The sequence below is a fragment of the Cynocephalus volans genome, chromosome 4 (assembly GCF_027409185.1).
Source record: "Cynocephalus volans isolate mCynVol1 chromosome 4, mCynVol1.pri, whole genome shotgun sequence".
Classification (NCBI taxonomy): domain Eukaryota; kingdom Metazoa; phylum Chordata; class Mammalia; order Dermoptera; family Cynocephalidae; genus Cynocephalus; species Cynocephalus volans.
Window position 1 is genome coordinate 88,771,341 of NC_084463.1, and position 249,281 is coordinate 89,020,621.

The 249,281-nt window shown below is 43.1% G+C and overlaps 2 protein-coding genes and 1 non-coding gene across 7 annotated transcripts; 2 read left to right on the forward strand and 1 right to left on the reverse strand.

The window, feature by feature from the left end:
- The first annotated feature begins 46,332 nt into the window (after nt 1-46,332).
- On the forward strand, nt 46,333-230,488 carry ME3 (malic enzyme 3). Of its 3 annotated transcripts, XM_063093197.1 has the most exons (15): nt 46,333-46,483; nt 46,854-47,051; nt 133,146-133,279; nt 136,207-136,356; nt 167,839-167,914; nt 177,411-177,572; nt 185,275-185,378; nt 206,772-206,881; nt 221,341-221,438; nt 221,726-221,839; nt 223,957-224,062; nt 224,668-224,810; nt 225,399-225,572; nt 228,750-228,848; nt 230,252-230,488. In XM_063093197.1, the coding sequence occupies exons 2-15, from the start codon at nt 46,869-46,871 to the stop codon at nt 230,411-230,413; spliced, it is 1,815 nt and encodes a 604-aa protein (XP_062949267.1). In that variant the 5' UTR covers nt 46,333-46,483; nt 46,854-46,868; the 3' UTR covers nt 230,414-230,488. The 3 variants fall into 3 exon arrangements, with proteins under 3 accessions (XP_062949267.1, XP_062949268.1, XP_062949269.1); XM_063093198.1 differs by lacking the exon at nt 177,411-177,572; XM_063093199.1 differs by lacking the exons at nt 46,333-46,483; nt 46,854-47,051 and adding an exon at nt 126,187-126,213.
- On the forward strand, nt 139,632-139,735 carry LOC134377421 (U6 spliceosomal RNA). The gene has a single exon (XR_010023468.1). It is a non-coding gene; the product is annotated as a U6 spliceosomal RNA (small nuclear RNA).
- A 7,475-nt stretch (nt 230,489-237,963) lies between the features above and the next one.
- LOC134376955 (protein tyrosine phosphatase type IVA 1-like) lies at nt 237,964-238,485 on the reverse strand. Of its 3 annotated transcripts, none has more exons than XM_063095544.1 (2): nt 238,363-238,485; nt 237,964-238,293 (listed from the first exon to the last, which is right to left on the reverse strand). In XM_063095544.1, the coding sequence occupies exons 1-2, from the start codon at nt 238,483-238,485 to the stop codon at nt 237,964-237,966; spliced, it is 453 nt and encodes a 150-aa protein (XP_062951614.1). The 3 variants fall into 3 exon arrangements, with proteins under 3 accessions (XP_062951614.1, XP_062951613.1, XP_062951612.1); XM_063095543.1 differs by having other exon boundaries at nt 237,964-238,092; nt 238,150-238,485; XM_063095542.1 differs by having other exon boundaries at nt 237,964-238,485.
- Nucleotides 238,486-249,281: the final 10,796 nt, after the last annotated feature.

Below are 249,281 nucleotides of genomic sequence, written 5' to 3' on the forward strand. Positions count from 1 at the left end.
AATGAAAGCCAATTCTAATCTGTTAGTGTTTACATTAAGCTAGTCATAGTTCTATATAAGCAAATTATTTGAACTAATTCTCAAAGCTTTAGCCTTACCTATGAGTTAAAAGTGATTGGATGAATTTTCAGGCACAAGGAACACATAAACCTATCTCTAGGTCAATATTGGCTTTTCCCAGTTTACAACGTTTTCTTTCTACACAGAAACCCTCTGAGCAGATGAAAAGCTACAAGGTAAGATAAAGGACACAGCATGGCTGCTCCTCTCAAGGGCTCCAAGTACCTTTTCTAACCAAGACCCATGAAAAATCTGTGGGATTTCTTACAAATCAAAAGGGGGAATCATATCTATTTAACAGTAACTTTAGATTTTGTTTACACAGCCCAAAATCTTTTACCTACCTGTTTTAGATTTTTACTTTTTCTTTTCTTCTAAAACAGTTCATTATCCTTTCCTATTTTTCTTCTTTCACATTTCATTGATTGTTTCATTTGTTCTTTATGTAGTGAAAATTTATTGAGTGCCTATAAAAATGCCAAGTACTAATGATACAAAGATACTTCTTTTCCTTCTTGGGGTTCAGAAAATGATACTCCAAAGTACGGAGCCTTACCACACTGAGTACTTTGAACTAAAGGATATTAGAAGGCCTCAGAAGTAAAGTCTCTCTGACTTTTTCCTGCCTTCCTGTCTCCCTCCCCTGTTTCTCCCCCTAACCAAGTAATAGAAGCCAAAATTCCTCTTCCCCAAGGCAAGTCATAGAAACCAGAATTCCTCTCCCGCAAAGCAGGCCATAAAACCTAGAAATGTCACTTTACTCCTTCTCCCTTAAAGATCCTCATGCCTGAGGGGTCCTGACCCATACCTGGGAGGAAGGAATCTACTCAAGAAAGGCCAAGAAGAATCTGAACAGACAAGACTTGCCGTGTTTCCCCTCTCAGTCTATTACCGTTATATCATATGCTTTTGTCCAATAACCTTTCTACACAGCTGTCCATTCTAAGCATGCAAACAGACAGTTTTCCTACGGTTGTTGACTTCGTTTTCCATATCATGTAAAACTTTAATGAAATAAATTTGTTATACTTTTCTCTTGTTAATCTTTTGTTATAGGAGTGTTGGGGTGACCCCTTTGATAGGTGAGGGTCTGCCCCTACACCCTCTAAGGTACAGGAGCTGGTTCCAAAAGGATGAATAGTAGGAATTTTATATAAATGGAGGAAATTGTAGGCAGAGGAGAAAGTATGTACGGAATGTTTCTCTACCTCTGTGTTTTTTTTCTAATATGTCTGGAATGACTTTGCAATACTTGGTGATGACAAAGTGAGTTCAGGAAAGTTCTTTTACTCAGGAAATTGCAGAAAATTCATCCATCAGCTGATCTTTTACTGTGGAAAAGAGCCCTCCTGCTGGGATTCATCTTCACCTTTGGGAGCACTGATGGATGGTTGCTGAAATAAGTGTCAGAAGCACCAAAGAAGACTCAAGAAGCAAAGGACGGAGTTAAATCTTTAACTCCCGTATCATCTAGAGAGACTGAGCCACACTTGTCTAAGCCCAACATTGCTTTTCTATACAGAAAAGTCCTGCCTGGACATGGGAAAGATCCAAATTCTGTGAAGCCTGATGATTATACATTGGAGGGGGTGGGTAGGGAAGTTTTTAAGAAAATGAATGCAAAGTTACAAATTGAAAAGTCAAGGCAGGGCCTTGGATGGAACCCATGTAAGTGAAGGCCCCTGAAGCTGCATTTTATTAACTTCCTGGTAAATCTGCTTCTGACCAGAACTTCATCTGTGGGAGGGAAGGGAACATTTGGGTTCTTCAAGAGTACCTGGGCTGTGAAGACATTGAGATTTGTTTTTTTAGCATGTATCACAGGATGCAGCCCCCCCAGGTACCTTTATGACATATTCTTTAGCATCAATTTTATTCAACCCTATTGGGCACCAAAGTATTTGGAACCTGGATCCATGCAAGTGGTTAAGAAGAGTGTTTGCTTGGGATGCAAATCTCTTCTCTGGGATGGTTGTTAGTCCTCAGAAGAACAGGCATCGCCCTTCCTCTCAGGTCCTGTGAGGCCTGTGAACCTGCTAAAGCCTTAGGAGCCACCAGGGCAGTCTCCCAAGGTCCTCTTCTGTGCAGAGTAAGCTGCTGTGCTCTGGGGTGCCAGGCATGTCCCCACATGTCCTCAAGTGTTAATCAACTCAAATTCTGGATTAAAGTCAGTGATTCACCTTGAGGACAGATTGTGCTGTTGGTGCTTGCAGGAGTTGAGATGGCCAACTTGGAATCCAACACTGGGTTGAATTTAAAGAGAAAAAAATTCATGTATAAGAAGCATGTTTCTTTCTCCCACCAAATAAAACAGGATTGATCCTTATTGAGAAGGAGGAGAGCTTCAATGACTTGTAGGAAAGGAATGTCTGGGGGAAATAGTGATTTGCTAATTTATTTAGTATCTTCACTTTTATTTTACTTCCTTCCTTGTCTAAGAATTTTGGTTGGCATTGTATGTGCTTAGTCATTTTTTCATGTATCAGGCTAAGAAACTATAGGTTCCAGGCACAGACAGGAGCTACACAGAAGGCTAAGAAAAAGGTCCTGCCTTAGAAAGAGTGTCTAGCAGAGAAGTGACCTAGAGAGGTACTTGATAAATATCTATTCAAATGAATAGGATTGGATTAAATTAAACGAACCCATAGCTTGGGGTAAGGCAAAGAGTAAAAATGTAGTGACCCTACAATGAAATAGTTGTTTTTTTGTTTGTTTTTTTGTTTTTCTCTCATTAAAGAAGCAGGATTTTATAGAGATTTAGGTCTCTAGATTTAGAGAGATTGATGTGAAATCCAGGCTTAACTCCTAGCTCTGACATTAATCAACATAGTGACGTTGAACAAATTGCCTAATATCTACATGCCTATTTCCTCATCTGTCCAATGAGATTAAGGATAGTACTTACCTCAACGTGTTGTTGCAAAGTTACAAGAGATAATATACTTAAAGCAGGTAGCAAGACACTGATACATAAGAGGGTACTTCAAACAGTTCATAGAAAGATTATTATCTTTTAATTCTATTTTTCCAAAAACTTTTTGAAGTACCCTTGTATGTGCAATATTAAGAACACTTGGTGTTGGCTGGGGACCACAATGTAGTTTGGGGCAAGGATGTGAGGGTGAACGGATGGAAGACAGGGTAATGGGGGGGAGGGGGTTAGCCCACAGTCTGTTGTTTTATCCGGCTTTGGCAGAAGCTGTTTTCATGTCCTGCCAGTTTTCATGTCAGCCAGAAGATGAACAAGGTATGACGAACTGCTGGTGTGATGACTCCCTTTCCATTTCTGCACAACCCGCAATGTGTGGCTCTGGCAGTGTGACATCAACACACTAGGGGGTTGGGATTTGGGGAGAGAGAGCCACACAGAACAGCTGGGTTGTCAGGGAAGGCATCAGCAGTGGTGGAGACATTCGGTGCCTTGAGGCTCTGGATAGCTAATAAGGAGGCTGAGGCAGTAGGATAAGTTTGGTCTTGTTCCTGAGTACTGGTGAGACATAGGGACTCCACTAAACAACTGAGAGAATCTTTGAGGAAGAGTTGAGATCCTGCAGGTGGGGCTGTGAGCTTGCAAAATTTGGGTAGTAATGAAGTAATGAGAACTTACTTGTTCCTTCAGGTTGGTGGGACTGGGGAGACTTGGATTACACAAAGTTTTACGTATTAAGAAATAAGTTTCTTATTTCTTCCTTTTAGTGATTCTGCTGTGAATTTTAATCATCTTGTTCACCTCTTTCGGTAATATTTCCAGGAGGAAGAAAACTAACATCTAAGGGCCTCACCAGGTATCATGCTGGGTTTCATCACTTATTGTTAAGTTTCTGGTTATCCTATGAGGTGTTTCTCTTTTTTTTTTTTTACAAACAAACAAAAAATTAGGGGATCAAACAGGCCAAATGACTTACCTAAGGTCTATTTATTCACAATCAATAATGAATGATATTTAATGTGTGACACACTCCTATTGGGGCTCAGAACACAATACCCCAAGGAACAGCACTTTGGCAGGCTGAGAACTTTGAATTGATGGAAATTAGAAGGGCCTCAGAAGCAAGGAGTTTTCTCTGACCTTCTCCTACCCTCCTTTCTGTTTCCCATATTCCTCCCCCCAAAGCAGGTTATAGAAACTGGAATTCCTCTCCTTCAAAGCAAGCCATAAAACCTAGAAATGTCACTCTCTGATTTTCTCCCTTATCCCCTGAACACCCTATGGCAGGTGTCCTGCCCTATAGCCCAAGGCAGGAATGCTACGCAGAGAGACTGAGAAGAATCTGAACAAGCAGGCCTTCCTGGAGTTCCTTTCAGTTTACCAAGATTAGATCATTCTCCTTTTGTCCAATCACATTTCTCCGCAGCTGTCCATTCTTCATCAAACCTAAGCATAAAAATACATAGTTGGGGGGGGGGTCTGTGAAGACCCTGGGTCTTTGAGTCTTCGTTTCTGAAGGCTCTTTTGTCATGTAAAATTTGGATTAACTAAATTTGTTATGTATTGCTAACTTGCCTTTTGTTATAGGAGTGTCAGTCATAACTGTCGGGATAGGTGAGGCAAACCACTATGCTCCCATGGGTATGTCCAGGGCTACTGACAATTCCTTGTGTGCTAATTCTGAAATGACCCCTCCCTTGACTCAAGAAAGTTTGTGAGTAAACAATTGCATGACTGTGATGTTATTATAGTCTTAAATCTACTGATATATGTGTATATATATATATATATATATATATATATATATCAGTATATATACACTAAATGGTGGTGAAATGCACCTAACATAAAGTTTATCATCTTAACCATTTTTAACTGTACAATTCAGTGGTATTAAGTACACTCACATTATCATTGCAAACATCACCACCATCCACCTTCAGAACTCATCTTGCAAAACTGAAACTCTGTACCCATTAAATACTATATTTTAAAGAATATAACTTGCAAATATTATTTACCTATGTATTATTTCAAATAAATTACTTGTGGTGACCTTCACAGACCACAATCCACGTCTATGTCATGACACCTCAATTGAAAATGCTGTCCTGCCCCATGCCATTCAAGGTGCATAGTAAAATTCTGAAGACCCACTGAGTTATTCATCCCATAATACGGACCAAACACCTAGGCATTGTTTGGAAAACATAGGCAGGAGTCCTTTGTCAACTGATGTCATGTTTACATTGCAGGCCCAGGGGAGGATGCACTCCCGCAGTGGACGGAACATAGCTACCTCAGTTAATAAGACTTCTCTGAGCAAGAGTCCTTAAACAAAGTCAGTTAAGTTAGAGAAACAAGTCAATTTTCTTCATATTACTCCTTTGAGTATGACAGAAGTAGATTCAACACATCCATCCACTTTATTCCTGCCCTAGAGCCAGCCTTAAGAAAAGAAGACAAAATCTGTGAATATGAATTCTCTACCCCAGAATCCCCTTTCTGGGTCCCTTTACTCTCATTGCTAGTTGGGGGACAGAAGTGGAGAGTCTTTCCCCAATGTTCACATCAGTTTCTTACCCATTGTTCTCTTGGTCTCTTTCTTCCTGCCATCCACTTGTGAAAACACGAAAGAAACATGTAGTCTTACATGTCTATTGCCCAGCTAAATGAAAACTCCTTGAAAGCATATGCTGTCTTTTTCATCTCTAATCTTCAGTATGCTAGCATTCAGTAATAAAGTATGCTGAATAAAGAAACCAAAATAACTTTCTTTCCCCTTTTTATAAGCAATCTCTCGTTGCTGGCAAGGGATCATTTATAAGTCACATAATAATAATAGCAGGCATATACTAGGAACTCCCATATGCCTAGCACTGATCTAAAGGTTTTTTAATATATTGGGGAATCCTATGTTGTCAAGTCTCACACATGTCAGATTCACATGCCAGGTCTATTAGAAGAAGCATGGGAGTTCAACAACATCTGTTACATTTGTTTCAAGCAACTTCAACCTTGACATCGAAGTCTGAAGAAAAAAATGCCCAAGCATATTCTCGAGAGTCTTGATTCACTATAGAAACCTGACTGTGTTGCTCAAGGAAGGCATTCTGATTTCACAGATTCTGTGTTTATCTCCCTCACTCTCTCCCCAGTGAACTCAATATTGAACCAATAACAAGGCTTTAGCATCTAAATCAAACACATAGCAAAGCCTGTTCTCATTAATGGTTCTAACTCATTTGAACTTCGCAACAACCCAATGAGGCAGCTACTGTTATTACCCCCATTTGACAAATGAGGGAACTAGGAAGCAAAGAGAGGTAAAGTACTTACTCAAGAATGCAAACCCAGACAACATAACTCCCGACCCTGTGCTCTTAGCCCCTACCCATTGCACTTCTGAGATGGGTCCACTTACACACATTGCAAAAATATCTACTGCCTAGAGTCATTAAGCAAAGGACTGTTCATATTGATTATGTTTTTCAGGTAGATAACGTTATTCATAATATCCTTTAAAATTTCAACCCTCCTCAAAAATCTTTCTTTAGTAATGGGTTCTCCAAAGGCAGACCACGCTCTGACAACAAAAGCTGATTCCCCTTGGGTTTCCCTTCCTGTTCTTCCTCCGTGTCTTCTCTTCAGACCTACCAGGAGCTCAGGTCCTTCCACCCCTCCTCAAGGCTTCACTCTTGTCCAGATCGGACCTACCCTCCCAGAGTGAGTATCTAACAACTCTCCTGCTGTGCCTTTGCATCCCAGCAGGCTTATCATTTTGCTGTCCCATCTTTACAAACCCTGAACTTCAGAGTAATATGCTTCATCTTCTCTGCTCTGCACCTAGCCCTGAGTGACAGTGGAGAAAACACCTCGATCAAGTTGGTTAGTGCCATGACAGACCCACAGCCCTGAGCTGTTAGCTGGGCCTTGGTGTCACTCTGTGCTGCTCTGCTGTGTTTCTGTCTTCTCACCGGGGATATCCGAGCTCTTGCCGCTTCCCATGTGTTCCGCCGAAGTTTCTAGTCCTGTTCTCACTCAGTTGGGTGACTTGGGCAAATCATTTAAAAGTTCTATATCTTACTCTCTGCATCTGTAATAAGGGTAGATAAGCATTTTTCATGAACATGTTATGTTTTTTCTATTGTTTGGGTTTTCTTTTGTTTCTCTCTGTAATATTTTGTAGTTTGCAGGGTATCAGTACTTCATAGTTTCCATTAAATTCCCATTTATTCCCAAGTATTTTGTATTTTTGATGTTGTTGTAAATGTAAATTGTAAAATGTTCATCTGAATTTTATTTTCCAATTGCTTGTTGCTACTGTGTAGAAATACAATTGATTTTTATATATTGACTTTGTAACCTATGGCCTTGCTAAATTCACTTATTACTTCTAGTAGGTTGTTGCAATTCCTTATTTTATTTTATTTTATTAAGAATTAGATGCATTTTACTGTAGAGTTCACATAGAAATCCTTAAGTGCACAAGATGATATACATCGGGTTTTGAGAAAAAAATCCACCTCTTTATCACTCAGGAACTAATGAAGACAAGTTCATTAGCAGCTAGTTTGGGTTCTGATGTGTTCAGGCTTCTCTTCTAGAGCTGCCCAGGACTGGCTGCTCCTCCTGCTTGGAGGGGTGCCTGCCCTTACCTCTTGCCAGCCTGAGATGCTGTTCTTACCTCAAACAGAGCAGTGCCAGATGCCAGCGGGGCCTTCACCTCTCACTGGAGGATTAGCTTCTCTCATCTCTCTGCCTTGAGAGCTGGCCAGGGTGTATTCTGTGCCTCAACCAGCACTCTGTGCCATGCTTTGCCCTCTAGTAGTCATGGGAGGGAAGAGTGTGATGGAAAGAGTGATTTCAGATGCTTGGGAAGTGAGGTAAAGAAGGATTCTGCCTTGGGCGGAAACAGATTCCTGGTACTTTCTGTGCAAACTGTTAAACCTCCAGGCTGCAGAAGTCCAAGGGCTTGTGTCCTACTTGACCTTTGACATAAATGAACATGTAGGTGGGGTAGGGATGGAATGTGAAAGGTGTTATATAGGAAATCACAATAGAAGGGCCATAGAAAAGCAGGCATTTTGTTTGACCCCACCCATACTCTTAATTCTCTTCATTGCTCAGGAGTAGGAAAATAATCTAAATGCTGTATACACATTCACAGTATTGTTTCTTTTAAGATATAAAAATATATTCAGGACTTTTCATAAATTTTAATTGGTGTTCACCTATATTAAAAACCTGATTCTTCTTTTTGCACTTGGTTTTTGATCTGTCACATTCATGACATATTGTTTTTCCTTCGCCATAGCATTTATCACACTAAGTTATAATTGCCTGTCTGCAACAAGACTGCAAGTTGTGAGAGTAAGGTTTATGTGTGACATGGTCATAGGTTATCCCTGTGCCCAGCACACTACCAGGCGCAATAGGTGATGATTTGTTAGGATTTCCTATGTAAGCATTCACGTCATCTGTGAAATAAAAACCATGTTACTTTGTTCTTTTGGATCTTTATGACTTTTATTACTTTTTCTTGCCTTATGACACTAGCTAATTCCTTTTGAATGCTGAATAGAAGTGGAAAGAGCAGACATCCTTGGTTTGCCTTCCATCGCAGGGAGAAAGTGTTCAGTATTTCACCATTAAGAGTTACGTTAAATGTGAGTTTTTTTCATAGGTGCCCTTTATCTGATAGAGGTGGTTCTCTTCTCTTCCTATTTTGCCAAGGCTTTCAAGAATAAATGGGTACTAAATTTTGTCAAAAATGTTTTTGGCATCTATTTTGTCGATTGCATGGTTTTCCTCCTTTATTTTCTTAATATGGCTAAGTACAATGATTGATTTTTTTTAGTGTGGGATGCTGGCACAGCCATGCTGTCCGCTGGCAACTACAGAGACAGAGACAAACTAGGCAAAGGAATGAGGAGAGCTTTGTTAGCACCCAGCAGACAGGAAATGGGTGGGTTGACAGGCCAATGGTTGGGTGTTCAGGTAGGAAGCAGGGAACAAGTGGGCAGGTGAGCATGGCTCAGGCAGGCAGCCAGGCAGCAAGCAGGGAAGATGCAGTTGGGGCTACCCCATGAGGGCTGTGGCATCTCTGCAGCTGCTTCTTGCTCGGGCCTTGGTTTGTGGCTTAGAACACCCACACTGAGGCCAGGCCTGCCCCTCCTTGTCATACCCTCCCCCAAGACCACTATCCCACAGCCAGCCAGGGATCCAGAGCTAGCCCAGGCTGGGGAATCTCGACTCAGACGAGACGGTGGTAATGCATCAGTCTGAGGCACCCCCTGCCTTCTTCCTGCCTGTCCCACCTACCTCATGTTATGCGGGATTTTTTTTTCATTTGTTTGTGTCATTCATTTTTTTTTTTTGAAAAATTATTTTAAATAAAGTTTTTATTTTATTAAAATGCAATATCTCTGTATACTGACTGGCTGGTCCCCACCCCCAGCATGTAGCCCTCTCATAGTATTTTGTGCAATGCAGCCTTGCTTCTAGCCCTGTAGAGGCAGGGACACAGCCCCTATTCAGAACCCTAACCATCACCAGACCTGGAGGTCAGCTATGGGAAAGCATGCCTGGGCCACTTGCCTTCCTACCCCCGCCTGCCATCCGCAGCCACAGGGGGATCTGGATACTCTGGGAGGTGGACAAGGTGGAGGGCCCCACTCTTTTTGTCCTGTAGTCCTGTAGCGGGGGCCTCCGTCCATCTCAGGGTCTCCCTAGCCCAGCCCTCCTGACCCTGTTCCCCTCGGTGCTGTTGAGTAGGGACCCTGCAAGGAACTGACCAAATCACTGAAGAGCCATAGTGTGTATATGTGCAGGAGCAGGGACAGAGGAGCACATGGGGGATTGTCTTGGGTGTTGTCCCAACCCCTGGGGAAGATGAGTCAGGGCACAGACAGTCTCCAGGTGGGTGGTTGCCTCTCCTTCCTTCAACCTAAGCCCTGGGGGTCCTCAAATGGGGTGGGAACTCTCCTAGTGGGGTTTGGGAGATTGGGTTCCTGAATGCACCATAATCATTGTATGAGATATTAAAAGGTCTAAAATTTTTTAAAGATTATTTTAACGTTAAACTATCCTTACATTCCTGAGATAAACCCCATTTTGATCATAATGTATTATCCTGCTGGGTTTCATTTGGAAGTATTTTGTTATAAATGTTTTCATGTATGTTCATGAAGAATATTAATTTCTAGATTTTTTTAAATGTAATGTCTTTTTGGTATCAAGGCCATCTGCCCTCTTAAAACAAATGGGAATGTGCTCCTGTCTCCTCTATTTTCCAAAAGAGAATATGTACAATCAATATGTTTTCCCCTTAAATGTTTAATAGAACTTGCTGGTGAAGCAATCTGGAACTAAAATTTTCTTTGTAGAAAGTTTGTAATTATGCATTAAATTTCATTGACAGATATAGGGCTGATAAAAATTTTCTGTCTTTTCAGTACATTTTGGTAAGTCATGCTTTCCAAGAAATTTTAAATTTAATCTATTGTTGAATTAAATGGCATAATGTTTTTGTGATATTTCTTTAGTAGCCCTTTAATAACTGTAGGATCTGTATATATCCCTTCTTTCATTCCTGATATTGGTAATTTTCTTCATCCCACACACATACTTTTTTTCTATCAGTCTAGCTAAAACTTGTTCTGTTTTATCAATCTTTTCATAGAACCAAATTTTGGCTTTTCCTTACTGTATTTGTACTCATATTTATTATTTCCTTTCTTCCAGTTAATTTGCTCTTCTTTTTCCAGATGATTAAAGAGGAAACTTGTAACATTGATTTCCTCCTACCCTTCCTTCCTCTTGCTACCTCCTTTCCTTTCTTCCTTCTTTCCTCTTTCTTTCTCTTGTTCTTTCTTTCTTTTCTTTTTCTTTCTAACAAAAGTATTTAAACTCAGAATATTCGTTTGAGTACTGATTTAATTGCATCCCATACATTTGAATAAGTTGTGTTATTATGACCCTTCAATTTGAAATATTTCCAAATTTCCCATGTGATTTCTTCTTTGAATCATGAGTTGTTTAGAACTTTGTTAGCTTACTTCCAAATAACTGGAGTTTTTTCTAGGTATTTTTAACTGTTACTTTATTCTGTTTATCCCATTATGGTCAGATAATATATGTAGTATGATTTTAGTTTTTTGAAATTTATTGAGACTTGTTTTTTAGCTCAAAATATAGTCTATTTTGGTGAAGTTCTTGTACTATTGAAAAGAATATATATTCTGCAATTAATTGTTAGATTTAGATGGATTTGTCTACTTGTTTTATCAATTACTCATAGTAAAATGTTCAAATTTCCATCTATGAATTTGGATTTGTCCATTTATCCTTCAAGTCTGTCAGTTTTAATGCATGTAATTTGAAAATCTGTTATTAGGCAAAATCCTTTTGTCCTTATTAACTGACTCCTTTACTGCCAGTATTATTCTTTGCCTAGATACTTACTTTAGTATTATGAGAGCTATACCAGATACCCCTTGATTAGTGTTTGCATGGTCTATCTTTTTTCCCTTTTTGCTGTTAACCTAGTTGAGTTTTTATACTTGAATAAGTTTCTTGGAAACTGTATGTAGCTGGACCTTGCTTTTTTTAAAATCTGGCAATCTCTTTCTTTTGTTTCAATAATTGAGTCCATTTAAATTTAATCATTGCAATTATTTGGTTTAAACCTTTAATATTTCTAGTTTTTTTCCTTTTCCAGGTTTCCTTTTCCCAGTTTTTATTTTGGATTAATTCAACAGTTTTCAGTATTTTATTCTATCTCTTTTATTGTATTTTAGCTGTACCTTTTTGTATTATTTTAGTGATTACTCCAGGAATTACAATATGCAGCTTTAATTTATCACTGTCTATCTTGAATTAATATTATATCTCTTCACCTATTAGAAACTTACAACAGTATAATTTTGTTTATATCCCCCTTGTCCTTCTGCTATTGTTGTCATGTATTTTATGCCTATATATGTTTTAAACCCTGTATTATTTCTCTTTAAACTGTTAAATGACTTTTAAAGTGTCTAAGTAAAGGAAAAAATAGTCTCTTTATTAATACCATTTATTTACAATTTCTTTGCTCTTCATTCCTTCCTGTAAATCTAAATTTCTATCTGTTATCATTTTCCTTCAATTTGGAGAATTTTCTTTAGTATTTCTTGCAGTGCAAGTCAGCTGTGACCAGTTATCTCGACTTTTGTTTATCTGAAACTGTCTTTGTTTTACCTTCATTTTTGCAAGACATTTTCACTGAATATAATGTTATGTAAAATTCAGTTGTTTTTTCTAATGTACATTAAAATAGCTCTTAAAATTTCTAAACTATTCACCTGTACACTACGTAAAATGATCTCAGATACCACCCGTGACAGACATTCCACACTTCAGATAATATTGGACTGGATTATTCCTGAGACTCCATCTAGTTCTTAAATCCGATATTGGTGTCCTTCAACTATTATTCTATGGAACTCTATAGTTCCATGAGCAATTTACAACTATGCCATGAATATTTGGAAAAGATAACTTAAATAATTTAAATTTTACAACAATTACTAACCGTTTAATGGTGCTGACTATATTAAGTCTGTGTAGTTGCAAGTAACAGAAAATAATTTGAGGTAGCTTACTTAGTCAGGTAGCACCGATCCCAAGGTCATATATGAGATGTGTATCTCAGCCTCTAGAAGGAACTGAAACCACAAACCATTGAGGCCTCTGTCTTCCCATGTCACTCTCCCTGTTTGCTTTGTTCTTCCCACTTTGCAGACTTGCTCTCTCATTCTTCTGTGATTCATATGGCAGTTCCTAAGCTTATTACTATAAACAAGTAAGTATAAAGGTAAGGCCCAGAAAGGTTCGGGAAATTTTCTCATGCATCACTAGTCAAATGCATGCAAAATTATAAGGTAGTGGACTAGTATTAACCTAAGAAAAAAGTAAAGTGAGTTGGGTCAATTGATCAAAGCAAAAATTTAAGTAGAAATGATTACAGCTAACATTCACTGAATGCATACTACCTGTGAGGCACTCGGTAAAGAACTTCACTTGTTTTATTTTATAAGATCTTCACCACACCCCTATTGGTAGAAACTCAGATACCCATTTCACAGATGAAGAAGCTGAGGCTTAGTGAGATGAAATTACTTCACATACTGCTCTCTTAAATAGAAACGTCAGAGTCAATATTGCTGAATCCAAATGCAATGAAGGCCTGTGGGTAGAACACAAATCCTCTGAAACAAAAGGGAAGCAAGCAGCATATTAAAAACTATTACAGTTTGCATTTACTAATATATGGCAAGGTAAAGTTGATTGGAGCAATCTGCTATTGGAAGATTTTTATCTCATAGTACTGCTGCATAGTCAAAATTATAACAATTTTTTTAATAGTACAATAGAAAAGCTTTTATATTCTAAATAGCCAATGGATACTGCTATAACAGAAAAATATCAGAAAGAAGAAAATAATGTTGGTGCTAAAGAGAAATTTTAAATTGGAAACAACACAGCCCATAATGATATAACAACAATCATACTTTGTTAAGTATTTAGTATGTGCCAGGTGCTCTGCTAAGTGCTTTATCTTTATCGGTGTATTTGCTAATCACAACAATTCAAAAAGTGAGTATTATTTGCCCCATTTCAGAGATGGAAAAACTGAAGCACAGACAGTTTCAATAACTGTCCCAGAAATCACTGCAGGTAAGTGGCAGAAGCAGAAGTCTAGGTTGTGTGGTGACAGAAGCATTGTGTGAGCATTGATGGGCTCCTTGCTTAGGGATTGATGAGGCCCATTCATTACGGTTATTTTGAAACAAGTATTTTATGCCAGTGTCTCAGGGTTTCTCACTGCTTTACAGAAGAAGACAATATCACGAATCTGGGAGTTCCAAGATGCTCTCATTCTGGCTCTGGACCTTAAGAATTGCTGCATTTCCTGACCACAGAAAGTACCAGCTTCTGCAGCCCAGAAGTGCAGGACTCATACCCATTTCTAGTCCCCCAGAAGTGCTGAAGGCTAGAATGTAAATAATCCTTCAATATGAAACACAGCAGGGCAAATATATCCACAGGCATACACAGGCTGGTAAGTTTGTTCAATACACAGAGCTCTCATGACAAACACAGCAAAGCAAATATGACCATAAGAAGAGGAAAGAGGAACAGGGCTGAAGAAAGTCTACTGACCACACACAGAAGTTTATCAGTCTGAGTGTTTGGTTCCGTAGAGAGGTACAGGGAAGAAGCAGGGAGGCCGAGATCTGCCTCCTTCAAACGCTTGTTGAACTAATTTTGACTTAACTGACAATTCGGGCAGTGACAGCCATTTAGGGAGGGCTTTCTTTGTCCATATCACGATTTGGCATCCAAAATGAAAACATTTTGAATGTTTACATTCATCCCAGCTGAGTTAAAAACAGAAAGACAAATATCAAATTAAAGTGCTCCTAATAGCTGAGGTCCACAGACAATGTTCAGAGTAGCTTTCTCTGGACTAATGAGAACTTAGATGGACAAAACTTGAACTAATGAAAGCTCAGGGACTTTTGCTCAGGGGAACCCCATGGTACCAATTGTTAAAGACACTTTCTTAAGTAAAGACTGCCTCCAGGAGGGACTCTGTGAGTTAGGAAGAGGAAATCCTCCCCCTCTCCACCCACATACACTATCCCCATGACCTTCGCACCCATCCAAAATAATAAATCTCCTAATACACAGGTGGCTTCTTCAGTGACTGTTGATTAATGGGTACTAAATCTTGAGTGTAGCTAGTTGGCTGTTAAGAGATAGGACTCTCAATCCTCCTGATTTTCTATTTACTAAAATAGAAAATGACATCACCCATGGATTAGTCAAATACATTTGTTGGTAAGACGGGAAGTGCCCGTCAGATGAAGGGTCAATAGTACAAAAAGGCCAATACACAAACACGAAGATCAATCCACAAAGTACTTTCTCACAGTTCTACCTGTCTGTTGGTCTGTCTTGAGAAGTAATGAGTCTCCAGGAAAGGGGCAGCAGTCCATTGTAGAGGGAGTCAAGCATATGATGGGTGCGTGAGCTAGTTGACCTTCAGGTGTCCTGCCACTTCTGAGACTCAGTTTTTCTAAATCACTTTGAGACATTTTTGAGCTTCCTCTCTATGTTCAAGGGACAGTGTTGGGTGTTGAGGGCATAAGGATAAAGATGACGTCCCTCCAGAAGCATGCAGGATGGCTGGAGGGACACACCTATTTCCACTGGGCATGTAGGTGCTAGACCAGAGTTATGTGCAGGGCCCCTACAGAGCACAATATGGGTGGCTGCTTAGCCCAGACTTGGGTACTGGCAAAGGAAGGGGTCGAGAAATGCTTCCTGGGAATGATGTCTAAGCTGAGTCTTAAAAAGTAGGAGAGGAGCAAGAGGAGATAGGGAATTGAGGGCACAATAGCAGTGTGTTCTTGCCAAAGCCTGAAGTGGGAGCTGGGGACGACTGAGAAATGAAGCCAGAGAGACAGGCAGGGGTCCAGTAACAGAGAAGTGAGTGTGAGATAGACATGATTGTCCCATTTGAAGATGACAAAGGTGACAGCTGAAGAGGTTAGATCGAACGCTTACAATTGAATTCAGACAGTCCTAAACTCAAGTCTCAGGTCTGAAACTTTCTCATTGAGGGAATGTCTAGCAAGTTATTTAACTTCTCTGAGTCCCAATTTTCTCTTCTTCAAACTAAAGATAATGGCAGTATCCACTTAACAGGGTGGTCATGAGGATTAAATGAGGCAGTGTATGCAAAGCCCTTAACATGGTCTCAACACACTCTAAGCACTCAATCACGATGGAAATTAACTCTTTAAAAAATATAAATTTGTTCAAGATCACATAGAAGATGTCACAATGTTAATCTGAACTCACCTGCAGTAAACACCCAGGGCGACAGTGGCACGATCTGGCCTGGGTGCTTGGCAAGGAAGGGGTGCACAGCCAGTAGAGAACTTAAAGACAGTAATAAAACTGAACAAATGTTGGTCTGCTTTTTATTATTGTCAAGCCTAGGGCATTCCAAACAACGTCAATGATAAAATGCTTCTCCCCCAAATATCTTTTGTTGGCCTAAGAATTTCTAAACAATTCCTGCATGGTTACTGTTGAGTTTAATAATACATGAGTATAAAAGTCACAGTGACCTCCAAACACACCGTGAAACAGAGAGGGTCCCCTGGATCACATTCAGCAGGGCATAGTTTTCAAATGATCGCTCCAGCCACTCTGTTTCCCTGTATTAAATTTTCAACAGATAAACATTCCAAATGAACACACAGGTGAGAGAATTGAAGTGACTCAAGTTCTGTTCCTTTGTCTTTTCGATCACCATGCTATCCTTGCTTATTCTGAATCTGCTGTCTCAACAGAGGAATATGCACTTTCATAGAGGCTGGAAACATGAACTGCACCCAAAGTGCGTTCAAATGATTTTGAGCTGTTAGGAAACTGCAAGTTCTCTGAACTAACTTCCATGTGGACAAAATGTTTATTATAGAATAAGTAATAAAAATGAGCTAACTTAAAGCTATTTGTTGCAAATCATTTTTTTCATAAAGAGGAAAATGTTAAAAGTTATCTGCTCCAAGTGTCCAATACACTAAGGTACCCACCACTGCAAGTCTGCCAGGCTCCAATGCCTGTGAGTCCGTTTCCTCTATTCCCTCAGCTCCTGCAAGCCTCCTACTGGCCCTGTGTCTCTCCTTCTTTATCCTGGAAACCTGATACCCTTACCAGTGGGGTCAGTTATTCAGGTTAAATTGTGTCTATCTGAGGACTCAAGGAAATGCAAATGGATCACCCAGAGTGTTGAGAGGGTGGGAAAATCCTATTATGATCATTGAAAGGTGGGGCCTTGAAGAGGTGATTACATTGTAGGGCCGTGCATGCTGTGGTGAATGGATTAATAACGGTGGTCAGGGGCATGATTCTGGGGGCTTTAAGGAGAATGCACGGAGAGATCTCTCTGCTCTGCCATTTCTGACATGTGAGACCCCTGGGTCACTGTCGGTCGCCACCAAAGAAGACCTTCACCAGATGTGTTCCCTGGACTTTGGACTTCTTGGCCTCCAAATCTGTGAGCAATAAATTTTGTTTCTTGTAAATCACCCAGTTTCAGATATTTTTGGAGTCAGTCACACTGCTGTAGTTCCAGGTATTTTTGTTATAAGCAACAGAAATGGACTGGACAGGGCATTAAAATAGGGGATGTGGAGACAGTAAAGAGGCAGGGTTCAGAATGAGGGGATTGTCACCTGTGGGTGACTGGAGAAGATGACCCAAGTGGGAAGGGAGAGCCCAGAGAAGAGAGGTGGCTGTCAGGGTAGAGTCAGGAGGCAGCATCAACAATGAAGTTTTTCCACTTCACAGTGTTGTCCAAGGCAGAGGAGAATAAATTTGTTCTTTGTGTTCTGCTGGGTTGGGGGAGTTCCAAAAAAATCCAATCCTGAAAGCCTTGGAACTAATTACAGCAGATGATGGGCACTCTTGTAAACACAGGAGAAGACAGGAACAGTGCTCTTTGGAAAAGAGAATTTGAGTGAAGTAGCCAAAAAATTGACAGTGACAAGATTGTGGTATTTAGGCACGGAGACTCTACAAACCCTACTTGTTGGAAGCCTGTGTGTGTGCTCGGTCTTCCAAGTAATTGGATTTTAGGAGTTGATGAAAGATCTTTGTAGAGTTTACAAACATGATCTACAGAAGGGCAGCGCACTCTTGTGATGGTCAGTGCCACCAGCTCTCTCCACTATTTCGTGACATGGAAACTTAAGTCAGTCAGTTAGTCACTCACCCTGTGTTTGTTGGGCATTTACTTTGCCTCAGGTACTTTACTTGACCCTCAGGATGCAGTTATAAACACAGCTCTATCCGCACTAGGATTAGTTAGTCTAGCAGTGGTGGCAGGCCTTAAACAAATTATTATATATACTATGACAAATTAAATGAATTCAAGTGGGCAAAGTGCTATGAAGGAAAAGACAGGGTGGTAGGGAGTGTATGATAGGATGAGGTCAGAGAGGCCTTACTAGACCACCCCATGGTTAGATGTAATGAATTGGAGGAATTCAACCATGGCAAATCTTAATGACAGATCAAGAGTAATGTGAGGCTAGGACTAATGTGGTGGGATCATATACCCCAAAATGAAACTCCTGACATTTGCCAAGGTTGGCTCTGGGAAGTTCTTTGGCACATACAACTGAGGTATATTTGGGCATGACTTATACTCACATAATTCTATCTTGCAGAATGCAACATTTCTGGATAGAAAATATATATTCAAATTACACACAGACAATTAATACACAATGGCAGCAACCTGAATTGTAGAAAAGCCAAAAATAGTCAAAATATTTTAAGTGAGTGCTAGATAAAATTGGTGCTTGCGTAGGGGCCCTTGCACAGGCAAAATGCACTTGTGGTCAAGAAAGACACAATGGAGAAAAAGACTTACTAGGTCAGACTCACAAATACAGAAAAAGACTTACTACAAGGATGTTATTCCAGGAGGAAGGGAAAGGATGTCGAACAGTCTGGATCAACAAGTTAGCATTCAAAAACTGGATGCAACAAGCTCAACAAATAATTAGACAATATGTTAGAGGATGGAGAAGGGAGAAAGCTTGCACCAGAACTCAAGGACTATTAAGTAAACTCATTCAAATAGAAAGATTTAGCTAAAGGAAGTTGGCCAGGAATTTCGGCAGCAGAAGCACAGGGAATAACTATGTGGAAAACCTATGGCTTCCCTAATCTCTGGCAAATCACAAATGGTGAATGCACTTTACATAGGTGCTCTTGTACTGCCAAGATTCTTCATCTAAATAAAAATAAGACATGCCCAATTGTTCAGTTGGCAGGGGGTATAGGAAGTTATATTAAGTTTGAGTGAATGTTGCCCCAGATTGAATGGTATCTACGGAATGGTAGGGAATGGTAGTTCTATCTCCAGAAACTCCTGGATCCATCATACTGACTCTTACTTCTTATTGCTTCCCATGGTCTGGAATGATTTCATTTGTTAGTTTACTTTTTACTGTAAAAGTCTCCCTACTTTATGTATAGTTTCTGAGGGCCAAGACCCTGGTTCACGGGTACAGCTCTGGCTTCTCATACAGCCCTGGGAGCAGAGTAAGCACTGTAATAAGTGTTTGAGGAATGAATGAACAAAATCACATCACAACTGGGACATAATGAACAAACCAGATTTGGCCAGGTTGGTGATACAGGGTGGAGATGGGTCCACATGGCTCCAACTGGGAAACCCCTCATACTGAACAAGACCCAAGCTACAATTCTAAGGCTGAACATGCCCCCCTTCACAGGAGATGAAAAAGACATAACAGATGCTTCTCTTTTCTGGAAAATAAGCTGAACATTATGGAAAACTAAAGAAAAATCAGTAGTTTAGTTTTGGGCATAATTAGTTTGAGATCAGCCATTCTCCATCCAGGTGGAGTTATCAAGTAGGCAGTAGGTTAATACAAGTCCAGAGTTGAGGAGAGAAGTTGAGGCTTGAACTGAAATTTGGGTAAAAAATGGTATTTAATTAAGCTGAACTATATGTAAGGTGTGGGGCAAGTAGCAGTGGAAGATAAGGTTGGAAAAGTATGTCGGGATATGGTAAAGGATTTCAAAAAGAAAAATACATCCTAAGCCTTTTAGCTGATGATGATGACGACTAGCTTACCTGCTGGACTGGAATTGATGGGAGGGTCAGCACTCACAGTTGGTAATAAGTGCCCAGGTCCACAGGACTTCAGAGCTGGCATGCTCAGGCTTGAGGACTCCTAGGTGCCTACATACCAGCCACTCCCTTCCTCTGTGCCCTCTGAAAGGAAAAGGAAGAGAAGCAACAGCAGGTGGATATGAACCATACAATGCCCCACAGTCTCGCTGTGCAATCTATCTCCCTCTTGGAGAGGACTGAATGTGAAATAAGTCATGTAAAAACATACAGCAGGTCATCTTAATGGCATGTGTAAACCTGTTCTCTCAACCAGGGATGAGAAGCTATAGAACACTGGTATTATTCTCTGTGCTTCTAGTTGTGATTAGACAACAAGAAGTATGAATAAATTGAGCACTGAATTCAGTGATTTCTTTACTTCAGCCATGGGTCTGAGGCTGTATTGTGCAGCCAGGCCACCAAAAACCTGCACTGGTAGCTGCATTTGCAGAGCAGCAGCAAGAAAGGGCCCTGCCACCCTAGGAGAACCTCTTAACACGGCCATCGATAAAGCTCTTTCTGCATGCCAGATCCTGTACTTAAAGCTTTTATACAGATTTCCATTTAAATCCTATAACAAACATTTTCTGGTGGCACAGCCAGTAGATATACAACAGATTAGTCATAACTTCATGATGAAACCCAAAGAGTACATTCTAAAAGGAGGACTACAGATTTCAACTTTATGAAGACAAAAATTTTCCATTAAAAAACTTCTGTGTTTAAATTCAATTGGAAAAATCTAATTCTGCTGCTGATTTGTAGTTTTATTCATAACCCAAAGTTTGCTTAAGTGTTCCCTAAGGCTATGGAAGAAAGAGATATGCATTTAAATGCTTCACCGAAATAATTGTAACCATAAAGATGCACAAATGTTATTTCATGATTTTGGGCCTGCTTCCTCTTCATGCGTGGGGTAAGAAAGGACAGTGTGGGGTTTTTTTTGATTATCTGGGAATGCTAACGAGTCTTTCTTTGACTCAATATGTTATACCACTTAAAAACTGGTCCTTATTTTACACGTTACGGTAACATTTGTGAGAACTGGGTGCAGGGCTACAGGCTAATGTCTGTGTCCTGCTCGCTATGTCAGTTGTGGTGCTCCTAATCCTGTTGGTGATGCCAATTGTAAAGCTAGGTGACCACGCCAGTTGTTGGGCTCTTTTACCTGCAGGTAATCCTACCGACTGGACTGATTATTGAGCTAAGGCTGGGTCTGGAGCTCCCAGACCCCTCAAACCCATTCACAGACTGGGTCACAAACCCTTCATACACCAGGCTGGGTCCCCAGACCCCTTCATGCAGGTCTATGAGCTAAGTAACCGGCCAAAGGGTCCTTGGAAGCCATAGGTTTGGAAAAGCATGGCTGTGATGATGGCAGCCACACCAGGCAGGCGCACTAACTGCATCCCCCCCACACACAATGTTTACTGAACCACCCTCAACCAGCCCTGAGGCAAGGGGAGACTGATTAAATTATTCTATTTGCCCAGCACCAGGCGAGCAGTATTTTTATCCCTGAAATTTCTCTTCTATCTGCCCTGTGTATTATAGGATTTTTATAAGGAAAGAAGAATCCCACTGCTTTGGTAGCTCATGCCTCATGACAGGACAAGTGCGTCTCTGTTGCAGGCTTTGGATGTTCTAGAAAAATGTAGAACTTTTTATGCCAGTCTCCAGGAAGATCCATGAACCTGTAAAATTGTGGGTGATGTGTATCTGTTATGGATGTGCATTTTTCTAGAATAGGTCCATAGCTTTCATCTGAGTTTCAAAGATATTCTTGACCCAACCAACAATTAAGATCATTGCTGTAGAACTTTCTAGAGGCATAACTAACCAAATGCATACATGGAATAGGAAGACTCTTTACTTTAGTAATCTTATGTAAATGTAGTGTTGCACTCCCTACTCTCAAAAGAGTATGAAATCAGCTATTACATGGCTCATATTTGTGATTCACACATTTTTCTCTTTCTAAGGTTCTCCAAGTCTATCCCTTTGTCATCACTACCTTTTCTCCACCCTTGATATTACATAAGAATGCTGTCTTTGGTTTGTTAAGATTTTGTTTAGAAGTGGTATTTTGATTTTCTTTTTTCAACAGAGAGAATAGACTTACTCCAACACAATCACCCTCACTTGTCAGTTCCCCCTGAATATCAGAAAGTATTTATTAGGTAACTGGTCAGGCTAAATAATGTGTGTGTACATGAAGGCATACAAGTGTATACATATAGCTAATGTTGAAAAAGTACCTGCTGTTTAGCATTCAGTAATAAACCATATAAGTCTCAACTATCTACTGATTCCACCTTTGCATGGTTTCACATTGAAAGAAACTTATGCCTGCATCCAAAATAATTGAAGTGAAATTTAAATTTTTATTGAGGTCTGTCAGAAGGCAGAAATGGGAAGTAATTTCTGGAAGAAATGGGAAAAACAAAAAATTATTTGACCTTCTCTTTTCTCATGTCATGCAGGTTTACCATCTCTTGTGTGTGACACCTGCTCTAAAGTATTTCTCCCCTCCCCCATTCCAAGCTCACTGAACCTTTCCCCAGTTTAGTCTATTTAGGCTCTAATATCACCTCTCCTTTCTCTATCTTAATTTATTTATTTCTAGTTTCTTTCTTTTACCTTTTCTGTCATCACCACAGTTCTCCCACCCTCCCCAGTGCTGCCCTCCACCGAAAGCTGAAACAGCAAGCAAGAGGCCTTTCTTGGGGGGGGCGGGGGTTGGGGATTTGGGAAGAAGGTTTATATTTGCAAGTCACTTCTTCTGTCTCTGACACCGTGTGAAGAAAACACCACATCATCACATTCGTTTGAGAGTTAACGTAACTCCAATTTGGGATTTAATTAACTTGTTCAATTAAACTGTTCACACTGATTAATTTACTAAAATGAACTGTTTATACATGTTAGTCAATACATAGTTGCTTTGGATTACCCTCAGCAAGTTAATTCACTGTACATACACGTATACACACACACACACAAAGCATCCTTTCAATGTTAAGCTTTTCATTTTAATTGAACAGATCTTTCAATCTAAGTGCCCTGGTCGAGAGCTTGGTAATTGCTTTAAGCCTTAGGCAAATGGAAAATTGATTTGCATAAAAACATCCCTGCACAAGTAAAAGTCTGAAACATTCTAAATTCTGTAAGTGCTTAGCATCTCTTCTCTTTCATCATTAAAATCTGGAAAACAAAACTCCGGGGGAAACATCATGGTGGCACACATGGTAAATGTAAGTTTAAGGAGTCTTTTGTCTTTGTTCCCACAGCAGGGGAACTTCCTATGCCACCTGACATGAGGCTGTGGACATGCACACACAAGGATTTCAGAATGTGCCAGGCCAGAGTTCCGGAAGCCGATAATCCCAGGAATGATCGCTGCTGAAACCTGCCTGGGTTTCAAAAGAAAGGAGAATAGCACGGGCCCATCAAACCTGCAAATATCTCTCTGAAAATTCTTATTAGTAGTAAAAACAACTTGAAGTTAAGAAGTCAACAAATGCCTTGGGACAGTTGCATTACAAGTTCTCCAATGGGGCAGGAAGTTTATTATCTTTCCAGAAACAATTGTCGCCTACTGCAAATGAAACAGACCTACAATCAATCAGTCAACAGTGATTACTAAGCACCCACAGAGAGAGCCTCAGGTCACAGAAGTACCAGACCAGAGTCAGGAGACAGTTATTTCCTGGCACTGTCATCAATTACTTGTGTGATATTCTCTGATATGAATATTTTCCTAATCCACGATTTGCAACCAATGTATACATGAAAATTACATGTAAGAGAGTGAGCGATAAAGTTATTTCCCGATCCTGGATCTTGCTTTATCATTTGTGAAATGACAGAGCACAGGGGGGACCTAAATTATCTCCTAACGTGTAGTCCAGCTTAAATGTGTGTGCCTGTCTTTACAAAGAGAGCACCATGCCAGAAGCTCTGTGTAAAAAAAATTTTAGAATATTTTTTAAAAAACGAAAACATTTTTGCCCATAAGAAAGTTCTCATACAGCTAGCTAGAAAAGATTTACACTCACACATATACACACATAATGAAATAATTTATGAGCAAGAATTTGACAGTCTAATATGTGTCAACATTAGCAAGTGTTTGATTGTTTGGAAAAGGCTGTTGGAAATATTAGCAGCATATAAAAAAGTGCCAAATGTGTAACATAGAAAATCATGTGAACGATGGTCATCCTCCATTCTTTGCTTGGCTTCTAGCTCTACTGTGCATTTGGTCCTAACTTCTGCAACTGAATCCCATAACCAGCATTTGCGTGTAGTTCTAAGCACTGCAATCAGTCCCCTGGTTTAGGGAAATGTGGAATGCCCACCGCCCAAGCAGTGGTTCTTTTTCTCAGTAAGATGTCACTCCCGCTACTTGTCTTGAAGTTATCTTGTTCTCCTGGCCTTGTACCTCATTCATTCATTCATTCAAGGAGGTAAAATTACATGATCCCTCAGTGTAGGTTCCATAGCTCCTTGTTTCTCTCTTGAAGTCCATACAGGTTGTTGCATGTATCAATAGTTCATTCTTTTTTTTTTTGTCTGTTTTGTGACCGGCACTCAGCCAGTGAGTGCTCCGGCCATTCCTATATAGGATCCGAACCCGCGGCAGGAGCGTCGCTGCGCTCCCAGTGCCACACTCTCCCGAGTGCACCACGGGCTCGGCCCAATAGTTCATTCTTTATTGCTGAGTAGTATTACATGGTATGGATGTACCAGGGTTTGTTCAACCATTCACTTATTGAATGGGATTTGGTTTTGGGGTTTTTTGTTTGATTGATTTTTTTTTTAGGTTTTTTTTTTCTTTTTTTTTGCTATTAGGAATAAAGTTTCTATGAACATTTGTGTACTGGTTTTTGTGTGAACATAAGTTTACATTTCTCTGGGATAAACACTCAAGAGTGAGATTGCTAACATTGTATGGCAAGTGTGTGTTTAGTTTTATAAGAAACTGCCAAAGTATTTTCCAGAGTGGCTGTACCCTTTTACATTGCCATTATCAATGTTTGAAAAGATAGTTTTTCTGTATCTTTTCCAACATACCGTATTATCGCTACTTTTATTTTAGCTGTTCTCATAGGTTTGTAGTGATATTTCATTGTAGTTCAATTTGCATTTCCCTAATGGGTAATGATGAACATCTTTTTATGTGCCTTTTTTGCCATCCACATCTCCTTTACCTACTTCATAATGGAATTTTTTTTTAAGTGTTGAGTTTTAGAGTTTGGGGGCTTTTTTTTTTTTTTTCTTTTAATATATCAAGATATAAGGCTTTTGGCAGAGAGGTGATTTGCAAATATTTTCTTTCACTTTCCAGCTCATCTTTTCATCTTCTATTAAGAGGGTCTGTTGCAGAATGAGGTTCTTAATTTTCATGAAGGTCAATTTATCAGGTTTTCTTTTATGGACTGTGTCTTTGGTATCATGACTGTTAACTCATCACCTAGCCCTAGGTCCTGAAGATGATCTCCTGTTTCTTCCCCCAAAAGTTTTATAGTATTATATTTTACATTTAAATCTATGATCCATTTTTGAATTAATTTTTATAGATGATGTGTTTAGGTTGAGTTCTTTTTTTTTTTTTTTTGCCTAGGGATGTCCAATTTTTCCAGCATCCTTTGTTGAAAAGACTATTCTTCCTCCATTGAGTTGTTTTGCATCAGTAATCAATATATTTTAAATTTGACTTTCATGAAAGCCATGGTCCATGCTCTCACAGAGCTCACAGTCTCCAGAGGGAAACATCAACAATCACAGCACCTGAGGTCACAGGGGAAGCTGCATCTCAGTGACCAGCCACCTGTCCACTTACCTGCACCCACACCCCTGTGGCTGAGTGCCTGAGTCCCTGAAGCCTATTTTCAGACCTTCCCTGATTTTTATTCTCTAGCATCAGTTTAGAACACTCAGGTCCAACTAATTGCTTTGGAACAATGGCCCCTGAACTATGCTCCCAGGTTTTCACCCTAGATCTCTGCTCCCAGCCCAGCAAGTCAACTAGACTTTCATTTTAGGTCTACTTCAGTCTTGGCCATCCAATACTTCCTGCAATGCTGTATTCCAATATATGAGACCCACTGTTTCTCCTCATTTTTGTTTGGGGTTTCCTACCCAGACCAAGTATATCAGGATGAAGTAAAGCAGAGAGCTGTGCATTCTGCTGTGTGTTGGTCCTGTACAGGCAACCAGTCAGGTACATCCTGATTCTAGATTAAGGGGACGGTAGACAGAAGAAAGGTTAGACTGACAGCCTACTCCATTTGAGCTAATTGGTCCTCAGTATATAAAATATAAATTAATAACAATAATAATAGCAACAACAATACTCTATTATGTGGCCTAAACTGTCTGAAGTGTTGGTCTGCATAGCTAAATGGGTTAGCCACAGAATTGCTCCACTCTCCCCATCTGAGGATTTGTTGGGCACTGATCACAGTTAGCTCTGCTTAACCATTATGGCCTGAACTCCGAATTGAAGTCTTTGAAGAAAACTCATTCTTGCAAAAACAACTAGTATAGGTCCTAGTATGGAGGAGTTTCTCTTCTATGGTGACAGCGTCTGCTAGAAACAAGAAATAATTTTTTCTTGCTGTGCTAATAGCTGAAAATATGATTCATCAATTAAGGACTGAAAACACTGGCCTCTTTCATAACTCCAAATGCTTAGGATGTTAATCAACCAGAGTCATCCTATTTCTGTGGCAGACCTGGCATATAGTCAAGACCTAAGAGAAAAAATTCTAAGCATGACCTGTTAGCATTGAAGAACGTTCTCCTTTTATAAGATTTATCCATTAATAAAGTGCTCCTGCCTTGGAATGTGTGCTAATTAGTCATAAAAGGAAGACATAATCCCTGTTAAGGCAATGCTAGCTGCTGTAACACATAAGCTCTGAAATATTAATAGCTTAACAAAATTAAAATGTGCTTTTTGCTCACTTAAGTGGGTGTTCCCACTCAGTCGTTGGTTCTGTTCTAAGTAGGATTTAAGAAACCTGAGATCCTTCTATCTCAGAGCTCCTTCATCTTCACTGCGTGGCTCCCAAGATTGTTGATTTGGGGGAAAGAGCACAGAGGATGGCAACTGGGTGTTTTTATGAGTCAGGCCTGCAAATAGCTAAGATTATTTCTGCTCACATTTCATTGACTAGAACCTGGTCTCATGGCCACACTTAACTCCAAGGGTGCCTGGGGAATGTAATAAAACTCTGTGCCCAGGGGGAAGAGAAACAGGTTTGGTGAATACCCTGTAGTGCTGCTATAGTCCTTGAAGTCACTTCATGTCAGTGGTCTAGAACCAGATATGCAATTTGCAAAATATCTGGTGATCTTCTAGGGTAAATTGTCCAGTATAGCCTAGCTTGCTGAACATGACGGTGATGAAAATGAGAGTAGGGCTATTGATGCAGCAAAGAGTTCCTGACCAGCCGATGGGCTCACCATCAAACTTTGTGCAGTTGTCTTGCTTCTTTAAATCTGTTTATAAGTGGGTGTATTAATTGGTGAAATCCTTCCTTCATCATTGAAATAAATTAATGATAAGTGGGCATTAGCTCGATTCTCATATCTTTACCCAGAATTAATGCACTGTCCATGAGTTAAGCAATTCTTTGCCTAGAGAGAAATATAGTGTAGTGGCTGCAAATGCAGACTGAATTACACCTAGTTTCAAATTTTGTCATATATTAGCCGCAATTAATTAAGACTCTTTAATTGCAAGTAATAGAGACAAACTTGAGGTAGGTGATACTAAAAAGGAGAATTCGTTGTAAGGGTATAGGTGTATCTTATAGAATTCAGGAGTATAAATACAGCTAGTGCTCAAGAAGGGAAGAAGGGCTGGCTGGTTGGCTCAGTTGGTCAGAGCACAGCCTTGTAACACCAAGGTCAAGGGTTTGGATTCCTGTACCAGCCAGCCACTGCCCCCCCCTCCAAAAAAAAATCAAGAAGGGATGGAATTTAGGAGCTGGAAGGCCGTCATGACTGTCTCTTATCTCTGCTTCTCTGTTTGCAGCTTCATTTTCATTTTCTCTGACTCCTACACTCCTCCAAACAAATTATTGGAATTTGCCTTCTCAAGCCTGTCAAGTCTATGTGTTTCAGCCACAAGCAGTGACTTGCAGTCTCTAAATGCCAATTTCAGATTTCCAGAAGAAAGACTCATGATTGGCTCAGGTGGCTAATACTAGGGCACTTCAAATAGTTCATGGAAAGATTTATATTATCCATTGATTTTATTTTTTTCACAGATATTTTGAAGTACTCTCATATGTTCATCACTGGTCTCAATCAATAATGACAAGACAGGTGAGGTTCTGTCCAAAAACAGCTCCCAGAGGCCAGCTCCTATAGATGTGGGCTCAGTTCCTCAAGGAGAGAGACAGAGACAAAGACAGAGAGAGAGAGAGAGAGAGAGGGAAGAACTCTATTAACGAATGTCTTACCTCTGTGAACCTCAGTTTTCTCATCTGTAAAATGGAAATAATGTTCCCTAATCCAAAGGGTTATTCTGAGGATAAATGAAATGATGTATATGAAGTCTAGCATAGTACTTGGCACAAAGAAGATATTCAATAAATAATGAATGGATGGATGGATGTAAATACATCACTCCTTTTATCAGCGGCTGAAAGCTCAAGAGAAAAAGTTGGGTAAATAGGTAGAAGTTCTAATATGAAAGTTATTGGGTTTCAGATTTATACAACTGCATTTTTCATGCTGCAGTCCTGAAAACCTGAGATTGTTATGGACAGACAATGCAAATTCTAGGGTCATGAACCCAAATATAGATTTGCAGACTTGCCAAATTCCACATCTGAGCTTTTAAACAAGAATTTATGAAAGTGCAAACACACCTATTATACAAAAGGAAACCGTTATTGCTACTCATATGACTTAATGTACAATGGGCCAAAGCAGATGGAGCTTTTATAAAAACAATTCATTCCCAGGCTCCCAGCCTGCCACTTAGTTGGAAGTTCCTGTCCAGAGGCAGTCTTTAATGCCATGTTTGTTACTCTGATCTTCCATGCAAGCAAAACAAGTAGAGGCGGAACTCCACCAAACCCTACGCTGACCCCTATTTGGCTAACACTGTAGACAGCCTAGGTTTCCCTTGGTATCATTTAATACAGTATGAGAGAAGCCTACGGAAAACTAAGAGCTGGATCCTCCAAAGCTATCAAAGCCTTGTTCACAGATATTTTTGAGTTATTTCTGCAGTATTTTCATAGTCATCATGGAGTATCAATGTGGAAAACATATTCTTCCCCCAAAATATCCACTATTCTTCTCTTCCATGAGAGGAACAGCTCCAGAGTTCACTTCCCAAACCCTAACAGGAAGATGGCAACCACACAAATGCCTTTATTGCTATTCCAATGCCCAAAGAGCTAGAGGTACCACTGTCGCTCACCCTGCACTCTTGCCATCAATCTCCCCCATAAAAGGCCCCCATCACATCACTGATACAATTGCCACAGCTTGAAATTAATATATAAATGAAGGAGGAGATATTACAGAATTCCAAATGATATATTTGGATATTCGCCTCTCAAAGCTTAGTTCCCTTCCCCTTGAGAATGGGCTAAACTTAGTGACTCACTTCCAAAGAATAGATTATGGAAAGGGAAAAATGTAACTTTGCAGCAGAGAAACCTGGCACACAACACCTTAAGCAAGTGATTAAGGTTAACACCACCAGTGATGAGTCATGATATCATGTGCACCTGATATGAGGGGATGGGAAGGGCACCTCACCTCTCTGTTATTGTCCTCCAAAACCTATAACCAATATTCTAAGCATGAGGGAAACTTTAGTCATACCCAAATTGAGGTACATTCTACAAAATACCTGACTAGTACTCTTGAAAACTGCCAATGTCATCAAAAACAAAGACTGAGAACATGTTACATGTCAGAGAAGACTAAAGAGACATGATGACTAAATGCAATTGAGTATCCTGGATGGAATTCTGAAACAGGAAAAGGGTATACTATTGGAAAAATCGGTGAAATCTGAATGCAGTCTGTAGGTTAGTTAGTGATATTTTACTCATGTTAATTCCTTGGTTTTGACAAATACACCATAGTTATATATGGTATTAACATTAGAGAAAGTTGGGTGAAGAATATATGGGAAATCTCTGTACTATCCTGTAAATGTAAACTCATTCTAAAATAAAAAGATTTTAAACAAGAATGCTATTCCAGATGAAGATATTCCATACAAATAACCACAGTTAAATTTCCTTCTTCAGTTTATTCTTGGGTCAGCAATCTGCGTTTATCACTATGTCAGCCTCTTGATTGAAAGATGTCCCAGGGGCCGGCCCCATGGTTCACTCGGGAGAGTGCGGCGCTGGTAACTCCAAGGCCTGGGTTCAGATCCTATATAGGGATGGCAGGTGCGCTCACTGGCTGAGCGTGGTGCAGACCACACCGTGCCAAGGGTTGTGATCCCCTTACCAGTCAAAAAAAAAAAAAAAGAAAGATGTCCTAAAAATACTGACTTAAACTTCTGGAATGATTAGAAAGGTGTTACAAGTTGTTATGAGTAGTAATATTTCAGAGAACTTATAGAGTCTTTTCCATGAGGTTCTAAGACTGTCCTTTGTTGAAAACACAAATTCTAGCCTGTAGCTAGAAGTAGCATCATCGATCAGCATCTTCTCAGGATCAAAATTTCAAAGCTATTTTCAACTTTTGGACAGTCATCTACAAACAACGTTTTCTGGAACCAGAACCTTTGAAATTACGACAGTGTTGAATACAGCTAAGATTTGGTGTAAGAATCAGGGAGGCTTAGAATAGAGGTTTCTCATTCTCACCTTATCCTCCCCAGAATTTTTGAGGTTTTAGAAAGTAAAGCTTTAGTTTCAAAAGCTATTTTTGCTTTGCAGAAACTGAAAGCTTGTCACACCAGCTAAAACAAAAGTTCGAGTTTCTTCAGGCCAAAGTAATATAAACTGTGTCAACACTGCTTAGCTCATGCTCATCAGTAGCTGTGATTGCTTGTCGATGACATCTTTGGAATTTCGAGGATACAATCTGTGGGTGACACGGTTTTTACAGACATACCTTTGATGCTTTTGGTACTCCAATGAAACATGTCCAAAACAGGCATAACCTTGGACATCAGTATAACACAGCAGCTGGAGTTAGCCACTAACTGCTGACTTAATGTTTCCCTCATTATTATAATTACTGCCACAATCATGATGGTGACTCATGTGATTATTCAATTCATAACACTAAATAAAAATGACATTATTGATAGTTACACAATAACTGTCCAAACAGAAAGCACTGATTGAATAGATGCACTTTTTTAAATCAATGCTGTTTACTTGGGTAACACACTTTTCAAAATATGGAATTTATAGAAGGTAGAGGTCTTTGGAGAGGAGTCAAGATTTGGGAACTCACTTGCTTGAAGCACAGACCAAGACCTTGAGTGGCATGGGAGTTCTGAGAAGAAAGATGGACTAAGCAAAGCTTGGAGGGTGCGGTGTCATATGAACTCGGCCCTGAGAATGTTTATGATTTGGACATCGGTGAGGAAAGGATGCTCCAGCAGGAGGTAACTGCTTAGACAAAAGCAAGGGAGAGTGAGGCGAGAGCACTTCTGGGAGACCTAGAGCAGCAATCCTCAGTTACAAAAAATGGGAGAAGCCAGCATCAGTGCATTCCCGGTGTTCCTGCCTCAGGGAAGAAACTCCAGGAAATTCATTTTTCAACATACCATTTCCAGATGAATCTAAATTTCAGACATCTTGAAAGATAACTATGAAATCGTTAATGCCAAAACAAGGAAAGGGGTATACTATGTTTCTTATTCTGCATCTTCTGCCTATTTCTAAGGCATCTACTACCTTGGACTGCCAATAATAAAAGCTAAAGCTATGACAAAACCAATAAAAAGGAATAAAATATGACTTGTTTATACATTATTTACCATTTATTTATACATACCACTTATTTATACATTTATTTATACATGTATTTTACCCATACACACATATTTGTTCACTTTTAAACTCCCTGTCTCCAAAGCAGTATTGTGTAATTTACTCCAAGAAATAAACAAGCTGTAATCCCACTGTGATAGATAAATCTAGATTAAATATGTCCAGTGTTAAAATTTGGTTTTAGTCTTTCTTCCTAGGCTTTCATATATCCTAAACAACAAGTAATTCTTTTACACTCTTAAAGATCACTGTTGTCCATGATTTTTCTGCATAGAAAACCTGCATTACCTTCCATTATGGCGACCACGGTTTTAGAGTTAACAGGCATTACATGCTCATTTTTTCTGCTTTACCAATTTTATCATTTGGTTGATTTTGCAGGTTGGGACTCACCATGTACTGGCCCTATGAGCTAAGCAGGCTTATGATTAAATGGGCTTTGGGCTCCCTAAGGAACTTTGACTGCCTGGAAAAGGCTATGTGGTCCAGGATCCCAGACACTGTTGGGACATCTGGGGCAGATAAATCCAGGGGTTTTCATATGTCTGTGTAATGGTTCACCACTAACAGTAGTGCGTCAAAAGGAGCCATGCCTGAGCATGGATTATTAAATGTGATTCAAACATGAGGCATATTCATAGGAAAACTTAATTCAGAACTATTCTTCCTTTACTCAGTAATCCTTCTTAATGCCCTGGTATTGTGATAAAGTATTAATGAAATTAAATCCTAACACCTCCAAATTAGACAATATCATTCACTTTCTTCCTAAGGATTTATAAATTGATCCAAGCTTGCTTGGGTGACACCTCTACACAAAAGGAGAGACAGACAGGTAGTTACAGAGCTGTGGCTTTTCTAGCTCAGGTGTGTCATCCAATTAGGTAGCATTCTTTCCTTTGGCTAAAATTTTCACTCAGAGGGATTGTCTCGGGTTCATGAGCTACATCTAGATGCCTGTGCTCAGAGTTGCCTCATCTCTGGACTTTGGCTATTACCCACTGCTCTTGTCAGTTCTTCCTTTTACTAAATTCTCTATTCCCTCTAGTCCCCTTTCTACCACACACCCAACCATCATTTAGAGTGAAGAAAAGTAAAATAGATTAATTATACCAAAAGTCAGAGAATAGGGGTATCTGGACAAATGATTTTTCCAGTTAACTCAGGGTTAAATGGATCTTTTGAGGCTATCACCTCTGGTGGAAAATGAATTAATCCACTCTTTTATTTTTGTCTTGCAGTGACTGACAGTCAGTAAACTGAAAATGAATCTTCACTTTTGCAGACCTGTGACTACAAGCGTAGGAGGGAAAAAAGATTAGCAGAATGCAATTGAATCCAGACTTACCACATAATTATTTTCTCGCTGGCTTTGATATTAGCTTATTTTGGTAGTGTGTCTATTTCTTCAGTGTTTCCAATGCTGAAAAAAATTACATATGTGGGCTTCTAAGTATTGATTGATATTTTAGCTGACTGAAAACTAGATCAATGGGCTCCACTGGCTCACCACAAAGCTTTGCCTTTGAGCCTGTCCTGTTCCCAAAAGTCCTGTCAATGAAGTTTCAGAAGACCAGTTTACCAAATGTGTGCATGATGCATGACTATGAGCAAGAGCTAATATATTGGATAACAAAGTCAATGTCATAAAGATTGCAAGAAGCTGAAAGCATGAGATGAAATGAACAAAATTACCGTTAAAAGGAATGAAAGAACAGAGAGTATTTAGATTTGAAGTTTTCAATAATCTCAAAAAAATCAATTGTTCAAATAGACAATGGCCTCATTATCAGTTTACCTGACCTTTGGATTTCCATTAATAGCAACTCAATGTAGCCAGCAGTATGACAGAGCTGTTACACATCTGAAGTGATATGAGCTTGCATTACTAGAGTTTTGATGGATTAGGGTAGGTAACGGTGCCTCTGTAATTCCTTATCAGTCCATATCTGGAGTTGGTGATCAAGCAGGTAGACAAGAACATCTTCTATTAAAAGAATGCCTTGCTCTTGCTCTACAATTTTATAGTCTGGATTTCCATGGGTATTTGTCCCGAACAGCTAGTCCCTTTTTAATATGATGTTTGCTGAGAACACATTAGCATGTTTTACGTCTAAATTGCACTGCTTCTCTTATTAAACAAACAAACAAACCAACAAAAAAACCAGGGCTCAGCCCACCCGGAGACCCAGGACATGGAGAAGGGGACTGGACCCACCTCCCAAAACCAGGCACCCCACGCCAGTTCCTCAGGGCCTGCCCTGGGACCTGGACTATGGAGCTGGTGACTGGACCCCCTCCCACATCCAGGCACACTGTGCCAGCACCTCGGGGCCCACCCAGGGACCAGGGGCATGGAGAAGGGGACTGGAACCCCCTCGCACAACCAGGCACACCATGCCAGCACCTCGGGTCCCATCCGGGGATCTGGAGTATTGAGAAGGGGACCAGACCCCCCTCCCACAACCAGGAACACTGCACCAGCGCCTTGGGGCCTACTCAGGGACCAAGGGTAAGGAGCTGGGGACTGGACTCCCCTCCCACAACCAGGCACCCCTTGTCAGCACCATGGGGCCTGCCCTGGGAGCCAGGGCATGGAGAAGGGACCAGACCCCCCTCACAGAGCCAGGCACACCTTGCCAGCACATCGGGTTCCATGTGGGGATTTGGGGCATGAAGAAGGGGACTGGACCCTCTCCCACAACCAGGCACACTGTGCCATTGCCTTGGGACCCACTTGGGGACCGGGAATTGGAACCAGGGATTGGACACTCTCCACAACCAGGCACACTCCCAGCACCACGAAGCAGGCCAAAAATATCTCCTCCATGTGAGTGGCCCACCTCAGCCACCACGATAACTATGGCTGCAGTGAAGGCAGCTAGATGCCACAACCACCACACAGATGGTCTGCCAGCCACTGGAGTGAGTTGACACAAGGAGAGTCACCAGCAGAGATAAGGAAAGGAGGAGGATGTCTGTCTCCACAGAGCCCATTTCAGTGACGGAAGAGACATCTGCTCTATGATAGTATCATGCCTCTCAGCATTGGACAGATCATTTGGGCAACAAATCAACAGAGTAACCATTACTCTTTCAGAGGGAGAGAAGAAATCTAGGGTGATTAGAGGGGGGTGGGGGAGGGAAAGGGGGATAGGGTGGGATTGGACAAGGGGCATAAAGAATTATTACAATTTGTAACACTATATATGCTAGTAATACTGATTTGATCAACATATCTCAATGTTGAACCCCCAAAATATGTATAATCAATTTTGATTCAATAAGAATTAAAAAAAAAAAAACCCACCCAGGGCTCTTATTAGAAAAGCATGACTGTTAACTAATATAAGTGTAACCAGTTTACTGAATACGCTGAACTCAATGGAACACAGCAGGAAACGCCCAGCTTACGCTTCACTGCCTTGGGTTATGCTTCCTCGGGCAGATCTCAAAACTTCCATATTACTTTGAGGCAATGAAAGTTTAGTGAGGTACAATTTAAAGCTTCAATCTCCACACTCATTTCCAAGATTTTTCTCCCAAGCTCGAGCCTGTTTCACATGAAGTTGGGACTCCCCGGGGAGGGGCTGGGAGGAGTACGGTCTGTTGCTTCCTTCCTCTTCTCCCTCAAGCTGATAATTCTGGTCCCGACCTGGTTGGAGGAGGAAAGGGGGCAACTGTGGATTGAATTGTAACCCCCAAACCCAGAACCTGTGATTATGAACTTATTTGGAGAAGAGGATCTTTGCAGATGTAATTAAGTTAAAGATTTTGAGTTGAGATTATCCTGAACACCCAAGTGAGCCCTAAATCCAATGACATGTCCTAATAAGAAACACACAGGGGAGAGACACACAGGGAAGAGGAAGAGGCACTGTGACCATGGAGATGGAGTGCCTTGATGCCAGGGGACACAGAGTCATCAGAAGCTGGGCCAGCCAGGGAACAGATGGTCCCCTACAACCTTTGGAGGGAGAGCAGCCCTGCTGACTTTGGACTTGTGGCCTCCAGAATAGTGAGGGAACAAATTTCTGATGTTTTAAGCCGCCAAGTTTATAGTAATTTGGCAGCCCTAGGAAATTCATAGAAGGGGCCAAGGGGCAAAAAGCCTTTTCATTTAGATTATGCTTTTTGTAGTTCTCTCACGGCTGCCGACACCCTCCACGTGGCAAGTGTGCCATCAGATGCAACAGCAGGTTTTCTTGGAAGCCCTTACAAGGGCCTGATTTCTGTGAAGAGCTCCCTGGCTGACCTTGTGACCTCTCAGTCCCCGGCTATGTTGATAAAACCCACTCTCACTGTCCCTTACTGCCACAATCTTCTTCCCCAAACAGGTCCCCTCATGGGTGCCACACCCTCAAATGGCTTAGGCTCAGCCACTTTCCATGGCATCCCCTTGGCCTCCAAGAATCTCCAGTCACCCTGGACACTGTGGAGAGTGGAGGTCGCCTCACAAGCATCTGACCTCTTTTCCCTCCACCATCACTGACTACTCCAGGCAGCCTCAGCCTTCGGAACCTCCCACCTCAGGCGCTTCAGGAGCTGCCTCATGGTGCTCCGCTCTGGGGTCACTGAGTGGGACAGCTCGCTAAGCTAAGCACCTGGCCAGAGACGGTGACACTAGTCCGCCCTCTCACACAGCCTTCCTCTCCATGTGCAATCCCTTGGAGGCGTCTTTCGTTGTCCAACAAGTCTTCTCATCCTTGGGCTCTAGTCTTCTGCTAACGGGGTGGTGGTGGGGAGAGCTGAAGGATTTTCTTGGCCACTCCTGAGAGCACTGGAGGCCATGTCTGGTGGCTCCTCGGTTTCTTTACGGAATGGGGAATACCACCTGTTGACCTTCGTGAGGGGCTTTAGCTGAAGTCCTGACATAGTAAGAAAAAACCCATTCAGTATCCTGTCATACCTGGTATACAGTAGTAAGTAAGATTTAAGAAATGCAAATATATTGTTCCAATTTGATAGCTCCAATGTGATAGCTCATCTATTCACAATCATTTCTTATTCTGTCCAGGATTTTCATCTTCTCAGCTTAGTTACAGCTTGTTGGGACTTGTGATTAGATTTAAAAAGTCCCTAACTTAGAGTCTGTCGATTGCCATGACCTTTCTCTGTGATAGCGCCAGTGCTCAGCATCTGGATTATTTATCCATCGGTCTCTCACTTTCATCTTATAAAAGAGAAAAAGTCTTTCTGTAACATGAGGCTTGGTAAAAGCTGAAAAATAAGGCTGCCAAGTACAATCATCCTGTTTTAATCATAAGGAATGGGTTTCTTCCTCAAGGGAGAGGGTGTCTCTGTTTCATTAGGTATCCCACCACTGCAAGTTTGCCGAGTCTTCTCACATCCAGAAAACCCTTCCCAGGAAGCAAGGTTTCTATTCTTGGCACCATCTCTGATTTATCATAAAGCCTAGATGATCTGTAAGGTCCCTTCCAAGTTTAGAATTATGTAATTTCATATACTCCGTAATTACCAGGAGTTTTAGAGAGCTTCCCACTCTACTTTAATACTTCTGATCATAAAGAAACCCCAATCCTCTGCCTCATCTCTGTCACAGACATCTTGTTAAAGCAAATGTTTTTTAAAGGTATATGGCAGGGTATCTCAGCTGGGTAGGAGCTCAGATTTGAATGCATATCTTTGGAATTACACAGCTTCCTCCAGAGGTCCTCTGTATGTTCTAGGCAGACAAACATCTTAAATGGGACAAGGACATTTAATAGCTGTCTGGGCACATTGCCTTGGGGCCTCATGAAGAGAAACTTAAGCCTAGTTACAATTTACTGACATATATGCCTATTAAACTGGTGGGCCTACTGAAGTTTGAATGCAGGGGGAGAATGATTTTCCTCCAGAAAAAAACTTACTAAATAAAGAATGTTCACAGCATAGACTAGAATTAGAAGCAGGGAATGAAGAAAACAGAAGTTCAGAATACAGTATGGGTTGTTCTGGAGTCCACTTGGCCTGGTCTTCCCCCAGGACCATGCATGTGCTCTGGGAAGAAGAGCGATGAAACGACTGAATCCACAGAGGCTCATGCCATTCTTCTGGGGACCTGCCCTCCTCCAAGGCGGTTGTAAATCTGCAGGACCCATGCTGCAAGGAGTTCTCGCCCTTCACTTCTACCTTTCCCTGCCACAGCAGGAGAGAAAAAGTGGGGAACCACAGAAATGCAGAGACAGGTAGAAACAGCAAAGAGTTTCAAGCAAAACTGTCTAAGAAAGCAGCCACCCAGAGGGATTCAGAAGTTACAGTGGTCAGTGCCACAAGTGGGGATTTGAGGAGAGACTCAGCAGTGCTGGAGACTGGAACAGGTGGCCAGAGCCCCAGTGAGCAGAAGAGCCACAGCCATAGCTCAGATTGTGTATAAAGCCTGATTCTCTGCTAGGTGGACTCCCAGATATGCACAAAGTTGGGGTGAGCTGAGATCCTGGTATTTGATGGGGAGCAGGGGCTCAGGTAGTGGTAGCACTAGCAAACTAAAGGCCAGTGTTGCGGGTGAACTTACTTGCAATGTGAAATAGGTGGGGCCCAGGGGACATTCTCAAAATTCCCATTTTAATAGAACCTGACATAGTAAATGGTGTGTGTGTGCGCATGTGTGTGTGTGTTCATTCCATGATAATTTAAATACAGCTAAACTCAATGAACATTCAGTCTCTACCTCTGGGCATTACTTGCCTTGAGATCTGCCAATATTTTACACTGAGCGTATGAAAGCTGGGCCTTTGCAAATTCAGTTAAGTATAATGAAACCAATGTTTATTCAGCAATTATTACATGCCCAGAACTGTTCTGTGGGAATACAGAGAAAGTATTGAAATAGTAATACTTCATATTTATTGAATATTTACTATGTGCCAGGTATTTAATCTTCACAACCACCTTATGAGCTACATACAATTGTTATCATCCTCATTTTATAGATAAGAAAGCTGAGCTTCAGAAAGATCAGGTAAATCCCCCAGAATCACACAACTAGTAAGTGGCAGAGCTGGGATCCAAATCCAGACGTATCTGACTCCAAAGACAAAGTTCTTAGCAATTAGGTACAAAGACCTCGACACTTATATTGGCAAAAATCTGAGATGACAACCTGAAGTGGCAACCTGGGTTGATATCCTTTATTTTATTCTGCAAATTAAAGCATTAAATAATGTGTTGATGGAGCCTGAGTCTCAAAACCTGCTTTCAAACAGTAGTGACAAGACCGTAAAAAATAAAAACCAATAAATAAGTAAAGTGTGTAGCTAGTTATGATGCCTGAAAAGCAAAAAGTTGTCTCTCTGGTCTGTATCACTTGTATGCTGATTAATCAGTCTCCACTTTTACCTTCTGTAAGCCAATCTTTTAGATTTGATACCAAGCCCAAAGTCTAAGCTAAAGAGAACTAAATCCACTTGCTCTTAGAAGCATGAATATTCCTAATAATAAGATATCTGTGGTGAACAATTGGTATGACCTGGAGGGAGAAACATTGGCCTTTTGGTCAGAATCCACGTTGAGTTCCACAGAAGGGATGAATGCCTGCTCTGTGGGATGCCTGATGACACAGGTGACACCCATCACAGCAATAAACTACACAAGCTGAAGCTCAAAACGTGTGAAATTACAGAGGAAACAAATCACTTTTCTTTGGGCGAAGGTTCAGGAGTCAGGCAAATGGATTTGAGGCTGATTATGAGCTGAGAGGAGGAGTCGAGCAGCTCAAGCTTGTGAGAAGGGAAAACAAAAACTAACTGAAGTGATAAAGAGCTAAAGAGAACCCAAGGTCACCAGGAGTAGCCTGTGTCATCACCTTACCAATTACACATAGAAAAAACATGCTTTAAAAAAAACTTCAAGTGAAAAGAAACCAAACTCTAATGAAAACCTCAGGATTCCTCCAGATTGCTGTTGATTTTTGTCCCTTTAAGAAATAAGACTGTCAACAGGGAAAACTCTTTTTTTTTTTTAACATTATGGAAGTGCAGGGGGACTGTTGCAAAGTCAATTAGGAAACTCAAGGATATGCTCATTACAGTTTAACAAGCTCGGAGCCCGTGAAGGAGCCAGTTAAGCAGCCGGTGGCAGGGTCAGCTGGTCCAGGGGATGCTGAATGGGCCAGATGGGCAAATCACACCATGGACAAAGAGCCCTCCCCTTATCCCGCTGGGCCACTGCCCTGACCTCCAAACAAACACTAAGGGCACAAATTTGTTCCCCTTATCAGCTGCTTAGCTCAGCAGCTGCTGCCATGATTTCTGTTTCCATGTCCTGCCTTTTTCCAACAGTTGCCTTTTTGTCTAACTTTTGTGTAAAGAAGGAGGAGGCTGAGGGGCCCGGAGCACAATGGAGAAATGGCGGGGTGGCAGTCAGAGGACTGAGTGCTTGAATAGAGTGTTTCAAGAGGGGCAGAAAATAGATTTCTTAAACCACCTCTGGGAAATCTGGAGGCCCAGAAAATACACAAAAATTACTGGATATTAGTTCCCTCCCTGGTCACTCTGGTCAAGAACAACATTTTTGTTTTGGAACTCCTATTGCAGGGAGGAAGGGAGGCATGTATAAAATGGATTATCAATTGTTTGTGCCTAAACCAGCCATGAAAATAGGGGTGGCCTATAGTCCAGGCTAGGATCGGAATGTTGAGAGTTAGCAGAAGGACTCAATGAGAAGCAGGCAGGGAGTCTGATGAGACATGTGGTATATTGTACCCTCCTATCTGGGAGCCATTATGTTTGATGCCATAATTACTTAAATAGAAGACTAACTGAGTTTATAAACAAAAATTTCAAACTGTTTTTGTGATAAAAGTATGCAGGCATAACTGAGCCTGGTGGGCTACCTCAGTTAGAAAAGTGGTTATTTAGAAAGATATTCTTTTCTTGTTATAATTAGGTATTATAAGATTATGACCATGCAACAGATAAATAGAGAAATAGGGTGCAATACAATAGGAAAGTACGAAACGTGTTCTTTTGCTACCCAAGAAAATTGCTGTTTTCTTTCTCCTTGTGGTATTTTCAGAATGTCAAAGAACTTTTCATTCTCACTTAATAAATAGAAAAATGGAAGTCAAGAAGCCAGGTTATAATGGGACAGGAAAAGGGTGGCAGGGAGGTGGGGAGAGAGATCACAGGAGACAGAGAACCAGTGACCAGGGAACAGTTCCAAAGGAGGGGGCTCCAAGGGATGGGATGCAGAGGCTTCGTGGCCCCGCTCTCTCCTCTACATCCTTTTCTCACTCAGCCCCTTCTATGCCACTCTTCCTCCCTATTCAGGTCAATCAAGCTCACGTCAGTAGGCATTTATTGCACACAGCCCTTCTATGCTTGGTGTCATGGAGGACAAAAGGCTGAAGTGTGACGATGAGCGTGGTGACTGGAGATCAGAGGACCACTGGCCTTTTAGTGCCTGCCATGCACCAGGCCTGGCTGAGCACCTCACATGTGTGAGCCCTGATTGTCCTGGGACCACTGTGGCATCTGGAGCCTGGGTTTGAATTCTGGCCGACTTCCAGGAAGTTAGTTAACTTCTCTGGGTTTTGTTTCCTCATTTGTAAAATGGGGGTTGAGAAGACAGCCCACCAGGTGTATCTCAACAACAGGAATATAATATGAAGAATGATTTCACAAGTGCTAGGGGGCTGAGAAGGAAGGAAATACTGAGGCAACCACAGGTAGAAACCATAGGAAGCAGCTCCTCTCTCTTAGGCTGGAGGATCAAAGGGTAGACGCTGGGACCATCAGAGACCAGTCATGTGGAGCAACAGACTCGCTGCTAAGTCTGCAGGGATCTGGCAAGGATGGATCTAGGGTATGGAAGGACGCTGGAGGGTGAAGCTGGGTGAGGGGCTATTGCTAGGAGGATTTGAAAGGAACCAATATCAACTAACACAAAGGAGGAAATATCCCCTCTTCAGCCTTCAATCTCCCCCTAGTGCCTCCTATTGGCAGAAATGAACAGAAAACCTGCTGCCAAAGAAGAACTGGTTTGCAGGGTCCAAACTCCAGCCATAAACCAGAGTACAGAAAGGTAGAACTGGAGCTAAGAAAAATACCTTAATAATCAGCTCAGTATTTCACAGAAAAATTGTGAGATTAAATGAGTCAGTATTTATAAAGTGCTTAGAACTGTGCCTGGCATGGAGTAAGGGTATTATAAAGTGCTTTAAAACAGTTATTTAATCCATTCATCTGCCAAAAGCCAATGTGGGAAGTAATATTAGTTAGGATCTCAGTTTTATCCATGAAGATGGTGAGGCTTAAAGAGGCCACATCAAATGTTCAAGGTCACACAAGCTAATCACTGGTAGAGTCTGGACAGTCCAAATCCAAAGCTTTTTACCTCTATGAGCCCCTTTGAGACTCAGAGAAAACAGGCCCATAAGTAAATCCCTTCACAGAGAGACAGACTGTAAAAGCGCAAGAGGAAAGATACAAATTGTAGAGTTTGGGGATCACGAGGAAGGGAGGGCAAGCACTGGCTGGGAATCTGGGAAGACTTGCTGGAAGAGATAGTGTTGGAGCAGAGTTGTGAAGGAAGGACAGGGCGCAGGAAAATGCTTGCATAAAGACCCAAAGTGCAGGGCATGTATGACATGCAAAAAAAGGAAGTTAATGTTTTTCACCATTCTCCTTTGGTGTAAAAAAGTAACAGAGTTGAGATGTCTATAGATATCACTAGAAGCAATACAAATTAAAGAGTTCTTCTGGAGCAACTATGAACATAAATTCTGTGCAGAATACTATCAATAAATTTGTGAAGTGGTAAGATTAGCTGAAAAATAATAAACTTTTAACCTACTTTTTAAAACCCATAAGTAGGGTCATTAAAATCTGCTTTCAGAAGATAAACGATCTTGTTTCAAGATAGCTGACTGCTATAGTTTGAATGTCCCCTCCAAAGCTCATGTTGAAAGTTGATCCCAATGTAACATTATTAAGAGGGTGGGAAGTCCCACCACGGTATTTGCTGTGGTCTGAATGTTTGTCCCCTACAAAGTTTATGTGGAAGCTTGATCCCCAATGTGGCAGTATTGAGAGGTGGGGCCTTTAAAAGGTGATTGGATCATGAGGGCTCTTTCCTCATGAATAAATTAATCCATTCATGGGTGAATGGATTACCACAGAAGTGGCACTACTGATTTTTGCTGTTGTTGTTTGTTTGTTTGGCAGCTGGCCAGCACTAGCAGTTTTATAAGGAGAGCAAGTGAGCACGTTAACACACTCAGTCCGTCTCATCATGTGATGCTCTTCACTGCCATGGGTCTCTGCAGAGAGTCCCCCCACCACCACCCCCAGAAAGAAGGCCCTTACCAGATGCATCCCCTGGACCTTGGAATTCTCAGCCTCCAGAACTGTAAGGAATAAATTTTGTTTCTTTATCCATTACCCAGTTGCAGATATTCTGTTATAAGCATCATAAAACTAAGACACTGACTAAACTAAATTCTAATTTGAAGCTACCTGATGCCTTTTTAACAATGTACTAAATTTGGTTTCAATTAAGTCCACTTCTTAGAAGGTTATGAACAAATTTGATTCATATCAATTTTATTTAATTTAACAAACTGCGTGCATTCTTAATGCCAGACACTGTCCCAGGTACTGGAAATGCAAAGAATTGTAAATGGTGGTTCCACTCCATAAGGAACTCACAATCTAGTAGAGTAAAAAGTAGATAAGCAAATCTCTGTAATCACAATGGAAAAGCAAAGGTACTAAGTGCTCCTGGAATACGGAACCTCTGGCCAGGGGGATGGAATGCGATTACTTCCCTGCCCCCCTGAGAAGGATCATTACAACGACAGAAGAAGTCAGTAAATGGGCCGTGAAGGGAGAAGGGCCAAGACAAATCATGGAGACTCATCAGTTTTACCTAGTGCTGTACCAGATCACAAAGCTGGCTGGCTAAAGAAGTCAGAGTTGTACGGAGTTGGAAGAAGTTCTGGAATGTTTCCATGGTTCTGAATCTGGTTTCTGAAATCCTATTTTTAGCTCTAAAAGTAAGGAAGTTGCCATGAAACCACAGATGGAAACCCCACATGCCAATAATAATACCTAACACTTTCTGAGCACCTACTACATGCCAAATACTTTAATATAAAATGAGTATTATATCTAGACTTCCAGCTACTAGTCCCCAGGAGTCATTCTCCCCTTCTTCCTTTCAGTAATAGCCACCATCCTCACCCCCCACCCCCACCCTGGGCTTTAGTAGAGCACATCATGCTTTTTCAGCTAGAGACAATATTTTCCAGCCTTCCTTGTAGTTTGATGTGACCGTGTGACTTAGTTTTTACCATTGGAATCTGAGTAGAAGTTGATGTGCACAATTCCCATGTCTCTTCCCTAAAAGAGAACAGCTTGCCTCCTTTCCTCTCTCCTCCTTCCCACGGGCTGGAAGGCTGGCGTGGTATTAGTGCTTCCGTGTAGAATGGCAACACCTAAACAAGAGCACAGCAACGAGAAAGACATAGCCCTTGCACAACTCTGTGGAACTGAAAAGCCACCACCTCTTACTATTGCCTTCTGTGCTGCACCTGGTAGACCTGCCATTAACACCTTTTACTGTGGCCAAAGAACAAATGCAAGGAAAAGAGAAATGATATTGTTAGAATTATGCCTGGGTTAAGGGAATATAGAACATAGGTGAGGACATGCCAGAGGCTCTTGTATGTAAATGGTACAAGCTTTAGTGAATTGATGTTATAAAAATTACATTTGCTTGTTTGGAAACTTTTGTTATTTACCACATGGTTTCTCGCTGAGTTTCAAAGGACCGAGGTTACCTCCAGGTGAGGGAAAGGTCATCATACTGAGCAAGGGCAGACCCATTCAACAGACAGTTTCAGATGATCTGCTGTGTGCTAGATACCAAAGATGGAAATGCAAACACAATCTCTGACCAACAGATTTGTAGACTGGTGAGAAGATGTGCAAATATAAAAACAGTGCTGAAAGGAATTAGTTAATACTCTTGGTTGCAGACAAGAAAAACTCTGACTCAAACTGGTTTAAGGCAGAAAAAGGCCTATGTGAATATACAGTCCAAGAGTAAACCTGACTTGAGGCATTTAAACCCTACTGAATGAGAATCTCCATGGGTGGGGCCTGGAAGTCTGTATTTTTGCCTTCACCCCTATACACCCATCAGGTAGTTTTGATTCTGTTTCGGAAAACACTGTTTTATATAGATCATTCAAGCTGCAAATTGGAGATTAGATCAAAGAGGGGAGAGACTGAAGGAGGAGACAATCATTGCTGAGGAGATTAGGGAATCCTGAACCCAGGCAGGAGCAGCTTTGAGCACATTATGCACCATGATACCTGCGTTTTACTTAGAGCAAGGCTAACATGCTAGCGGGGTGAGCTTTGAATGGAAGTCAGTAGAGGACCATTCCGTCTGTCTGGCAGTCAGTCTGAGGGTTCACAATCCTTATGAAAATGACTGTCAGTTCCCTTCAATCATCCGATAACTATTTATTGTGTAACTACAAACCAGGCACTGTGCTAGGGAGTGAGGACACACAGGTTTACAGGCAAAGAGCCTCTCCTCATGAAGCTTACATTCTAGGGGAGAAATAGACAATAAACAATCAGAAAAACAAGCTAATTACTGACTGTGTTAAGTTCCATGAAAGGAAAAACTCCTTCACTATATAGTCCCTAGTGCAGGCCAACACTGAATGGAATAGAGGAAAAGCATTATGACAATGTGGTGGAGACCTGAGAGATGCGAATGAGGCATACTGGAGAATGAGCATTCCAAGTACAGGCAGCAAGTGCAAAGGCCCTGGGGTGGGAGGGAGCTGAGTGGGATGCAGAAACAGAGAGGAGTGCATAGGGCTAGAGCTCAGTGAGAAGGGAGAGCATGGAATAGAATAAGGTTGAAGAAGTTGGCAGGAGCCAGGCTGTGGGATAACCTCCAGCCCCCAAAAGAGATTTGATTTTATTCCACACACAATGAAATGTTTGCTTTAAGAGGAATCTCCAGACTATTGCGTGGAGAAAGTGTAAAATTAAGCTCAGGGCTAGATGAACTCCGAGATCCAGGTCTGGCCCCAATAATCCATGGCAGACTCCCTGGGGTCCCTAGGAGTCCTCTTATTAGCTGCAGACCCTGTATCAACGACGTCCAATAGAACTTTCTGCAAAGAGGGAAATGTTCTATATCTGTGTACAAGTGGCTCTTGAACACTCGAAATGTGGCTAGTGTGACTGAGAAGCTGCATTTTTAATTTTATTGTATGTTAACTAATTTATTTAAGTTTATATAACCACATGTGGCTAATGGCTATTGCACTGGACAGAGCCAAGCAGCACAAGCACTGGATGCCTGAGGGTTTCTTCTCCCAATCCTGAAGCCAGGGCCTTCTCCAAACGTTGGGAGGGTAAGAGGGTATGCTGATTGCTAAACGCTATCCCTCCCTGAGCGTTCCGTCCTGTCAAGATGGAGCGTCTCAAGGCGGCCTTCTGAGCTTCATCTCGCCACCGGAGAAGCACGTGCACGCGGTTCCGATGCGCCCACGCGCGTCCTCAGGGGACTCCGGGCACTGCGAACAAAGGTTTCGGGACCGCTCTTTCCAGAACGCACCAGCCCCGCGAGCTCGCGGCCGCCGGCGCGGTCCAGCCCTCGGCAGGGGACGGAGGACCCACCGACCGCAGCACCGAGCCCCGCCTGCCCCGCAGCGTGACCGCGGCGACATCGGCTCCCGGGGCAGCGCAGGTGGGCCGGGGGAGGAGGGGCCGAGACAAGCCACCAGGCGGGATTGAGGGTGCGGGACCCCTCGCTGCGCAGCCGTCTCTGCTCCGCCGGGATGCGGGCGGGGGTGGCGCGGCTGTCGCCCGCACCGGGTCTGCTTCCTGGGCTTGCTTTCGCTTTGCCTGGCTCTGGGCGAGGCCTGGAGCACCGCAAGCAGAGAGAGCCGAGCAGGTGGCTGCCTAGGAGGGCGGGGGCTGGCCCCTTTAACCCTTCGGGAGCCCCTGCCCTCTCTCTCCCCGAGGACGCGTCCCCGGCTCAGGCCGGGTGCCCTGCTGCGCGAGTGGGTCCGGGCTGGCTGGAAGGCGCCCCTGACCTTGGTTTCTCCCCGTGCCAGGTCTGCGCTAAGACCATGGGCGCCGCGCTGGGCACGGGCGCGCGGCTGGCTCTCCTGCCGGGCCGGGCCTGCGGCGCCCTCCCGCGCTGGGCACCCTCCGTGCCCGCCCGAGGCTGCCACTCCAAGCCCGGCCCGGCGCGCCCTGTACCCCTAAAGAAGCGCGGATACGATGTCACCAGGAACCCGCATCTCAACAAGGTAACGGTGCCAGGGGGTAGGATAGCCCGAGCTGCGTCTGTGGCCGGCGGGGAAGAGCGCCCCGCCCCCGGGCCTGGGAAGGCTCCTCCTGGGCGCCCTTCCAGCGGTTTCGGTTTTGCCCTGCAGGGGCTTGGAGTAACTTGGTGTGGCTCTCTCTCCCCCACCCCCTGCCCTTTCTGGGTGGAGAGAGGTGACCAGTAATGCAGGGAGCCTAATTTCTTCCGCAATAACAATACAGACCGGGTTAAGGTCTTCATGGTCAACCCATCTGGGGTCAAATCACCCCTCGAGGTTTACTAATTCTGTTGCTCCTGTTAACCTCTGTGAGTTCAAGTTTCCTTATCTGTAGAAGAGATATAATTGTTTTAGGAATGTTGTGAGATTTAAAGAGAAAATGAAAGTAGAGTTCTTAGCACAATACCTGGCACCCAGTGAGAGAATAAGTGTCATCTAAGGTGATTATTATTATTCTGGGGAAAAGATTAATTTGAGGGAGGGACAGGAAAGTCTAGAATTATACAACTTTCAGATCTTGAAGGGGCAACAGAGATCCTAGTTCAAACTTCTTCTTTTACAGAAAACAATACAAAGGGAACTTGCCCAAGCTCACCGGCTGGTTAGTGCTGGCTCTGCCACTGGAATCCAGAGCTTCAATGCTTTGGTCAAGTTCAGCCCACTGCTAATGCTGTGTATTAACCTAAGAGCACAGACATTTGTTCCTGGGAATAGAGTTTTGTAACTTTGGTTCAGAGGATTGGATTGAGAGAGAGAGAAGAAAGAGACCTAGATTTGAGATGTTTCCCTCCCTTTCACCTCCCCAAATTAACTTGGGCATCTCATTTAGCTCCTCTGAGGCTCAACTTTCTCCAATCTAAAATGGATATTATGATAGACCCACCATTCCTACCTCATTTGGTTATTGCAACAATCAGATGAATCAATGAATTTGAAATTGTATTTTAAACTATATTAAATGCTAAATAAGTAAGCAATTACTGCAAAATAAAAATTTTACTAATTGCTTTTACTCAGGATTGTGAAATTTAAGTGAGGCAATCTGTGCAGAAAGGCATTTTTGAGGAGTAGAAGCACTATTTAATGCTAAGTATTGTGATTGTTTCCTGCAGAGTTAATACAAGAAGCTAAGGAAAAAATCTTTCTCACAATCTCTACCTATCACACTAACCTCCTGCTTCCCCCAAAGACACCTTAAATTCTTTGTACACTACTACTTTCCAAAGTATTTAAGGTGTTCGCATCACTTTGAATCACTTTGGTAGTGTTAGAAAATGCAAGCTGGCTTAAGCAAACAAAGGGCTCCTTTAACTAAAGAAACCTAGAATAAGGGTTGCAGGCGCGGCTTGACCCAGAAGTCCAGCCCCAGCATTCCTATCCATGCAGATTCTCTCTGACTCTCTGCTCAGCCTCTGCAATGTCAATTCCATTCAGTGGAGTCTTTCACGTCAGTACTGTCACAGTCCCCCATCTCCTGTTCTCACTCCACACCATCCAGGAATAGAGAGACACTTTCTTCTGGTAGCTCCCAAGATAGATAAAGGACACTTTCTCTAAAATCTGAGAAAGTGAATCCTTCTGTCTTACAGACTCTGATTGGATTATCCTCCCATTTCCCAAACCAATCCCCAGTAATCTAAGCTAGTCTGAGCCTACCACTGGAGTTAAAGATAGGGTTTAAGGTTGGGCCACCCACACCAACTGGCTTAGAATAAAGGGGATGTGTTTCCCCCCAGTAAATCTAGACACTGTCATCAGAAGGAGGAGGGGTGGATTCTGAAAAGCAAAACAATAAATTCCCACTACAGGCTCCAATCATTTTGACAATAATTGCCTTAGAAGGATTGGCATATTACCAACCAGCACTTATTGCTTTGTGAATAGTTAAGAAAATAAAGAAAAGGCTCTGCTATGGTTTGGATGTTTGTTCTCACCAAAACTCATGTTGAAATTTGGTCTCCAATGCAGCCAAATTTTAACCCTAGGTTTTGGTCTCCTAAAAGCACTTTTTCCTGTTGTAAATTTCTTCCTCCCAAGTCATATAAATGGGACATTATCCATAAATCTAGAGGGACCTCACCTATTCATGATGGTAAACAACATTTTTCATACATTCCTGAAGTCAGCTGAGGCTGGTCTGGGGTGAGGAGGGTTCTAGGGCGATCTGAGAGAGCCCGTTGGCGTCCTTCACTCACTTACCCTTGGGGAGAGAGGGAAGTGATGGAAGGAGCAGCACTGCCTGTTGCTTCTGTGGGTGCCCTGCTCTTCCCACTGGAGGGCCACCCTCTAGCTGTCCTGCTGGCCTCCAGTGCTCAGAAAGTCTCCAGGGAAGGCCTGAGGTGCAGCGCTTTCCATCAGCAGATGGGAGGATTGTGCTGATGTTAAACAGAACAATGAGGGTAGAGCTGAGGAAGAAAAGAAAAGCAGCTTTCAAAGGGGCTCCAGTGCTGTGCTTACTGGGCAGGTCTGTGGGTGGATTTTTTTTTTTCCTGCTGGAATGTAAGCTCTTCCAGGGCAGGGACTGGAAGAGTGGTCAGCACGGAGTAGTTCCTGAAAGATCTAGCAAGGGCATGAACTTGAAAATTAACATGCAATTCTTGGAATGTGTTCAATTGATTTGCATCCCACTTTTGACAGATCAGGAGAGGCATTTAAGATGAAGTTTGAGGGGAAAAGGTGGTCAGGAGGTGGAATTGTCCAGACTATGGGTCACAAACTACGGGACATGAAATTAGCTTAGTGGGTCTACCAGCAAGTTTGTTTATTTAAAGAAATGGATTAGAATAGAATAGAAAAATAGCAAATGCATTGAGTTAGTAAAATTAGTGTTTTACCAGGTCACGATGTAAAATGCCTATTTTTACATTCTTGAAGTCAGTTGATGCCGTGGATTGTAGTTTTTAAAAAGTCTTTGAAAACCATTGTTCTCATCTAGCATCCTCATTTTCAGAAGAAAAGACAGGCCAGGAAAGTCAAGTGACTCCACAGAGATTATCAGTGGTGGTAGAAGTGGGCAGAGGCAGCCCACCTCCTGAATTTCAGACAACTGCATAGCAATGACAATTCACGTCTGCTTTGGCTGATTTAGGCCTATTCCTGATGGTGACAGAATTGGTACTAGATTCCAAGTTCCCTCTAAGAGTCTAAATTTTCTAAATGATACAAATTCACCAATACGTTAACTTCTATTTCCTTTTTTTATAAGTAATATTCTGTTTCTTCTGAAATTTACATCATGACCTCTTCTACTGTCCATGTAAATTGTGACAACAAAGTAAATTTTTGACATTAGCCATGTTTTACCCACACATTAAATAGGCAACTATCAACCCCATGTAACAGGGGTATCTTCATAGGCAGATATCATCGCCATTCTAGAATGTAGCAAGTGCACCATCAACATGTTTCTGGCCTCAGCTTACCTATAGCCTCTTTCAGGAAGGGCTATCCTATCCCTCACTCCCCAAACTAGATTTGAGTCCCTTCTCAATTGTCTTTTCCACACCTTTACCAACCTTTTCCACACTGTGTTTCCTTTTGGCGCTGGGCTCACTATTGTATTGGCTGACTAGTTTGTCTTCCACTCTATACTCAGAGCACCATGAGGACAGAGACTCTGTCTTGTCACATGACATTCTCTCTAACTTGAGATGCTGAACAACTGTTTGCTCTTTAAATTATCTTGATCATGACATAGCCCCTTTTCTCTCAACATTATTACTTTTAATGCCACTCTCTACAGTTAGCCCAATGCTCTGGTTGTCTAAATAAAAAACCTTTACACGGTCCATTTTGGGGGAAATACACCTATTTGACCCCAATCTTCCCAGGCTTCCGTGCATTTCACTGAGGGGGTATGTTATTTCCCAGAGTGCATCAGCTTCCCCCTTTGACTCACACAACAGTGATTTTTGCTATAAAATCCCACTGGGGCTTCACCAGCTTCTCTGCAGTGTTTTGATCTCCTGAGCTTGATGTTCGGGGAAAGAATTAATGAAAAGGGTGCTTAGTCAAATCACTGGTTGTGGACCAGCTCATGTCATGCAGTGGGGCCTCAGACACAGCAAGGCACTGCAGGAGATGGCTTTCCCACGTGGACCAGCTGCGTTCAGATCAGTGAATGTGTAAAGACTTGGTAGACAGTGCTGCAGCGTGGCTGCATCTGAGGCTGCACGTTCTGAGCTGAATCCCTTCTGTATTCAGTGGTGATTTATTAGGCTTTCAGAGAGCTGGGATTTGCCTTTGAATAAAGGATATGTTTTTGCTTGGTGCCAGCTTAGAACTTGATCTTGTCTCCTTTGGGTGGGGGGAGTCTGTCATCATAGACTTGCCTCATCAATCAATCAGGAGATGCTGGCTAGGTCGTATGGAGAATTACAAGTTTATTGGTGATGCTGTTTTCGCCCCAAAGGCAGATAACATCTTTCTGAGTACTCTGCTTCAGATACGATGTACAATCGGGCCTACCGATTGAAAGAGAAGCAATGGATTATTAAGTCAACGTGAGTTTTATAAGCAGAAATTTACTTAAGATTTGAGCCTCTTATGCAGTGACTTAGGGCATTGAAGCTCAAATACTATTCAGATATTTTAGGAACAAACAAGCAGAGGCAGGTTGGAATTAAATCTTTCCCTGTTGAATACTGTCCTAGATTGGTGAGTATTGGTGTTGGGCTTTGTTCTTGGAACGGCTAAAAGAATTTTTATGTGTTGCTGAAGGTTAGGCAATCGCAACAAAGTGAACCCCAAATACAGAAGCTTAAACCAGGTAGAAGTGCATTTCTCTCCTGTGAACAAGCCCGGTCAGGTGATCGTGAGTAGGCATATGGCTTGGTTTTGTTGCTCTTTTGTCTTCAGGGTGCATCTCACAGTTCACGATCCATGATGGCTGCTCTCACCTCTGCCGTCAATGCCATATGGAAGCCAGTGGAAAGGGGAAATGACTTTTAAGGGCACGATTTGGAGGTTGGAAATATCACTACCACTCACATCCAGTTGGCCAAAACTTGGTCATATGCCACATTTACCTGCAAGAAAATCTGAAAAATGTTTTCTTTGGCTGGGCACCCATGTATTCAGCTAAAAATTGAAGACCATTAAAGAAAGGGAGAACGGATATCAGGGATACTGCTACAAAAGTTGATATGAAACTTACACTCTTTTACTCTGTCATTTTTACCCCAACCTTTAAAATCCATCTGTTTTTCCGAATCTGTACTACCACCAGCCTTGTTCACCCCTTAATCATTTCATGTGTAGATTATGCAGGAGCCTCCAAATTGGCCTCCCAATTTCCAGTCTGTTTCAATCCCTTCCCTGTGTCTGTTAACCATGCCTTGAGAGGCTAAGACCTTGGACATATCCTTGACCACTCTCTTTCTTTCAGATCCCATATCTAATCCACCAGAAAATCCTGTTGCTCTGTCTTCAGCCTAAATCTGGAATCCAACCCCTGCTCACCACAGGTCCCACCCAGCTTCCAGCCACCAACATCTGTCTGCTGGATGCCTGCAGCAGCTTCCCACCTGCTCTCCTTGCTTCCACTTTGGCTCCTCTCATTTATTCTCAACACAGTGGCCAGAGTGATCCTTTTAAAACTAAGTATCACCATGTCACTCTTCTGCCCAGAACCTTGCAAAGCCAAATCCTGACAATGCCTTGTGTGAGTTGTCTCTCTCTGACCTCATCTTTTCGCTAGTTCTCCACCTCACTTGCTGCTCCAACCACCCTGGCCTCCTCGCTGTTCCTCAACAGTCAGATGTGCTCCTACCTACAGTCTTTGCACTGGCCCCTCTTCCTAGAACACACTTCCCCTAAATAGCCATATAGCTAACTCCCTCCTTCTCCAAGGCTTCTCACTTTCTCAATGAGACCTACTCTGCCACCCCATATGAAGCCGTCACCAGTCCTTTCAACCGTCTTGATCCCCCTCAACATGTTCTGCATTTCCCCCATTGTATCTGACACTTCCTCACATATTGTCTAATTTGCTTACTTATCATGTCTGTATACTGTTTGTATTTTCCCACTATAATTCAGGCTCCATTTAGGCAGGGGTTTTTGTCTATTTGTTCATTGGTGTTTCCCAGGTACTTAGCTGGCACTCAGTAAACAGCTATTGAGTGAGAGAGTCATTCAGCAAAACATCTGCTACGGCTCCCTCCTCTCATCCCTTCCCTTCACCCTCGCCTTTCACCAAAGCCCCCTTCTTTCACCCTGGTGCCTCGCCTGCCCCAGTGTCCCCACCTGAGGTATTGACATGCCTGTCTGGAGTGTAGATAAATTTCACATCAGCCCTGTGTGTGCCCAGAGGCCCACCACAGAGTGAAGTGCTGGAGGAGCACAGCACGGAGGTGTTTACTCTGTTTGTTTCCAGTTTTGCCAGCATTAAACAGAGCCCAGGGATGAAGGAGGTTCTATTCAGAAGACACGGGGGGTGCCTTGGAGTCAGAAGTGGATGGAGACAATTCTTGATGCTCTTGACAAAAGCAAAGGGGGATGCACAGTGAAGGGACCCGAGGCAGGAGGCCCGAGCTTCTGTCAGCATCTCCAACTCCCTGGATTTCCCACCCTCCACTGTGAGTCCTTGCAGTCTCCGTCCTCTCCCTTAGATTCCACTGTCCTGTAGGACCCCTGTTGAGACAAAGGAAAGCCTCATCTCTCAAGAGTCTGAAAATCGAGGAAGTGTGGAATGGGGTGCCAGGAGCACAGCAGGGAGATTTGCTGCTCCTGGAACCTGAAGTTGATACTCACAGAGTGTTTTTTCATAGACATGTTGTTAGAATTGTTCTCCAAAGAAAGTATATTATGTATTAAATAAGCATTTGTGACATCATTATGAAGACTTCAGAAATGTTGGCTTATGTCAATGACTGCTTAATTCAAAATGCAAAATACTTAGTGAAATCTATCCCCATGAGTATTACTATAAAACGATGTAACTCTGTAAAAGGCATGATGGTAAATATATAAAAATGGTTGTGTTAGGGCAGTGAGATTATGGAAGATTTATTTCCTTTTTATATAATTTTCTTTAATGTTCTATTATCTTTTTAATTTCAGGTTACAGTTTCTGTTGGGAATTGAGTTTTTAGAGCCAAGTAAGTAACACTCAGACCAACTTTTGGAAGTTGACCCATCTGTAATATACAGGTGGAAACCCCTGTGAAGTAGTCTTATTTGATGCTTTTATAATTAGTTACCTCTAGAGGCAATGACTTTAGATTCATTTAATAACAAAACATTAACACAGGAACCTGCCGCCTGTTCTAAAAGCAGTTGTAAGCGGCAGTGTCAAGTTTATGTAAGCAGCAGCACTGGAAGGCAAATCTCATACAGAAATACGTGTCATCTGGCTCACATGGGGCTGACTGGCAGCTTCAGTCAGTCTATGTCTGGGCCCTATATTTATGGAGTTTCTTCGGATACTTTTTCAGGCTCATCTCCAGTCTCCCTGTTTCTAGTTTCTCTTGGTTGTCTTTGGCCCTTGTAGGCTCTGGAGTTTATGGCTTTATTTTACATTGCATTTTTGTCATTTTCTACCAAAGGTTTCTTTATCATCTACTCTCTTTTTTCTGAATGCCAGCCTTATTGTTGCGGGGCAGAGGGTCGGGACGGCTTTTTGATTTCTGTGAGCGTTGCAAAAGGATCACTAATGTGCAGCACTTTTGTTTGCAAAGACATGGATTACAGTCAGCTTCAAAAACCTTCACTTTGATGTGTAGAAAGTACATTGGGAAATCCTTTGGGGTGATGTCTGACTGCCTCACGGATGCAGAGCACAAAAGATGCTCTATGACTGTGTGATGAAAATCTGACGGATATCCTCCAACTGGGGTGCCAAGGTCAGCGGTTAAAAGCACGCATTCATCTTGTACCCAAAGCGTTGCCGGGCAGCCTGCTTAAAACACAGCTCCTCCCAAAAGGACACAGTAAAAAGTAAGACGTACCCAGTCATTTGAGGAGAGGGATTTTTGATGGAAAGATAATCAGCTTTTGAGGAACTTGAATAAGAGAAAATGAAAGCTGCATTTGCTTGTAAAAGTAGTTATTGAAAATGAGAAGGACTATAGGGGATACAGCTGAATGATTAGCAACTTGAGAATATTTTTTTTTAACGTTTTGTCTCAATTCTTTACTGTTGTTTGGTAGTGAGCTACATGAAACCCATAACATAATTGGTCCTGAAACACATTCCCTTACAGTGTGGAATTCTGGAGAAACAGGCTCTGTTGATTCCTTTGTTTTATTTTGTTTTGCTTTGCTTTGCTCTTTCAGAAGACGGAAGGAGGGAGTCCATATCTCCACAAATTGGCATCTCTTCTGAGTTATTGGGCTGTCCAGTGACTTCCCCGACAGGAGAGGGGCTGCCAAGTGCACAATGGAGCTAGGTCTGCAGTCACGATAGACAGTCTCCATTCCCTTTTTCTCTGGTTTTGAAAGAGGTGTGGAGGATTCTAACCCAGATTCCTATTACACTGAATTTCCTTTGGTAGCATTAGGGAAGGAATTGAAGCAATAAGTATAATAGCTACCACTTTTTAGGACGTACAATGTGCAAGGAATTTTTCTAAGCAGTTTATATGCATTAATCATTTAATACAATACCACCATCTTTTGAGGGAGACACTGCTGTTATTCTTGTATTACCAATGAGAAAACAGAGGCATGAGGAAGTTAGCTAACTTGCCCAAGGTCATGTAACTTATAGTGGCAAAACCAGCCCTTGAACACAGGCCATCTGGTTTTAGGGCCCACATCCTCACCCACTATACTGCACCACCACTACCAGTGTGCAAGTCCCCCCTTACCTGGGACTAGTGAATGAAGCATGCTGTGCTGTGGCCTTTCCAGGGTACTAGTGAGGCTATTTCCTGCATCCTGCTGTGAGCCTCTGACTGGCTATTGCTACTTCCACGGGCTCTGTTAGAATCATAGGATCTTGGAGTTGGAGGGAACTTTAACGATCACTGGATGCCTTCTCGCCCTCTAAGTATGTGTAATTTTCCCAAGATTCATTCATTTATGTATTAAATGTATTCAGTAGACATTTGCTGAGTTCCCATTCTGTTTTAGGTAGTCGAGACCCCCATGGTGAGTATAGTACGTCTTCCACCATTGAGGAACTTATAGAGTTAGAAGGCTGTGGGCAAGACCATTAGCAAGGGGGCACTTCCAATTCAGTGGGAGGTGTAATGAGAGGGGCATTCATTACCAGTGCTATAGAAGCATGGAAGAGGGGTTCAGGGACGCCTCCGATAGCAGTGTTGTCACATCTGACATCAGTGGAAGAATCCAAGCTCGCAGATGAAGGTGGTGGAGGAGAAGCTGATTAGGCCTGACCATAAGAGAGAATGGCATTCTATCTAGGAATAGCCTCCCATTACCTTTGTGGTTGAATGTGCAGAAATTGATCAATAGACCTGTACCCTATAAGATGCCCCATTTTCAGAAAGCTAAATAGCGTAATAAAATCTCTAATTCTACAAAAAGAGTTCACGATATATCTCCAGTACTGTGATGTTCTCTTTGATTTTTTTCTTTTCTTTGCTTTTGTGTTGCACAACACCAGGGGGCGCCATTCCCATTGGGTCCACTTATCAAAATCTTCAGCATGCTTCAGGGCTCAGCATCTCCAGGGTCACCCCTATTCACTGCCTTCCTTGATAATGCCACGTGGAAGTAAGTCAGTCATCCTCTGCATTCCTTTGGCATTTAGTAGGTGTAAGCGTCATGGTTCTTTTCCACATTTGGCCTCAGGGTACATTTATTAGCATGTGTGTCTGTCTCCATCACTTGCGTCATCTTCAGATCCAGGAGACTGTCTTGGGCACTGCATAGCCAACACAATGCCTTCCTCGTAGCATACCCTCAAAAAAAAAAAATTAGCTACATGAATCACGTCCATATTCCTTCTTCCTCAACAGATGAGAAACTACCATGGTGAAGACTGATGATAAACCAAACCCCATCTGTCATCTCCTCTGAAAAGATGGTGAAAAGCTTGATCTGACAATATAAATTATTTTTGGATCTCTCCATGGGACTTGGAGAATTTTGAAAGCCAAGAGATATCTTTTCTTCTGGCAATATAAATTTCGGAAATACATTTCTTTAAGAGAGTTTTCTGCTCTGATGTTGTGCCAAGTGCACTTCATCTAAAGAACAGCATCTTTACAATGAGATTATTTATTTTCATCCTTGGGCTGTGTTAAAGACATTAAACTTAGACCTGCTGTAACTAGTAACAAGTTAAAAAATTTGGGGGGTGGGGGTGAAGGAAAGTAGTCAGCTAGAATCAAGTGTGTGTGGCCCCAAGTGACATAGCCTGTGACCAGGTATTAGGGAGCAGAACCCGCTGACTAAAATCTAGGGGCTTAGTCAGAAAAGCCCAAGGTTCCAATCACAGCTCTGCCGTTTACTGGATATGGGATCGCGGGGAGGACTCTTCATTTCTCTGAGCCTCAGTTTTCTCATCTGTGAATGAGGATAACAATAAAATATACCTTTGTGACAGGTTGCTATAATGATTAAATAAAATAATGTATGTAAAGCACATTGTAAGCGTTCAATCAATTCTCAATTAATCCACATCTTCAAAGCTTCTGCTCCATTCTTAACTCAGCGTGGGCTGCAGGAGAAGTCACCGATATGACAGGGTTTCGATCTGGTCCATGCCCTCTGAGATCACCCAGTCCGGAAGGAGAGGGGAAGACTGAAGGATCAAACTCATTCTCCCAGGGCACGGACTACGTCTGATTTTGGCAGAGACTCGATAGGAGATGAGTAAGTAAAGGAAGAAGCAGGCTGGGTGGAGACTTCAGTGATAATTTCGCTGTACTTGATGGAGCTTAACCCTGGATAATCTAGACATTTGTCTGAAAGAACCTTAAATAAAAATGTCTCTAGCAGCAGAAAACTCAACTGCCATTTAAAGAGCATGTACTTCTGGAAGTTGAAGCTAGTGTTGAAGATGGTGGCCATCATCAGGAATGTCAGGATTTCGTCCCAACGTTTTGGCACATTCTAACCAAGGTTTTTGAAACTAATGCTGAAAAACAAATCCAAATTTAGCTGGCTGGCTGACCGGCTTGCTTGCTGGCTGGATCTATCTATCTGTCTATCTATCAACACTGTAACATTTCCAGTCTCATGAGATTATGGAAGCAAGACAAGAGAACGTCTGCTATCGTAGTTGTATTAGTCCTTTTCTGTTGCTTATAACAAAATACGTGGAACTGGGTATTTTGAAAAGAAAATGAAATTCTTTGCTTACAGTTTCTGAGGCTGGGAAGTCCAAAGTCCATGGAACACAGCTAATGAAGGTCTTGGTGGTGGCAACAGTGACGGCAGGGTATCACATTGCGAGAGTGGTGGAGCAGACACAGAGAGAGTAACTTCCTCATTCACTTTCCTTTTAAAGCCCTCAGAATCATGCCCTGACCACCATTTTTAACCCACTCACTATGGCACGGTCCTACAATCTAATTACCGCTTCAAGGCCCCACCTTTCAACTACCATGATAGGATTCCCCACTCTCAACAGTTACAGTGGGGATTACGGTTTTGGGGGGACATTCAACCCAAGGCAGTAGTTTACCATAAAAGTTAAAATGTTGCTCCAAATCCAGCTAAATAGGGCATGGCTGGGCCAACTTCACCCAGCTAACAGTTAGATTGGGCAGGAAGTTTTAAGATAGATCTATAATCCTTATACACTCTGCTGTGGGCTAATACATACTTGATGACCTCTTAGTTTTTCCAGGGAATGCTCATGCTGAGTCCTAACAGAGGAGAGATGCCTATTTTAAGTGTGCATCTCTCCTCTGTTAGAACTCAGAATAAGCATTCCTTGGAAAAACTAACAGGTCATCTTATTTGGCATTTTGTCTTTAAGCAGATAATATCCTAGCATTTTACCACCATTTTACAGATAAGGTTTCAGAGGCCCATAGGGGTCGATATCCTGCCCAGAAAGTGAGTGGTTGAGGGGGACTGTGGTCCTCCTTGGGAGGCATCTGTGTCTTTCACTCACAGCCTTTGGAAGGTAATACTTTGTCTGCCATCCTGAAATAGTGCCCTGAATCCGCCTCAGCCAACTTACAGTGTCCTGATTCCTGTTCTGAGTCTCATCTCTTCTTTACTTCCTTTCCTGCTTCCCATCCATCCATCTATCCATCCATCCATCCAGTGTTTACGAGCACCTGCTGTATACTAGGCACTGTTAGGTATTGGGAATAACATCATAAACCTGACAGCTGTGATCCTTCTCCTTATTGACTGTATAGTGAGAAAGACAGATAGTAAATAAACAATTATAGAGATAGTTATTGTTGGTAGGGTAGAAATAAACAGGGTATGGTGTGAAAGAATAAAAAGGAGTCTACTTGAGATGGTAAAGGAAGACCTCTTAAGGAGTGATTTTTGAGAAGACACCTGAAGAAAGAAGAGCCAGCCAAGGGAGAAGCCGGGTAGAGAGAACAGTTTTTTCCAGTGTTTTGGGCAGAGGGAACAGTTCGTGTAGAGTCTGGAAGCAGCAAATTGCTTGGCATGGCAGGTTCTGGGAGCCGACGATAGGCAGTTCAACAGGAGCATGGTAGGCAAAGGATAAACTGCATAAAATCAGGGTGGAGGTTGCTAATGGGACAGGTGGGTCAGGGCCTGGGGTCTGTGGAGGTGGGCTGGGTTTCATCCTCTGCAAAACAAGACACTATTAAATGGTTCTAAGCAAGTGGTGTGATCTGATCTATGTAAATGAAGGCTCTGTCTGGCTGCTGTGAGGGGAACAGACTGGAGCAGAGTAAGAGTGGGTGCAGAAAGCCCAGTTAGAGGCTAGTGCAGTAGAAGGAACAAGAGGAGATGGGGCTGGGATGCAGGGGTTGTTGGGGGAGAAAAGTGTTTAGGTTGGAAATACAGTTGGAAGATAGAATAGACACAACATGTTCACTGTGTCCTTTTTCGGATTTGCCAGGACTCAGTCTGTATTTCCCTTCCGGCCCTCCCGCCCCCATACGGTTATCACCACTGCTTACTGCAGTTAACCCCCATCCTTCCTCAGCATGCTTTGTAATAATAAGGAAATAGAATATTTGTGTTTTACCTTTAGAGTTTGTGAAGTGCCTCCTGATGGGTCTCATCTGACCCCATAGACACCTTGCGAGGCAGGCGTTATTACCTTTATTTTACAAGGGAGGACACTGGGACCCAGAAAATACAGTTGTTTATGGTCTCCCTGATAGGAAGAAGCAGCAGCAAGATGCAGTCCCAGATTCCTGGAGACCATTGATTTATTCAATAAATACTTATTGAGCACGTGCTGTGTTCCAGGCACTGTACTGGGTTCATGGTCCTTGCTCTTGAGGAACTTAGAATCCTGAGAAGAGACAGTCTTGAAAGTTCATAAATGTAAAGCAGTACAATAGGTTTTATATTACAGTAAAAGTATGTTATTTTGTGTCCGAGTAATTTTTACATTGGTGGGGAGGCAGAAAGGTGAGAAGGTTTCTTTAAGTGGGTGACCAGTGGTGTTTGATCTTTATATTAAATTACATAAAGTGCTGCATAAAGTAAAAAGGAATGTTGCTCTGACCTCTTTCCTGAGGTGACAACTACTTTTCCTTGGTGTGTCAGGGCTGTGACCTAAAAGACATATAGGGATTCCCTAGGCAGAGAAGATGGGGGAAAGATGTTCCAAGCAAATATAGCGAAACTGCATGGTGTGGGAGGAATGGGGGTGATTCTGAATGGAAGACAGGCTTTGTGAGGAAGGGCTGGAGAGCACACATGGGGGGGTGGTCTGGGGCTGCTCTTTGCCTGAGTTTGACAGTACTCCTGAAAGTAACGGGAACACTGGAAGGTGACACTGTAGGACCTGAGCTTTAGACAGATTATCTGGCCCCAAGTAGGAGACAAGAATAGAATCAGGGAGACTAGTCAAGAAGGAAGTCAGTTCCCACAAGGGAGATGAGGAGGAACTGATATGACCAGTGGTGAGGTGGAGAGGTTAAGGAGGCAGAAGACTGGGATCTTTCCACAAGTCCTTGCGCTTCCTAATTGCCATAATAGGAATTATTGTCAATGTTCCAAAAAACCTAATGGCAACCTTATATTTATCCATCACGAATTTACAAAACTTAAACAGGATGTCACATTTCTTTGTTTTTGCCAAGAATTAAACAGAATAAAACTATTCATACTGGTTATCTCATGCCAGTATCAGAAGTTCTGCTTGGCAGTTATGTGTGTTAAATATTGGAAAATAAATAAATTATTAATAAATGGAAGATTTTTCAAAACATGAAATTCCTGAAGGGAACTAATGAAAATGAGAGCAATTACAGACTTGGACCCCTTTCATTTCAAGCATTTTATTGTTAATATTAGTGTCATTGGCCTTTATTTAACTAACCATCCTTGTTCTGGTTCTGTTCCCCCAAAGCAGCACCCTGGTTATCATTTACTCTCCCAAAATGGAGAGAAAGCACCGACTTGCTGAGTACATAGTTAGGTTAGCTGGTATTTTCGTCATTATGGGACGTTGCCCAGCCTCCTGTTCAGTAACTGATATCGCTGCCCCTGACCACAAACATACAAGTGACACTCTGTTTCAACACCTATGAGAGCCTAAGAGTCTTCCTTTTTTTACCCAGTCCCCTGGAAAAACAGTAATTCCTTACACTGAAAATGGAAAGAATGTTCATAGTTTGGAAAGTATATTTTCTGTTTGTTTGTTTTTTCTTTCTTTTTTTCCTTCCTCTACCTTTCTCAGTCAAAACAAGGATTTGGAATTAGTATGATATGAACCTTTCACAAATTTGGCCCTCCATGGGCAAAATGTCACTTTCTCCATTGGATTGAATTTTAGCTTGCCTTTCTCTTTGCCAAGTCCTAATTTGCCTTTACAGACCATGATTCCTGGAGAATAAAAATAGAAAATCAGAAGCTTGCAGGAATGATTTTCTTGGCTAGTTTGACCCAGTATCAGCACTTGTCTAAGTAAAAAGCTGTTTAAATATTTTTTTTTAAGGGAAGTTTTTTTTATTGGTTATGAACATTCATGGGGTACAAAGCTAACTGTCACCACCAGTGCCCAAGATGTGATGGCCAGATCCATATTGGCAGCATGCCCATTACCACAAATTGTGGTTATACCCCATGTCCCCCCACCCAATTATCCCTGACTTCCCCCATCCCTCTTTCCTCCACTCCTCTTTGTATCCCTAGGAAAGTTCCCTTCCTCTGTAAGACCAACGCACCACTGTGGTCTTTCTTTCCTTCCTTCCTTTCTCTCTTAGCTCCTACATATGAGTGAGCACATGCAGTATATCCCTCTGTGCTTTGCTTATCTTGCTCAATATAAGTTTCTCCAAGCTCATCCGTGTTGATGCAAATGGGAGAATTTCATTCTTTTTTATGGCAGAGTAGTATTCCATGTACACACACACACACACACACACACACACACACACTACATTTTCCTTACCCAATCATCCATCGATGGACATTTAGGTTGGTTTCATATCTTGGCTATTGTGAACAGAGCTACGATGAACATGGGAGTGCAGGTATCCTTTCGACATGATGATTTCCGTTCTTTTGGGTGGGATCATATGGAAGATCTATCTGTAGTTGTTTGAGAAACCTCCATACTGTTTTCCATAGTTGTACTAATTGACAGTCCCACCAACAGTGCAGTAGTGTTCCCTTCTCTCCACACCCTCGCCAGCACTTGTTATTCACCATCTTTTTGATTACTTCCAGTCTAACTGGAGTGAGGTGGTATCTCAATGTGTTTTTAATCTGCATTTCCCTGATGACTAATGATGTTGAGCATTTTTCCATGTACTTGTTGGCCATTTGTATGTAGCTATACTAACCAAAGCGGCATGATACTGGCATAAAAATAGACACTCGGACCAGTGGAACAGAATACAGAACCCAGAAATCACCCCTCAGGCCTACAGCCATCTGATATTTGACAAAGGCAGCAAAAACATACATTGGGGAAGAGATTGCCTCTTCAATAAGTGGTCCTGGGAAAATTGGATGTTCATATGCAGAAGAATGAAACTAGACACGCACCTCTCAGTCAATTCAAAATTGATTAAAGACTTAAGTACAAGACCTGAAACTGTAAAATTACTCAGGGAAAATATAGGTGAAACACTTCAGGAACTAGGTCTGGGCACAGACTTTATGAACATGAGCCCAAAAGCACAAGCAGCAAAAGAAAAAATAAGCAAATGGGACTATATCAAACTAAAAAGTTTCTGCACAGCAAAGGAAACAATCAACAGATTGAAACAACAACCTACAGAGTGAGAGAAAATTTTTGCTAACTATGCGTCCGACAAGGGATTAATATCCATAATGTACAAGGAACTCAAGCAATTACACAGTAAAAAAACAAATAATCCAATTAAAAAATGGACAAAGGAACTGAATAAAAATGTGAAGCTCTAATAGAATTGGCAACGAGAATGTCATTATGAGACAACTCGTTTTTCATACATTTTTTTTGTAACCTCTGGGCAAGGTCATCTGTCACATGGTATGACTCTAACCATGATGCTACAGACATCATACAAAGTCCAATCAGGAAAACAAGTTTTCCAGGACGAAAAATTCTTGGGAGGCTAGTAGTTGTATAGTTCTTGCACAGTTATAAAAGATTTTTGGTTTTACATCATGAAAGTACCAAGTCTTTGATCTTGTGTAACTTACTCTGGGCAGTATAACTCTAGTGGTTGTCTTTAATTCATCTCCTCTTCAAAAGAACAAATATTTTTAATGGGGTCCAACACTGTAAACATTTCATAATATTGTAGCTTCAAAGAAGGAAGGCTGTAAACACATTTGCATCCATTTAGCCGATGGTTTATAGATCTGAGGGACCCTTGGGTCCCTACTTTCCACAAGGAAGCATTTATTTTGTTGGCTTTACCTCTGAAGTTCCATTCCCATCAACCCACTCAGAGAGGAAGGGCTACATTAGCATCTTTGGTCAAATAACCTTTTCTGTGATACTTTCCTTTGGTTTTTGTGTTATAATTCTATTTCTGTCTTAAGTTATTTTGTTCATTTTGCTGTTCTTTTTTTATTTTCCTTATCAAGTGAGCTAGAAGACTTTTCTTCTTTTCTGCTTGGTGTCAGGACAGGGTGTTTAGCCCAGAGAATTGCATAAGGTTTACTAAATATACTTAATTTAAATATATATTATACTTTTTTTTTTTTTTCTTGAGATCTACTCCTGTGTGCCTTTCATTGATCCCAGTGAAATGGAGAGCAGGTTATTTACGTGCCCTTACTTACCTGGCTCCCCGGTTGTTGAACAGGATGAAGTTGGCCCCTGGGGGATTGGAAATGCCTTCTGCCCAGTCTTTCCCTCTGGGGGCATGGGGAAAGGGCAGCATCCTGTAGACAAGCTCCTGGGGGCTAGGCTGAGAGGGAGGGATGTGTCCTGGAATGTAAGTGGTGCAAACACCGAATCAGGAAGGAGAGAAAAGAACCTGAACAGAGAGGTGGGCCAGTGCTAGAAACCAAGAAGCACTGGATTGTGTATCATGTTGGAGAACATAATTGAAGGTATAATATGGCAGAAAGGAAGAGAGACAGAGAGAAGAACGAGGATTGAGATCTGCAGTAGGCAGGTACAGTAGTTCAGGATCATAGTGACTGCTCAGAACCTCTGGGGCTTTACGTGCATCCTGAAACCTCTTAAAGAGGTAAGACAGTCTCTTAAGAAAACCACACCACGCTGGATGGCTGTGGCCTCCCCAGTCAGTGCAAGAACTTGTGGTCCCAGGTGGGGTTTTGAGATGTTAGTCAAATGCTAACGCTGTTGCCCAAACACTGGTGTCACAGTTGCTCACCTCCACAGACCATGCAACCTCCCTGTGCTGCTGCAGCTTGAAGGGCTTCAGGGCCACTGAGGTACAAGCAAATAAGACAGAGGCCTTTTGGCTGTGGGTAACCCCATGCTCTCTTTCTTTCCATGCTACAGCGGCTTTTTGTGCCAGAGGCTAATATGCTAGGTGGATCTCTGCCAAGCTTGAACTTGCTGTTGCAGGACTCTATGTACCACAAGATTCCCTTGCAGGAATTTAGCATAAGTACCAAAAGACTGTCATGTTGTTGCTTCTTCCTATATCAAGGACCTCTCAGATGGTTGTCATTTAATTGTATCCCCTTCTTGCTAGGAGGGGAATGGTAGAAGCCAGAACAGAAACCTGTGGGTTGCTAAGATTTGGCCTTGAGGCCAAAGGTCAATTCTGGCTTCACATCCATTCACTCTGCCCAATAGTAGATGTTGAAATGACATGCCCAGAGGTGAGTTCTGATCCCCATAAGCTCTGCTCACTCGATTCTCCCCACCTCCACTAAACACACTCTGTCCCCTGTCACCCACTGATGCCAACCACAATTGGAGGACTATGTCTCAATTATATGCCCATTCTAGAGACATTGAACTAGACCACCCTTAGAGCAAAACTATGTTTATAGCTTAATTTGAAAGGATATTCAAATTTCTCTTTGAGGTTTACTGTTTCAATGTGAAGCTTCATTAAAAAATAGAAGGGATTTCTGTTCAAGATATTATTGAGATCAACATAAATGAGTTTATGAATTCTTTTTTCCTTAGAGATAAAATTAGCTTTGGATCCAAACCCAGTAGAAAGCTCATGTCTGGACTCTAGAACAGGCTCCACCACACAAGGGTGTCCTCTGGGCCCTCGTAATGGAAAGCATCATTTATATCCTGGATGCGGATGCTTAGAGGGGTGTTTTTGTGCCAACAGAAACCGGTTAGGGCAACATGGGGAGAGATGTTTATTCTTGAGATAAATATATTTGGGTGGGAGATCTGTGTTTCAAAACACTAAGCACTGATTGTAAATAAAACCATTTTGCTGTGATTTAATCATTTCTTACTCATTCTCTTGTAGGATCTTGTGGAAGCAAATTATGTACATTAGGGAGATTCAGCTCATGCATTTCCATTGAATAAATCTGCTAAAGAAAACGGTATTGCTTCCCTAGATCCTTTCAGACTCAAGCAAGAATAGAACTCTTATGATTAAAACAGCAACAACAACAAACTTGTGGGAAACCATAACTCCTGAGACAGGAGACCTCATCCTGATGTAGCAATAAGAACACTGGCCAGGGAGAAGGACCACGTTATAGAGTGAATGGCCCGGCTCCTCATTCTTCTGTTTCTGGGGAATTGGAGTTGGTTCCTCCTAAGGCTTCTTTCAATGTAAGATCCTCTGAGACATGGAATGAACACTGAGACTGTGGCTTCTTGAGGCGCTTTCCAGCTGGGATCAGAAGTGCAGTCATTCATACTTTGATAAGGGGACACACAGGGGAGTGCAATGGAAGGAGCCCAGGCTTTGGAATTCAAGGGACGTGGGTTTGCATACCGACCCTGCCACTCACTAGCTGTGTGATCTTGGGAATGCTGCTTGATCTTTCTTTCCCGACATATCCTATCCATCCATGGAAAGAGGATAACAATTTCAACCTCCTAAGGTTGCTTTGAGGATTAAAAGAGACAGTATATCTACTTAAAATGCTTGCTTAATACAGTATCTGACATATAGTAAACACCCAGTAAATGCTAGTTAGCCCCCTTACCCTTTACTAGCATTAACATCACATTAGTAAGAGTTCTAGAAATTTGAAAGGTAACATGTTGTCCTCTCTGACCCTAGACTCGACAAGAGTTTCTGTGTTTTTTTGACTAAGAGCTTTTATTTTAACAAAGGCACATTAAATACATATTATTTCTTTCAGTGTGTAGTGTGGATTGTGATTTTTTGGTACTTGTTTATAAAAATCAGTAGTAAATGCTGATTTCCCCTTCCCTTGGTGGCTGTAATTGCCATGCTAATTCAGAAGTCTGATGGCAGAAATGAACACATCTGGGTTTCTCTGGGGCTGCACAGCGCTGTGTGTGTCTGGGCACACCATGCTCCCTGTACTTACATCATTTGGAAGGAAGTTTCCAGTACCACAACCTCACAGGCAGTATTTAATCATCTCAAACTCTGGGTTTGAGGTTAATCTGGAAATGAAGAGCCATTTGGGTTTCCCACAGCAGAGAAGTAAGAGGATATGGTTTATCTAAGGCAACCCTTGGGGAGCCAGAGCCAGGCCAGGGGCTCTGTGGGGAGCTGGGAGCCAGGTAGAATTCAAGCCACAGTGTCATAGGAAAGACAGAGCAGCTGCTTTTGTGCGTGCATCTGCATATACTCCTATATATGTGTATTCACACACAAATTCATGTATATTATTTCTGTATCTTGAGCCCAGGCCCTGTCATCATCCGTGACTATATATTTGTACGTGTGTAGTTCAGGATCTCTTTTTTTCTCATCTGGACATTTCTGTAGTCTCTGTGTGGATTTCCTTATCTCCAGTTTCTCCTATCTCCAGTCCAACTTCTACTTCAACCTCTACCATTTGAAATTTTTAAAACATGGACTTCCCTTCTTAAAAACCTTTCTTCGGGTCCCTCCCACCTATAGTTCAATTTTTAAACTCCTTAGCACAATATACAAGGCCCTTCTTGAGGGGACTCTTGATCCACCAGCTTCATGATCTCTATCACCCAACATGTGCCCTGTGCTCAGCGACACCACACTCATAGTTCTCAAGGTCACACCAGGCTCTTTCCCATTCCACATCTTTGTGCCTGCTAGTCCCTGGCTTCTCTTAGCTCTGACAGCTCTAATGTCACTTCCCCTGGAAATCTTCCCTGACAGCTCCAGACCAAATAGGGGCTTTTTCCATTGTGTCTCTGTGTTCATTCCACAGCCATGGCTCTTATCACACTCCTGTGATGAGTTTTTGGGGGTTTTTTTAATTTCACTTTTTCTTGTGCACTGTGATAGGATTTCCCAAGGACAGTGACTATTATATCAGTTTTTGTAGCCCCAAGAGCCTGGCTTGGTGCTTCACACACGGCAGATGCTTCATAATATTTGTTGACTGAATGAGTTAATGAGGACTCACTAAATGTACATGTATAGATATTAGTTATGCATAAGGCCCAGCCACTGTTAGCCTTCAAAGCTATTGAAGATTCTGGATATAGGCACTGTGACTGATTTGCTCTTTTTAACTCCATTTTATTCTTCTTTTACTCCTTATGAAGATCCAAGAACGATGGTAGAAAAATAGCAAATTCTTGACATCCTTGTCCAGATCTTTATCTTCCCACCTCTCTATTGATACACTCCTGTGGCCTCACACCATCCCAAAGTCTAGATTTTAGACTCCAGTCTGCTGCTTACTAGTTCCTGTGTAACTGCAATTAAAGCACTTAAGAAAAACCAGAAACTAACCTTTTTAGGGACACCTTCACATATCCTTCTCATTTAATCCCCATACCACCCTTTAAGGTAGTCATTTTTCAATTTTTTTTTTAGGATGTAGAAACCGAGGAACTCACAAGTTAAGTAACTTGCCCAAGATCACACACACAGCAAACAGAAAAGCCAGGATAAAAATGCAGCTCTGATCCCCAAACTATGCATGTTCTGCTTAACTGCTTTGTCCTCTCTTAATCTCAATTTCCACATCTGAAACCGCACGGGGTTGTTGGGGAAGTGAGCCAGGAGGAGGCCTGTGCAGGTGCTCTGCAGGTTGTCACGTGCCTCCCGGTGTGGGGAGTGTTGTCACAGAACTGATGCTTCTCCTGCACAAGCACTGGGTACAGGGTTGGGCAGTGCCCAGCCACTACCCACCAGTCCAGGCCATCAACTCAGTCCTTCTCTTTATGAGTGTGTTCTCTATGCCAGGCAGTGTCCTAAAAGCATGTCACAGACATTATCTCATTTTATACTTTATAAAAACCCTAAGGGGAAAATACCATAATTAGTCCAATATTATAGGTAAAAACAAACAAAAAACAACAACAACAACAACAAAAACTGAGGCACAGAGAATGTAATAGACATCCCTAAGATCTTACAGGGGATTGAAGCCAGAAGGTCGCAGGCCAGACATCCATCACCCTGTCCCCAGCACTCTTAACCATTACACTCAACTGCCTCCTCTTCCTTCAACCTCTCAGATACTTGAAACTTCGGAAAGGACCCAGGTTTCCTTTCTGTGACTCTTGTAGGCTGGCAAATGGTTTCTGCCACCTCTGCCTCACACTGTGTGAACTTTAGCCATAAGATGTCCCAGGACATGGGGGACTAGGTTAAACAAAGCAGCCCCCAGAAGAACCAGAGAGGGAAATAATCAAGCCAAAAGATTGGGTTCCAGCCCTCCCTCTGCCATTTAACTGGAAGGTGCTTGTCCTTCAACCTCCAAAAGTCTGTTTCCTCATCTGTAAGGTGGGTATAACAATGTCACTGAGTTGTTCTGGGAAATGACACAGGTTCTCTAAAATCTGTAAAGCCCTTGTCCTAGTCAACTCAGGCTGCAATATCAAAATACTATAGACTGGGTGGCTAAACAGCAGGCATTTAAACGTCACAGTTCTGGAGGCTGGAAGTTCGAGATCAGGGTGCCAGCATGGTCATCTTCTCCTGAGGGCTCTCTTTCAGGCTTGCAGACAGCCGCCTTCTCACTGAGTCCTCACATGGCCTTTACTCAGAGTGTGTGGGTGGTGAGAGAGAGCTCTGGTGTCCCTTTCTCTTTTCATAAGGGCACTAATCCCTTCATGAGGGCCCTACCTTCATAACTTCCTCTCAACCCACTTATCTCCCAAAGACCCCACTTCCAAATACCATCACATGGGAGTAAGGGTTTCAACATATGAGTTTTGGGGGGACAAACTTTTAGTCCATAACATTCCCCAACCTGGCGATATTCCCATTCATGATATTAATAAGGAGGAGGAAAGGGAGGAAGACTGTAAATCAGAAAAGGTGCGTAGGCCCCATCACCATAAGGCCACTTGCAATGCTCTCATGCCCCAAGCTCATGGTCAGTTACTAAGTTACTTCAACAGTGCCTGATGACATACAGAATGGAGCAAAGATACAATCTCACCCCTCAAGAATTGCCGATTAAGGCTTTTTTTAGTCTAATGATAACAAGTCAGCAAAAATGGAGAATTCTGTCTAAATTAACTTTTATTGTTCCTTATTATCAATTACAGTTTCAGTTTGTCCTAAGAGAGCAAGCCAAGGATAGTGCTCAAAGGAACCTGCAGAAAGGTTTCCCAGAGAGAAGACAAAGGACAAACCAGCTACTATCTCTGCCCTCCTTTTTTTAGAATTAGAAAACAAAACAAAAAACCAAAAAACTTTGAGCCATTTTCTATCCTGTGAATGTGAGCCTCTCTCTAACTTGGCCTTTGTGCCCAATAGCCAATGTTCCAGGGATGGAACAAAAATGCTACCAGTCACTTTTTGGTTTGGGGGTAATTTTCTTTTGGAGGCACGATCATTTATTTCAAACCAAAGTCCACAGCTTTGTTGAGAGACAGGTAAGACCAGCAATCTCATGATCTGATTGTGAGCTAAGAAAACTGGGAAATCCAGGGTTAGGAGGCTGTCCCAAAGGACCTGCTGCCCATTAGCTGATGTGAATCTCACTGTCAGGATGTCGGCATGCAGGCTTGGAGCCTCATGGCTGCTCAGGCTGCTGGGGGGTGAAGAGTCAGCAGAAGACGGCCCTGGCAGGGATGGCACTGGCTCCCATGTAGAGGTGTGTCCCCCAGGCTCCGACCCCCATACACCTGGGTCATTTGGGAGGAGGATTAAGTCAGGGTCTTCACTTATGACAGACCAGGTGGAGACCTCCCTGAACACCTCTGTCACCTCTTCCCTCCCCCTTCTCCTCCTTTTTTTCTCCCTCCTTCCCTTCCTCATGCCCAAGGTTTGTTGGACTGGAAGGAGAGGGGTGTGTTTTGCATGGAATTTGGGGACTGAATTAATGGAACATACTGGGGTCAAGAGAGAATAGTGTGTAAGAAGGAAATTCTGGTTCCTTTTCTTTCCTTCCTTGTGGACTCCAGTGGCAGCATGGTGGCAGAGTCAGTACAGGCCGTGAACTGGTGGCCCTGCTGTCATCTTAGCTCTGCCACTGAAGGTGGGCCAGTCATTTAAGCGCTCTGAGACTGACTCCCATCTAGATGGTGGACATATAACCTCACTTGCATCACCATAATAACCCAATCAGATAACAAATGTGATTGCGGCTTCAGAGGCGCAGAGTGCTGTTTATGTGAACCATTACATTAATTATAATGTCAACTGACACTCACATAGCAAGTGTGCCAGGTACCTTTTGGAGGTAGGTACTATTGTCCCCATTTTACAGAATTTTGAGAGTGAGGCACAGAGAGGTCAAGTAACTTGCTCAAGTGGAGCTGGGATTCGAATCAGAGCACTCTTGCTCCGGAGTCTGCCCTTAACTCTTCTGTACTCTCCTGTCTGTGACGCCCCACTCTTCTGTAAACAGTATCCACAGTCACACAGAAGAAAGACACGTGGGTCCTGGTAGAGCACACAGTGCCTCAGTAGTGTCCTCTCTGTCCCTTGGCTTCTTTTGTCTGATGGCCTTAGCCCACTCTCCTGGATGCTACCTTATTTGCTGCGTCACTGGGACCTGCTCCATCCCCAGCTTCTAACCTGTCTCAAAATGTAATTCACCTCCTTCCTGTCTATTCTGCCAGGAGGGGTCGGCACCTTTGCACTGTTAGCCCCTTCTATTCCTTCCCCTGTCCTGAAGTCCTGTTGATTCTCCTTTCTCAGTGTGTCCCTCACTTCTGGATTCCTGGGGCCACTGTTGCAGTCAGGTCTCATTGTGCAGTGCCTGTCAGTCACGCAGCCTCCCAGCGGGTCTCCCTGCTAGCTGCCCTGCTCCTGCTTCAGTTCGCTGCTGCCCATTGCCCGAGAAATAAAACCCAGCCTCCTTAGCCTATTGTTTAGGCCTCCTGTGATGAGACCTCTCCAGGCTGGCACCCCCATGACCTCCTTTCACAACCCCTGTGACTCGTTAAAGCACAATGCCTCACTCTGAACTTTTCTGCCTCTTTGCCTTTGCTCAAGCTGTTCCACCTCCCGAAAGGACTCCCAGACCACCCCCTGTATTCATTGGTGCCTGGAAAACTGGAAGACCTGTGGTAGATGTTTCCATCTTATGAAACCCTTCATGATCGCATCTGATGGACCTGCTCTCTTCCTCCTCCAGGGCCCCAGTGCTGTCTTCTGTCACCCTCTGGCCTGGGGTAGAGCATGCACTTGGGTTTGAGATCAATCTGGATTTGCAGCCCAGACACCTGCGCAAGTTCTTTCCTCTCCCCACTACCACCCCTCCCGTAGCAATAGGTCCTTCAATGTCCTGTCTAGTCTGTTTTCATTTCTCTTATTCTATTTCTCCTCCATGCTCCTACTTTCTAGTAATTTTAATGTAGACAGTCGAAGATGACATTTAACAGTAGGGGCTCTAGAACAGCATTACCTGGGTTCAAATTCTGGGTTTGCCTCCCAAAACTATGGGACCTTGGGCAAATTATGTAAGCATGTTATACTCAGCTTCTTAATCTATAAAATAAAGTTAATATGCAGATAAAGGGGAACTCTTATACATTGTTGGTGGGAGCGTAAATTAGTGCAGCCACTATGGGAAACAGTATGGATCATACTACTGCATCCCTCTGCTGTATATACACCCAAAGGAATGGAAATCATTATGTCAAAGGGAGACCTGCACGCCCATGTTTATTGCGGCTGTATTAAGAGTTAACAGAGTACTGTGTATTTTTGAATATCTAGTCAAGATGATGCTGGATGTTCCTAACACAAAGAAATGATAAGTGTTTGAGGTGATGGATATACTAAGCATCCTGATATGATCATTGCACACAGTATGAATGTACCCAAATAACATATTGTACTCCATAAATATATATAATTATCATGGTTCAATTAAGAAAAAGAAAAAAAAAAACAGAAATAGAAAGCAGAATAATGTTTACCAGAGGCAGGGATAGGGAGGGGGAAGGGGAAGACAGGGAAAGGTTGGTAGACCAGTGCAAAGTTACAAAGTTACAGTTGGACAGGAAGAATAAGTTCTGGTGTGCTAGGGTGAAGGCAGCTAATAATATTGTATAGTATATTTCCTGACAGTCAGAAAAGAGGATCTTGAATGCTATAATCATAAGGAAATGATAAATATTTAGGTGATAGATATGCTAACTATTCTGACTGGATCATTGTACAATATACGGTGTATTGAAACAACAAACTGTACCCCATAAACATGTACAATAAAAGAAAGTAAAATAAATAAATAATAAATAAAATCGGGTTAATAATAGTACCCGTCATGTGGCTGTTATGAGGATTAAATGAGTTGATACACACGAACCTCTCAGAATCGTGCCTGGCACATCTGACATAATCTGTCACTGTGCTCATTTACTCGGTCACATCACTCTTGTGTGTCAACAAGTTGACTGGAGACTGTAAAGTGGCCTTAGACTTTGAAGAGAGTTTTTGTGGTCAAAAAAATAAGAAACCAAACCCTCAGCCAGACCGTACCATGCTTAATGATGACTCAGTGGTCATTACTGAAATGCATGTCAGGGACCCACAGCATTTTTCTGTGGGAATCCTCAACATCCTGACCCTGCGTCCCTGGACACTGGGGCTCATGTGGTGCCCGGGAGAAGAGTGACTAAGTGCTGCCCTTCAGCTGTGGTGACTGACTCATGGACGAGAGGGGTGAGGGATGCAGACTCTGTACATTTCCTGTCAGTACAGCCCTGCCCCGGGGCCTGGGCTTCCACGGAGGGATAATGCCCAAGAGGGGTTCCTGTGACTGGACAGCACCCTGGGTTACCCCGAAGGAAGCCACCTGCCTTCACTGCCACTCACATCGCCTGGGCCCACCCAAGGCCCCAGGAAGGCAGCTCTCTGCCCTGTGATCTCCTTGCTACCCTCCTTCGCAAGGGTGTGAGCGGGTTGTCACAGATATGCTCTTTGGCAGGTGGCCAGAGAATTGGCACATGCGGTGCTGGAAGAAGCTTTAGGGTTGGGGTACAGGACAGCTCCTCATTTGGCAGATATGGACACTGATGTCTGAGGGAGGCAGGAAGTTAGAAGTACAGTCAGGACTGGAGCCCTAAGGACGGATTCCCAAGTTTGCGTTCTTTTCAGGAGCACCGCCCTCCACCCCCCATCCCCCCGTAAAGTGGAAGAATGAATCTGCCTGGCCGTGGTATGAGGAACAGGCAGAAGCAGGCACAGGGAAGCACGTCCTGGGTATGCAGCTTAGCAGAGCCTGCTCTACCCAACCCAACCCCACCCACTGAACTGGTTTCACTTCTTAGCACCTCCATTTACTCTCTGGGGTCAGTCAGTTTCCCTAGGACTTCTCCAGCAAACCGTGAGTCCCCAGTGACACTGCTCCCCCAAGAAATCCCTCTGCTCTGGCTGTGCACGCTTGCTGCCAGCATCACTTCTCCAGGTATCCACAACGTTACTTTTTATTTTTTCTTTTATTGCACACATCACTTTTCCAGGTATGTAGTCCACACCATGTGGCCTTGGAGTCAGGCAGGCCTGAGCTGAAATCACACCCACTGTGTGGCTATGGACAAGGTGCTTAGCCTCTTTGAGCCTCAGTTTCTTCATCTGCAATCTTCTGCAATAAAGAGTAAATGATATAATCTATAACCATCCCTCAGAACAGTGTGGCATAGAGTGGGCATCCAGCACGCAGTGCCTGTTATTATCATCTGTTATTTTTAAGACTTTCTCTCAGATTGTCTTTATGATGCCAGTGGTTCCAGATGCATCAGGATTACCAGAAGAGCTTTGTAAACAAGACGGTCTGATTTAGTAGGTCTAGGAAAGGGCTGGGGGATGTTTTAAAAGTTCCCCAAGGACATTCTGATGTGTGTGTGGACTTGGGACCTACTAAACTCCGTCATTGCCCACAGTTTCCCTTTCATGAGAGTGGCTCGAGTTCTTTCACATTCTTTTCATTTCCTACAAGTTGAAGGCAGTTTTGCAGATGGACAGACCTTAGCTTTGGAAAATCCTGACTTAGGTCTCTAATTTATCTGTCCCTCTTAATGAGCTACATCTCACCAAAACATTAATGTGCAGAGAAGGGGGAGACAGAAGAGCACAGGGACTGAGAACTCTGGGCTTTGGAATTGGAAATACCTGGGTTCAAATTCAAGTTCTGTTATTTATAGGCCATGTGACTTTCAGCAAGTTGTTTAACCTCCCCAGGCCAAGCTTCAGCATCACCGTTTTCAAACTGCATGTTAAGCATTTTGTTCAACCCACCACCTGCAATTCAGTACATAGCTTCCTTCTCCCAAACCGGCTGTGCCTCTATCCTCTCATCTCCTAGGGCCTCAGATCCCAGACCTGGGCTCATCTGTGATTCTGTCAGTTTTTCCACCCCTGTATCTCCCCCATTCATGCCCCTCCTGCTGTCCTTGGCACTTCCACTGGAAATGAGGCTTCCATGAACATCTTCTATACCTGCAGTCTGTTGCTCTGCTCCTTTCCAGGTTCTGGGTGGTCCCAGATCAATCTTCCCCAGGGCTCCTGATTAACCATGGCTTCCTCTCAAAACTGCTCTACCTCCCATTGTCTGCAAACTCCATGCAGCAGTGCACAGGCACTGACCTCAGCCTTTGCAAATCCTGACTCAGGTCTCTAATAGATTACTCACACTTAGCAACACTATTATTCAAGAAATAACAGTTTCCGAGGTGAAATGCTGGAGGCTGGCATTCCAAGAAGTTGCCAAGAGTGTGTTTTCTCCAGGCTACAGGCTCAATTTGATCAAATCTGCTTCATCCTGTTGACTTCTCTTGGCATTTGAACTTGTTTGAGGCAAACACTGCAGGAGGTTTGGTCTTCACCTAAAATTATAATGTTGCTTTTGGGCTTGGCAGCGTGTGTGTCAAGCACCCAGTTGCTGTTTAAACTCTGTCTCTGTAGCAAAGAAAGGCCAGGAACACATCCCACAGATCTGTTTCAGGGAAACCCAGAGACAGCACCATCCATAGCAGGTGAGTACTGGAGACAAAATCCACTCAGGTGTTCAGCTCAGGCCACCTGAGATTGCACCAAGTGGGAGGCCCAAGCCTGCAAGGTCTGGCTGCATTTGTAAAGAACTTCAAGCAAGTGTTGTCAGCCAGGGCCTCGTGATCAGAAATCTGCACTCCCGCTGCTTACTCTTTTTTCCTTTATTGATAACAGTGGTAACTCCAGCCTTTTATTCATATGCTGTCAGCATGGCCTTGAACTCTCTTCTTCAAAAGAACTCTTTTGGGAAACTCTGTACATAAAACAGATCAAAACAATGAGAGGTTCATCACGGGATTTAGATCTTTATTGTTGGTGGCAAGCAAGTCATTGTCTGCAGAACCTCTGAAGTTCGTGTGGGTCTGGAGTTCTGAAACAAGTGCTCATGTGGGTGTTATTCAGACTTGGTTTCCTCTTCTGTATGCTTCTTAATGCCTCATTGTCATGGGGCAGGGTTAGCAGAATTAAACCTCAACAGTTCAAATTGAGACTGTTATTCACATCCAACTTCAATCACAATTTCTCACCCATAAAAGCTGTCTAGGGAGGCAGCCAGCAGCAGTGGGCGAGGGGGTGGTAAGCCCAGCCCACAGGGTAAGTGCTGCGAGCCGCCCAAGATTAGGTAGGAATGACTGCTTTGCTCAAAACCTCAGACACCCCCAGCCTGTGTCTGGAGGACCACTCTTGCAAGTTTCAGAAGATACCCAAGAGAGTAAGCACTGACTTTAATATTGGAGGACAGTATAGACCGACTGCTATTTTTTCTATCAGAGAGGAAAACTTGGAAATCTTGGTTTTATCTTCATACAGTGTCTAAGGTTCCAAGCAATGAAGGAAGTTGTAGCCAGGACAAGTGTATCCATTCCTGGTGAGAGGAAACGTGGTGTTCTTTACCCATAAGGTAGGGGAAGGGTCTCATCCAAAGCTCAACATGAAGTCAGCCCTCTTCCTCCAGCTGAAGAGATTGTTCCTCTGTTTTTAAAATCTGTTTTTGCTTCTTTTTAAGTTAAGTGCTTCCTTAAGAAAACAAATAAGTAAAAGCTCTGCATCTTTCTCTCAAAGTGTGTTTTGAAGCCCCACAGACAAAGTCATGCCTCTGGGAATAGTCCAGCTGCTCTAAATGTTATAACAACGGAATACAAGTTCAGGGACATGAACTTGAGATACTAGACGTTCTCATGATCTGGTGAGAAAGATAGCAGGGCTCCAGTTTCCAGGCCTGGGTGTTCTTTCCCCAAAAGACAAATCATCAGTTGAGCCTATTGAATTCTCTGTATCACCAGTTAGCTTTTGCAGGAACAAGGGATGTGCCTATGGCCTCCAGGGCTCTCTTCATAGAGCTGATTTAATTGGAAGTGTCCCTGCAGGACAGCAAGGGAGAAGAGCGGACCAGCTCCACCCATGGGTTTAGTCACACGACAACCATAGTCACCTCCCTTATGTTTGATTTTTCATCCCTTACTTGCCGATGAAAAATACTAGATATAGAGGCTTCTCTCCACGTGAAGTTTCTCCTTTATCGTTATAGACTTTTCTGTAAGTAGGACAGTGAAACTGTGGCTCAGAGGCCCCCTAAATCATTAGTCAAAGCCCACACAGTGGAGGGATTGGAACTATGGTCTGCATAAATCCAAAGTCTGTACAGCATTTTCATTTCTCAACTTGGTTACTAAACCCATTACCTAAAAAAGAGCTGGGTTCCTAGTCAGGTGACCAGACAGAAACAGAAACAGTCTTCCAGGTAAGACTGATGTCTGGATCAAGAAATAAGCATTCTTGTGGAACAGTCCACAAGGTCAGGGGCAGGTCCACTGTAGGACACTGGTTCTCAACCTTGACTGCACTTTACAACCATTTGAAGAATTTTTTAAAAATTACTAATGATAGGTCCCACCTCCAGAGATTCTGATTAAATTAGCCTGGATTATGGCCTGGGAATCAGAATTTTTAAAAGCTCCCCAAGTAATACAACTGTGCAACCAAAATTGAGAACCATTGCTTAGGAAAGGCAGGAACAGTGTCTTAGAATGTGAGGCTGGAGCTGCTTAAGTATCTGCTGCCCCAGAGCAGTGCCCCGAAGGGGCTCCAGTGGCCCCAGCAGCGTCGGGAGGAGGCTGGAGACAGGGACAGGCAGTAATGCTCAGGCAAGGCTGAGACCAAACAGTCACACTGACTGCCCGTGCTAATCACTGTGGGAGCCAAAGGGTTGATTCTTCCTTATATACTGGCTTATAATTATTTTGAGTACTTAAATCTTAATTCTCCAAATGGATTGTAAGCTCTCTCAGAGTTTGAGATGCCAGCACACGAAGGACATGTGCCAACTTCACCACTGAACCATGTGCGCTGAGGGCAGGACCTGTAGGTATTCTTCTTCAAAGTCTCCCAGGCTGCATAGCACAGGACCTAGCCCAAGGTGACTGGACATATGGGAGAGTCACCATTGAGGTATGGGAGGGGGGACTTTAGCCAGAGGCATAGCTATCCCTGGAAAGGGTGATATTTTCATGTTAACCATTCCAGAAGGCATTCTGCTTTCGTGTCTGAGATTGGGAATGTGCTTATGCACAGGGCAACTGAAGCCACCCTTTCTTTGCGAGTCCATAGGCTGCTTGCCACATGTTCAACCTCCTGTGCTTTTTCTCTGGTCCAGGTGCGCAGGCTTCTGCTGCACAGAAAATCTGCCAGTGAGAATGGCCTTGGTAAAGGAGCCTTACGGATATTCACTGGGTCCTGAGGCTTGTGATTTTGAGGTTGATACTAAATTCTTCAGCGTGAGGAGAGGGGGGCAGACTTTACAAGTCAGCAGAAAAGCTTCCAAAAATGTGCTGCCAAATGGCTGAGTGCACGATCCTCAGGATCTTGGTAATTCCACTGTGTCTGATTGAAAGATTACATTTGTGGTCTTGGGCAAGGCAAGAATGAAGAAATAATACACTTAATATTTGCATGCATTTGGGCAGTGAGACTTTCACTGTTTGAAAAGTTATCCTTCCAAAGCTGGAAACTACAAAGGGCAGGCAAATTTGGTCACAGTTTTGTCAGAAGTCCAGCAACAGTCCCTACATCCATGGTACAAAAAGGGGCTAGAAGTGGGGAATTGAGATTTGCTGGGCATCTATTAGATTTGTACAAGTTGTTTTATAAATGTTAGGTTACTTTGCCCTTGGCACACTCTGTTTTACCCATGAAATTATTTTCGAAATACAAATGTAAGACTATAACCCATCTGCTTAAAGCCTTTCAGTGGCTTTCCAGAGCTTTAAGAATAGAAAACCAAATCCTTAACGTGGCCTCCAAGCCTTTCACAGGCCGGCCCCAAGCTGCCCGTGGTTCTGTCTGCTCTGATCGCAGAAGTTCTTGAGTGAGCCTTGATCCCTTCTGCTGCAGGGCATCTACACACCTACTTCTCTCTTCTGGAACACGCTTCTCCCTCTCGCCACCCCTGAAGCCCCCAATTGCCCTTTACCTCCATAGTTCCAACACTTCCTTCAGATCCCAAGGAAAGGATCTCAGCAGGAGATGGAACCACACCAGTTATTTGAACAGAGGGGATATAATATAACAAATTATTAAGTAAGTGCAAAGTTGTTAACAAGGTAACAGAAAGAAAAAAAAAATTCTAACCTGGGGTTAGTGAACTATGGACTATGGGCCAAATCTAGTTCATGACCTGTTTTCATATGACCAATGGTTTTTACATTTGTAAAGATTGTTAGAATAAAAAATGCCACAAAGATCACATGTGGCCCACAAAATGTGAAATATTTACTACCTGGCCCTTTACCGAAAAAGTTTAATGAGCTCTGCTCCAACGCATCACAGGGGTAGCAGCTTACTAAAATGTAGACACTTAGAAAAGGGGCCCAGAAGTCTGTGACCTAGACCTCTGAGGAGGGGGCACCAGCCATCTGGTGCTGGTGTCCCTGAGGGGGGGAATGTGACAAAGCTGGTTTTACGAAGAGTAGAAAAACTGAACACTCTACTGAGCTGCCGCCAGAGGAAGGAACTGCTGCTGCCCAGGAGAAGAAGCACTCCCTGGGTGCCACTCAGTGGTACAGAAAGCCACAGACATCACTCAGGAAACAGACAGAAAGGAGCTGGTTTCTTCTCTCTCCTCCAGGCTTTCAGACTCCCTCTGTTGTACCCTCTTGGCAGAGCCAAATATAAAGGCAATTTGCAAAGCAAAATGTACTTTGCAGAGTCCTGGCCTCAACATCACAACACAGATGACAGACAAGTGGGTTTGGAGCAAAGAGATAATCATTTAATAACTGGCACGGAAGCCTTCCCTGAACTTCCTGTGTGGTCAGTGCCTTCTATCGTATCTTTATTGCACTATGTATCTTTTCTCCATATCATTTACTACAATGAATGAAAGTAAAAACAAGCACTTTTATAGTACTATGGTCCAGCACAGCTCTAAACACTTTTCAAGATTTGATCCCCTCAAAAACCTTGTGGAGCTAAATACTTATATTATCTCCCATTTCACAGATGATGAAACTGAGGCACAGAGAAATGAAATAACTTACTCAAGGTTACACTAGGCTAGAAAGTATAATCAGACCTTGAACTCAGACAGTCTTGTTCCAAGGTCTGTGTTCCTCACTCTATGCTATACTGACTCTCACTTTCAGTTTAATGTTTGTTTGTGAATCCTGACTCAACGTCAGTCTCTCTCATTAGACTGGCTTCATGAGGGTAGGGACTGGGTCTCTTTCTGCTGACCGTTGGATCCCCTGTGCCTGCCACAAGGTCTGGCACATAGAAGGCTCTCAATAAATACTTGTTGAATGGTTGGGTAAATGGAGAAGGAATCTGAGTCCTTTCTGTGACTCAGATTCCTTCTCCAAGAGTAAGAGAACATATTACGGTGTTATGTATTTCTCCAAGGTAAAACAACAGTTACCTGTCAGAGCTGGGATTCAAACCCAGATCTCTTTGACACCAGAGCCCATCTTCTTCCTGGCCATGAGCTGGCAGACTAGTGTTTTGCCAGCCAGTGACATAAGGGGTTCCTGATGATGTACTTGAGGCACTGTAAATTCATCACTGTTCTCTGCATTTTGAACAAATGATGATGTTTCTTGTGGTCTTCGAGTTATCCAGAGTGTGTGATCAACTATACTTCTCCATTCTCCATTCATGCTGCACGAGAAAAGTCACTGCACTCTGTAAATACAGTCACCAAACTGGGGAGCTGGGTCTGCCAGCAAAGCCTTCTCAGACATACTGTGTTAACTATAGTTCATGTCTGTTGAGGAATTTGGCAACAGGGGTAAGGGTTCCTGTACAGTTTATTCCATATAATGTTCAAGTATTTTGATTTCTTACAGTAAACATATTAAAGAAAAATATTTTACTTAAAATACTGAAAAAGTAAGTGTTTCTCCTAGCAAATTTGATCATAATTAAATTATACTTCATAATATTACATTCTTGCTTCTTGATGTGTCAACTTCTAACCCCTGAGATGTGGTCTCATCTCTCTACCACCTCCAAATACTTGCAGGGCTCCACAAGCTACATTTTCTCTTATCTCTGTGCCTTTTGCAATACTTTTTCACTCAGAGTAAAGCCAACATCCTGACAATGGTACGTGAGACACTTGAGACCTGGTTCTTAGAGCAGCCCAGTGTCCTTTCTTGTCAACTGTCTGATGCCAGAGTAGAAGTTCAGAGGAATCAGGGGGAAATAGAAAAAAAGTGGAATAGTGGTAGGTCACAAACATTCATTCATTTAGTTTATCTTCTAACTAGCTAATAAAATCTAATCACATAGTATAATCATCTAAATTTTCCACATGGGCTCTTTTAAAACCGATGAAATCTATCTCAGGCAGTTTCCTGTGACTAGTTATCTAAAATGTCCCTATGAACAGTAGCATCTGCAGAAACTGTATGTTCGTGTGGCCTAGGGAGATAATCTGGTTGATGGGGCACTGGGAGGGGGAGAATAGAGGAGTGTTCTCCAAGCTGTGTGTATATGGTAAGCATATTTTTTTACTTGATTCTGTTTGTTGGCTTGGAGGGATTTGTCAGAGAATCCGCAAATTTCACAGCCACTGCTAGTGAAAGTAAATGCTAAATCTCTAGTGGTTTAGAAAAAAAAAAGCGTGGTCTAGATTAAGACAAATAGAGAATAGAAGGTTATAGGGGTATCTGACAGACCCAGTCAGTGGGATCCAAGTAGGACCATGGGAATAATGGGACTAGGGGCTGGCAACCCTCAGAATCCACTAGCTTCCCTCTTATTGCTAATAAGCCAACTTGTACTTCTCAGTTTTTCATTATGGGAAACACGGTTGCCCCATAGCTCCCAAGTTTACATTAAACCTCCAGTCTCAAAGAGATACAAACTCATCCGTGTCTTCTTCCCAAAACTAAATCATGAGAGAAAGAATGGATAAGTCCAGCCTGAGTTAAGTGGCCACTCCTGGTCCAGTCAGCAGCTGGAGGGAAAGGGTCACATTGTACAGCATGGCTGCTGGAGGGTGAGAGGGCATATGTATTTGGGTGGTGAGGGGTTGGGAGGGGCAGTGATTTTGAGTTGGGTGCACAGTCCAAAAGATGTGTGTTACATTAAGAAAAAGGCATTTATAACCTCCAGAGCGGAAATGTGTATTCCACCACACATCTGGGCATGCAGAAGGCACTTGATTACTGCTTCTTGTTGAACTGAAGGGCCCTCAGAGGTACCTGTGAAATGATTGACTGAGCCATAGATGGAGCTGTTATTTCTATAACAATGCCTTGGTTATTTGACTCAACTGTCTGGTAGCCTCAAGCAGTATGAAAACAAAAAACAGCAAAGACTTACATAACATCTTAATATGCCAGACCCTATTTTAAGCACTTTACTTTTGTTAACTCATTCAAATTAATCCTCAATCCTTACCACAATGCCATAAGGTAGTATATTAGTCAGGATTCTCCAGAGAAACAGAACCAGTAGGATACATATATAGATATATAAGAGGAGATTTATTATGGGAATTGGCTCATGAGATGATGGAAACCAGGCCCCCCCACATGCCATCTGCAGGCTGGAGAAACAGGAAAGCCAGTGATGTAATTCAGTCTGAACTCAAAGGCCTGAGAACTGGGGAGCCACTGGTGTAAGTCCCAGAGTCTGAAGGCCAGAAAACTAGGAGCTCTGATATCCGAGGGCAGGAGAAGATGAATGTTCCAGTTCAAGAAGAGAAAGAGAATTTGCCCTCCCTCTGCCTTTTTGTTCTATTTGGGAGGGCCCTCAACAAATTGGATGACACCTGCCCACAGTGGTGAGGGCAGATCTTCTTGACTCAGTCTACTCATTCAAATGCTAATCTCTTCTGAATACACCGCAACAGACATTCCCAGAAATAATATTTCACCAGCTATCTGGTATCTCTTAACCTTGTCAACTTGACACACAAAATTAACCATCAGGTACATGTTATTATTATTCACATTTTACAGATGTGGTAACTGAGGCACAGAGAAGTGAGGTCATTTACTCAAGGTCACTCTGTCAATAAGAGGTGGAAGCAGGGTTTGAATCCAAGTAGTCTAGCTCCGTGCTCTTACTAGTACATGAAACAGGTTTCCAGGGGGGTTGGAAATAGCTGAAAGGCTCCAAAGGCAAAACTGCAAAGACATCCTTGATGGGTTAATTCACCAAATTGAATAAATAAAGGGACAAAATGATAAATAGGAGGGACTCTCTCATTGGTTGATGATGGCAGCCAGAGACAGGAGCAAGAGGAGCTACATGAAAAAGTGAGAGGAGAGACAAGAAAACATCAAAAAATATGGATGGCAGGAGTAGAGGCTAGTAGACAGAAGAGGTGGTGTAAAGGGCAGTGCGAAGTGGGAATACCCTAGAACTGTTGGGAAGAAAAGAGATGCCACCTCAGTCTTTTTCAAATTGCAGTCCACAGACATTCTGAGCTCTCAATAAAAATGGAGTTGTTGAAGCCCCACCCTTGACTGAATCAGAAATCTACCAGATCTACCAGAAAGCCACATGTTTTAACAAATACCTTTAGGCATTCTCATCCCAAGAAAACACCAAGAGGACAGCAAACAGCCTTTTTAAATATACCCCCACAGCCTCCGCAGATATCACTGGATATAGCAGCGTCTTCCTTTAATCTATCTACTATGGCAGGGAAGTGTGTAATGCATTTTTTAGTGACTACAATTCATAGGAGACTCTTAAATGAGAACCCAAACGATTGAGCTTTAGTTCCAGCTCTGTCACAATCTGTGTGACTACTGGCAGATACTTAATTTCTCTGCAGTCTAAGATTTCACCTCTGTCAAGGTTTTAGGCTAGATCAGTGAAACGTTTCTGGGACATGTCCTTCCACACATATCCTTCCACAAATCCTGGAACCTCCCACATCCTCCCCTGACCATAGCAGACATAGTTAATTAATCATGACTCTCCCGCTGAGCCCTGATGTGGCCTCCCAAGACAATATTTAACACAGCACCCCAGGCCTCACCAACAGTTGCTTGAGGTTGGCTCCCAGTTGAGACTTTCTCGCTATCTCTACACTGGAAGATCCATCAAGCTCCTGAAAGCTCTAAAAGTACATAGCTCTCTTAAAGGAAAAGAGTGATTTCATTTTCTGATTTAAAGCTTCCATTTTCTTTTATATAAAAGCTCATTTTTTATTTTCTGATTTATTTGAAGTCCACACAGAGCTTCCCTCTTCCCATTATTCCAGTCTAGATTATAATTATGATATGAATGATGCTTGTCCTGAAAACCCTCTAAATCTTCATTATTAAATTATGCTAAGAGTTTGGACTAACTTCACCTTAAACTTATGTTTTAGGTTAGCCTGAATTTGAATACAGCCCTATTCACAAAAGCAAGTCTAAAGTTTGGGAATTTGCTATAAAAGAAAGAAAGATGGAAGAAAGGAAGGAAGGAAGGAAGGTAAGAAGGAAAGAAAGAAAAAAGGGAGGAAAGAAAGAGCCGTGAATTTGAAAGTACTTTAGAAAAATTTTTTTAAAAACTTTCTGAAGTGATGAAACCAGTCCCAGCATGATCACTCAAGAGAAATTCTCAGGCCAATTATAAATAATTCAAAGCTCTGCATTTTAGTTTAAGAATTCTGAGAATCATGCTCACAAATTAGACAAGACTATGGTGAAAAAAGTTTAAAAAATGTGATGCAGTTGACCTTTATTGTTCTTATGTCCCATGAATTATGTGCCAATAAAAACAATGTTTTCTTTCCATTGGCCTTAAATCTGAGTTTAAATTTCTGAAAATGGTGATTTTTCTCTTTTATTAACCTCAAAGAACATTGAGTCAGGATGGGAAATAAATATTTCAAGTAGGCAAACAATTTTCTCAAAGCAATTATGGAGAAATTTGGAGATGGCACAAATAGGTAGGTTTTGATTTTCTGATCTAAACTCAAAACAGAAACATTTTGGTCTGGACACTTCATTGTCAGCCCTGGAAGAATTCCTTCAACATCAACTGTCCCCTGGATCCAAACCCAGACCTCACTTCAGAAAAGGCTTGGTCAGAAGCTTGGACTGTGTTGTATTATGTAACCAATCCAGGCATGAGAAACCTCACACTCTGATGGGAAATGTACTGAGACAAGTGGCCCTAGGTCATTTGGAGCCCATTTTGCAAAACCTCAGGAAATTGGACTGAGGCCCTGGAGGACAGAGAGATTGGCTGAATTAACAAAATGTCTGGATTTTAAAATATTTGATAAGAAAAATATATATTAAGGTACACAAGTAGCTGAAACTAACTGCTCAAAGTGGGTTACCCAGTGGAGGTGCCTATATCTTCTATAAGGAATAAAGGTAACCCCTTTGTAAGCAGCAGAATAAATGTGTAAATGACTCACGATAACCTTCAATAAGTGGTTGTTCCCTTACATGTGATCGACATTCTCTCTGTGACTATACTGCATAGCAGGAAAGGAGTATATTTAACCCAAAGATCTGAGTTCAGATGCTAGCTCTAAAATCCCTTGCATAAAGCCTACTTACTCTTATATTTAGCTGTCATCCTAACAAACTGGTTCTCCTAACCGGTACTTAGACGAGAATAGAGCCCAGAAGGAGGCAATATGACAGCAGCTAGCTCGCCTTTTCAATGAGAGGAGGTAGAAAACTTAAAAAACAACCTGGAAAAACTAAAAGGTCACATGTCTGAGACCATTTCATGAAAGCACATTTTCTCAGATGATAGTCATTAATATAAGCATTCGTTAACTCTGTTTAAGAAGGTAGGAATGTGTCATACACTTCAGTTTAATAAAAGATTTGTTACGCGTCTAGTGGGTGCCAGGCACTGTGCTTAACAGAGATTTAAGGGAAAATAAGACGTGTGTTTGTAATCTGGAGCATGAAACGAATAATGTAAACAATTTTATTTTTAATTTTTGTTTAAAAACATTGAAATTTTAGCACTTAAGAGGATAAGATTAATTACACTAGACAATTTACTTACACGGAAGAGCTCATTCCTGGAATACATGTTTTATGGCTGTGAATTATTATAAATTCTGTAGTTGGAAGAACATTAATCAGCTAATCAAGCTCATACCTACAAGATGAATTTGCGGCCCTAATTAACGTATGATATTTAATCCAAACCCTTCCTTCTCTCTACTTCCAAAAGGTATCATGTTACAAGTAAGGTCAAATTTGTCAGCCAAAAGGAAAATGAAGTTAGTACCGTATTTTAAATCCTGAGTTTAACACTTTATTATGCAGTTTTAGTATTATTCTATAATTTTTTATATGAGTAGTTTTTTTTACCAACAAGATTGCAAATTTTTTAAGATTAGAAACAAGGTCATGTATGTGACCAGCTCGATACTGTGTATGTTCAGACAGATTTAGCTAATATTTCTTCATTGCCTCCTATACATGAGATCTGTGCAAGGAGTTTTTCACATATATTTTCTCATTTAATACCTGAATTAGCTCTTCAAGACTCTCGTGATGTAGATATTACCACAATTATTGGAATGAGGAAACTGAAGCTAGGTGATTTATGTTAGGTAATTTATGATCCTACATCTTGTAAATGGAATTGAACTCAGGTCCTAGACTCCAGGCCCAGTGGTATTGAATAATGGGTGTTAGCCATGCCCGTTCACAATCTTTGACTGCAGTTTAGTATCATCTCAGAATATTTGTTAGATTTTGGAATATTTATTTTCCCTTTGTCATTTGGACCATAACTTGTAGATCAGGTTTCACATCTGTGCTGCAGTTTAGCACTCAAAAAAGAAATTTTATATATGAAAGAGCGAGGGTGTATTTTTCTTTATCCTTCTGTTATTTTTCCTTTCCTACTCACATAGCTTGTGGTTAAACTATTTTCCTTAGACTTTCATACTAAAATAATTTGCCTTTGGGTAAAGGCCAAACACAGAACATTTTCAATTCTCTACAAGATTGTTTTTCTAAGCTGCTCAAATGAAAGAATTCCCCTGTCTTACAATGGGCATTTGTAAGGCAATCAATACTGGAATGTAGAGTCTCTTCAAAACCTTGCATCATCTCACAACACCTACTCTTAGGAAACAACCCAATATCTAAATAGAAAATAAGAGTAAATAACCCAAAAGCCCACATCGGTTACCAATTCCAGATTCATGTAACTGTTAGTCTCCTTTATGTTGAGTTTAAAATTTTAATGAGGCTGTTTAATTTTCCACTTTTTACGTAGCTCTGCATTTCTGTTTTATAAAATTCGTAGTTACTTTAGAGGAAACTAAGAATTAGAAAGAACCTCATACTCAATAAAATAAGCATATGGCTTATCTTTGTGGAGCACTCACCTTGTTCCTGGTGCTAACTTCTTTATCTGCATTATTATAGTTAAGACTGAAAACCCCCATCATTGCTAATTTTCTTTACAGATAATAGATAAACTGAAGCTCAAAGAAATAATTTGTCCACTCAGCTATAATAAATGCCAGATCGAGGACTCAAAACCAAGTTAGACTTGCTTCAGAGCCCTTGTTCTTCATCTTTATTTTTTAAATATACTTTTGTTTTGGAGTATTTTAGATTTATGGAAAAGTTGCAAGGATAGTACGGAGAGCTTTTGAATACTCCTTACCCAGTTTCATTGTTAGCATTTCCATGGCACATTTTTCAAAATGAAGAAACTGGTATTGGTACATTCCTATTAACTAAACTCTGGACTGTATTTGGATCTCACCAGTGTTTCCATTAATGCCCCTTTTCTTTTCCAGGATCCAATCCCAGGTACTGCACTGTATTTAGTTGTCATGCCTCCCTGTTTCCTCTGGTCTCTGACAGTGTCACAGTCTTTCCTTGTTTTCTATGACCTTGACAATCTTGAGGAGTACTAGCCAGGTATCCTGGAGAGTGTCCCCCAGCTGGGTTTGTCTGTTGTTTTTCTCATGATTGGACTGGGGTTGTGAAGGAATATCACGGACGTAGAACCATTGTTCTTAGCCACTTTCTGATGCTGTGTCACTTTTAGATGATATGTGAGCAGGCAGGGTGTTTCTATTTGACATCTACCAGAGAACGAACTACAGCTCCGGTATGATTTTGGGGGAAGATAGTTCATTTAAGAAGATAATATAATTTAAAATCTATGATGACTTGCTTATTCCCATACTGACAATTAACAGCTTGAGAATCAATGTCAGCACCGAGTAGTTCCTAATGAAGTGGTATTTCAGGTGAAGAGAAATTCAAGTATTTTCATGTTCAAAATCTTTCCAAGAGAAGTAAGCCTAAATATCACAACAGCTTTATTCAGAAAAAAATTCTTTACTGTTACTTATGATAATGTTATTATTATAACATGTGATACTGTTATTTAAAATAGCATAAAATGCCTAACAACAAAGAAATAGTTAAGTAAACTATAGCATATTCCCATAATGGTATATTATACAACTTTCTAAAAAGATGTTTACAAAAGGTGGGTCATAATATAGGCAATATTTAGTGGAAAAAACAGTATTTGCTGTTGCATTTTTTTAGCAGTCACAACTAACAATATATGCACTGTCCAAAAGTGACTAGAAGAAAATATACCAAAATGTCAACAGAGATTATCCTTGGGTGGTGAGATTATGAGTTTTACTTTCTTTTACTTTTCTGTATATTCCATGCAATTAGGATGTTTATGTTTTCTCTCTCTCTTTTTTTTTTTTAAAACTTTTCAAGGGAGTATGCTCTTAAACTGCTGCAAGAGTATTTTGTGACTTTAAGAAGTGGTTACTCAAGAGAATCCTTGAGAGCAGGACCCATGAATTAGGCTTCATTCTGTACCCCAACCCCAACCCCCAAGCCATAGCATCCTCGAAGTCAGGGTGCCAACATTCTCTGAGTATGAGGAGTTGAGAAGGGGAAGAGGGTACGCCACAGCTACTCACCTCACACGCCACCAACACCCCCATTTACATATTCTCACACCTTGACAGGCCTCCAAAGGCAGGGCACAGACTCAGAGGTGGACTCTTACTAGCTCTGTGGTCCTGAATGAGTCATCCCACATAAAGGCCTCTATTTCTACTCCAATCAGGAAACAGTGTGAAGTGGTTAAGTGGAGCGTTACTACCTGGATTTGAACCTTGGTCAGGTTACTTAATTCTCTGTGCCTTCGTTTCTTCATCTATAAAATGAGAGTAATAATAGTATGTACCTTATGAGATTTAGGAAAGGACAAAATAAGTTTATACAAGTAAAGTGCTTAGAATTGTTCCTGGCATGTAGTAGGTCATCAACAAATGGTATAATATATGGTGTTCTGTGATTGAGCGGTCAGTTCCTAGTCACCAGGAATTTGGGAATCCTGTACTAACTGATTTCTTAAGTAACCTCCAGCTCTAAAATGCAATAATTCCAATCATCCAGAGATTACCACAGATTCTCAAACTGTGGCCCTGAAAAATATGTGTCAGGTACAAATGTGGCCAGAAGCTCACTAACATTTGTTCATGTGGAAGGACAGTACATGAATTCCCATTTTGATTTCTGAAAATCAGAAAAGCATGTCCCAAAAGGACTTCTAGCTGAAGGCCTTAGCTCTTGGTTTTTAATGCTGGATCATATGTTAAAAAAAAAAAAAAAAAATTGGTTCTGCCCAAATGGGTGTATTCTTACACCCAGAAACCCTAAAAGTTCTCCTATGGCCACATGAAACATGATTTAACATTTTAGACATTTTATAAAGAAGCAGCTCATTAATTTATTTAAAGTGGTAAGTAATTTATTTATTTGAAGTGGTAAGTAATTTATTTATTTGGACTGGGAGTGCCAAACCCTTAATACTTAATACAATATTAAGAATAATACAAGTATCAGAGCAGTGACTTGACCTGTTTATAGGCCGGTGGGATACAGAGAAGCTATTGAAAAGCTTAATTTCCAGACACTTAACTCAGGGAAGTGTTTGGCAAATGAAGTGAATATTTTGGGTGTAAAGACTTAGTTTTAGGAGACTACAAAAAAAAAATTTCCTTAGGCACCTGGTTGGTGACCGTTGCCAAGAAGCTGAGGAGACAAGGAATTGAGGTTCAAGGTAAGAGCACCATCCTGGGAATCGGGAGACTGGGGTCCCCCAGAGAAGGTTGGTCTTGTTTGGGGAAGTCCTTAACATCAGTTTAGTGCACTGAGGGTTCAGACAGAAAGGAAAGCAGATCCCCAGTGTATTCACATGGAGTTAAGCAGGGTCCTGGACTCACAGCAAGGGCCTAATCCAGCCTGCATATTTTGGATTTAAATTAATCCCAAATCAGGTCCATTCAAGAAAGGATGTTTTAACTAGTTGAAATGAATTATGACTTCTACATGAGTAGTGAAAATAACATTTGAAAAGCACTTCGCAACCTCCAGTGCTGTAATAGTCTTTAGAGCCAGGTAGACATGGGTTTGAATCCCAGCTCCACAATTTATTAACTGTATGACTGGGGCAAATCATTGAAATTCTCTCTTCCCCAGTCCCTTCTCAGGGGTGCTGGGAAGATTATGTGAGATTCTGTTTCAAATTGCTGAGCATAAAGCTAAGCACATGGTGAACACCCAATAAATGGTACATGGTGTATATTGTCTTTTCTCCTCACAGCAACCATTTGAAGTGGTGCCCATATTTGCACCCATTTTACAGATGAAGAAACTGAGGATTAGAGAGGCCAAATGAGTTGTCCAATATCAGCCATGTAGAACCAGAGGAAGAACCAACAATCAAAGCCTTGTCTTCAGACTTGATTTCTAGGTCTTTCTATCGCATGAAAAAGCAAAGCCTTCCTTTGAATGCAGCACTAACCAGATACTCATTTTTCTTCCCCCCCCCCCAGCTTTATTGAGGTATGATTGACAAATAGAAACTGTATATATTTAGGGTGTACAATGTGATAATTTGATGTAAGTATACATTGTGAAATGATGACCACAATCAAGCTAATTAACATATCCATCGCCTCACAGTTACCCTTTTTTGTGTCTGGTGAGAACACTTCAGTTCTACTCTCTTAGCAGATTTCAAGTGTATAATGCTTGTTAACTGTAGTCACCATGCTGTACGTTAGACCCCCAGAACTTACTCTTCTTATAACTGAAAGTTTGTACCCTTTGACCAACATTTCCCCATTTTCCCCACCCTCACCCCCTGGCAACAACCATTCTACTCTCTGTTTCTATGAGTTCAACCTTTTTAGATTCCACATATAACTGAGATCATGCAGTATTTGTCTATGTGTCTGGCTTATTTCACTCAGCAAAATATCCTCCAGGTTTATTCATATTGTCATAAATGGAAGGATTTCCTTCTTTTTTAAGGCTGAATTTTGTTTTCATATGTATTATGTATGTACATGTATGTATATGTATGGATGTGTGTGTATATATACACACATACACACAATGGATACATATGTACGTATATACACACACATCACATTTAGAACATATATACATATATATGTATTGAGGGTACTTCAAAAAGTTCATGGAAAAATAGAATTAAAAGATAATACAAGGCCCTTCGGATGAAGTTGCATGGAGGTGGTGGGGGAGAAGAGGGCCTTGGTGGCCCCCAGGCCAACAAGACCACTAATAGGGTTCCTGTGGACCCACATCAGAGCGAGGAGCCAGACAACTGAAAAAAAGGAGACACTCAGAGGCTGGTGAGTCATCGCAAGGGACCGGTGCACAGTCCGTACCATGGGAAGTATTTGCAGCATGGGCAGTGGGGGAGATGGGCCCACTGGGGGAACACTGGGGCATGGCAGGGACAGCTGACGGGCACCCCAATCAGCAAAGAAACACTCAGAAGAGACTGGTCAGGAATATAGAATTGCATGGGGTACAGTTTGACTAAGGCCCAGATCAGAGTTTCTATACAACCCAGGTTCACAGGGTCTCTGGAGAACAGGAAGTACCTATAAGGTCAACCATTAAAACCTGAGCTGCACAAAAAGCCTTCCCTAGGGAATCAGCAGCAAAGCAGCAATTTAGCTCAACCACACAGCTCAAGTACTGGTCCCCACAAGAAGTTCCCCCATTTTAGAAGTAAACAAAGGACAAAAAATTAGTTCCAGCCCAGGCACACCGCCAGCACCTCGGGGCCCACCTGGGGACCCAGAGGTATGGAGCTGGTGACCAGAACACCCCCACAACCAGGCACACCACCAGCACCAAGGAGCATGTCCAAAACATCACCTCCATGTGGGTGGCCCACCACAGCCACAGCTGCCGCGAAAGAGGCTAGATGCCACAACCACCACACAGGTGGTCCACCAGCCACTGGAGTGCATCGACACAAGGAGAGTCACCAGCAGAGACCAAAGAAAAGAAGAGGATGTCACTCTCCACAAAGCTCATTCCAGAGTGACAGAAGCGTCTGCTCTACGATAATATTGGGGGACCTGAACACACCTCTCAGCATTGGACAGATCATCTAGGTAACAAATCAACAGAGTAACTGTTACTCTTTCAGAGGGAGAGAAGAAATCTAGGGTTATCAGAGGTGCAGGGGGGAGGGAGAGGGATAAGGAGAGATTGGACAAGGGGCATAAAGAATAAGTACAGCTCGTAGCAATATATATGCTAGTAATATTGATTTGATCAACATATGTCAATGTTAAACCCCAAAAATATGTCTGATCAGTTATGATTCAATAAAAAATTTTTTAAAAAAGATAATACAAATCCTTCCATGAACTTTTTTGAAGAACCCCCATAAATATATATACACACCCCACTTTTTTTATCCATTCGCCCATCAACAGGTTGTTTCCATACCAGATACTCATTTCCACCAAACAAGTGTTTATTGAGCAGCTACTTCTCTGAGTATACAGGTGGGAAACAAAGGAGTAACAGCTATTGCCCCAGAGCCTATCGTCTCTAGTGAAGTGGTCCAGGCTCTGAGTTATGCCCTCCTGGATTTTCCGATCCATACCAGGCAGGCAAACAGCCAGTAAGAGTAGTTCAGCAGTGTGGCCAAGCATGGCAAGTCCCCATAGGTGCAGGTAATAGGGTTGGGGAAGAGGGTAGGGGAAGAGGCTGAGCACCAAGTTCAGGACAGTTTCTGGGAAATCAGCTTGATTGAGGCAATATCTGCAATTTGGGTGTTTAAGAGCATAGCCCAAGTTCAAATCCTGGCATCATCACTTATTAACTGCATGATCTTATGCAAAGGATTTAACTTCTTTAAGTCCCTGCTTCCTGACATGTAAAATGATGCTAATTATAGTACCTGTCTAAAAGAAGCTTCATGAGATTACATGAGAAAATGCAAGTAAAGTGTTTACACAGTGCCTGACACATAGTAAGTGCTCAATAATCGGTAGCTACAGTGGTCATCGTGTTGATTATCATCCATTAACCAAAAGATACATGCCTTTTTAGAAGTCAGTGCATCCAGAAAGTCATTAAGGAATTCTATATGAATGTATATTCACAACGTACAATAGAAATATATGCAATATTTGTCAATCATACCTCAATAAAGCTCAGGGGGGAAAAAAGAAAGAAATAAGTATCCAGTCAGTGCTGCAGTCAAAGGAAGGCTTTGCTTTGTCAAGCAATAGGACGACTTAGAAGTTAAGTGTGAAGACAATGCCTTGACTGCTGGCTCTTCCTCTGGTTCTATATGTCTGATGTTGGATAACCCACTTGGCCACTTGATATCGGCCTTGCTTTATTTAGAGAATGGAGACACTTTATTTTGTTTCTAATTTTTTCAACCAATAGATTTTTCTTTAATTAAGAGAAGGAACCGATAACTCCTTGTGTTCATCTTGACTCCCCTCTGGACACTGGGGCAGATTTCCGAGTCCACAAGCTCTGCTGGCAGCTGCACACTTTTAACCTCTAGAGGGAGCTTAGAGGGTATTTGAGTTCATTGCTCCGACTTCAGGCAAAACTGCACTCAAACCATACCTGAGAACATCACTTTAGTGAATGGAGCCTCAGAGAAAAACTCCAGGATTACTTCCCAAAATTGACTAAGACACTGTCCATGTTGCTCCCATCACATGTATACTTAGTTTCACTAGAATTAGGTTTCATTGCACAGTGGTCTCCAGCTCCCCATAGTGGCTCCTCCTAGGAATTTTTCCTAAATTAAGCAAGTGTGCATAGACTCCAAAAGATACACAGGCCTTATCTCTTGGCTGCCTCTTTGTCCCTCTGCAAGAAACAGACATAGCATTTCACAAATAATGAGCTGCAGCTGAACTTTAATCTGCTAGATCCATTGCAGAATGATTGGAAACTTCCTTGTCTCTCTAAGAAATACCTTCTGGGTTTTTTTGTGTTTGTTTGTTTTGTTTTGTTTTTCCTCTCTTTTCTTTTGCATTGTAATCTTATATTTAAGGAGTATACTGCTTATATTTAAATTAATCCATTCTGAATTAAAATGTACTTACTTTTCCCCTGAACAACAGCCCAGTGTCAAGCACTTGGGAAATACCTGATAGGTACATTTGGCTTACAGAGACAGTCATGGCATGATCCTGTTCCTAGCATGCCAGAAAGAATTATCCTGGGGCCCCATTCTCTCTCTGAAGGACAGAAGGCAGATGAGAGTCTTCCTCAAATGTCTGAAGGGCCAGCAAGTGTTATGGCGAGTAGACTTATTCTGCATGGCTCCAGAAGGCCGACCAAAGACATACAAGTATAGTTTATTGTGACATCAGCTTTTGCTCAATGTAAAAAAAAAAAAATCTTCCTAAGGAAAAAAAAACCCCACTGGCTTCCCTATCTCTGGATGTGCTCGTTTGGAAGGTGAAAAAAAATCTATCGAGGAGACTGCAGAAGAAAGTAGGAAGTACCCTCTTAGATTCCCTCCAATTCTATGATTCTGTGAATCTCTTAAGGGAAGGACTTACTTTCCTAGTTTACCTTTTTTCTGACTTGGCTCTTTGGGGATTTTATTTTCTTCTAGTGAAAAAACTATGCCTTTTAACCCTTTAGTATGTACATGGTACTATGGAATCAGAGAGGAGGGAACGACTAACAATGTGTATGGTGGGAAATAGGGGAGAGATTATGTATAATTTCACAGGCCTGAGAGCGTTGAAGGATGAGAGGAGTTAAAAGAAAAGTTGGGGGCTCCCAAGGCAAAGGTATGAAAGGATTAAAGAGCTTGGTTTACTCAAGGCATGATGTATTTTTCTGGAATGACTTAACTTAGTGCCATAAGGGTAAGGGTAGAAGTAGAGGCTAGTAAGTAGGGTGACATTCAACATATTTAATGACTAGTGTGGTATGGACCTAAGTGAATCACAATGGAGGCTAGCAATGCCAGGTATATATCAACCCTGCCAGTAAGTCTGAAAAGCAATTTATGGCCAGAAGATTTCAAATAAGGAATAGCACACTCACATTTGCCATTTAGAGAGATCACTCTGAGGGGAGGATACATTGCTAGATTTCTTAATGGCTCTGAATGTGTTAAGTTGATAGAATTTATTCAGGTTGTTTCAAGAAGCAATGCTACATTTAATCATAAATCCAGCTATGAAAATAAGCCTGTCCCTCAGTCAAGAACAACAGCAATAACAACAACAAAACCCACCATGTGCCAAAATGAAAATCAGTCTGTTGGTTTACAAGAAATGTAACCCTATCTCCTTCTTTTCTTGTTGGTGCCATACTGGTTTTCAGGCAAAGCCTGGTCTGGCACTGACTGTTGAGTGAACTTACTGAAAACAGCAACCTCACATGTTTACATTTCTTTTTCCTGGTGACACATGGATTAGAAAAAGAAATAGGGATGATTAAAACAGGAACAGTAAGCATCAGTTAATCCAAAGCCAGATTTTCCAAACAAATGACCTCCAAATCAAAACCAATCAACCAACCAAAAGCACCACGTCACTCCACTGAAATCACTCCACTTTTCTGTACCGGGAGAACCATCAGCACTGTGGACTGTGGGTCACTTCCATGTGTAATGGAGGATTTTTCCCTTATACCCACGGGAGACATGAGGCCTGAACAGCCTCTGGTGAATATCAATCACTGGGGTTGTCAGGCATATTTTGGGGGACTGTCGAGGTCATGGGGCAGAGGGGGATGCCTATGTAGTGGAATGTGAGAGCACCCAAAGGGCCCTGAAAATAGCTTTATTAGAGGCAGGCCACTGATTGATTCTTTAGGGTCATGGCCAGAGTTCTGAGTGACACTTGTGTGTGTGGCTATAAGTAGCTAGGGACACTCCCATCCCTTCTCTGTCCACAAAGGGAACCTTAGTGAGGCACGTTCATGAGATATTTCCCCAAACACCAGCTCAACTTAGCATGTCAAAGGTCCAGGAGGAGAATGGTGTACTTGCAGCCAGGCATGGGACCATGGGTGTGTGACCTCTCTAAGCCTGAGTCTCCTCATCTGTAAAATCAATCCTCCCCTAACTTGTGGAATTGCTGTCCAGTCTCATGAGATAATAGAGAGCAATGGGTAAATTGATCATTGCTGTGTCATCGTCACCTGATATTGTTGTTATTGTTATTCTCCGATGAACTCAGGTAGCTTTGGGGAGGGAGGAGAAGTGGAGTCTTCTTGCAACATGGAGTGGACTTCCAGATCCTTCACTGGGAAGGATGCCCACAGGCTCCAGAAGCTCTTTAAAATGGGTATAATGGAGAAATTGTCAGATTTTTTTCTGGGCATTTGTGGGAGTCCCATGGGGTTGGGAGAAGGCAAATTCAGGGAAGACAAACACTGAAAGAGTCCAGGAGGCAGAGACCCAAAGTGAAAAAACTGTGGTCTGTGGAGTCAGGCTGTCTGCATTTGACCTCCAGCTCCTCCCCCTCTGACTGTATGACTCACGGAAGTTACCTGTCTGCTCCATCTGTACAATGGGCATGATTTTTAATAAATCTATTTTAAAGGGTTGTTCAAAGATTTAAGATAGTATATAAAGTTATATAAAGCTAAAATAGAAAACTTCAGTGAATAACAACTATTATCAAGCATCACTGACTTCAGTGAAATTCGATAAAAAGTTCTTGTTCACGGAGAAAATGCCAGGTCATTGATTGTCAGGGCTGGAAGGGACTCAGAGTTCACCTGAACTAATAGATGAGGTAGCTGAGGCCCAGAGCGGCTGGCCCAGAGTCACACAATTATTGGTGGCAAAACCGAGCCCCCAACAAAACATTTCTAAAGCCAGAGTAATTTCCTTGACATCACACTCCTAAAATGCTGCACAGGACCAATACCTGCTCACAGGTTCTGAGCTCAAAGCCCCATGACTCAGAAGCATACCCAACCTTTAACTGTTGTGGAACACCATGTGCACATTCTCTGAGGGGTAACGCAGTGGTGCAGACTGGAAACAGCTGGGTCCATTCATCAGCAGATGAATGGATAGACGATGTGTAGCATATATATACACAATGGAATATTCATTAGCCATAAAAAGGAATGAAGTACTGGTACATGATCTAAAGTGGATGCACCTCAAAAACACTGTGCTAAATGACAGAAGCCAGACACAAAAGGTCACGTATTGTACGACTCCATTTATATGAAATATCCAGAAAAGGGAAATCTATAGAGACAGAAAGTAGGTTAGTAGTTACTTGTGGCTAGGGGTTGCTTAGGGCGTAAGGAATAGGAGAAATGGGGAGCAACTGTTTAATGGATAGAGGGTTTCTTTTTTGGGTGATGAAAATATTTTAGAACTAAGTAGAGGTGGTGATTGCAGAACACTGTGAATGAACTAAATGTTACTTTTAAATTGTTCACTTTAAAAATTAATTTTAAATTCAAAAATATATACAACACGGTGGATGGATTCAACTTAAATTATGGTAACTGGCATATAAATATTAAATAATAATTTTCTTAATTATCTATTAGGATGTAATTTCTAACCTACAGGTTTGTCTACCCAAATCACCTGTGTCAAAATTTTCCCAAATTACTCACATTCTGTGTCTCAGTTTCCTAATGTACATAATGAGAATAATAGTATCTGCCTCTTGTTGAGAAGATTTAATGAGTTGTAGATATAAATCTATGTAAATCTATTTACATATATGTAAATTTAGTTAAATTTATATCATGTCTTTATACATTTATATATGCTTACTGTATATCATTTATAAATTCTCTACTTTCACTCAGTTTTTAATTGCTTCTTAACAAAGCAAGCAGTTATAATGTGCAGAGAGCATTGGTTTTGTGAGAATCTTTGTTCTTTTTTTCTGGGAGACAGCCCCTAAGTAGTTGGGTATACTTTCTTGGTCAAAGCCATTTCCCATGTAGATATTAAGTCCTCAGGTCAAAAAGGCCATTCTTTATCTAAGGCTACCCATATTCCAGAGAATATACTTCACAGATTTGGGGTTGGATTGACAACGAGCTGACAACAGCCCTGTTCTTGAAGAACGGTCTACTGTTCCTCGCTCCCTCCCATCCTACAATAAGACATGTGCCTGCCACGGTCTCTACTTCCGCTCACTGTCCTTTCACCAAAAATAGTCACACGGCCCCAATCTAGCTACAGGGGAGGCTAGGAAATATATGGAAGTACATGGACTATTTGGTAAGCTACTAACTGTCTCTACCACACTGTTCTGGGATAATTTAAGAAACTCTTGGCCAGAAGTTCACTGCTAGTTCTGCCCTGACCTTGTAAACTTGTTCTTTGGAACCAAGCTCCAGATTTTGATTCCAGTTCTCCTGCACTGCTGTGGCCACATCTCTGACTTGTCATTGCACCTCAGTTCTTCTGAAGAGGAGTCCTGCCACTGAAATGCATCCATGAGTCTGAGTTCCTGCTAAGTGCAACCTAATCTTATTGCACTTCTATGACCTGATGTCAAGTTCCCTGCTCTGTTCATACCACCTGTCTAACCAGGGCCTCTGCCTTCTGCTGGACTTACAGCCAGACTTTTTATGGCTACCTGTTGCCAGAAGCTTCCCTCTATTACCTGGTCTCCACTGAGGAATCTGGCTATTCTCCACAACCTGGTCCACTCTGGTTTGGCCCATCCCATCACCAGCTAAGACCTGGTTCTGACAAAAGAAATGGAAAATGTAAAGAAAAGGAGGGAAAGTATGGGAAAAGAAAGCAGAAGAGAGGCAAAGTGACATAATTAGTAGACATCACACATAGAATGAGGTTCAAGTCTAAGCTTTGTCACTTCTTACCTCAGCCAAGTCACTGAAGCTCTCTGAAACTTCAATTTCTTCGTGTATAACATGAAAAAGGTAGACCAGATGATCGTTAAGGTCCCTTCCAGCCTTGGCACCTTCTATGTGTAGGTAAGAAACTTTCTGAAAATCTCCTGGGCTCCTTTGAGAATAAGGGAGTAGGAGGCCAGGTCCTGAGCACTGACTGGGAGATATTTTGGGGAGTATTTTGAATGGGAACCACTTAAAAATACCCAGTCCTTTTGGTTAAACATTTTCCAGAGCTTTACTGAATAAAGTTGGAAACCTGTACTTTCGAAATGGAGGAAGGGGAAAGTTAGGTTTAAACATATTTCATCTGACCACAATGAAAGTGTTAAAACTACACCAGTAGGAAATTTGCAAGGCACTTTACATTCTGCCCATTTTTACACTAGTCAAACAAGACTGAAATTCAGTATGTTCTCAAATTAGCTAAAGAAATCCCTTGTCAAAGACCCCTCAATCCATCTGGTTATCATTATTGAAACATTATGGGGTGTATGTGCTTTCTATTGGGAAAAAAAAAGAATAATCTCTTCAAATATGTAATTTCATAGGTTTTGAAGCATGAAGGCAACTGTTAAGGGAGCTATCAAAGCAGGCTGAAGTACAGTGTGAGTTGTCAAGGGGAAAATATGGAAGAATTTGTAATAACTGAAGGTTCAACAGATTCTAACGCCAAAGCCTGGGATTGTAAGAGCACTTCCTGGAATTCCTAAAGAGTGTTGTTCATTACCTGGAGGCATCTGAACCCAAAAGGTAAACTCTGAACCACCTGGACCATATTAAGAGTGTCTGGGGCTTAGAAGGTGTAGTGAGGGGCCCACTCACAGGTGCCCTCCAACCCACTACCCTCCCGAAGCACAGCACACCAGAGAGCTTCTGTTCTTCTAGCTGTGGCATTTTGCTCCAAGAGCACTTTACCCTCTGCCAACCTTGCCTCTTGCACATCAGCCCAGATGAGAAAACATTTTTCTTTAAGCAGGATGTAGTAGAAGGAGTGAGGGCCTGGAGTCAGACAGATCTTGAGGTCCAAGCTCCCAGCCCTCTCACTCCTGAGCTTTGTGACCCTGGGCCAACACAGTCCCTGGTTCATAGAAGACACTCAATAATCCTTCTTGACCTGAACTGTTGAACCGGGACAATTACTTACTTGATCTGATCATCTGTTTCCTTCCTATAGGATAGTGTATAAGTGTACAAACTTTAAAGGTAGGCTAATTTGGGTCAAATCCTGGCCTAACAAGTACTTTTAACTCTCTATGCTTCAATTTCTCCATCTGTCAAATGGAGATAATGATAATATCTACCTCATAAAATGATGAAGATTACTGAAGACAAAAGTGCTTAAGACAGTGCCTGATACATTATAAGCCCTACATATGAATTTATTTTAAAAATAAGTAAAAAAGAGTTTTTTGAAAATTTCCAACACCTGATAAACACTCCAGAAATATTATAATATAGTATTTTTACTTTTTATTTTCTTTATTAGTATTTTATTTATTTTTATATATTTTTATACATGTATTTATCCCTGTTCTCTCGTTATAAGCCAAGCCCTGTCAAAGTCCTCAATGTCCTCCAAAGGCCTCCGTGAAGAAGAAAAAACTCCCTTCTAACTCTTCTCCCTGTTCATGCTTTGAAGCTTACTAATGCCTTCATGGAAGCCACATTTGATCTGATCTCAACCCCTGCTACAGAGACCCCCACCTGGCTGGTCCTCACTGATCCCCTAAGGAAGCCTGACATTTGGCTGGAGAAACTCACTGCTGAATTGTCTTCTAGAAATATTAGGCCCTAATAGGGCACCATTTTGTCATCATGATTTTCTGCTACCTTTGAGGGCTACCTTGCAAAGCATAGAAGGTGATCCCACTGTTGCCACCCCTGCTTTGGGGCTGAGATTGTTTTCTCACTGGAGGGAGCGGTAGACTTTCAAACTTGCCATTTAGAGAGCAAACTTTGGATGGGAACTTAAATGTCTCTTCAATTTACTGGCGTTTTGTGAGTGAATGAACGCATGGAGGTAGAGAGGAAAGGGGGGAAATCCTTAAGAAATGCAACATTGCCAAATGTTATGAAATTGGCAAAAAATTTTAAATCATAATACTCAGTACTGGCGAAAGTGCGGTAAGACAGCTAGTATGTACTGACAACAGAGTTGTAAAACTCCGGCCTTTCTGAAAATGATTTGGCAGTATGCCTAAAGACACTTAAAATTGCTTATGTCTTTCTAGAATGTAAGCTTCATTAAGGCAGGGATATTTTGTCTGTTTTTTACTTTTTTGCTTATTACTGTATTGCCAGTTTGGAATGGTGTTCAGCCTCTAATAGGTGCTTGCTAAGTATTTGCTGGATGAATGAATGAAAGAGTCATCAGTCTCTTAAGTCCACTTACAGTAGTTCGATCTAAAGAAAAATCAGAAATGCAAAGTTGTATGTGTGCTCATCACAGCATAATTTATAATAATAGAAGTTTGAAAACAATTATAATATATAAAACAAGGAATTATTAGATAATTGGTTGGAGTGTTTTTCAGTTTTTTAATGATATTGTAGTCTGAATTATTAGTATGCAGAAACATGCTAATCACATAATTTTAAGTGAAAAAAGTATGAAATTTTACATATAGTAGGTTCTCAAATTTGTTTAAACCAAATTTTTCTTAACCACAGAAAAAATACTGCAATAAACCAAAATGATACAGTGTTATCTCTGCATGATGAGAATAAAGTGTGATTTTTATTTTTTTTCCTCAACTTTTCTGTGTATAATAAGAGTATATTTCTTTTAAAGTTAGGGAAAAATATGTTAGAAAATCCCTATTGAACTAAGGAAGATGGAGACCAGGCTTGTGATCCAGCTCTGAAATCTTCTGGTTGTGTGTGAGGCTCCAAAGTCTTGGTGGGGTTCACATGACACATGTGAAAATGTTGCTTTGCAAAATATTCAGCATAAAACCGAAGTAGGAAATGATAGCTGCTGCTGCTGTTATTACTATTGCAGCATGTGGCACCCTGTGAGAAAGTGTCCAAAGGGTTATGAGATCCATTGATAAGGAGGGTTAAAAATCCCAACAGCTTGGAGGTGACATTGTGTGTTCCTGGAGCGGGCAGCCTGTCTGTTTTGTCTTGTGCAGTGCCTGGCATAGTGCAGGTGCTGGCTAACTTTTACTGTGTGAGTGAAGGAAGGTGGAGGAGTCACTGATCTTCCTCATTCATCAGGGTAACCATGAACTTTAACTCTGGCATAGGGAAGTGAGACATTTTCCTGGCAGTGAGCATTTCCACCATCGGCATTTCCATGCAGCTTCTTTGTTCTCTTTTCGTAGGCAGTCACATGAATCCTCATCATAACCTGTGTGGAGGGGTCTCTGTTATGCCAGTTTCATGGGGGAGGAAGCTGAGGTCAATGGAAGGTTAAACAACCGGCCTGAGGTCACATACGTGGTAGCAGTGGAGCCGGGGTTCACATGCAGGTCTGTGTGGTTCTGAAGTTCTGTGCTCTTGCCCCTTGCTCTGCCCCTTTCCAGAGGAGTGATGAGGCAGATGTGCCCCAGATCTTTCTGATTTTGGGGGCTTCCTCGGATATTCTAGATTGCAACTGTTCTAACATTTTCTGTTGGTGCTAGCCAGAAACAAGGAAAACTTGGCATCTCCAAATCTGAATGGGAATTGGGTAAAATGCTCCTTGGTTGCTGGTGTAAGTAGCAACCGTTAGATAAATGGCTTATCTCAGATCTCAAGATGGACCTAGTCACATCCAGCAATTGTCTATGAAAACCCTGCCTTCCCATTGATTACAATGAGATTCCTAAACAAAGTCTCTGGGTTTGCCTAATTAGGGCCGCAGGCTCACACTTCTGTCTCCTGAGGTGTAGTGATGAAGTCACCGCAGCCAGAGGGAAGAGGGTTGTGTGAAGCGCCCCTTGACCTCTCTGACAGCCTTTGCCTCCTTGAAGATGGATTCCACTTATATTATTCTTCCAAGTGGTATTTTGTCTACAAAGTTCAATAGCCATTCCAGTTTAAATGGAATGTTCTCCCTCTTCAAGGCCTAGGAAACTGCCTTTGAGCTAGTGCTGGGAGCTGAGCTATTGTGAGCTTTTGGATCCCGTTGACTGGCTCTTTAGAAAAACACAGCCAGCCTGAGCATAATAACCTGGTGACATTCCTGTTCAGGTGATTGAATTTCCCTGCTTACCTGCCCATCGTCGTCATGGTGCCCATGACTGTGATGGTGGAATAGGCCAGTGGAGAAGCTGGACTAGCCAGAGAAGTAAAAACAAGGAATGTGGTCCCAGTTCCCAGGTGGCTCCTTCTGTCTCCTGGACCAGGCAGGCTTGGACCCCAGGTAAGATTTTGTTCATAGGGAGTGTTTAGTTTGCTAGAGCTGCCATAACAAAATACCACATACTAGGTGCCTTAAACACAGAAATTCACTTTCTCACAATGCTGTAGGCTAGAAGTCCAAGTTCAAGGTGCCAGCAGGTTTGGTTTCTTCTGAGGCCTCTCTCCTTGGCTTGCCTTCTCACTGTGCTCACATGGTTATCCTTCTGTCTGTGTTGCCTGTGTCCACCAGTCATACTGGATTAAAGCCCATCCTAACAACCCTGTTTAAACTTAACTACTTCTTCAAAGGCACCATCTCTCATCATCCAAGTACACATTCTGAGGTACTGGGAGTGAGGACTTCAACTTAAGAATTTGGGGGGACACAATTTAGCCCATAACAGAAGCCTGTGGAGAATTGGAATAGAACAGTATTGCCACATTGCAAACTACAGGACTGATGTCAGCAACTCCTCCAGTGGTGGGACAGCTAATCAGGCCCCCAGGAAAGGAAAAGCATCTTAGAGACCCTTAGGACCCCAGCAGAGATGCCAAAGCAGTTCTGAAAACAGAAACGGGGACCAGCTCCAGTCTTGCAGCTTGAAAAATCCTAGGTCCGCATCTCTTCTACCATCCGCCGTTGCTCACCACACAAGGAGGAATCATGTCTTGCCTTCTCTCCCTCTGGAATGTACCTTGAGTCTATCCCTTCTCCTCCACCCTGCCCTAGTAGACAGCATCTTCTTCCTTCACACAGACCATGGCCAGCCTGATCACTGCCTCACAGCCACCTGCCTCTGCCCCTTCCCCATCCTCTGCACAGATGCCAGAGGGACATTAAAGTAGAACTGGACCAGTCCCTGTCTGCTTGGTTGCCTACCCCACTGCCTTCAGGATCATTAGCTGTTCCTTAGCACGGTACATGAGGCCGTGCTTTAAAACCTTCAGTGGCTCCCAGTGCCCCTAGAGGAACATAATTAGCAAAGCTTGCAGGGCCCATCTCTATCTGGTCCCACCTACCCCTCCAGCCTCCCTGCCTGCCACACTGTGGCCCGTCAGCCCCACTCCCAAATGGTCCAGCACCCAAATTTCCTCTTCCCTGAGGTGCTCCTGGCAGCTGCCACAGCACCCGCCCTGCTTTCCTTCTCCTCCCTCCAGGCTTGAAGAACTACCCAAAGTTAAGACCTAATTCACTGTCACTTTTCTGTGAAGGCTTCCCAACTTCTCTCCCAGCCCTCAAGGAGAATTATTCTCTCTCTAGTCTGTAATCCCAAAGTGCTTGATACATTTCTGTGTCTGTGCTTGTCATCTTGAATTGTATCATTTTCTTAACTTTGTCACTAGATGTGTGCTCCTTAACAAAAGCACTTTCTCTTCTCCAGCTTGATATGGCTGGTGCGCCACCTAGGTGCTTAGTAGACAGATGCTAGGTAAGCAGATGGATGGAGTCATGGGAGGCTCTCCTGGACTTGCAGATGGTCCATGCTGTGAGACTGGCAGGGTGTCTGGGGATGTCCCTTTCAAGCTTGAGTAACAGGCCCCTCTTTGATAGTGTCCGTGATTGACCCATCTGTAGCAGCACTTCAGTTCTCCATGGTTTGAGTCACCTCCTTGGTTTGGGACAGTCAGCAGAAGTGCTATAAAGTACAGTGTATGTTATGTCAAAATTAGACTTGAGAAAACAGCTGGAGATAGAGGACAAAAACATCACTCGCCTTGAAAGTCCTCACACCCTGTCATTGGGATGTGGGGCAGCCCATACTTAGAAGAACCAGGACATGTGGGTGCTGGGCGGCAGCAGCCTGGCCATGGGAGCTCTGGCCCAAGTAGAACACACTGTGGATGCTTGACGAGTGAACCCTTATTTGTGTCATTCCTCATGCAGCCTTGCAAGAATAAGATGCAGAAGTTTTACAGCAGTGGTCAGAAGCAGAAACAATACAGGTACTTGCCCATCACAGAAGACATCAAAGCTGGAAGAGGAAAAGGAAAAAATCTAGCCCAATATTTTTTTCAAACTGTTCTCTTAGCCACAGAACCTTTCATTCAAACAAAATCTCAAATAAGGAAGCCCCATCGATAAGACATAAATATTATAAAAGCTGGATTAGACCACAGTGGGGGAAGTAAGACAGGCCCCTGTTCCCTCTTTCCACTTCCCACTTGATACCTCTCTGGAACCTCTGAGGACCCACTAGAGTCTTAAAGTCCAGACTGGCATCTCCTAATCAGTTGTCCAACTTGGAGACTAATAGTTATTCATTCATTCGTTCATTCATCCATTCATTCATTTATTCATATTCTCTCTCTCCCTCTCACTTCAGCTCCTACTACAAGCCAGACACTAAGCTAAAAATAAATAAGACACAGTACCTGCCATAAGGAAACCCAAGAGTCTAAATGGGCAGACAGACTTGTAAACAAACACTCACAGTAAATCTTACAAATATTTTTAGAGCTCCAGGGCTGTGCAGGTGACAGCAAGATTACCAAGAAAGGAGAGGGCAATTGATTCTCCAAAATACGATACCCAAAACAATATTGCCTGAATTCCCAGGCCAGTGAGATTTATTCCCTACCCCACTGCTGCTAAAGGAATAAAAGAGGCAGCTTTTCTGTTAAGTGCCTCCACACCCGCCCAGCCTGCCCACTCTGCCATTATCCCTGGAATGCACAGAGCGGCCCTGGGAGGTGAGAGAGGGAAGGGGAGGAAATCTCTCTCCAGGGCTGGGGACTCACAGCTGCCACCTCACAATGAGCAGGGCCAGCGCCTGGGCTGATTCTTTTGTCCCAGGCCACTGGGGAGTTAGGAAAGGCATTGTGCCCAGAGATCTTTAAATAATGTTGTCACCCATGAGTAAACCTTAGGGAAGGCCAGGCTTTCTTTCACTAGAAATGAATTGAACCGGTTAATAGAGGAGAGGACCCTCGCCTGCCCTTCATATTTTAGTGGCTGGATGGGCTGTGCAGAGGGTCAGGCCTCTGCACTAGGTAGCCGCATTCCAAGCTTCCTCTTGAGGCTGCTGTTTTTGCCTCCACAGAGCCGGACTCCTGGGACAGTGGCTCACCCTGTAGCTTGATGTGTTTGCACTTTCTGCTCTAGTAAGCCAAAGATTTTGAGGCTGAAATATGTGACTTGCTGTCATTTTCTATTGGACCTCCTAGTAGGAGCCTCAGTAGGACACAAATGTAGTCCCCATGCCATGGTTTCCTCATGCTCCATCTTTATTTGTGAGGCCTTGAGATAGTTCCTACTTACAGTGTGAGAGTCCCTGAGCATTTCTGAAATAAGTCATTACTATGTGTTAGCTCACAGCACTTGTTACATTACTCTGACTGAGCGAATCTAAGAAAGGAAGGGAACTGATGTGTATTAAGGGTGCATTCTTGGTGCCTGACTCCCTAGATTTTTACAGTGGAAATTAATTGTGATCTTTTTTGTCTCTCTCTCCTCCTCTGGTCTGTAAGCCCCAGGAGGGCAAGACTTGCCTATCTTGTGCACTGCCATAGCCCAGCCTCTAGCACAATGTCTGATACATAGCAAGGCAGGTTATAAATAGGTTAATTGAACACATGAATGATCTTATATAATCTGTTGATGATATTGTGGTATTAGTATTATTAGTCCATTTTACAGATGATTAAACTGAGGTTCTAAGAAGTTGAGTAACTTGCTTAAGGCCACACAGCCAGTCATCAGCTGAGACAGTATTAACCCAGGGCTTTCAAACAGAATCCCTTTTATGCTTGAACTTGAAGGCACTCATTTTTGACAGTAAAACAGAAGGAGAAGGAAATCTTTTCTTCCAGTGCTCTAGGAACAACTCAATTCTTGTTCTATCTTCTTTCTAGAGAGAGAGCTTACTCTCCCAAAATTATAATTTTATTTCTACCAGGTCTCTGTTTAGCTAAGTGGGGAGGAACTGCTTGCTAATACAAATGGTGAATGGTGGCTTTTCCACTCTTTCGGGGTGTGATCCTGACTGTAAGAACTAAAAAATTGGGGGGAAAAGAGGAAGGTGTTGGCTGGAGTAGTCATGAAGGGCTTTATTCCAGGAGTAAGACTTGAGTTAGGCCTCAGAGGTGAGTAGGATTTACCCAGAGGGTTGGACACTCAGGGACAAGGAGAGCAAAGAGACCCACCACCTGGAACAGAGACAATCAGGGATCATGGCTTGGCCCTGCTTACAAGCCTGCGGGAGCTCCCCAAGCCACAAGCCTCCTCAGCTGGACACCAAAGCCCTCTGTGACCTGGACCTGTCTTGTCTCACACCTGCCCTGGCCTCTGGCCTCATCTCCATGACTGCCCCTCTGGGACTGTGCCCAGCAGCCACATTGAAGCAAGCTGCATTGGCCTGGAATGGCATGCCTCCTGGGCCCCCGCACCTTTATGCCTGCTGACTCCTCTAGCTGGAAACCCTTCCCCCTCCTTTGCCCATCAACAGAACTTCTATGTGATCTAAGCTCAGATAAGACCTCCTTTGCAAAACCTTCCCATCCACCTCCTTTGTAACCCAAGCAGTTAGTCCCTTTCCTTACACTTCCAACTCCTCCTTTATTTGCATCTATTTTTTCATCAGATTTTCATGTTGGTACAGCCTTGCCACTGACCTAGCCTTCCATTCTTCACCCCATTCCACTCAGCTTTCAGGAACAACAACCCTCCATTCTATCTTCAATCCCTTCCAGAATGTTCTCTCCAATTCCATCTATCAATCCAAACCCCTCTCTCACAGAGATTATCTTTTCATACTCCTCAACCCTCCAAGTCAGGACACAGGTAAATGTCCTTTCATTCCCCACAGCCACTTGCAAAACTATTCTCCCCTATCCTCTTACTTAAACAAACAACTACCACCACAAAACACCTGCTTCCCTGCTCCTTTTCAAAAACTTGTGCCATCTGGAGACACTGGTCTTTTGTCCTTTTCATCACTGGGGTTTACCGCCTTTCACTCATTGAGGACTTTGGCACTAGCTTATAGACCTTCTCCACCCCAATCCTGTCATCATCCTGGGTGACTCCAGCATTAACCTGGCTGGCTCCTTGGTCTCACCCAACTGCAATACTTTTCCTCCACGACTCCCAGAGTCATACGCTGGACCTCGGCATCATGCAAAATGCCTCTGTGTCAGATATCTACTCCAAGCTGCTGTTACCTCTTATCTGGACTATTGTGGGAAACTCCTAATTCATCAGCATATTCTTAGTACCCTCCAAAACTTCTCACTGCAGCCAAAGTAATCTTTTGTAAAAAGCACAAAGTTAATCATGTCTCTTCTGTTTAAACTTTTCAGTGGTTTCCCATTGCCCCTCAGCTGAAAACCTAAGTCCTTAGTAAAGTCACCCCCATGCTGCACAGTCTTGATCCTTCACCTTTGCAAGTCTTGGAACATGTTTCTTCTCCACCTAGAAAGTTTCTCTGCTCAACCCCACCCCATCATTTTACTTAATTAACTTTGGGGGGGGTTATAATTAGAGATATTTTATTAGTCTCTACCACGGAGTCTTTATTATTATTATTACTGTGGTAAGAACACAACATGAGATCTGCACTCTTAACAGATTTTTAAGTGTGTAACATAGTATTGTTGTCTATAGGCACAATGTTGTACAGTGGATATCTAGAACTTGGTTTTGCACAACTGAAATTTTATACCCATTGACTAGCAACTCCCCATTTCCCCTCCCCTCAGCCCCTGGCAGCCACCATTCTACTCTTTGTTTCTATGAGTTTGATTATTTTAGATACCTCACATAAGTGGAATCATGGAGTATTTGTCCTTTTGTAGCTAGCTCATTTCACTTAGCATAATGTCCTCAAGGTTCGTCCATGTTATCACATATTGCAGGATTTCCTTCTTTTTTAAGGCTGAGTAATATTTCATTCTACGTAGATACCACATTTTTTTTAATCCATCTATCTATTAAGAAACATTTAGATTGTTTCCACATCTTGATTATTGTGAATAGTGCTACAATGACCTCGGGAGGTCTAATATCTCTTCAAGATTTTGATTTCAATTCTTTTGGATAAATACCCCGTAGTAGAATTGCTGGACTATATGGTAGTTCTACTTTTAATTTTTCAAGGAACCTCCATACTGTTTTCCATAGCAGCTGCCAACAGTGTTACAAGGGTTCCAATTTTTCCACATTCTTGCCGACATTGTTATCTTTCATTTTTGTTTTTCTTTTGTTTTGTTTTCTGTTTCTGTTTTTGATGTTAGCCATCCTAACAGGTGTGAGGTTATATCTCATTGTGGTTTTAGTTTGCACTTCCCTGGTGATTCATGATACGGAGCATCTTTTCTTATAGCTGTTGGCATTTGCAGGTCTTCTTTGGAGAAATGTCTATTCAAGTCTTTAGCCCATTTTTTAAATCCCGTTATTGATCTTTCTTGCCATTGAGTTGTAGAAATTCTTAATATATTTTGGAAATTAACCCTTTATCAGGTATATGGTTTGCAAATGTTTTCTCCCATTCCCTGGATTGCCTTTTCACTATGTTGATTGTTTCCTTTGCTGTGCAGAAGCTTTTTAGTTTAATGCAGTCCCACTTGTCTATTTTTGCTTTTGTTGTCATTTCCGTGAAAATATTTGCCAGTACCAATGTTATGAAGCTTTCCCCCTATGTTTTCTTCTAGGATTTTTGCAGTTTTGTGTAGGGCGTAAGGTAAGAGTCCAATTTTATTCTTTTAAATGTGGATATCCAGTCTTCCCAGCACCACTGGTAAAAGTAATTAATTCTATTTGTTTTATATCTCATTTTGAACGTTGCTTTCTCAAAGAAGCCTCTTGTAATCATATATTGCCCGCCCCCCAAAAAACTACATCAGGGATCCCAGAGTTCTTTATATGCTCCTATAGCATCCTGTGCACCTGCTTTGTAGTATTTCTTCTAATGTAGTTATTGTTTAGGTAATTATTTACTTAATAATTGTCTTCCCTATTAGAATGTGAACTTCTATTTTTTCCAGCTCTATCCCCACTGACTAGCACACTACATTATACTAAGTAGGTGTTCAACAAATTTTTGTAAAATGAATGGCATCATTTTTTTTGATAACTTCTTTTGAATGAATGATAAATCAATTCATCTTGTGTCTTCTGTGCCAACTCCTCCTACTGGAATGTGAGAATTGGGCTTTTTCATCTCATTTTTACCTGTACCTAGACTTATGCAGGTCACAAAGCATGAGCTCACTGAATGAATGAATGACCACTAGGCTGAATAAACAGGGTGGGCCAGATGGTGGAAAACTCAACATAGACAGCAGTGAGGAACCCGTTCTAAGATCCTTATCTAAGCCTTGGGTTACCTGGTTTGCATTAACTTTCAACCATAAAAATGCTTCAGAGACTTGTTCCCTATAAAAAGCCAGCCTCTGATCTTGGTTTCTCACTGAGGTTTAACTGCCCCTAATGCCCAGATACTTAACTTGAAGCTTCTGTTCTGTCTTCTTTTTTTATTTTTATTTTTCTTTTCTTTCTTTCTTTTTTCTTTTTTTCACTATGGAAAAGAACAGAGAAAACCCTTTGTTTCAAACTCGGTGGAAACAACTTGGTTTCTTTCTTCTCCATAGGCATGGCAACTTATTTTCTCTCTGTTATAAACTTACCCAGCAGCAGGACTCTCATCAAGGTTTGCAACTAGGGACAAAGAGATCTTGCTACAATACTGCCAGATCAGTGCCATCATTGTGCTTTACCAATATGCAGTTCTCATATTTTAAGTCAATAACTCTAATAGATAATTATAGTAAATAGCAATATTTTTCCTTCTTGTCATCGCTGCTCATTGAAAAAGACATATCTTTACTAATCAGTCAGCATCTACCCATGCACCATCCTTAGGAAATTCTCCTCAGTGAATCTCCATTGAGATATTTCCCAAGAACAAAGTAGCCACCTTTACTCCAGAATTTGTGTGTTGAGGATTAGAGTTCGTGCAAAAATTTTATCTTCCTTTATGGTGCATTTTCTAATAATCACCAGAAGTGCTGGTGGAAAGCCCTGGCCCTGCTGATATCAACATTTACAGGTAGGGGCCATGGGCTTAAATTTTAAAACAGCAACCAAGGTGCTCCTGATGCACACTGAATTTTGAGAATCAGTATTCTTACATGTAAGTTTGAGTCGATGTCTTCTTCATCCTTTAATCAACTATAGTGATTAGCAGACAGGCACAGAAAGACATTCCCGACAGAAGAACTACCATATGTACACACATTATAAGGTAGGTACTGTTATCACCCCCATTTTCTAGAGAAGGAGCCAGAAGCCTTAAAAGTTAAGTAATGTACCCAAGCCATGCATCTACAAAGGATCAGACTTGAGATTCAAACTTCAATAGTCCAACTCCATCACTTGTAATCATTATCCTATACTACCATATTGTATTAGTCCATTTTCTGTTGCTTATAACAGAATACCTGAAACTGGGTAATGTATAAAGAAATGAAATTTATTTCTTACAGTTTTGGAAGCTGGGAAGTCCAAGGTCCAGGAAACACATCTGGTGAGGGCCTTGTTCTTGGTGGTGACTCTCTACAGTAACACAGGGTGTCACATCTTTTTAAAGCCATCAGAACCATGCCTATCACTCCACAAATGACTCAATCATTTGTGAGGGCACAGTCCTCACAATCTAATCACTTCTAATTCTAATACACCTTTCAAGTACCATAATTGGGTTTTCCATGCTCTTAACACTGTTGCAATGGAGATTGTTTCCAATACATGAACTTTTGGAGGACACATTTGACCCATAGCAAGTATTTCTCAAAATGTTTAAACCACAACATGCAGTTAAAAGTACACTTTACATCACAAGCCAATACACATAGATACATGTCACACAAACACAAAATTAAAATTAAGCAGTATAGACCAGGGACGTCATCAAGGTGGTGGAATAGACAGTCCCTGGCATCACTGTCCCCCACAATCAACCAATTTACAAATATAAAAAGCAAAGACTGCCAACCTGAGACTGCTGGAGCTTGGGGAAAGAGGAGAAGACATCCACAGAGTTCGTGAAGGTGGGAAAAGCTGCAGTGGTGAGAGGAACAAGAAACCACTCTGTTTCAAGCTCTGGCTGCTTCAGAGCTGACCCTGTGGGAGGAAGGAAAAAACTACAACACACAGAGCAGAAGCCAGGAAAAGCCACAGCTGAGTCCTTTGCATGAAGTTGCCTGGAGTCTACAGGGGAGAAGAGGGCCTTGGAGCTCACCATACCAGCCCCTAGGCCATTGAGACCATTTACAGGGTTCCCATGGACCCACATAGGGCCAATGAACCATAACTGACTGAAGAAAGGAATCACCCAGAGACGTGTGAGTCATTGTGAGGGACCTGTGCAAGGCCCACCACACAGAAAGCATTTGTAGTGTAGGAGGGGGGTTGGCCTGCCAGGAGAACATTGGGGTGCAGAATGGGCAGGTCATCTGCCTTCCAGTGGTCACAGGCTCACTCACTGGAGACTGATCAGAGTGACAGAACAGCAGGGAGCACACATTGTTGGAAAGACTCAGTCCCAGGCCAGAATTTCCACACAGCCCAGGTGTATCTGACCTCACAAGATCCAGAAGTCATTAAAAGGCCAACAATTAAAGTCAGATCTACACAAAAAGCCTTCCTCAGAGAATCAGCTGCAAAACAGCAATTTAGAGCAACTACAGAGCTCGAGTGCTGATCCCCACAAGAAATTCCCCCAATTTTGGAATTAACTGAGACCACAGATCAGCAACAAAACTGATATTAACCAGTAAAGGTCTAACACCACCAAAGAACACCTGTAAAAACTAGAAGAGGTGGCAGAAGAGTGGGCAAAACTTTTTTGAGTGATACTACATAGGCACAGGCAAGTAAAGCAAAAATACACAAATGGGACTACATCAAACTGAAAAGCTTCTGCACAGCAAGGAACACTATCAACAAAATAAAGAAACAACAGAATTGGAAAAAGTGTTTGCAAACTACACATCAGACAAGGGGCTAATATCCAGAATATATAAGGAACTCAAACAACTCAACAGCAAAAAAACAAATAACCCAGTTAAAAAATTGGCAAAGGACCAGAATAGACATTTTTCAAAAGAAGACATACAGATGGCACATGCAAAAATGCTCAACATCCTTATCATCAAGGCAATGCAAATTAAAACCACAATGAGATATCCCCTTTCTCCAGTTAGAATGACTATTAACAACAAGACAAAAATAACAAATGCTGGCTGGCGAGGATGTGGACAAAATAGAACCCTCCTACATTGTTGGTGGGAATGTAAATTGTTACAGCCATTGCAGAAAACAGTATGGAGGTCCCTCAAAGAAGTAAAAGTAGATCTATCCTGTGACCCGGCTAACCCACTGCTGGATATATACCCAAAGGAAATGAAATCAGTATGTCAAATAGACACTTACACTCCCATGTTCATCACAGCACTATTCACAATAGCCAAGAGAGGGAATCATCGTAAATGCCCATCAACAAATGAAGGGATTAAAAAAACCTATGGCATATATACACAATGGGACTCTATTCAGCCATAAAAAGGAATAATATCCTATCATTTGCAGCAACATGGATGGAACTGGAAACCATCAATAAGTGAAATAAGTCAGGCACAGAAAGACAAATACCACATGATCTCATCATATGTGGAACCTAAAAAATAAAAGTGGTTCTCATAGAAGTAGAGAGTAGAATAATGCTTACCAGAGGCCAGGAGAGGCGGGCAGGAGAAGTGGTAGACCATGGGGTACAAAATTATGTATCTATCCTAAGTGAATCATCGTGCAGGATATGCAAGTATTGAAACAACACACTGTACCCCACAAATATCTACAAGTAAATGTTAAAACTTAAAAAAAAAAAAAAAAACCTAAAATAAATTAAGCCTTGTAACATATGTGCACATGTACACATGTACAACGTATTTTATTCTCCTGGGGAGAATACTTCACTTCTACTCCCAGCCGTTGTCATTCTCCCGTCTTTGGGGAGAGAACTCTCAATGTTGCTGTGTGCTTCTTTTTCTCGCAGTTAGATAACAAGGTACAAAGCTGGGGTATCACGGAATAAGGCCAGCCAGCAAGCACCTACGTTGGTAGACTGATCAAGCCCTGTCTCTGATGTGACTGACAAAGGTGTTCATACGATGTTCTAAATCACAACAAAAAATGCATGTTCAACAGTCTGTGCAAAACAGTGATTAGGAGCATAGACTTCGGCAGCTCACACACCTGGGTTCACATTCCAGCTCTACAACTTATTAACTATATAATCTTGGGCAGGTCTTCTATGACACAGGAATGCTGTGGAAGGAGAACACTGAAATAGTACATTGGTTCATTCAGCACCTACCACAAGCCTGTCCCATGGTGAGACTAAAGAAATAGTATTAGTATGTTTATTAATTTAAGTCATGAAATATAGACTAACCTACAGAGTATTCATCTGTAAAAGGAAATGAAAATGTCCAGACTACTCAGTAATGACCCAATCAGTCATTCAATGATGTATTTAGTCAACCAGCACTAATTTAGAACAAGCTATTAGTAGGTCATTTAAAGGAGACTGTAAGTATTGACTTCACTTATCACAGGATATAGGTTTTAGAAGAGCCTGGTAGCTAAGTGGCACTAAGTATAGCCTCGGGCAGAGTCATTTATTTGTAGGCATTTGGAGGGGAGGTCGCCCTGCAGGTCTCTGTGAATGTCAACACTGCTTCCTTCAGAGGAGACGATGTCAGTCTGGAACAGCCAAGCCACACTGGCAGGAATTCCAATGACCTTTCTGGAAATTACGAATGGAAAAAAGTGATTTGACTAGGTACATGTAGCCCCTAAATGTATAGATCCCAGAGTTAATCATGTTTATGAAATGAAAATCTTTTTTAAAATGATTCAGATTTATTAAGTGTGAGAATTAGATTCTGTCTCAGGAGGGAATAAAGAAAACAACTCAATGTTGATGATATAAACTAAGCTCTAGTAAGAAGAAAAACTCACATAGTTTCAGGTTCTACATTTCCCTTTCCCTTTCTTTTAATATACATCTTAACAAAAAAATTAAAATTCAGTTCAAAAAGTATTTCTAGTACTTGAACTTTTAACTTTCAGTCCAGTCCACTTTGAGTTTCTCTCATGAATTTTAGATCTGCATTAGGTTACCATCTCCAATTAAAATTTATTGTGTACCTATCCTTAAATTATCCCAACTGTGAATACCAAGGAAGAAGAATGGAATGGATTGAGGATAGAGGTTATTAGAGAGACAAGAATAAATAGGATGAGAAATTCTAAGGCCACCCCTAGACTGCTGTGCCTCTCGGGGGCTCAAAGCTTATGAATCTGCGTGTTCTCCACAGTGTCAGCATCTGGTAAGGGAAGGTCACAGCTGGGTTTAGTGAGTGCCTCAGATGTGCCCACCACTAGCTACATCACACTTAGGGGGTTGCAGTCAATTCTCACGGCAATCTTTTGAAATGGATATTACTATCTTCCTAAGATACACGAGGAAGTTGAGGATCAGAGAAGTTAAGAAATTGTCCAGGATCACACTGCTGGTCAGAACAGAGTCACAGTTTGCATCCAGGAACACCAGCTTTAAGGCTTAATGTCCCTCCTGTATGGCCTGCTGCCTCTCATGAGCAAGTTTGTACCTGAACACTGGAACTCCAGCAAAAATACCATTTGTGCTATTCTGCTGAGCTTCTGGGCCTGCCAGGCACTAAACCAGCCTGCATAATTCCAAATTAATTCTGAAATATGAAGGGGTGTAAAGGAAAGCAGTTCAAATGAAAAGACCACTAGACTGAAACTTTAATAGGTTTGGTCTCTCATTGTATGTCCAGTGCCTGGAACATGGCTGGTACTCAAAACACACTTCTTAAGTGAATGATTATGTAAATGAATTAATGAACCAACAAGTTGAAATAGAACTGAAGATTCAGGTCTCATTTCTATAACTTGCTAGGGCCACAATTTTAGGCAAATCATTGAACTCTCTTAGCCTCAGCTTTTCTATCTGCAAAATGGCTATGACACTTTCACAGCCTACCCCATAGGGCAGTGGTTCTAATGGACAGCAAAGTTTTGAAAACATTATCATAGAAAATAAAACTGCTTTGTAGACTCTGGTAAGGCCAGTAAATGTAAACAGTTGTTACAAACCTAGTCCAAAATAGACTCTGGATTTTACAACTTCCAGCTCCTAGTGTCAAGAAAGAGAGGGAGACTGGTCACTCTGATCTCCTGTGGACCACACAGTCATCTGTCTCCAGGGCAAAATGACCCCTTTCCTGGTTCACCTGGTTAGGTGGCAGAGTTGAGTTAGGCTGTGGAAAATGAGGACTTGGTTAACATCAGGGCTGGAACAGAAGACATGAGCTTGTCTTTGGTCATCTCACATCTGGTTCCAGCACCCCCACCCTCTCCTTCACACGCACTAGGCATGCATGTACAATACCTGTTCTGAGACCCTCCCGAAGTGTGTCTGTTTTATTCCTTCTGGTCATAGTTCACTTTTTGACCCAGTCCTCCCAGGCTGGGCCCATCAAAGTGCTGCTGTGTTGTTGGAGGAAGGAAGCTGCCTCCCTTGTTCTCAGCAGCTCCCCTGCCCATAACCTTCCTCTGCTGCTACCCTGTCAAGGTTCAGCTGAGTTAGAGGGCCATCGGGGTGCCAAGAACAATATTATGTAAAATTTAAATAATAGTCTCTTGGGCAAGAAGGGGTCATGAAGCATTCAGAGTGCCACAGGGAATTTTGCCAAGAGAGTGATTCATAATCTTTCTAGCCATCCACCTCTGTGCCCTTGTTCGGTTAGGACAAAACCCCAGAGTCACCAAGTATTTCAGGAGCAGATTCTTCCACTTCTCTTCCATGATGGTCCTTATCCAGCAATTTTGCACAAACTAGTTTTCCAATAGCGAACCGAGTAGAATAGCCGTTATTCTCACATGGCTTTGAATGACATTTATTAGCCACATGCCCTTGGTGTGTCATTGACTCATCTGAGCCTCAATTTCCTCTTTTATTTATTTATTTATTTTGTCTTTTTGTGACTGGTAAGGGGATCGCAACCCTTGGTGTGGTGTCGCCCGCACCGCGCTCAGTCAGTGAGCACACCGGCCATTCCTATATAGGATCCGAACCCGCAGCGGGAGCGCCAAGCGCTGCACTCTCCCGAGTGCGCCACAGGGCCGGCCCTCAATTTCCTCTTTTATAAAGGTGGTTAATAACACCTGCTCTGTCTAGGATCAAATGACATAAGCCATATGAGAGAATTTTAGAAACAATAAAGCAGTAAAAATGTGCAAGGTATTTTTATCCTTGGCAAAGATATTAGACAAAGCATGTAGCCACTTGTGTAATAAATTTTATTTTTACAAAACACTTGATTAAACAATGTAGAATATAAAAACTGGGGCTGGCTGCTTAGCTCAGTTGGTTAGAGCATGATACTGATAACACCAAGGTCCAGGGTTCGATCCCTGTACTGGCCAACTGCCAAAAAAAAAAAAAAAGGCACTATAAATCCTTTTGTTTTTTAAAAATTAAGATTCTTACAAAACTGTGCTATCTATCCTAAATGAATCACTGTGCACTATATGCATGTATTGAAACAACATACTGTACCCCACAAATATGTACAAGTAAATGCTGAAATATTTAGAATTTTAAAAATGAATAAACATATTTAAAAAGTAAAAATAAAAATAAATAAAAATTAAGATTCTTTTCACTTTCCCAGCAAGTGAAAATTCATTTTGATTAATATGCTGCATTAGGGACAACCTTGTTAACAGCAATACCATGCTGAGTGAGGTTTTAGAAGCTGTGTGCGGATAGCAGTGGAAGCCCCAGCATTCAGCAAAGTACCCAGCACTGAGGAATAAACCTTAGTCAAATGAACGAGTGAATGAATAAACAGGTTGCAGGTCTTCCTTTCTTCCAGGGAGGAAGACATTGTTCAGGAGAGCAGCCTGAGCCTCCAGAAATCCAAAATCAGAGTTGGGAGGTTTCTTGTTCTGATTCAGCAGAGCACCATGAGGACTCGAACAGGTGTATACATCAGTCCCCGGGGCCCTCCTCAGCGTGGCTTTCCTAGCTGTGCAATCTCTTTGGCAATGACCTGGATTAATATGGCCCCAGAGCTGTCTGAGCAACCTTGTTTCTCCACTTTAGTCTTAGGTCTTTTGCTTGAGTCCTGAAGCACAGGTGTGGCCATTGGAGGTTAAAACAGGCTTTAGAATGGGAGCAGGGGATTGGGCAATCCTACCCATGGTGGAATGAGAAGCTTTCCTGGGCTCCACCATGAAGGAATTCCCAGACTCCAAAACTGTAATAAATAGATTTAATTTCTTCATAAATTATCCAGTTTCGGGTATTCTATTATAAGCAACAGAAAACAAACTAATACAGACTGCTTGATCTCTGTCTCCTCTAAAAGGCACCCAAGTCCTCTCAAAGGTGATTGCCAACGGCCCCAGATCTCTTCTTACCTCAGAGAAAAGGGCCAATGAAGCTACATTAATTATTCCTATCATGACTAATAATTTTAATATTTGTATTCCAAATCACTTCCTTGCACATAATCCTTGCTGAATCATCTACATCCCTGTGAAACAGGTATTATCCCATTTCTCAGATGGATAAAACCAAGGCCCAGAGAAGTAAGTAAATTGCTTGCATAATGTGATAAAAGTGTAAGAAAAATTAGCTAAAGTGAAACCTCCATATCTTTGCCACAAGGGATCTGTCCTAGAGACTTGGCACCAACAACCTAGCTCAGGGTGGGGCGACAGCAGGGGGAGTTCACCCAGTGAACACATTTGTCCAAAGGCTCTTATCTCCAATGACTGTTGAATATGTTGGCACAACAGTTATTAAACACAATTTTAAAATGTTAGAGGAAGCTGCATGAAGACCTTGAGACATGTTTCAAAGGCAAAGGGTGATGCCTTTTTACTGGGACTGCTTCCTATGTGCTGAAAGCAGAGGCCTTGTGCACACCTTCCTTGCCTCACCTGAGAAGCAGTAGGCCCCTGCCTAGGCCAGCAGCTGTCAGGGTTGTATACTGCTGGGTTTTCACAGACAGTGGGGTGAACACTCTTGGAATCTCCAGACACCCTCGCTTGGAAGCCTTTTTGAAATGTACCTCCTTTAAATCTTAGAGGCTTATAAAGAGACCATCTGTAGCAGTTGTTTTGTAGATTTTTATTGACCTTTCTATTCTCCCCTTAGCTCTTCTGTCCAGGACTGTACTCATAAGAGCCTTCAATGGCCAGGCTGTAGTCTCTTTCTGTTGCTTTGACTCCCACCAATTTGTCACCCCTTTTCCCCTGGGTGACAGAGCCGCCAAAGATTCCTCAAAGCCCATCTCTTTTGAGCAGTGAGAAGCCTCAAAAAAGGGTTAATCTCCCATAGCCCTCAACAGCAAGGTGTTGCTTCCATTTGGGAAATTAACCACGAGTTGGGGTTCTGTTCCTGCATTTATTCACCAGACCAAGAAGTTATAGGAAGAGACATAAGTGGGGTTTTGCTAAGTACAGGTTAGCAAGTTTAACAATAGAAGCTGGTAACATTCAGTAGGTCAAGCAAGGTGACCTTCTGTAATACAATTTGCAACAAAGGCTTGATTTTAGCAAACATTCTCTTCTTAAGGCAATTTCCCAGGATTTTTACATATCAATCAGTAACTTGTCTGTCTCTGAGCCAGCAACCTTGCTGTGTTACAATTCTTATCTTACAACAGAGACTCAATAGCCTGAGGAAAACTTCCTGTCCTTTGCAAGGTCAAGGTCAATATTTGAAACTGCAAGGCTTTGGAACACCAGGCCCTGTGAAGTACATTTGCTTTATGAACCCTCTACATCTTTCAGAGCTTTTCTATCAGACTTGGTGTTTGCTGGGAGCCACAAAGCCCCATTGTGAGATGCTCCAATTGCTTCCACTACTTGCAGAACATGACCCATAGGTTTTATTTGCATTTATTTTACATTCACTTGTTCTTTTTAAAGTTGTTTCCTCGTGTTTATTTTTAAATCACTCACTGTGAAAGACATGCTGCCCCGTCCGAAGTTTCCACACGACCTCCCACCATTATACTATCCTTCTCTGTGGAGCTGGGCTGGCCAGTACAAGGATCCCAAATTCCTTTGAAGGTCTCTCTTGCCTGCTGCAGTGTGGGTACAACTGCTTGACCTTGAGGCTCTTCCCTACCATTAAATTCATCTCTAACCCCTTTATACCCAGCTCTCCCCTGCCTGCTCCACACAACCAGGCATCACCCCTGCACTGAGGTAGATCGAAGTGTCTCCACCGCACAGCAAGAGCCAGGGTTCTGATTGCTCAGTTTCTGCACTGTCCACTAGACCAGGCTGAAAGTGATCCCCAATGTGGGAAGGATCTGCACTGTCCAGTACAGTTTATGTCTCTTTATATGTAAACTAATTAAAACTAATGGAAATAAAAAGTTTAGTTTCTCAGTTGTACTGGCCACATTTCAAGTGCTCAATAGGCTACCGCACTGGACAAAGCAAATATAGAATGTTTTTCTCATCACAGCGCTGAGCAGACTAATGTGCTGATGTAGTAGTGAGGGCAGGCTGCTATTAACTTGCTATAGAAATGGTTCACCTGGAGCCTATAGAGAGCTGGAATCTTCTAAGTCTTTCACCTCTGGTTCCCCAGGCTCTAAAATAGCACCTAGCACATAGGAGATACTTAATAATTTTTTGTTGAGAGAATGAATGAATCCATCCATCCATGTGTTTATTAAGTGCTTACCCTGTACCAATTACTGTGCTAAGCAAGAGGGGCACACGGTTCATTTAGACATAGTTCCTGCCCTCAAGGAACTCACTATCTTGCAGGGAAAAGAGACAGAAAGGGAAATAAATACCAAAGAATGCAATTGCTAAATTGCTTATAGTCCCAGTGAGATTTGAAACTGCAGTAGTTGCAGCCTTTTTTTTTAACTTGTTGAAACATGCTCGAATTTACAAAGAGATTTCAACATCCATGTTCCCTTTTGACACAACAACCCAGTGAAGGCAGCAGACTCAGAGAGGTGAAGTAATTTCTCCAGGATCACAGAGCCGGCGGGGGACCTGAATGTAGAACTTTGTCTTCCAGTTCCCTTCCCACTCACCCACACTGGCTGTGTGAGTTCAGCATCTCTATGTCCTGGCCAAAATCCCATGGAAGGAGAATTGGATGGTATCTCCCGACTAGAACAAGAACTTCTGTGTATGTCAAAGGTGGAAGGTCACAGGCAGCCTCCACACACAGGCATCCTGTGGCACCAGAGTCCAATCTTTGAGCCCAAGGCTGGTTTAGGGTTGGTTCTGGGCAGTAATGGGCAGTGTATCCTTTGCTTTCTTCTCAGGAATTTATGATGTGTTTCTGGATCTGTAATTTTGCACCTGGTCACAGAAACACGTCTGGGAGGAATGCCATTCTCAGGTCTGTGTCTGTGGAGACTCCCGATGCTTGCATTTCTGAGACCCCAATATATCCATCCCAGAAGTGTGCTCAGGGGCCCTCATAAACTGGGGGTTCAATGAGAGAGCAACAGCCTCAGGAATCACGCTTCCTGTCTCCACCCAGAATCCACGTCACCCTAACTCATAGAAATCCTGAGCAGAGTCGAGACGTAATATGCAAAAGGAGGAGGACGTGCCTTCCCGTCCCCTAATAGCTAATCAGCGTTAACTCTACAGTCTCAGAGCCGTTTGCCCACAGCTCTGTCCTGGCTATGGCTACTCTCTGTGCTGTTGTGGTTGATTGGTGGAAGAAGCTGGTTTTAGCATAAGCAGTAAGCTCAGAGGGTGACGTGATGTGTGAAACAGAAAACCTCTACTGCTACACGTGTCTGCTAATCCTTCCTTCCAGTAATGAAGCTGGTCACAAGAAGCACAGCTATGTGTGTGCCATGGGCCAAGCGCATAAACTCAGAGGTACAGGCACATCTGTTTGCACATGGGCTGACTGACAAGATACAAATACAGAGGAACAATCAGCCAAAGCTGAAATCATTAAGACACCTGCCTCTATACATAGAAGCAGAATGATCACATCCTAATAAAATAATTTAAAAAGTCAACTCAATCAACAACTTTTTAAATCTGTTAAGTCTCAGGAGCTGTTGATTAGCTCAGAGGGAAGAGTATGAACTTTGGAAACGTTTGGGCCAGCGTTCTACTCCTGTTTTTTCCACTGACTCACTGTGTGACCTCGTGCAAGTTATTTACCCCTCTGGCCTCAATTTCCTAATCCACAAAATGGGAATACTAATCCTGATGCCTTCCTACCAGGGTTACTGTGAGGATTAGATGAGATGACAGGTATAAAGTATCTGTCTCAGTGCCTGATCCAGCCTAATGGGTGCTCAGTAAAAGAACTTCGTTGCTGTTATTATAGATGATAATAGTATCATGCTACAACCTTGTGCTGGCTTCATCAAGGTGTCTGCTTCCCCGAGTTTATTATCTGGTAATTAACGCTCAAGAAATCAAACAGAAGACACACTGCATGTGCTCAACTGTGTGACACCGACTCAGAGGACTGGGAGAGCTGTGTGACGTGGGGGAGGCACGGAAGCCCTGGTGGGGAGGGGCTTGACTGTGGATTGGAAGATGAAGGAGGGAAGTGGTCAGTGTGGTGGCCAGGGCCGTGGTGTGAGTGAAGGCATGACAGCCAAAATGAGTGTGCCTGGTGGGCGTGGGGAGAATGCCTTGCCTGAGTCCAAGTTACATGTTGCCGTGGTGACATCCCTTCAGCCCCTGTCTTCTAGCTCCTTCTGCCAGACTAGCTCCTGCCCATCCTGCAGGGCTCATCTCCAGTATCTGCTACGAGCTCTCTGGTGCCACCCTACCCCTTAAACTAAATAATAACAGTAATAATAGTAATAAAACACCAGAGAACAGCTGGTGTTCACTGAGCACTTCCTATATGTCAGTTTCTGTCTTAAACATTTCACATGCATTATTTCATTTAATCCCACGACACATGGAACAGGCAGCACTCTGTTTTATAGGTGGGAGAAATTACTTGCCCAAGGTGGAGGCCCAGGATTGCTATTACGTGTTAACCCACGTGTCTCTCTAGTAGACTCATGAGGTCAGTGACTAGGGCCTGTTTTTTTAGTAATCCCCAGAGCCTATCACAGCAGGCCTGGTTCGAAGTAGGAACTCATGGGTGCTTGCGGAATGAGTGAGAAGAGATTGTCAGGTACACAGCAGGACACTAGGCAGATTACCAAGCAGGACTGGGAAGGAAATTGACCCCTGGAAAAACCCAGTCATGAGGAATAGGGCACTGGGAAGCCTGGGTCTCTGAAGAGCAAGAGGCTGGGACAGGCACAACCTGACAGGCCTGCTGCCTTTGAGCCCTGCCATGTCATGCTGGGATCTATTCAAATGTCCTCTCTCTGATGCCAGTAAGTTTTGTCCTGGGAATTTGGGCAGAGCTGAGCCCACAGGTAGTGTCCAGTGGCTGGGCTGGAGGGAGGATGATGAAATATGGAAAGTCAAGGGTGACAGTTAAAAGATCAAACCTGGTACAACAAGGCACTGACCAGTCAAAACAGTCCCAGGCCTTTCATGCTAGAGCAGGGTCTTGAGGGCTCTACTTTGCCAGGTATAAACCCATTGGTTGTTGGATCTTTGGGAGGTCAAAAGCTTCCCCAGGAGAAGCCAGAGCAGATGGGGAGGTGCACTGAGGAGGGTGGTCTGAGCAATGTCTCTGTAACAACTGACACATTTCAAACTATAACAACTGGCAGGTCCCTACCAGTATGACCTAGCTGAATACCACAAGGGGATGAGGTTTATATGTAACTATGAGAGTCAGCCATTTTTAAAAAGGCACTTGCCCTATTTTAAGGGTTTTGTTAAAACTAGAGAATATAATCTGTAACTCTATTTACTAGGCATACAGAAACTGTAATTCCTCAATGTGGTAAGAATGAATAAGGACCCCACTGTCAGCCCCTCCCTGTTGTACATTCCCTACTCTTACGTTAGGACTCCTGGTATAGCTAATGGGAACTGTGACTTTTTGACATACAGACCAAGAGCCAAAGTGCCAATTAGCAAAGTTTATTTCTTTTGTAGAGAAATACAAGTTCTAATACTTTTTGCCTCCTCCCTAGTGAATCATCTTGTGCCTATCTTATTTTGGAGGCCCTGGTACACCTAAAGGGCCTGCATTTTGGTTTTGCAAATTTGTAAATGTGAGATTGCCTTAACATTAGCTTCAGGATGAAAAGAAGCTTCTAGAAGTAATTACTTTAAATCCTTGAAATTACTAGTTGCTAAATAATCATACTTTTTCCTCAAATACAAAAGAAGTTGATGGCACTCAGCCAAGAGAAACACTTAGCCTTGTAGAGAGAAGTGGAATGTTGTTAAAAGCCACAGTGGTCATGAACAAAGATGATGTCATAATTAAATGCCTGGGCCTCTTTGCAATCCCCGGGGCTGGGCAGAGGTGATCACAGTTTACCAAGACAGCAAACAGTCACCTACCTAATGGTGTTTGGTGAAAGTGCCCAGTCTCCAGAGCAAGGTGATTTCCTGCAAAAGAATCTAGGACCCCAGTGTTGCTCCCTGCTTGCAAATCTGGTGGCCAACACAGGGATTTATGAACAGGGGACTTTGGGCTTTGATGAAGAAAAAGTTTGGAACTTTATGTATGGTGTACTTTCAGAAGTCTCTGATAGTCATACTTTCAAGCATAGTAGAGCCTATCTTAAGCAGTTCTTCTAGGAGGAGGAACAATTCTTCAAGATTTTCATAAATTGAGTTGTCATTATTACTTTATAAAAGCACAAGAGGAGCCCAGTATTAGATGTTCCTAAGTTACAAAACAAAGACAAAGACGAAATAAGGAGTAGCCAAGGAGTCTAACTTTCATTCACTTTTTTTCCTCTCTTTCTCTTCCATCCCCACCCCCTCACATTTTCTGAGGTCCATCTCACCAAGGTTCTGGGAGGATGTATACTGCAGTGGCAAGAATGCAACCCATGATCAAATCTTGGTCTGTCAATTACCTCTAGTCAAAGAAAATCGTCAGGAAGAAAATTATCACGCCACATGCACTAATGGAAGATAAGGTGCGTCCTGGTTTAAGAAGCGATACCGTAGGAAGTAGCAGCTGTGCAACTTAAGAGCATTACATTACGTCTCCTGCTTAGCCTTCTCATCTGTGAAGTGGAGGTTGTAAAACCTCCCTCCAATGTGGTTGTAAGGAAAGTGCAGAGCAAGATGGGATATTCACTAAAGCCCCTTCCTTAGAGGTGATGATAGCAACAGCTCTAAGGTGTGGATGACCAATAGATGGCTTTGAATCTCCCTGTGCTTATTAACTCCCTATAGAAGAGCTTGTAATAGTTATAGATGAGATATTTTTTAGCTGGTGGAAGAATGCAGAAAGTTCTGATGCTTGGTATCTTTGCAAGCTTCCCCTTCCCCAAGGGAATCTGGGAGAATGAGATGCCAGCAGCATAACTGAGGTCCCACACAGCCTTCACTTTGCAGAGGAACCTTGCATTGTTTGGGACTCATTACAAATAGTGGGCTTAACTGGAGTTGCCCCAGTTATCCTCAGCCTTGAATACAACAGGGGCCATATTAACGGAATTAATTTATGAAAAACTGTTCTCAGCCCTCTGTACAACCACCCTTCAGGATTCTGGTCCCTTCCGTAATGTCTGCTATGCATGGAGCCTCTCTGGGGCTCACTGCTGCCAGGGCCCTCCATGAGAAACTTGAGAAAGTCTCTCCAGGAGCTCCTAAACAGTGCCAGGGCAGGGCTCGCTTCACCAGGGCCATCCTAAAGTCAAAAGGAAAGGCCTCTGTCTTTTGCCATGGGCAGCACCTTATCATCTTGGCATGTAAGTAGGGCAGCTTGTGTCCCTATGCCTCCCAGTGTCCCTTATTAGGACACTGCAATTTCTGCAAGTTCCTGCAACTTATGCCAGCAAACTCTGTCTCCATGGGGCTGTTAAAAAAACAAAATTACAACAAATTTAGTTGAACTTATCAATTGGTTTTACTGAGATTCTAGAATTGGGCAACACATTATTCCATAAAATAGAACGAGTGTTCCAATGAGCTGAGCAGAGGAGTTTGGTTTTATAGACAGAAAAAAGCTAAAGAAAGCAGAAACAAAGAACAAAAGTGGATTTCTCATTTCAAAGTTACTTTCCTTGTTAGGTAGGGACAGGAAGACAGAACAATAGAAAAATAACATCAGGTTAATTCAAGCTATCTCCTATGTGTAAAGATTAAAGCAGAGGGAACTTCATTATCATACATATTGTAGATTAAAACTGGCCTGTTAGGGGAAATTTGGCTGTTATCTTCTCCTGACTTCTCCAAAGGTCAGACCACAGCCTAAGTGACATGGAACTCAGCAGGGGTGACTCCATTTTGATTTTTAGTCTGATCTTATAGGACCTAATGCAGGAACTTAGTCCAAAACAATGGCCTCCTATAACAGGGATTAACTGTGAACCAGGCCAGGGAGCAGATTCTGTGACATCCTACATACTCCCCATCTCTCTCTGCCAGTGCCCAAACTGGAAAATGCTGTTCTTTGAAAGACACTGCTAAGAAAATGAAAAGACAATCCACAGACTAGGAAAAATGTTTACAAAACACATATTCAATAAAGGGCTTGTATCTAAAACATGCAACGAACTCCTTTTGTAAAAAAAAAAGTTTTATTGAGATGTAATTCATATAGCATACAATTCACCCATTTAAGGTTGTATAATTCAGTGGTTTGGGGTATATTACATTATTAATTTTTTAAAGTTGTGGTAAAATAAATATAACATAAAATTTGTCATCTTAACCATTTTTAAGTGTACAATTACTGGCATTAAGTACATTCACAATGTTGTGCAACCATCACCACTAGCCGTTTCCAAAATTTTTTCTCACCCCAAACAGAAACTGTAACCATTAAACAATAACTCATCATTCCCTGTCCCCCAAGCCCCTGGAAACCTCTAATCTACTTTCTGTCTCTACGAATTTGCCTATTTTAGATATTTCATTTAAGTGTAATCAAACAATATTTGTCCTTTTGTGTCTGGTTTATTTCCCTTAGCACAATGTTTTCAAGATTCATCCATGTAATATCATTTCTTTTTATGGCTAAGAAAATTTTCATTGCATGTATGTGCATTTTGTTTAACCATTCAGATGTTGGTGGAAATCTGGGTTATTTCCACCTTTGAACTATTGTGACTAATGCTGCAATGAACATTGGTGTACAAGTGACACTGAAGGAGAGGGTCTGGGGAGTCGCACCAGCCCACCTCAACCCACTGTCCTCTTATCAGGTTCTTCACTCCAGCACAGGAAAGAATTCAAAAGCAGAAAAGCAGAAAATGAGAGCAGGTTTAAGGTCACAGATAAGAGATACAGACTTCACAGAGAAAGTGTGGCCTAGCTCCAGACACTGAGCAGAGCACACACCAAGTTTAATACAAAAATAAGAAATACACATTCACAGACAGAGTGTAGGCTGGATCCAGAGTGAACAGCAGCCTGCTAAAGGCAAGTTTGATACAAAAAGAAAGAAATACACTCTCTGGGCTGGCCCCAGAGAGAGTGAACAATCCCGCCTCTTTTATAGTTTTGCTATCCAATACATATTCAAGTATCTAATGAATATTCAACTAAGGGGGTGGCTCCCTGTTATGTAACATAACATGTTATGATTCTTGCACATGCTCAGTCCATCTCCTTTTAGGTCATGTTCATTGGTCAAATTCTGCCACATGAACCAGACATATTCAAGAATATTTTATGCTCTTTAGAGCCTCCAGTGGAAAATCATTCAAAGGATAAATTCCACTTTATTGAGCACGCTCAGCTATTACGTTTCTATAACCCTTTCTACTGAGCATACCCAGCCACTGGATTCGCATAAATCAGCCCCCTGAGGTATCAATTTCCAGTGTTGGTGCTGAAAATAGGTCCAATAAACAGCAGTAACTCTCCCCTAGAGAAGAGCCTGGAAGAGGGGCTTGAGACCTTGGGAAGTGGCTTAAAACCCAGAGGTGGGAAACCTGAAAACTGAATGCATGGAAATGGATCACCTCTATCTCACTGTTCAAGTCCCTGCTTTCAGTTCCTTTGGGCATGCACCTACTAGTAGAATTCCTGGGTCATATGGTAATTCTATATTTAGCTTTTTGGGGAGCTGCTAAACTTTTTTGTACAGGCTGTAACATTTCACATTCCTACCAGCAATGTTGAAGGGTTTCAATTTGTGTATGTCTTCAATAACACTTGTTTTCTGGGTTTTATTTTTTTATTTCTTTCTTTAATTACAGCCATTCTATTGGCTGAAAGTGGTATCTCATGACGGTTTTGATTTGCATTTCCTTAGTGACTAATGTTGTTAAGCATCTTTTCACATGCTATTGGTCATTTGCATATCTTCTCTGGAGAAATGTATATTCAAGTCCTTTGCCCAGTTTTTAATTGGGTTGTATTTCTTTTTGTTGAGTGTGTTGTAGTTCTTTCTATACTCTGGATATTAAACCACTATTAGATATATGATTTCCAGATATTTTCTCCCATTCTTAAGATTGTCTTTCACTTTCCTGGTAGTGTCCTTTGATGCACAAGTTTTTAATTTTCATGAAGTCCAATTAATCTAGCTTTTCTTTTGTTGCTTATGTGTGTTATCTAAGAATCTATTACCAAATCCAAGGTCATAAAGATTTATCCCTATGTTTTCTTCTAAGAGTTTTAAGGTTTTCAATCTTATATTTAGGTTGTTGATCCATTTTGAGTTAATACTTGTATAGGATGTGAGGAAGGGATCCAACTTCATTCTTTTGCATGTGGAAATCCAGTTGTCCCCACACCATCTCTTGAAGAGACTATTCTTCCCCCACTGAATGGACTTGGTATTGTTGTCAAAAATCAGTTTGCCAATGATGTATGACTTTATTCCCAAACTCTTGATTCTATTTCATTGATCTATATATCTATCTTTATGCCAGTACCATTTTGATTACTGTGGCTTTGTAGTAAGGTTCAAAATCTCTTTATAAAAATTGTTTTGGCTGTTTGGGGCCCATTGCTATTCCATATGAATTTGGGGATTGGCTTTTCTGTTTCTGCAAAAAAGATCATTACAATTTTGATACCAATTGCATTACAACTGTAGATCAAAGAACTCTTAAAATTCAATAATAAGGAAAAAACAAATTTAAAAATGGACAAAATATCTGAACAGATACCTCACTAAAGAAGATACACGGGTGGAAAATAAGCATATGAAAAGTTGCTCAACATTATACGTTAATAGGGAATTGCAGTTAAAACAATAATGACACGCCACTGTACACTTATTAGAATGACTAAAATCAGAAAAACTGACAATACCAATTGCTGAAGAGGATGTGGAGCAAGAGAAACTCTCATACACTACTGTTGGAATGAAAAATGGTATAGCCACTTTAGAAAACAGTTTGGCAGCATCTTACAAAGTTAAACATAGTCTTACTTTATGATCCAGCAATCACACTCCTATGTATTTATCCAAATGATTTGAAAACTTATGTCCACACAAAAACCTGCACAGGAATGTTTATAGCAACTTTATTTATATATAATCACCCAAAACTGAAAATGACCAATATGTCCTTCAAGAGGTAAACAGAGAAATAAACTATGGTACAAACATACAAGGAATATTATTCAGTGATAAAAAGAAATGAGTTATGAAGCCATGAAAATACATGGATAGGCTTAAGTACATGTTTCTAAGTGAAATAAGCCAGTCTGAAAAGGCTACATACAATTAGAATGATTCCAATTGTATGACAGTCTAGAAAAGGCAAAACTGTAGAGACAGTAAAAAAAAAAAAAAACCAGTGCCTGCCAGAGGTTTGGGGAAGGATGAATAGGAAAAGCCCATGAGATTTTTAGCGCAGTGAAACTATTTTGTATGATAATGTAGTGGTGGACGCATGACATGTATTTGTCTAAACCTTATAGAACTTTACAGCACAGAGAATGAAACTTAATGTATTCAGATTTTTAAAAAATCATTTAATAGGTTGGGGGAATCCCAGGAAGGAATGCAGACTGTGACAAGAGAATCTAACTGTATTATAAATGTATATAACAATCTAAGTGAAGAGGGCAGAGGGAAGAAGTGTTGACTCAAGAAACTTTGGAAATGAGTGGAGTTTGTAGAACTAAAGGCAAAACGAACCCCATGTAAGCACTGTACTCTAGTTTATAAAGTTGTCTTCCACGGTGGTACAGGTTAACAATTTTGATACGGCTGTATGTATATACTGGAATCAAGCAATTAAGTAAGGACATGGCAAATGATGGGAGTCAAGTTTCTAACTTTGGGAGCAAGAATTTACAGATGAGCAAGGTGATGAGGATAGAATGATTCGTGTGGAAATGGGTCAGAGTTGGAGACAATGGGAACTTGTGTTTAGCTTAATATAGGTTCAGATGGTTAAATATCAAAACACTGATGGATATGTGTTTACACAGGTTTTAGTATACACATGTATATTTCCTTTCTCTGTCTAAAACTAGAAACAATTAAATACAGTAGCAAGGAGCACAGGTAGTAAGTAGTACCCAGATCTTGCTTTCTAATACTGTGCTTCCAAAAGGGAATCAGAGCTCCTTGAAGAAATGGCTGATTCTAGGACCAGGACAGGCAATATGCAAGATGAACTTGGAGCATCTTTTAGTGCCAGAAAGTATGGAATTACTCAAAAAAACATTGAAACACAACATTATGGGAGAATGTCAAAGGGACACAGTAGCAAATTGAAAGAGCTCCCAGTGGCCAAAAGTGGAACAATTTGAGCAACAAAATAAATAAAGAAGTATTGGATTATAACTGAAAGTATAAAATAAATATTCATGAGTCCATTCTAATATAAATAAAAGACTGAATAAATAAATAAGTGATGGGAAAGAGACAAATTTCCCTGGCAGAAGAACTGCAAAACAGGAGTAACTTTACCAAGGAGCAATCTGACAAGCTCTAACTCAGCCAGGTGATCAAGGTCCATACCAAACAGTGACATATCACGTTTCTTGCATGTATCTTTAATCTGATATAATGAAAATGGCACTTTACCTCTCTGGTCTTCCTCTCCAAAACCTGTATCCCCAGTCTAATCATGAGAAAAACATCGGGCAAATTCCAGTACAGGAATATCATACTAAATATGTGGTCAGTGCGTCTCCAAACCGACAGGGTCATCACAAACAAGGGAAGTCTGAGAAACTGTCAAAACCAAGAGGAGCCTTAAGGAGACATGACGACTAAATGTAATGGGGGATCCCGGATGGGATCCTGGAACAAAAAAAAAAGAATGCTAGGTAAAATCAAGGAAATCTGAATAAATGAAAGGCTTTAGTTAATAATAACGGATCACTACTGGTTCATTAACTCGAATGAATGTATCATACTAATGTAAGTTGTTAATACTTGGGAAACTGGGTGAAGGGTATATGGGAACTCTGTACTATCTTCTCAGTTTTTCTAAAACGAAATCTAAAACTGTCCTAAAGGGCCGAGCCCGTGGCGCACTCGGTAGAGTGCTGCACTGGGAGCGCAGCGACGCTCCCGCCGCGGGTTCGGATCCTACATAGGAATGACCGGTGCACTCACTGGCTGAGTGCCGGTCACGAAAAAGACAAAATAAATAAATAAATAAATAAATAAATTTAAAAAAATAAAATAAAACTGTCCTAAAAATAATATATATGTATATATTTAGGAAACAAAAACAACAAAAAGCTGATGGTGTACATATTTTCCCCATTTTTCCAATGAATAAGCTAAAGCTCAGAAACACCAAAATAACTAGCATAAGATTGCCCCCTACTTAAATGGCAGCGGTGGGATTTGAGTTCAGGGCCCTTTCTACTGAGTCACACTGACTTTTGCCTGTCTGTGGATGGGACCCTTCCTGTTCCTCAGTTTCTGCATATCCATTTGTGGGTGTGTGTGTTTCTTTCTTGTTCTCCCCAGGGGATGGCCTTTACACTGGAAGAAAGGCTGCAGCTCGGAATCCACGGCCTAATCCCCCCCTGCTTCCTGAGCCAGGACGTCCAGCTTCTCCGGATCATGAGGTACTATGAGCGGCAGCAGAGTGACCTGGACAAGTACGTACCTAAAGTCTGTTCTGTCTACCTGATTCTTGGGCTGAGCTGTTTCCTGTGGTCCACAGAGGGTTTTCTGTATACTCCCCAGCAAGAAAAGGCTGACAGCCCCTAGAGATCCCAGCCCCAGCCCTGTCTTCTAAAGGAGTGATGGTCTCCCTGAGATACAAGGCTTGGTAGGATTGAGGTACAGTCGACACATCCAGGGAGAACTAGGAAGGGAAATTAAATTCCAACCAGTGGAATCCAGGAAGGCCTCTGGGATGCAGTGGGAGGTGAGTTGGCCCAAGGAGCACTGATAAGACTTCAGCAGTGGGGCTCAGGAAGGGCATTTCACTGAGAGGGAAAAGGTAGGGCAAAGATGTAGAGACTTATTAAGGAAGTGGTACATGGCCTGGGTTCATGGCATAAGGGGAACATGGTGGGGCAGAGGGGAAATGGACAGGGGACACCTTGGGAGTGATCTAGATGTCATGTGCTAGAGGTTATGAGCAGTGGTTAATAACCTGCCTCCTCTCTGCCCGGTGGAGATGCAGACCCAAAGACCCAAATGGGGAACCACAGGGTCAGCTTGATCAGCTTTACTAAAGAAGGTAGTCACCTCCCAGGTCACCTGGCTATACATTGGCACAGTCAGGATTTGAACGCAGATAGCTGGCTCCAGAGTCTGTGCTTTTAACTTCTCTGCTATGCCACAGCCAAGATGCAGCAGAGCCTAGTGGCTGCAAGACTAGAGTCTAGTACTAGATTAAGTTCAAGTCCACATTCTGCCATTTAATAGCAAAAGTTACTTAGCCTCTCTGGATCATTCCCCATTTGTACAATGAGTATTTCAAAGGTATCTAACTCAGAAGGTTATTATGAGGACTAAATGCATTAGTATTTGCAGTGTGCTTAGAACGGTGCCTGGCACATAGTAGGTGCTGCTGTGTAAGAGTTTGCTACATAAATATGTCACTTTGCTATAGGCTCTAGCAGAAATGTAAGAAGATGAGGATTCCCTCTGTATGTCTATACAGCTAAATGGCCAAGCGGGGCAGAGCTCAGCAGCGTGTGAGGGCCACCCTGCACACATCTTCCTATGCTTCCATCTGTTGTTCCTAAGAGGTGGTGAACAAGTCAGCCTCTGCCCACACCCCCACCCCCACGCCTACGTTTTAAACTCTAAAGATATTACTCACATGAACTCCAAGGCCATACTGCAGCAAAGGCCAAATATTCTCTCCCGGTCATTCATCCCATTCGTATTGGATCTAGCCACGTCACCCTGAAGAGCAAACCAGAAATTTCACGGTAAGTTCAACTGATGACCTGAGACATGCCCTAACTTTGAACAATGTGAACCTCCCTCATTAAATATATGAAGAAGAATTAAAGTCCAAAGTGAAATCCTCTTTTCTAAAGATATTAAACTTTAAAAGTTGAAGTCCAAAATCCTTCCCTCCCCAGTTCTTTCCAGCTTGATGGGCCTTGCTCAGAAGGCCTTGCTGGGAAGACATTCCTGGCTCACGGACAGATGAAGTGTGCCCATTCCTGGGAGCTCTAGAGGGCTTGCTCCTGATGCTATGCTGACTCGGTTGACCCACTCATTCCCAGGAGTCCCTCATTTCAGCAGGTGTCTGGGGAAATGCTAAGAAGTCTCCCCAGCTTCTTCTGGGTCAGTGCAGTGGTGTACTGGTAAATGTTTAATAACTGGTTCTTTGTGGGGGACGGGGGTAGGGAATCTATAGCATTTGCTAATTTCCATAGTGTAAATACTCCCACCATGGCTGATTTTAAGTTACCAACTTGACATAACTGAATGTAGAATTGGGAAGAGACATGCACAAGTGGCTACTGGTAAGGGAGTCCTTACACTGGCAATGAGTTGAGATTCTGGCTAGTCTTGAGTGTAAATCCTTACCCTTCCTAAAAATACCTTCCAGAACACAGATGTTAGTTCTGGACCAGTACCTTTGGTAGAGAAGAGGCTAAGGACCCCAGAGATCACAAGAGGTCACAAGATTTTCCCAAAGTAACACAGCTAGTGAATGACAGAGCCGGGATTCAAACTCAGGACTCTGATGCCCTGCCTAGGGACCATTTCACCACAGCTCTTTTCCCCAGTGGAGCAACTCTCTCACCCACCGCATGCCAGGGTCTCAAGTACCTCTGTAATCTGTCTCAAACTGTAGTCCAGACAGGTTGTGCTATCAGCAATCACGCCTCATTGCGAATTTCAACCCCTGCATTTTCTCTCCCAGAGGTTTTTGCATTTTTAGGCTTCAGGAAATAGGTAAAAGAGATTATTTTTGCAACATGCCTTCTAAAATTACTTGCTACTCAGCCACTTGTGAACTCTGCTTGTGACAGGAACCAGCCCTGTGTGTAGGAAGGGCCAGTTCACACAGCACTCACTTGCCCAGTGTTTTCCTCGACCCTACTCCACCCCCAGAACATTAGTATTCTATTGTCATTCATTAATGTCCATATAATGACGTAACTATCTTGCACAGTGGTTGAAAGCAGATTCTGGAGTCAGAGTGCTTATGTTCAATTCCCTACTCTGCCATGAGACCCTGGGTGAGCTTATTTCTCTGCGCATTAGTCTTCTTGTCTCTAAAATAGCAGGAATTATAGTACCTACCTCACTTCACAAGTGCTTGGAAGTTTTAAATGAATTGATGCAAAATATTTAGAACAGCACCTGCACCGTGTATAATAATAAGCACCATAAAGCAGAGCTATGTTGCACATTTCATAGATGTGGAAACCCATGCTTAGGGTGATTTGCTCTGAATGAGCCACAGTAGCTGGGCAGGAGCAGGAGCCCTGGTCTTCACACCGCACCAAACGGCTTCGCCCTTCTTAGCAGAGGCTTCCAACGCTGCCCTGCTGCCCCTAGCGCACTCGCTTGGGTGATCAGCTTGCTTCTTCTCTCCCTTTCCAAGGTACATCATCCTCATGACCCTCCAAGACCGGAACGAGAAGCTCTTCTACCGGGTGCTGACGTCGGACGTGGAGAAGTTCCTGCCGATCGTGTACACGCCCACGGTGGGCCTGGCCTGCCAGCACTATGGCCTGACCTTCCGCAGGCCCCGGTGAGCGCACGCGGGCCCAGGGCTCGACAGCCAGACGCTTGCTTTGATGCACTTGCTCAGGAAAATGACTCCATAAAGCAGGGAAATGAGCTGAGAGAGTATCTAGCAAGGGGAGACTGAATGTTCCCCATCTCCAAATAATAAATGCCCAACATGTGGTTCAGCATTGGCCTGACAGGCAGTTCAGATTGTTTTTCTCTCATTATCTACTTATCACCTCCCAGGCTGCCCGCCCCCCCATGTCCCCACCCCAATTTTCTGGTCTTCTCCAAAGTGCGACAACTCGCCTGCCAATTCAGGCCAATGAATAATGGAGTGTTGGATACCAAAGACTGAATTGTTTTGCTGACTCTAAGAACCAATATACTTTCCTTTGGGTTTGACTCAGATTCCACATGAAATGTCATTTTAGTAGGCAAAAATTTGGCACTGCATTTTCTTTCAGAGCCAAACAGTTTGGAGCAGTTTTCTAAAGAAATCCCTTGTTTTTTTCCCATGATGAGTTCAGAATATATATATTTTTTAAATATTCAAACATACCCACCTCCCGCTGACCAGAATGTATGGCCTCTGGGACTTCATGGTGGGTGAAACAGAACAGTAGAGGGGCTGAGTAGAATTGACAAGTGGTTCTGCCCAAAAAAAAGGAAGTCCTGGGTCTCCTTCACACCACCAAGGGAGTCAAATTAATAGAAAGCTGTTTCAGACTCAGGTCCAGGCCCCACTCATGGTTCTCCAAGGGGTTAGTGATGGACAGGGACATGGCCACAGAGTGGGATTCCATGTGGCTGGAAACAAGGCCCTGCCAACCTCTTGTACCCAGAGAGCTAGGTCAGCCCTGGTGGGAGTAGAGAGAGTGCTGCAGAAGCTGAATATATAGCATGAAAAACAGGCTTGCAACAGTCCCAGCAGGAACCCACAGATGACTTGGAACCGGGAGAAAAGCACAATATTAACCACTTACTAAAGGCCAGGTACTATCTTAAAATCTTTACTTATCTTTACTCATTTAATTATTACAACTCTCCTAGCAGGTAGGTGCTATTATCATCCCATATGCAGATAGGAAAACTGAGGCACAGAGAGAAATAATTTACCCAAAGGCAGTCAATGACCAGCAAAGCAAGGACTCAACTAGGCAGTCTGAACCAGCGTGTGGACAGGTAATCACTACATTATACAGCCTCTTATAGCTCACAACTGTGCACATTTGGTGGGCATTCAGGGTGGGGTGCCATTGCAGCTTCAGGATGTTTAACTGCCCAGGGGTCTAAGGTAGGGATCGCTAGATAACATTTCCAGAGCCTCTGAGAGGAACTGACGCAGCTAGGTCCCGGGGCCTGCAGCTGGGTGAGGCTGAGACAGGCTCAGGCAGACTGAACCGTCTTCTCGGATTAGTCGCTCACACTCTTGGTACAGACTCTCACATGTGTTTTGCACAACCCCTTCCTCAGATGATTACCCAATTAAGTTATTTGACATGTGACATTCTGAGCTGTTGCTTTAGGTTTCCATTTGGCTGCTTTCCAGATGTTGATTCCACACCTGCCTTGCTCCAGAGGGAAATGAGTGTTTGAGCTCCACCCCAGCCCTGAGCTTCATCTGAAGTCTGGCTTGGAATGGCTTTATGGATTAGCATCTGAAGGGAGGACAGCCCTGAGGCCAAGAAGGAGGGAGCCAACCCCTTCTCATTTTCTGAAATGATAAACATTCCTGCCAGGTTTCAGGAACAATGGAGTCCTCTGTGAAAGGACCTGGCCCCTCACCAAAGCTAATCAGGTCCAGCTGATGCTAAAATTGAGCCTCCAACATGCCTGGGGCTCCGCATCACCTTGCAACCTGAAAAGAGATGCTAGAGTACCTCCGGGGCACCTGACTGTCTCTGGGCAGGTAGACAAGCGGAAGGTTCTGGGCTCTGTTGGAGCCTCCCCTGCTCCTTCCTGCCCCTCCCCTGGCACATCCTCTGCGTGTGTCACCAAGGACCTGACTTGGAGGGATACCCCATGAAAGCCACTTGGAGAGCTGAAAACCAGAAGTGAGGCCAGGATGAACTTGTCCTAGAGGAAGGGGGCGGGGAGGAAGCCAATATGTTGTCCAGTGCTGGTGAATACGCTCCCTTACCCAGGCCACCTCCCTGTTGACCAGCCTTCTTCACCCTCTTCATCTGCTCAGGCTCCAAGTGATGTACTGACTCCTGTTGACCTAGCATTTCCTAGTTTCAGTGTGGGGTGCAACTTGTGATGGAGCTGTTAAAGAAAAATTATTTATGACATTTGTTAAAGATGGTAAGGCAGACTTTATTCAAGGGGTCCAGCAATGGGTATAGGCACCACAGCCACAGACTCTTGCAGTGGGGGAGAGAGATTGGACTCAACTCTGATTCCAGCATGGACAAGTGGGGATTTATAACCAGGGAGCAGGGTGGGGGTCAGTGGATGGAAAATTACTAAGAGGAAATCAAGAATGAGGGATTTCTGGCTAAACTAACTTGATAGGATTATTGCTGAAGGCGGGCTAGGATAATAAGTTTTGGTCAAAAGAGAGACTATCAGAGGAATGGGTTGTAGGAAGCAAAAGGAACTTGACTTTGAAGCCAGGCAGGCTTTGCCTTGAATCTCAGCCCCTGATGACTTTTGACAATTAACTTAGCATCCCCTTAGTCTCCTCATGTGTAAAATGGGAATAATGCCTGTTCACATGGCTGCTTGTTAGGATTCAGCGAGATTCTCTGTGGGAATGGCACACTCTAGTAGGTGCCCAGCAGCTGTGATCTGCTGGACCCATCACCTCCAGGATCTGACTCAGTCATCCTACCCAAAAATGTAATCTGTGAAATTACTGAGGGCATCTCAATCCTCTGACGTACCACCACATTCTGTGGTTTGATTTAAACCTTAAATTATCTGTATCTTGCATACTTATCAAGTCCATTAGCAAGTCCGTGTGAGGAGTTAGAAAGGCCAGGCCAGGAAGTGGGACTTGGCTTTATGTAGTAAGGCTCTGTGGAGAATATCTGCAGACATATTTGGATTTGGACAAAACCAGCTACTCTTGGCCCTTAGCCAAGCTGCTGTCTTTCTTATCTGCAAACAGATAGTTTTCTGCACACAAGCCAGTTCCACGTATATAGGGTATTAGCAGTTATCATTTGCTGGATGCTTGCCATGTTCATGGTGGGTACCTAGTCTAGGTACTTCATGTATACTATGTCTGAGCCCTAAAACAACCCCTCAAGGTACTTATTATTTTACTGAGATGAAAACTAAGGCTAGTTCTTGCTTTGGCAGCACATACACTAAAAATTAGAATGATACAGAGTAGATTAGCATTGCACCTGTACAAGGATGACACACAAATTCATGAAGTATTCAAAAAAAAAAACCCCAAAAAACTAAGGATAACTTGTCTAAGACATCGCAGTTGACCCAAAGCCAATTTCCTGTGTTTTTCCTGAATTCATAAATCTATCTTCTTGTGGCCCTGGTGAACACAAAGCCTGAGATAAACACTTGCATTCTTTTTTTTTAAAAAAAAGATGACCGGTAAGGGGATCTTAACCCTTGACTTGGTGTTGTGAGCACCACGCTCAGCCAGTGAGTGAACCGGCCATCCGTATATGGGATCCGAACCGGGGCCTTGGTGTTAGCAGCACCGTACTCTCCCGAGTGAGCCACGGGCCGGCCCAACACTTGCATTCTTGCCTTCACATAAACTCCCTTGAAGGACAGGTCTGCACACAGCAGGACACACACACACACACACACACACACACACAGTCTCTCTCTCTCTCTCTCTCTCTCTCTCTCTCTCTATCTATCTATCTCTCTCTCTCTCTCTCAGGAGGGGTAGTATACCATGGTGCACAGAGCACTGGGGCTGGAGTCCAGAGGTGGTAGGTCTGCTCCCCCATTAATAACCATGTGACCTTTGAACCTGGCTACTCCACCTCTCCAAGCTGAGATCACAGGAACTTTCTACGTTGTGTTGTTCTTGCATAGATCAGATGAACTAAATGCATGTGAACATGCTTTATCAATTGTAAAATTCCTTATATATTTAAAGGAGTATTACTTTTTCATCTTTTCTGCTCCCGCACCCCAATTCCCATAAAAGGTTAAGGCTCACATTCACCTTGGAGTTTCCTGCTTCCCACTCAATACATCTGGGGAACTTCATTTTCTTGCATTGGAACCTTTCAATCTTCAACCACCTCCACCACTGCTGCACACATACACACATACGTAGAGAAACCCCAGGACACAAATTGCATGCCTCTACTTGCTAAATACCCAATGGAGCCTATTTCTAGTCATACCCAGGACCAATGAGTGCCAATATCTTGACCAAAATTACTCTGGAAAACAGAGACAATCTTATCTCAGCAAATGGGGAGGCCCCTGACCTCCAGCGCACAGTCTTTAAGGACATCACAATCTGTATTCCAACCCAGCTGTCAGTTTATTGGGAAGCCACACACACGCACGTGCACACACACACACACACACACACACTCTCTCTCTCTCTGTCTCTCTCTCTGTCTCTCTGTCTCTGTCTCTGTCTCTGTCTCTCTCTCTCTCTCTCTCTCTCTCTCTCTCTCTCTCTCTCCCCCAGGACAACTGGGAAGCAGGCAGAAAGCAACGATTAGCATCATCAGACCAGCCTCCTTCCTAGTCTCAGGGCACCAAAGCATTGATTCCTTTGACCAAGACTGCTCTGTATCTGACCCATCCAGACTCCTCTGCCAAACTGTTTTGGCTGTGCTGCTGGAAAGGCTCCCTCGAATACAGCAAGCACAAGCTCTGCAGCTGGGTCTGGTTAGCTTCTCATCTAGCCCTTTTAGTCCTTTAGCCTTGGGCGTTGTGGGAAGACCACGGTTGGGAGTCAGGAGGTCTGGGTTCTAGCCCTTACCACCCCCTTTCTGGCTATGACTCCTTAGACAAGTCACTTATCTCCTTAGTCTCGAGTAAACATGGTCGGGTTAGACTGCCTGGCTTCCATGATCTCTTCCAGCTCTAACAGTGCTAATAACCCAAACTCTATAACAAGATCTAATAACCCAAACTCTATAATCAAGTCAGAAATGAGATCTTTAAGTGAGCTATAGTCCCATTATGTAGCCCAGACTAAGTTTCCCCATATGTAAGATTAATAGGGTCTCAGTCTCTGGGGAGCTTTAAATCCAAATCCCTGAAGTGGAGCCCAAGCGTCTTTTCTTTTCAAAAGCTCCCCAGGGGATTCTAATGGGCAGTCAGGGCTGAGAGCACTGAGCTGGGTGATTTCTGAAGTTCCTTACAGCTTGGATCTCCTGTGACTTTTAGGAGTTAATAACCTACATCCCATATTTTCCATGCCATCCCAGCCTGGAAGTATACTCAAAGACTAGGGTCATGATACTGTAACAGAATCTTCATCTCCAGCTCAGCCCTTAGCAAGCTAAATTGTTGATCCCACTGCCAAGTTCCCTCATGTCTCATTCACAGGGTTGGTGGGGTGGGGGGAGCCTCACATCTGCCGTCCCCCTCCCTCCCGCAGTTGCCTCCTGGAGCTCCTGTCACTGCACAGGAGTCACCCCTCTCCCAAGCTGCACTCATTCTCTTGACACCCCCATGTAATTGCCCATCTAGTAATGGCAATAACTGCTACTCATTCCATATTAATAATTGATTAGATAGAAGCAAACATCAGAATCAAGGGTGACCAATCGCTTGGGTGATCATGTGGTAGGTGTGGCCTGGCTCAAAAGGTGAGCTGGACCCGCTGGAGTCCCTTTCAGGAAGGAATTCGAACTGAGACATGGAAAAAGTTACATAGGAAGAATTTTCCAGTTGGGAAGAAAAATTAAGGCAAAAAAAGGTGTTAATGGTTTAGACCTTAGAGTCAGGTCATGGTAGACCAATGGCAAACGCCAGCTATGAAGGAACAGAAGACAGAGAGCAGGAAGTCAAAGAACTAAGTATTCTGTGGAGAGAGCAGGGAAGATGGGAGAGAGAGAGGAAAACACAGGCAGGGAGAGTGGTCCTTAGAGCTGCCTTAGCTCATGACAGCTTTGCACTCCAGTTCCTTCTCACCAATGGACACAAGCCTTTGCCTTGTTTTACTAGAAGAGCCAGACTGAAAAAGTGCTATGAAAGCAGATGGATCTGATTAGTGTCCTGATCCTCTTGTCAATTGTTTGGAGTGGGGCTAACAGACTGAAGTACAGTGTCCCAATCTTTAGCATGTGTTAAAATCGCCTGGAGGGCTTGTTAAAACACAGATTCAGCAAGTCTGGGATGGGAATAGAGAATTTACATAGCTAAAGAGGTCCAGGTGATGCTGATGCTGCTGGTGCAGGGACCACTCTTTGAGAACGCTGGGTTTAAGGATGGCGAGAGGTGGCTCACTGCCAAATGAATGGAGACCGTGGGAAGGAAGCAGAAGGAGCAGCTACTTCCCGGTTCCACTGTGCCTTAGTAGAAAGAGCTGGGAGTCCTGAGATATGGATTCTGGTCCCAGTTCTTGTCACCAATGAGCAGTGTGACCTTCTGTAAGTTCTCCCTTTCTGGGCCTCATTTCCCTCATCTATAAAATGAGAGGATTTTACTAGGACATCTCAGGGGCTCCTTTCAACTCTTACAGTCCATTTTTTGAGCAGATGAGAACACTAGCTAGAAATTTCCCTCTAAGATTTCTGGCATTTTAGGGAGAAAAATCCTAACATAGATGAAAACACATATTTTTCATTTTCTGACAAGAAAAATCTCACAGGCTTATCTGCAGAAGTGTGGTTTTTACTTCCAGCTCTGATTCACATGTATGGGCATTTTCCCAGACAGACCAGCTGAGCAAGCCAGGATCTGGCATGGATTGCTTGATGCTGCAGCTTGAGAATTGAGGCAGCAATAGATCTAAGCAAGATGGCTTGAGGAGTTCTTCCAAGGCATAAGGTTAGTCAGCTATTATTTGACTCACATGTCATGTGGAATAAGTTAAATTGTGCCTGAAGCCCACATCATTGAAACACTTTGGAACAGAGAAGTGGGGAAGAGAAGGAAAATTTATTTTTGGTCTGTATTACATGGATTTCAATCACAGAAAGTTGGCTTATTCTATTTTAGAGAATTTTTTAAATTCTTTTACACACAGAAAGGTGGTTTGAACTTAACTGCATGTGACCTTCCTGGGACTTTAGCATCTAGAAGGAGCAACTTACTCTGTGGGGAGGACAGAGAACACTCCTCGGCCACCCATAAGTTGGTGTAGGAGGCTGGGAATGGGGGTGGGAAGGGCTGAGCAGCCCCACACAGACGCAAAGATTCTATTTTCCTTATGCAGGCTTTACACAGGTGAACCTTATTAACTAGAACAGGACGTTCTGGGTTTGACTTCCTTTAGCCAAAGGCAGATTTCCCTGGCAATTTAAACAAACTGATTTTTGCTTCTTTTTTATCTGGCTCTGTCCTTTTCCTCTTTTGTCTCTGGCAATCCCAGCCATGTTGATCAAAAGAGTAGGCGTGGGAGAATTTCCTTACTCTGAGAAGGAAATACGTACATACAAGCAGGAGATGAGTAGACTTTCCTCAGATAACCTTGATCTCCCATCACCCTATAAAACGCACTAAAGGTTGTGTTTGCTCACACTTAGTCCAGAAAGAATGGCTTCTTAAGAGAAGCTTCAAGCAGCGCAAATGTTTTGAAAGGTCTGGGCTAGAGGAAGAATGAAGGATCACTGGTGGAGAATTTCTTGAAGGAAAGTGAAGACTGCCTTCCAGAAAAGAACTCCACTGCTAGCTGGCCAGCCCCTGAAATCTATTATGTTCATGTCCTTCTGTTAGTCCACTGTACCTACAGGAGTGCCTTCAATTTTCCCTTGTGCTCTGGAGAAGTCATATCGAAAACTTTATTTATAAACTAGTTTCTTGGAGACTCTTAGCCAGCATTTCCCAGGCTCATAGGGATTGGGACTTAGGAAGGATAGGTTTTGTTTGAAAGGGAGGGAGATGGGAGATGGGAAGGATGATGGCCCATGGAGGTGCTGTCAGCATTGTCCAGTAGGTTACTGGAGGGGAGCAAGTGGAAGGACTAAAAGGACAAAAAGTAATGTGGTGGTGGAAGATGATGGACTGCTCCAGCTTCACCCAATTGGTATCCTCTCTTCTCCTGCATCACGAGCTCAGGGGAAGGAACCGTGTGTTGTTCCCTCTACTCCCATGGTGCTGAGCAGAGTATCTTCAAGCACCTCCCAGAGAGAGCACTTCAAGTCTGTCTCCTGATTAGATTCAACAAGCACTGGTTAAACACCGTCTTTATGGCTGACCACCAAAAGCACATGGGAGATCCAAGTGGAATAGGAGGTTTATTCATGGTCCCTGTCCTTGAGTGTACAGCCTAACTGAGAAGAAAAATTCTGAAGCAATATAAGCCAATAAGTGAAGCGTGATATGGATTATCTAGTTTACTTTGTAAGTATCGAAATACATTATGGTAAGAAATCTCTCCACTGAATTGTTGGTTCTTGACCTAAATCTTGAGAGAAGGATTTTGATTCACAATGGGCAGATGGCCCAGAGCAGTCCCTGGCATACAAAGATTTATTGAATGGATTCCAAGCAGGAGGGGCTGCATACTCAAGCATGTAGCTGGAACAAGCTGAGAATCATAAACTCTCAGGGCTGGGAATGTGAACTGCTGGTTACTACTTTCTCCTTCCTAACAAGCCCAATTTTTTCAGTTATCCTTCTTCCTCCAAATGGTCATGTTCTTTGAGGGAGTCTTGGCACACTCCAGAACTGGGCAGTGGACCCTAATTAATCACAGACAATCATAGTGGGCTGGCTCCCTTGCCAGTGATTGATTTAGCTATAGATATGTGACCCAATTTTGGCCCAACAGATGTGAGGGCAACCTGCCAGAGGACTACTGGGAAGGAGTTTTTCATCATAAGAGAGTCCTTCTTCTTCCCTGGGCATTTCCATCTCTGCCTGGGATGCCTGGAACTGCAGCAATCATCCTGCAGCCCTGAGGAAAACAGCCCAAGGACCAAGCCCCATAATGCCAAGGATGGTAAAGTGGAAACATGGAGAGCTTGAGTCTTTGGTGACATTGTTGAGCTACCAGGTAAACAAATTCTGGAGCCACCTACCTCTGGACATCATGTTATATCAGATAAGTTTCCCCTTTTTATCCAGTTAAGGCTTTTGTTACCTACAGCTGAAAGCAATTTTCCTTCTCAATGAGCTACTCGGATCGCTTCTGTCACATAACAGTAGCACACATTTATTTATGCAGAGCTTCCAATGTCCCAGGCACTCTTTGTGCTTTACTTATCCCGGCCCCATAACATCTCTTTTTGGTAGTAATATTATTAGGCCCACTTTCAAGAAGAGGAAACTAAGGTGCTGAGAATTAACCTGCAAAAGGTACATCAAGACATGGTAGAGCTGCGATCCACACCCGGGCTCCAGAGTGCATACCTTTTCTGCTCCCCTTCATGTCCTTTGTTTCCTGAGCCTCGTCTCTCTGGACAGCCCCTGCATGTGCTGGGTGTGTGAGCAGAACACCTCAGTGATGAGGGCAAGGAGGTAAGGCAGTGAGACAGTGAAGATTTTGGATTGGGCTTGTCAGGGATCATGATACACTTTTGAGCAGGGGAAGGCTGTAATGAAAGCATTTTTTTTTTGAGGAGAATGATTTTCCAAGGACTAAAGGGTAAAGTCCACTGGGAACTATTGTATTAACTGAAGCCTGAGGAGAAAAGAGGCTGGCTGGGCCCTAGATGTAGAAACAAAGGGTGAAAACCCAGGACTCTTGGAAAGAGGAACCTGCAGTACATGAAGACCAGTCAAATATGAAGGTGAAAAAGAGATTATGATATGAACTGTATCAGGATGGACTGATAGCCATGGAAAGTTGAGCTTAGGATCCAGAGATGTAACAATGAGCTAGATTATAACAAAAGCTACCACTTCCTTTTATTGAGGGGCCAGTACCATGACCGTCAAGGTGCCTTTGTTATCTTTGACTCTCACAGCAGCCCTAAGAAATCGGGATAGATTGTTGTCCCCAGGTGCAAAGGTCAGAGGTGACAGAGACTTGCCTAAGTCCATACAGCTAGTAAGTGGCAGGATTCAAACTCCAAGTCTATCTTATTTAAGGCCACTCCCTCCTTCTGTATTGCAACTCTCTCTAGTTCTGCATTGTTAAAACCCAGCATTTCTGAATCATGTGTTTTCTCACAAATAAGCCCCTTCCCCCAAACAACAACAAAGCAAACACGTTCCTAGATGGAATGAAATTAGCAACAGGCATCTGCAGAAGTCCATGTGCATCCCTCTCAGGGCTAGAGTCCCCTGCAGGGACATGGGGTGAAGTGAGACTGTGAATTGCAGTGCCAGGTAAAGGTGTTCAGTTAAAGAGCCTCAGGAAGAAAGCCAAGGCTTGTATTTTGGGCAGGTTCTTCACACCTGCATCAGCAGAGCTTTTTAGGTATGTAGCAAGAACCCCCCGAGCATTTTGTGAGGCTCCTGCTCCCCTGATGCTCCCTTGAGTTGGTGTTGGGATATTTAATGGCCTCTACATTTTAAAACCCCACTGCATGGCTTGTGGAGCACTCATCAACACAGACGTTACCTCTGTGCCACCTGCAGCCCACCCTCTAACTCTCCCAGACAGCTCCCTGCTCTGGGTTCCAAGACAGGCTGAAGCATTTGCCTCTGTAAAGCTATATGACTGTGCCAATTGTAAGGTTAAGCAATTCATAACTAAAGCCAAAACATTTCATTATTTTAGTTATACTAAGTTTCCATTTGTATTGCTAGGACTAGTGCTCAGACCCTTCAAACCCATTGTACAGACTGGGTCACCAGACCCATCACATGCAGGTCTATGCTGGGTAATTAGGAAAGATCCCTGGAGCCATGGGCTGACGATATGGGCTCAGTCCTCAGCAGTAGCAGCAGTAGCAGCAGCAGCAGCTTACAGCAGCAGTAGCGGCAGTGACCTCTCGGGGCATCCCAGGAGCACTGGCAGCAGCAGCCTCCAGCAGCACTAGCAGCCTCCTGGTGACCCCCCCAGGGGCGGAGGGCCCTGTGGATCAGAGCTGCTCCTCATTTATACTTAAGTCCATAATCCAGGACAACTGAATGCTCGTAAGCATCTACATCAGACAATAGCCAAGGAACAGCTGGGCACACGTGCATATTGACATCAAATGCCTGGCAAGATTCTGAACATCTGAGGGGCCCTGACCATTTTCCTATATTTTCCCTACAGCCTCCTAAGAGGCCTTTGAAACACAGAATCAGATCTTTTCTGGAAGCTTTACATGGGACCCCGTCTGTGAACACTCTTCAGAGACCTTTGAGTGCTGCATTTCTGCAGGTTTGCCTCCCTTTGCAGCATACACTGACAGGATCATGGAGCTATAAATTAACCAGCTCAAACCAAAGCAAAGGGGAGAAGGGACACCTTGCCCACTGGGGCACAAGTCAGTGGAAATGGTAGGACTAGAACTCAGGTCTCCTGCCTCTTATTCCAAACTTTTTACTCCCCTCCATTGTGCATGGAGATAGGTATCCCCTCCACTATTTGAATCAAACTGAATTCACAATTACTTACATTTGTATAGTGCTTCAAAGTTTTAGGGTGAATTCAAATACAATCCTGCCAACTGCCCTGTGAAACAGACAGAGCAATCCCTGTTCACATGAGGAAATGGAGAATTTGGGAGGCTAAGTGACTCCCCAAAGCTATACAGATAGAAAAAGATAGAACTGAACCTACAGTCTGAAGCTGTCTAGTTGCCATTCAGGACTCTTTCCAGTACTGGACTGTAAACTTCTGAGGTGCAAGAGCCATATTTGTTTACTTGCCATTGTATACACAGCACCCAATGCAGGGCTACCACACAGGTCTTGTTAGGTGGAAGGAAGGATGGATGGAAGGACCCGTGGATAGAGAGGAGAAAGTTGGAGTCTTATTTTCCTGGTAACTTCTAATAGAATCCTAGAGAAGTGAGCTGCTAGTATCAATGGCTCTTTACTTACAGCCAAAGAGATATAACTGTATAACTTTTTAAAAATGTATTGTGTTCTAAATTTTTTTAACATTAATGTAAAAAGTGGTTTGATTCCTTTAAGAATCTTCAGCAAGAAGAAATGGATAGGACATGGTAGGTATTCAGTAAGTGTTTCCTGGAATTTAATTGGACTTAAATGCCGAGAGGGGGAGATAAAAGTAGTTGCAAAGAGTTTCTATGTTATTGGGATAATTAAATAATAGACTTTATCTTGTATTGGCAAAATAACTTTATCCACAAATCTGGGTCTGCCAATTGGGAAGAAATCAAAAGCTAGAGTGGAATGAGATCATGATCTGCACTTCCAGAATCCTTGGTTCTGGAGGATTGATAACAATGTCCAATCCTCGTGATAAGTGGGGTTCAATAGGTTGCCCTTGCCTCCTGGTGCAGAATGGAGCCTGGGTGAGCCAGTCGGTGCTTCTTATGTGCAGCCAAGTGGGAGACATAGATGTGAAGTTGTCGTGGTAACCTTTTTACTGACTGGAAGAATAGATGAAGCTAGAGTGAAACTCCTTGTATTATGTGGGGGTAGGGTGGGGGTAACCCGTAGCGAGGAGCGGAGAAAATTCTCTCTTTCTAGACAAGGAAGGTGTGGGAAGTTTGAATTCAAGTAATAGTACAACAAATACAGGTAAGGTGCTGGCTAGAATAATTAAGATAAATACGAAATTAAGTGATTTTGATGATCAAAACAAGAGGGCAGTGTTTGAGAGTAAACCTCTACCTAGGCCAGTGGTTTAAACTTTCCTAAAAGTCCACTTAAGAAAAATTATAGACTCCATCTCCCTTTCCCTAGATTCCGAATCATTGTGTCAGGAGCCCAAGAGTCTCCATTTTAAAACTGCCCACAACTTATTCTCCTGCAGAAAGCTTACAGACCACAGAGGCAACAGATGGGCCATGTTTTTATAAACACTACCATGGGCAAACAGAGAGTCAGAGAGCCAGCCCAAGCTGGAGCGACTCACCTGTTCTTGCCTTGTAGAAAAACGAAAGGAGAACAAAGGCCGTTTTCTACTTAGGCCTACTTTAAAAACAAAACAAAAACAGGATTTAATTAGCCAGTGATTGTTAACAGTTTCCCAAAAAAGCTGCTTTAACACTGTACTTTCTTTTAATCTTACATTCTATTATATACTGCATGAATTGACAGAAACCAGCAGTTGTTCACTTTGCCCGAAGCCCTTTCTCCACCTTATCTAAATTACAACCCCCTGCTTACCCTTTAAAATCCATCTCAATGTCTTCATCTCTTTCCACCTCCTTACTCTCTGTCCTTCCTCTTTCCCTTGTGGAATACTTTGTCCCCTCTTCTCTGTCTGTCCACAGTGCCCTCTGCTAATACTCTATCACAGAACTTACCGCATTATAATATGGTAGCTATTCACGGATCTGCTCTATCACTCTGCTCTGTCAAACAAAAAGCCCATCAGACAGTGCATCTTATTCATCCCTGAACCTTTGTCTTTTCCCTTTCTTTAACTCCTACTGTGGCTTTTGCCACATGGTAAAATGAATGAATAAATGCACAAACGAATGAATGGAGTGGATGTAATTTTTACAAAGGCAGGGACTTTTGACTGTTTTGTTCACTGAAATAAATATCCCAAGTGCTTAGAACAGTACTTATTATATAGAGAGCTTTAATAAATAATTATTGAAATGATTCATAAATGAGTGCTTTAGTTTACACAAGCTAATAGAAATGAAAGAATGGGCCTACTATATTTCTCAGCATTATAGTATAAATTTTTCATAATGACAACAATATTGTCAGTCTCCTGAGTAGATTAAGATTGAGATCCCTGTTTGATATTTCTGTTATTGAATAGTTTGGGGTTTAGTGGTATAGACCTAAGGTATTCTAATAGAGGAAAATCAGTAATATTGCAAGCTTATAGCTCTTGCACACTTAATTTAGAATAAGTCAACTTTTTTATTTTTTATTTATTTTTTATTTTATCGTTATACAATGTAGTTGATTTTCATGTCCCTCCCTTTACCGATTCCTCCCTCCCTCAACTTTTTTTTTTAAGCCATATTTCTTAGTCTGTTTTCTGTTGCATATAACAGGATACCTGAAACAGGGTAATTTATAAAGAAACAGAGTTTATTTCTTACAGTTTTGGAGGCTGGAAAGTTCAGGGTTGAGGGAGCACCACTGGTGAGGGCCTTCTTCCTGGTAGGGAACTCTCTGCAGAGTCCCAAGGTGGTCCAGGGCATCACATGGTGACAGGGTAAGAGCATATTAGTTCAGGTCCCCCTTCCTCTTCTTATACAGCCATGAGTTCCACTCCCATGATAATCCATTAATCCATTAACCCATTAATCTATGAATGGATTAATCCATTCACTCAGGCAGAACTTTCATGATCCAATCACCTCTTAAAGGCCCCACCTTTCAGTACTGTCACAATGGGAAATAAGTTTCAACGAGAGTTTTGGAGGGGACATTCAATCCGTATCACCCTACTCATTACATTTGTCTACTAATGGTAAACCTGGGATGTGAAGAATTCTATAAGATGGTTTATAAGGAATAACAATAGTAAAAATAGCTTCATTAATTGAGCATTCACTAAATGTGCCAGGCATTTCATCTATTTGTATCATCTTCAATTTCTTTTATCAATGTTTCATAGATTTCAGTATACAGATCTTCCATTTTCTTTGTTAAATTTACTCTTAAGTATTTTTTTGGTGCTATTATAAAAGGGATTATTTTCTTAATTTCGTTTTTGGAGAGATTGTTATTAGTGGATAGAAACACTACTGATTTTGTGTGCTTATTTTGTATCCTGCAACTTTAGTGAATTCCTTGATCAGTTCTAACGGTTTTTTTGGTGGAGTCTTTGAGGTTTTCAGTAGGTAAAACCATTTTTTGAGAAAGGAGAGACAATTTCATTTTTTTCCTTTCTTTTTGGGTAGCTGTTTCTTTCTTTCTTTCTTTTTTTTTTTTTTTTTGCCTAATTGCACTGGCTAGGACTTCCAGCACTATGTTAAATAGAATAGTAATGAGAGTGGGAATCCTTATCTTATTCCTTATCTTAGAGGAAAAGCTTTCAACTTTTCACCACTTAGTATGATGTTAGCTGTGGGTCTTTACCACAGAATGATGTTAGCATATGGCCTTTATTATGCTGAGGAACATTGTTTCTATGCCTAATTTGTTGAGTTTTTATCATGAAAGAATGTTGAATTTTTTCAAATGCTTTCCTGCACCTACTGAGATAATCAAGTGGTTTTGTCCTTCATTCTGTTAATATGGTAAATCACGTTTATTGATTTGCATGTGTTGTTGAAGCATCCTTGCATCCCAGGGATAAATCCCACTTGATTATGGTGAATGAGATTTTCAATGTGCTGTTGAATTTGATTGCAAGTATTTTGCTGAGGGTTTTTGCATCTAAGTTCATCAAGGATATTGGCCTGTTAATTTTTTTTTTTTTTTTTTTTTTTTCTTCTTCTTATAGTATCCTTGACTGGTTTTGGTATCAGGGTAATTCTGGCCTTGTAAAATTAGTTTGGAAATATCCATTCCTCTTCAGTTTTCTGGAAGAGTTTGAGAAGAACTAGTATTAGCTCTTACTTAAATGTTTGGTAGAATTTAGCCATGAAGCCATTAAATTCTGGACTTTTCTTTGATGGGAGACTTTTTATTACTGATTCAATCTCCTTATTCATTGTTGGTCTCTTCAGATTTTCTGTTTCTTCATAATTCAGCCTTGGCAGGTTATATGTTTTTAGGAATTCATTCATTTCTTCTAGGTTATCCAATTTATTAATCTTATAATTGTTACAGTAGTCTTATATGATCCTTTGTATTTCTGTAGTAGCAATTGTAATGTCTCCTTTTTCATTCCTGGTTTTATTTATTTGAGCCTTTTCTTTTTTCTTGGTCTAGCTAAGGGTTTGTCAATTTTGTTTATCTTTTCAAAAAACCAACCATTAGTTTTGTTGATATTTTCTATTGTTTTTCCAGTCTCTATTTCATTTGTTTCTACTCTGATCTTTATTTTCTTCCTTCTGCTAACTTTGGGCTTAGTTTGTTCTTTTTCTAGTACCTCAAGGTATAACTACTGTTATTTGAGACCTTTCTTCTTTTTTGATGTTGGAGTTTATTGCTATGAACTTCCCTCTTAAAACTGCTTTTGCTGCATCCCATAAGTTGTGGTATATTGTGTTTCCATTTTCATTTGTGTCAAAATATTTTTTAATTTCCCTTTTAATTTCTTCTTTGACCCAATGGTTGTTCAGGAGTATACTGTTTAATATCCACATATTTGAGAATTTTCCAAAATTCCTCCTGTTATTGATTTCTAGTTTCATACTATTGTGGTCAGAAAAGATACTTTTTAAAGATAGGATTTCAACCTTCTTAAATTTGTTGAGACTTGTTTTGTGGCCTAACATATATTCTATCCAGGAGAATGTTCTCTGTGCATTTGAGAAGAATCTGTATTCTATCGCAGGTGGATGGAATGTTCTGTTAGGTTCATTTGGTTCAAAGTGTAGTGTAAGTCCAGTTTTTCCATTCTGACTTTCTGTTTGGATGATCTGTCTGTTGTTGAAAGTGGGGTATTGAAGTCCCCTACTATTATTGTATTGCAATCTATTTCTCCTTTCAGATCTCTTAATATTTGCTTTTCATAGGTGCTCCAATGTTTGGTGCATTATTTATAATAGCTATATCCTCTTGATGAATTGACTCCTTTATTATTATATAATGACCTTGTCTCCTTTTTACAGTTTTTGACTTAAAGTCTGTTTTGTCTGACATAAGTATAACTACCCCTGCTCTCTTTTGGTTTCCATTTCCATGGAATATCTTTTTCCATGCCTTCACTTTCAGTCTATGTGTGTTCTTAAAGGTAAAGGGAGTCTCTTGTAGACAGCATATAGTTGGGTCTTGTTTTCTTTCATCCTTTAAGTTACTTTATGCCTTTTGATTAGCGAATTTAACCCATTTACATTCAGAGCAATTATTGATGGGTAAGACATACTACTGCCATTTTGTTAATTGTTTTCTGATTGTTTTGTAAATCATTGGTTCCTTTCTTTGTGGTTTGATAGTTTTCTGCAGTGGTATGCTGAGAAACTTTTCTTCAAAGAATTAGGTTTTTTAAATCCAAGTGTATCAGGCATTATGCTCACTGCTTTCCATATAAAACATTTGTGTTTGCTCAAATGTAATCATTTGCCAAAGTCATTCAGCTACTAACCAGGAGACCTGGAATTTGGGTCTAAGTCTGGTCTTAGCCCCTGCTCTGAGGCTTCACAATAACATTGATGTTTTGCAAATTGGAGTGGATCCAGGTGGAATTTATTTCTGGCCAAAGATGCACACATCTTTTCCCAGTCATTTCAAAGCAAATACTTTCTTGGCCTTGAACATTTGAGTTTTCAAAGATTTCTTCCTTTAAAAGGATTTGTAGTTTGGATGCTAAACTTAGTAGAAACAGCAAATTAGGTCAAATGTGTCCTTTTCCACCTCTCCTTGCTTAATTGCTTCTGATGAGTAGCCCCTTTCAGACATTTAGTTCCAGGCACTTAGCTGTCTCTTACATTTGCTTCTAGTAATCAGGGTCCCTGAGGTTTAAACATATGTTTTCCCAGTGAACTTTTGTCCTCTGTGAAACTGCATTCTCTTCTCTCTTATTAAATTCCAGCTTTCATGACTAATATGCAATGATAGCTCCAGAAATGTTTATATAATAAATTAAAGTAGGCAGGGTCTTCCGCTTACAAATTGCTTCAAGATAGGACTCAGATGCCTCCCTACAGAATTATCTTATAAATGCTAGCATAAAATGGATTCGAGCTTTTGTAATTTCAGCTTGGCCTTGGCTAAGGGGCTTGTTGTTTTGGTGTGTCTGGAGAGGGTTTTGAGCTTATAGCCTGTTTCTCAAACTGAGGCTGCAGAGATTCATGACTCAGTGGGAAAAATGGCAACTACTTCACAAACCTGCTTTGGAAAAACAAGGAGATAGGATGTTTTTCTCTCTGTATCTTGCACGTACATGTAAACAAGGGACTTATTGGCAGTGCCTGAGTCAGGGGACAGAAATTTCAGAATCTCAGGTTTGATGATTAGTTGCTTTGGATATCAGAAGTTTGTGTTACAACAGAGATACATTCCAAAAAATTTGCTGCCCAAAGACCCAGATTAACTAGTGGCCTTCTAGAAGGTAAAAAGTTGTTTATTTTATAAAGTAGAGTCTTGTATGGGTCTGTGTCATGTTCACACCCATAAAAGAAAGTGAAGAGTGTTAAGTGTGACTTCTCAGGAAAAGGGGGCCTGAAGCCTCTGTGATTATTATTTCTGGAGGAGTAAATATTTCAGTAGAAAAAGAAACTCCTTTATACCAACTCTTTCTGATTTTCTTGGCATGTTTTAATATTTCAAACAGCTGAAACTACATTAGCTTTCTCTGTTCTAATTGGAAGCATCTGTGAGTTGCAGATTAGAATTTTCAGATTCTGAAGTGATTTTCTATTTGGACAGAGGTGTCAATTGCAGCTGAAATTTTCATCTACAGGTCCTTTTTTCCTCTCCTGATATAAAGTGTTCAGTCAGCTATTGATGTCATGGAGATACAGGACACTCTTCATCAACATTTCCATGTACTCACAATTTTAATGGAAACTGCGCTCCAGCTATTTGCACATCTTATCAGGATCTTTCTTACTCAAGGAGAACAGATAGAGAAATTCCCCCAGCCCTTGGAATTTGACTAGAATAAGTTTCTCCTGCCAAAAAAAAATCTCATAGTCAACAAAGAGGCTAGAGCAATATATGATATTTGAAAATTCCAGGAAGGTAAAAACAATTTTTGTCTATGTTAATTGCAGCCTGTCTTCTAAAGGACTTAGTGTTTTATAAATACTGCCAGAAACCTCAGCAAAAGACACTGGAAGGCACAATGGCTTCTTACCTGCTTTCTCATCCTACCTTGGCTGTGTCTGATCTCATTGATATTATCTCTTCTCATGGAGCCTCACTACTCTCAGGTGTAAATGACAACAATACTTGCCTCCCAGATATGTGGTGATAAGTAAATGGTGTAGCATTTATAAAAGGTTCCCAGTGGAAACTAAATAAATATTCGCTGCTTTTGTTTCTTACTTTTTACATATGGCAACTAAGGTAATAATGACATGACTTACCTGAGGCTAAAGATCAGGCCCTCAGGGAGCCAAGACCAGGCCAGAGGTTTGCTTTAAGATTCCATTTGTTGAATGTGTTCAAAATTAACTCTGCAGAGTTTGGCAAAGAGTGCATTGTAGACTGTATCAAAAGACTTTGTGTGATGTAAGCTATTTCGCTCATGCTTTGAATTGTTTACTAGGATTTTAATTAATGACTTGTTCGGAAAATATAGGAAAATGGTCAGGGCCCCTCAGATGTTCAGAATCTTGCTGAGCATTTGATGTAAATAGGCAAATACGCTCAGGTGTTCCTTGGTTATTGTCTAGTGTAATTGCACCTGTGCACCCACGTGCCCTGGGATATGGACTTAAGAATAAGGATAAATGGCTCTGATCCATGGCGCCTCCCATCTCTGGGATGCACCCCTGGGGGGGGGGCATGGGAAGGTCACTACTGCTGCTGGAGGCTGCTGCTGCTGCTAGTGCCGCTAGTGCCCCCGGGACCCTCTGCAAGGCCACTGCCACTGACAGACCTATAAGCTACGGACCTGTAAGCTGCTGCCACTGAAGAAGCTGAGGACTGAGCTCGTGTCATCTGCCAACGGCTTCTGGGATATTTCCCAATTACCTAGCATGAACCTGCATGTGAGGGGCCTGGGGACCCAGCCTGGCATGTAAGGGGTCTGGTGACCCAGTCCGTACAATGGGTTTGGAGGGTCTGAGCCTTAGATCTGACAATATAAATGGAAACTTAGTATAACTAAAACAATAACTATAATAATGAAACATTTTGGCTTTAGTTATGATTTGCCTAACTTTACAACTGGCATAGTCGGCAGGATTCCAACATTAGCCATAGCTTGGCAATTTGCATAGTTGTGGCAGGATTATGGGCAGATAAAAGAGCCCAGCAATTTGAGTAGTCATTGCAGGATGACAAGCAGATAAAAAAGCAGGAAACACCTTGGGAGGAGAAGGAAATGTGGCGACCCTTGAGTATGTGGTGCCTGGTGGCTGCTTTGCTGTTGAATGAGGTCTGGCTGTTGTTCACTGCACTGAGTCAACATGGACCAGAACCCCCACAAAGTGGCACAGTTTTGAGACTTGCAGCAGAAAGCAGACAGATTGGAAGTGAGGATGCATGCCCTGGAGGTTGAAGTACAGCAACAGGTCATCCTTGCTTCTAACACCGAAGACGTATGACAAACCCGGGGGTGGGTTGGGAGGGACTGTGTGTCTCCTGGAATGACTTGCTCATCAAAGTGAAGCACAGGCAGCCTGTGGGACCGGGCTGACTGGTGGGCAACCAACAGGTGATCCAGTTCACTGCCTATGTCCCATATACTCAGGTTGAATAGGTTGGCTTGGGGTAACATAGTAGCACAAACAGGGAGAACCCCTAGTTACTGCAGCTATGGGACCTAGGGGTGGATGGTGTAATGTGCTCTGGGAGACAATGTAGTAAACACATGTTGCATTTTTCCTAAGGCAAATGGCTCGGAGGGTGCCACTTAAACCTGATGGCCAGCCAGGTGCCGTAAAACCCGAGAAAAGAGTGCCACATGCAGATGGGCAGATGACCAACCCAAGGATGGGTGCCCCTGCAGAATTTCAAGTATGTTATCACCTGGTGAAAAGGTGGAAAAGTTAGTCTCCATTACTATATGCCTGTCTCTGAGGCAGCAGCTGCAGAATGGCCACAGATGTGCCCCGGGGCAGGGCAGCCACTCCTTGATGGACTGGGCGAACGCAGCTGTTTGAACTGTGTGGTTGAACGCTGCAAAAAACTTCCCGAGACTGAGTGAGTAGCCAGTGTAGGCCGAGCTGATTGAGGTAATTCAAGAGCAGGAGAAAAACACAAGGGTGAAGCAGATAAACTGTTTGCTAAAGATATTATCTTGGAGGTGAGGCAGCCAGATGCTAAGTGCCAAGACAATGGGGAAAATGTCCTAAAGACATTTGAGAAGTCTGGAAGGGTTCCTCACCCATCACAGACCCTGAGGCCTAGAAGGACTGAGTTATCCGGGAGGGGCAGGCCTGAGGTGTCATTGCCCTCAGCAAACTGCTCGCTGCATCCCAGCCACTCTGGCTGGAGCAATCCTGCCTCAGCACCTCCAAAGAAAAAAAAAAAAAAAGCCGAAAACCTTGGTAAGTTTTCAGGCCAGCGGTATGTGAGAGCAGTGGAGGCGTGGCAGCCTCCACCTAGATTTCGGAAAATGTATGAATAAACTGGGGGACTCAGGTGGAGACCTGCTGCAGGGGTGGAGCCGCTGTGGAGGTCATCAATGGAGCAATGTGGAGCAGAAAAAGTAGGGTTGGAGCCCCCACAGATGAACCCCCACTGAGGAAATGTCTAGTGGAGCCAGGATAGTAGAACTGCCACCAGGAGCCTAGAACCATGGGGCTGCTGGCAGTGTGCAATGACGGCCTGGAAAAGCCGCAGGCACCAGGGCAGCTCAATGGGCTGCACCTGGCAGAGCTGTAGGAGCGAGGTTGCCCCATGCTTTCAGGATCCAGGTGCCCCAGTGTGCTTAATGTTTGCCCTGTTTGGGTTTTGGATTTGCTTGGGGACTGTTTTCCTTTCTTTTCCTCTCTTCTGGAATGGGAATGTGTACCAATGTCTGTCCCACTGTATCTTGGAAGTAGATAAACTTGTTTTTGACTTTTTACAGGTACACGGGTGAAAGGAGTTTTGCCTTTAGTCTCAGATGAGACTTTGGACTTTTGGTGTTGCAACAAGCTAAAGACTTTTGGAACTGGGATGGAATGTGTAATATGTGAACGTAAGGGTCATTTATCCTCGCTAAGGGAATATCGTGGAAGATTCTAAATGTGTAGATTGTACAGTGAGGGACCCTGAAGGGGTGGATTGTTGGGAAAATATAGGAAAATGGTCAGGGCCCCTCAGATATTCAGAATCTTGCCGAGCATTTGATGTAAATACGCATATGTGCTCAGGTGTTCCTTGGTTATCGTCTAGTGTAATTGTGCATGTGCGCCCAGGTGTCCTGGGTTATGGACTTAAGTATAAGTGGCTCTGATCCATGGCTCCTCTCGTGGGGAAGCATGGGGAGGCTACTACTGCTGCTAGTGCCTTCGGGACCCTCCACAAGGCCACTGCCAAACTGTAAGCTACCAGACCTATAAGCTACTGCCACTGAGAAAGCTGAGGACTGAGCTCATGTCATCTGCCAATGGCTCCTGGGATCTTTCCCAATTACCTAGCATGGACCTGCATGTGAGGGGTCTGGGGACCCAGTCTGTACAATGGGTTTGGAGGGTCTGAGCCTTAGTTCTGACAATATAAATGGAAACTTAGTATAACTAAAATAATAAAACATCTTGGCTTTAGTGATGATTTGCCTTACTCTACATGACTACACAGGTGTAAAACTACAGGACTACACCAATTTTCAAGTTACATTAATAACTACAATTGTTAAAGCAATACATAACTGAAGCCAAAGTGTTTCATTATTTTAGTTATACTTAGTGTCCATTTGTATTGTCAGGGCTAGGTCTCCGACCCTTCAAACCCATTGCACAGACTGGGTCACCAGACCCCTCACATGCAGGTCCATGCTAGGTAATTGGGAAAAGATCCCAGAAGCCATTGGCAGATGACATGAGCTCAGTCCTTGCAGTAGCAGCAGCAGTGGTGGTGGCCTCTTGGGGCATCCCGGGGGCACTAGCAGCAACAGCCTCCAGCAGCAGTAGCAGCCTCCCTGTGGCCCCTGGGGGGACATCCTGGGGGGTGGGGGGCGTGGATCACAGCTATTCATCCTGTATACTTAAGTCCATAACCCAGGACACCTGGGCACACATGAGCAATTACATTAGTCAATAGCCAAGGAACAACTGGGTGCACGTGCATATTTACATCGAGTGCTCGGTAAGACTCTGAACATTTGAGGGGCCCTGACCATTTTCCTGTATTTTCCCTACAACAGAGAAAGGATTCAGAACCGTGCCACCAAAAGAACAAGTTTGACTTTCCATAGTAGGCACCAAATAAATGTATGTAGCATCGATTTAGTAAACTGAATCTGTAGATCAGTGAGTTTTTGAGACTGAAAACAAAAACAAAAATAATTATGTCAAGACACAGGGGAACCAGAGTACATAGGTGCCCTCTCTGTGAACCATGGCATGAAATTCTGTGTCTCTTGGACGGGAACTGATATTCATTCCTTTGGCAAACATTCTTTAAGTTTCAACTGAAAATTTATCGAGAGGCTACTTTATGATTGACGTACATTATTTTATTTTGTGAGATGGTTTTAATGACTACAGCTCCATTTTAGTAATGAGGAACTGGGACTCAGTGAAGTTGAGTAATTTGCCAAGGTTGTACAGTGAATAAGGGTTGGGTATGGGATATGAACCCAGGCCTGTTTTGCTCCAAATCTGTGTTCTTGTAACTGTTCCACAGGTAACTGCGAGCCTTGCTAGATTATAGTCATAGAATCATAGAATTTTAGAGGTTATCTGATCTATCTTCTCCATTTTACAGATGGGGAGACAGGCTCAGAGAGGTCTGCTTACTTTCCCAAAGTCACATAGCTAGACATAGTAGTCAAAAAACTTCTATTGCCCTTGTTCTAACTGCCCCATTTCCACATCCAGGGAATGAGGGAAAGGAATTGACCATCTATTCAGAAATCCCTTTCTGAAGTGAATACTGTATTTACAGGGCTGTATTTTAGGAGACTCGTGGAAATCATTGGACATGGAGGATATGGTTCCTGCCCTTCTGATGCTTCAAGATTACTTGGGGAAAATCATCCTACAACAGCAAGAGGGAGGCAGAGAAGGGGCAGAGTCGAAGAGCCCTAAAATACGGGCTCCAGGCCCAGCTCTGCTGCTCTCTCACTCTGTGATTTAGCCATTCTGGGCCTTCTTGTTCTGTGGTTCTTCTCAGTCCTCCAAAAATCTCTCTGCTATACCCCATTGTAACATTGTTTTGTTTTTCTGGTTTGCCTAAGTCAGAAAACCCCTCTGGATCAGAGATACAGTCTTGTTCGTGCTTGTCTCCATGTGCCCAGCACAATGCCTGACACAAAGCAGAATGCATGAAGCCAGAGCAGGGTCAAGACAATTGTTAACTTCAAGCACAGGAAATCAAGGAAGCCCTGCCCACTTGGAGGTCCCACTGATGGAGTCCCATAGCCAGACGTCACTGTCCACTGCTTTATGCCTCACTCTAAAGAAAGGAGCTTTTCAGAAGGGAAGGGGGCCTCCATGGGGCAGGGAGGGGACAACTACCCACTCCCTTTGTAACATTCGAACTCAGAAGAAAACAGGATGGGTTGTCCAAGGTACAGGAAATTAGCTACGATTGTTCAGCAGGTTAAAATAATCAAAATGTCTTCAAGATAGAAAAGAACACCAAGGAAGGATTGTGAGTGACCCACCACTAACAATTATCTATCAGTTATCAGTTATTATTATCAATCATTATTATCAGTTATCTATTATTATTATCTATTATATTATTATATTATTTTATCTATAATAATATAATTATGTTATCTATTATCATTATCAGTTATCTACGGTCACCCTGTCCCTCCACTCAGTCACACTACCCTGAGGACCTTTCACAGAAAGCAGTGCAGAGTGTGATTTTTAAGCTCCTCCAGGGCATGGATTTTTAAGTTCCCTCACTTGGTCTGTCAGGGCTGTGCCTCACCAGGTGTTTGGCATGCAGAGCCCTCGAGGATTTCTTTGACCTACTTTCTAAGCTTCTTAGACCTAATTGCTCCTGCTGTGCTATTGACTCCAGGAGACTGCTGCTTTGCCTTTAAAAATAGCCTCTTGCAGGTTTTCGGAGGACAGGTTCCTTTCCTGCCAAAAATGTGTGGAATGGTGGTTTCGTAGGCAACAGTGAGCCTTTGTTTCAGAGTTGAAAGTGCACATCCCTCCTCCTGAGCCAGGCTGCAGCGGTTTGCCTAATGTCACTGACCCTGTTTTAATTAAGTCCTCCTTTTTTGTTGGACTTGGTGCCAAGAAGCCTAAATGAACATTGTCTATCTGAGTGGGTTTTGTTGTTTTGTGGGTTTTTTTCCAATTCTATTTTAGGAAATTTCTAAGGGTCATTCCTCTGCAGGCGGCGATAAGGGTTAAGTCTTTCTCTCAAGAAATAACATTCTCCTAAAGTGAACATTATCTTTGTTTTTCTTTCTCATGTAACTGAATTCTAAAATTCAAGAAGATTTTTCTGGCTCCTGATGGAAACTGGAGATAATGATGTAATTTACAGGCCTTTGCTGGATGGAGGAAACTTCACCTGCACTTGCCCTTGTGAAATTCCAACAGACTTTGAGTTTTAAGGATGTACAGGAATTTAAGGAATGTGATTGCCACTACTTATGGCCACTACACAAAAATTGGATAGTTGGTATGTTAGCTTCCTGGGGCTGCTGTAACAAAATACCACAAACTGGGTGGCTTAAAACAACATAAATTTAATGCCTCATAGTTCTAGAGTCCAGAAGTCTGAAATCAAAGCATCAGCAGGGCTGTGCTCCCTGCAAAACCTGCAGGGGAGAATCCTTCCCTGCCTTTTTTAGCATCTGTTGTTTGCTGGCAGTCCTTGGCGTTCCTTGGCTTGCAGGTGTCTCACTCCAGTCTCTGCCTCTGTCATCACATGGCCATCTTCTCTCTCTATGTCTCTTGTCTTCCCCTCTTCTTCTAAGGACATGGTCTTATTGGATTAGGGCCCATTCTCATAACCCCATCTTAATTTGATTACATCTGCAAAGACCCTATTTCCAAATAAGGTCACAGATACCCAGGGTTAGGATTTCAACATATCTTTTTAGAGGACATAATTCAAATGGCTTGGAATTTTCTCTCACTCAGAACATAGTTGGATATATTATCACTTGCTAGCATAAGTAATCACGTCAGCTGCCGTTTATGGACCATTTATCACATGCCACGCACTATGCCGTATACCTGATAGATAGTATTTCATTTAACCTTCACAGAAACACCTTGAAGTGTTGTTATATGCCCAGTTGATAATTGCAAAAATAAAGGCCCAGATCTGTTTCATTTCAGCACTCATGTTCTGAACCACTCACCATAAATCACTTTTGTGGGGCCTGTTGTGTGCCCAGTGCGATGGCAGGCCCTGGGGTCACAGCAGTGAATGAGATGGATGCTGTGCTGCCCTGATGGAACAGAGTCTGGTGGGAGGAGATACGCCTTAGAGACAGAAGCTACTGAGTAGCGATGACTAACTCCTGGTGCCAACGTGCGATTTCCAGCAGGGGATTCTTTTCCTTTGCCGTGGTCACCAGAGGTCTATTGAGGGAAGAGTGGCTGTGGAGATGAAAATGGTGACAAGTCTCTCAAAATGGGAGCCTCACTCTGCTTTAACCAGAGTTCCAAAATACTTTGTTTTACATATTGGTCATCTCTGAAAGATTCTGTTGAACAAAGTGTTCCATGGCTAGCCTGTGCTGAGGAACAGACAACCCTAAAATATCGATGCTTAAAGCACAGTTTATTCTGTGTGTCACCTTCATTCCAGGCCCTGGGCTAATGAGGTAGCCTCCTCTGGAAGGTGGTAAGTCACACCCTGGCCCTTAAGCACTTCCACCCACTAGTGTTACCTTGCCTCCACTCACATTTTATTGGCCAAAGCAGGTCACCGGGCTGTGCTTCATATCTGCAAATTACAGAAGTGCAGCCTGTCTGGTACCTGTAGGAGAGAGAACAGTCCTGATATACATGCCTTTCAGGCCAAATGAATTGTATGTGAAAGAATAGAGAATAGATTAGGCGCTCAGTGCAGTCTTGTTAAGCGCGAACCCATTCCCTTTAGTCTCTGCGCACTCACCCCAGAGCCCCGTGCGGGAGGGGCCCTACCACTCCTCTGGTCACTCCTGCTCAGCTTTGGTCACTGGGCCCTGATCACCAAACATCAGCTAAAAGAACCTGTGTTCTCTTTCTAGAAACTGAAGTAGGAAAGGCCAAACTTGTGAAAGCCCTAAATCAGGGGACAATGATATACTCCCCTGCAGGTTTCCTTAAACAGCAACCTCCTGAGAACACATACAATATAACTTTAGGTATAGATATTTTATTTATTCACAACTTTTCAGGAATATGCTGTCTTTTATGTAAAGCTGGGCATCTGTTCATTTAAATCCTAGATTCCATAGTTTGGTGGCTTGCCATATTCACTATAAATATATTGTTTCTTCCTTTAAGTTCCAAAATTGCTTCCCTGAAGTAAACAGGAAAAACTTGGGAGAAGTAATCAGTAGCTAAAATTATTTTTGTTTTCTTCCTGTTCCAGTTAGTGGCTATTAACAGCGAGATTCCCTTGAGTGCTTCTGTCCCAGGTGCCCATTTTCGCAGCCCCGGGAGCATGAAAGACGTCATTCTGATTACTCACAGGAGTCATTAGCCTTGATGAGTGCTCCAGTTGGTTGCATCAGCTCACTGCAGAATGTCCAGCGCTCTGGGATTCCTGGGGCAGCCTATAATTCACTCAAAAGCTGGAAATGTCTCTGAACCTCTGCAGAGCCAGGCCCCAGGCTTCCCGGAACGTCCCACCTTCCTGCCTCTCTTTGTGCCTCAGAGCAGGATGATAACATCACGCTTTAAACACATCACACCAGCTGTGAAGGGCAGTGCCTCAGAGGGCATCATTCACTCCCCGGGCTTTGGCTCCTTCTCAAGGACAGAAGATTGAACCAGACCCAGCTGTGGGATACAGAGAGCTCCTTGGCACCTAAGTTACTACCCCAGTCATCCGTCCAGGGCTGTCAGGAAAGGAGAGCAGCAGGCACTCAGGGAGCCTCACTTCCACACCCCTCTCAGACTTACCACCCTGGACAAGGTCAGACAGATACTAAAATTTACATGACTACAGGGATTTACAATGTGCAGCAGTTTTGCAAACTTGCCTTATTTGATCCTCACAGTCACTCCATAATGGTGAAGGCATTGTCCCCATTTTACTGATGAGAAAACTAAGGCACAGAGAGGTGAAGTGACTTGCCCCAAATTGCAAACCTAAAGGGGCCGTGTTTCTGGGATCCAAGAGACCTGTGAGTGAATCTCTCCTCTGCTTTCACATCGCTACCTCTTAATCTCACTTTTAAAACGATGACACCCCTGATAGTGTTGCATGAGCATTATGGTAATGTATATAAAGGGCCTGCCAGGGTCTCTGGAACAGAGATACTCAAAAAAGCTTATTGAATGAATGAATGAATGTTGCCCTTTTGTGACTTGTTTTCCATTTCAGGCTGCCCTTAATCTCATTCTCATTGAATATTGGCCCTTGCAAGGAACATGGAAAACCTTTAGCCCCAAGTGTGCATCACCAATGACCCGTTTATTTTGTCCCCACTTTTATTTGACCCATATAATAAAAGAGTTTCCAGCTACCATGCTTTATTTATGACTGCCTTCACCAATAAAGGACACATATAACTGTTAATCATGACTCCTGACAAACATGCACATTGACATATTATAATTCTAGTTAAAATGCTAATTTATAATTAGATGTTAACATTTAGCAAGCACTCACTATGAGCCGGGTACCTCACTGGACATCTTGTCAACACTTAAACCTAGGCGATCTGACTCACTCTTAACCACTACACTAAATCAGCAACACTAAGAGCTACAGCTTATTGAGTGTTTACTGCATGCTGGCAGACACTGTAATGCATGCTTTAAATACACATTATCTTATTTAATTGTTATAACGAAAGTATGAAGCAGGTGGTATCATTTCCTCCATTCTATACACAAGGAACCACAGCTTGAGGAAGGAAAGTGACTTCCATAGCCATGTAGCTAGTGTGGCAAAGTTGGCTTTAAGCCCATATGCTGTGGTTGCAAAGTGTGTACATTTACCCCTAGTCTATGCAACATTCCCTTGCAGCCTTCTCACAGGTCAGTGCTTTGTGATATTGGAAATCACTTGAAAATTCCCATTCCAGCCTCTGGGACTCTTGTGGGTCTGAGATCTCAGGGTGGGATTAAGCAGGTCTAGGTAGGTACACCTCCAGAGGCACCTAGATATTCTTCCTGAAGGCACTAAGCAAGAATGCAGAGGGGTGAGTGTCTGCATTCCTCGGCTGATCAGAACCTCATGGAAACAGATAAGAACCAACCCCATCACTACTAGAGAAAATAGTGTCCCCTGAGTGAAAAGTTGTTGAACCTGAAAATAGGTTGCTGAAGGTATTGAAGAGGTTTTCGTCCCCAAGAGCACTGTATCTTCTTTCTGTGTGGTCTAGATGCAGTTCTGCCAGGAAATGGGTGGATGGGCGAGAGACACCCACCCCTAGGATCCTGCTGGGACCTGCACTCCATTTATTTATCAGCCTAATCCCTCGCCCTGTACATTTTACTTCCTCATACATACATCAAAGACAAATATTCCATTAGTGCTCCCGACGCACATCTCTGTTTGGTGCACTCCACTCCACACCCCTAGCTGTTTGTCAGGAACTAGACCCCCGAGAGAACAGGCAGTCTGGGTCAGTGGAGAGAGCAATGGACTCAGGATCCTGCTGCTTATGAGCTGTGTGACCTTGGACAAGTCACTTCACCTCTATGGACTTCAGCCTAGTTTGTAAAATGAGATCTTTGGACCAGACATCTCAAAATCCTCATCCTTTGGAGATCATTTGTAGCTACAGTTTAGATAATAGATGAGAAAGCACTTTAAGAAGTGGTAAAAAGCTCTTAATACATTTCAAAAGGTGTTATTTTTGCAGTGTGATCTCTACAGAGCATGAAATTATACATTTGAAGAAAAGAGGAAAGGGTCTATTGAAGTTTTAGTAGCTGAAGTTTAAATGTAAAAACGTTCATTTTAAGTGTCCCGAATCCCTCTCCTTCTTATCTTCAACAAAGAGGGACTATTTTAATGTACCAGATAATTTCAGTAATCACACTTTTCCTGTGTTTAGGATTAACCACACCAGAGCTTTGCTGAGGTCTAAAATAGTAAATGGACCTTATTCCTTAATATGACAGCTTTTATCTAAGGATTTTACTGAGCCTCTATCTGGGCTCAGGGCATAGAGGGAATGTTGACAACCAGAGTAGTTTGGGGTAGGGACATTTCCAGAACAGGGCCAAGTTAAGAGCAACAAGAGACAAGGAATGAGTCATGGCATTAGGTAGTGTGTGTTAAGTGACTTCTCCAGGGTCACTCAGTGAGTCATCAGTGAGCCTGGAGCTGGGACCTCCTTCTTCCAGCTTGAAAGAATTGGCCTCCTTGTTAGTACATTGGAGGACAAATAATTTTCTCTCTATCTTTCATAGTCCTTAGTAGGGATAGACCCCTGTAACGAAAGACAAATTAACCAGAGAAAAATAAACAGAAATTTAAAACATGTACAATTCATATGTACATGGGAGATGCCCAGGGAATGAGTAACTCTCAGAGAGGTGTGGGCATTTCAGAAGCAAAAGGAGCCTCTCTCTTGGGTACACTGGACAAAAAAGGAAAAGAAAGAAGTGGCACAAACCGCCTGCCATCTTCTGCACCACTAACCGCCCACACACACACCTCCTCCCCTCCCACAGGTACACATAGTCTTCCACCCCTGATCCAGGGGCAGAAGACTCAGATTCACATACTTTAGATCTAAACATTAGGACTTCTAAGTCAAGCTAATAAACAGTTAAATAAAATATGTTTGATCATCCTACCTTTACAAATATACCTTCATGATGGTCTGGAAGACCAAGTTTCGATTTCCAATTCTCAGATTCCATTGGTATGGGGAAAACTGGCTCACGGTTGGCACCCCTCTCCCCATCCTCAGTTCCATCCTGCACTGTGGGGCCTCATGCACATGTGTCTGCACATCCCCACCCACATGTCCAAGTTCCAGTTGCAGCCCCAGGTTTAGGGGTCCAGCCACTGCAGTGTGATCTGTACTCAGGAGGAGAGAGCTGGAGAAGAGGCCCATAGGGTCCCTGAATGCAGCCTTGGGACATTCAGTCAGGGAATTCTGGGGTCCTGGGTACCTGGTCTAGAGGGAGGAAAGGAGGGTGCAGACTAGAGCATAGCCTCCAGGTGGGCACACCCCTTGGTGTGGAGAGGAGCAATGGCAGGAGGGCCAGAGCAGGACCCTCTAAACTGTTGGGGCTTTGGGCAGGGATCCCTCTCACTCAGGTCTATGGGAAAAATTAAGTGATGCAGTACACAGTGCTTGTTTGTGGTCTTTGCTCCTAGTCTGACTGCCTGGTTTCTCTGTGTGCACATGTTTTGTTTCTCCTAGTGGGCTGTTTATCACCATTCATGACAAGGGGCACCTTGCAACAATGCTGAACTCTTGGCCAGAAGACAACATTAAGGTATGATCCTGTTTTCATCTCTGTTGCTCTATGGTTGGGTTAATCCTTTCAGCCTGCACCAGAGTCATTTCCACCTATAAAATGAGCCATTATGACACTAAAGGCAACAGACCCAGACCCTAGACCTGTTATAGCCAAGCACAAATGCACCACAGAGAAAAGGTTTGCATTAACCAGGCACCCATGTGAAATTGTCCTTTATTATTATTCATATTACTGCTGTTATTATTAGTCTGAAGATATGTTCAACATGTATTGAGTACCTGCTAATATATTGCCAGTTTCCATGATGGATACAGGGAGAAATCAGATGTAGATCTTCTCAAGTAGCTGGCACACACGTCGTGAGGAAAATAAGACAGAGACACAAAAGACTAACAAGGTGAAACTTGATCAGAGATAAATGAAGGACACAGAAAGAGTTGAGGGTGTTCAATGAGGCAGAGCTGACTTTTAGCCTGGGGAATCTGAGATGACTTCATGGGGGAAGTGATGTTGGAGCTGGGCCTTGAATTGAGGGATTGAGTTTGGACAGTTAGGTGTTGGAGAGACTAGGATGTAGAGTGAGGACATTCTGCACCAAGAGAAAAAGGAAAAAAAGCTTATGATGAACAATATCTTCACACTTGGGTATGTGTACCCTGGGTGTACACGGCAGGGGGGAGGGGCAGTATATACGCAGAGTGACAACATAAACCTAGCACTTCTTCCTCGAGTATCAATTTTATTCGAAATTTAGGGGAAAAACATTTTTATATAAAAAAATAGAATAAAATATATGATACAGAAGTTGTATTAACTTATAAAATATAAAAATGCAGTTTTGTAGAAATGCATTAGCTTTGGGCTGAATCCCCAGATCTCCTCCTGTCATACGGACTTGTACGGAAGAGTGTGAGGGGCTCTGGCATCTAAGATCATTGCCACTTCTGGAAACAAAATGGGTGAAGCAAAAACGCAGAACATCTGCTGGCCCTTGAGCTGGGGAGAGCATTGGGGCTGACCAAGTACAGTATAAGTAACTCCCAGGGCCAATGCTCACACCACCCTGCCTCAACTGGGAGGCGGTGACTCCACCACAGTTTCCTCCCCACGGCCTCCCTGCCTCCTTCTGTGACAGTTCCCTGAGCGCCCCCATCCCCATCCACCAGACGTCACATACAGCTTCTTCCTACCTATCTCTCTTGTGTTCTACCCACTTCTGGCCCTCTCTGAGGAGTATTAGCATTCAGACCAGAACATGGGGGAGGACCTTGGCTCTCAGGAGCTAGGCCTGAGCCACAGCCAAGGCCCTTGGACTTCAGTCCTGGCCACAGTGAATAGCTCATTCTGTACATCTCTGCCTGGGTGTGATTTTGCCCTGTGCTTCTCCTTCCTGCTTATCTGCTTAGACTCAATTCATGTGCAGGCCATGGCCCTGTAGGTTTTGGTGCCAGTTCCAGAGGAATAAGTTTCCAGGGCATGTCTAGGATGAATCTATAATAAAATCTGGAGGACATTAAGGGAAGCCAGCTCACTTGATGGGGAGTTAACCCAGGCTAACCTGAGTGGACATGAATCTCTTCCACATTCCTGGACAGTTCAACCATGGGGAAACCTCGTACGTAGTAGGCATTCAGTAGATGCTTACTGAGTTGAATGAACTCAGTCAACAGACATGTTGATCATCTTCTGTGAACCAAGAGTACTATGCCCGGAAGAGAGAAATGGGGTCTCCACTAACCCATACAGTGCCTTTGTGCAAATTACAAGGCATTAGAAAAAATGATGACAAGGTCCTCCCACATTAACCAGTAAGGAAAGGCACCTCTTCCTCCAGCCTGGCACAGGGACTTGGTGAGGGGCTTGTGGGCTGGAATTCTGGTTTCAATTGCTCCTCTTGTCAGGGCACAACTTACACAACTGTACCCAGGGCCCTGTAGCAAGGGATGCACGATGAGAAAAATATGGACCCTGCCCCCAAATTACTTCATATTGTGGTTGAGAAACCAAGATATAAATTCAGAATAGAACCTTAGGAGCTAACTATCCATTGACTTCAATAAACATATTTTGAGAACTTTGTAAATACTGAATGCTAATTACCAGAGCAATGGAGACAGTAACTGTTGTGATTTTAGAAGAAGAGAAATGGGCGCTTTGAGGTCACTCTGGAAGAGGTGGGACTCAAGCAGACCCCAAATAAAGAGAGACGTCCAGAGCCTCTCGGGAGAGTATATGTTACATGTGCAGATCTGGGCCAGTGGCATCTAATTCAGTTGCATTCAAAAACATTTAGTAAACATCTACTCTGTAAGAGTTCCCTGGGGGGTTCAGGGATAAAGGAGGTGTATAGGCCCAAAGTCAAGGACCTTGCAGCCTGGCTTGGGACACTGACCCAGAAACAAGGACAGCATGCTGTGTCTGTGCTGAGAAAGAGAGGAGCTCAGAGGACAAGGAGCAGACAGGCGACTGGCTGCTGCCCACCCTGAGGTACCTTGTAGTGGACAGGTGAATGCCTGAGCCACCTCCACCCTTTATTCCTGTCTCACTTTGGAAAAACTCAGAAGTCAGTCCCAGTGACTATGTAGAGGAATCACAGACCTGGGTTCTGATCTTAAATCTTCCATGTACCTGCTTTGTGTGCAGACAATCTCTCTGAGCTTTGCTTTGCTACTGAGAGGATTAACCATGATAAAGTCTGTACACATGGAAGAGCATTTGAGTGGACACTGTCATTACTGAGGTGGGAGAGGCAGCTGTAGCACACACAGCTGTGCAGGGCCCAAGGACAGCCATAGAGGGGCCCCTTAGCTGGGAATCACAGGCCACAAATGGCAGTCAGACAATTTGGCCACTAGACATATTTGATTTGACTCTCAGTGGTTTATCAAAATTTTGAAATCCTAGGCAACATTTTAAAATCAGGAGACTTCATTTAAAATAAACAAGTAAATATCAAAACACTTGGATTTCTGGCTTCTCTGGAACAACCTAGAGCTCTGAATACTGGGCCTACAGTTTGACATGTAAACAAGTCAAGTGGGGCTGATTGGATTGCCCTGGCTCACCCCAGCCCTACCCTGCCCCATTCACCAGCCTTTTTCTGGAAGTCCCCCTTCCCCCACCCCCAGGGTGCCCTTTCAAGGGTTCAGAATGTTCCGAGCCAGGCAGTCTTCCTTGTGTCCTGAGGTAGGTAGGGAATCTCTGCTCATTATCCCTTTCGTGGCCCTTTGGAGCTGACGCAGGACGTCTCTGTCACAGTTTCACTTGATTCTTGCAGTCGCTGTGGAGAGAGTGGAGAAAGGGCTGCTTCTGAAACCCCCAAGGTGGCTCTCTAAGATTGGTAGAGTGACTTTTTCAGATGAGCAAACCAAAGCTAAGTGACTTGCCTGAGGTCACCTAAAGATAACTGTTATGTCCAACCCAGCTTCCTGCTGCTGAGTCACCTCTCCGCCAGCTGCTGTGTAGGGACACAGAGTTCCAGGGCGCAGTATCTTGGGACCTTGATGTTGCTGGCTGCTTGGCTGGAGAGGAGGGGTGGTTAAGAGGAGCTTCTGAATCAACTTTGAAGGTGAAAATGACTGACTGTGGTTTCCCAGCTAGAAAGCAGAGCTGCAAACTGAGATGTAAGAGAAGTAGGCCACGAGGGAGATGAGGCTATAGCTCAGGGCTGGGGAGACCATGAAGTGTTTTGGGCTTTTCTTGTTCAGGGAGAAGGGGGCAGGGCCCAGAGCTGCCCAGCATAAATGACAAAGAGTGAGAACTGCTTTTCTGACTCTTTCCCACAGTGGCCATTGCTGGAGCCGGGAAGACAGCTCAGCTGAGAATAGCCCTTCTTTCCGACAGTTTTCCCAAGCTCCTAAATCTCTCCCTCACTCCACTTCTAGCAGCTCAGGGGAGGAGTTGTTGAGAGGCAGCTGGGTAGTGGAGCCAAGGGAGCATTCTCTGCCACTGGGCACCTGCCACTTAGGGATTTAAATTTGGACCAGATCGCCAGTGCCAAGTGCTACCTATCATGCACAGGCCCACCTGTGTTAACCGTCACACTGTGCTCAATGTCAAAGGTTGGATTTCCTGGGAAATGGTCTCAGATGGAAATTAGCATATTAGGGAGATCTCCTGGGTCAACACTGTGGAAGGGAAGGAAGCAGGACAGAGCAGAGGGAGAGGCTGGGCTGCAGTGAGGTCTCAAGGGAGACTCACCTGAGTCCATGTGGAGGCTCTGGAGCTGGACAGCCCTTCAAAGTCATCCCAAGTTGCGGGAGGGGAGCAGGCCTTTATCCTCCTGCATGGAGCAGTCACTGGTTGTGGGCTGCCCCTGTAAGGGGGTGTGGCTTTGGGCAAAGTCGTACACACGGTGCCACAGGCAGCCCATGACCATAGCTACAAGTCCAAGGAACCATGAACCTCAGGTCAGTCTCGGGTCAGTCCCATGGGTCCACCTAAGCTAACGGGCATGGGCAATAACTCAGAAAAGGCCGTAGGTCTGAGTTAGGCAAAGGAAGAACATGGCGCACCATTCCCCAAGTCTCTCCCTAGTCATCTGAAAGACAAAAGAGTTATGATCCATAAAACTCTTCCATATAAGGCAAATGTGATCCTGTCATTCCAGAAAATTATTGCTAGGCCTTAAAACCCAAGGATGCTGCTCAGTTTTGCCCTCAGCCTTTTGACAATCTACTGAACTCCCAGCGTTAGCTCCATTAATGTCAAATAGGAGGCAGCATCTTTTCTTTGAACTTGTTAATCTACAGCAGGTCTGAACTCTGTTCAGTGCAGAAGACACTCTAGGCTGTATGTTGGATCTATCACATTGTCCAACATTTATTGAGTATGTATCACATCGCAGGCACCAAACTAAGTGCTGAGGGATCAAAGATGACACCACCCAATACTTGTCCCTAAAGAGCTTAGAGCTACCATAAATGACAAGGGAATGTATAACTGTGATACAAGGAAGTGAGTGACAGGTGCTGTAAGTGAGGAAAATGTTATGGGGATTCAGAGAAGGGAGTGATAACTTCCAGAAGGGAGGCTTCGTGGAGGGCAGGGCCATTTGAACTGTTCAGTGAAATGTTAGGATAGTAGGATTTGTATCAAGGAGATATAGGGATTGAGGATATATTCATGAAAGTACATATACATGTAAAATGGCATGTATTCAAGAAAGTACAAACCTTCTATAAAATTGTAAGTATTTTAATTTGTATGGAGCATAGAAAGGATGAAGGGGAAATTCAAATGGCCAGTGAGTCCATGGAAGGCCTTAAAAGCCAGTCTAGATGTTTGAGCTTTACTTTATAGGCATGAGGAGCCACTGGAGATTTGAGGGCAAGAAAGTGATACATCTGGATATGTTTTGGAAAAATGAAATGGAATGGGGAAAATCTAGGAATAGAGAGACTGGTCAGGAGACCACTGTGTTGGCTCAAGTGAGAGGTGTATGGGCTGATCCAAGGCAGTAGCAATGGTATGAAGATCATGGAACAGAGGTCAAAAATATGGAGCAAGTAAAATCAGCAGAACTTGCTGGCCAATTAGCTGTGGTTGACTAATGGCAGAGAGAGGTCAAAGCAGATCGGACTTTTTTGAACTTGAGAGATACGGGGTAATGGAGAGAGGGAGGACAGCAGAGTAAAAAGGCTCAAAAGCATAAGAGGGAAAAGAGGATTAATTTGGTTAGGGACTTGTGGAATTTGAGAGGGCTATTGGACATCCAGGTGGCAATGTCCAGCAGACATTAGCTACAAATGTCATCTGCTTAGAGATGACAGTAGGAGCGTTGGAATGGATGAGGATGTCAAGGTTAGAATGCTGTTAAGCTTTGCATGGCCAGCCTTTCTTAAAACTTTTTGCAAAGGTCTCCCCTTGGTTTCTCTTTCATTCATTCATTTAACATAATTATTGTATGGTCTTTCTGTGGTAATGCTAAACTAGAGAGATAAAAATTATTTTTAAAAGATCTATTACTAATAACTTAATTTTAATATTAATAGATTAGTAACACATAATAATATATTACCTAATATATAATCTTTTCCCCAGATAATAATTATTATTATAATCATAAGAGCAGCAGCCATTTACTGATCATCCTTACTCTACACAAGGCACTGAGTTAAAATGAGACATACATTATTTCATTTCATCTTTACAACAACCTGATGAGTTAAGTATTATTATATATCAATGTTATGGAAAATTGAAGTACAGAAAAGTTATCTATTTACCCAGGATTACATATCAGACATTATCAAGGAGCCAATATTTAAATACTGGTTATCAGACTCCAAAACCCCTGCCGCTAACCTCTAGGCTGTTTGGTGAGACAAAACGTGCATTTTAAAAAGTGTTAAATAAGAATCCAAATGCTATGACCGTCCAATGTTGAAGTAGCACGTACGTGGGTGTTGGCACTCAGTAGGTATGAATAACTGTGGAAGGCAGGCTGGCAGGCAGAGCGTGTGGTAGATATAACAAGTCCCGGCAGCTCCAGGGAAGGAGAAATCACATTAGAGTGTAATGGGCAGGATTTGCAGTGCTGGAGGTGGGGAGAAGGACCTTCCAGGAGAGAGGAACATAGAGGCTGAGAGGGAGAGATTGTAGGGGAGCTCAGAGTGTCTGGGCGGGGGCAGGAGGCCAGTTTGGCCAGAGGAGGCAATTGTGAACAGATGTGCAGCAGGAGATCAGTTTCAGAAGGTATGTTGGGTTGAGTTCAGTAAAGAGTTAAGCATGTTGGACTCTTTTGGACAGTTAGAAGTCACTAAAGGTCTTTGAGCCTGAGAATGACATACCGAAAATGGGCTTTTGATGGAATAAATCTGATATTGGTTGGCAGGTGTATTAGTCCATTTTCTGTGCTTATAACAGAATACCTGAAACTGGGTACTTGATTAAAAAATGAAATTTATTTCTTACTTTTGGAGCCTGGGAAGTCCATGGTCCAGGGGGGCGTATCTGGTGAGGGCCGCCTTCTTGGTGGAGGTCTGTGCAGAGTCCCACGGCAATGCAGGGTGTCACATGGCGAAGATGGCATGAGCTAACGAGTTAACGTGCTCACTTGCTCTCCTTGTAAAGCCATCAGAACCACTCCCTGATAATCCATTAAACCATTAACCTCATGATCCAATCACCTCTAAAAGACCCCACCTTTAAATACCATAATCAGATTTCTCATCCTCTTAACACCAATACAACTGGGGGTCAAGTTTCCAATACATGAATTTTGGGGGACACATTCAACCCCTAGCAGCACACTGGAAGGAAGATGAGAGGCAGTCTGGTTGTGCAACTGCTCCAGTGACCTGACCAGGAGCACGGTGGGAGTGAGAAGGGACAATAGGCAGAGGAGACACATCCCTCAGAGGAGCTGAGCACACAGTGGCGTGCCTGTGGACCTTCCCCGGCTGGGAGCAGCACTGCAGAGCCCCGTCACCACCCTAGGGTTGTGGGAATAACACCTCGGAGTAGCCGATTTCCTGTACGTAACTTTGTGTCACTCACTGTCCCCTCATCAGAGAGAAGGATTTGGGGAGAATGGGAACTAGAATAAGGAAGCTTTGATTAGGAGTGACAGTACAGAGATGCCCAGAGTGTGGGCACCCAGGGCACCCAGAGATTGCTGCCAGGAGGAGCTCAGATGCAGGCTGCACAGAGGGGCCACCACAGAAGGACAGGACTATGCCAAGAATACAGGTGCTTTAGCCCAGCCATGTGGGATGGTGCAAGGAGCCCTGAACCAGGAAACCAACTCCTAATTGGAATCCCGCCATGCCACGTACACAAGTAGGGTGACCTTGGTAAGTCATCTAATCTTTCTGAGATAACTGATGTGGAAACATCTAGCCCAGTGCCTGGCATGTGGCAGATACTTAATGAATATGTGGAGAACATGAAAGTCTTGAGCTTCGGTTTGCTCACCTGTGAAACAGGGATAACGATCTCAGACCTGCCTCCCTGCCCGGGCTACAGGGAGGACCAGATGAGATGCAAGGCGTGAGCACTCTCTGCAGACAGTAGACCAATCCCAGGAGAGTGTCATGATTTCAACAGGTCTGCTGCACTCTCCAGAGACCCCTTTCCAGAAGCGGAGGACGGTTTTTAAGAATCTCTGTACCTATTTCCACCAAAAGGCAGCACCAGCCCATGTGTGCCCTCACCCCTGGAAAGAGAGAACAGAAGTGAGAAGGTACCATGGGCCTTTTGGGTACCAGATCATAGGCTCCACCCTGGACCTTAACTTCCTTTTGCATCCAGTGCCTTCTCCCCACCCACACCCCCACAGTCTTCACCTGCCCAAGGTGTGGCATGTGTGTCCCCTCATCCATGAAGGGTTACCCTAGAGGAAGTAACTCTCCCATCTCTTAATCTCTGCTGCCCTCTGTGCCGTTCTGCTGCACTCAGGCTTCCCTCCCAAAGCCACACTTGTTAATATACTTGTTCCATCTCTCCTTTGGCACATTAGTTCTTTAAGGGCCGGGTCCACACCCTTAATACTTGTGTTCATAGGCGAGCAAACGGGAGCTCCATGTCTAGTACACAGTAGGTCCTCGGAGATTCTTTGACAAATGCAAAAGGTAATCCCAGTACAGCTTGAGAATCTTCTTGATTTCACATGAAAGAGAGATCCTAGGAGAGTTCACAAGGAGCTCTATTCTTTGCAAATTGGATTTATCAGATCCCGGGAGCAGGCCAGAGAGCGCTTACATTGGTCTCTGTATTTGTCTGTTTCTGTTGCTTGTAACAGACATACCTGAAACTGGGTAATTTATAAAGAAACAATATTTATTGCTTACAGTTTCAGAGGCTGGGAAGTCCGGAGTCCAGGGAACATATCTGGTCCTTGTTGGTGGTGACAGTGACACAGGGTTCTCACATGGCAGAACAGAGAGGGAACTCCTCGTGTGCTCTCCTTTTAAAGCCCTCAGAACCACACCTGCAATCACCATTACACCATCAAATGCATTAATCCATTCACTATGGCATGGTCCTCACAATGTAATCACCTCTTCAAGGTCCTACCTTTCAACTACCACAGTAGGATTTCTCATCTGCAACAGTGTCACAGTGGGGACCAAACTTCAATGACATTGGGGGGACATTCACTCTATGGCAGTCTCTAAGCCCTGGAGCCATGGCAGCAGCATGAACACTTACTTTTCATTTTCTCCTTTCCTTGTGTCCTTCCCTCCCTGCCTGGCCCCCAAGTCTCCAGCTGAGAGTGTCTGTGTAGCTTACTTGAGGCAGAGTAACTGATGTGGTTTCCCTCCAGCTGTGTCTGCAGCCCCCAGCCCCACCCTCAGAACGCAGGGCAGGTACCCTTCTGTCATCTCTCCTCAGTGGGGTTCTCAGCATCCTGCCAGAAAGAACCAGCCACCTGCAGGCAAATGAGTCCTTTGTCCTTATCCCAGACAAGCTGTTTCATCCCTAGCAACATTGGTGGGCATCCAGTTGTCACCCCTGTCATGCTAGGGCTGGTCACATGAGCTCTGTCACAGGAGCCTATGTTTTTCAGGCTGTGGTGGTGACTGATGGGGAACGCATACTGGGCCTGGGAGACCTGGGCTGCTACGGCATGGGCATCCCTGTGGGCAAGCTGGCCCTGTACACGGCGTGCGGAGGGGTGAACCCGCAGCAGTGCCTCCCTGTGCTGCTGGACGTTGGCACCAACAATGAGGTAACAAGCTTCCTGGGCTAGGAGCTGTGGGGCCAGAGGGGGCCAGAAGGTGGACGAGATGGGGAGCACTTCTGCGGGGCAGTTATATCCACATGGCAATGGGCCATTTCTTTTCTGGTGTCCCCTTGACCCTGGCTCCCTCTGCACAGCTGTAAAATGGACAACCTTCCTACTCCCTGGTTGCCCACCCACAATCCCCATTCTCTTCTCCTTCCCATTGCTGCGTCCCCTTGCTCCTCTACTTCTGTGAGGCCATCTGTGCCCACGATGACCCCTGCTTGGGCTTCCTTTCCTATTTTTACCTTCATAACCTCACCTGGCTTCCATTTCCCTGAGGGCACTCTCTGATCCACTGGTGACGAGAGCACCTAACTGAGGTGGGAGTGACTGCCAGTCTGTGTTTTTAGCATTTTTGAGGTGAGCTGCGTCAGTGGAAGGATTAAAACTCAAAGCACCAGGGCCATCTAAATCCAGCAGATAGTGTCCTGCAAACTTAGTGAGAGAAACTGAGCCAAGCTCTGGGTGAGACTGACCTACAGAATTCCAGGTGGTTTGGGATTGCAAGAGTTCAAATCCCAGCCAAGAGTTTGTCTGCTCTGAACGGTGTTTGTGCCTGTCTGTGATTCTCAGCTCTGTGTCTCTGTGTCAGAAAACATGAAAATATACCCGCGAATTCCTTATTAGTGGCATTTATCTTTGAGTTTAAGATCAGTATGTGTTCATCTTTTAAAAATTGAGAAAAGCCAGAGAAGTGTTAAGAATGAATGAAATATTAGTGTTATTTATTGTCTATATATTGGTATATTTCCTTCCAGCATTTTTCCCCAAAGCATTTACAAAATCAAAATTGAGTTCATACTGCATATATGCTTTTGCAGTCTGCTTTTTCAAACTTCATATCTGTCATGAGTTTTCTCCCAGGTGACCATTCTTCCACAATGTCATTTTAACAGCTTCTTGGCATATTCTAATTTACACACCAAAAAACCCCACAGTTAGACACTTAGGTTGTTTCTAGTCTTTTTGCAAATATAAATTGTGCTCTGATACCTATTTTTGCAGATCAGTCTTTGTCCCCATCTCTGATTATTTTCTTAGGATAAATTCCTAGAAATGAAATTGTTGAAGCAAAAGGAATGGTCATTCTTTAGATTCTTGATTCACATTGTCAAAAAAATAATTCACATTGTTTATATTCTGCAGTGAACTCTCTCAAGAAAATTTGCCAAGACTCTTTGCACAGCCTCCCTCTTCCCTAGACACCATCCATCCCCATTTCTGAACAAGAGTGAGCACTGTCGCTCCTAGTAAGGAATGATGCTATTCTGGCTTCATCCACAAATACGATGAAATGAGGGAACACTGGGCAGTCCTTGCTTAAAAGCTGGGAAGCAATGGGGGTGGGTGAGATGAGGGAGGGCAAGGGGAGTGGGGGAAGTACCTGTCTGGGAGCGGGACCGTGGTCCCAGTACCACTGACCAGTCAGGTGAGTCACTGCACGTCTTTGGACTTGACCCCCTTCCGGTGCAATGACGGACTGGACCAGAAGGTTGCTGAGTGTCTTTCCACCTCTAAAAGCTTTTCCTCTCTGTATGCCTCCTCACCAGCCCAGGGGACAGGAGGCTGGACTGTGGGGCAAGCCCTACAGCTGCTCATCGAGACCAGTCTTCAAGTTTGCTCTGCACGGTGGTTTCTTTCCCCCAGCCAGATGTCTGGGGTTCCACAGGCAGCTATTCAATTGTCCTTCAGCCTCAAGAAGTGCATCTTTGCATGTGTGGATGAGCATAGCAAGCTTCATTTTAGTCATTCTTCCCATCCAACACCTCCTGCTGTGTCCCAGCTGGACTTCATTGAGACCTTCCCTCCCTCTCCTAAAAGCTAGCCCTCAGCAAGAAGTGGAACAGCTTGAGTCTGATTCTGAGGCCACTGCATCCCCTGGAAGGGTGTTGGTTGCATCTGGCAGGAGCATTAGGATCCTTTGTTGTTAAAGGTTCAGCACCCAGCAATGATGTGCTGAAGTTTAGGGCTGGCCCCAACTTGTAACAAACCCACCAGAAAAGGTGGCAGGAAACTAGTGGTAATCAACGGCCAGGCCCTTTTTTCAGACCACCCAGTTTAAGCCTCACACTAACCCTGTGAGGGGATCATGTGTCATTATCCTCTTTTTACAGTTGAGGAAACTGAGCCCCAAAAGTTTAATTTGTTCAGGAAGATCTGCTAGAAGTGGCCAGGCTGGGATCTGAGCCTGTGCTGCCCTCCACACACCACGCCCTGCCTGGGCTTCTGCGCTTTATAAATAAAAGATCATTTCTTGATTTTTAGAATTCTTATTACTAAAGTAACTTTGGAACATTATTCAAAATTTTAAAGGAAAACAGAAATGGTATTTCTCCCACAATGCTACATCTGGGTTCTCTTCTAATATCAAATTAATGTGTATACAAAGAAGTAGTTAGGACCTAGTTGCAATCGAAATGTGCCCGTAATTTTATTCTAATTTTTTCAGTTAAGAAAAATTGAAACATGTTGTGAACACTTTCTCTTTACTTATTTAATAAAAGTTTATTGAGTGTTTAGTAGGTGTCAGGCACTCTACTAGGCATGAGGGAGATGAACGAGAGCCAGGCCTGTATGGAATATTCTAGATGTCAGTGTTTCAACACTGTCACCTAATTGATCATTTTAATAGGTCATATGTTACATCTGCTCAAATGTCTGCTTCCTACCCTGGGGCTTTAAGCCTCTAGAATCACATCTCCCTCCTGGGTGTGAAAGGGAGAGAGCTGCCTCTGGGCCCACTCCCTCTTGTCAGGAAGGGACCAGAGTGCCCCCCGCCCCCCCACTGAGGCTTACCTGCCCTCCCCATGGGGGTGAGAGAAAGCAGTTCTCACCCAGTCCAGTAAGAAAAATACCAGCAGCCACTTATCCAGCACCTGCAATGTGCCAGCATAATTCTATGCCTTTATATATTTCATCTCTTTAAATTTGCACAACAGCTGTATGTTCTCCCCATTTTACAGATGAGAAAACTGAGACTCAAACATGTCAACTACTACCTCAGGTCCCACAGCTCTAAGTATCAGAGTCGGGATTTGAACCCAGCCCTCTCTGGCTCCAGAGCTGCCTTGCTCTCCGAGGCACAGTGATCCAAGGGGCAGGTGTTTTGTTATAGACTGGGAAATGAAGACTGAGAAAGTGGTGTGTCATGCAGGTGGGATCCCACGAACACTCAGATTCAGGTCAGAGTGCACAGTGCTATTTACACTGTCCTCCCCTCCAAAGGAAGCTGAGCCCCCTTCAGACCCACTTCAAGAAACCCAGGACAGGAAAAGTCAAAGTTACAAAGTGACTAATGTTAGGAAGATGGTGATTTATGTCTTTCCAATCAGAGGTACTGTGTGATCTCCTGCATTACAGTTCTTGTTTAAAAATGAATCAGTTTGCAAGGTTTTACCCCCTGAAGTCTTACGGCACATCTTTTGCTCAGAGCAAGCACGAGCTACAGGAGGGGGAGGCTCAGCCTTGCAATGTTTATCTCATGTGTCAGGGCAAGAAGGGTGCTGTTGTGAGGGTTTTCAGTGTCAGAATAACTAGACCATCTGCGTGTATGTCTCTATGAAAACTCCTGAGGCAACAGGAGCTTTAATCACAGTCAGAGAAAACACCCCTCCAGGTTTCCTGTTGAAGGAAAACAACTGCTGTCTGCAGCCCTGAAACTCTAGGTCATTTTCACCTGCCACCACCAAGGAGGTGTAGAAAAATAAATGGGGCAGGGCAGCAATCTCATGCAGAAGGGTCATCCCATGGTTAAGTTCCACGGGGGCAGGGGAAGGGAGCCCCTCCCACTTTAGGAGAGCGTACACCTGGCATTCCACCCAGGCCATGTGTGGATTGGTTTGTGTATTTCATTTCATCCCCATGCAGCCAGTCACAGACTTCCCAGTTAAAAGGGACCTGAATACTATCTCGTTCAACCCCCTCGTTTTATTTACATGGGAGAAGAGGCCCAGAGCAGAAATGGCTTCCCCAGGGACTGACGCCAAGCCCCGTGCTCATCCTCTGTGCTAAGGTTGTAGGGTACCCCAAAGGGCTTGAGCTTAAAGTGGCCCTCCTGAGCCTGGGAGGTCATCTTGTGGCAGAATTCTTGAACCTCTATGACCCACCTCCCAGTGAGATACTGTGTGAGTCTCTGGAACTGACCCACAGGCAGAGGGAGGGGAGGCACACCGCTGGGGAGACAACCAGGGAGCAGATTGTCAGCAGAGCCTGGTAAGCATTGCCTTGGGGAGTTATTGGATTGCTGAGTAAGCCTGGGGTCACAGGCAGCCAAGGTGGGTGTTGCAGGGCTTCTTGTACCTTGTTAAAAGTATCGTTACTGTGGCTAGTAAATATTCAGCCCTCACCACGTGGTGCCAACATACCGAGTGTTGGCTCTCAGTGTCGGGTGACCCATGAGGATGCCCTTCCTAGCATCTTGGCAGCTTATCCCTGGGCTTAACTGAGCTTCCCGAGAAATAAGTGGCAGGCATGACTGCCCCCCGAGGGGGGAAGGGCCCTATGCCCACAGCGTGAACCTGATCCCATGCCCTCCCAGACCCCCAGATGCTCTGATACATCTTAGCATTCCTGTTGCTAGGCAAGATAAATATTTTTTCGACCAGGAGGTTTATGTATCTTCCAGCTTAAATCCAACACTCAGTGATATGGCCAGTGAAGAGGAGGAAACTATTTTGTTTTCCATGACGTTTTGTCTGCAAGGAACACCTTAGGAAGGCAAAGCTAGACAAACAAACAGGGCATGTTGAATCTCTCACTCCCACAGCAGAGGATAAAGTTCTGGTTCACCTGCTTTGGATAAATGCCTTCACCTAAAATTATAATCATTGACTTATTCAGTTTCAAAGAGAAGTTAGTAACTAACAGAGGAGAAAGATTTAGTCATTCATTTAATATTTATGCTCCAGGCATCCTACTGGGCACCAGGACTCAGAGGCAAATAAGCTCAGTCCCCAGCCTGGGAAGAGCCCTGGTCTAGAAACCATGGTTCCTGCCCTGTTGCTCCCAATAATGTGTTTTGTGACCTTGGGCAGCTCATCTAACTTTCTTAAACCTCAAAAACTCGTTTGGAGGCAGGTGAACCAAAAGATTTCTAAGACCCTCTTACTTCTTAATTCGGCATCTCTTCAGTCCAGTCCCAGGACTCACGCAACTTGTATCAGTAAACACTTTTTAAGGGCTTGCCATGTGCCAGCACTGTACACATCTCCACGGAGATGCAGATGAGTGAGGGGCAGACCCCTTCCTCAAAGAGCTGACATTGTGAGATAGAGATAATTATTATCCCTATTGGACTGAGAAGAAAAATGAAGTGAAGTTAAATACCTTGCAAAGGTCACAGAGCTAGTTAAGTGACAGAGCCCGAGTTCAAACCCAGGTCCATTCAGTTCCAAAGCCCAGAGCCCTTCGGGCCATACTGAAGGTGTTTAGAGGGGAACGTCCTGACCACCAGGCCCAGCAGTGTCCTCTTCTCGGCAGTACATCACCTCCCAACTGTAAGATTCCTTCTGCCTCTATTGATAAGGTTACCAGATTTAGCCAATACAAGTACAGGACACTAGTTAGATTTAAATTTCAGATAAACAATCATTTTTTAAGATAAGTATGTACTTACACTTGGGACATACTTATACTAAGTTTTTTTTTAATTATTGCCTATCTGAAATTCAAATTTTACTGGATTTCCTGTGTTTTATCTGGCAATACTAGCTACTGAAACTTCTAAACACTTAGAAGAGGAAGCAAAGACTGCAGGAAGCTGCGAGAAGGGGTCCAGGCCAGTTTACAGTTTATACTCCCACACCTTGCTGGCAGCATTCTTGTATCTGAGTTGGTTGGTGGGACACAGGGCAGAATGTGGCCTTCTGGTTGTGGGTCGTGCCACATCAGCCATGGGTGAAGCTCCCACGGCTGTTTTACATAAGCCATTTTCACTCCTGCCAAAGGAGATCCAGCTGGCTGAGATGTGGACACAGCCTTCCCCCTAGCTCCATTCTGGCTTTCCCTGCTCCCCTGACTGGTCTGCAGGATGCAAGCCTGGACCTCCCCAACTACAGCTAAGCTCTGCCAGGAGGACCAGGCAGAGGGTGAGGAACTGCCCCCTAGTTCTCTGGTCTCCACAACATCAAGTGACAGAGCAGAAAGGATGCTGTCATGAAACCCAGTCAAGCAAGTCTTAATCTCAATTTGTACCCACTTTCTGGCTCTGTGATCTCGGGCAGTTTATTAAAACCCTTGAATTCCAGCTTCCTCATCTGTAACATGGGATGAGAGTAGGCCAGACTATTAGAAAGTTCAAATGATTGAATTACTTGAAAGCTCTATACAAACATAAGAAGCTATTTTTGTAGTGTCATCTGCATATGGAAACTTTTTTCCATTTTTTTATGGTTAGTTTTGAAGTATTTGAGGCATGGCACATTTTATTTTAAAAGTAAAATAGAAGGACTTTTTAAAAGCTTTTTATAGTTACCCTTATATCTCAGCAGAACCTCATTATGGTTGACCTTTGATCACCAAGACTGCCCTCTAACCAACTGAACTAACCGGCCAGCCCTCAGATTTTTAATTTTTTTTATTTTAACTTCTCAATATACATTGTAATTGATTTTCGTGTTCCTTTACCGGTTCCTCTTTCACCCCTCCCTCTCCCCACCCCCCACTATATCATATCTGTTCACTTGTTCTAAGTGGCTTTTAGAAGATCACTCTGAAGGTGGCATGTGGGAGGATATGCATTATATATGTCCTGCTTTCACTGTTTACTTCCCCCTCCCCTGACCGCCCAACACACAGTTACCAAGGAAGAATCCTTAATAGTTTCAAGTAGGTTTAATCCAGGGGATGAGGATAGTGACAGAGGAGGTGAGGACCCACCTTCTGTCTAATGTGGGCCTGTGATACCTTGGACTAAGTGCTAAACCACCTCCGGCAGGTTATGTGGACACAGGATTGGGGGGGAAGGATGGGGAAGGCAAATATTTCCTATATTCTGTCCTCTACTCCTTTACCCAACTTCCTCCTCCAGTGATATCAAAACAGTATGGACCTAGAGGCAAGGTGGAGGCTCACCTAAAACAGGCTAAGCATTAAGGGGCACCTTTCTTGAACTGAAGTTCTGGTTGTACCATTCTATCCTTATATCCCTCGGGGCCTAGCACAGTGTGAGGCACATCGTATATATTTCATTGAATGAATGAATGAGTGAATGAAGTGTTTGCTACTGGCTTGTAGTGACTAGAGGCCTGAGAGGCTGCTAAATATTCTACAATGTGCAGGTCAGCCCTCACATTAAAGAATGGTGTTAATAGTGTCACTGCTGAGAAACCCTGAAATAAACCCAGAACCTGCAGCCAAGGGTTGGAAGACTGTGCAAACCTGAGAGAGTTTTGCCTGGTTCAAAGCATCCTTGGTTCCTAAAATGGAGACCACCTGGGAGTCCACCCTCAGCCAGTGGCTTGGCCTCTGGACCCTTCCAGAGCTGAAACATTGGCAGGAGCGGCGGGAGGGATCCAACCAGCTTCCTACTCTCTCCTCTCCTCCCATCCCCTGGTCCTTCCCACTAAACCCGGACACTTGTTTGGGGGGGGGGGTGCAAGCAGGAAAACTAGGAGCAGGCTCCGTAAACAGGTGCTGTCTGTTCCAGGAGCTGCTCAGAGACCCTCTGTACATCGGCCTGAAACACCAGCGTGTGCGCGGGAAGGAGTATGATGACTTGCTGGACGAGTTCATGCAGAGCGTCACAGACAAGTAAGTGGGCCGGTCTGTCCCTCTTGAGAGAAGACTCCTAAGAGATACAAGGACTGAAGTTGCTGGCTTTGGCAGCTATGCAAACAGGAGGCAGTAGATGCATGCTTTTCCGGGTGGTCTGAAAATTCCAGCTTGACCCCATGGAGTTGGAAGTCTGGGAGATGAATGGGCTTGTTGTCTGGGAGCAGAAGGTGGGGGAGGGAAGAGGGATGTTGGTTGAAGGTTCTGTGATTTGGAGGTAGTTAAGAAACTATTGTCCTGGGAGGAAAACCCCCTTGGCCTAAGCTGTCCAGGGTCTTCGGTATGCATAGGGATGTTACAAGTGATGGAGGATAGATGTGTGCCTTTCAGATGAAACGGCTTTGGAAAGGATCTGGCCACATCCATCATCATTTTCCACCTCTACATAAGGACAAGGAAGTGTTAATGAGCTACTGCAGCAGACCCCATGGGCTCTGGGCCTGCAAGATTGATGAGGGGTCATTTCTTCACTGGGGTGCATGATACTGGCAGCTTCACCCCTCCTCATCTGCCCACCTATCTGCTATCAGGGCCACCTGCTCACCTGTCATGGCTGGTATGCAGCTGGGATGGAGTCCTGGGAACAGCCCTCACCCACCCATGTTTAGTCTGAGAGCAAGCTGGTCAAGCCAGAGTTTCAGCAACCCAGCAGGCCTCTGAAGATGAAGAAGGTCCTCTTCTCCCTTGAAAACCTCCAGCCTTTCTTGCTGTCCAAAAAGTGCACAGGTTACGACAGAGCTGTCCTGCTGGTCCTTGGCAAAGTGCTCCTTTGCCTGAGCTCAGCTGCTCAAAGCAGAGTAGGGGTCTGGAGAAAGACTGGCTCTGGCTTCTGCAGCTCAGGAAGTCTCATCTGGGTGGGCTTTGGAGGTTAGCACACTGTATTTGACCTTGACCCCACCACTTTCTGGGTCTGTGGCCTTGGGCAGATTGCTGAACTTTTCTGGGTCTCCTTATCTGTTTTCCTTATCTGATGATAAGAAAAGAGTGTTTTGCTGTTGTTGTTGTTGTTGTTGTTGTTGTTGTTGTGTTTTGTCTTAATATTGTGGTTATATGGGATGGGATTGATCCTGCAGAAAAGAGGAAATTAGTGATGGGGTGTGGGGTGGAGGGCAAAAGTTTTTAAGTAGGCAAGAGCAGCAAGGATCTAGTGCATACCTGGAGAGTTTAATCTTAGGAGGACAGAGAGCCATCCACAGGGAGAGATAGAAGGCAGAGTGCTGAGTGCAGCTGGCTGGTGGGTAGAGGTAGTGGTGGGAGCATGTGGGGGTCCCATCAGGTTGAAGACAAGGTCATCAGCAGAGAGTGAGGATGTGAGGATGGGGAAGGTTTAAGGATGGAAGAGGCGTGGCCTAGTTATCTAGGGCAGTGGGACAATTTCAGACTGGAGAACTAGAGCATGATCGCTGGGCAGCTCTTTGGGTCCCCTTGAGGTAGGTCAGTTAACCTGTTCCTGTGTTTTCTCTAGCGAGGGTCAATAGTGTGGGTGCAGGGCAGGAATAGGCAGAGAGTAGGGTATAATCAGGGTTGGGATTTTGCCAGGCAAGAGAGAAAGGGAAAGAGAAGGTAGCTGAGAGAGTACTCAAGGGAATAATCATAATATGTCATGAGGTCAATGCTGAATAAGAAGGAACATAAGGACATGGTGGAGGAAAGAGGTAAGGGACAGTGAAAAGGTTGTAGAAACAATGTACAGTAAGTACTAGTGAGGTCTGAAAATTGTTGAGTTGAGTATTAGATGAAATGAGCCGGAAAGAAAGGAGGTGGTGATCAAAAAGTCAGGTGTTTGCAGTTGAGATTATGGAGGAAGTGCTGCTATTGGAATGTGACCACCAAGAAGCTAATTCAGGGGTCAGCTGCATTAATAGAGGCATAGCATCCAGAACGAGGGAGGTAAATGCTACAGCTTATTCTCCCTCTTTCATACCATCCTGAATACCAGAGTCAGTTCTTGACAAGATTCATTGAGTCGCAAATTACCTAAAGCATCTTTGGAGAACAATAACCATGATAGTTAAAGGAATCAAAGGTTTAGCCTAGTAAAGACTCAGAGACTGCTCTGTCCATATCAGGATGCAGTACTACCTCCAGACATCTGAAAGCTACTCTTCCAGAAAAGGAATGGACTTGTTTTGGTATATCCACTTGGAAAAGAACCAGTTGGTGGAACGCCAACGGAGGCAGGTTTAAGCACAAAATAAATCAGAGCTATCCCACAATGCACTGGGCTCTGTCACAGCAAGAATACAAGGATGGGTTGCATGGCTCATTGATGGTGAAATTATGAGTGAATTCAAGCTTCAGGTGCTCTTTAACATGACTTCTCACCCCCTTTTTCTATCCTGACCTCTTAAGAACCCTGTGTAGCTGGCAGGATAGGTATTATTATTCCCATTTTGTGGAAGAGGAAACTGAGACTCTGAGAGACCAAGGTACCCATCTCAGGTCACACAGTACCTGGCAGGACTGCAAGTTGAACCTGGATCTGCTGATTCTGAGTCCCGACTGCTTTCTACACTGCTGAGTTACCTGTGGATGACAAGAGAAGGGAAGGAAACTGGCTTCCTGTTTCCAGGGCTCACTGCTTATCTAATGAGTCAGTAGTCATTCCATGATTCCCCAAAGAGAAGTCTTGCTATTTGTGTGAGGAGGTTAAATAAACTAGGGTGTAAAAGGCTCTTCAAATGATCATTAAAATCAGCTCACAGTTTCACAGACACACACAGACAGTCCAGAGGTGAACCCTTGGGGAGGCGCGTGCGTCAGCCAACAGGAATGTGTCCTTAAGTGGAAGAAATGACGGATTGACAATTGGTTGTTTTGACTTTCTAATAAGCTAAAGCAGATGTTTCTGTGGATACTGTAGGTGGGGAATGAGCTGGGCTCCCCAGGCACTCTTGAGAATATAGTCATCCCAAGATAGAATGCCGGCCCGGGAGTGAGTCAGGAGCCATGCAGCCAAACAACGTATTTTAAGAAAGAACCTTGGGAATCATTGACTCCTACCTTCAACATCCTCAACTCTGTCCAAACATCCTGCTAATATAAAGCACCACCTCCTGGCCCTTAACCACTAATTGGGACGTGTCTTGAGATCTTTTTTGGCCTGAAAAAAAACTCACCTCAGCTCAGTTCCTGTCCTGGAGCTTGGCCACAGAGGAGGACGCACTAGAGCAGAAAGAATCTCTGTGTAAGTCTGTGAACCGCAGTGGCAGGTAGCTGGGAGCGTCCTCCTCAACGCTGAGACAAAAGCAGGTGTTCCCATGACACAGCCAGTGGCTCCCTTCTTCCTGCTCTCCCCCTGCCATGCAGTGGGACCTGAGTGTCACACCTGAGCACGACATCCTGGTGTGACAGATTTCCCTGATGGCTTCCATTTATACATTTCATTTCCGTTACTTGCAGTAGAATGGATGGGAATCATGTATTGTTTGCACCTGGAGCCCTAGCTCTGTGTGATCACTGGCCTGGGTTGGACAGAAGTTTGTTGTCAGCAGCAGCTTCAGCCTTTGGGCAGGCCAGGAAAGGAGAGCACCCCCTTTTTCTCTATCTTCCCAAACCCTAAAAATAGGGATTCTTGAGCTGCTAAGATGAGAGTCTTAAAGAAGGGAAATAATAAAGAAAACTTACTTTTAAAAAAATCGTCAACTTTTTAGTTCCAGGAAAGTTAAATTTCTTGTCTCTTCATCTTTTATCTCTGTGTTTCTCTCTTTCTTTCTCTCTCACTCTTTCACTCTCTCTCTCTCTCTCTCTCTCTCTCACACACACACACACAACACCTGAGGTGCATACCATAATAGAAGTAATATTTCACTATTAGTGGTCTTTGTAGAAAGTTCTAGTTTTCTGAGAAATCCAGATAGTCTTGAACCTCTGATTTCTAGAGCCAGTTACTGCACAGGCCCTCCTTTAATGCTACATTCCAAACTTGATGTAAGCCCCTTCCCTTCTGGAGGCAGCACCATGTGCTCCAACATGCAGCCCCTGTGTCATTTCAGCCTAAATGGAACTCCTCCTACTCAATCTCCCCTTGCTCCTCAACCCATTGTTCCTGCCATTATGTTTGGAGGGTGACCCTAAAGGTTTTCATTCTAATATACTAACAAAACAACGACATATCTCTATTGTGTCCTGATCTGGAAGCAAAGGAATTGGTACTCATCAGGACTTCATGCAAAGCAGAGCACCAAAGTTAAAGCTGGAAACAAGGAGGTGACATTCGATTCCAAGACTGTTCACTTCCCCTCAGTGTGTGGTGTAAAATCACATACCCTTCATTTCTATTGCTGTATAACAAACCAGATTGCTGATCTTAGTGGCTTAACATTTTATTTGCTCTTAATTCTTGCCAGCTGAGCTGACTCAGCTGAGTGGTTCTTCTGGTCTTGCCAGTGGTCACACATGTGGCTGCTTTCAGCTGGCAGACTGGCTGGGAGCGGGTTCAGCTGGCACACTGCAAAGGTTGGGCTCCTCTCGCTCTCCAGAGTCTCAGAGTCTCTCCTTCCTCACACGGCCTCTCCATTTGGTTTCTTGTCTTAACAGGTAACTGAACTTTTTACATGGCAGTCCAGGACTCCCTAAACACTAAAGGATTAGACCTGAATCTGGCATGGTATAACTTCCACCACATTATATTGGTTAATGCAAATCACAGGTCCATACTGGATCTCAAGGGAGAAGGTAACACAAGGATGTAAATACCAGGAGGCATGGCACATTGAGGGCCACCAGTGTAACAGACATAGAAGGCACATCATGAGAAAAACAAGAACACAGGAAAGGCAAGGAGTGTGCCGAAGACTCTAGAAGAATGGCCCAACTAGAGATGAATGTTTATTGGTGTAAAATGAGGTTAAATGGGAATGGAACAGGCTACATGTGTTATTCAGGTTTCTCCAGAGACAGAACCAAAAGAGTGGATAGATAGATAGATAAATAGGTAGACAGATAGATGAGAGGGGGGTTATTGCAGGAATTGGCTCATTTGATTATGGTGGCTGGGAAGTCCCACAGTGTTCCTTCTACAAGCTGGAGATCAAGGGAAGCTGATAGCATAGCTCAGTCCAAGTTCAAAGGCCTGAGAACCAGGGAGGCTGATGGTGTAACTCTCAGTAGGAGGCCAACGGCCTGAGAACCCTAAGTGGGGAGGGAGGTCGCTGGTGCAAGTCCCACAGTCAAAAGGTCAGAAAACCTGGAGTTCTCATGTCCAAGGGCAGGAGAAGATGGGTGTCCCAGCTCCAGAAAAGAAAGCGAATTTGCCTTTCCTCTGCTTTAGGTTTCATCTGGCCCTCGATCAACTAGATGGTGCCCCTTCACAATGGGCAAGGATGGGCCATCCTTAGTCCACTCATTCAAATGCCAGTCTCTTCTAGAAACCCCTTCATAGACATACCCAGAAATAATGCTTAACTAGCTGTCTGGGCATCCCTTAACTCAGTGAGGTTGACATCTAAAATTAACTACTCCACTGTGATAGGACTCAGAATCCAGGCAGGAGGTTATAGTTATTAGAGCTCAAATGTGGAAAGGGCTTCAGTCATCTAACCCAGTGCTTTTTAAGCCAAGCTTCCCTGAGCCCCAGGACTCTGTAAAGGTACATCAGGGTGCTAGAAATGAAATGTTTTCCACCTACCATAAAAGATTTAAACCACTTGAAGAAACACTTCATTGTTTGTAATTGCTTCCTGTGTAAGGTTTCTGCTCAGTATTTCATTAATTAAAGAATTCTTCTGCTAAAAATGTTTGCAAGCTACTGATCCACACAGTACCTTATTTGAGACTTGATGCCGTGAGCAATAGAGAACCACAGTAGGTTCTTTAGCAACAAAAGGATCATATTAAAATTGACAGGATGTGAGAGGAGATTAGAGGCAAAACCCACAGCAACGCCTCAGTTCAAATCCTGCCTTCCCTAGGGAAATCTTCCCTGACCAGCCTGGCCTGAAACTCTTTCCCTGTTTGTAATCTTATTGTCTGTATAATTCATTTGCTAATTAATCATGCACTACATTGTGACATGTCTTCTATAATGGTCTAGGGCTTTTCTTTGAAGCTTTTTGTTGTTGTTGTTCTTTGACCTTTCACAGTCAGAGAAGAGATTGGACAAAGATGTGTCTGGACTGTTGTAGAACTGCTCAAGTGTTGGCGTGGTCTAGAGTGGATGGCCTTTACAGATTGTTCCTACCTCAGGTCCTATGACTTAGTAATGTCTCTACCAGACTGGTAGTTCCTTGGAAGCACAGCTCTGCTCATAGTGGGTCCACAGTAAATGGTGAAGGTGGAGGTGGGTTGGTTGGTGGGTGGGTGGGTCAAAGCCTTTACCAGGCTAGCTCTCAGTTAGAATGGACTGAAGACTGTGAATGTGACCACATCTGAGGAAGCTCAGAAGAAAGAACTTTGGGAATCATTCTGGTTTGGCCTCTGAAGAAGCAGGACAGTTTTCCAGTCTCAGCCTGATGTGGCTAATAGTTGACAGTCCAGCTCCTCCATGTTCCCATCAGAGCAGAAGCCAGATGTTGCATGGTGACAGAATGCCATGCCTGCAAGGAATCTGGCTAGGAGACCGCATCAAAATGCAAACTGGCACCCAGCTCTCTAGGACCTATTTGTTTCCGTCATGGCCAAGCAGACTGAATAATTGAGAGGGTTTGCAGTTCACTAGTTAGGATCCAGCCTCAGGACTGAGGCCAAAAATGTGCTGGAAGAAATTCACTGGCTGGGGAGATGGATTCAATGACGCCAGCTGGCTATTTCCTTCTTATTTTCTCTTAACAGCCTGATTTTATCGCCTGGCGTCAAAAATAGAAATAAAATCATGACCGGACCTGAAATTTTCAGATTATGGCAGAGGAGATGAAGGAATAGAAGGGTTTTATTTTGGGGGGAGGAGGATGGGAGTTCTGATTCCCCTCAATGGATTAATAATAACAACTCTTATTTACTTAATTGCTTACTATGTGCAGACACTGATACAAGCACTTCCTACAATATTAACTCATCTAATTCTCACAACAACCCTGTGAGGTGGATGCTACTATTAGCTTCATTTTAAGAGATGAAGCAACTGAAGGTTTTAAAGTATAAGTACCTCGCCTAAGAAAGGGGACCCCCACTAACTATGGTTGTTAAAAGCATGAATTCTAGAGCTAGACTGCCTGAGTTTGAACCTCTTATTAACAAGCTATTTATTAACATGTACTAACAAGCCACTTAATTCACCTGTGCCTCAGTTTCCTTATATCTAAAATGCATTTTTAAGATTTAATTTGTATAGTGCTTATGATGGATAAATGAGACCATCCATCTAAAATGCTTAATTACCCGAATGATAGTAAACGAATAATGTTTGCTACTATTATTATTATTATTAATTTAGGCACTATCCAAAGCCACTGTCTTTTAAGCAGTGCTTTAGTGGTGCCCACATTCATGCACTCATGCTTGAGTTAATGTATGCATTAATATAGCCCTCGCTGCCTTCTGCAGTCCTCACCCCTCTATCCCCTTCATTCCAATGTTACTTTCCCTCTCTTCCCCAGTGCTAAACTTAAAAGGAAAAAAACAAAAGCAAAACAGCCCTGAGTGTGATCCAGCTCCATTTGAGATCCCTGGCATGTGCAATTAGTACATGCTTGGTCCTCCCCCTCCCCGCCCACCCCTATTCAGTTTAATTCTCCCAGCCCCGCCCCCCGCCCCCCAGTGGAGAGGCGTTGTGTCTGTTCGTGTACACGTGGTGGGGAGGTACTGGTGTGTTCACGGGGCTGAGGGCTTCTCATATTTTCTGCAGTTGTTTCCAGCTGAGTGTTATTTGGGCTTTGCAGACTACCGCTGTGAGAGAATTGTCCCCTCGCATAACCAAACATCTTTTTACAAGACCCACTTCACAGTACAGAAATGAGAAACAAACTTGCCCATTGGTAAGGTAATAAATAGCTCTGAGATTAACCCACTGATGCTGACTTATTAAGAGGCTATGCATATAGGAGCCTGTACTTTTCTCTTGGAGCTGGAGGAAGACTTGTGTGACTTCACTCCCACCACCCTGTCCCTTCTCCATCAGCTGCAGTCACACTGGCCTCATGCTATTCCTCAAACAGCATGGCTGTTTCCACCTCATCTTTGTCATGGCCACAGGGCCTTCATGTTGCTGCTTCCTCAGTCTTGAATGTCCAACCATATTGATGGCTGTTTCCTTCTCATAGTGCAGGCCTGGAGATGGGTCCGCACCCAGGCAGAGTCACATGTTGAGGTCTGTACAAGACAGGACGTGGGAACCAAGAGTCCTGCCAAAAACTGGGAACTTCAAATGGCTGCACCCTCCGTGAAAAACAAATAGGCCTGATCACCAATCCAGGGAAATGACAAGAAACTGGTGGGGAACAAAAATACGTGCGTGCGTGCGTGCGTGCGTGCGTGCGTGCGTGCGTGTGTGTGTGTGTGTGTATCTCCTGGAAGAAACCAAAACACCAAGCCTTCACCATGTGGATTTGGAGTCCACATTTATAATATACATGGTGCAAAAATTCCCAGGAAATCAGTATAAAATATTGTCCCCTACCAGTGATATTGCTGGGGAACCTGGCAGAAGGAAAAGTAAGATTTCTCTGTAGGGACACTCCCACACCCCATGCCACATGGAATTTAATCCCCCAATGAAAATAAATTCGTGAACCACAACAATACACATGGAAAAAAATCCACAATGTGGGAAAATTATATACACAACCAATAGAAGAATTAGAACCCCAAGAAAAAGAAATATTCTGAGAGAGCCCATAAAACTGTTTTAAGTATAAAACAGTTAAATTTATTAGAGACGTTTTTTAAGAATGAAGTAATAAAAGTACCCAACACTGTGAAAAAAAAACAAAAAAAAAAGCAGGCAGATTGAAAAATAACCAAATAAAACTTCTGAAAATGAAAACAGAGTCTTAGAAATCCAGGAGAGTACACCAAGGTCATAGCAAGACATGAGTAGAAAACCCAAATCCTCAAACATTTCTGCCTGGGGGCAGTTCAGAGAGACCCTTCATTCCTACTCTTTATTATCCAGAAAGGAATGGGGACACCAGGGTGTTTTATCGGGAAAGATTTTTAATAAGCTGCTCTTGAGGAAACAGAGCATTTCTGGAGGGAAAGAAAGGATGAATAAACTGGAATCCCCACATCCAAGCCTCATAATTTCACACCAGAAAGGATGTAGCAGTTCCCAACAATCCCATGGCATGGTATATTTTTTCTCATTTTCTCTGTCTCTCTCTGTCTTGCTCATTCATACGCACATGTACATAGTCTCTTCTTCCTTGTTTATTTTATTGGGCTTACAGATTGGGGTTTTTTGTTTTGTTTTTGGAGGCTGGCCAGTACAGGGATCTGAAAAATTGTTTCTTAATGAAGTTGGATAACTGGAAAAAATATCTAAAAATAAATTATTCCATCAAGAAAAGTTATGTAAGAAAAAAAATATCTCAGTGTATATATACCAAATTGTTAACAGCGATTACAGTTAGGGGCTGAGATTGCCAGGGATTTTTGCTTTCCGAGTCATTCATTTCTGTAATGTTTGATCGTTTATGCGCAGGCATTTGCTTTATAATTAGAAAGAAAACAATGGATTTTTTAAAATGAGTTAGGCAGCAATTCTTGCCCAGAGAAAGTTCCTTTCATTAAGAAAAACAAAAAACCTAAGTACATAATAAGCAAGCAAACATCCTACCCTTGACTTTCTGGTGAATTGGGTGCTAGGCTGACCTAGGCTCCTGTGGACAATAAAGCAATTCACATACATTAACTTAATTTAATACTTACAACTATTCTATTAAGTAGATACAATTATTGTCCTATCCCACTAAATATAAGTTCCACGGAGGGATCTTTGTCTCCTATTCACTGATGTATCTCAAGCACCCAGAATAATGCCTCGTGCAGCGTGGGTTCTCAATAAGTATGTATTGAATAAATGCACATTTTACAGATGAGAAAAGACAGGTTAGGGAACTTGTCCAAGGTCACTCCTTCATGGTAGAGCCAAGCTGCAAACCTAGGTGGTCTAACTCCGGAACTCCCGCTCTGAATTGTATATTCTCTATTTCTGGTCTCTTGCATGAAACAAAAGACAGTCCAACATACTCCAGATACCTTCTTAACATAGTAGACAGGAGGATAAATGGAGGAAAGTCTTATGAAAGCTGTTCTGCTTAGCTTACTCATATCTTCTCTCTCTAGCTTGTTCAAGGGCAGGGTTAATGCTCCACCCATCCATAAGGGGGACTGTGGAGGGACCAGGCATCAGTCCCCATTTTTAAAACTCTCTAGCTTCCAGCAGCAAAGAAAGCATCTTCTTAATTCAGCATTGTCCAGGTTAGTCAGCTGGCACTTCCTGGTTCTTCCTTCTTAACCACTTCTGGGCCAGTTGTCCCCTTGCCCCATGATTCACCGGAGCTGGGCACCCCCTGAAGACCTCTCAACAAACCTCAAACCAGCCAGCTCAGCCCACCTCTAAGGCAGAGGCTGAGGCTCTTTGGCACCAGTTTCTCCTGTTGGTTTTAAAGCAATATAAGCAAAAGAAAACCCCTAAGCTTATGACATCCAGACTATAAAGAAAGTTTAGGGCTTTTATTTTAATTTTAAAAGATTGTAAAAAGCATCACTGTTAGCTCTAAGCCATGATTGCAGTATTTCAAGGGGGTGTTCACATTCTGAGTCCCTCTCAGCAGAGATGGTCACTGCTCAGTATTTTCATATACACTGAATTTTAGGAATGCCTTCTGTGGTTCAATCTGTATCTCACTATTATTTTCCCACCTGGCCCACCACTGGACTGTAATCTCACAGTCCTGGAATGCCTGGGCAAGAAATAACCTGCCTATTTGATTTAACTTCCTCACTTTATAGGTGGGCAAACTGAGACCCAAAGAGAAAATTATTCCCCCAAGATCAAATAATGAGAAAAGTAGTGAGAAACAGAGGGAAACCTATCCAGTTGTTTGCTCTCATTCGCATAATTTATAAAATTTCCTTCAAATTTCCACTCAGTCTGTATTTATCATGTGCCTTCTCTGTGCCTCACAATGTGGCCAATGCAAAGAAAAGATCTGTCCTGAAAAATTAATTTTTCCTTGGGCTTCTAATATAGAGACATAAAGTAATCAAAAAATAATTCAAGACAGCATTTAGTTATTTGTTTATTCACATATTCATCCATCTAGTCACTCATTCATTGGACCAATATTTACTGAACACAGCAGTAATTATTTGAGCACATCTGTATATTTTTTTCCCCAGTGATTTGACAGCAAGGAACTTACAAGCCACTAGGAGAAAAATAAAAAAGATAGGGTCAAATAATTACTGCTGGGTTTGTGTAGAGTTAATGTGTGCCTAGCTAATGGCCCTGTCTGCAGAGTTGATAGAGGTTGAAAGAGGGAATTTACGTGGTCAAAGGACCTGGGACATTTAGCGGGGTTTAAACAGCCTTATTCCCAGGAAAGAGCTAGCAACTGACTTTTATAGAGCACCTAAATTGTGCTGTTTGCTTTACATTTAACCATCACAGCAATCCTTAGAGATCAAGAAACTGAGGTTCATAAGAGCTAAGTAGGTCGCCCAGAATCACCCAGCTAGACCACCAAGTCCACATGACTCCAGAACCTAAGGTCTTTGATCTAGACCGTCTGCTGGCCTGCTTTCCCGGCTTCCTGCTAGTGGTGCTCATTTGTGTGAACTTGAGTCCTTGGGAGTAAAGGAAGAGGCCTCAGGTGTTGTGAGGCAGAGATACTTTGCCATTGTGTCCTCTAGAAGAGGAGAATGTGGCTCCACAGGGAGCTAGTGGTATCATATGGGAGGTGTACGACTGGGCACTCCTGGGAGAGGGACTGTTCTCCAGCATTCATTCATTCATGCTTTCATTTGTTCAACACATATTTACTGAGCCAGGCAAGCACAGGGCACTGGGTATGCCGTAGCATGCTTGGTTCAACCTGATTTGTCCAGAGCAGCAGCAGGAAAGGGGGTCAGTTAAAGCTCATTCATCAGTTGTCATGCCATACATATGATGGCGAATAAGATACTCCCCTGCCCTCAGGAACTCTCAGTCTAGGGCCTGCTTTGATCTAATTCATTGCCTAGGCTGGGTGGGTCTTTTTCCTTCCTTCCCCTATCCAGCTTTGGCTCACATGTGTCATGAAAGCTCACAAACATAGACTGGGTTTTCCAACCTTACTGTCTTCCACCCCCAGACTGTCATAATTTAAGGTAGAATTTTGCGAGTTCTATGAGAGAGGGTCAGTTTAGATGCTGAGGAGGTCCGAGGTACGACTGCATGACAGACCGTATGGTACAAATACTTCAGTACTACAGCCAAATAGAGAGATCAGAACGGGCCACACTAACCAGAGAAGCTTCATGGAGGACATCATGGCCTTGTGACAACTTGATAACCACAAGCTATGGGCAAATATGAGCTGGCATAAATGCTGAAGCCCCAGGTCAGCCAGTGGGTTTGTGGCTTTATGAACAGGAGGTTGAGGAGTGAGTTGCTGTGCACTAGAGGAAAAACTCAGTACTGGCCACTGACCTTTGAGAGGTCGAGAGGTCGAGAGGCCAGCAAATCAGCCACCATTCCCTTCCAAGCACCGGGATCTCTGGCGCCATTTACGTGTGTGCCCAGGAACTCAGACAAATAGGGAATTTCAGGAGGAAATTCAGACTGTTCCTGGAGTGTTTTCTGTCTGGCTTGAACTTACCATCAGAGCAGTGACTGAGGAATGGCCACATTATCCTGGGACTTGCTGCTTCCTGTGACTGTCTTGCTAGTCAATGGGACTTTTCCCCTTACACCAGAATGCCTGTCACAGGAGCCCGCCGGTCTGGCTGCCAGACCCAGGCACACCAGGGAATCTTCCAGTCTGGGAGCTAGGGAGGGAGGGGCTTCAGAGGTCCACCCTTCCACCCCAGGCTGGAATCCCTTCCACAACTTTCATGCCAAGTGGAGCTCTGGTCACCACGGAATCTCCTCCAGTGACCGACAGCCCTTTCCATCCAGTGTTTGAAATCTCTGCCTTATATGGCACTGAAATCTGGGTCTCTCTGACTTCCAGCCATCGGCTCTGCTTTTCCCCTCAAGGCAACACAAAACCAGTCTGCTTAATTCCTTGTCCACAGAACAGACCTTCATATGTTTGAAGATAATCAATCTGCCTCATTCGACTTGCCTTCTCTCCTCGGGCTCAGTGTCACCTCTTTCTCCAATCCATGATATCCGGTTTCCTCACCGACAGAACAGTTCCCTGTCATTCTCCCCGACCTGCCTCCCACTTCCCACTCCCACCCCTGGCAGAATGAGTCTCTGCCTCACACACGTCTGTGCCAAGGCTGTGGTGTGACTGCTTCACATTCGTCCCATGATGTCGGACCATGTCTTCTTCGCATTTGAACTGGGCTCTAGCGCCCACCTCCTCAGGATCTTCTCCTCTTCTCACCTCTCTCCTCCACCATACTGGCTCCTGTACCTCATACGTACACCTCCCATCTCAAAAACAAATCCTTTAGTCCCACACCCCCCAGTGGCTGTCACCCTACTCTGCTTCGTAGCCAGGCTTCCTGAAATCTGGGATCACTGACATTTCCTCCCTTTCACTTGAACCCGATGCCGTACGGCTCCCTCTGCTCTGCTGAACGTGGTCCGCAAAGCTCACCAGTGCTCTTCTAAACACCCACTCCAATAGACACTCCGCTCTCCCTGTTTCACGTGACATCCGGGCGGCATCTGACAGTCCCGACCACAGCCCGTTGCGTGGCTCCTGTGGCAGCTGCTCTGCTGGCCCTCCTCCCACCTCTGTGGGATCCCTGCTCCCTTTCCTTTGCTGGCGTCTCTTCCTCCGCTTGTCTGCGTCTCAGGTCTAGGGGTGCCTGGTTCTGCCCTCGGCCCTGCTCTCCGCACCCCGCGGCCCCTCGGCCAATGCCATGATTTCCCCTACTCACGATGCCTGAGCTGCATGCTCCTCTCTCCTGAGCCTCAGTGCAGCCCCCCCTTCGTGAGCATGTCCACCTCACACTCACCCTGTGCCTCGCCCGCTTCCCTACCCCCACCTCGTGAGGAAAGACCACCATCCGCCCACCCTGGCCGCCTTCTTCTTCATCTTGCACATCTGGCCTCCTGTTCTCAGTAATCATCGCCTCCGCGGACTCAGTTCCTACAGTGTGCCAGGATTTTTATATATATTACCTTATTTAATTTTCACAGCAGGACTGCGAGAGAGGTATTATTATGGCTCCCTATTATCGGTGAAGACTGAAATCTGTATTAAATAACTTGCCTAAGGTCACACATCGAGTAAGTGATGGAGCCAGACCTGCTTGATCTCAGAGCTCTCTCCACTCCTCACACTCAGCCTTGCCTCCGGGCCACGCTTTCACCTCCTTAACACCCAGCCAGCCCCCTCTCTCCCTGCGCGGCCCGCTGCCTCACACCGGGGCTGCACGGCGTGTCCTGCCGCCGTCCACCCCATCCCCCCTCTGCTGCCAGAACGCGCTTCCTAAACCGCGCGCCGGCCCTCCTGCCTCCACCCCCCGGGGTCCCCGCAGCCCGCCCAGCGTCGCCTCCCCCCACGGCCGGCGCTGTGGGTTCTCCCGCGGCTCCCGGCTGCAGACGCCTTCCCCCAGCCCCACCGCTCAGTGTGTCCGGGGACCTCTGCTGTCCCGTCACGCCCCGCTCTGAGTCTGCCGCTCTGTGAAGGCCTCGCTGCTTCTCCCAGCACAGGGCTGCCTTCCCTCTTGGGGCCTCCCCTGTACCTGTCCATACCCGTGGGTTCCACATCTGCCCGTTCAACCGATTGCGGATGGAAAATATTCAGAAAAAATAATGGACGCTTGTGTTTGTTCTGAACATGTACAGACTTCTTCCTTGTCATTATTCCCTACACAATACAGTGCAACAACTATTTACGTAGCATTTACATTGTATTAGGTATTATAGGTAATCTAGAGATGTTTAAAGTATAGGAGGGGATGTACGTAGGTTATACGCAAATATACCCCATTTTATGTAAGAGACTTGAGCATCTGAGGATTTGGGCATCTGTCGCAGCCCCATGGATGCTGAGGGACAATGTACCTTTCTTACCCTTGCCACAATGTGTTGCAACTGCTTTTTTTATTATGTGCCCATCCAACTGTGAAATCTTATTATTTGTCTTTGCATTCTAGCAAGTAGGACAGTCCCTTGTTCATAGCGGACACTTAGAAATGTTTGTTGAATTAAATTTTTATATCATACCTGGTGTAGTTCCTGACACAAAGAGGATACCCTGCCCAATACATTTCTTGAATTGAGTCAGAACAGAAATGTCAGTAAATAAATGTGATACAATGTGACATATATTATTACAGATATGTCTAGAATGTCATGGGACCCCAGAGAAGAATCAGCACGATCCTAAGGGTAGGGAAAGAAATGGGTCAGGGAGGATTTCCTAGAAGAGCTGGGCCTTACAGTTTGAATAGGAGTTGGCCTAGGCAAAGGGGGCCTTCTAGGCAGAGAGAACCAGCAGTGTGAGCAAGACATTGGACTGCACAAGGGCCACAGAGGTTGAGAAGCAGCAAAGTGTGTCAAGAGTGTCAGGAGACAAGATGCATGTTGAGCCATAGGATTGGGGCCAAAGTGAACACCACCTAAGAAATTTGGTCATAACCCCAAAGGCAGTGGAAGCACTCTTAAGGTTTTCAGAAAATTAATGTCATACACAAACTTGTGTTTAGAAAGATGTGGAGGACGGATTAAAGGAGGGGGAATAAACTTGAAGGAGGGGAGATCAGTCATTGTAGGATCCTGGCCAGAAGCAGTGATCAATCATAGTAATCCCAGGAAGATTTAGCCATGCCCTGAATCTACCCAGCCCCATCTGTACAAAATTCTTTCTGCAGAGAGTCCTGTCTCAAAGTGTGATCTGCCATAGGTGGGGAGGGTAGGATGCAGCTCCGTAAGGTCTCTGGTCAAGTAAGTTTAGGAAATATTGGGTTAGACAGGTTTCTTAATGAAGGACTTTTCAGAACCTTTAATATTTTGTCGTCCCTCAGTATGTGCAGGGGATTGGTTCCAGGACCCCACCTTCTTTCCAAAACCCATGGAAGCTCAAGTCCCTTATATAAAATGGCATAGTATTTGCATATTATCCACACACATCCTCCCATATACTTCAAATCATCTCTAGATTACTTATAACACCTAATACAGTGGATATGCTATGTAAATAACTTATACTGTGTTGTTTAGGGAATAAAATGGGGGGAGAGTCTATATGTGTTTAGTACAGCTGTAACCATCATAGGCCTAACTACATTTTTGATCTGCGATTGGCTGAATCTGCAGATGAGGAACCCATGGATATGGAGGGCTGACTGTGCATTGTATATGTTGTATGTAATAGACAGGGTTTTCTAAACTTATTTAATCACAGACCCTCTTTCTGAGAGCATCTCAAGGGACTAGAGTTTAATTGAATATGTTAGATAGAAAAAAGACCTAGAGTTTTTATGGTTCTGTCAGAAATAGTTCCTGGAAGGAAAAAGTATATAAAAGAAATAGTTTTCCATTGGGTGACAACTGATAGTCTCACGGAACACTCTACGGTGGGCGTCTTGTGTGTGCGTTTTTCACTGGGGGAACAGAGTGGACTCCCATGGAACTGTGAGTGGTAACTGTTAGTCATTCTATTTGGAGACAGACTGAGCAAGTTCACCTGCTCCTCCCAGGTCCCTCATGTTTGTTCAGGCCTGAAAGAGGTCAGACCAGATCTTTGAAAGAATGGCAGGTCCTGACCTATGGAACAGAGAAACCAGGTCTGTAGCCCTGGAATGTTCTGCTCTCAACAACATCCCTCACTCAGCCTTTGGTCTGCTTGCTGGCGGGAAGGGCAGAGCAGCACCTCTGACTCTCCTTACCCTGGAAAGGTTGTATCCCAGGTGGCAAGTGCCTGGCTGTGTTGGCCATGGCCTAGGTCTTGTCACACTGTCACACAGAACTCACTAGGACTCCCAGGCACAATCGCCATTTGCAGGCTTCCTCTTGCCTGAGCGCTGGGAAAAAAAATCAAACATCCACCCATCAGCCTTGTGCTTTAAGTGACCTCTGGCCTTGGAATGCCTCCCCTGGCAGCTCCAAGGTCATTTCCCAGCTGAATCCCCAGGATTGAGAAGGCTGAGCAGCAGCTCTGTGTGTGGCTTGGGGAGGTGCCTCTTTCTCCATCACAGGAATTCTCCACTAGAGATGCATCAGATGTTCCTCAACCAGTGCCAGGGCTGCAGGGTAAAGAGTTCAGAAGTGCGGAAGGGGACAGTAAGCAGGAGCCTCCCCAGTAAGAGTCAGCTTCTGCAGAATAGGACAGCAGTACACTGCCAGCACTAAAATCAGGAAACTGCCAGAGCCCTGAGACTCTGAGCAAGCCCCTTGGGAGAGTCCTGCTGCTGCTCAGTGGTGCATCCCTGAGGGTGGCCACCTCTGCCCTACCTGCACAGCTGGTCTGATTTGTGAAAGCACAAAAAGGACTGAAAGACACTGGCTCTCCAGATGTCCCTGTCACATGTTGCTTTTCCTAAGAATGGTCAGAACTCCCTGCTTTAGACTTATAGAAGTACCTGAATGAAGCTCCTAGTGTATCAGCTCCAACCCCACACATTAAACAGCTCATGCTACTCCTCCAGAGCTCTTAGATCCAGAGAGAGAAAGGGTACTCAGCATAGACTCACAGTGTTTGTCAGAGACAGAGAAAGAACAGTTTCTCTATCTCTATGCAGTGTTTCTTCACCACAGGGCACTGTCTTTCCCAATGGAGAAAGAAATCCAGCTTTATTACCTATTTCGTTTTATCTTTTACAAATCTGTATTGCTCTCGAAACTAAACTGAGGCAGATTCTAGAGTCAGATAGAGCCCTAAACTGAGGCAGATTCTAGAGTCAGATAGAGCCGGATTCAAATTCCAGCTCCACCACCTACCAAGTGCAGTAGAGTAAACAGCCCTGGAGAAGTAACTTAACATCTGTAGCTCAGGCTTTCCCTCTCTGAAAACAGCACCTGTTTCATAAGGTGAGTGAAGATTAATTGAAATGATGTGTGGAAAGAGCTCAGCGTGATGCCCAGCAGGTAGTAGACACTCAACAAAGCTTAGCTACTTTTGTTACCGTTGTTGTTTGTATTTTAATGAATATGTAAGGCAATTGGCAATTAACATTTAAATTAGTGTTATGGTAAAAGCCCCGTTACTTGCATTTGGATGCACTTGGATGAATTGAGAAAAAGTTTTTTCCGTCTAAGCCATTTAAATTTTCACTTTGAAATTTTGTTTTTGCTCTTAACTTGTTCTTAATTTGCTTGTGATTAGTTTAACAAGTTGGCAGGCAAATTCACAACACTGAATTTTCATTCACTCCTTCATGTATCCTTCCTACGACACCATTGAACTGCAGTATCTGCTCATTGTAGGTGCTCAACAGATGCTTTTGGATGGCTGAAGGATGGATGGATTAGTGATGGGTGGATGGAGGGATGGAAGGATGGATGAATGATGGATGGATGATGGATGGATGATGGATGAATGAATGATGGTTCGATGATGGATGGATGAATAAATAGTGGATAGGTGGTGCTAAGACAGTGACACCTTTGGTTCCGACTGGGTAGTGGTTTGGTTTCATGAAAAGCCATAACAGAGAGGCCAAGGGACTAGGATAACGTGGGAAAGGACCCAAATATCTTGATGTAGACAAGAGTAGGTGCAGTGAAAGTGAGAGAAGGTGGAAGGAGAGGCCGTGGTCAGACAGTGACAGGGAACAGGTGGAATCCTTGAGTAAGAGTGGTTCCTGGTGATGAAAGATCCAGGGAGCAGTCATGGGGATGAGGGTCCAAGCTGGATAGGAGTTCTGGAGGTCCTTAAATCTAAGGAGTGCTAGGCTATTGGAAGGGTGGCCCACATAGCCCTTTATGCAATTTCAGTTAGAATAAAAGTGATCTGAATTAATGAGGTTTTAAGCTATATTCCATCAAATAGCCCCAAAAGAGGGAGATTTCTTATATAAAGCTGAAATAAGAAATAGTAATCACACACTGAACAAAGGTATTTATTTAGAATTCTTGCCTTATTTTTGCCTCAGCAAATGAGCGGTAGTGTTGCTGAAAGGTCGTGTGTGTGTGTGTGTGTGTGTGTGTGTGTGTGTGTGTGTGTGTGTGTGTGTGAAAGAGAGAGAAAGGGGAGGGGGGACACGCACCAATTTATTTTGTTGTCTGACCTTTTCAGCATTTAACTCCATACCAGTGTGGAACAACACTGGGAGTCTTGTAGGAATTATATATAGCAAAATGTCACCAGCAGCCCAAGACATTCCGTTCCCCTCTCCCAACCCAAATACTTGAAATTCACACCCTGATCAAAAATTCACAGTAATTTTGGCTTGGCAAGCCTGCATTATATTTGTGCATGGGAAGTTTTATTTATCATTTCTATCCATAGTACAAGAAGAGGGCTGGATGGTGGACAGGAGACACAGCGAGCCCCTTACCCCACCCCCATCAGCACTTGCTCTATGACTGAATAAAAATTGTGGTCAGAATGACATTTGTGTTTAGCACTAAGGGCTAAAGATCCCCCTCAGACAATATAGTTAATAATACTGTCTAGTATACTTGAAATTTGCTGAGAGAGTCCAATCTTAAGTTTTCCCACTACCAAAAAAAAAATGGTTAACTATGTGAGGTGATGTATATGTTAATTAGCTTGATTATAGTAATCTTTTCATAATATATACATATATCAAGTCATCACATTGTACACCTTAAATATACACAATTTTTATTTGTTGATTATACTTCAATAAAGCTAGGGGGGAAAAATCACCCTCAGACCATGACAGGAGCAAATATTTGTCTGCTCACTGGCATTTCTACTGGACAAGTAAGCCATGCACAAAATTATGAGGTTGGAAAAAATGCTTTCTGGATATTTCAGTGCTACTCACTCTCAGATAGCCACCAGACTCATCAGAAAAATGCCACCCCTCCCCCAAGAATACAGGAAGCCCACCAAGTGTGTGCCCCACCCACCTTTTCTAGCAAGGTAATACGTCTTTCCACAGCTGGTCCCAAGCCTGTATCACACCAGGCTGGGAATGACAGGCCACTTTCCTATTACATGCACCAACACTTCTTACTGATCAATCAGGGCATTTTTTCTCAATGAACATGACCTTGGATACTCTTAATCACAAATTGACCCATGAGATGAAACCTATTTTCATCCATATGTAGGTAATTTTTAATAATTCATACCACACTTACTTCCAGAAAGACTAAGAGACACCAACAAAGCTATCAAACCACCAGGTTCAAAGAGTAGGGATCAAATAGAAGGGAAATCTATGTGAAAAAATAAGCTGAGGAGGCCTGTTGCAAATGAGCAGAAAAATTCTATCTTAGCTTCCTAATAGACACTGTTGAAAGGAAAAGTAGGTTACAAAGCTCTAACAAACCCAGTCGTTTTTCCAGAAGACCTTGAAATCTCAGAGGTAATGCTAGCATAGATTTTAAATTAGGCATTTCAAGCAGCCTATTAGGCACTGTCTTCACCCACCACAGCAGTTCTCAAAGTTCTGTCAGCAACAGAACCGTCAGCAGACTGTCAGCAGCAGAACCACCTGGGGTGACTGTCAAAAATGCAGATTCCTGAGCCCCACCCCACACTCACTGAGTGAGACTTTGCAAGATGGGCCTGGTGTGCTGCACTTTAAACAAGCTCACTGATTCTTCTGTGCCTGCAAGCTGGAGAACAACTTCACCAAGATGTTAGTAGGTGACAGTGACTTCATACAGTGGCCTTTCCTAACCTCCCTTGCATATTATCAGGGAACAATGTCTGAACCCAGAGGAGTCACTAATGGAGGAGCACCAGGCCTTAGGGTCCAGGAGGGGGATATTGAGAGACTGCAGAGGCTCCCCAGCCCCCGGTGGCGGGGCAGCCAGGTTCTCTGCATGCACTTGGGTTTGGAGTGAGCTTTCTGCTGGGATCTCAGATGGCCACAGGCTACAGAGAGTGCAGGCCCATCTCAGCCCTCCATGGCAGCCCATGGGAGCCACCAGCCCACAATGGATACAGTGGTGTCAGCTTGGCTGACTACCAAGCCCAGTGTTCTGCTGTCCTTTCCCCATCCTCATCTATGATGGAGCAGGCAGAGCTCCAGGCCCAGGAACCCAGATGGCAAAAACCCAGATGAAGGAGCCATGCCATCCCTATCTCCTGGCCTGTGCCTCCCCACTCCCCAGTGCAGGCTGGGATCCACCAGGGATCTTCCTCTGGGAGGCAACCATGCATTCTTTTTCCTCTCTCCCCACAGGTTTGGAATAAATTGCCTCATCCAGTTTGAAGACTTTGCCAATGCCAATGCCTTCCGCCTGCTCAACAAATACCGCAACAAGTACTGCATGTTCAATGATGACATCCAAGGTAGGTCTCCACCCCCTCTGACAAACCCACTGGGGACTAGCACCTTTCCGCAAGGCTCACCTGGCTGCCAAAAGGGGAGTGGGGCATTACCTCATAGCTGGCTTGCCAGCAGCTGTTGAGAAGAAAGAGCATTAGACTTGGATTCACCTCCCACTTGACTAATTTTTTGCTCTGTAACCTTGCACAAGTCCCTTTACTTTTTGCTAAGCCTCAGTTTCCTCATCTTCAAAATGGAGATCATTGCTACTTCAGAGTTAGGTAAGAATTTAAAGAGCTAGTATATGGAGAGGGCTAACTCAAAGGACTCAACAGACCAAAACATCAATCACCATAAAAATGACCTTCCCCAAGTGATAACTTACTCTGGGATTTTCCAAAGACAAGATGTATCGCCATCAGGGAGTCAGGACAATTCCTTCTCCGAACTTGGCTGGAAGGTGTGCTTCTCAGATGATAACCCTGAGGGACACTGGCACCAGGGACACAGAGCACTTCAAAAGCCAGCATGAAGCATCTTCCAGTTCAGGGTCCACTTGGTCCCCTATTCTATGGCCCAGAAATATCTGAAGGCACTTGCTTCTTGCTGTGGAGGTGCCAGTATCTGAAGCTGGAGTGGATGGAAAGGGTGGCCCCTCAGGAATGATGTCACCTGATCCAGGAGCTCTCATTCAGGAGCATTGCAAGCTATTATATTATAAAATCTAAGAGAAACTTTGATGAGTTCATGTAAGTTATTATTTAGCAAATGAAGTTTGGCAAATAAAATCTTTTAAAACCAAAGATCCATGTCAGTTAAAAAGAATGAGCTGGTGGGAACAGGTCTTGGTCCTTGGGAGTAAAAGATTGGCCAACGCCTCATTTTGCAGATGATTCCTCTAAGTCCCAAAGAGGTCACAACCTTCATCAAATGACTGAGAGATAGATCTGAGAGAACACACACCCAGATAAATCTAGCCTAGGCTTATAGCCGAATACTTATTGTACATCAGGCACTGTTCTAAGCACTCTACACATTTAATCCTGTGTGATATTAGCATCTCTGTCTTATGAATGAAGAAACTGAGGTACAGAGTAAGTTAACTTACATAGCCAGTAAGCGTAGAGTTGAGGTTTGAGCCCAGGCATTTGGACTCTGAATCCAAGTTCATAACCACTCACACTGTTCCCAGATCTTATACTCATGTTAAAGACCACATGTCTTTCTTCCCTTATGTTTCACATTATGGGGTATAAGAAATGTAATAAATAGTTATTTTTTGTATTGTCATAAATTTCTGAGACAAGATAGCACACTTACACACTCTGTCAGATGACTGAGATCAAAATATATGACTTCAGTGCCTGAAGAGTAGGTGCCCAGAAAGAGGGAGACCCAAAGAAGGAAAGCTGGGGCATGGCATCCCCCTGCCACAGCCTGTCTCCATTCTGTCTGCCACTCTCCTTGATGCGTGGGCTTGGGAAGGCACTACCTGGGAGAGCCCAGCCTCACCCACACCAGCCGTGGCACTCGTACAGATGGCAGTGGGTGTAGGAAGACGGTTGGGGCAGGCAAGCATTCTCTCACTGTCTGCCGGTCACCTCACTGTCAGCCTAGGGGGCTGGGGTGTGCCTGTGACCTTTCAGGAAGCACCTGCTCGCTGGCCTCTAACATCCCCATCATACCACTCACCCATGAGTCAGCAGTAGTACAGCTATCCCCTGAGCCCTCTGGGCTGCCAAGGCCAGAGGGTGGAAGTGAAAAACAAGCCCATGTGGGCGGCGAACCTAATGCACAGACTCCAAATGTACAGACCCCCAGCCATCCCCCATCGGCCCCCCCACTGCTACCAGAATGTGCCTGAGATGGAAACATGACAACCTGTGCTTCCCCTCTTCATGAGAAAGTTCACAACCCCTCCACTACAAATGCAGGCCTTTGGGATCTCCCTCTGTCCTGTGACCCTGCCTTCACTTTTCCTCCTACGGCCCCTCCCCAGCCATTTCTCTCTGCATGTGACAGTCCTGCTCACTCTTGCCCGTCATCTTTGCCCAAGTGACTCCTCCTCACCCCTCAAGACTCAACACCGGGGTCTCCTGCCCAGGGAAGGCCTCACATCAGTCTCTGCTTCCACAGTCTGATTTGGGGTCCACCCAGCTGCTCCTCTGTGGCTCTCTTACCTCACTATATCCCAAATGCCTGCATTGCATTGTCAGCCTCCCCACGAGCTGATATGCTGTGGAGGCAGGAGCCATGCTCATGTATTCTTGTTTCCCAGCTCCCAGGAGAGTGCCTGGCACATCACAGATGCTTATAGATGCTTAAAGAGTGAATGAACAACATCTACACACACATTGACATTCTCATAAGCAGTGCCACCCATTCCTGTGGGTGTGTCTACACTGGACACCTGCCCCTGCAGCCTCTCTCTTGTCCAGATTATCACACATATACTCACATACAAATGCACCCTGCAAGTGCTCACACTCAGCTGTATATACTAACCCATATATAGACATTCACATGCATACACACAGAGCTTTTTGTTTTTAATTAAATCAATTCATTTGTTTAAATTGATTGGAATAGTTTTCTGGGTCCCACAGCAAACAGAGAGGAACTTCCCATTCTTTTCTCAGAAATGAAGGACTAATGCCATTAATCTAGAATTCATGAGGAGAGCTGGCAAATAGTACTGGAATGGCAGGAGCCCTATGATATAGTAGCCTTTTGTCAGTGCAGGCTGACAGTTGGGTGTGTCTGTGTAATTAACAACGATTCAGAGGTGGCCATGGAGATGCACGGTCCGGATCCTCCTTCAAGGAGGACGGCAGGGCTGGCAGGGCTGGCGGCGCATCAGGCAGCGTGCCCGCGCCCAGTGGTGAGGGAACATACAGGCCCAGCCATTTCAGCCAGGACAAGGTGGGCTCCCTGGGGAGGTGGCTGAGGCTTCGGGGCCTACATCACAGCTCACCTTCCCCCGTTCCCCGCCTGCTTTCTTCCCTCCTATCCACAGGGCACTTCTTAGAAATATCCTGACACTCCATTACATCTCAGGATCTGCTTCCCAGCGAGCCCAACCTGTGCCGAATAACATATTGCACGCACACAGATCTTCAGGTTTGAAAAGAGCTTTTCATCCACACTATCGCACAAGTTCCTCCTCCTAGGGAGGCAGACATCGCTGTCCCATGTCACTGTGGAGGAAACTGAAGCACAGTGGTTAAAGTTTGCTCGTGGTCACATGGCCAGATGGGTATAAAGCTGGGACTAGAACCCAGTTATTTCTGATTCGGAGTTCTCGGCTCCCTCCAGGAGGTCAGAAATAACTGCGTCCTCAGCTGCCCATTGCTCCTGTGTGCGTGAGGTGGTGGAGCAGGTCCTCTCAATAAGGATTAAATTCCAGACCTCACCTGAGTGTGGGTGTCACTGCCCCCCAGCATCCTGGTGGTCCTGTCCTGTCCTCTTCCTCAGTCCTGTTCCCTCATTTATCTCCTGCAGTTTACAGACCTGAGACCATGGAGGGGAAGGGACTCGCCCTCAGTTGCAAGCTGGTTAGTGATGGGTTCAGGCCTAGAAGCCTGGGAAACGCATTCTCACTGCTGAGTGGGCAATGAGAATACAGGTCCGGAATCCCAGGACTCATTGGCCAGCATGGAAGATTCAGCCCATGCGGGAATGGTCCCCCTTTACCTCCGAATACAAAGTGAGGAGAAATGAAATATAGGAGTACATAGCCATGCTCAAAACGAGGAGAGCAACACCTCCATGCACAGAACTGAAGAGGCTTGGGAGAGGCAGGGAATGAAGAATCACAGTGGTAAACAGAAACCAAAACCATGCCACACATAGGAGCCAGGGACAGGCCCTATCCACCCCAGCAGGACCTGGGGACAGATTCTCAGAATCTGCCGAGGACCCACATGTGGCAGTGTTACCAGGTCTGAGCACCAGCCCAGCCTCAGATCTCCAGTGGAACAAGGGAAGATACAACTAAAGTCCTCAGGAGCCCCACCAGCCTGAGCTCCATGAAGGCTGGGCCATGGCCTGGCCGTGAGCAGGAGCTCGGGCACACTGGCTGAACTATCTCCCAGCCAGTCCCACTGCACCATGCACCCCAGATTCACTGACCCACGAGGCTGGGTCTCAGGAGCCCCAGCTCTTGGAGGGGAAAGAGCTCCCAGGGCTTGTGTCTCCCTGCCCCCACCCCCGCTCAGACTCACGGAAAGCCTTGGCCCAGGCCCAGGCTGCTCCTTGGCGAGCAGGGCTGCTGATGAACTGACTCATCACCGGCAGCCTCGTCAGGAATTTTGGAAATGGCAGAGGCTCTGGTTACTTTTGTTGTTTCAGCTGGGACCAGAGAAGCCTCCCTGCTCTTAGGGAAGGAAGGAGAAGCCTAGAAGGGGAAAGACAGAGGGAATAGTCATCCTGGGGGACAGGCCAGTTTCATCCTTAGGAAGGAGAGCCACCTGCAAGGAGCCAGGTCCAGGTGACTGGGTCTGTGGCCTCCAAATGCAGGCTGGCCACACAGTGTGGCTGCAGGCAGGAAAGCCCAGTTGGCTCAGCAGCTCCACAGCATCCTCCACCCCCAGCAGCCTTCCCTGCACCTGCACTGCCCCCAGTCATGCCACATCTGGGGCCAGATGGCCTGTCAGGGTGCCTGTGTGCTATGTCAGACCATCATCACCCCCTCACATGTTTAAGTTTTAATCATGAGCCACAGTGTTTAACAGTCAGACACTGGACTGAGACATGTCTTGGTCTGAATCTCCACTTTTCTGCTTTGGCCAAGTGACTTAAATTCTCAGAGCCTTCTTTTCCTTATCTGTAAAATAGACATAACAGTATCAATAGCCACGACCGATAACCAGCCAGTATCACCATAATGGACAGGATGCTTTTACCAGGCCAGCATCTCTTCTGGTTGGTTGGAGCCTCCAGAATTCATTGTTAAGTATTTCCACCACCACCCTGTTTGTGGCACAGGTTGTTGCGAGGATTGTAGTGATGTACAGGCAGGTAGCAATACTCAGTGTGTGGTACCTATTACTAACATCTCTGGTGCATAGTAGGCTCTTGACACACAGGTATGGAAGGGAGAAAAGAAGGGCTGAAACCCAAGACAGAGAGAATTTGATGGAGGTGAGGAGAGGGCCCAGTATGAGCACAGAACTAAGGAAGCTGCAGAGAAGGGAGGCAGGGCCCCACCTCACTTTTCCCACCATCCCACACACACCCTTTTCTTCCAGAGCATCGAAGTACTCACTGCACTGTGGGTTTTCTGCCAACTCTGTAATTTTGAATGTGCTGGTCCCTCTACCTAGAACTCTATTCCCACTCCTGGCTAATTTTGGTTTGTTCGTAAAGTCTCAAATGTCACCTCCCTGGGGATACTGCATCCAGGGCCAAGGAGGACCAGGAGGTGCCATAGGCACCAGGAGGACCCTACCCTTCCCCAAGACTGGGAGTGACATTGCACAGTGGTCACCCACTTGGCAGAATGATTCAAACTTCCCCAGACCCATGGGTGGGGCTCTCAGCCAAGAGATGGGAAACATCCCTAAAAGATGCTAAGCTCCTTGGGATGGAGGGTGGGGAGCTTGGCAATGGACACAGATTCCATGATAGGGAAGGGGCACATGGGCAGAAATGGCGCAGATCTGAAGACTTTGTCTAGCTGGTTTGTCCTTTTTACAAGATATCAGGGTTGTTTTCCAGCTGTCAGGGGTCTACTACCCTCTCTTACACCACCACATGCACTGAGCAACAGTTCTAGGCTTTTCCTTTATATCTTCCCACACAGGGAAACTTCCCTCATCTCTGCAGTCTCATCTCTCCCCAGTCCCCAAAGCCTTCCTTTTCACTAAATACTGTGTTCTGAGGCTGGTCTTCACTTCCAGGGCTGACTCCAGCCCAGAGGTTCACATGGGTCTCGTCCTGGCTCCTCAGAGAACTCCCTTTATAGCCCGTTGCAATGGCTAAAACCCCAGAGAAGCCAAGATGGTAATTATTCCTTCTGGATCCTTATAAATTGTGGCAGAATAGGCCTAACCCCACCTTCTCCATAGGCCAGGAACTGCCTTCTAGAGTCCAGAAGCTCCAGAAAACTCCCTTATGACACAGAAATAGTGTTGAACTACTCTAGAAGACCTTTGCTTGGTGTCAAATAAGGGCAACCTGAATTTTCTGAATATTTATGCTGCCTTGAGAACAAGACTATTTTGTTCATCTTTATATATTCAAGGCCTAGGCTAGCAAAGGCCCAGAACAGGCACTCGATACACACAAATGAATGAATGAATGGCTGCAGCTGGCTGCTGCGGGCACGACATTCTTGTGGACCCTGACCTTATGGGAGCGGCTGTCCAGTCCTGCCAGGGGCCCTGGCCTCCAAAGCCACCTTGGCCACACCCTGACCGAGCCTCCCTCTCCCTGTGCTTTCTCGGCGCCTAGGTCAGCAGTCTTGCCCTCACCTGATAAAGCAGCGAGTTCTTTCCCTTTCCTCTAATAACCTGTTGTTCAGCATAGAACTCCTTTAACTTTGTCAAATGTGACTATTAAAAGTAGAAACTACATTTTCAGCTTGTCCTTTTGTGCTATTTCCTGAACCTACGACCTCATCCAGGCCTCAGGAAATGTAATTATGGAAAGCTCCCTCTGAAAAAGAAACCTTGTTTTTCTTTCATCATGAATGGGAACAAGCAGTCACGCGTTCAGTGGCATTTATGGGCAAAACCCCGTTCCAGCACATTCCTCGACCCCTGGGCTACTCGGGGTGGTTAACTCCAAAAAACTAAGCAGCTTCCTTCCTTTTCATTTTTAAATCCCTGGCACATAGCCCAAGAGCCCCCCAGAAATGAAAGTTAATGATGGAGACGATCACTTTATTTGCCGAACTATAATTGGGGGCTTAAGATTTGCTGCTTTCCTCTTGCGTTCTGGTCTGTGGTTAGGATAGTGTGCTATCTCAGACGATGGCCTCAGAGGAGGACCCCAGCAAGAAGACCTCAAAGAAGCAGCCAGCAAGGCAGCCAGGGAGTGTGGGGCTGCAGAAGCCAAGTGCAGAAAGAGCTCCCAGAGGAAAGAGTGAGCAACAGTATCAGCCGCTGCTGAGAGGTCCGGAAGAGGAAGGCTGAGGACTGACCACTGAATTTGGCAAGGCAGGGGCATTTGGTGACCTTGATTGGAGGAGGGGGGGTCAGTCGTTCGATTGGACTGGGTTTCACAGAGATGAACAAGAAAGGAAACAGAGGCAGTGAGTATATTCAGCTCTTTACAAGAGTTAGGCTCTAAAGGGGAGTAAAAACTAGAGTGGGAACTACACGGAGTCAAAGGAAGGCTTTTTAAAGACAGGGGCTTTACAACATGTTTGCATGCTGATGGGAATGATCCAGTGGACCGAGGATGCAGGAAATAGGGAGAGAATAACAGGACAAATTCCTTGAGTAGGCACAAATGTTGGGCTCCAGTGCTCAAGTGGAGGTGGCTTCAGCTAGGAGCAGGACAGCACCTCGATGGTAAGAGGAGGAAGGCAAAACATGGGGACATGGAGACAGCGGGCTTACAACTTGGTGGTGAGAGGATTCAGAAATTCTCTCCTGATTATTTCTATTTCCTTTGAACCTCACCTTCCACTTCTGAGAGGGAAAATGGTAGCATAGCCATGCCTACTTCATAAGTTGTCAGGAAGATTAAGTGAGCCATGCTGGTGGCCCAGAGGAGCCACACTCACAGAAAGAGTGGTCAGTAAATGGTAGCTGCCCATATATCCTTTTATTAAAGTTTGTAGCTCTTTCCCATCAGATGTCCCTTTTTTGTGTGTGTTCCTTACCCCTTCCAGAGTCACAGCTGGATGTTGACATCCGCAGCCTAAGTCCACTTCCCTCTGGCTCCACTGCCACCCACCCCGCAATTCTTCCCAGGTCGAGCTCATAGTGCCTCTCCTGCTGCCTTCAACCAGAGTCAGAAAAGGCTGTCTGACTGCATAGATCCTGAGGGGTGAAAGTAGCACCCCAGGTTTCCCTGCTTTGCTTGCAACTGGATTACTTGACCGGGCCAAGCCACCCTCTCTCAATTTCCTCATCTGCACAATTGTTAGATGTCATAATCTCCAATTCCCATCAAGCGCTGAATTTCTGTGGGTAAACCCAGTTATTCAATTGCAAACAATCCCCAAAGATATTTGACAGCCAAAAAGATAAAAACCCATAAAAGATAGTGTGTGGCATCCTTGGGAACATCTCTGACAGAATATCTTTGGTGCCATCTGGTGGCAAGTGTGAGGCAGACTCCTGAAATGGAATCCCAGGAGCAGAAAACTCCGTCTCTCCGGTGGCAGGAAACTAGTACCTCACCTAGACAGGTCAAGTAATTCAGTGCATTTCAAACTTGAATGGACATGCAAATCATCTGGAGATCTTTTGAAATATAGGTTCTGACTCAGTGGAACTAAAATGAAAGTGGGTTTTGCGGGGCAGAGAGTAAGAGGGATGGAGTTTTCTGCAGAGACAGAGAAATGGGGAGCAATTGCCATGAATGACTTTGGAGAAAATGATGAACAAAGGACATTTGGGAACTGGGGCGTGGTTATACAATGCAATTTTCACCACCTCCTTAAGGGACTTCAATAATTATTGAAATTGCTTTTTGATGCTTTCTTGGATGTCGGCTTGGCATTCCTTTTAAACGCAGTGCAGTACTAAGGTTGGCCATGATACAGCCTAGCTTTATTCAGGTTAGATAAAAAGGAAAAAGAAGGGGTGGTTAATAATGCTTCCCTGGGGGAAGCAGAGAGTGCCTCAAAGAGGAGATCATTTGGTCTAGGTCTTAATGAATAAGTAATGAACTGCAAAAGGGTCCTATAGATAGTGGGAACAGCATGGGCAAAGGCACAGAAGTGAAAAAATGTGTGGCATGTTTAGGGAACAACGAATAACATGACTGATACATAGAGTACACAGGGAGGTATGAAGCTGTAAACTAAGAAAAAGTATGTCATGAACAACTTCTTTATAACAGTCATCACACTCATAATCATTTAATTACTCTTTCCTTACAAACAGGAATGAACCTGCTCTATTTTGGTATTAATGGTATTCTCAGTATCCCAGAGTCTGGTTCATAATTGCTGCTCAATAAATGAATGAATGAGACAATTTTCAAAGACCTCTGACTGATTGTGCCCAAACCTTGGCAAACTGGGAGTTCCCTGATGGCAGGGACCATGCTTGATTCATCTCTATATTCCATAGTGCCTGGCATGGTGCCTGTCACCTGGCAGGATCTCAGTAAATGTGCACTGAGCATTCTGAGGACCCTCAGAAGGATGTTAGGAAGTCCCAGCAGTCCTTAGCTCTGCTTCGGGGCTGCTGACAGCTCAGCAGTCCCTCCAGGCCACAGCTGTGTGAAGACTGGAGAGTCTGCACCCTGTCTTCTAGGGAGTGTGTTCCTGCTTAGAGTCCTGCCTTCTGATGTCCACAATGATGAACGTGCACTTATTAGGTTCCGACTGTTTGTGGTGCCCCCTGTCTCAGCCTCTAAGCCAAGCACAAATCCAACCCATGTTCTAGAAGAAGGCCCAGCCCAGAGCTAGCAAAAAACCAACCAACCAGAAAACTGGAAACAGATAACACAGAAAATTCATCCACGCTCCCACTCTGCAACCATTAGTATGTTGTAGTTCCTTCTGGATTCTCTGTGTGTATTATATTATAATTAGAATCATGATATGTATACTGTTTAAGGTTCTTTTTCTTCCAACTAACTCAATGGAGCATAGTTGAGTGGTTGAGAGCACAGGCCCTAGAGTCTGATTCCCTGGGTTTAAATCCTGGATCTGTTATTGGATCTTGGACAACTCAGCAAACTGCTCTGTACCTCATTTTCCCAATCTGTAAAATGGGGGTGATAATAGTGAGGATTAAATAAATAAATGTCTTTACATTAAGACATATAAAGCACTTAAAACAATATCTGATGTTAGTTACTAAATGTGATGTTGTGAAAACATATATTTGGTCTTCATCCCTGTCTTCTGACATACAACCCTAAAATCCTTAGAATTGCCAAAGTGATGAGAATCTTTCATTTGCGAATGATGGCTGGCAGCCACTAGGTAGCCTCAGGATGGGGTCTGGTAACAGAAAAGACCAAAACAGCACTTTCAGTCCCACCCCACAACCTTCAAGGAGTGGAAAGGGACTGAAGGTTAAGCTGATCAACAACAATTTAATCAGCCATACCTATATAATGAAGCCTCCATAAAAATGCAAGAGGCCTGGTTCCATATAGCTGAGCATGTGGAGATTCCTGGAGGGTGGCGGCCCCAGAGAGGGCATGGAAGCTCTGCGCCCCTTCCCCCGTACCTCACCCTGTGCATCTCTTTGTTTGTGTCCCTTGTAATATCCTTCATAACAAACAGGTAAACATAAGTACATGCTTCCTGAGTTTTCTGAGCCACTTAAGCAAACTAATCAAACCCAAGGAGGGGGTTGTGGGAACTCTGACTTATAGCTGGTTGGGCAGAATTTCAGAGGCCTGGACTTAGAACTGGCATCTGAAGTGGGGGGCAGTCTTGGGGACTGAGCCCCAGCCTGTGGGATCTGACACCATCTTCAGGCAGATAGCATCAGAATCAAATTGGCAGACAACCAGCTGGTGTCCATTGGAGAATTGCTTGCTTGCTTGCTAGTGGGAAGAAGTCCCCACACATTAGGTCACAGAAGTCAGTCTTCTGGGTTGATAATTGTGCTGTGGGAGTAGAAGAAACACATTTCTCTGTATGTTTTTTCTCACTTACACATTAACTTCAAAGTATTTTTCATTTACTACATGAAATCTTTAGAATGATCATTTTTAATGGCTACAAAATATGCTACTGGGTGTCTACACCAGCTAATTTACTTAACTATTATTCCTTTGTTAGATATTTAGGTTATTTCCAGTCATTCTGGATTATAAATAACAGTGGCCTAAATATCCTAGTACATACATTTTGGATTTTTCCATACATAGATTCCCAGAAGTATAAGGTCAAAGGGCAAAAACATTTTATGTCTTTGGTCTATATTGGGAAATAGTTTTCCAAAAAGGATTGTAGCACTTTAAAATGGAAAATATACAGGAACTTTTTACTTTTCTCTGCACCCTCACCAACCTAGATAACATCAACTTTTTAAATTTGTGCAAATTTAACAAGCCATAGATAGAACTACTTTAATTTTCTTTTCATTGACCGTCATGGAGGCTTAACAATGCTGACTATGATTACTTTATTGTGAAGTCTATGCATCAGTCAGGGTCTATACCAATCACTTTAACAGAAAACTTCATACAAAGAATTGCTAAGTATGTACTAAAGAATTAAAAAGCCAAAAAGAAACATTAAGGATTTGCTACCACCCCTGTGGCTAGGGAACAAAGGACAGAAGAGGGGGCAGATGCTTGGTGTTGACTAGTTCTGTAAGTGATGGACAGACTGCAAACTGGGTTCACCTGCTGCTTCAGAAACAAACTGTCGCTGTGCAGTTAAAGAATCAAGGCTGTGGGTTGCCAGATGTAGCAAAGACAAAATGCAGGACACCCAGTTAAATTTCAATGTTAAATAATGAATAATTTTTTAGAACATTTATGCTATATTGCATAGGACATACATGTACTAAAAAAAATTATTTATAGTTTATCTAAAACACAAATTTTACTAAGTTCCCTATATTTTACCTGCCAATCCTACAAGACTGAGGTGATGCTGAAAAAAGTCTTTCCCCCTCATCTATCCTCTCAGTCTCCCTCTAGCCCTCCCTGTTGGCAGAGCCCAGCGTAGAGGCTGTTGGCAAAGCTGAGAAGTGGTTTGTGGACAAAGCAGTGTAAAGAAGGTAGATTTGAAGCTGAGAAACAATTACTCAGCAATTGGCTATTTGTCCTTCCAGACAACAGAAACAGCTCTAAAAAATGCCTAATAAAATGCAACTTTCTTTCCAACCAATGAAGACATTCTTAGTTTTTCCCCAAAATAGGGAGAGGCAACATCTCAACAGTGGTCTTATTCTCTCTGGAAGACAGTCACACTATCCATCTCTGGGTGGGATTAACTACTCTTCCAATTCAGTCATCATCACATTTGAAAATTCTGTTACCTAAAGAGCACAGAATTAACCTCCAACCAAACTTATTAGAATACGGAGAAGGGAGAATAAATGAGCTGATGTATAGCAGTACGTGTGCTCACGTCATGATCAAGGGAGAGAGACACGCATGGCTGCTGCATTCCTCGTTTCTGTAACCAGTCATGAGGCCACAGTTGATATCTATAAATTTCTTCCTCAATCTCCCATTCCATGTTTTCTTGTCCTCAGGATGTGAATTTGCCAGTGTTCTTTACCCAGGAGGGTGACCCAAACCTTCATTTCTGAAGGATCTGAATCCTGAATTCTCAGGAGTCTTGAGTCTGCTTAGTTGCTGTAGTATTCATTAATGCATACTATTGAGTACTATTAGTATTAATGCATACATAATAGTACTAAGACACATCCCAGAGGATTCCCTGGGCTCCAGATATAGTCCTCCCTGCCCCAAATTTCCTCTTGGTTATCAGGATAAATCACCACAGCCAGAAAGAGCCTACAGAGCCCCAAGTGACCAATCTCAACTCCCAATTCGGTAGAACCATGTCATGAATCCTAATGGAAGTATTCCTCTCTTGAGAACTAAGACTTCCAGTCCAGTAAAGCAAGAATTTTTCAAGTGGGTTATTAGGTGAAATAGTGAAAGGAGCTACTTTGACTTCTACCCCTTGATTTTCAGATCCACGTTTTCTGGCTATGGGAGAAAGAACACAATGTACTGTTTGCTAAGCCAAGTCGTGTATTGTATCCTGCACGGTAGAACCTCATCATCTTGTTGCCTCAACTCAGGTCTTAAGCAAGTCTTCAGCAAGCCATTCTACTGAGCCATTAGGCCAGCTGCTCCAGGGTGGCTGAATGCATGTTAAAATCAACAAGTTCCATGGGCATGGGCCTATTGCTGTACTTCTTTTACTGTGAAATTAATTCCCTGATTAGAAGCCTTGTTGTCTGCAATATATCAGGACGGTGAATAGGTATTTCAAAACATCTGCAGATGAGGGTGCTGGCAGAAGCATTATAAACAAGGAGAGAAATCCATATACAGAATATGTGTCTATCACGTGAGGACAGATCTCTTTCCTGTCTGTAATGGAAGGAGTCCAATGTAATCATCCTGCCACCAGGTGGATGGTCCCCGCAGGGAATGGTGCCATATCAGGAGCTCAGCATTGTTCTCTGCCATTGACAGATTGGTCATTCAGCAGTAGCAGTAACAGGTCAGCATCAGTGAGAGGAAGTCCATGCACAACCTCCATCCTTGCCAACATGGTTACTTCGTACATAAGCCCATTGAACAAACCCTGGATGGCTGGGTGAATGCTGCCGACATACACAGACTGTGCCATTTTGTCCAGAATTATTTAGTGCCTATTCTCATTATGCTCCTATGTGGGCTTTCATATGTGACACAAATATCTTCACACTCTGTACATTCCAAGAGGTCCATCCACATACCCTTTCTCCAGATTTGCTTATCACCAATCTTATTCTTTTGATCTTTCCTAGTCCCTGACCATCCAGTTAAAGCACTAGCAACTGCCTGCGATTTCATGAAAATCTAGCTATCTCTTGGACCAAAGTGAACAACCAAATTCACCACTTGAAGTCATGTCCATCGTCCTTCACCATTACCCTTTAGGGCTTCCTTTTATTGGGGCTGTGAGGCTACAACCTTACACTTCTAGTTGGCACCAGCATATCACTAAGAACAGTCTGTAAACCTAACCCAGGTTTCTTTCTCCTTGGTCAGCTGACCTTAAGGAATTCCCAGTGAGACATTAGGTGTGGATTGAGGGAGAGGAAGTCATGCAGCAGTAGTTCAAACAAGCCTGAGCCACCTGCTCATACAACTTACTCATCCCTTCCAGACATATTCAAGCCATTTGATGATGGTGTGCTACCAGGCGCACTCAACCTTATGACCTGGTGGATAAGACAGAAAGTTCAGGCCACATGGTCATTTAATGTCTCATGGTCAGGTTGAGTTCTTATTTTTTAATATTTTTTTTTATCCATTTATCCTTTAAACAAACCAGTCTGTGAGGCTCATGCTTCCTTTTGGCTTCTATTGCATTTATTCTTGTCATTTCATTTATGAGTGATGGTGGCAGCAGCACCTGGCTATCTGATCCTCTCTCCCAGGGTCAAGTGACAAACCAGGAGCTGTTTCTCAAAAGAAAAATGGTTATCTGCAAAAGAGGACATGAATGTGCTCCAAAATCTGCATGGCAAAATCTGAAGAGCTAAGGAAAGTTGTTTGTTCCTCCACAGGTCCTAGGTGTGGGAAACCCTTCCAAGAGTCTTCTCTTGGGGGTTGGACGCCCATGGCCAGAGGCTGATCTCAGTCCACTCTGTTGCAGGCACAGCCTCTGTCGCAGTGGCAGGGATCCTGGCTGCTCTGCGAATCACCAAAAACAAGCTCTCTAATCACGTGTTTGTTTTCCAAGGTGCAGGTGAGGTAGGTACAATCAGGGGATCTCGACTGTTGTCCCAGTAGGAGGACAGGCATGGGTGGAGGAATCAAAGAGGGGAGGTGTTATGGGGTCCTGAGAAAAGGAAGCAGCACAGGCATATTGTGATCATTGCAGCTGCCTGGGCCCCAACATTTGGATGTCTCAAGGCAAGGACTTAACTGGGCCTTCTGGGTGTTCTGGGGGTGGAGGGAAGAAGAGGGGCTCACTTGGTGATAAATGTGGAGCAGCTATTTGCCCTGTGTCTGATCACCCTCCTTATGGTACCTCCCAGGCAGCCATGGGCATCGCCCACCTCCTTGTCATGGCTCTGGAGAAAGAAGGTGTACCCAAGGCAGAGGCCACAAGGAAGATCTGGATGGTGGACTCCAAGGGGCTCATTGTCAAGGTAATATCAGTCCAGACCTGGAGGTTCCTGACACCTACAGTTCCCAGGACCTAGACTGGAAGAAGTCTCCAAGCGGCAAATTGCTCAGAATAGTGAAAAAAGGAGGGCAATAGTTTGTGCTCCAGAGCAAAAGACTTATCCCAAAGTGGCCTTAATTACTCTTGTCCAAAAGTTTTGCATATGTGTGCAAGCGTGTGTATCTGTGTGTGCTCCTTCCAGCCTTATCTCCCACCACTGCCTGCCTTGCACCAACCCCCAGCCACCGAGTCATAGTTTTCCAGAAGTAACATGCTCCCTCTTCCAAATCATTGCACATTTTGTTTTCTGCCTGAAATGCTCTCCTCCCTTTTTCTACTTGCCCATTCTCAACACTTATCCCCTTCCCAGTTTCCTCCTTATCTTCCAATTGAGCTCACATGCTACCTACTCCAGGAAGCTTTCTTTGAACATCAGGGTCTCAATTAATCTCTCATATCTATGCTTACGTAGGCCTTCCTCCTCCACATGTTCCTCCTCCATACAATGGAGAGCAGTAGCTCCTTTACTTGCCTGTCTCCCTGCTAGGCTATATAGCCTTGATGTTAATGCCTGGCACATGGTAGGCACATAATTAACAAGTGAGGTATGAGTGAGAGAATGAGGGAGAAACAGGCCAGCTTCTGACTAGAATGTGGTGAGACACAACTGGATGGCCCCCTCCCTCAGGGCTCCACCCACAGCTCCATGCTTTAATTCCCAGAGTGCCACTAACATGGAATGTCAGTGAAAGATGAAAAACAATGGAAGAGATGGGAAGGGGCAAGTATATGGAGCTCTTGGCCAAGAATAGCAGAGACCTGCAGCAGAAACTCACCTTCCTATTACTCCGTATGGAGCCAGATCACTGCCTGGAGATTTGCCCTCCCTCCTCATGTCCTTCCAGAGCACAATTTGGCCACATGTCCAGGCCACCAAAGGCTGCCACTGTTCCCTCTTGCCAGTATTGAACATCATTCTGTTCACCCCATCCAGCTTACCTCTACCCAGGGAGCTCTCAAAACTGACACATTCACTCTGGTTCTCATGAGGCCAGCTGACCCAAAGGAGTCATCAGAAACATTTGTACCTATTAGCCAGCACTCATGCCAGCCTGTCACCCCCCAACTTTTTTTTTTTAAACAATTCTTTTTTTTATTTGTACCTACTTACGGTATAAAATATTATGTTTTGATATACTTATCTTGATAAATATACATAATGAAGAGAGAAATAATTCTTGTATCTAATAAAATATGTACCTATTTTTTCTAAATTGAAAAATAAAATTCAAATGACCAAGAAACAAAGTTTAAAAGCTGAGAAAGGCGAGGTTGTGGGAGGCTTAGAAGGCTACATGAGACTGTCGGTTAACTACATAGTGAACAGTGTGTCTCTCCTTTTTTGGAAGATGTAACCCTGGAATAAGCGGGTCAAGATTTGATTCCATTCAGAATTCACAGTTTTGGAATTTCAGAACTAATCCCAAATCTTTCGGGTTTCAAGTGTATCAATTCTTGGGGAAGGGGAGGGATGTTCATTAATGTTGGACAAATAGAGATTGTATGAAGTTTCAATATCTGTACCCACAAACTTCTATGTGAAGAAATGGAAAGAATCTGGAGCTGGTTGGGTACACCCGGCCATTCTAAGCCTTTTCTGGAGCTCAGTTTAGTATTATTCACAAGGAGGCTAATGGCTTTTGTAACTATATTTAAATTAGTTCCCCGACCCTAGGTGGCTCAGGTCTTGGGTGCTAGATGCCTTAGGGCCAAGGGTATTGGTCAAACTCAGGCATTTCCTGAGTGCCCTCCTGTCCTGGTCCAGGAAGACATGATCCCAGGAGCTCAAAGAAATTCTTTATGGATTTTTCATATGTGGTTTGGGTTAAAGAAATACACACACACACAACAACAACAACAACAACAACTTAGGTTCTACCAGGAAATCTGATCAAGAAGACAGGCCCCAAGGCTTCTGATAGCTCAGACCAAAGCATGGGACCCAGCAGGGAATGCTCTCAGAGTTTCCAAATGCATCCAAAGCCCTGCCCAACAGGCCCTCACCACTGCAGTTGTTTTGTGTTCCTTCTTTTCCTACAGGGGAGGAGCCACCTGAACCATGAGAAGGAGATGTTTGCCCAAGACCATCCTGAAGTGAACTCCCTGGAGGAGGTGGTGAGGCTGGTGAAACCCACCACCATCATAGGTAGGAGGAGGAAGGCAACCCAGCATCCAGCCCAGCTAACCCTCTTGACTTGCAGATGGAGAGAATGAGTTCAGCCAGGAGACATAAGTAACCCGTGAAAACACAGCTCTTTCCCCAATCTCATGTCCAGTTCAATAACACAAGTTTATTGAGTGAAAACTGCTGTGTGAAAACCCTAGGACAGAGCACCTGAGTTAGGGCTTGTTGATGCAGAACTCACAGTGCAGTAGAAGAGCGCAAGGCTGGTCTCTCTAACCAGGATGAGATGAGCACTCCTCCCCCCAGACAGGGACCCCGGCCTCTCTCCCTGTACTGGGGGAGCAGCCCACTCTCAATAGCAATACCCCGGAATACCTTCACAGGTGCATCTTAACTGGCAGGGACCTGAAGTGGACCAGTGGTCCCTTAGGGATGAACAGGAGGTCTCAGGCAGCTCAAGCAGGAAGACCCTTTTCCCTTCTACTCCCTCAGTCCTTATGGCAGGAGTCATCCCCATGACTCCTGAGTCTCTCATGGTGCGCCTAGTTTCCCCACTGCCACCACCAGGAAAGGAATGGGTTGTTTATAAAGAGTAGGCATCCCCACTACCCCCCTTTTCCCTGTAGGTGTTGCCGCCATCGCAGGAGCCTTCACGGAGCAGATTCTCAGGGACATGGCCTCCTTCCACGAGCGCCCTATCATCTTTGCCCTGAGCAACCCCACCAGCAAGGCCGAGTGTACGGCTGAGAAGTGCTACCAGGTCACCGAGGTCAGCGGGGAGTCCTTCCTTCCCCAGGCGGAGAGAACATAGTAGCAATAACTAGGAGTAACCCTATGAGGGTGAAAAAATCCCCACATTGCTGAAGGGCAAACTGAGGTTGAGAAAGATGAAGTAACTTGCCCAAGATCAGAGAGCTAATAAGGAGTGGAGCTACCCTCAAACCCAGGTCTGACTCCAAAGCCCAGGCTCTTACTATCATGCTCTGCAACTCAAGGTTCCCCCTGCATAACACAGAGCTTTGACCAGAACCCAGAACCTGAGGCACTTGTAGGCTCTAGGCCACTTCCAAACCCTGTCCTGGGTTGGCCCTTCCTGAAGATGACAGGTAAAAAAGATACTGTGAACCCCTTCACCTTCCAGCGGCTTGTTGGCTGCCAGGTAACTCAGGCGGAGGCTGAGCTCTCTGGTCAAATGAACAAATGTGCTGTGAGCACTCAAAGGCCATGTTCCTAGCACCATGCTGGGCATTTGGGAGAGGATGAAGAAGGGTCTGACATTTGGGAGATAAGAATAGGCCACCATTACTGCCCCAAACCAACCTCCAAGCTCCCTCTCCGGCTTCCTTCCTGCCTCCAGGGCCGAGGGATCTTTGCCAGTGGAAGTCCTTTTAAGAGCGTGACTCTGGAAGATGGCAAGACCTTCATTCCCGGGCAGGGAAACAATGCCTATGTGTTCCCTGGGGTGGCCCTGGGAGTCATCGCTGGTGGGATCCGGCACATCCCAGACGAGATCTTCCTCCTGACAGCAGAGGTATCACTGTCCCTGCCCTCTCAAGTGTTTCCAGTAGGGCCTGTGGGTTGACAATGGGTCCTGCACTGGGCCTCCAAAGATCCCTCCTATCTAGTCTCTTCTACCCACTTGCCCCCAACCCTGGCCTTGCATCCCTAAAGTGCTTGAACCTCAAGCTTCTCTCAGGATTGCCTTGAGGCTTAACCTCCTCTCCAATCACACAGGGGGTTTTTGAGGAGGCATGAGGAATGGTCAGTGGGAGGAGGTATTGGCAGGAGGCACTGGCAGCAAGGGGACATACCTCATACTGCTCCCCACCTCCCAGCAGTGCCATCTAGATGCCTAGACAGAGAAGATGCCACCAAAGCCACCTGAAACTGGGGGCTTATGGACCGTGACAGGTGATGGATTCTTCCAGCCACAGGCCTTGGCAGCATCACTGGGGTAACCAGCAGCAGTGAGCCCCCCAGGACAGCTTCTGTAAGGGAGAGGATGGGTTGCATGCCTGCTCTCTCCTACTCTGTGTACCCAGATCTTGAACACTGGTATGGGGGTGTTGGGGATCTACCTGTTAGTAGAAAAGCTCCTAGAAGCGTTCTTTACCAGACAAGATGAAAATTATGAAATAATTCATTAAGAGTGACAGTCCATGGTCATAATAACAGTTACAATGGCTGTCATTATCAAGTAATTACTAAATGCCAGGTACTTGACATTTATCTTCACTCTGAGGAAATTGAGGCATAGAAATGTCTCTGTTGGGAACTTAAGCTAATCAAAGCTATATACAAAGATTAAATTTATTTATACCTAACAAGCTCCAAAGGCTGTCCTGCAACTTCCAACCTCCCTCTGCAGTTTCCCCTCACCATGGCACTGGTGAGAGCCCAAAACCAACAAGAGATGCAGCCCTGTCCAGATCCACTTCTATGAATCCCACAGGGAACTGCCTCATGCACCAGGTCCCTTCTTACTCTGTCTAGTCTTTGAGCACTGGCTCTGCAAGGCCATGCAAATAATGTCTCCTGAAAGCTTTTCAGCCACGCCCAGGCCCTGTGCACACTAGCTAAGACTTTGTGCCACAGCTCTCTGTCCCTCTTGCCTGAGTCTTCTGTGTTTGTATTTCTTCTCGTTGCTATGATGAGTGTTCCTGTCCTGTGGCTGTGGGCAGAGCTGTTTGAACCCCCCATTGGGTGGGAAGAGTCACTTTCTCCTTGGAGACAGCCTGAAAGCAAATTCCCCTGTTGTGCAGAAACACAGTTGCTAGAGCCCTTCCAATATAATGCCCCAAGACAACCGCATATCCACCCCTCAGTGCAGTGGGACAGCTTGGCTCCATCATTTCATGAATAGTGTCTGCCAATTATACATGAACCTCTTTCAATTTACTTATTAAGCACCTGCTGTGAGCAGGACAGTCTGGTCTTCAAAGGCCTGGCAAGCTATATTTCTGAAAAGGGTGCTTTCAGTTAAGACAATTTCAGTTGAATTTGATTTTCCAATGGAAAATTAATGTAGGTAGAATGAGATTTATATGTGCTACCTCATTTCACCTTAGCATCTCTGTAAAATAGGTGTAGTGCTTATCTCTATGTTATAGGAAAGAAAGTGAGGCACCAAGAGTTTAAGTAACTTGGCCAAGGTCACTGGGCTTGTGAGTGACAGCACCAGATGGCCCCAGGCACTTTGACTCCAGGCTGCAGCAGAGCATTTCCAGTGCCCTACGTCTTAGGAGCGACCACACATCCCAAGATATTTCCTCACAGGATACCCTTTCTAGATGCAGATCTAGCTGTGCAAATCCTGCTTCTCTGTAATCAATCCAGCTCCTGTAGCTCCATGGAGAGAATCCTTCAAAACGTAGATCAAACCAAGTCTCCCTCCTGATTTCAGAAACTTGTATGTCTCCTTGGTGCTTACAGGATAAAATCCAAACTCCTTCCCATGGTTTCCATAAAAGGCACTTCGCCACCAGGTCCTCCTGTCCTCGCCAGCCTCACTTTTAGCCTCTCCCTACCATGGACCTATCCAATGTGCTTTTTGCAATCTTGCGTCCATGCTCTCTTGGTGCCTCTCACCTCCCAGCATGTGTGCTACTCCCTTTCCCTTTTTCAAGTGATCCATATGTTGTCCTTCGGATATCAACCTATGACACTTCTGGGAAGCCTTTCCTGCACATGGCAGATGCGGCCCTGCCTTCCTCTGTGTCCCCTCATTGCAGTCACCCATTGTACAAGTGTTATTGCTATACTTGTTTGTTAATTGTCTACTGACACCAGTCTCGATGAGGGAAAAGATTATGGCCTCTTTACCATGGATTCTCAGCACAGAGTCTGGAATACTGTAGAGCCCAGTGAATGTTTGACCGAATGAGTGGAAAGCAGAGGCGGGAGTGTGAGGAGGCAGAGGAGAGGAAGGCCCACCTCCCTAATGTCTGCAAACTCTGAGGCAAGATCAGCTTCTTTGTCTTATCACTTCTGGGACACACAGTTCTTTCTCAGAGAGCACCAGTGGCTTTCCTTGAATTAAAATTTGACACCATAAGATTGGGTGGAAGTAGATTCAGTGCTACCACGTTAAAGAGGCTGAGCACCCACACCTGAGGCTGGAGGATGAAGCTTGACCCTCAGAGGCAGGCTCTGAACCTGGGAGGTTCTGCTCCAGGATGATGCACTTAGGGCATTTATTCAGGTAAGACATAAGACACATTCACTTGCTGGAGGAGACGCCTTCCTTAGACTGGGACAAGGGCTAGAAGGCAGTGCTTAAGGAGTCCTGAACACAGAGAGATAATACTGCCTAAATGGGTGCCCAGGATTTTACCAAGCACTGGAGGAGGCTGGGACCCCAGGATCCTGTGCAACAGCCTGAACCAGCCAGGAAGAGATCCTGAAGTCTTTGCTTTGCAGGCCACAGATTTATTCATTTTGGTCTTAGTGGTTTTTCTTTAGAATTCAGATACCCTCATTTTGTTTTAAGCCTCAACCAGTTTCACAATATACAAAAGATTTGTCCTTGTTTAAGTGCAAGCATTAAGCTCCCCTGGGGCTACATGGTGGCAGAGTCAACAGTGGGAACTGCAGCATTTGACCATCTATGCAGGAAGGAGGCAGGGTGAGTCTCTGGGGTAATGGGTTGGGCTTGTTCTGGGAAGGCAGAAACTCAGCTTGCTCATCCCGGTTCTCTCCCTCTCCCCAGCAAATTGCCCAGGAGGTCTCTGAGCAGCATCTGGCTCAGGGGAGACTTTACCCACCACTCAGCACCATCCGAGATGTGTCTCTGAGAATCGCCATCAAAGTAAGAGGCATCCCACCCTGTCATATGGGTAGTGAGGCTCAACCACTTTCTCTCTCTGTGACTTAGGAGGGCTACGAGATGGCAGCTATGGAGACATCCTGAGCTCCTTGGGCTGCACTGCCTGTGAGCCAGAGGCTGGATGACAAACTCCTGCCTACAGCTCAAGCCCCACCCCAACGCCCACCCAGGCCAGTTCTAGAAAAGCTCCTGGATTTCCTCTCAAACACCAAGCACAAAGGTCATCAAAGTCCAATGGTCTTGTGGACCGGAATGTGGGTGGAATTTTGAAAAAATGAATCATAAGCCCCCATTTATGAGAAAGGTCAGCTTGCATAGCATCATGGAAAGAGCTCAGGCTTTAAGGTCCCAGCTGTGTCAATCAGCAGTAGCATAAACTTGGCCCAGTCACCTCACTTCCCTGAACCTCAGTTTCCTCCTTTTCCAAAGGGGCCAGTAATTCCTTTTTCCCAAAGTTCTGGGGAAGATTAAAAGAGAATGGTGAAAAAGTTCCATACCCAGAGCCTACCTGGCCAGAGTAGATCTCATTCTTCTCCTTTCCCTCAGAATGGCCGGGCCATGGGGTGATCAGATTCATAGAATATTCCAGACTATGCAAAAGTGATGGGTTTTCAAAGAATCAGAACATGGTGCAATAAAGACTTTGCCCAACATTTATAATTTTTGAAGCTGGAAAATGGGTACATGAGGGTTTGTTACACTATTATTTCTATTAGTGTCTATGTTTTACATTTTCTAAAATAACTATTAAAAATAATTTCAGAAAGTGCATTTCACAACAGCATACTCTCCCCATGAGTTGTCTGGAGCAAGATCCAGAATCAGCCCTCAAGACCAATAGTCCAGCTCATAGTTTAGCTCTGCCCTGTCTAGTTCCTTCCTTTCTGGGATATTTAGAGTCACACTCTTCTGAAGCCAAATCTAATACGCAGAGAACAGTGTCCAGGTTGTCATCTGATTCAACCCATATTCATGCAGGAAGGAAAAAATATATACATCAGGTACTGGACCCTTTTACTTGTTATCTAATTTTGTCCTCACACCACTCCAGAGAAAGGTCTAATTACCCTCACTTTATGGATGAGGAAACTGAGGCTCAGCAAGGATAATGTCACCACCAAGGACCCACGAGCAGTTGGAAGGAGGCAGAATTTAGGCTGAAGTATTTTGACCCTGTCACAGTATTTATTCCACTATGTCCCAGCTGCCTGTCTAAGCAGAAAGCTTGAAGTCCTTCCTATACTGTGGCTTCTTGGGCCACAATTCATGACAGGAACGAGTCTGGTTCTTCAGGATGTATTCCCATCCCCCTGGCTCCCCAGCGAGGGCCTTTAGATAGGCTCTCCCTCAGATCCAGTTCTTCAGCCAAACATGTTTTTCCCTAGGTCCTCGACTACGCGTACAAACACAACCTGGCCTCCTACTACCCGGAGCCCAAGGACAAGGAGGCTTTCATAAGATCCCATGTCTATACTCCAGACTATGACTCCTTTTCGCTGGACAGCTACACTTGGCCCAAGGAAGCTATGAATGTTCAAACGGTCTGATGCAGTCTCAGGGGCTGGTATGGGATGGATGAAGCCCAGAGTAACACGCACAATATAAATGGGTTCCAAAATGGCCATCCTTGTCTCTGTGCTTTTTTCCTTTGAATTTTCTGGTGTCAGGGGAGATGCTGAGGCATACAGCAAACAGAGCCTTGACCCTGAAGGTCCTGGGAGTTCACTTTTCTATTACACTCAGGTGAGGTGCTTCCCAAGCATTTCTTCATCAGTTGCCAACTACTGTCTGGGCCTTGTGGGAAATATAAAAGCCTGCCTAGAGTTGTGCCTTTACAGAGCTCAGGGTCTAGTGGAGGAGACTGGACACAATTAATTTTGGCATAAGGGAGAAAGTGGTAAGTCCATGAGAGAACTGCAGATAAAGGTCAAAGGTGCTCAGAGAAGGGAGAAGATACTTCCTATGAAAACAGAAGAGAAGGCTTCAGGGGGAGCAGTGCTTTCACTGAATACCGAGTGAGGGAAGGGTGGGAGTCCTGGGCAGAGGAAGAATGTGAGCCTGGCCACGTGCCGGAGAACATGGCCCCCCATCAGGGGGCTTGGTCCCTGTCAGAGGAATGTACATCCCTCAAGACACAGCAGGGTGTGAGGGCGGAGTGGGTTGTTAAGTATCAGACATTCCTTTTGGTTATTACTAAAAGGAAAGCCAGAGGAATGTGGGTGGGGAGGGTTGGCATGCCAAGGAGTGAGGAGGGAGGGAGGCAGTGACGGGGAGCACACCCCGGGGAGTGCTAAGGAAGACTTGATTTCATTTCCCTGGCTCGGGAACACTGTCTCTTCCATCCTTCACTCTCTGAAGTCATTCAGCAACCCAGAGCAACTTTCATATAGAGATGATCTCAGTCTGTCCCAGGTGTTTCTGAGACCAAGCTCAGCACTAGCCTTCACCTCCCACATGTCCAACAGAGCCCACACCATAAGGGGGTGGGGATGAAAGCCCCCTTGAGTCAAAGACTCTGCTAAGTTGCTAAGACCTTTTGGGATGGCAGCTTCTGACGTCTAATTTCATGTATAATAGAAGAAACAATAAATCACCCTTAGGGACCTACCCCTGCTGCCACCTCAGCCTTATTATCTCCACTGCCACAATGGATAGGTTCTATATGACCACTTCTCAGTGACAGGGTAGGTAGACTATTGGGCTCCTAGAGGATAATTAGCAGACCCACCAGCTATCTCTTGCTCAGATTTTATTCTTCCCACATCTGCTTCCTTGGTACTGATGCTCAGCCAAGAATATCCCAAGAAAACATCCTTCCTCTATGATCCTTGGGCTCAGAGAATGAGAAACTATTCAGAAGAGGGTTTGAAGAGTGAAACTGGAATCTGAACACCAGGGAACTTTTACACTATCTTTTCTAGGTCATGTCTCACAACTTCCTCTGTATCCCCACTATACTTCCTTTATAATCAACGTAAGAGAAAAGAAAAACAATAGTAGAGAAAACCAATGAAATAAAAGTAGATTCTTTGAAAAGATCAGCTAAGTTAACAAACTTTAGCTATACTGACCAAGAGAAAAAAAAAAGACACAAATTACATTTCCTTTGTCTCAGCCACACTGTGAACATCTTGCGAGCATTAGGCACATTCATTTTCAAGCCTGTGCCCTTATATGTGTTTGGTCTCTCCACCTGGAAAGTCCCTCCCTCCCTCACCTTCCCTTCTCCTTTTAAATTAAATTTTGGTTCATCCCAGCTTTCTGCCTGGTGACATCATTCATCCTTGCAGTTCAAATGCAATTGGCTCTATCAAATCTTCCTGACTCCCTCATACAGATTTAATAATTAAATCAGAAATCAATAAAAGAAAAATATATGGGAAATTCCAAAGCATTTGAAAATTAAACAATATATTTCTAAATAACCCATGGATCAAAGAAGAAATCACATGGTAAATTATACATGTTGAACAGAATTAAAAAACGTATCAAAATTAATGAGATATAGCTAAAGCAGTGCTTAGAAGGCAATTTTATACCTTGAAATGATGTGATGGTTAGTTTTGTGTGTCAACTTCCCTGGGCCATAGGGTGCCCAGATATTTGGTCAAATGTTATTCTGCATGTTTCTGTGAGGGTATTTTTACGTGAGATTAACATTTAAATTGCTAAACTGAGTAAAGCAGAGTGCCCTCCACAATGTGGGTGGGCCTTATCCAATCAGTTGAAGACCTGAATAGAAAAAAAAAGGTTGACCCTCCCGCAAGTAAGAGAGAATTCTTTCTACCTGACAGCCTTCGAACTGAGATATCAGCTTTTTCCTGCCTTCAGACTGGAACTACACTATCAGCTCTCCTAGGTCTCCAGCTTCCCAACTTACCCTGCAGATTTTAGGACTAGTCAGCCTCCATAATCATGTGAGCTAAGCCAATTCATTATAATAAATTGATGTATCTAGATAGAGAGAGAGACACAGAGATACAGAAATAGATAGAGGTAGACACAGATCTTATTATTTCTGTTTCTCTGGAGTACCCTGACTAATGCAAATGCCTATATCAAAAGACAGAGAGAAGAAAAAGGTCTCAAGTCAATAACCTAAACTTCCTTCTTAAGAAACTAGAAAAAGAACAGCAACAAAACCCAAAGCAAGCAAAGATTAGAGCAGATATCAATACACTTATAACAAGTAAAGAAACTGAATTAGTATTTTAAAATATTCCCACCAAGAAAAGCCCATGCCCAGATGGCTTCACTGGTTGGATTCTATCAAGTATTTGAAGAAGAAATAATACCAATCCTTCACAAACTCTCAGAGAATAGAGGAAGGAACATTTCTCAAATCATTACAATACTGGTATTACCCCCAATATCAAAGCCAAATAAAGATATCACAAAAAAAAGTACAGACCAATATCCTTCATGAATATAGATGCAAAAGTCCTTAACAAAATATTAGCAAACAAAAACCAGCAACATAAAATAAAAGAACTACATGCAATGAACAAATGGGATTTATCCCCAGGAATGCAGTTTTTCAACAATCAAAAAATCATTCAATATAGTATATGATATGATATTAATAGACTGAGGATAAAAACCATAAGATTGTGCCAACAGATGTGAAAAAAAGCATCTGAAAAAGTCCAACACCCATTTATGATAAAACTTTAAACAAACTTACGATAGAAAAGAACATCCTCAACAACATAATAAAGACCATACTTAATGGTGAAAGAGTGAATACTTTCTCCCTAAGATGCGGAACAAGTTAAGGATGTCATTTTCACCACTTCTAGTCAACATGGAGGATCTAGCCAATAAAATAAAGAATGAAAAAAAAATTAAATGCATCGAGATTGGAAAGGAAAAGTAAAACTGCCTTATTCACAGATGACATAATCCTGTATGAAGAATCTCTCTGTCTCTCTCTCTCTCTCTCTAATCAATGAGTTTAGAAACGTCAACAAGTACAAGATCAATATACAAAAATCAATTGTATTTCTATATGCTAGCAGCAAACAATCTAAAAAAATTAAGAAAATTCCATTCACAATAGCATCAAAAAGAGAAAATACTCAGATGTAAATTTAAGTGCAAGTCTTGTACACTGAAAGCTACAAAACATTGCTAATAGGAATTAAAGAAGATCTAAATAAATGGAGAGATATTCCATGTTTGTGGATTTGAAGACTCAATATGATCAAGAATAAAATTGTCTTTAAATTGATTACTATCCCTATCCCTGCAGGATTTTTTTTTTCTTGAGAATTTGATAGGCTGATCCTAAAATTTATATTGAAATGCAAAGGACCTACAATAGTCAAAAAATTTTAAAAAGAACAATACACTATTCAACTTCAAAAACTTGCTGTAAAGATATAATGATCAAAACTCTGCAGTCATATAGATAAATGGAACAGCCCTGGTAAATTAATTTCTCATCAAAGCTGCCAAGATAATTCAACTGGGGAAAGGATAGGCTTTTGAAAAAAAAATTTTAAAGAAAAAAATTCAGAGACAAAAGTAGATTAGAGGTTATCAGAAACTGAGGGAGGGCCAGCCCCGTTGCTCACTCGGGAGAGTGCGGTGCTGATGGCGCCAAGGCCGCGTGTTCGGATCCTATATAGGGATGGCTGGTGTGCTCACTGGCTGAACGTGGTGCAGACAACACCAAGGGTTGCAATCCCCTTACTGGTCAAAAAAAAAAAAAAAAAAGAAAGAAAGAAACTGAGGGAAAGGAATAATGGAAAATCACTGCGTAACCAATACAGAGTTTATGTTTAGGATGACAAAAAAGTTTTGGAAATAGATGGTAACACAACATTGTGAATGTAATTAATTCCATGGAATTGTATGTCTAAAAATGGTTCAAATGGCAAATCTTGTGTTATATATATTTTACCACAATAAAATTATAATAATTGTAGCACACAAAAAAAGAGAAAGATCAGTCTTTTGAACAAATGATGCTAAGACAATTGGATATCCACAGGCAAAAAAAAAAAAATTAACAGATACCTCAGACAAACACAAAAATTAACTCAAAATGGATTACAGACCTAAACGTAAGAGCTAAAACTACAAAATTTCTACTAGAAAACATATCAAAAAATCTTTGTGACTTAGGTTGAGGAGTTTTTAGATACGACTTTTAAAACATGATTCATAAAGAAAAAAAATTTATACTTCATCAAAATTTAAAACTTTTGCATTTTGAAACACACCATTAGGGGAAAAAAAGACAAGCAGCAGACTGGGAGAAAATATTTGCAAATCAAATATCTGATAAAGACATTGGATGCAGAATATATAAAGAACTGTTACAACTCAATAAGATGACAAACAACCCACATTTGAATGAACAATTTGCTCAAAAAGATATGTGAATGGCTAACAAACATATGAAAACATGCTTAATATCACTGGTCACATGAAAATTAAAACCATAGTGAAATACTACTTCATACTCACCAGAATGGCTATAATAAAGACGATTGTAAGTGTTGTTGAAGATGTGGAGAAAATTGAACCTCCTTCACTAGCAGGAGTTTGTCTCCTAGGCACTGTGAGATTAGGGAGATTTCCCTCTTCCTTTTAAGTCTTCACTCTTAACTCCCCTGCCTGCCCTGCACCAGAACTCAGCAAGTTTCATTTAATATAGTGGATGCTGTGGTTTTACCCAGATTCCTCAAGTCTGAAACACTCATTCCCCCAGCTGCCATTATCAGCTTAGGGCTCACAATTGCATCTCTCCCTCAGAATTACTCTTGTCTGAAGAAAGATTCTTCACCCAAGTTTACACAATCTCCAGAGGCAGCCTTCATCCAATGACTAGATGATTTAGGAGTCCAAAGGCCCAGCCCCCTTGCCTCAACTGAGGACATCTCTAAATAACCATCCCATCTTCAGAGCTCTTTGTGAGATTGGCTGCAGCTACTGTTGCAACTGTACGTATGACTATTCAATTTCTTATGCCTTATCCTGCTTCTCTTGCTCGTTCGCAAGTGTTGTTCCCTGAGAAGACTCCCCAGTAAACCTCTAAATGCAAATCTCAGATTCAGTGTCTGTTTCCTGGGGACCCAACTTGCAACAGGTGGAGAAAACTGGCCACGCTTTAATTTTCCAATCTGTTGCACCAGTCCCAGGTGACCAGCCTTGCTAGGTTTCTCTTTCTCTCAGGAGAGATCCTCTGCATAGACCAAATCTGATCCTTTTTAGTACATGTCCAGGAGCAATAAGTACCCGCAAAAAAGAATACGTCTACTCACTCCAGGAGGGTTCCTCCCTCTTGGAAATTCCTATTCATCTAGTCCTCATTGTTTTCTTAAGCTCTCACATATCTTTAAACATGACTGATTTTTAAAATATTTTTCTGGTTGTCACAGGGAGAGTGCTGGGTTGTTCTGACCTACTACATCCTATCTAAAAGTGGAAGTCCCTAGACTGATTTTCAAAATCACAAATGTATGAATACTAACTTTTTTTCCTAACTTAATTGAACTGTGGTCACAGAAGTTGTACTGTAATATTCAAATAGTTTAAAATTTGCTGAAATTTGTTTATAGTCAAATATAAGGTCTTTAATAAAATATGTCATGTACTCTTTAAAAGAATATGCATTCTCACACTATTAGTGCAATGTCCCTCAAATGTTCATGAGATCAAGCTTGTTGTTTTGTTCAAATCTATATCCAAAATCCTGAATTTTGTCTACTTGACCTGTTTCTGAAAGAGGGATAGTAAAATCTCCCACCACTGTGGTAAACTTGTCAATTTTCCTTGTAGTTCTGTCCATATTTGCTTTATTTATCTTGTTTTGAAGTTTAGAATTGTTATAACTTTCTGGTGAATTCAAACTTCTGAAACTTTAAGTAGTGATTTTCTTTATCTCTTGTAGTTTATTCATTTCTACTTTTACTGGTATTAACACCACTAGCCCATCTTAGAAACCTCTATCCCTCTCTTGCAATTCATTATTCAGCTGTTTAAGCTCTTGCACTAGCTAGTGGATGGTGAGCACTGAAAGTTTATTTCTCCCACAGTACTATAATCATATATTCCCAGACAGTATGACTATATGGTTGTACTAACATTAATGCATATCACCATTTTATCAATTACATAATAAAACTAGTTATCAAGTATCCAAATATTAAGTTACATAGTTCAAAAAGCATATAAGATATTAAATATATGATCACTTCATTAGTAGAAACCCACTCCTTTTTTGATTTGGAAGACAAGAAAAAAATATCACACTTCAAATAAAAATAATAGTTAATAAGCAACTTCCAATAGGTATGGGGAAGAATTACAAGATTTTCAGAAATTTTATAATTAAGAATTGTGTTAGCTACAAAGACAAAGCCTCTTTACCTTTTAAAATGTCTACTACATTAAAGGGACTGTTCTACAGGTCCTGCACAAGACAAAGGCAACATTTTACTAGAAGTACTTCATAGCCTCCTCCCATTGTCTTCAAGCCCTCCCCTTTAAGTTGCACCCCAAGTGTAAAGCTATTTTGTCTGAGTACATTAAACACACATGCTTCTGTAGGATGTGAATTTCGCATGAACTTTCAACCAGAGGTTGATTTTTCAAAAAATGAGCACAAAATGAGATTTACAGAAAGATATTAATCACTGTAAGACCTGGTAAAAATCCAACAAAATCAATTGCTGCACAAACCTGTTATGAACTGATACACATGTGGGGTAGTAAATATAAAGGAGCAGGCAAATAACTACAGAGGTTCTATTTTGCAATGTTTGAAATGACTTACACACCACATAATGTCTAGAGTGCTGATCATATTTCTTGGGATTTTAATTCTGTATGATACTAAAAATATACAAGAATTATGCTGGGCGTCTTGGCACCTAATCTCTCAAAATTTCTTATATGTTATTTCTGGTATGGGAATAGCATTAAGCCAAACATAGAGACTGCAATTTTGTCAAGCTTGTGGCTTTCCGATACTCCTATAGAAATTCATTAGACTTATTCACTAAGCCTATATGTTGGCTAATATGTACGATAAATTAGGTCCTGTCTCACGTTCCACTTGCAAGGCAATACCAAAGGCAGCCAAGTTTTATTGAATGCAACAGTTTTTTCTGTGACCACTGGAGTCCTTGAAGCACAGCCGCATTTTAGAATGATATTTCTCCAAATACAAAAGTTGCTTGCTGTTAAAAGCTCCACGCCGCTTTTGTCTTATAAACTGTACTGCATCTTCATTTTTCATTCCACTTTCAATTAATGCTAAGGCAACGAGCACTGGAGTTCTCCCAAGACCTGCAACACAGTGAACAGCAATGCAACAACCAGGTTCTTCACGAAATTTAATGTTTACAAGACTTAACCAGTCATCAACAATCTGGTTGGACGGTGAGGAACCATCATCAAAAGGCCAATCCAGAACCTGGATGCCCTCTTTCTCCACAAGAGCAGTATCATAAGTTGCTTCACATACCCTTACTATTGTGGTAACTCCGTATTTCTTAAGTTCTTCTATAAATGTGTTTAAGGTTGCACTGGTTGGGTTGTGTGTAATAAGAAATCTCATGTTCCTGTATGTGATTTCCACAGGAGCTGGGCAGTTCATTGGAGCCATGGTAATTTGGTTTTTAAAAAACCCTCAATAGGGTTACGAAAAAATTTAAAAACTTCGAATACGGAAATGATGTCAAGAAACAAGTCTACAACAACATTCTCCACTTGAATTTCTCAGTGCTTTGAATACGAAGTTGGGAGTGACAGGAAATGAAACGAACCTCCCAACAAGCAGCAGCAGTTCTTCGATTCGCTAAAATGGAGTCAATGGAGAGGAAGTGCGCGGAGGTTTACCCCATTCAGGGCAGAACGTTGTAAAATGCTCTGATGATTTCGATTCAACACTTTTGTGCCCAGGTCGCCCGCTCTTGTGGGGGCTGCTTGGTGGAGGAGTGATGGTTTTCTACAGTTCACTTGTCCTCATAAAGATCGTGCTGTGCCCGGCAGTAATCTCCTGGGCCCTTCAGAAACTCCATAAATGCGTGACCAAGACCACCAGAGAAGAGAATATGTTTACTCATGAAAGATTGTGGCCTAATCATACAGCCCGGTCCCGTGAGGGCGACTCAGGCGGTGGCGGTGGCGCAGGCTGCAGGGTCGGGAGCGACAGCGGTTGTCGCGGGGCGGCAGCGGGACCCCAAGCGCTACCGCGGACCCGCGACTCCGAGGAGCGCGCCTCCAGGGAGCCAATACGCGCGCGCCGAGGCGCCGTTGCGTCACAAGCCCTCCCTTTTATACCCGGCGCGCCGTGCGAACCCCTCACCAATCGCGGCCGGGCGGAGCGAGAGCCAATGAGCGAGGACGTGAGGCCCGTCCCCGTGGCGTCACCACGCCCCTCCCGGCGCCGCCCAGGCCTGAAGTGGAGGAGCGGGGGAGCATCTTCGCCTCCATCTAGGGAGGAGAGGGCCAAGGAGGGACCCGGGGCTGGGCGCGGGGACGAAGCCTGGAAGAGGCTGAAGGGAAATATGGTGATAGACTAGGGCCCGGTAGGGAAGATAGCGGAAGATTCCCAGCCATTGGCTCTGCCTGGTACAGCTTTCCCATCTCCTTCATGTTTTGTCTCTTGGAAGCAACATATTGTTTGGCTTTTTCTTTTTTTTTTTTTCCAAGCCAGTCTGTCAAACTTTGCCTTTTAACTGAAAAACTTAGACCATTTGCATCTTATTTTGTGCATATTTGCATTTTTGCCCTCTTATTTTGTGCTGTTTGACCCATATTTCTATATATGTTTGTATCCTTTCTTGATTTCTTTCGGATTAAGCTTTTTCCTCCCGAAACTTCCTATTGTCCCTCTACTGTTTCAGAAGTTGTGATTGTGGCTAACACTTCTGTAAGCACTAATTGTAGGTTAGGCACTGTTCTAAATCTAAATGGCTTTACACAAATACAAAAACCCTGTGAACTAGATACTATGTTATTTCTGTTGTCCTGATTTTAAAAAACTAGGCCCGGGAAGGTTAAATAGTTTGCTTAAGATCATCCAGCTAGGAAATGGCAGGGCTGGGATTTGAATCCTGCAATACTGTCTCTGGAATCCTCGTTTCTATTCTTTTAGTGCTTGAATAGCTTAGAAAAAGTCAAACATTGTTCAGAATCTTTTTCTACCTCCTGAAGAAATTCGACATATTTTAACTGTTAATGTTGTCAAACATTTTAATTTTTAGCACAACGAATTAGACGTTATTTATAAAAACCAATGTTTGTTTAAATTTATCCAACAAGTTGTCAATTTCTTTGCTCACTATTTCTTCCATCTCCATCCTTCTTTCTGAGGTTATTTTCCTTTATCCAGAAACATCTTTTGGAGTTTCCTTTAATTCCAAATATATGATCAACTTTGAAAAATGTTTTCTATATGCTTGAAAATACACCATTATTTCACTGTTGAATGGATTTCCCTTATTGTTTGTAACTGTTTTTTGGTTTTTTCATTTTAGCGTTTTTTCTAAAATTCTTTTATTTTGCCTTGATTCTTAATAGTTTTTCTAGGTACAAGTTTCTACATTGACATTTTTTTTTTTTCCCTCAGCCCTTTGAAGATATTATTCCTTGGTCTCAGGTTTCTTCTCTGATAGCTGTTAGAATTTTCTAAAGTATCTGTACTTTGCTTCCTGGCCTGTGCGTGGTCCATAACAATAAAGCCCTATTTCTCCTTCATTCCTCTTCCTTCCTTACTCTTCCTTATGTCTTCACTCTTACTTCTTCCTTCCTTTCATTTTTTCTTTAATAATTCAGTCCACTAGATGGGCTGAGCAAAGTAGTTGTCTGTGCAGGAGGTGGGGATGCAGAGGCAGCAGCATAGAATGTCAGAATCTGAGGTGGGTGAGAAGGGCATTGAAGCAACAGTGAGAGTGGTAGTAGCCACCTGGTGCAAGCAGTCAGAGTCCAAGCAGAGTGGAGAGGTCATGCACATGGGGGGACAGCGGTAATCATCAAAGATTACATGAGAGTTCATCTAATGATCTGTTGAGGATAATGGGAATCAGGTTTCTCAGAGACAGGAGTCACAAATATGGAAAGGAGAAATATAGAATGAATTCTAGGATTTTGGGTTGGAATTGGTGGTGAAATCATCATCTCAACACACAGAAATAATAATAGAAATATCGATGTAAGAGAGTGTGTGTATGTGTGTGTGTGTGTATATATATTCCCTAGCTTCATCTACAGAGAGCGGAGAGTGCCTGAAACAGTGAGCACAATAGGAGCCCAGATCATAATTTTTAAATACCATCTTCCATTAAAATGATCCAAGGTTCCCTGGAGAAATGGCTGATTCCAGATCTGGGCAGGAAAAGTACAAGAGTAATCATCTTGTTATGACAAAGTAAGAAACTGTTCAAAGAATAACAGTAATATGACAAAAGGGCATGAAACACAGACCAGAGGAGGCGGCTAAGGAGATATGACAACTAAATGTAATATGGTATCCTGGATGGGATCCTGAAACAGAAAAAGAACAGTAGGGAAAAACTAGTGATGTTTGAATAAAGTGTACACTTCAATCAATAGTAAAGTACTGTTGTTGGTTTCTTAGTTGTGACAAATTTATCATGGTAATGTAAGATGTTAACAATAAGGGAAATTAGATAAGGCTTATGTAGGGAACTGTCTAAAACCACTGCTACTTTTCTGTTCATCTAAAACTATTCTATTGAAGTCATAATGTCGAAGGAATACCTGAATTCTCATGTTTATCACAGCTCTATTCACAACAGCAAAGAGTTGGAACCAACCTGAATGTCTGTTGACAGATGACTGGATAAAGAAAATGTGTTCTATATACACAATGGACTATTACTCAGCCATAAAAAAGAATAAAACTCTGCCATTTGCAGCAAGATTGTTGAGCTTGGAGAAAACTAAGTAAAATAAGCCAAGCATAGAAAGAGAAATACCACGTTATCTCTTATATGTGGGAGCTAAAAAATAAATAAATAAAATATATAATAACAATAAGTTGAGCTTTTAGTAGAACTGTGGTTATTAGAGGTGGAAAAGGGGAGAAAGGGGCAATAGTGAAAAGCTGGTTAATGGACACAAAATTACAGCTAGATAGGAAAATAAATTCTAGTGTTGTACAGTTGAGCCAGGCATCTATAATTAACAATAATTCACTATATGTTATCAAACAACTAAAATACAGAAGATCAAATGTTCACATCACAAAGAAATGATTAAGTTTTGCAATGATGAATATGCTAATTACCCCGATTTGATCATCACACATTGTATACATGTATTGAAATATAACTCTCTACCCCATAAATACATACAATCAATACGTTTCAGTAAAAAAAAACTATTCTAAAAATGTTTTTTAATTATTTAAAACAGAAGACATAGAAGCCAGCTTGAAGGGTTCCCACTGGCCACAATTTCTGTATCAAAATAATGATAGAGATAGTTTATACCTCATTGAAAAAAATCCATGAGTCTATACTGATATAAATGGGGAAAGCAAACACTTTGATTTACAGTTGAATGCCAACTAAAAAATATAGCAGGAATGATAGAATTAGAAAAATCTCTATTTAGCAATGATCATCAATTATTCATTAATCAAAGAAACATCAGTAGATACTAAAAACTAGTGAGTGCAAGTTGATGAGGATTGGGATATTTATTTACTTTCAAAAGTGCCCACCACAAAAAACTAATTGGTTACCAAAGAAAAAAACACTAACTTGACAGTGGAGAAACCTGGCAGACATCATTTTAATCAAATAAAGTTAACATGACCAGTAATGGGACAAACTAAATGTGTATCACCTAATGGGATGGAATGCGAGGAACATAGTATCACATCTGTGATATTCCTGCCAAAAAATACATTGCTGGAATTTAATCATGAGGAAAAATCTGACAAATCCAAATTGAAGGGCTGTAATTGTCCTGTAATCTTCAAGAGTGTCAGTCATGAAAGTCAAGGAAAGGCTGAGGAACTGTTCCAGGATGAAAGAGATCAAAGACATATTACTACTAAGTGTAACATATTATCCTTTTGCTTAAATAGACATTATTGGGACAACTGGCAAAATTTGAATGGAGTCTTTGGATTATATGGTAATTAATTTTAATTTTCTGATTTTGATGTTTGTATTATGGTTTTACAGAAGAATATCCTTATTTGTAAAGCATTGTACTCTAAAGTATTCAGGAGTGATAGGACATAAGCCAACAACTTGCTCCCACATAGTTCTGGAGGGGAAAAATGATATTCTTACTATTCTTGAATCTTCTCTGTAAGTTTGTAATTGTTTCAAAATAAAAATTTATCTTTAGTATGAATTTTAAAAAGGCCTAAGTCATAGGTTATTAGCTAATGCTTGCCTCTCTGAATTCTTACTCCCATTTGTGTTTGCCTCTGGAGACTTTTCTTTTGGCTATACATTTTTAAAAGACTTTTTAGATATTTTAGCCAGCATTGTTAGGTATTTTGTAGCTCCCTTTCCCCACAATGTCAGAATATGGCAGACTGGCAGCTGTCCACTAAGATCCATTTTTCCTAAAGTTTAATATTAGCATTCCCTGAGTGTTTCACTGGACACATGGCTACTGAGCTACAGACTTCATTTCCCATGCTCCCCTTGCAGCTTGGTGTGGCCATGTGATTAAGTTAATGCGACATGGGCAGAAATAATGGTGCCACTTCCAAGTCATTCCTCTAAAAAAATGCACACTTGCCCCCCTGCCCCTTTCTCCCTTCCTGCTGATTGGGAGACAATGAAAACTGGAGCAGGTGCTTTGACCCAGTGGTGAAAGCTACAAGGAGCAGCCATCTTTCCAACTTTGACTACTTACCTCTAGATAGTTTCTTGAGAGAAAAATGCATTTCTGTCTTCATTAAGCCATTGTTATTTGGTCTCTGTTAAAGTACTATCTGAAAATTTTAGTAAAAGGAAAAAACTGAGGTACCATCTGATTTAGGGGAAAAGTGAAAGGAGAAAGAATAAAGATTGAAACTGTAATAAGAGACTTCTAGTGCTGATCAAGATGGAGTACAGCCACCACAGCTTCTCTCTCCAACTGGTTATAACTGGACAGAATATAAAAAGCAACTACCCAAGGACTCTGAAAATTAAACGATAGCAGGGGAATTGTGTAAGAAAGTCAAAACTTGAAGAAGGAGTAGTAGAGTGCTAAATTTCCTAGTGAATTTATTCCTTTATCTTCAGGCTTTGACCTGAGAGCAATCTCAGATCCAGAACTGTGCAGACAGCATAAAACCTAAGAGAAACCCCTTTTTTAAAAAAAAATTATTTGTTTATTTATTCATTTATTACAAATATTCATGAGATACAAAGCTGATTGTCCCCCCTCCTGCCCATGATGTGGGCGCCAGATTCATACTGGGGGCATATCCATTACCAGAAATTACTTTTGTACCCTTTGTCCCTTCCCATTTATCCCCCAACCTCCCTCCCCTTCCCCCTTTCCCCTCAACTCCAATCTGTAGCCCTAGGAATGTTCCCTCCCTCTGTTGGATCATGGCACTACTGTTGTCTTTCTTTCCTGCCTTCCTTTCTCTCTTAGGTCCCACATATGAGTGAGCACATGCAATATTGATCCCTCTGTGCTTTGCTTGTTTCACTCAACATAAGTTTCTCCAGGTTCATCCACGTTATTGCAAATGGGAGTATTTCATTATTTTAATGGCAGAGTAGTATTCCATAGTGCATATATACCACAGTTTCCTTATCCAATCACCTATTGATGGACATTTAGGTTGGTTCCATATCTTGGTTATTATAAACAGAGCTGCAATAAACATGGGAGTGCAGGCGTCTCTTCGACATGATGATTTCCATTCCTCTGTATATATACCCAGAAAAGGGAATGCTGGATCATATGGAAGATCTATCTGTAGTTGAAGAAACCCCCTCTTACTAGCCAGCGGACCAGGAAAAATGTCCCCACTGAGCTAGAGAGTGTGAGGGAATGCTTTTTTTTTTTTCTTTTTTTACCTCCCTGGCCTAAGACCAGCTACAGTCATGAAGCTGAACAGCCACAGCAGCCACAGTAGTGGCAGTGGTGGAAGAGGTGGCAGTGGTGCAAGCACCTAAGACTCTGAGAGAACCTGTCTCTTTGGCCACTGGAACCAGGAAAAGGGGTCTCTATGGTCAGAAGAGTGCAGGATGTCTGAACCTCAAGATTTTGCCTGCTAGAATGAAAACAAACAAAAATTAACATTCTCCAGAGGATTTTAATGGGAACCAGAGTTTCACAACATAATATTCAAAATGTCCAGAATATAATACAAAACTACTCAACATCCAAAGAACCAAGAAAATCTAACTAATTCTCAAAGGAAAAGACAATCAACAAATGCCAAACCCAAGATGACCAGAATGACACTCCACAAGGTAACAGGAAATACTATGAAATGAATGAAAATATAGACATTCTCAGGACAAAAATATAAATTATTGTTATTTTTTTTAAAAGCAAATGGAAGTTTTAGAACTGGAAAACTGTAATGCCAAATTCACCAGATGGTCTCAATAGCAGAATATAAATGGTAGAAAAAAGAATCAGCAAACTTGAACATAGGTTAATAGAAATTATCCCATCTGAAAAACAGAGAGAAAAGAGGGTGAAAATAATGAGAAAAGCCTCAGAGACCTGTTGGACTATATCAAAATGTTTACATTTCATTGGAGTCCCTAAAGGAGAGGAGAAAAATACTGATGCAGAACAAATATCTGATAAATTCCCAAATTTAGTGAAAGACATAAATTTACAGATTCAAGAAACTTAGTAAACTCAACATGATAAGCTCAAAAAAGACCACACCAAAAGATACATTATAATCAAACTTCTGAAAATCAAAAATAAAAAACATCTTGAAAGAAGTCAGATAAAACAACACATCGCACATAGGGTACAATAATTCAAATGACTGGATTTTTCATCAGAAGCCATGGAACCAGAAACAGTAGAATAATACCTTTAAAGTTCTGAAAGAAAATATCTGTCTACTCAGAACTCTTTACCCAGTAAAAAAAAAGTCCTTCAGGAATAAAAGCAAATAAAGACATTCTCAGATGAATGAAAACTAAAAGATTCTGTAGTCACCAAATCTCCTGTAGAGAAATGCTGAAGGAAGATCTTCAGGCTGAGGAGGAATGATACCAAAAGAAAACTGAACCTTCAGGAATGAAGAGAGACCAAAGGAAATAGTAAATATCAAGGCACGTATAATAGACTATTTCTCTCCTTCTATGTTTGTTTTAAAACTACATGTTTGAAACAAAAATTATGAAATTGCCTGATGGGGTTTTCAACTATATCCAACTATATCATTAATTACATTAAATATAAATGATCTAAATATACCAATTAAAAATAAGATTGTCAGATTGGATTTTTTAAAAGATCCAACTATATGCTATCTACAAGAAACCCATTTTAAAGATAACGGTACAGATACATTAAAAGGATGGAATAAAATACACCATGAAAGCATTCATCACAGACAATTCATCAAAGTAGATTTCAGAACAAGGAACACTGCAGGGATAAGGAGAAACATTACATAATGATAAAAGAGTCAGTTCACCAAGAACACATAACAATCTTAAATGTGCATGTACCAAAAAAGAGAGCCTTAAAAATACATCAGTCAAAACTGGTAGCACTGAAAGGAGAAATAGACAAATCCACAATTATACTTAGAGACTTCAGCACTCCCTTCTCAGTAATTAATAGAACAAGTAGACAGAAAATCAACAAGGATATAGAGGACTGAACAATACTATCAACCAACTTGACTTGATTAACATTTATAAAATACACCACTCAACACAATGCATATTTTTCTCAAGTACACATAGAACATTCAGCGAGATGTACTATATCCTGGGTCATAAAACAAATCTTAACAAGTTTAAAAATGGAAATCACACAGAGTATATTCTCTGATAATAATGGAATTAAACTAGAAATCAATAACAGAATGATATCTATAAAATCCCCAAAACTTGGAAATTAGCAATATACCTCTAAATAAACCATGGGTCAAAGAGGAAGTCAAAAGATTAGAAAATACTTTGAATTGAAAGAAAATGAAAATGCAACATATCAAAATTTGTGGGATGCAGCTAAAGCAGTGCTTAAAGGAAAGGAAATTTATAGAATTAAATGCTTATATTAGAAAAGAAGAAAGGTCTCAAATCAATGATCTGAGCTTTCACCTTAAAAATCTAGAAAAAGAGCAAGTTAAACCCAAAGAAAGCAAAAGAAAGGTAATAATAAAGAGCAGAAACCATGACATTGGGAAGCAAAATACACAAAGAGAGAAAAAAAATAGTGGAAGCAAAACTGGTTCTTTGAAGAAAGAAGACACAAATTATGAATATCAGGAATCAAAAAGAAATTTTACTATAGACCCTACAGACATTGCAAGGATAAAAAGGGAATACCACTAACAACTCTATGCTCATAAGCTCAGCCATAGCTGAAATTGACTAATTCCTTGACATAACCTACCAAAATTGAATTTATAGTTTAAAATTTCCCAACAAAGAAAACCCAGGCCTGGATGGTTTCATTAGTGAATTCTACCAAACATTTAAAAAAGAAATTCTACACAATACCAATTCCACACAATCTCTTCCAGAAAATAGAAGAAGAGGAATGCTTCCCAACTCATTTTATGAGGTCAGTATTACCCTGATATCAAAACCTAACCAACATAAGAAAACCATAATAAGCCTTTAACACTTGAGTTATTGTGTCCTTCCTTCTACACCTCATATCCCTCCCTAATCCTGCAAAACCAAGCCTAGCCAAACAAACAAATAAAAAAGCCCACAGGTACATCTATGTAGCTAAGGCTCGAAGGAAAAATGCTGTCAACTTCAGGTCTATTGCATGCCTCTGATGCAAGATTTGATGGGCAGATTTGGGGTTACATTTTTAGATCACACTCACTCTGTGGTAGGCTGAATAATGTTCCCAAAGATATCCAGATCGTAATCCCTGGGACCTGTGAATGTTACCTTTTGTGGCAATAGGGACTTTGCAGATGGGATTAAATTAAGGATCTTAAAATGGGGAGATTATTCTGGGTTATCTGGAGGGGCCTAAATGTCATCACAAGTGTCCTTATCAAAGTGAGGCAGAAGGAAATTTGACTGAGTATTAGGAGAAGGCAATGCGATAACAGAAGCAGATGGCTTTGAAAACACAGACCATGAGCCAAGAAATGTAAAGAATGGCTCTAGAAGCTGCAAAAGGCAAGGACAAGGACGTTTATTATGTATTAGTGACTGAGAAATGCTCCAAAGGTGCAGCAGGTATGGATGTCAGGCAGGTCAAGTGGTCCTGAGAAAAAACTATTGTTTTAAATATTGATTGATGATGATTAGATCTCAATGGAGTGATCTTCAGAGAAAATGGAAGGAGGTGGCAATGTAGGAAGGTTGGTGAAAAGCTCCCAAAGAATTCCAGTCATCAGCAGGTGTGCTTGTTTACATAGAAAAAGATAATATTAGCAACAAAATTTGTCCAGTATCAGTTTGAGTGAATGTGAATATTTTCCCCTTCACTATTCAGGGCTCAAACACATTCCTAATCTGTATTTGTAGTAGGGCAAAACAATTGTTTAAATACTCACAAAGGTCTCCTAACATATCTCCCTTGCTTTCTAAGGAAGAAATGTGGCAGAAAGAAAACAAATTGAGAGACTTTCTTACTGTCTTTTCTGTATCTAGATATACAGAATCTAGACTTCACTCTACTTGTTTTACCAGAGGTAGTAGGACAGGGCAGGGAGAGAAGGGGTAAAGGCTAAACATAAATGAATAAAGTTTTTGGTTGAGATCCTTACTGAAAATCAGTCCTTGGACAGGAAGGCCTCTTCAACAGCAGGTACAGCTTAGGAATGGATGCCAGTGAAGCAGAGGGAGAAGGTGGTGGCCCCTGCCAAGCCAGCCAGACTCCCTCACAGTGCACACTATTCCCACAGTAAAAGTACAATCGGGGGTAGATATGCCTGGAAAACAGAAGAGCTGACCAAGAGGTCTCCAAGGGAATGCTATCCCTGGCACCTGACAAAGTTCCAGGTGTATCATCTATTAGAAAACTCTGGAAGCATTGCCCTGACCTCCAGAGGTAAATAGCCTAACCTACCTCTGTGATGTCCACACATACAGCCCCCCGGAAAAGTCTAAGGTTGGAGGAGGGGGGGAAATTTACCATTATGAATTGCATGCACAGTCAGACACTCTGAAAATATTTATTATGACACTATTCATTACAGATGAAAAAAAGATTAAGTTTCTTACACACAGTCACAGAAAGAGTGGCCGGGCTGGGTCAGCAGCAGCCCAGCAGCCAGACTGCAGCTGGGTC

Excerpts from the sequence above, each read along its gene's own strand:
- ME3 (XM_063093197.1), top strand. The coding sequence starts at position 46,869 with ATGGGCGCCGCGCTGGGCACGGGCGCGCGGCTGGCTCTCCTGCCGGGC. Across the intron at positions 167,915-177,410 it reads GGCCAGAAGACAACATTAAG|GCTGTGGTGGTGACTGATGG; the intron begins GTATGATCCTGT and ends TATGTTTTTCAG. Across the intron at positions 225,573-228,749 it reads TCTTCCTCCTGACAGCAGAG|CAAATTGCCCAGGAGGTCTC; the intron begins GTATCACTGTCC and ends CCCTCTCCCCAG.
- LOC134376955 (XM_063095542.1), bottom strand. The coding sequence starts at position 238,485 with ATGGCTCCAATGAACTGCCCAGCTCCTGTGGAAATCACATACAGGAAC.